Genomic DNA, 286,286 nt, shown 5'->3' on the forward strand with positions numbered 1-286,286 from the left:
AAGGTTCATCTATTGCAAACATGTGTCACTTGGGGAGATGTCGCTGGTGCAGAGGGTGGGCGGGGAGAGTGGGGGTGTCTAGGACATTCCTGTGTCTTCGTTACAGTGTTCCTATGAAATGAAAACTGCTTTATAAAAAAAGCTTTTTCAAACTCCCGTTAAAGATGATGACGTCATTCTCATTCTGATGTCTTTGACCACAGCTACTGCTGATGAATTCCGGTCAAAGAACTAAAGAGTCTCAAGAAATTGGAAAAACACGTAAAACTAAGGAAAACGCCTCTGCCAGACTCCTGTGTAGCACAAGCCCTAGAGCCAACTGAGAAGTTCACCATCCTCTGAAAAGTGACAGTCGCCTTGTTCCCTAGTTCACCCCACAGACTCCCATGGCTCCCTCCAGTCAGAGCACTGAGAGGTTTAAAGGATGCAGCCGCCTTTTGCCAATCCTGGTGTGTCGTACAAGGCAGCATTTGCTCAAAAGCATAGGCACTGTTTTCAGCCTGCTGTATTCCTTTCTCCTTACAGATCTCAAGTAGCTGGTGCCCGGCGATTTGTCTGGGGTCACACAGTCTTTTGAAGACGGTCTGAGGATGGTCACTAGAACCTCTTGACACATCTGTATCCTCCCATGAAACACATCTGGATCTGGTAGGCAAAGAATGCCACTCTTGGGATGGGCGAGATGGTTCAGAGGTTAAAAGCACTGGCTGTTCTTCCAGAGGTCCTAAGTTCGATTCCCAGCCACCACATGGTGGCTCACAACCATCTATAATGAGATCTGGGGCCCCTCTTTCAGAGTGCAGGCATACATGTGGGTAGAATATTGTATACATAACAAATACATCTTTTTAAAAGTATTAAACACCTTTAAAAAATCACTCTCGAAAAAGCAGCCTTCCAACTCCTCTCAGCATTGATTCCTACTTGGTGATTTACAGCAGTGAACTTGTTTTTCCCCGTCATTAAAGTAGCACTGGCTTGAGGAGCGAAAGGCTGATTTAAGGTCCCCACCTTTATAATCAAATCCTCATCTTGAACTGAGACCTCTTCCTGAAGGTATCTCTGTTGCCCACGGCAGGAAATTGTCTTTTCAGTTTGTGTCTTTTCATGTTTTTTACATAAGTCTTGAGCATCTCCTACAAAGAAAATTTTAATATAATTGGTTTCAGAGCATCCAGGAGCCTTTTAATTACCCTCTGAAAGATGCTTAGACAACAGCTTGCCATTAGGTTAAACAGTGTCGGCATCTGCACCACAAACACTCACAGGTTTATTACAGCTTGCCAATCAACACTTGTTTTCAAATGCTTTCTACAAAGAGCCTCCCCTGGGCACGCCTCTCCAGACCAGTGGACAAATCTCACCATGCCAACAGCAACACCGTCTTCTCTCCTCCCATTCCCCATCAGTGCTGGAGCCGGGGAAACTCAGATAACACCAGGAAACTGTAGAGCATCTTGTGATCTACAAGAGCCAATTATGCAATGATTATACAGCCAGATCCCCTGGCAGGCCCTCTCCTCTCTTCTGGAATCCAGTGTCTGGTCATTTTCCTGCTCATTAGCCCCTTTTCCAGAGAGTGAGCAAGGAAAACAACAGAAGATGGACTCCAAGCTCACCCATTTGCTCCCTGCTACCTGCTCTGGTTACAAGTTTACTGAGGAAGCAAACTAAAATTCGGAACTAATATGAAGTTTGAAGACTGCTTCTGAAGCTCATCTTTTTGTCTTTCCTCCTAAAATCGTCTGTAGAATGAAATGTACTGGCTGGGATTAGGCTAAGACAGTCACCATGGTCATGTCGGTCAGAGGAAAACGATCACGACAAATGATTAAAGAAGGCTGACGGTGGGTCTCCTTTGTAAGAGTCTGCATTGCATGCAAGAAGTAAAACGAAGACTGCCCTAGGATACAGCTCCACCACTCCTGGCATGTGCCCAAAGGACTCTGTAACCTGCCACAGAGATATTTGCACATCCGTGTTTATTGCTGCTCTATGCACAATGGCAAGAAAATGGAACCAGCCTAAATGCCCGTCAACAGATAAATGGATAATAAAAGTGTGGTGCGTATACACAGTGGAATTTTAATCAGCTGTTGAGAAAAATGAAATCATGGGACTGGAGAGATTGTTCAGTAGTTAAACTCATATACTGCTTTTGCAGAGGACCCAAATTCACTCCCCAGCACCCATGTCGGGCAGCTTATAACCACCTATAACTTCAGGGGGTCCTCCTACCCCTAAGGGCACCTGCATACAAGCACACACCCATACAGGCACATACATGCTCACACAGACATATATATACACACAGAAACACACACACACACACATGCACATAACTTTAAAATACTAAAATAAAGGAAAAGTGAAAATTTTAGGAAAACTAAGAGAATTGTGAAGGACTATATAGTGAGTGAGTGACCAAGTCTCAGAAAAAAATCAATTTATCTCTCGTATATGGATCCTAACATTTAATATGTGTGTGCATGTGGATGTGTTAGGAAGGATTTGGGAGATCAGGTATAGATTGTGAAACTAGACAGGAGACTGCAAGAGGGAACAAGAGTGCTAAGAAAGGGTGGGGGTGGGCAAAGGTCACATGGGTGTGAAAGCAGGAAGAGTCTACTGAGGATGGGAAGCACAAGAAAAGAAGGGAGAAAGAAGTGTCGGTGGAGGAAAAAACAAAATTAGTTATTTTTTAAAATTCCATAGTAAAATCTAATTCCTCATAAGCTAAAAAATTTTCAAAATAATAATAAATAATAAACAAATAAATTAATTACCCTGAATTTAGCCAAGTCAAGTATGCCATGTTTATATTCATAGCCCTGCTTATAAAAAGCCATGCTTATACTTCTAGTCCTGGGGAACAGGGGATAGGGGCTGAGTGAGTGTTCAATGGAGGGGAGTCACAAATTCAAAGCCCTCCTGATCTACACAGCAAGATGTTGAAGGAAGGAAGGAACCAATCCTCTCATACCACCTTACAGGTTTTTAATTAAATTATAAGACATGATGTTGTAGTAATATGGAGCGGCGGCGGGGCTGCGTCCCCCAACACCCCAGCCGCCGGCTCGGCTTCGGCTAGCTTATGCCCCAAATAATTACACGGACACTGTATTCTTTTAAACACTGCTCTGGCCCATTTCTAATCATCTGTGTAGCGCCCCTAGGTGCGCTTACCGGGAAGATTCTAGCCTAAGTCCATCCTGGGTCGGAGCTTCATAGCGTGCGTCTTCCCTGGAGCAGGTAGCATGGCGTCTCTCTTGCGTCTGCTCTGGAGAGCGGAGCTGTGGAGTCTGACCTCACTTCCTCTTCCTCCCGGCATTCTGTTCTGTTTACTCCACCCACCTAAGGGTGGGCCTATCCAATGGGCCTAGCAGTTTCTTTATTGCTTAACCAAGGAAATCAACAGATTGATATATGACACTCCCCCATCACTTCCCCTTTTTCTGTTTAAACAAAAAAGAAAGCCTTTAACTTTAACATAGTAAAATTACATATAACAAAACAGTTATCAAGTAAAAGTTACATCAGAAACATTTATACATATAACAAAATTGACCTTAAATCTCTATAAATAAAGCAAAATCTATACTAATGCAAATTATTCATATCTATATCATATCCCCCTTTAAATGTAAAAGAACGTTTATAAACCATATTTGGGAACATGGGCGCAGTTTTTCTCTCCAAACTGCTTCCTGCTGAATGGGGGCGTCGTTAATTAGGTCTTTCTTGGTATAACTTGTGTGCTAGTTTCATCTCAGTTGGCAGTTGAGCAAAGCAATTTTCTGAAGATGTTCACAGCAACCCTTCAGGAGGACGTGGTCCATCATACCAAATCGGAATAGAAGAAATCCATAGAGTCTCATCCTCTGTGAAAACAAAAGAAGACTCTCTCCAAAGCATCATATCCTTAGACCCAAATTCTGAAATCATAATACCCTTATATCCATTCTGGTTTAGCTTGGCAGCCCATGTAATGAAATATCTCTCTGTACTTAGCTCCTTCACAGTCAAAAATTTTAAAGAAAACACAATGTACATAATCCAGACTCTCTGTGAATTTTCCATCTTTACGCGGCTTATTTTTATTTATATCTATAACTATCTGTACTCTGTCTCTTTAAAGACTTTACTTTTACCTTTTTCTTTTTAAACCATTAACTTTATTCTCTATATTCTTTTTCTTCTCTCTCCCAAGCCAACGTACATTCATCCAACAGTGTGACTCATTCAGTGGTCTGAATCTGTCCTATTGTGAATCTGCAATTTTTTACTATCCAGGAGCACTTTTGATCTACGCCTTTAAATCACTAGGCGCTTAAGAATCTAAGCTGAGACATTCCTAGGTTAACTTTTTGCTTTTTGAGCATATATCTTTGACCTGGAATAACCCTGTAGACCAGGCTGTCTTTGAACTCTCAGAGATCCGCCTGTCTCTGCCTCCCAGGCATTGGGATTAAAGGTGTTTGCTACTACACCTTGAACTCACAGAGATCTGTTTGTCTCTGCCTTTTAGGCACTGGGATTAAAGGCGTGTGCTACCACACCTTGAAGTCACAGAGGTCTATCTCCCTCTGCCTCCCAAGTGTTGGGATTAAAGGTGTGTACTACGACACAAAACAACTCTCTTCCTTTTTTTTTTGTTTTTTGCTTTAAGAACTTCAACTTTCAGCTTGCATATATTTTTAACACACTTTAAACCATTCAGAAATTTTCTCTGTCTTTGAATCTCTCTTTACTGTATATCTCTCTGTTTTTTGACCACATGAGCCTTTAAATTACTGAGCAATATCAGTAGGACTAAAGGCGTGGCTTTGCCGGCTGGATCCAGCCCATTCCTTAGCTTTCCAGCCTCATGGCTGGTGTACAGGCTGCAGCCATGTTTATATCCACACCTCTATGGCTCAAGGTCCCTGCCAGCCAGCAAGCTACAACAGACAACACTCAAATCCTCTCTCGGTAGCCGGCCCTCCTGCCTCAAACAGTCAGAGTTTTCCCTGGCAGGATGGCCCAGAAAGCTGGCATTTTTAAAAGGCGCAGCTTTTTTCCTGCTACGTCTGAAAACTGAAAAGCATGCTTTCAGCTTTTCGTCACCACCGTTTAAGTGTTTCGTGGCAGGACCTCTTAATGAGCTGCAGGCTTTGCAGCTAAAGCTGAGTCAGGAAGCCTCTCGGGGCTACCAGGTAGGAGCGGCACTCAGCACTTTAATTCTGAGACTGAGCGTGCAGCACAGAAATTCTTTTGATCCAAGTTACATCCAAATCTGACACGCAGAGCACTGCGCAGTCTGAAAACACGTCCCTGTATGGCGGCAGGAATCTGCCATGCTCTTCCGCCTGCCTAAGCCTGATTCGCCATCTGCCCAGGTGCAGGCGGGGAGCGCTGAGAGCCATCAGCATGGTCTCAGAGCACTCTCCTTCCGATCCCAAGCGGGAACACAAACATAAAGCCAGAGTTTGCACTGGCGGCACAGCCCCAGGAAGCCACGCTTTGAAATGACACAGCGTTTTTTCTGTTGCTGTTGCCGAATCAGGAAATCTCTCTACAGCACGCCACCAACAAACAGCAAAAATCTGTGTTAAACTCTCTCTCCCTTATTTTTAAGCCTTCTCAGGTTTTTTAAGTGGGTTTAGTTAGCCACACGTCTGGGCGTCATTTGTAGTAATATGAGGGCGGCGGCGGGGCTGCGTCCCCCAACACCCCAGCCGCCGGCTCGGCTTCGGCTAGCTTATGCCCCAAATAATTACACGGACACTGTATTCTTTTAAACACTGCTCTGGCCCATTTCTAATCATCTGTGTAGCGCCCCTAGGTGCGCTTACCGGGAAGATTCTAGCCTAAGTCCATCCTGGGTCGGAGCTTCATAGCGTGCGTCTTCCCTGGAGCAGGTAGCATGGCGTCTCTCTTGCGTCTGCTCTGGAGAGCGGAGCTGTGGAGTCTGACCTCACTTCCTCTTCCTCCCGGCATTCTGTTCTGTTTACTCCACCCACCTAAGGGTGGGCCTATCCAATGGGCCTAGCAGTTTCTTTATTGCTTAACCAAGGAAATCAACAGATTGATATATGACACTCCCCCATCATGATGTCTTATGTCTAGTGAAATATCAAACAGTTCCTGTGTTTATCTATGCCAATTGCAAAAGCCTCACTATAGAGAAAGTCATACTTACAGAATAATCTTAATAACGCTCTCAGGAAAGATGATTTCAATGGTGGAGAATTTACACAAGACACTAAGCAAACATTGCAGCAAGCTAACCCAGGTAGTTAAATAAACAATTAATACTGACCGTGAAAGATAATCACGGGAAATGGAAGATAATCAAGAAATGGAAGTTTGAGCTTTTCCAAACAGATATTTACTTACAAATAGGTATATGTATATACGTTGCATTTAAAGAAATAGGCTGACTCTGTCTTCCTCTAGACAAAAGATTCTTGCTTCATGCTTTAATATTTGTTGGTTTATTCAGGTCATTATTTTAATATTTCATCAGAAAATTCTTTTTCCCTTAAGCGTGTACCTTTTCTATTATATCCTAGTATATACCCAAGGCCGAAAACTTTTACAGAAAGAATACAGCTCTAATCTTTGAAAAACATGATAAGATATATAATTTACTGAAATTTACTTTATTATCAAATTTGCAAGAATATAGCTAAGGCATAAAATGAGGTCTCCCAATACATGAGCTACAGGCTCAACCTCCTAAGCTCTCTTACTCAGAACTCAAGGACACATCATCCACAGAGCAGCAACAGACTGAACCAGAAGTCGGCTAGCTTCCAGCTCCGCCCTATCACCCTGTAGCCCTGAGACCTGGGCCAGTCGCTTCTGTTCTAAGACTTCTGCAACAAATGGTCGTCGCTGCATCCCTCCAACTCTTCACTTGTCGTCTGTGGGGAAGAAAGAACGAAGTTGTACCAGCAGGGGAAAAGTCCAAACGAGCTAAAGAAGCACAAGCTCAGAGTTCAGTTGAGGATATGCGTGGCACTACACGACAGATGGCTGGCCAGATACCTCTAATTAGCAGGAGGGGTGGGGGAGGGCGTGCTCAGGCTGGGCCCTGTCACACGGAGCTGCTATTTCATGAATTTTATAATTCCACCTAGACACAGCTAAGCTCTGAAACCTCTTTTGTATGAGGGAAAAGATTTGTGAGCCAAAATGGCAATCTAATAACCTACCCGATAGGAGTTGATATTTATAGTGTCTGAAGCCCTCTTCGCGGCTATTTAGAGTGCCAGCTCCTGTTATTAAGGTAACTAGAGCCCTGAACCAGTCAACAAAATGCTAGTCAGTGAATACAAAATTAGTTAGAGCTGAGCTGGTGCTGAGAGAGCAAGGAATCACATAGAAACTTCCAAGGTCAGACTAAAGAAAGTGGTTTATTTAAGTTGTGTTTAATTTTTAATTGTGTATGTGTGTGAATGTGTGTGTGTGTGTGTATGTATGTATGTATACAGGTGCACTCAGATACCATCTGAAAGGTATTGGATCCCTGGAGCTGGAGGCATAGGCAGTTATGAGCCGCCAATATAGGTGCTGGGAATCGAACTCAGGTCTTCCGCACAAGCACTCACTCTTAACCACTGGGCCATCCCTCCAGACCAAGAAAGTGTTCTTACCCAAGGGTTTGAGGTATCAGCCTGGGCTTCAAGAGATCTGTAATCTTGTGAAAACTGTATGCAAAACTCCACAAGAACGTGGTCGTCTGTGTTCTTCTAAGAAGAGTGTCCGTTCTTCAGCTTCTTGAGGAGTCTGTTTATCTCCTAATCACTTCAGAAATACTAAGAAACACTGGAGAATCAAGGCAAGCTAGCAAAGGAGGGGTTAAAAGTATATCTGAAGAGTCAAATAAAGAGCCAGAGCTGAGTCCCAGGGTGAAAATAGGTAAGAAAAGGCAAGCTGTGGCCTGCTCCAGTCCACTGGGATGCTACTTCACTGATTTCAAAGATCCCCTCCCCCAAGAGTCATGCCAAAGGTCTCCAAAAGAGGCCTTGCCCACATGTAGAGTTCAAGGCCTGATAACCCCCAGGACAGAGCTCATGTAGCTCCTCCATAAAGGTACATACTCTTCTCAGGCTTGCTCACATTCAGAAATAAGCATCCAGCCCAGTTCCAATTCACCTCAACACAACGGACCTCACAAACAACTCCCTTTAATTGAACACTGTTCTTCTGTTTTGTCTTCTCTTGATTTTCCCATGGGCAGAGGAATACCTCACAAAGAGAAGATGAGTGTTGGCCCCGGGAAATCAATGGAAACACATCATAATTACTTCATGAATGGTTGATCCACTGGGCTAAGGTTTAATTCATTCAGATTAAATTAAATTTAAATTCCATTTTAATCAAAGGAGCTACATTTCCAGTAGTCAATAGACATGTGCAGCTAGTAGTTACTGTACTAGACAACATATTTATAGGGCATTTCCATCCTCACAGGAAGTTCTCATCTCTATCATCCACCACTAAACTCTATGACATCAACAGTTTATAGCAGGGGTTCAGAGAGTCCAAAGTGGGCAGGAATCATCTTCGAGACCGCTGTGGAGGAAGTGGGCCTCGGTCCAGCCTCCGTGAATAAAAGCGAAGCTTGGAAAGATCATTTCATCCTGCAGCCACAGAAAGAACAGAGGTGAGAATCTGGCAAAGAAAGTGGGTACAGGCTTGGATGGAGCCTGTTGCATACACGTTCACGGTGAATGCTGAATGCAGAAATGAAGGGGTGAACAAGAATCACTAGGGAGGAGGGATGAATGGATGCTAGTACAAAAGAGAATTGTGAAGTACGGACAAAGACAGCAGAAAGATTTCAGTACCCGGCACAATGAAGTAGGTGTGACAATGACAGCTAGGAACACTCGCCATCTCTTATTTAATGCTCCCTGTGTTTCACACTCTGTACCAAGAGATTCATATAAATTATTAAATGTAAATTATTAAATGTACTCCTCATAGCACAAAGAGGTAATTATCTTTAGCTCTGTGATAGGAATGACAAAAACCCGAGGCCTGGGGATGTTACTCACTACAGAGCACTTGCCTAGCGTGCAAAAGGGTCAACACAGAGGGCCGACAAAGGCTGTTATTTGTGGAATTTAGACAACATTCCCAGGTCACACAGCATGGCCATGGTAAACTGTGTCTAAAACCAGTGTCACAGTGTTTTGACCCTGTTTTCATCTCTCCTGCCTCTCCTTCAGTTAATTCTGGTTTTGAAGTGGTGTTTGCCTCTGCCCTTTGCAGAGTAGATCTGCTGTTTCCAAGGCATTTCCCCCATTTCGTCCCTTTACATTTTTCCAAGGGTTCTAGCAGGGACTTCTAAAATGTTAAGATCACACAGTACAGTAAAAGCCAGAACATGGCAGGAAGAGGAGCGGAATGACAGGAAATCACCCAGTGGTATGAATAAAATGTATGAAGGGAAGAGGCTGGTTTACTCAAGCCCTCAATGCTTCAATTGATGACTAAGTCTAAAGTTGTCTCCCCTGCTCTAGAGCCACCTGTCCTGACCCTGTGGGCTTCTGCTGGCTCTGTGGCTTCTCTCACTTCTCATTCCTTCAAGAAAACTGTTTGCCATCTTCTTCTGTGGGTTTGGGGTTCAGAGTTTACGCATATGGAACCCCCTGCTTTTAATCACAACCAGAGGTCAGCTGACTGCTCATGTTGCACCTGTGACCACAGACTGGAACAAAGGATTCCACGGGAGAGAAGAAAGTCCACATGCTCTTCCATGCTGTTGTGCAGTTTCTATGAAAATAGAGTCGTTTATTAAAGCCTACTAATTCATCTATGATATCATAGATAAAAATTGGCTGCAGTGTTTAAAGCAGGTTTTAAAGAAATACATGGACCTCGTTATTCTCTTTACTGGTAATCCCTATCTGATTGGTCTAACCTCGGCATTTGCCCAACAATTAAACTAGAATCCAAACTGTGCCTCTCCTGAGAGTTAAAATTCTGTGTGGGGCTGACACTTGGTTCTTTCTCTAGGGCATTAGCAATCTCAACACCAACAAATAGTCCACGAGGTTCCTTTTTAGCTTTTCACAATTTCAGCTGCCTTCACATAGCTAGCTTATCAGGAAGGTGGCCGTGGCAGTCAGCATTCTAATTAACAGTCTCTCTGTCTAATCACTTTGCTATTCTACATGACAGAGACTGACCTTCTACCTCACCCCACTGCCGGCAGCCAAAAAGAGAATGTGACCAGAATCCAGCCATATGATATCTATGGATGGGATACACACATATACTTATAATACACACACACATATACACATGCAATATACATTATACACACAACATATATGCACTTATAAAACACACATATATATACTATATATACACAAACACACACACATGCAATACAAACCTACATATAATGCACACATACATAATACACACAATACACACATACATTACATACACATACAATACACATATACATAATACACACAATACACATACAATAAACACAAGCATACAAAGAGATACAATATACAAAACACACATATAATACACAAATATTCATACACAATACACGCACTTATATATATAAATAATATATAATATCCTTATACATACAATACAAACACAAGACACATACACATATAATATATACATGACACACACCTACATAAATACAATATACATATAATATACACATACAATAATTTATACACATACAGTTTGCATACACACACATAAAATACACAAAAAAAAATCTGCTTTTCTAGAAGGAAAGACATGATCTGACTCAGGGAAGGACCTTTTCCAAAGAACCACTTCGCCTTTCCATGATAATGAGGCGATTGCCTACTGTTTATTGCTTGTTTATTTAGTAAGTTCTGAAGACTTCACTTCCCATCATTGCTCTGCTTGTCTCTGGATAAAGCAACATTTTGAGCCAAGGTTGGGAGCTTTCCTACAACACCTTTATTTTTGTAGGTTGTCAGATGTAAAACATCCTATAGCTATGTACAAAAATAGAGTCCAAATGTGTGCATCACAGGAATCTGTCTTCCCAAAATTCCATGAGGAACGTTGCTTTTCTCCCAGAAGCAGAACACATGGGCTGATGCCAAATGCCAGCTAGTAACTGTGGGAGTGTTTGGAGGTGGAAATTACCATTTTGCAACCACTGGGGCAAAAACTGGTTCAAGTGGCAGGCAGCGATAGTTGCTCAATTCTGAAGGGGATGTTAATGAGGACCAGGGCATGCGCGTGGTCCGCAAGAGTCTCTTTAAAGGTGGGTGATTAAAACTAACATCACAATGAAAGGCAGCAGATTCTGCCTCCAGATGTGCCTCAAAGGTTAGGCCTGGAATGCATAACTTGCATCTAAGCACGCAGAAACATCAGACAAACCCAAAATGAAGAGCATTCTTTAAGAAAGACTTCGTCTTAACTTCTAAAAAACATGCCAACATCTTCAAAGACAAAGAAAATAAAAAGGTACAGAAATGTTCCAGATTTGCGAAGAGTAAAGAAACACAACACAGCAATGTCTGACACTAGACTGCATCCATCTCTGCAGCAGGGACAAAGGACATTATTGGGTCAACTGAAAAAAAAGATGGGGTTAGATCAAAGTGTTGTATCACTGTTCAACTTAATGAAACTGATAACTGTATTATGGTTTAAAGGTATCCTTATCCTTAGGAAATGTATCCTGAGGTATCTGAAGATAAAAGGCCATGCCATATAAAACATTCATTGAAACTGTTTGGAAGGAAAACATATGTGCATGGATGGATGTATTAGAGTGTACATGACACTGATAACAGTTACATGTTCAGCCGAGGTGGTGAGAAGAGAGTACAGGAGGGTTTCCCATGTCTTGTCTGCTCACCTTTTCTATGAGTTATTTCCAAAAACCTTTACAGCAACAACAATCCAACAGATAGAGACAATGAGACAGACAGCCAGAGGTAGGAGGAGAAGGAAGGAGATAGGAGAGAGGGGAGAGGAGAGAGACTCCTCAGGGGCCGGGAGGACCAATCCAATCCCAGTGCTTTGCCAGTAGCTGCTCTGTGTCACTGGCCCCAGCCCTGTACTTCTGAAGTAAGAAGAATAGCCACAGTCTCCATCATCACTACCTTGGCATCAGCTTCTCTTCACATCTTTTTAATAAGCACCTTTAATAAGTGTCTGAGAGAAAAATGAACTTTTAAAAATTGTTGTCTTGAAGTAGATTGGTGCTGCCAGAAGCAGATGTGTCTCATTGTCATGAAAAGTCCTAAGTTCTTAAAACATTTTAAATGCCATATTCTAAATACCTATCTAACTAAAATATATCTCTATACATCTAGAAAGTCTAACTAACATGACTACAAGACTGACTATAAAGAAACTGCCTTGGCCTGTTTAAAAAAAAAAATGTTGTCTTAAAAAAAAACACTCCATGGGGGGAAAGAAGCAGAGACCATGTACACACAGCAAATTGAGATTACAAGTAAATCTTCATCTTTAAATTACCAGCGGCAGGCAGGGCAAGAAGGTTGAGCAGGTTAAGGTCCTGGCCACCAAGCCTAACACCTGAGTCCAATCCCCAGAACCATGTAATTGATAGAGAGAACCAATTCCTGCAAGTTGTTCTCTGACTCCCACACACACATTTACATGCACACACCCATACATACATATACACATGCGTACACATACAAGCATGCACACACACACAGTAGGAAGGAGTTGAATTACCAGAAGTTTGACGATATTATTCCTGCCAATGCCATTTATTACCACCCCTCCAGTTTGCTTGTTCCAACTCAGCATGTTTTCACCTTCTGTTCTCAGCAGTTTGAGCCTAACTTCATAGACAACCATGTGACCTTCAGAGAAGGTACCATTAACCTCAAATTCACTCTACTTTATAAAAATGCTTCACATAAAAAAAATTTCTTTTCACTAAAAGTTGGGTGTCACCAGTGCTCATAACCGAGGCCTAGCTCCATAAGAACTGAGTGTCTATTATAATCTCTTAATGTAAGCTGATGGCACTTTTGCCTGATTCATGATTTGTGTAAGAATAAATGACTAACTTTGACTGATTATAGAGGTTTTTATAGATAAATTCTAAGATTACTGAATTCAACTTATACTGTTTAATAACAAATCTTTCCGGGAGCTGGTGGAATACCCCAGACAGCATAGTGCTTATTGAATAAATGTAAGGTCCTGAGTTCAAATTCTTCTAATATCCACGTAAAAAGTTGGGCACAATGGCCCATGCCCATAATCCTTGCCCTGGAGGAACAAAGCAGGGCAATTTCTGTGGCGTCCAGATCCTACAGCCTAGCCAAATCAGTGAGCCCTAGGCTAATGCGAGCTCTGTTTCAAAGTAAGATGGAGAGGTGGCCAATGGCTCAGCAGAGTAAAGTCAGGCAGGAAATCCAAACAGGGATGTAGAGAGAAAGTAGGTGGAGTCAGTGAGATGCCATGTAGCCACCAGAGGAGACAGATGTGCCCCCAGAACTTTACCGGTAAACCACCAACCTCATGGTAAAATATAAAATAAAAGAAATGGGTTAATTTAAGATATAAGAACTAGATAGCAAAACACCTAAGTGATGGGCCAAGCAGTGATTTAATTAATATAGTTTCTGAGTGATGATTTCTGGTCTGGGTGGCTGAGAACGAATGAACAGCCTCAGCCAACAGAGAGTCATGGAAGAAAACACTTGTCATCAACCCATAGCCTCCATACACACACACACACACACACACACACATCTTTCGTGTGTAAGCTGGAAACATGGGTATGCTACTGAACCAGTAAGGTCCCATATGATCTGTGGAGGAGCCTACTGACCTCAGCCTATTGACATTACAGAGAAGATAGGCACATCCAGGGACCAACAGTACCAACAACAACCTGGTGACACTCCCGGAGTCAAGGATCAGTTTTGTCCTCTTGGACACATGTTCCTAAAGACACACTTGAGAGTAACCCATCCCTGGCCCATATGCACTGCCCACACCCCCACATTCACCCACACCCATCCCTTCACCACCACTGCCAAGGCCACAGTAAAGCTAGAGTGTGATGCTTACGACCAGGGAGAAGCCGTTCCCTCGCAGAACTTCTCAGCCCCAATCACACATGCTGCTCAATCTTAGCTCCCTTCAAGTCAGTTTTCTAAGATGTTATTTTCTTCATCTTTAGTCCAAGCTTAGTTTGTGTTATAGTAACCTGAATAGGTGAAACAAACATATCCCTGAATAAAACAGTTCAAATACAAAAGAGGGATAGGCTCGCTCACAGAACAGAACAAGGCAAGCATTCCTAGGCCAGCACATCTGTGTTGATTCAGGGATCTAGCCTCCTTCTCATCTGTGGCTACACTATCCTCTAAGTCCCATGATCCTTGGCATCTAGTTGACAGAAAGGGCAAGACCAGACAGAGAAAAGGCCACCTGACCCTTACAGGCTCCCAGCTCAGAAAGGGTGCTGATTAGATATATTTTTATGATAAAGGATGAAATTGAGCCTCTTCCTTGGCTAGCTCCAAGTTGGCTATAAAGAAAAAAAGTGAGCATTAAGACTACAAAATTCAAGCTGGAGAGATGGCTCAGTGGTTAAGAGCACTGCTGCTATTCCAGAGGACAGAGATTTAGTTCCCAGCACACACACACACACACACACGACAGCTTTTGACCGTCTGTAACCCCAGCCTGAGGATCATCACCCTCTTCTAGCCTCCAAGGGCACAGGCACACATATGGTGCATAGATGCGTGTGTAGGTAACACAGTCATACACTGAAAACTAAAAGAAATAAATCTTTTTACTAAAGACTACCAGAGCTAAAGTGATGGCTCAGCAGTTAAGAGCACTGACTTCTCTTCCAGAAAGCCTGGGTTTGGTTTCCAGCACTCATAGGGCAGTTCACAATCATGACTCCAGCCCCATGTGGTTTGATATCTTCTTCTGTCCTCTAAAGACTGCCAAGGATGCAGTTGGCATACATGCAAGCGAAATATTAAAAACATATAAAAATAAATGTTTTTAAAAGATGTTGGATTGGGCAATGATTTTTCAGACATGACACCAAAACATGCATGATAAAGGAAAAATAAGCCAACCTCCAATTTTCAAGACACATTTACTTATTTACTCTGTATGTGTGCATGCATGTGTGTGTGCGCGTGCGTGTGTGTGTGTGTGTGTTATATGACATATTGCTATACCATTTATGTATTCAGAAAATGACTTTTGGAAGTAGACTCTCTCTGTCTACCACATGAGTTCCTGGGACTAAACTCAGGCATTAGCCACTTTTACCCTCTGCCCTCCTCCCTGGTGTTGACGTTCAGTTAAAAAAAAAACTGTTCTTCAAAGGACACCATCAAAAAGTATACAAGACAGCTTGGTATGGTGGGGTATGCCTGTAATCCCAGCACTTGAAAAGCACAGGCAAGAGTTTCCCCATGGTTAAGTCCATCCTGGTCTACACAGAAAATTCTAAGCCATTTCTCAATACTAAAACCTATCTCAAACTTCTAACCCCAAAAAAATTTAAAGAAAGAAGGAAATAATAAGACAACTCAAACATCATAGAAAAATATATGCAAATAGCAATTCTAATAAGGAGCTTGCACCTACAACATACTAGGAACTCTTACAGCTTAACAGTGAAAAGGCTCAGGGCCAGCAGGATGGCTCAGTGGAGAAAGGAGCTTGCCACCAAGATTGATGACCTGAGTTTGATCCCATGACCTCTATGGTCAAGGCAGAGAATTAACTCTCAAAGCTGTGCACGCGCGCGCGCACACACACACACACACACACACACACATACATACATGTAATAAAATTTTAATGAAAGCTAATAACCCAACTTCCAAATGGGCAATGGATCTGAGCAGATCCTTTTCCAAAGAGTTATGCAAAGATTGGAGCTTGGGTTATGGCTCAGTGGGTGAAAAACAATTGTCATACAAATCTAGTGACTTGAGTTTGATCCTCAGAACCCATGTAAAAAGCAGAATGTGCTGGAGGATTCCTGAACTCATGCTCAAACAAAGCCCATTTCACTATTTTGGTTAGATCTTTTCTCTGAAGGGGACAGGGTCTCACTGTGTAGTCCCGGTTAGCCTGAAACTCAATATATAGATCAGGGTGGATTTGAACTCACAGAGACTCACTTACCTCTGGCCTCCAGATGCTAGGATTAAAGGCTTGCACCACCACATTCAGCATAAATCTTTTATTTAAAGTTATATCGATGGTATGTGAAGAACTATATCAAAATTTAAAAAAAAAAAAAAGGAATAGCCCTTGGTGAGTTTCTGCTCTCGACAGAATTTAAAACCCTCTCATGCCTGTGGATACCTAACCCTCACTGTTCACAGTGATCTACAACTATGCTTCTCCATGTGTGGGCCCTGAAAGGCTACCAAAAAACGCTCATGGCTCATTGCCTTGAGTGTCCTGTGTCTGTGCCTTTTGCCCACCCTAGGACCGTGGGGATTTGTTAGCAAATTTCCAGGCCCTCTCTTACTAACTCATGAACTGTGTGGAGTGAAGTCCAATAACATATCTCAACAAGCTGTTCAGGTGGCCTGGATGCCACAGAGCAGTTAGAGTCATGGCCCACTTCTCCAGACAAAGAGAAATAGATCTGTCTCCCTAGGACACGTTTGACTCTACAAACTCCTACCCTAGCTCCATGCTCTGGATATTTAATGGCTCCTGATCTTCATTTTGAACTCATGTGTTCTATTTCATTCTTTCTCTACACAGGTAAGCCATGGCCTGCTTTGTATGTTGCTATCTACTCTTGCCTTCCTGATTTTTCTTCTCCATATGGTCAGCACGACAGAATGGATACCCCAATATTTGGGTTTGGATGGGAGTGCTAGTAGACCCTACTTCTTAGTGTTGGGATCTTGAACACATAAACATCCCAATCTCCAGAGTATGTATTTGACTCCAGAGTGCTATTGCCCTTTGGATACACAGGTTACTTTATTCTCTGGAGAAAGGATACTATTGTCAAGCCAGAATATGGGCATTTTGGACCTCTGCCTGAATATCTTGGTAATAACATCAAAAATTCATCTTCAGTTCCTAGTTCCTACCAGCATAAGACTCGTCACATCTCCAAGACTGTATGATTTCTTCCCCCCACTCACCATGCATGTATCCTTCCCATATGAACCTATGACATTCACCCTCACCTACAGCTGTGCTCTCAACATACCCAAGGAACAGCTAGGCTCATGGTCACCACGTGCTCATTGGAATTTTCCAGGGAATTCAAGAGCCCAGGCGGTTGACCTGGGGTCTCTGAGAATCAGTGGCTGAAACCAATAACCCTATGTTAAACAGTTCCAGCCCTATTCCCCCGTGAACAAATAAGACCCTTAAATGCTAGCGATAGGTCACTCATGTGGCTTGTACCTAGAAAAATGGGTGACTTCGACCAGCCGTGTTAAATGTGCAGGCATGTGAGTGTGTATAACATATCCAGAGACGTGACGATAAATCTCTCTCTGGCTCCCTTCCTGCAGCAGTGAGCAGAACTGGAGGGAAACTTAACAACTGAAAACCCAGAGCTAAGTTATCAGAAAGCAAATTAAAGCTGCTGGGTATTTTTGTTGAAACATCTCTACCTCTGAAATCTAATTTCTTGCAACTTTCCATATAGGATCCTGTGTTGTATTATTTATAAGAAAATAATATTCTGCCCTCCCTTGACAGCATTTCCAGGCTGCAGAAACCACAGCAGCCATGGAGTAACAGAATAATTTTGGTAATGTTTCCATAGCTACCTTGCTTCGAAGTGAGGTTTATTCTGTTTTAAAATCTACTGACCTATTCACATCTGTATTTGAGGTATTTTCAACCTAATCCCTTACCTGCCTATTATTGTCTAATGTTCTTGTGATTTCTGTATTTAAGAGGCCCTAGATGCATAAATATGTTAAGCCTTCTAGTTACATGTAACAATATGATTTTCCTCCTATTCCTTTCCCATGTGTATTCATTCTCTTTCCCTGGCAATGCAGGCCAACCTGCCAGGGGTTTTTGGTAGTAAAGGCTGTTTAAGGTACACTGGTGCCCTCTTGTGGTCATTCTGGCTTTTTCTTCCCAGAAGGCTCTTCTGCTTTTTGCAAGAGGTTAAAAAAGAAAAGGTACCATAAAAACCCATTCATTGCTCATGGCCTTGGGTGTCCTTGTGTCTCCGTCCTTTGCCCACTGCGGGCATGGGGTCTGACAGTTGGCCTCCTCTGGGTGGCATTGTTACATGCCCCTGTTGGTTCCTCCAAAGCAGGCATCACTAATAAGGATTGCTGCTCTGGATTAGTCTTTAGAAAATGACCTAGAACACACCTCAGGAAGAAGATGATGATGGACCAAAGGTCCCTCCTAAAGACATGAAATGAAGGGAATCCATGGCACAAAGCAGCAAGGCTTCACTACAGCCACGCGTAGCCTATCAAGACAGCATCCATGTGTCTTTTCAGTTCAGTGCTAGCCCAAAAATCAAAGCAGAGAGATCAATAGAAGTTTATTTAATTGCATGTGACTAATATTTATTCAATAAATAACTTTAAATGGGGTTAATGGCAGCCTTTGGGAGGGGGAAGCAGAAGGATCATGAGTTTAAGGCTATCCTGTGCTACAGAAAAATCCTGTCTCTAAAAGCCAAAGGGAAGGGGACAACAGAATACAATTCTAGCATTGTCCTAGAGGACTTTTTCTGATGGTGAAATGTTCTGTGTCCACGTTACGCCACACAATAACCACTCAGCTGTGGCAGCATCTTGGTTTCAGTTTCTACGGCTGTGATAAAACACTGTGACCAAAAGCAGGCTGGGAAGAAAAAGGTTTATTTGGTTTAATATTTCCACATCCATAGTCCATCACTGAGGGAAGCCAAGACAGGAACTCAAACAGGGCAGGAATCGGGGGGCAAGAGCTGAGGCAGAAGGCCAGGCAAGAATGTTGCTTATTGATTTGCTCCTCATGGCTTGCTCAACCTGCTTTCTTACAGAATTCATGACCCCCAGCCCAAGGATGGGCCCAGCCACACACAATGGGCTGAATTCTCGTCCATTAATCAATAATAAAGAAAACGCTCTACAGGCTAAGGCTGGCCTATAGCTTAATCCTACTGAGGCATTTTCTCATTCGGGTTCCCTCCTCTCAGATGACTCTAACCTGTGTCAAGTTGCCATAAAATTAGCAAGCTCAAGTGACCCCCTTGTCAATTTGACACACAACACTTACTTTTAACATTTTCTTTTTTCTCTCTTTTTTTGTTCATTCCCGAGATCTTAGATTACTAAATATCACAAATATAAAACATATTACAAACTTAAAATTCCCAGTCTTTACTAATTAAAACACTTTAAAAGTTTAATCTCTTTTGAAAGGGATTAAAACTAAAAATAGTCTCTTTTAAAATCCAAAATCTCTCTTAAAATTTTAAAGTCAACTGTGGGCACATATAAAATCAAAAACAAGTTAAATACTTTTTTACTTCAAGAGGGAAGAGCCAGGGCATGGTCACAATCTGAACAAACCAAACTCCGACAGTGTAAACAACACAGTGTTCAATATCTGGGACTCACTCACCGTCTTCCGGCCTCCTCCAAGGGCCTTGGGTCACTTCTCCAGCTCTGCCCTCTGCAGCACACACAGCTTGTCTTCTAGGTTCAGACCGACCCCACTCCACTGCTGCTGCTGTTCTTGGTGGTCGCCCGCCAGTACTGGCACCTCCAAAATGCTGGGATTTCTACGCAACTGGGCTGTACTTTGACCAGGAGTCTCTCCTGGGCTCTCTTCATGGTACAAAACCTCAACTTTTCTCCACAATCCCTTCAGTCCTGGAGCTTCCACTGCTACCCCAGCTGCTTCTTCACCAATGGCCTCTCCTGGCCTCTCACAGAGCCAAGCCTTAGCTGCTCTCCATGACCCCTTCATGCCTTCAATGCCAGTACTACCCGGGTGACTCTTACACATGGCCAAGTTTGGCTACCAGCATCTGAACACATCTCTGTTGTGTTCACATGGCCCACCTCTGAACACAGTGTGAATGTGCTGACCCTAAGGAAACATTTCCCAGACGATTTCACCTCAGTGATAATGGCCTTTCCTTAATCAGTCCATTCTTTAGCTCCAGCTGGCCATACACCACAGTCTTCACACAATGGCCCAGTAGAGTCTTTGCTTCCCTCTGAAACTTCATAAGCCAGGCATCCATCATCTGCATTGCTTTCAACACTCTTATCTTCTACACTTTTGTATAATAGCCCACTGAGCTCTCAACATTCAAGGGATGGCTTTTCTAGACCAAAGTTCAAAGTCCTTCCACAGTCCTCCCAAAAACAACATATCATGTCTGTCCCAGCAATACTTCACTATCCTGGTACCAACTTGTGTCTTAGTTTGGGTTGTTATTGCTATGATGAACCACCATGACCGAAAGCAAATTGAGGAGGAGCAGGTTTACACTTTCACATCCATAGTCCATCATGGGAGGAAGTCAGGACAGGAACTCAAACAGGGAAGGGACCTGAAGACGAGAAGGAATACAGAGACCATGGAGGGGTGCTGCTTACTGACTTGCTCAGCCTGTTTTCTTATAGAACCCAGGACCACCAGATCAGAGATGGCCCCACCCAAAATGGGCTGGGCCCACTCATATCTGCTACTAATTAAGAAAATGCTCCACAGGCTTGCCTACAACCCAATCTCATGGAGGCATTTTCTCAGTTGAGGTTCCCTCCTCCCAGATGACTCTAGCCTATGTCAAGTTGACATAAAATTAGGTGGTACAGTAAGTTATTGAGCGGTGGAATATGGCAAGTGAAACTAAAGGATCAGATTTTTAATTTTATTTCATTTTTAGTTAATTTTAATTGGCTACATGTGGCAGCTGGGCAGCCCAGGTCTGGGGAGACAGACAATCCCAGTACAAGCAGGATCTTTAGCAAGGCCCTTGTGTTTCTCTCTGCCTTTAGATCCACCCTCTAACGTCTCCACATGCCGGCTCCACATCTGAGTTCCTCTTGTCTCTCACATGCCGGGTGTCACACGAATGAAACCCTAATGAAGTCAAAGACCAGATTCAGTGTCACACCCTAAAAACATGCCACCCAGCATCCAAAAAGATGATTTCAAAAGAGCCTCTGAGTTCCTTCTTACACATGTCAAAACACCTCCGGGCTGCCTCGGGTCATGCATCCTGAGGGCCACGGCACTCAAATAAGAAATTCTCTTTCTTCTCCCATCACTTTCCTCCTACCCCACAGCCTCTCCGACACCTCTCATCCAAGCAGCCTGGAAAACTTTTCACATCACCGGATGCTGAGTCTCTCGTCCTTCCTCCTTCTCCCTCCCCTTTCACTTCCCCATCTTTCTAACACCCTCAGCCTCCAGTTTCTGAGCCTCACTGTATAGAGAAGAATCAGAAACAAAGTCCAGACAGTTTCTAGATGGTGGAAAGTGACAGCTGTGATTTGTATAGACTTACTCACCTCTTACCCCAAAATATATAAGGGTTCCCACTGTTCATTGTCTCGTCTCCCAGCCTCTGCTTCTCCTCCATTTCTTTCTACAATAATTTCATAGTGAGGACCTTGGATCAGTACTGTACCACCAAGGAGCTCATCCCAAATGCAAATCTATACTCTCTGGGCAAAAGGCCCAGGAAAGTGTTGCAATGGACACTCCTAGATGGATGCTTATTAAATTAAATGTTAGGGATCACTGACCTAACAGAGATACTGCTATCTTGTGCTTCTGGGGGTGCTGTGCTGCCAACTTGATTGGACCCATCTACGTCTTCTAGGAGGTCAGGAAGTTGGGATTGAGTAACAGGAGATGTTCTAGACAACGAGAAGTCAACATTCACACTTTGTTCAAAGAACATTGGCTGGGCCAGTGTTTCACAAACTCCATGTCAGTCGTGACTTCTAAGGAAAACCAGAGTTTGGGACACCAGGCTGACTTCATCAGAGACACTGGGTGCTCTAGACTAAGGGAAGAGAGTATGCTTGGGAACCAGTAGCCACAAGATTCCCCTTTTCATCATAGAAGAAGGAAGTGAGATCTTTTCATATTAGCGAACATTGGGTCTATCTGACTCGTACTTCCACTTTGAAAGGCCAGAGTCACTGGTTAAATTACTGCCACAACCTCCTGACAGTCTTGTCTGCCGCATAACAAACATAGTAGAGGGCTACAGTTTCTAGTTCACACTGCAAACTGCCTAAGGGTTTTCTCCCCTGCCGCTGTGAACTCAGAAGAGGAAGAATTTTGGTGTTGTGAAAGAAAGCCACACCCAAACCGTTTTTCAGCTTCCAAACTCCAAGATCTCAGGTCTATCTATATTCCATTACTTCATCCTGCTCCATGTTAGTGCTAGGCTGGCCTTCCCTTCTCTTAGCAAAAGACTTGCTGACCAGGACAATTAGAGTGAGATTTCAAAACAATACGAAGTCCAATATCCTGAAATCGCCCTGTATTGCTCTGTCCCTTTGCTCTCTTGCAGACTGACTGTTGGACTACTCATCCCAGTAAAACACAGACAAGAGCGCACTTCCTGCCCAATGCACCCAGCCTGGAAACTGCATCTGTGATCCGCATTATGACATGGCCATTCCAGGGATTTAAGGCAGCCTTGCCCAGAAAAAGTTCACCCTAACTACAATCAGTATTGAAGATTCTCAAGTGGAAACGACCCCCTTTGTGTCTTCCAGGCAGCCCATCCTTAAATCATTTACAACACATTGTGTTTATATTACTATTCAGATCCAGTGGTTCTGTCTTCCGTATGATTTCTTCCATCATTCATGAGCATGCACAAGTATGCTTCTTACATCCTCAAATATGCAAAAGCTTTTGCACACATCATTATAGAAGAACCTATTAGTTTGAGTACTTAGGAGTTACAAGCTTATAAAGTTAGTTTTTATGTAGGTTAGATTAAGTTTATTAGTTCTATTGTTAAAAGGTGCTACCTTATTTACTAAAGCACAGTGTACTTCATCAATGACATACCATTAAATTCTATAGTGTATGTAGTGATCATATTCTAACAATTCTGTAAGTGTGTTATTTATATCATTTGAAGTTATGTTATTAGATGCTTTTAAGTTTAGAAACAATTTCTTACCAAGGAAATTTTTTATCATTACAGTGTCCCTGTATTGGTATGTTTTTCTTAAGTCTACTTTGGTTAGAATGTTTTCTAGCATGCTTTTAATTTCTCAACTATTTCTTTTATTTTTGAGATTATAATTACTTCAGTTCCCCCTTCCCTTTCCTCCTTCCAAACCCTCCCATATAACCATCCTTGCTCTTTCAAATCAATGATCTCTTTTTTCATTAATTATTGTTACACTATATATATATTCCTAAATATAAGCTGTTCACTCTGTATAATGTTACTTGTATATATGTTTTCAGTGCTAACCATTCTGTATTGGATAACCAACTGGTGTACTCTTCCCTAGGGAAGAGTATTTCTCCCACTGTTGGTGTTCTTTATTTCTTTGTGTGGAGTTGAGATCTCAAGGACTTTCCCCTGTCCATGAAGCATGTCTACGGTTGTTATTGCTCACTCATGTGTGGGTAGTCATGTTGGTGAGACTTTATAAGTATAGCTTCTAACACTCCTAGGAGACACAGTCTCACCACAAACTCCATGATCCTCTGACTTAGTCTTTCCATTCCTTCTTCCAAAATGTTCCCTGAGCCTTGGATACAAGAGTTTTTATAGATTTATCCATTGGGACTGGACCCTACAGCACTACATTTTGATTGATTTTGGTCTTCATTTGCTGCAAAGAGAAGTCCCTTGATGAAGGGTGGAGACTACACTTATCTGTAAGTATAAGGACAAATATTTAGAATGTAGTTAGGGATTATGCTGGCTTAGTAAACTTGTGGGTTTTCACCCACGACTTTACTAGCCTTGGATAGTTGGCTAGGTTTCCAGCACCAGGCATGATTTCCCTCCTGTTGAGAGTCGTAAGTTCAGAGAGCTGTCGGTTATTGGCAAGGAACGCAAGCCACTATTGCACCCTTACGACTATCATGCCACACTGGTTATTGTTGTGGTTCATAGGCATCATAGCTGGGTAGGACTGTTGCTTCCCTCCCTCCTTCAGAAGCTTGCGTGGTACTTTCTGATACCTGGATCTCTGGAGACTTTGTCTGAAGTGCATGGTATCTGCAGCAAGAGAAACTTACCTTCCACCTCTGGGGAAGAACCAAGGACAATAGCAATAGTTTGTAACATTTGGGGAGTCTCTTGGGCAACCCTGGCCAACAACTCAAAAGAGGGCTTCTCAATGGAGAGTTGGGGTTTCTCTTAGGTGACCTTTAGCTCTTGGAAAGATCACTGTCAACCCAGAGGGGAAACCTTCATTTAAACTGTACATGTACACTGATTTATGTGGGTTTGAGATATTTTTAGGTTGACAATAAATAGTATGGATCCTTATTAATTTTTTAGACATTCTTACTGTTATTTTACCCTCCTCTTTCCTATTTCTCTATCTCTCTCCCCGACAAATTAGAGCCTCCTACATTTTTCCCACTTCCCCCTTGAGATCACTCCCTACCATTCCCTTTTAAAAAATACTTCCTTGAGCTCTCCTATTTGCATTTTCATTTATCTATTAATGATAACTCATCCAACATTCTTTTGCCTACAAGTATTTTTATTTTCCCTCATTATTTATTTTTAATTCACCTGGACCAAGAATTCAAAATTAATAGTTGTAGACAAAAGTTTCTGTTCCACCCAATCACACAGCCATTCAATCCCAAATAAACATATGGAGGCTTATATGAATTATAAACTCCTTGGCCTATTGCTCAGGCACATTACTAACTAGCTCTTCTGACTTAAATTCACCCATAATTCTTGTCTATGCTTAGCTTGGTACCTTTTCTCAGTAAGGCATTTTCATCTTGCTTCCTCTGTATCTGGCTGGTGACTGACTCTCTGCCTTTTCTCTTCCAAGAATTTTCCTAGTCTGGTTCCCCCGCCAGTACTTCCTGCCTGGCTACTGACGAGTCGGCGTTTTATTAAGCCAATATGAGTGACAAATCTTTACAATGTACAAGAATATTATCCCACAGCATTACCCCCTTTTTCTTTTCAAAACAAAAACCCTGAATCTAATATTCTTTGTTTAGTTTTTTCTGACCATTATACATAACAACTTGTAACCTACACTCTAAACAAAGACAAACATCCATAATCCATTATTTTGAAAATGTGGGCATAGATTTCTATGCTGCTTCCTGATGATTAGGGGTGCTGGAAATCTTATGGGGACCCAAAAAATTTTTTAGGATATGGGCAAGTCCTGACCGTGAGCTTGATCATCTCAGCCAACAGTCTTGAAACTGTTCTGGATGTAGAACTCAGAGGAAACTACAACAAATTTTTAGTGTATTTTCATCATTCCTATTATGATAAAATACATATAAGATAAAATTTGTCATTTAGGCCATTCTTAATGCACAATTCAACAGCACTAAATGCATTTGAAACATTATATACCTCTCTGTCTGTTTCCAAAATTTTTCACTATTACAAACAGAAATCTGTATCTATTGAATAACTACCCCAACTTATCCCTATTTGCTGATCATCTGCATTCTACCATCTGCCTCTATAAGTTGGCTTAATCTTGGAATCTCGTGTAGATGGAACTGTAAGATAGATAGATAGATAGATAGATAGATAGATAGATAGATAGATAGATAGATAGACAGATAGAGTAGAGTATGTTCTCCATGGCTGCTGTGGTAGTTTAAAAGAAAATGGCCCCCAAAGGGAGTGACACTATTAGGAGGTATGGCCTTGTTGGAGTACGTATGAGATTATTGGAGGTATGAGATTATGGGGGAAGTGTGTCACTGTAGAAGCAGGCTTTGAGGTCTCATATATGCTCAAGCCATGCCCAGTAAATCAGACCACTTCCTGTTGCCTATGAGTCAAGATGTAAGAAATCTCAGTTCCTTCTGTAGCACCATGTCTGCCTGAATGCTGATTTGCTTCCTGCCATGATGATAATGGACTAAATCTCTGAACTATAAGCGAGCCACCACAATTAAATGTTTTCCTTTATAAGAGTTGTCATGGTCATGGTGTCTCTTCACAGCCATAAAAGCCCTACGAGAGTTTCTTTTATGATACTGTTTTCTCTTTAGCATTTTGCATTGTTGTGTGTCTAGGAATAAATTTTCCTTTTCCTTTATTCTGCTCACCTTGTGCTTCCTAAATCAAAGGGCTTCTATCTTTCAACACCAGAAAATTCTCAGCCATTACATCTTCAAATATTGTTTTTTTTACAAACTATTTTCCATTTTAGCCTTTGGATATCTCTTTTTTTTCTCCTATCATCATCTATCACTCTCTGTGTGAATCTTAAGTTCTTTTTCATGTTTCCTCTGTTTTCTCCGTGGCAATGTTGAGTTCATTGATTTTTCTCTTATCTGCTGACTAATTTGATGTTTAGATCATCCATTAGATTGCTAGTTTCATTAACTACACTTGTTGTGATTCCTATAAAATATACGTGTTTCTGTTTTCTGCGTCTATCTTCCTAATAGTGTTTCATAAATTTCTCACATTCTTACTGGTTTTTTATATAGTTGCTGGAAATTATCCAACAGATACTGCAGGAGCCTAGAGTATATCAGTAAATATAGGTAAGATACAACTTCTATTGTCAGGAAGAATGAGGAAATGAGGAAAAAACGTAGTATGTAAAATAGAACACAACAGGTATAGAATAGATCGTTGGTTGATGTAGTGTGGGACGATTTAGAGGAGAATCTGACTAAGCACAAGTAGGTCATACTAAGTTTTCAAGTGTTTATGGAGACTGGACTGGGTCTTAATCAGGAAGTCTTAGCCAGGTGGGCAGACAATGGGCAGACAGGATGAACACAGACTGTGGGGGAAATGCATGTATAGAAATTAGCAGAAATCAATTGGGTTCCTGTGGCTGAAGCTTGATGTTCTAAGATGGATTAGGGGATACAGAGAGTCAGTGGGCAGCAGTGTGAGACCCAGAAAGCCCTGGGGAAACCCAGATAGTGTCAGGCACACAGTAAGGAACTAGCATAAAAGAGGGGACACAGAAGATCGTGTGTCCCACTGACACTGAAAAAAGCACCACTGATGCTTCTTGCTGAGCCAAGTCATCTGTAACAGAGGCATCTCTGTGCTCCAGCAAGAAACACAAATGCCAGCCAGACTCAGAGCATTCAGAGAAAGACAGAGAATGCAAATGTCAGCTCTGTTCTAGACATTAAGAAAATATTGAACCCTGGCTGTCAACTTTTCCAGGACCTGGCCTTTGGGATGCTCATAGTAGTAGAAACTCCAAATCTCTGCCCATTACCATATTAAAATTGATATCAATGCACAGTGAGAAAAGAGAATATCAGAGGACCACTGCAACCTGACTGAGGTAGGGGTAGTAGAATCCTAAAGAGTTAGCTGTCAGTGGATCCTAAAGAAACCACTTACTTTCCCAAAGACTGATCAAGAGCAGGGCACTCTGAGGTATGACCTAGACTTTGTGACACTTTCTAGAGTCTAAGCATCTACAACAGTTGGTTTTGATTGTCAACTTGACTAGATTAAGAGACATCTAGGACTGGTGAAATGGACCTGTGTGTCTGTAGGGAATTTCCAGTGAGGACTGATATGCAGCATATGGGATAAGAGTAACATTCTAAATATTTATGGTCCCTACCAATAGACCATTGCAAAATATTCCTTCACACTGTGTGAAGATATGTCACTACTATTGGTTTAATAAAGATCTGGATGACCAATAGATAAATAGGAAGAGGCTAGGCAGGACTTCTGAGGACAGAGAGGTCTCACGGGAAGAAAAAAAAAGGGGGAGGAGTTGCCAGCAGGACGCAGAGGGAGCAAGACATGCAGAAGGAGAGGTAAAAGCATGAGTCACATGGCAACATGTAGATGAACAGAAACGGGATAAGCCTAAGCTATAGGCCGGGCTTTCATAATTAGTAATAATTCTCCGTGTTATTTTTTGTGACCTGGTGGCCCAAAGAAAAATCTGCATACAGGCTGCCCTAGTAGAAAAATAAGTAGGAGGAAGGCACTCAGCTCATGCCTGCATCCGTTACTGATGCCCTCTGCTGGCAGAGTCCAGTTTCTTCGTGCTTTCAATGCGGACTCCATACAAGTGACTTTCCAGAGAACTTCCAGGCTTACAGTGCTAGACTGGGGTTGCTGAGGCACCCTGCTTGCTTGAGAGAGAGCCTGGCCCTCTGAGCACGGGCATCACCCAGCTTCTAGTGTGTAAGCCAGTCCAGTGAGATCCCTCTACACACATTCTGTTGGTTCTGTTTCTCCAAAGAACAACACAACAAGCTAAGGGAATTGTAGGGGGAAAATTGGTTCCATACCCATTGCTTAAGAGATAAAACTACATGATCTTCCACGCCTGGAGCTCAAAGGTAATCTTAACCCAGTTACCTTGCTGGACTCCATTCTGGGTGCTTTTACATGCCTTAGGCACTATAGCTGCACACATTCCAATGAGGAGGTTGTTTTTCCTAGTCCTACTTAACAAATGAGGAAACAAGATCACAGACAGGTTAAGTAACTTCCCTCGCGCCCTTACAGGAAATAACTGACAGAATTCCAAGCAAGGCAGTCACCTTAACAACTTGCACTTTTTGTGTGTGTGTGTGTGTGTGTGTGTGTGTGTGTGTGTGTGTGTGTGTGTGAGCGCACACACACAATATTAAACTGAGGGCCTCACACATACTAGGCAATCACTTTACCACTGGACTGCAAACCCAGCTCCCCTTTTACAATATAGTTAAAGACAGAGTCTCACTAAGTTGTCCATACTGCCCTTCAGCTCATTCTATAGCTCAGGTAAGTCTTGACTCTACCACCTTTCTGCCTCTGCCTCCCAAGCAGCTGAGATTACAAGCCTCCACACCAGGCTCAGCTCTCAGTCTATACTCAACCTCTATGCTCTGCTGCCTCCCAACAGTTCAGAAACGCTACTATAGACACATATGTTCCAGAAGGCACCTCTCCCTGTCTACAGAACTCCACCCAACCCCCTACACACACACACACAATCTTATGCTGTACAAAGCCAAGAGGAGCCAACCCAATCCTGCCCATGGATTCTCTGGAAAACTGTTCCTCCTGCTGCCACTCAATATGTCCAAACCTATAGCAACCTAGTCATTTATTCACCTAAGAAAATAGAAAACTACACTGGAGGGAGAACTATTGGATTCCAGTGCTCGTTATATACTTGCAGCAGTTCATAAACGAAGCCTGATTTGCTAAGCTTGGCCATATGGTGAAAGGCCACATCCTAAATGGATGTGTGCCTGTTTATCTTCTCTTCACTAAGACGTCAACTTCAGACTCTTCTCTCTGCTCTCTCCATCTCTGTGACCTACTTCCTCTTCCTTCTGTCCTCTCTCCTCCTCCCCTGTTTCTCCCCTTTTCCATTGTCCTTCCACTTGTAGATTTTTCTCATGAGAGAAGAAAGACCACTACATTGCCTCCCATGTAGTGAGAAGGGGGAGGCATCGAATCTGGAATCCAACTCCCCAGATTGAAATGTCAACTCTTTAAGCTTCACTCCCTCTCCTGGAAGATGGAGATAATATGATGCTTTGTCTTCCGAGTTCATAAATATTTACTGACTAGCTAGGGTGTGCTGAGCACAGTGCTAGTGAACACTAATGACTATATGCCAACAATTGCACGGCGCTGTCTCTGCATATGGTGTGAGCATCTGCCCTTTCCCAGAGGGGGCTGCGAGCCCTGCAATGAAATAGCGAGCACAGGAGTTTAGAGCGAGCATATTGCTTGTACTGTCACCTTGTTGTCTCTTCTCTTTCTCTCACTCCATCTCCTTCCCTTCTTTGTTTTCATTTATTTGTTTGTTCATTTGTTTGAGTTTATTTTGGTTGGTTTTTGTGCCCCTAATTCTGGATTTTATTCAAGATGCTTACATAACCAGAAAATGTTCCAGTAAATATTAAGGAGGGTAGGATCAACTTGGAAAATATGGAATAGATGAAACTTTAAGAAATTTTTAAAATAAATATTTAGGGCCTGCAGGATGGCTCAGTGGGTAAAGGCACTTGCTGCCAGGCTTGGCAACTAGTGTTTGAACCCATATGGTACAGGAACAGAACTGATTCTGACCTCCATGTGAGACTCATATTAACATCTACACACACACACACCTTTAAAATTAAATAAACATTTGCTTGACATCTGTTGAGCATCCATCGCTAACAAATGCTACTCTAGGCACCGGGGAAAATGTGACAAAAAGACACATCCCTACCTTCCAGGAGCCCACATCAGAAGAGGAGACAGCTTCCAGCACAGTGTGGAGCGGTAAAGCCTTGACGGGGAAGGACTATGTCAGGAGCAGCAGATAGGAGAAGCTCTGAAGTCAACCTCAGGAATCAGAGCAAGCTTTGAAGAAAGGACAAGGTCTGGGACAAATAGAAGTCACCCCACAGACACCTACCCGTCCTCCACCCCCATTGGAGTGGAGAAGAATCCATATCACCTGTAGTGGTTTGAGTGTGAAATGCCCCTATCTGGCCCCCAGCTGGGAGGTGGTTCTGGAAGGTTGTGGAAACTTTAGGAAGTAGAGGCCTTACTGGAAGCAGGTCACTCAGGGCAGGCCTGGAGATTTGGGAGCCTAGCTCCACTTCTTATCTGCTCTCCACTTCTTGGCCAGCTCCTACCCCTGCTGCCGTGCCTTCTCCACCACCGCGGTCTGTACGCTTTCTTAAGCCGTTTTGGTTTTGGTTTTTGTCAGAGAATGAGAAACACTTTTAAAAGTCCCTCATAGCAACAGCATAAGATCAGCCACGAGGCACTAAAAGACTTTAGAGAAATATAGAGACGTTATTTTAAACAGCCCAAATGCTGGTGTTCTGAAGATGGGGGTGGCAGGCGGAGAGCCAGGAAGGAAGGATACAAGATGTACCGGATGGCGACGGTGTGGTGAGAATGCACAAAGCAAGGAAGAGGTCTTGAAGCATCAGAGAAAGACTGAAGGTCATTATAGGAGTGGATAAGAAATAGTCACTCAGTTGCCCGCTGGGAGCGTGGGGAAGACCCAGCAATACGAATCAAAAGCCTTAAAAATGCATGTCTCCTTAACCTCATAACTCAACCTTTGGAAATTGAGCCTAAGTGGAGACTTTTCATCCAAGGGTATCTACAAGGCATTATTTTCAAGAGGCAAAAGCTGGAAAGAAGCCAAATTCCAACAGTGAGGTCATAGCTAAATGCAACAGACTAAAGAGTGCAGAGCCAATTACGGACATTCCTTCAAACAGCATTTAATGGTGGGGAAAGGTCCCTGATATAATTTGGAGTGTAAAGGATAGAACACAAATGCATTTCCGGTGGGATTCACTTTATAGTACAAATGTGTCTGTGCATATGAATGTGCCTATGTGCGCCCAGAAGAAAGACTGGAAGGGAAAAACCACCAAAATCTCAGTAGTGGCAGAATTATAAGCGGTTGTTTTATTCCTGAAGCTCCTCTCCACAGTCTAAATTTATAATAAACAGTCTGTTCCAAATCTATAGTAAACATTGTAAAAGAAAACGTTGACAGGCTGTTTCTAAGAAATTGGGTCAAAGTTGGCTTTTTATTAATTATTATTATTCATGCTTTCCAAAATACTTCACCAAATTCTGTTCTCTGACTAGGTGTTTCAAAAAAACAAACAAAAAAAATTAAAAGCCTGTTTTACTAGCAACCCAAAATGTCTCAGGAGCAAACTGTGTTTTTAAGGCGTTAGTGACAGTCAGCTGCAGAGAACAGGTGTCAAGTAGACAGAGCATGGCCTGGCTTCCCCTCCCCCCCCCAATCCCAGGAGCAGCTGAGCTCCTGCCACCTTTGCTCTTTGCCCTTCCACCTTTGCTCTTACCTGCATCTACCTCTGAGAATGAGAAGTCAGTATGACTACCGATCTCATTCTGCAATCTTCCATTTGACTCTCTTACGCACTTTCTCTGTACCCTAGCACTAGAGAGTTTGGGGCTAGCACAGGCAAGGCCAGTCCATTACACTTACCAAAACACTCCTGGAGTGCTGGGAGAGAAGAGCCCCCAAGGAGGCATCTACTAGGCCAGTGAAATGCTGGACAACTGACAGAGGTGCTTGACACCAAGCCTGACAACTTGAGTTCAAATCCCAGCACCCCAAGGTGGAAGGAGAGGACTGACAGCTGCAAAATGCCCTTTGACCTTCGTGTGCACACCTTGGCACGTGTGTACAAAGATACAGGAGAGAGAGAAGAAGAGAGAGACAGAGAGGGTGGGAGGAGGGCAGGAAGAGGGGAAATCTTTCTAAAATAAGGGTTCAACCCCCCACTTGTAAAGGTCTTTTATCTCCTCACTGTTCTGTGGGGTTATTTCAGAGCCTTCTCTTCTCTATGTTGGGATCTATGAAGTCTGAAAAGCATTCTTGTGCAGAGAGACCGAAGCAACACAAAGACAGCGTTTATCATTTGCAAATATCACACCGACTTTGCCACACTGCAGGCACACACCTTCCATCTCTCCTTGTTCCAAGAAGAAAAAAACCCCACACTTTTGCTTGTCTTTAGCCTTTGGTGTTCCACAAGCTCCAGCTTGTTCCGAGCTTCAGCCTTACTGACACTTCTTGCGTTGTCTCAGGCCCCAAGCAGCCATTCGTCCTGGTGTTTTTCTCGCTGTTAAGTAGGTCTTGTTTGCTACCGGGATTCTGCGCCACACTGTATAGAGCCGAAAAGCCGCACACCCTTTCTAACCCAGTTCCTGACGGCTTCCATAAGGACATCCCTGTTTCCATATTTCTCCTATGCCCTCCTTGATACCTGACTTGATTGTTTTGTTAGATTAATTTCTCCCCAACTCTTCACATTTTGGGGTGGAATCTTTCAGTTAGGTAGGCGGTTTCCTGCCAAACAGGTCTTCCCAGATTGACTGCAAAGCGCAGGCAAATCGCTGCCAGAAGTGCTGGTATCAATTGCCACAATCTAGTATCTTTGCTACCTAACAGCAGGTGGAGCCAGCACTTCCATCTTCATTCCTCATTATTCTTTACAAATGGCAGCCCTGAAAATGGAGTGTGGCTTGTTGGTGGCCCCCTGCCCATCTCCTCTCTTAACCTTCCTGGTCTTTCATTTGGGCCTCCAGAGCCAGTGAAGATTTTCTCCGGGGTTCTGCTGCCCCTAGCTAGCTCTGCCTTTTTCATATGCAAATCTAAAGGGTGAGCATTGATCAAAAGTCCTGACACATCCTGGTAGACGCGAGCCACATCTTGCTTGCCTACTTGTTCCTGCGATGATACAGCCCTGTTCTCTGCATCAGGCTACTGGAGTTCTCCAGAAGGGAGTTGGTCACCAGCCTCAGTGACTCACCTCTGCCTCACTGGGTGGGACAGCCTTGCTGGCTCCTGCCAGGGCTGACAGCAACTGGCCAAGCTTCAGGAAAGTGGCTTAGTGTAGAGTGTCATGGCAGATGCAGGTCGTCCTACCAGGCCCATGGGAGAGATGACTCTCCTCTCCTAGCTATCCTTTGGTTGGGAGTCACTACTTTCCTCTCCGGACTCTTAAGGTGCTAGGGATGTGTTCACCTATTCTGCTCACCTGTCTCTGCTCCTTGGTTTCTTCCCTACACTGGAAGCAACACACTTGGATGTCCTGGCCTTATATCTGTGTGTGCCTGTAGCTTGAAGAGTAGTAAGTCAGTCACTGCTTGCTCTTTTAAATTTAAGTCCCTCCCATGGAGAAGTTGCAGCAACCCTCCCTTCACATATCATCTCTGTATGACTGACTCCTCAATGTACCGGGCACTGGGCCCTACTCATTGTATCCCACCCTTACCCCCAGACACCTATATGTCCTATCAGAGATCTCAGGTCACCCCTAAGGGACACTGCCTGTAGAGAGATGCCTTCTGTGTCCTCAAGTAAAAATGCTTATTAGGCTAACGTGGCGGATAAAGAAAGTACTTTTTAAGTATAATAGCATTGGTGTAATTGTTAATAGATTGGTTGGGCTCACTAAGCATTTGGAGAGCTGCGTGAGACAAAATTCCACAGGTTTGAGATTTAAAATGAATGTTGGAAATCAAGATGTTATGACCCAGTAACACTCTTAAGAAACAATAAAATAAACTGAATGCTGAAAGCAAAATTTGGTCCTTCAAGTCTGGAGGTGTATAAGGCAATAATTTTTTATGACTGAAAAGTTCCACTATGTATATTATTGCATTTTATTTAGCCATTCCTCTAATGACAGATACTCAAGTTGGATCCAAAACTGTTCTGTGGTGGTGGTAGTTGGTTGGTTGTTTTTGATTTTTTTTAATTTATTAGATTTTTTAAAAATACCAATCCAAATTCCCTCTCCCTCCCCTCCTCCCAGTCCCTCCACAATTCTCCCACCCCACTCCCCTCCAATCCTCAGAGAGGGTAAGACACATTGCCTTGTGGAAGGTCCAAGGCCTTCCCTACTATATCTAGACTGAGCAAGGTACACATCCAAAGAGAATAGGGTCCCAAAAAGCCAGTACATGCAGTAGGGATAAATCCTGGTGCCACTGCCAAGGCAATAATTTTTGTAAAAACTCCTGAAAAAATAGTAAAATGTACACGTGCATCCAATGCGACAGACCTTCTTTCTAAAAGTAAGACGGGATGACTATGGCTTCTCTGGGAGAAGGACGGGACCCTTTGGTCATATTTGAGATTTAAATTCCCAGGTGCAGAAGCTGAAGAACATAACAGCAGAGACGGTTAGCATTGCCAGGCAGTGCAGCAGACAAGCAGATGCATGGAATGACTTTGCACGCTGCCCCTTCCCACAAATACACTCTATACAGCATTTGGAAAGGCTTCCCTAATATTTATAATACTGTAGTTTCTAAAGAGTGTATCTGGGTTTGATGACGTATGTTAACCATTTAACAAACATTTCCTAAGTATCTACTTTGTCCCAGGAGCTGCCTTGGTATCTGCTTAAATCTCCTATATAAATATGAATCAATAAATATTTGAGAACCATCTGAGGCAAGAATGTGTTTTTCTTCCCAAACACGCTCTCTAAATAATGTTCATACCAGGGTCTTATGATTAGCTTTGTCTGTTTCTTTGCTTGTTTAAAAAAATGGATATCAGTAGGTTTCTAAATTTTGAATTTTCAGAAAAATTATAGCTTTTACAGACCTTAAGACAACCATCAGATCTGCAAAATGGTCAAATAAATTTAACTAGAAAAAGAAAATGGCTATTTTAATCAAATATCCTTAGTTATTATAAAGAGAAAATATAATATAAAATTATCTGTCACTTTTACTTATAAAAATGATTATGACAATGTTCAGTTATCTCTTGATTGATATGATAAACTGGTGTTCTATTAACATATTACATGTGTTAAGAATTTCTTTGCAAACAATGTAAGCCTGTTCCCACGTGCTATCTGATCTATGCTTACAAATAAGCTTTGCTAAATTTCACTCTGCTTGGAAGCCTTTAATAAACTGAATTTTTTATCTTAAAGTTTAATCAGTTTGAATTATTTGCAGTTATAACTGTGTTGAGTGATTTGGTGGCCATAAATTGAGCAAGGTTAGCTCTGAGTGAAACTGTTCTATGACGGATCTCATTGTTCAGTCACGTGAATAAGACAGGCGGAGATTATACACAGTGAGCAGAACTGTTTATCTTTGCCAGTACACAATGACCACTTCTCTCTGAACACAGAAAACCTATAAAAAAATGTCATTCTCTGAATGGCTGTGGGTGCAGCTGTACAATCTTTTGTTATGTCAATCTAAGTAAATTAACATGGATTATTTAACAGTGGGATTTAGGGAGATCCAATCAGAATAAAATTGTGCTTTGGGGTGAACGAACAGATTCCATTGCTGTGGCTATGCCTTTAATCGTAGCTCTGGGAGTAACTGTAGCTCTGGGAGTGCACAGTTGTTGTCTGGGAATGCAGTGTAGCGGAATCTGAAAACCTGGTGGAATAGTCTTCCTGTGACACCTTTGGAGAAGGGGAAATTGCAGTCTGGTGGAGGGTGTGTTTGGATTACTCATGGAAGTAAGGGGATCCAAGAAAATAGATTGGATATAAAGGTCTGTGGACTTCCTGCCACATACTGTCTTGGCTTTGTGTGACCAAGCATTCAGCCCAGGTTCCAAGAAATATACATAGGTAATCAATCCATCCAACATACCCATTCCAGTGACCATAGACCAGTGATTCTCAACCTTCCTAATGCAGAGACCCTTTAATACAGTTCCTCATGTTGTGGTGAATCCCTAACCATAAAATTATTTCATTGCTATTTTATAACTGTAATTTTGTTACTGTTATGAATCATAATGCAAATATCTGGTATGCAGGATATCTGATATGCAACCCCAAATGCATTGCAACCCATAAGTTGAGAACTGCTGCCCTAGACTCAATTGAACGTACATTCAATTGAGGTAACTTTTAGATTGCAGATAACTTTCGTTTTGCTCTTTCCTCCTTAGCTTGTGTGTTTCCTTCCCTCCACAGTAGTGGTTCTCAACCTTCCTAATGCTGCTGCAACCCTTTAATACAGTTCCTTGTTGGGGGAGAGGGGCACTGCTTGTTGGTTCCCAACTGCTCATCTCCGAAATAGACACAGAGAAACTATATTATTTAAAACACTGCTTTGCCTATTAGCTCTAACTTCTTACATTTTAATTTAACCCATTTCTAGTAATCTGTATAATGCCACATGACTGTGGCTTACCGGATAAAGTTCCATCTGGCTCCAGCAGGGCTACATGGCTTCTCTCTCATCTCTACTTCATTTCTCCCCACATTCAGTTTAGTTTTCCCCGCCTACCTAAGTTCTGTCCTGCTATAGGTCCAAAGCAGTTTCAATGGTAATCACAGCATACAGAAGGGCATCCCCTTTTCTGTTTAAATAAAAAAGGAAGATTTTTAACTTTAACATAGTAAAATTACATATAACAAAACAGTTAACAAGTAAGAATTATAGTTACAGTATTTATATCTACTTTATCTTTTATCATAAATAAGGAAAACTATAACTAACCATTCTTCAATTCCATCAAAGACTCCAGAAAGATATAATATTACCTAAGTAAACAGGAAGTGCATTATAAACAACTTCCAAAACTCTAGAATTGACAGAGACATCTTGCTGCCTGGATAGTCACCCAAAGTTCTTCTGTATCATTGGGGCATCCATCTTCAGCCTACTGGCCCATAGTATCCAACAGACCCCTTAATCTTGGGCAAATTGCCTTCTGAATTGCCCTACTGGCAATGTGATGATGATGATGATGATGATGATGATGATGATGATGATGATATTCAGCAATAATATTGTTGTAAGGGAGCTCCATCCTCCAACAACCCTGCTTCACACTCCTATCCCAGCATCATGTCCCTCTGGCCCAGTGCTCAGCAAAGACTCCCAGTTGGTGCTCATCTCTGATATTTGTTGATGCTCATACTTTCCTGCATAGGGTTTTCAATGTAAAAAAAACAAACAAACAAAACTAGATAAATATGTGATAGACTCCATAGTGAGGAAGTTTTGTCAAAGCATAAAAGAATTGTAAGAAACAAAAAGGAATTACCATATAAATATAGACTCTAATAATATTCATATTCTAGCTGTCTTTATTGCTTGCCTATGAACCTGGCTGCTGTCCTCTCCTAAAATTCACAGGACTGTGCTAAACTTAGATGTAAAGGCGATCCTAGACGATGTCGATACCTTTATTAGGAAAATGAATTTCTTCTCAGACGTTCCAGCAAATTTCTGCCCACTTGGCATTGCCCAAAATTTTCACAAACACAACTGTCCTTCACTGCAATACAGCTGCAAGATGACCGGTAACTTCCCAGCCTCTAAAATGGAAGTGGTGGGAAGAAGGTAAGAACAGATGTTGAGAGAGAGAGAGCCTATGGTAGGATCTGCCACAAAGTCTCCATTTGTGAGGAGCAAGACTAGTTACCAATGTTGCTGTGGGGTCCAGGCAACAGTGAGTTTCACTAAGAAAGCCACTGCCTGCCCTGACTTGCAGGTAGCCAAGCAGCTTTAATATCTAAGGACTCCAAACAACTGCTGAGGGGAAAAAAATGAGGGTTAAGGTTAATTGCCAATTTAGCAAAATATAGAAAACACAGGGAGACAGGTCCCTGGGTATGTCTATGGACGGTTATAGTGATTAGGTTCTCTGAGATGGGAAGACATGCCTACTATAGGTAATACCTCTTTTTAGGCTGTGATTCTGGACTGTATCAAAAAGGGGATGTGAACTGAACAGAAGATTCATGCTCTCTGCTGCCTTGCTGTTGATGTCATGTGACTAGCTGCTTTAGGCTCCTGTCACCTTCACCTTCCTGCCATGATGGACCCTCTTGAACTATGAACCAGAGGAACCCTTTCTCCCTCAGGTTGCTTTAGCCGTGGTACTCTGTCATAGCAACAGAATCAGCGAAGCCAGAGAAGGCCTGTGCCTTGCAGGTCAGAGGAGAGCCACCATAGCTGTGGTCCTGAGGAGGGCTTCTCTCAGTGCCCATACGTTTTATATATCTTTGTGCGGATGCTCTTGGTTGCCAGGTCCCTTTCTTCATAGCTAACAAAAACCGTAGTTTAATTCTGGCAGCCACATTCCCATGGGTGCATCGCCTTTGGGCAAAGCTCTCTGGACAAGGGATTAGTCTAGAGGAGGGCGACGTGATTCAGCCTTGGTGAGTAAGATGCACAAGGAGGAAGGGGAGAGGAAGTGCGTCAATGGGAATGAAAAGGCTTCTGCTGGATAAAAGCAGCCTTGTGAGAAGAAAGCGTTTTTGTTCTGGATCCACTTTCTTACCTTGGACACCGGTAGGTGTGGATGCTGTGGTTGGAGTTATGGTTCTTTGGACTTGAATCAAGGTGATATAGCCCAAGGGCAAAAAGCAATTTTCTTCCCAAGTGATTGGCGCCTCTGATGCCATGGCAGAGTGGAAATAGAAGGAGATTAAGCCCTTGATGATTATGTCGAATGAGTCAAAGCGTCACACCTGGGACTGCCTCCCTCTGGACTACGGCTGTGAGATGATCAGTTGCCCTGACTTTTTAAACACGGTGGGTGGAGTTGTTTGATACTTGCTACCGAAAGCATTTCTAACTGCTAGTCCATAAAAATCAGGCCAGAGGTCGGGGGTGGTGGCACATACCTATAACTCCAGCCCAGAAATGTGGGAAAGAGGAGGATCTGGAGTTCAAGAGCAGCCTTGGCTACAGAATGAGTTTGAAGACAGCATGGACTACCGTGACATTGTTTCATAGATGAAGGAGGAAGAGAAAGAAAACAGAAAAGGATGGGGAAACAAACAGATCAGGTGTTGAAACATTTGCCTTTGCAAACATGAAGACCTGAGTATGAGCCTAGACTAGAACCCAGGAAGAATGTCAGGCATGACAGCACACTTTCTTTCTCTCTTCTCTCTCTCTCTCTCTCTCTCTCTCTCTCTCTCTCTCTCTCTCTCTCTCTCTCTGTCTCTCTCTCTCTCTCCCTCCCTCCCTCCCTTTTTTCCTCCCTCCCTCCCTTCCTTCCTTTCTTTCTTTTTTTTTCTTAGACAGGGTTTCTCTGTCTAGTCCTGGCTGCTCTGGAACTCGCTTAGTAGACCAGACTGACCTCAAAGCCACAGAGATCTGCCTGCCTCTGCCTCTGCCTCTGCCTCTGCACGGATTAAAGGTATATGCCATCACAGCACGTTCTTGTACCCCCAATGCTAGGAGACGAGACAAAAGGACCCCTGGGGCTTGATGGCAGGACAGTCTTACCCGGTTGATAGACTTGGTGAGCTCTGGATCTATGAGAGAGTCTGTGTAAAAGGATGTGGATAGCAATTCTGAAGTCCTCTGGCCTTCACACACAAGTATGCATGTAAACTCACATATATGTAGACTCACACAAACGCACACATTATTTTTAATATCAGAGCAGAGCAATGTTAGCTGGCTTATTCTTGAATAAAAACCTGGAAAGTAGATGTCAATAAAATGAATAAACTAGCAAAGCATGCATATTAGTAGAAAGGCAACCACTTCCACACCACCAGGGAGAGACTTGGAGACAAAGTTATACAAAGTAATTTGAGAAGTTACATCTTTATATCATACATTCTTCCTTTGTAGAAAGATGATGTATTTCTCTGTTATTTAAATATTTTTGTCCCTAAATTACTATTTATGAAGACTTATTCACATGTATGAGTGTTTTTGCCTGTATATGTGTCTGTACGCTGTGCACATACCCAGCACCTGCAGAGACCAGAAGAAGGTGATAGATTTCCTGGAACTGGAGTTATGGGTAATTGTGGATCACAGTGCGGTGCTGGGAACAAACCTGGTTCTTCTTCAAGAGCAGCAAGTGCTCTTTACCTCTGTGCCCTCTCCGGCCCCACTTACTATTCAAACAACAATAGAAGCTCTATTTAGTTCTTGTTAAATTTGTTCTTCAGTATTTCATGCTTGGGGCTATTGTCTCTTTCAAGATGGCAGGGTTCCCAACAGATCTGTCTTCTTTTCATTCCACGATATCCTAAAAAATACAACACTTCAACCCTCCTGCCCCCAACTCCAATTTCAAACTGCTCCTTCTCCACTCTGGGCCAACAGCAACCACACTTAACCTCCCAGGTTCACAGGCCTTTGCTTGGACTGGTTTTTGGAGGTCATCCAACCTTTCTGAACAAGAAAAGGTAACATTTGGAAGCTAGCAAGCTTGAGGTTAAAACATGTCATGTCAGCAATCGCTAAACAACAGCACATCAGATTAGGTCAAGAATTTGTGAAATGTTTGTGCCAAGTGAAATGTCAAAGCATGAAGTGTGTGAACGGGGGGGAGGGGGGACGCCTCTGTGTCAGTCAAAATGTCATTCTGTCCTGCAGCAAGTAATTTATTCCTTTCTGTCTTTATCGTTCTTCTTGTTTCACGTGTACTAATGTTGCCTCTGAATAATTGAAATTAATAGTGGCATTATCGGTGGCTTAGGGTAAAAACCAAAGAGCTAATTTAAAATCACTCAGTCAATTTGAACTCATTTTGAAAATGGAAATTGTTAACCCAGCCTTAAAAATAAGCCATTACCTGATTGTCCAAAGCGTTTCCTACCACTGCAATTATTCGTCTGTTCATTTTTGTAATATGTATAGAAAAGACGGGAAGGAATGGACACATTTTTCAAATGCTGTACCCAAGGAAATTAGAAACATTATGGAAGAGTCAAGCCTAGGCTTGATGGATCCAGACAGCCCTCAATAAACGGCATTCCAATGGCTCTTGGAGTTAATTATGAAGCAAAGCTCCATAATGGTCATCCCCCCTTTTCCCACTGGTTTTTATTTCAAAGCTGACAGCACTTCCCAGAAAAAATGGCTCCTCTCCACACCACGTGCTTTCTCTGACAACAGCTTTCTGTTGCATAGGCACAGCTTAAAATGGGGGAATGGGTCCTGTTCTTGATGCTACAGTTGCCTGGTTAATAAACTGAAAACTTTCTTTATAGACATCAGGGCAATGGCTGGGGTAAGGCTAGCTGGACCCCAGAGCACAACATTTAAGGAAGTACTTCCGCTGGGGGCTGGCCCAGAAGCTGCACAAACCCTAAAGGCTGGTGTTTCCATAAACGCTGCATGTCCAGCATCTCAATGGCTCCGTTCTTGTCCTTGCCAGTCATTCCTGATACCAGTAGAATTGGAACTGGAAAGTAGGAACACCTCTATGAATCTGCCCCTAAACTGGCTTCCTAGCCAATTATACTAATACCAATATCAGAACTTTTACAATAAAGATTTCTCTATTTGCTATGATAAATTCTAATGGCTCAGAATGGGGTCGACAGGGTAAAAGAATCACATGGGAAATCCTGTTCTGGTTTGGGATTTAATTTTTCATTTGAAACTTCACTTTATCAATACAGAGAGGGCTGGACTGAGGAAAATTGAACAAGAGAATCACAATAATCTAGAATCCTAACTTACTAAAACTATTATAGCTATTTTCCAGTGGTGATGTCTTTCTCATCAGGCTTAAGGATATTCTTCTCAGTGTCAGAACACATATGACAGAGTCCAAACCAGACTATTCCTGTGTATCCACCACTTAACAATATAAACTGTGCTCCTACTGTGTTCTCAGCAAAGCCTGTGGGATCCTTCAAGAGAATTCTAGGGGTCAGGACTTGGCGTGCAAAAGGCTTGTAGCACAAGCCTGCACTAGTTGGGTCCCTAGACCCATTTAAGAGCAGTGGACATCTGTAGTCCTCCCACTGGGGTATAGATGTAAGTTTCTGTCCTGCCCGGTTCCACAGTCGTTCAATCCCCCCCAAAAAAATAACACACAAAGGTTTATATTAATTATAAACTGTTTGGCCTATTAGCTCAATTTTATCATTAATTAGTTTTTCAAACTTAAATTAATCCATAATTCTTGTCTATGTTTAGCCACACAGCTTGGTATCTTTTATCAGTAAGGCATTCTCATTTGGCTTCCTCTACATCTGACTGGTGACTACGTCTCTACCTTTCCTCTTCCCAGAATTCTCCTGGTTTGGTTGCTCCACCTATATTTCCTGCCTGGCTACTGGCCAGTCAGCATTTTATTAAACAAATCTTTACAGTGTACAAGAGCATTATCCCACAATGTAGGGGTGGGGGGTAAAAACAGGTAGATCCTAGGGGCTTGATGGCTAGCCGGTCTAGAATGAACTCCAGATTCAGTGAGAGATCCTGTAACATAAATCATATAAGGTAGAGGACAGGCAAGAAGACTTTGTGGGTAAAGATTCATGCTGCCAAGACTGACAACCTGAGTTCAATCCCTGGGACCCACAAGGAGAGAATCAGCTCCTCTTGAAGAATTCTTAGGAATTCCTAAGTCCTCTGATTTCCACATACCTGCACACAAACATGTGCATGCATTCCTTGTACATGCATACACATACAATAATAATAAAAGTAAATAAATGCTTAACTTAAATTTTTTAAAAATAAAGCAAGTCATAGAGAAAGACAACCAGTATTGACCTCTGCCTGATGATATGTGGCATATATGTTCACATGAACCACCCCTCAGCCTCACAGAGGTGAGAACACCTGCACACACACACACACACACACACACACACACACACACACACACACACATATATATATATATATATATATATATATATATATATATCCAAAAAATAAAATAAAAAAGAAAGAAAAGAAAAAGGATTCTAATGTCAACACCATCCAGCTCAGGCCACTTTTTCATACCTGTATAAATGAAACTTGTCTCTCTGCTTCTGCTCTTGACTCCCTGAAGTAGGTTCTTCAGCCAGCTGTCAGACTGACTTTCCTGAGATATAAAGTCAGGACATGGTGTGCCTCTGCTCAAAACCCACTCCTGATTTCCTACATGTCAGAAAAAACAATCTCAAACCCATCCTTTGGGTGCTATGGCTATGTGAGCACACCCCCACCCCTCATTTACAGTATTTCTTCCTTCTCTTTCCTCCCTCCCCACCCTCCTCTAAATGTATGGTCTCTTTTTTTTCCGCCAATTGTAGACACAGGAGCTGGGGAACAGAGCACATCCTGAGGCTGAGCTAAGATGGCCTTACAGTTCACCCACCACAGTGTGTCCACCAGTGAGGGAAGGTGGGTGGACAGGGGAGGAGAGCTTTGGGGGAATTCCCTGCTGGTTACTTCTATTTTCTCCAGCAACATATTGGACCAAAAGTCTTGGTGGAAATCTTAAGGGACACCTAGGGAACCCGGTGTTCTGGGGATGGTTTGGGGCAAAGGTGAGATGTCTTGCAGGTGATCAAGGATGTTCAAGAGAAGAGTAATGTCAATCAATAATCATCTCAACAATTGGAGACTGTCTTATTTCATCTCCATCACATATGACAAAAGGGTGGGTCTCAGAGCTGAAGGTTCAATGGACAGTAATGGATGCAGGATTCAAACTCAAGTCTCATGGTCCCACAACTTAGGCTCTTTCCCTGGGCCTGTAACCATTCTTTTCAGCTGACTCACCTTCAAGTTTTCACCCATGACAGAGTTTGTGTGGCTTACCCAGGAATTCTTAAGTTTCAATTTTCATTGTTTGAGCCTGAGACAGAGTCTCATTCTGTGGCTAAAGGCTACACTCCCCTGGGGAATAGGCCTCTTCTGGGCTAATGTCCCTTTGCAGGATGAGACCAACACAACGTGGCAATTCCAGCAGCCTCTGTTGGCTTTGTTCGCTCCAGGGGGTAACCTTACTGACCTGCTCTAGCAGCTAGCTTTGCCTTGCTATTGCAGATTTCCTTGAGAAATCCTATAGTCCAGACTAGAGAACTTATTGGTCATTCACCATGTTGTAACTCTTTTTCCATTTAAGTAAAAAAGCAAGACCTAATACCAGCGCCTTGTTTTTCCCAGCATGCTCTACTCTAGGACCAGAGCTTTCTATCTCCGAGAGATGATTTATACAAGTGCCACAAGAAGAAAATAGAGACATAAACTTTTCCGTGGGACTAGTGGGATGGCTCAGCAAGTGAAAACTCTGTCCACCAATGCTGACAAACCTCAGTTCAATCCTCAAGAATCACATGGCAGAATGGGAGATCTGGGCAGTCTCCTGACCTTCACATGCATGGTGTACTAGAGCGCACATACTCACACATGTGCGCGCACACATACATAAGCACGTTCACACATCAATTATTTTTTTTTCCTCATTTCCACCAAAAGTCAAAAGCCATGCATGTCTCTTTGGACCTGGAAGAATTTGCATGCTTTCTGCTTTGTAATGACTACTAGAGAGGAAAGGAATCTTCGATGCCCCAATTGAGGAAAGAACAAGGCAAGTGGGTATCATCACTGGCTCTTATCCTAGGCCGAGGTCATCACTGGCTCTTATCCTAGGCCGAGGTCATCACTGACTCTCATCCTAGGCCGAGGTCATCACTGACTATATCATCCTAGGCCAATTTTCTCCATCAGAACATTCTGCCATAAGTTCTAAACCTGTGCCTGGTCAGCTCTTCTTTGTGTGTGCGTGGAGACCAGAGATTGACCCTGTCTTCCTCTAAGACTTCTCCACCTGTTTGTTTGAGACAGGATCTCTCACTGAACCTGGAGCTCACCAATTCAGCTAGACCAGCTTGTCAGAAAGCCCCAGAAATCCTTCTGCCCCCTCCACCCCGCCCCTGCACTGGGGTCACCAGCACTCACAGCACACCACATAAATGGTGTTTGGAAACGCTACAGTCAGGACCTTGGGCCTGCACTAAGTCATCTCGCCAGTCCTGTCAGGCCCTCTTAAGGAAGAAGGAAAGGAAACAGTGAAGGCTTGGAATGTAGCTCAGTTGGTAGAATGTTTGCCTAGCTGGCAGGAAGCCCTTGGATTGGGGGGAGTGTCCAGACGTGGAGGCACTTCCTGTAATCCTAGTACTTGGGAGGTCAAGGCAGGAGGATCAGGAGTTCAACCTCAACCTTGGTCATATGCCAGCCTGGATTGCATGAAACCCTGTCCCAGAAGAGAAAGAGGAGGTCTCCACTGTCTTCAGATAAAAGATAGAACGTCTTTGGGGTCATGTCCGATAATTTTGACACACTCTCACCGACTATGAAGACTACACCAGCTCGTATTTACCATCTTACCGTTTCTGTAAATCAGAAGTCTAAATACAGTGTAGCTCACCTGACTTCTCTACGTACAGTCTCACGAGGCCCAGGCCAAACTGTCCACTGGGCTGTGTTTCCTGGAGACTCTGAGGTAGGATTTACTTCCCAGTTCCTTGCTATTGCAATCTTTCTCTGGTCCTCGTACACTTCCTCACAGCCTCAGAGCTCACGACTTTGCATGTGCCCTTCTCGTCTCTGATGTCCTCCGCAGCTAGGAAAATACTCTGCTTTAAGGGCTCAAGTAATTACATCGGACCCACTCAGAATCCATTTTAAGGTCAATTGATTAGTAACCTTAATTACATTTGCAAAGTCTCTTTCGCCCATTAGCATAATATAATTACCGGAGTAAAAGTCATGAGCCAAAATTCTGTCTATCATAACCCTTAGTCAAGAAGGAGAAGCAAGGCTGTAACCAGTAATTTTTGTGTCTTGACAAGAAAATAAAATGACTGTATTTGAAAGTAATTTTCAGAACTCTGTTTTCCATGTTCCAGAGTCCTGAGTCATGTGTCTCACTTCAACAAGAAATGGGTCTCTAATAGGATGCTCAGGTTTCAGGCTGCTCTCCTTGGACCTTACTCTTCACAAGGGCTCTCAGCAAAAGGCTTCCCCCCCACCCCCACCCCCTTGGAGAGCCTTTGCCATCACAGGGGACCCAACTAGCAAATCTGGCACTGTTCTGGTTTAGCCAGCACTGGGTTAGATATTAAGTCCTGATAAGGCAACCTAGCCTGGAGGCCATTAATTAATGAACAAACCTTGTGTGCAAACGGAACTACTCAGCTCCAGTTAGCAAATTCCAAGAAGAAAATGAAGTGGATGGAAAAATACTTCCTTCTAATGAGGTGAAAAGAAAAACCGAGTTTTCAAGGCCTAAACAAAGGGCTGCCTGTGTCTGCCGTCCTCCTATGAGAAACGAGGACGATAATGTTGAGGCGTGTGTTCCAAGAAAGACTGGAGAGAGGACCCGTTGTTACCTGAAAGAGATTAAAAGAAGCTGATTCACTTTCCAGGAATAAGCGTACGGGTGGTCTGGGAATTTGTCGTGAGAAGAGTCGTCTCACAAGGACATGGTGTTTTAAGGACCCTGTTTTTTCTTTCTTTTTTTTTTTTTTAAAAAAAAGTGTTTTCTTTCTCTCTCCTCTAGCTGAACTTTGTGCCTAAAGGGAAGAAGGTCAAGGGGAAGAAGGAGCCCCAGTCCCAACTCTGCTTCCCTGCCGTCTTGAAAAAACAGGAGGCCAAAAAGGCAGTGAATCCTTTGAGAAAAGGTCTAAGAACGTTGACGTTGGGCAGGAAATCCAGTCCAAAAGAAATCTCACACACTTTGTCAAATGGCCTGACTACATTAGCAGCGGCAAAGGGCCTTCCCTTGTAAGCGGCTCAAAGTACCTCCTGCCATTAATCAGTTCACTCAGGCCCCGGACCGGGAAACTGGACCCGGCTGCTAAGCCTGCCCGCAAGTACAGGCTAGAGAGGAAGCAGAAAAAGCAAAGGCTTCCTGGAACACGCTGAGGAAACTGGAGCCAATACAATCAACACCTTGGTGGGGAACAAGAAGGCTCAGCTGGTGGTGATTGCCCACGGTGTAGACCCCATTGAGTTGGTGGTCTTCCTGCCTACCCTGTGTCGGAAGATGGGGGAAGGCCAGGCTGGGGCGGCTGGTCCGCAGAAAGACGTGCTCCACTGCTGCCTTCACACAGGTTGACTGGGAAGACAAGGGTGCCCTGGCTGCGCTGGTCGAAGCTGTTTGGACCAATTACGACAGATAAGAAGAGATCCTCAGCCGCTAGGGAGACAGTGTTCTGGATCCTAAATCTGTGGCTCTCATTGCCAGGCTGAGAAAGGCAAAGGCGGAAGAACTTGCCCCTAAACTGGGTTAAATGTGCACACTGCTAAGTTTTCTGTGCATAAATATAAATTACAAAATTGAGAAGTAAAGAAAACTTTCTTCTACTCAGCTCACTTGGGGCGGGGGGGGGGGGGGTGGCGTGGAACTACCTTGTTTAGGAAAATATCTTGAAAAGTTTGGTAAGGAAGAGGTTAAGTTCTGAGACAAGTAACTAAACTACTTTGAAAAATGGGGCTGGGGCGGGGGAGGTCCTAGAGAGATGGTTCAGTGCTTCGGACCATTTGCTGTTCTTCCAGAGGATCCCAGTTCTGTTTCCAGCACCCATATCAGACAGCTCACAGCCACCTGTAATGCCAGTTCCAGGTGATCCAACGTCCTCCCCTGCTTCTGGGAGCCTCTGCACGTACAGAGAGACACGCACAGAGGTATACATAAATTAAAATAAATTTTAAAGAAGCAAGATAAGAAGGTGAACATGCTGATACATGGATGTCCAGAGTTCAGGCAAATTCAAGAATAGTCTGAGCTAGTGAGTCCATACATTAAAAAAAAAAAAAAAAAACGGGGATGGGAGGAACATCAGCAGTCAGTGTCGCTAACTGTTATGAGTAGCAATTTAGGAAGAAACCAAAAAGGAACCAAGTTCCATGGGTGCACATGGGGTGGAAGAGAAGTCATGGAAAGCTGAAGATCAGAGCAGGGGTAACCAGGAAGACCGGCATCTCATAGTACTGTGCATAAACCTGGGGACGGCACCGTATTTCCTCCAGGGTGGGGCTTACGCCAACCTTGGCATTTGCTATGGCGGCCAGGCGACCCCAGCTGCCTTCCACTGAGTGCCCCACTCGCTGATCCAGCATCGCAGCAACCGTGCTGCTTTTCACAGCGTAACCTTTGTCACAGTTTATGTGACTTAATTTGTCCCAATTTTTCCGGAATGCATTCATAGTTTTTCCCACCGTGGACCGAGTTCGAAGACTGAGTGATGGGCCTCTCACCCAGCACAGTCTTGGGTGAGGTGTACTCATCTTGGCAGTCCACAGCAGGTATCTTAGAAAAGCTTTATCAGCAGTCACGAGCCTTGTGGTTTGGAGCTGATGTACACACCCCCAAATACTCGTAAGCTGAAAGCCTGGCCTTCCGCTAGCAGAACCAATCGATGCAGTTCACAAAAGGCCTGAGGTGTGTGCGTTTCTCTTCTCTTTAATTCAGGTTTAATGATTCTAGTTTCCTTATTTGAGGCTGGCTCATGGTAAAGCACACTAAGCAACCTGATAGCTGTGTCCCTGGTCAGCTTGTTGCTGACCAGATCATAACGTGGGCAGCACCTAGCTTCGGGCACTACCCAGCACTCTCTCTGTATCCCTTATGCCAGCAGCCCAGACTCCTAAACTACTTAATATCTCTTTACCTACCTCTCTGCCTCGGCATTCTTTGCCTCCTCCCTAAGTGCTGGTCCCTCTGGGAGCCTGCCTTTTTCTCTAACCCACCCCTGCCTCCCCTTAACACATCTTCCTATTCTTATAACCCTCTGCTGGCCCTCTGAAGTCCTCAACCTTTGTAAACTCCCTTCTTTTTATACCATAAAACTCTTCCATGGGTTCCTTTCTGCTCTGCCTTAAGCTCAACAGCATCTCAATGAAGAAAACTGCCTTTCCAGGGATGCACTTCATGCATCCTCAAGCATCATGGGAATATCTAGGGCATATTTACATTCTGATTCCCATCCTCAGTGTCCAAAGTCGTATTCTTCATTCATTCCAAGACTTTCTACTGTTCCAGCTGCTGTTTTAGCCAAGGCTCCCACCACCTTCTCTCCATCCCTCCTCCAGTCATTCCTGTGGTTTACTCCTGAACGTGACCACCCAGAACTGTGTCACCACTGCCAACTTAAACTCTAAAATTCTACCAACAATTGCTACCAGTTCTTTCTCTCTCTCTCCCTCTCTCTCTCTCTCTTTTAAAGAAATCAAACAAAGTTATGATTGGTGGTGAAAACCCAGGATCCACCTACTTGAGAGACTGAGACAGGATGCTCATGCATAGTTCAAGACAGGCTGAGTTCTATCGTAAGTTCTAGGCCAGTCTGAGTAATTTAATGAGACCTTATCTTTGTGGGAGCCTAGGCAGTTTGGATGCTCACCTTACTAGACCTTGATGGAGGTGGGTGGTCCTTGGACTTCCCACAGGGCAGGGAACCCTGATTGCTCTTTGGGCTGATGAGGGAGGGGGACTTGATTGAAGGAGGGGGAGGGAAATGGGAGGCGGTGGTGGGGAAGAGACAGAAATCTTTAATAAATTAATAAAAAAAATCTTTAATGTTTTTAAAGAGCTGGGAATGTTACCCAGTGGCAGAACACTTGCCTAGACTACATAAACTTAATCCGCACTAACAAAAAGAAAAGAAGGAAGAGGAGAAGTGGAGGAGAAAGAAAGAAAAGAAGCTGGAGCGATAACTTAATTGGTACAGTGCTGGCCGTGCAAGAGTGAGTAACTAAGCTTAATCCCGATGCCCACACGAAGTCTGGGTGTGGTGGCAGCAGAGTAGCACGTACACACAATCTCAGTGCCTGGGAAAGGAGGACACGAGAATCCGGGGCCTCACTGGCCAGTTGGCCTAGCCACGTCAGTGAGAGACTGAAGGAGTGACACCCAAGATTGGCTTCTGGCTTGCGCATACACATGGCGGAGGGGGAGTGCAAACACACAGACACAAAAGAAAGCAAACAAACTCTGACCTAGTTCTGAGCACTAATCTATGAGTATTCAATTTGCATCCACCTCTCATTACCTTCCCCGCCTCGCCTACTTAGACCTTACTTATTAAGTCAGTATGTTAACACTAACATCTATCAACCCAGTTAAAGACAGCAACACCTGAGAATATGAAAGTTCATCTATAAGTGAAATACTAAAAACAGCAAATATTGTCCTACAGAAAGGAAACAGTAAGAGCACTATTACTGATATTGATATTATCCATATAATCTTAAGATTTTCTACCAAACTCTGACTAATACTTAATGACAACTAAGTCTGAACGAAAGTATGCCGACTGCCTATAGATGAAGTCTGCTTTTATTTAAAGAGCTAAAGATGTCTATTACCTTCTAGTTTGGATTTGGACCACTGGAATATATCTTAGTGCCAAACTATCCAAAGCCACTTCCATCCAATATTCTCACCAAACTACATGTCCTAGTCTGCTTTCTATCATTGGGATGATAACACTGAGCAAAAGCAGCTTGGGGAGGAAAGGGTTTATTTCATCTTACAGACTACAGTCCACCATGAGGGAAATCAGGCCAGAAACTAGAGGCAGGAACTGAAGCAGAGGCCACAGAGGAAGGATACTTACTGGTTTGCTTCCAGGCTCATGGTCAGCTACCTTTCTTCTACAACTCACGCACAAAGATGGCACTGTCCACAGTGAGCTGGGCTTTCCTACATCAATTAGAGATTTAAAAAAAATGCCCACATGCAAACGGGCTCATCTGATGGAAGCAGTTTCTTAACTGAGGTTTCCTCTTCCTAAGCACGTCAAGTTGACAGCTAAGATTAGCCATTGCACGGTACCCAATACTTCAGCTCTCCATAGAAAACTCTGGCCAGCGTCAAGTGCGCTTTGCTCTTGGGATAGCAGCCACCATTCTCTCCTTCCTTCTTCTTTTCCTCTTCCTCCTCCCCATAAACCATGACTCTTCAAAGTTGAGGTCCAGGATCTTATAAAAGATAAAATTCTTGCTCATGATGGCGATGCACTCCTGCAGTCCCTGAAGCAGGGAGATAATAAATTCGGGGCCAGCCTGGACTACACTGTGAGTAACAGGCTAGCTCGGACTACATAGAAAAATTCCCCTTACTCCTCCCCCCAAAAAGAAAAAAAAAGACAACTGTCAGAAGTTTTCATTCAGCAAGAGTTAAGGAAATGGTTGCTAGGAAACTGTAAAACAAAACAAAACAATAATGTAGGGTTAAAAATATTCCAGATAAGAAATGATGAATCCAGAAGGGGATCAACAATAGAAGACAGAGATCTGAGGCAAATGCAACATCCTCAGCCCAGTTTTGAGGACCACAGTTAAAGCCCACTTACAGAAATGGGTCAGAAGAGGGAGGGAGTGTGAGACAGAAGACATTCACTAAGGTACAGCAATAGAGGAGCTTAAGTCAAGACTCAGGAAGCAAGACTGGTAGCGTAGCGATGTGTAAGGCGGGCCCCTTCGCAAGGCTTTCCCCACCTCATCCACCAGGCCATCTGGGATGTCTGAGAGCTGGGCAACTGGCATGAGAAGCCGTGAGAGGGATTTGCTTACTCTCCGTTGGAGGGTGGCCATGGTGAACCTGGCACCTCGACTGGCAGTCAGAAAACAGTCAGGAATTTGTATCTAAATCCCACTGGTTTGTGGAACTGAAACTATAGATCTGCCGATCTTTCCTGGAAGAGGGTGTCACTAATGGGATCAGCTTTGACGGCATGTTCTGGCTAAAGCCACAAGTATATGTTTCACTAGTTGCTAATTTAATGGAAACTTGGTATATGCTAAATTCAGGGGTAGGTCCAGAGGAGTCAACAACATATATGAGCAAGATGAAAATATTAACACATAGATATCTATGGCCTCTGTCCCCCTTTGTAAACACCCCCAAACTCTGAAGGAAGTTTCTGACTGTATATTCCACATCCGGAGCTTTGCTATGCTGACGAGGAAAATGAACTAAACAGAGCACTGTAAGAAATCGAAGAGGATCATCTAATAAAGACGGGAGCCAGAGAGGAGAGGGCAGGAGGGAGAGATGATGGACGACGAGCAAGAGAGTAAATGAAGCTGGAGTAGGAACGTGAGGAAATTAGGGGCAGATGGGTCCATAAAGGACCTCAGCAGACAAAAGAGTTTAAAAGACCAGAACAGAGAGAGAGAGATGGCTCAGCGGTTAAGAGCATGGGCTGCTCTTCCAGAGGACCAATGTCCAGTTCCCAGCACCCACATGGCAGCTCACAACTGTCTTTAATTCCATTTCCAGGGGTCATCTGGCCACTATGGACACTAGGGCATGCAGAGCATGCATGTGGTACACACACAACATGCACACAAAGCGTCCATGCACTTTAAAAAAAATAGTAAATTTAGCATTCTGTGTGTGTGTGTGTGTGTGTGTGTGTGTGTGTGTGTGTGCGCGCGCGCGCGCACGCGCGCGCGCATGCAAGAGAGAGAGAGAGAGAGAGAGAGAGCTGCCCATGGTCTCCTGGAGAGACTTTGCAACTGGGATCATGTGTCACTCTTGGATGCCACATAATAAAGCTGGCCACAAGGTGGCCCAACGTTTGAGGGATTATAAAATAAGACATGATCCCTCCAGATGCCCAGAGTCAGATAGAGTAAATAGACTTTTGACATGAAATAACATCATAAAATGCTTTAAGCGCTGTGGGGTGTAGAGGACCCGGGTGGCAAATGAGAGATCACGCCCTGGTTTGTCCCTAGTCAGGCAAAAGCCAGGTGCTCTCAACAACGAGGTCAGAGGAGGTTAGGAGGGGGCTATTTAACCCCTGAGCTAATTTACAGGGAGCCCTGAACAGGAAGAAGCAGAAAACCCAGTTTCTTGTCTCCAAAGAGTCAAATTTTTACCACCTCTAATTCCCACCTGGACGTCAGACAACAGTCCACCAGGCCTACCAGAGCTTCCTGATCATTGGGTGAGGGAACATTAACTAACTGTGTAGGGCGCGACTGCCTTTCTGCCCCAACATTGCCTAAACAAAGGAAAATGTGTGTAGACTGAGCGTGTCAGTGTAAGAGAACACCGCGCTGGATCGTGTAAGCACAGAAAGAGAAAACGATGAATGCTAAATGAAGCCTGAAATTATATAAGTGAAATGCTAAGTCAGCCCCAGAGCCCTGCAAGATTACAGCTGCGGTTTGCGTTGAGTTTGCTACCCCCAGGCACAGGGAGGACCTAGAGTTTCCAAGCCCGGCTGAAGCAATCGCTTTGCTAGTGTGTGCCAGCCAAGTGACTCACTCCCAAACCTGTTTAATATGAAACAGCATTAGGAGACTGGATATAGCCTCAGGGAGATCAGCTGGTAACCAGCTCAGATTATAGCTGCAATCCCTCAAATGTAGCCACTTACAACGCTTCTCTCCACATGTCTTCAGAAACGAACCGCACTGCGTCCAGGAAAGGGACTGTCCTTGAAGTCCACAGAACAGACTGTGGGCTCCCATTCGACAGCAATTTTTGTAGAACTTAGATCTCAGCTTTGCCAGGAAATTGAGACAGTCACTTTGCTCATAAAGTAAGGCAACGCCTCCCCTACCTAGCCCTTGAGGTAGTGTTGGGGACTGAGTGAAAGGGATGAAAATTGAGCAAGATGAGAAAAATGAGAGAGTGTTGCATGCTAGGTATCCTATTACCCATCAGCGCTGTAAATCTCTGTTTACACTTTATTGGGTTTAGAGGGGATTTCTTTACATGCAGGAATGAGGAAATCAACACAACAACATTTTGCTTCATACTTTAATAACAGCATGGGAAGAGCCAATTCAGCGGCTTATTGCAGACCTTAGTCATCCCAAGCAATAAACTGCAGTCCTCTCAACGAGGCGACATCTCCCTCCTCCGTGTTTTCTGGATCTATTAATTAGACCATGGCTGTTGTTTCCAGCCAGTGCTTTGAAGACAGTACTGTTTGGGAAGCGTATGCAGGGCTATTCCTCCCAGATGCAGTTGTAAACAAAAACAAACCGGAGGATTCTTCTTCTTCCTTCCACTTTTCTTTCTTCTGTTCATTCCTCCCTCCCTTCTGGGTATATGTATCTATTTATTCTCTATATCCCAGAGGAGTTAGAGTGAAGTAAGGGTGACTTTTGCTTCAAGTAAAATAATCTTAGCAGACCACAAAAAAAAAAAAAGAAAAGAGAACCCTCAGACACCAACAAAATATTTTTAAATGGCTGCAAAATCTCATGATGAACAAAATATCAACAGTCCACCTAATAGTGATGTCATGCAGAAACATATTAAAGATCAAAGCAAAAGGAAAAGTTGGCAATCTTACTCCTGCCTGTATTTAAAATGGCGGTGTTTTGTTCACCATGGACTTTTGGGTTCACTTTGTATATCATAAGTAGCATCTTTTTTCTTTCTTATCATCTGATATTATAGCTTGCTGTGGTATTGGCGGTGCCTTGAACTTGGTTAAATGCTCTGCGTGGGGTATGAGCCAAGCATGGCTCCCAGGAGCAAACCATCAACTTGACACTGAAGAAAGAAACTGAAGACACTAGAAGATGGAAACACCTCCCGTGATTATGGATTGATGGAATTAATAGTGTGAAAATGGTTATATTGTGGAAATTAATCTATAGAATCGATGTAATCACTATCAAATTTCCAATAGCATTCTTCATAGGCGTAGTAGAAAGGCGGCCCAAAAATCCCCATGGAAGTACAAAAGATCCCAAATAGCCAAAATACTCTTAAGAAGAAAGATGATAGAAGAATGAAAAAAAATCTGATTATACTTCTAATTATACTACCAGGATATAGTAACTATACTACAGAAGCATAATAACAAAAACTGTATGGTGCTGGCCCAAATGCACATGAAGGCCAATGGAATAGAATAGGAGCTGAAAAGAGGCCCTAATAGTTGAAAGCACCTACTGCTCTTGCAGAGGACACAAGTTCAGCTCCCAGCACTCACATCCAACAGCTCACAAGTGCCTGGAACTCCAGCTACAGGGGACCTGATGCCTTCCTGCCCCATCGGTCACCTACCGATGCATTCAGGTGCACATGACCCACATGTACACACAGAGAGAAAACAAATAATTGGAAAATAAATCTTTAAAAAAACCAAAAATAAACTCACACAACTACAATCACCTAATTTTGACTCCCTGTCTCTCTCTCCTTCTTTTTTTTAGACAAGGTCTCCTGTAGTTCTTGATGTCAAACTTGTAGCCAATAATGACCTTGAATTTTTCATCTCTCTACTCCCAAGTGTTGAGATTATAGACTTGCACTACCATACCTGGCTTTTATGGGTGCTGGGAATAGAACCCAGGACTTCACACATGCCAGACAAAAACACTACCAACTGAGCTCCAAACCTAACACTTTGTTCATCCTTTAGGTTATTTTGAGTCACAGTCTTGGTCTATCAAGGCATAATCCCCCAAAGCACTTTCACAATTTTACATCTTCATTTAGTGGGAAATCTGCCCTTCATCATCTCAGGCTTGGAGTCCTTCACAAGAAAGGGAGTGTAAGCCTCTGCTCTCTGTTCCCCCTTAGGGTCTTCCCTTTCCACTCATTACCTGCTGTTTTGATAACTATCAAAAAGTGAGGGGTTAGCAGGGAAAGGGCAAAGGGAGAGTCCAGTTCTTACCAGGCTTGGCGACATCATTTTCCTTTGCCAAGAAGATGATTGACAGAGAACCTTCATTTGTGGACACTGATGGCTCATCAGAGCTTCCCTGGGAAGATGTTTGTCCCCATGGGATGGTGAGTTTGTGGCTGTTTATTATATAATAAAATATACTTTTATAAGCTGTATGTACTCTAAAATCTCCAGTTTGTTTTATTTTACACAAGGTCTCATGTAGCCCAGGCTGGCCTTGAACTAGTTCTATAGCCAAGAATTGTGAACATCCTGCTTCCATCTCCTGAGTGCTGGGATATAGGCAGGTGCCACTATGCCAGGTTTTTGTGGTGTTTGTGTAACTGAGCTTCAAACCTAGCCCTCTTCTAAACTTTTTAACTTGAGAAACAACTGTAAGAGAAAACAAGGTTGAAGAATCTTTGTTGCACGTAAACAAATCCACACACACTGTCTCATTTTCTCCCTGTGTCTTTTTTACAACCAACCATTTCTGCTTTGCCCATCATGTTTTAAATCTCCATATATCAATAAAGATAAAAGTTTATCTGGATTGAGATCAGCTTCCTTGCCCTGTCACATGCTGTTTTATTTCTTACTCTTTCTGAATAAGCAGAGCAATAGCTCCGCCAGCTTCTAATTTCTGTGAGCACAAATGACCCTGGCCAGAGTCCAGTCCACTCCTAGCCCCGAGAGACCTCGTTGAAAGAACTAGACCATCTCTGCGCTTGACCTCCAGGAGAGAAATCAACAAGAGTCCCACAGCGAGAGAGGCATTGTGAGAACAGCAGTGGCTCTCAAGGCAGAAAGCGGGTCTTGTTCTCACCACTGTTCTGCTGCACCGCCCGTCTCTGAGCTTGGCAACGGAGGGACAGAACACCCAACATTGTTTCCATGCTAATAAAATAATCACCTTCACTGTTTAGTTTCACGGTGCCAAAGACACATGCCTTGTAATTTTGAACATTCTTTTTTTCACAACACAGTTTTCGCTACTCAGCATTATGGGTAGAATTTATATGTGTGCCTCTGTTTTGGTAGAGATAGAAGACAAATTGCATTTTCATACAGTCAGATTCGGGATGCCTGAGGGAGACACTTTCCCAACATGAAAGACTTCAGGATCCTAAGGAGGACAGAACAATTAGTGAGAGATGATAGTCTTGTGACCACTGAGAAAAGCAGCTTAAGGGAGGAATGATTCATTGTCGTCACATGGTTCAGTTCAAGGTTGGGTAGCTCCATTGCTTTAAGCCTGAGGTGAAACAAATTATCTCAGCAGTAGAGAGGCAAAAGTGTGGCAAAGGCAACTCACCTCATGACTCTGAGAAACAGAGAGAGGGAGATGGAGCTAGGGCAAGAAAGACTCTTAAATACACAGCTTCGTAACCTACTGTCCCCTAACGAAGCCCCACCACCTCTTGACAGTCCATGGGGGAAGATAGCACCATGTGCTGGTATCCAGAGTGCTACCTTTTGGAGATCACGACTTCAACACATAAGCCTTTGGAACAGTGGTCCTCAACCTTCCTTCATGCTGCAACCCTTTAATACAGTTTCTCGTGTTGCAGTGACACCCCAACCATAAAATTATTTTCATTGCTATTTGATAACTATAATTTTGCTACTATTATTAATTGTAATGCAAATATCTGTTTTTTCCAGTGGTGCTAGATGAACCCTCTAAAGAGGTTCTGACCCACAGGTTGAGAGCCACTGCTTTGAAGGGATCTGTGTTGTTGTTGTTGTTGTTGTTGTTGTTGTTGTTGTTTTTCCAAGACAGGATTTCTCTGTGTAACAGCCCTGGCTGTCCTGGAACTCTCTTCGTAGACTAGGCTGGCCTTAAATTCCACCTGCCTTCCAAGTGCTGGGATTAAAGGTGTGCACCACCACCAGGTAGCTTGAAGGGACCTTTTTAATCTAAACCACAGCACAACAAAACACAAGGGGAAAAAGGCAATTGCAAAGTCAAGGACAGACTTCATATTGCGCATATAACTTAAATTTTAAAGATGGTTAATCTCTGTTTGTTGTGTATGGGTGCTTTGTTTTCATGCGTGCTTGTGCACCACATGCACGAAGCGCTCATAGAAACCAGAAGATGGTGTCTGATCCCCTGGGACTGTTACAGCAGGTTGTGAGCTGTCTTGTCTGTGTGTGCTGGGAATTGAATGCGGGTTCTCCGGAAGAGCGGCTTAACTACTGAGCCATCTCTTCAGGCTCAACTCAACTTTTTAAAATATGGATCCTAATAGGACTTTTAAAACCAATCTCCATGTAGTTCAAGCACTAAATTAGTCACCGTTCTTGTTTCCTTCTGTGAAACACACTAACTGGTGCCCAGGACACTCGGGGTCATGTTTATAGGTCATAGCTCCTTCTCTAGTTGGTATTTTCTGTGGCCTCCAGTTGAGTATAACACATAGCAAGAATCAGTTTGTCTGAGACAAAACCTTCAGGTAGTAGGTGAGTTTGTTACGGCAGCTACCTGATTTAATCAAATATGTCATTGCCCATGAAATATGAGTATGGAAAATAGTTAAGGTTTCTAAGAAAATTAGGAAGAATGATTGGAAAGACTTGATAAAATCAAAGTGCTTTTTTTAAAAAAAAAAGTCTTAAACTAAAAGAGGAATGATAGAGAAACTGGTTCTGTTTTTCTATAGCACTGAAAAGTAACTATTGTTTACAACTATCTATGATATATCCCAAAATAACCAGGAGATGGTGAAAAGTTCAACACAGAAATGATTAATGGTTGAGGAGCTAGAAGGGCCTGTTACCCTGATTTGGTCGCAGCACATGGTGTACATTTATTAAATTATCATACTGTACCCCATTAAGATGAACAAATACCTCAATTTTTTAAAAAACCAAGTGAATAAAATTTAGAAGCTGGCAGTTAGTATACCTTAGTGGGAAAACATACTTGTTTAGCTTATGCGAGATTCCAGGTTATATCCCCAGAAACACATACATGAGGTGTGCTTGCATCCAAACACAAACACACACACACACACACACACACACACACACACACCAACTATGAAAGATTGCAAGGAGCAATGAAAATATATAATTAATCTACATTTATATGGCTTTGCAGGGGTTTAACGTTTCAGATCCATTTTGACATAACACAGACTGGAAATTGTGTAGCACACAGCATGAAAATGACTTAGGCAGCACAGATAGCTTGGAGTTCTAATTAACAGCCTCATACCCAGAGAAAGAGTATGGCAGGGAAATGAATGCATATTTATGATTTCCAATCCTCTAACTTACAATGTTAAACTGTGTATGAGGTTCTCCACTAGAGCTTCTCTATCGGCCAATCTGATGCAGGTGCTGAATAAGAGTGAAGGACTAACTCAAACCTAAAATTGAACATTTTCGTGTTGAGATTAAGAACAAGTTATGTTTTAATCATCTTGGCAATTTGCAGGTATTTTGTTTGACAGATGGGGTATCTCAAATGTTGAATTTAGACTTGTGATTTTGACTTGAATTATTTAAATAAATTTAATTGATGGTAGATTTGGGATTTAAATTTGAGCTATGTAAAAGTTGGATTGGTGCTGTTTATAAGCTGTGTTTGAATTTTCCAGAATTCAGAGGTACTGAATCTATAACTTTTGAGTTATTAGGTTTGTAAATAGAGTGCAAGTACCTAGGAATATTGGCTTATTAGATTTGTAAACGTGCTTGATGAGTACATGAAAAGATAAATTGCATTTTAGTTATAGTTTGAGATCTAAAAATTCCATTAAGTTAGTAAATGTTTAGAGAATTTTTCATACTCGTAAGCTAATAGTAAGTTCTATTAGAATGTTCTACTTATAAAAAGCAACAATTAAAAGTTAAGTTTAGAAGCCTAATAAAATATATTTTAAAGCTAGAGATCTTAAATAAAATTTGACATTGACATCAAATAGGCAAAAATGACTTTTTGTTTCTTTTCTTTCTTGTATAAAACCCTTATCTCATACATTGGAAAGCTCAAATGATGAAAGACTGCCTTGTCTCAAGTGAGGTTCTCATTCACAAAATACCTCCCCTAAGCCTTTAAAGAAAAACAAGCACTGTATTTAAAAAAAAAAATTATAGAGCCGGGTTGATGGTTCAGAGTAAAGGCATTTGCTGCTAAACCTGATGGCCTGAACTGGATCCCTAGAACCCTCATGTAGGACAACTCCTACAGGTTGTCCTCTGACCATCACATGTATGCCGTTGAACACACGTATGTGTGCATGCATGTACACACAGACACACACACAAATAGATGTAAAGCAAAAAAAAAATATGAGGCAGAAGCAGGCAGATCTCTGTGAGTTCAAGGCCAGCCTCATCTACAAGAGCTAGTTCCAGGACAGGCTCCAAAGCTACAGAGAAACCCTGTCTCGAAAAAAAAAATTATTTTTTGAGACAGAACCTCTCTACACACCCCTGGCTGTCCTGGAACTTGTTCTATAGACCAGACTTTGAACTCACAGAGATCCATCTGCCTCTGCCTCCCAAGTGCTGGGATTAAAGATGTGCTCCACTATGCCTGGCTAACAAAAAGTATGACTATTTATTTGTGGGTGTGTGCCTGTGTAAAATGTCCCTGTGCGTGTGCAGGTCCAGCGGGCACTGTGTGAAGGCAAGGGGACGACAACCTTGGGTGCTGGTCCTCGTTTTCCACCTCACTTAAGGCAGGTCATGACTAGTTTGCTACTACACTGTGTACTCCAGGATGGCTGACCTGCAAGCTTCTGGAACATTCTACTGTCTCTGCTTCCCATCTCACTTTGGGAATTATAGGATTATAAGTGAACAGCACCATATCTGGCTTTTCCCACATAAGCTTTAGGAATTAGACTCAAGTTTTAAGGCTTAATCAAAAAGCACTTTCCCCCACTGAGCTATCTCCCTGGCCCACAGACATCTTAAATATGCATTTGCCACATGACCACTGCTAAATACATACTCAGGAGAAAGGAAAGCAGGTGCCCGCACAAAGAGTGGACATGGATGTTCATAGAAACCTTATTTGTAAACTAATCAAGCACTTGAAGCAACCCAAATATCTATTGGCAGGGGATAAATAAATTCTAGTATAGCCATCTAGTAGAATATTATTCAGCAATAAAAACGTATGAAGGGCTGGTACACGGATCAAAACGGAATAGACGATCCTTGAAAACACGCTACAGATATGAAAGAAACTAGACACAAAACATCTATTATATTGCTGCACTTATATGAGACGTCAGGACTGTTTAACAATGCCCAAGGTAAACGAGAGATTGCTTACAGGTAGGAAGGGGCATGGGTAGCGATGAAAACCAAGTCAGTCAATAGGGAAATTTTTTCGGAGTGAAGAAATATCCTAGAAATAGTTTTGACTATGATGTTATAGTTCTGAATAAACCAAAACCATTACATTTTAAATGGGAAAATTATATGGTATGTGGATTATATTCAGTGAAGCCACTATGAAAAGCAGGCAAGGAAAGGAGGATGGAGGGAAATGAGGAGGGATGTTTTCGGCAAGGAAACAGCAGGTCTAGGAAGTTCTTGCACGTGTATATACCAACTGTACCCTGCTGCAATGCCTGGCTTCTTCACACTGTGCACTTCTGATTGACCCTAGAGCAGAGGGCATCCTCCAGTCTCAAAGGAGATAGAGAAGTGTAACCCAGCTTCCGTCTTGAGGGTTCACCCTAATCATAAGAAACATAGTCAACAGGAAAGGGAATTTAAGAGGAAAGATATGGGAATTAGAGGGAGCAGTTGGGGTGTTGCCGTTGGCCCAGGAAGAGAGATAAGACAGGCATGAACTGAAGCTGTAGTAAGAGAAGCAGTGAGAAAGGAAGAAATTTAGGAAACAATTTGAATAAAAACTGAGCAGAATGTGAAGACTTTGTTGCACAGTGGAGATGAAGGAGCAGAAGGAATTAAGAATTTCTGGCTTAAATACCGAACAGAAAGCAGTAAGAATAGAGCTACCATATGATCAGTAATCCCTCTGCTGGGTCCACATCCAAATGAAATGAAAGCAGTACGTTAGAGAAATATATGAACGCGGGTGTTTATTGTAGTGCTAGTCACAAAAGCCAAAGAACTATGCATTAGGAACAAACCTAAGTACCCACTGACAGATGAATGTATATATATATGGAATGATACTCTATCATAAAAAGACTGAAACATTGTTATTTTGAACAACATGGTTAGAACTTGAAAATAATATGTTAAATTAAATAAGCCAGGCACAGAAAGACAAACCCCACATGATCTCACCCATCTGTGGAATCTAACAAAGTTGATCTCTAGAAGTTGAAGAGTATAATAGTTATTACTAGAGGCCGAGGAGAACAGAGGGTAGGGAAGTACAGAGAGAGCTTTTTCCGTGGGTACAGGTTGAGAGGAGAAACAAATCCTGTTTTTGCAAGGCACAGTAGGGCAACTGTCGTTAATGAGAGTAGGCTACATATTTTAAGGATGCTAGTGAAAAGGATTTTGAATGATTTCACCATAAAGACATGAGAAAAATTAAGGATATAGATACATTTAGCCTGAATGTACTGCTATATGTATATTGGAAGCATGTATCAAAGCACTACATGTAGCTAGCTGTGATGGCACACACCAGGGATGCCAGTAATGGTTGTCCAGAGGTGGGAGCAGAACGAATGGGAGCTGCAGACAGCCTTCACTACATGGTGAGTGTGCCTCCCGGACTGTGTGAGTACCTGTTTGAAACGCCAAACCGAGCAACAAAACCCAGCTCTTCCAAATGTAATCTGTTGTTGTTGTTGTTTTGGGTTTTTTTTAATAAAAGTGTTCTGACTTAAGTCACGGAGTAGCTGATACCTTAGCCCAAAATGAGGAAGCAATTTACTGTACAGAAAATAATCTATAAAAGCTATATTTTCAGTTTGAATCTAGTGAACGCATTATGCACCTTGCAAACAAAAGTAAAAAACAAAGAGCAAGTAGCAGATAGATACCGTAATTCAACTAATAGTGTACAGCAGAATCTCCTGGGGAAACTGCCAAAGCCGTTGTTCTCTATTTTCCAGTTGAGAGATTTTCAGGCAGGGCGGAGAGCTCCTCCCAGTTCAGAGCTCCCAGCCTCTCAGTCCGCCACAGCCATTTCTATAGCTTGGAATGAATGATATCTTTATATTCAGCAGGCTTTTTCTTTTAGGGCCACCAATCAGCTCCCAAATCATGACACGAAGAATTTTTATTAGTTATGAATGCTTGGCAAGCTTAGGCTCATATCTGGTTAACTCTTTTATCTTAAATTAACCTGTTTCTCTTTTTTTTGGGGGGGGGGTGAATCCAAATCTTATTGCATTCTAATCATATTGCCTTCTAGAATTTCCCCTATAGGAATTTTATTTATTTATTTATTAAAGATTTCTGCCTCCTCCCCGCCACCGCCTCCCATTTCCCTTCCCCTCAAGTCCCCCTCCCTCATCAGCCCGAAGGCTTTGTGGGAGCCTAGGCAGTTTGGATGCTCACCTTACTAGACCTGGATGGAGGTGGGTGGTCCTTGGACTAACCTGTTTCTCTTTATCTACCTTTTGCCTCCGGCCGTTTTGTCTTTTCCTTCTGATTGTCTGACTTTCCTGCGCCCTCCAGTTTCTGACCAGCACTTGCCCTTGCCCGGTTTCTGGCCCTGAGCATGTCCCTCTGATTCTCCCTCATTCTGTTCTCTCCTCTTTTTTTCTCCTTGTTCGTCTCAAGCCTAGATTTCTCCCCCTTATTCTCACCGCCTGCCAGCTCTGCCTATTCCTCTTGTGCCTAGCTATTGAACATTCAGCTATTTATTAGATAAATCAGGTGATTTAGGCAGGCAAGGTGAAACAGCACCATATTTTTTTCATAAGTAAACAAATTCAGCAGAAACAAACTAACACACGTTTACACAGTTAAAGGAATAGTCCACAACATAAACAAGTTGACTACCGTTCTTTCGAGATCTGTGAAGAATTTTGCTGGGATTTTGATGAGCATTGCATTGAATCTGTAGATTGCTTTGGTAAGATTGCCACTTTTACTATGTTAATTCTACCTACCCAAGAGCACTTTCTGGTGTCTTCTTCAATTTCTTTCTTCAAAGATTTAAAGTTCTTGTCATAAAAGTCTTCCACTTGTTTGGTTAGAGTTATTACGAGACATTTTATGCTATTTGGGGTTATTGTGAAGGGTGATGTTTCTCTGATTTCTTTCTCAGCTCATTTAGCATTTGTGTACAGGAGAACTACTGAATCTTTTTAATTAATCTTGTATCCTGCTACATTACTGAAAATGTTTATGAGTTGTAGAAGTTCCCTGGTAGAATTTTTGGGGTCGCTTATGTAAACTGTCATATCATCAGCAAACAATGACACTTTGAGTTCTTCTTTTCTGTGTGTATCCCCTTGATCTCCTTTTGTTTTCTTAGTGCTCTAGCTAGGACCTCAAGTACTGTATTGAATAGACATGGAAAGAGTTGACAACCTTGTCTTGTTCCTGATTTCAGTGAGATCGCTGTGAGTTTCCATTTAGTTTGATGCTGACTGTTGCCTTTATTATGTTTAGGTATGTTCCCTGTATCTCCAAGACCTTTATCATGAAGAGATGTTGTATTTTGTCAAAAGCTTTTTATGAGATGATCATATAGTTTTTATTTTTCAGTTTGTTTATATGGTGGATTACTTTAACAGATTTTTTATGTTGAACCATCCCAGCATCTCTGGAATGAAGCAGACGTGATCATGGTGGATGATTTTTCTGATGTGTTCTTGGATTTGATTTGCCAGTATTTTATTGAGTATTTTTGCATCAATGTTCATGAGTGAGATTGGTATGTAATTCTCTTTCTTAGTAATGTCTTTATGTGGTTTGTATATCAGGGTAATTGTAGCCTCATAAAAAGAGTTTAGCAATGTTTCTTCTGTTTTTATTCTATGGAATAATTTGAGGAGTATTGGTATTAATTCTTCTTTGAAAATCTTGTACAATTCTGAGCTAAAACCATCTGATCCTAGGCTTGTATTTGGCACATAGATGTTCAGTATTGAGATTTCCTCTTCATGGATTTTTTTTCCTGTGACAAATAAGAAATGTACTTCTTTGTCTCTTTTGATTGATTTTAGTTTGAAGTCTATTTTGTTAGATATTAGGATAGCTACACCAGCTTGTTTCTTAGGTCCATTTGACTGGAATTTTTTTCCCAACCCTTTACTCTGAGGCAATGTCTGTCTTTGAGGTTGAGATGTATTTCTTGTATGCAACAGAAAGATGGATTCTGCTTAGTATCAAACTGTTAGCCTGTGTCTTTTTATAGGTGAGTTGAGTCCATTTATATTAATGACCAGTGATTGCTATCTCCTGTTAATTTAGTTTTCATTGTTGGTGATGTTAATTTGTGTGTTTTTCCCTTGTTTGAGATTTGCTGCTGTGAGATTGTCTGTGTTTTTGTTGATGTAGCCAACCTTCTTGGGTTGGAGTTTTCCTTCTAGAACTTTGTGTAGGAGGTTTGTGGCTAGATGTTGGTTAAATCTGGTTTTGTCGTGGAATATCTTGTTTTGTCCTTCTATGGTGATTGAAAGTTTTGCTGGCTATAGTAGTCTGGGATGGCATCCTTAGTCTATTAATGTCTGCATAATGCTTGACCATGACCTTCTGGCTTTCACTGTCTCCACTGAGAAGTCAGGTGTAATTCTGATAGATCTGCCTTTATGTGTTACTTGACCTTTTCTCTTTGCAGCTCTTAATATTCTTTCTTTATTCTGAATGTTTAGTGATTTAATTATTATATGGCGAGGGGACTTTTTTATCTAGTCTATTTGGTGTTCTGTATGCTTCTTACATCTTCATCAGCATATCTTTCTTTAGGATGGAAAAGTTTTCTTCTAAGATTTTATTAAATATATTCTCTGTGCTTTTGAGTTGAACTTCTCCTTCTTCTATACCTATTATTCTTAGGTTTGGTCTTTTCATGGTGTCCCATATTTCCTGGATATTTTGTGTTAAGCTTTAATTAAGATTTAATGTTTTCTTTGACTGATGACACTATTTCCTGTGTTGTATCTTCAGTGCTTAAGATTCTCTCTTCCATCTCTTGTATTCTGCTGTTTATGTTTGCATTTGTGGTTCCTGATCATTTTCTCATGATTTCTGTTTCTGTAATTCCCTCTGCTTGTGTTTTATTTATTGTCTCTATTTTAGTTTTCAAGTCTTGAATAGTTTATTTCATATTTTTGATTGCTTTTTCTTGGTTTTCTTTAAGGGATTTGCTGATGTCTTTCAATTTCTTGTTTGTCTTTTCCTCCATTTCTTTGAGGGAATTTCTCATTTCCTCTCTAAGAGTCTCAAACATTCTCCTAAAGTTATTTTTTAGGTCATTTTCTTCTGCTTCATCTATATTTGGTTGTTCAAGTTTTGCTGTTTTAGGGTCTCTAGATTTTACTGGTGTCGTGTTGCTCTTTGTGGTTTTGTGTGTGTTCTTACCTTATCTACTCATCTTTTCCTCTAATTGATGTGGTTGGGGCTGTCTGTGACTCTGGTGATTAATCTTCTAGATGCCAGTGGATCCAAGGCTCAGATGGTTGTTTTTCATGGTACAGTCAGTGCCACAGTTCTAATTATCCTGTTGGTCACTCCATGCTCCTGGAGATTGCTCAGCATTCTACTCCCCCTCCACTCCCGTGGAGTTGGCTATCTCAGGACTGCTCTGGTCTAGGTTGCCTGCTCAGACCTGTTTCTGTAAATGTGCCTAGTCTGGATCTTCCCCTGTGGAGATCCCTGGTTTGGGGTAGGTCCTGTAAAGGTCTCTGGCTCTGATCTTCTCCTTTGAAGTTCCCAGACTCTGGTGCACCCAGACCCACACAAGAACTGGCTCAGGCCTACTCCCTCTGAGGTCCCAGACTCATTCCCGGACCTGCAGAGGTTTCTGGTTTCTGCCTACTCCATTGGAGGTCCCAGACCAACACCCAGATCCACAGAGTTCCTGCCTCAGGCCTTGTTCCTTGAAGGTCCCAGACTCATGCCCAGACTTGCAGGGATCCTGGCTCAGGTCTACTCCCTTGAAGGTCCCAGATTCATGCCCAGACTCGCAATGGTCTCTGGCTCTGGCCCACTAGCTCAGCAGTTGCTCCCCTGTGTCTGCCCCTTTGGAGTTCACTGTCTCAGGTCTGCTTCAGCCTAAGTTGCTGACTCATTCCTGCTTCAGCAAATGTCCCTGGTCTGGATCTGCTCCTGCTCCCATGGAGTTCACCATCCCAGGCCCGCTCTGGCCCAGGTTGCTGGCTCAGTCCTGCTCCTGTGGAGTTCCCTGCCTCAGGCCTCTTCTGGCCTAGGTCACTCATGCAACACGTCTTTACCTTGTTAAATATTCCACAACACACGGCAGATAGAAAATATTTGGGAAAACAGTTTTTTTTGCTGAGTGTAGTGGGTTTGAATGAGAATGGCCTCCACACACAGACTCAAATATTTTCATGCTTGGTCTCCAGTTGATAAACGGTTTAGAGTTACTACCACTATGACAAGACACCATGACCAAAAGCAAGTTTGGGAAGAAAGGGCTTATTTGGTTTACACTTTCATATTACATAGTCCATCACTGAAGGAAGTCAGGACAGGAACTCAAATGGGGCAGGAAACAGGCAGTAGGAACTGATGCAGAGGCCATGGAGGAGTGCTGCTTCCTGGCTTGCTTCCCATGGTTTGCTCAACCTGCTTTCTTATAGAACTCACGACCATTAGCCCAGGGATGGCACCACCCACAATGATTGGGCCCTCCTCCATCAATCACTAATTATGAAAATGTCATACAGGTTTGCCTACAGCCATATCTTACGGAGGCATTTTCTTAATTGAAGTTCCCTCCTGTCAGATGACTTTTTCTTTTGTCAAGCTGACATAAAGATATCCAGCACACCAAGGCAACTCTTAATAAAGCATTTAATTGAGGGTTTGCCTTCAGATTTAGAGGGTTAATCCATGACCATCATAGCTGGAAGCAGACAGACATGGTACTGTAGCTGTAGTTTTACATCCTATCTGGAGGCAGGAGGGAGAGAGAGAGAGAGAACGAGAGACTGACTAGACCTGGTGGCATGGGCTTTTGAAACATCAAAGCCTACCCCCAGTGACACACCTCCTCCAACAATGCCACACACCTAATCCAACAAGGCCATACCTAGTCATTCTTTCCAAACAGTTCATCAACTGGAGACCAAGCATGAAAATATTTGAGTCTGTGTGTGGAGGCCATTCTCATTCAAACCCACTACACTCAGCAAAGAAGCTGTTTTCCCAAATATTTTCTATCTGCCGTGTGTTGTGGAATATTTAACTAGGTAAAGACGTGTTACATGAGCGACCTAGGCCAGAACAGGCCTTGGCCATGGTGTCTCTTCACAGCAATAGAAGAGTAACTAAGATACTGACTATAATCACACTTCCCCATTATCTATTTGCTAAATAATATAGTATAACAACTATTTATATAGTGACTACATTAAAATAGCTATTATAACTAACTAGGTATGATTTAAAGGATACCAAAGGATGTCCGCAGTTATAGGAAAGTATTATAACTGCTTATTCTTCTGCTTTTGTGAGTGGTGTACTCTCTTTGCCAAGAGAGAAGTTTTGTCTTGCTGAGACACTCCCAAAAAGACTGCTATGGCACTTATTAAATACGATTTGAACATGAATAAATTTTAGAGATGGATCTTGAAACAAAACCCCAGAAGATACCAAGTTTTTATACACGTGTAGGAGAAGGCCACTTGTTGGTTTCCAGCTGCTCTCTGCTTGTTCATCCTGGCAGCCCAGAACTAAAATAATCACACAGGAACTGTATTAATTAAATCACTGTTTGGCCCATTAGCTCTAGCTTCTTATTGGCTAACTCTTATATCTTAATTTAGCCCATCTCCATTAATCTGTGTATCGCCACATGGCAGTAGCTTACTAGCTAAAGTTCCAGCATCCATCTCTGGTGGAGGTTCCCTGGCTTCCCTTTCTCCACCCTCCTTCTCCCAACATTCAGTCCAGTTTTCCCTGCCCACCTAAGTTCTGCCCTATCAACAGGCCAAGGTAGTTTCTTTATTCATTAATGGTAATCTCAGCAAACATAGGGGACTCCCCCATCATACATGTATGATTTTCATCCTATTTTGAAAGCCATGACTATTATCTATTCTAACATATTTTTGTTCTCGTACCCCTCCCCTTAAGGACTCCTCTATCTAGACATGACCAGTGATTTATAGTTGTCTCACATATTATTAATCTTCTTTTCATTTTCTTTGAATGTTTCATTTTAGACAATTTCTAGTGATATGACTTGAAGTTCACAAATCTTTTTTGTTTAAGAATATTTAATTTTCCATTAGTCCAACTCAATTATTTTAAAGTAGGGTCTTACCATGTAGCTTAGACTGGCCTAGAGCTTACTATGTAGCCCAGAATGGCCTTGAACTCACAGTAATTGTCCGCCTCTGCCTCCTGATTGCTGGGATAGATAGCAGGGATTCATCACCATGCCCAACTTTTTCTTTTTGTGACCTTTTGCTATGTAGCCCATCCTAGCCTAGAACTCACAATACTCCAGTTTCTATCTGGGAGGCAATTAAAATTACAGGTGTGCACTGGTACATCCAGTGATGTCAGCATATTTTTATCTAAAACATTATAGTCTGCATCTATAAAAGTACATTTTGGGTCTTTGTTATGTGTCCTCTGACTCCAACTTTTTGAACATTTTAAATATAAAGCAATTGATTTCATGCCTTTGTCTGCTAATTCTGATATCTATGACAGTTTTGTATATGTTTTGATTTTCTCATTATAGATTATGTTTTCCTGTAACATCAAGCCTCTTGTTCTAGCAGTGCATGGAAAACAAAGGGGATAAAGGCATATGGTAAACATTCCAGTGATATTTTGTTTGTGTTTAAAAAAAATAAAACTTGCCTGAAAATCAGAGTACAGAGGCAAGCCACTACAGGCTAGAGAGTGGTAGGACTCATGCTTGATCTCAGCACTAGGGAGACAGAGGCAGAGGGATCTCTGTTAGTTCAAAGCTATCCTGGGCTACAGGAGAGTGAATCTGTCTAAAACAGAAACAGAACTCACACAAGGGTGATTCCAGCACTTGGGATCCTGCTCCTTTAATCCCAGCACTGGGGAGGTAGAGATAGGAGTGATATGGCTGGGCAGAGAGAGGAACATAAGGCAGGAGGAGAGAGGAGCTCAGGGCAGTCTAAGGTTTGATGGCGACAGATACAGTCTGGAGATACAGTCAGAGGATAGGATTGCCCCTTTGGTCTGAGCATTGGTAGAGGTAAGAGCTCTCCAGTGGCTGGCCACTTTGCTTCTCTGATCTTCAGCATTAACCCCTATATCTGACTGTGGGTTTTTATTATGAAGACCAATTAGAAATTCGTGTTACAAAACACCACATTACACAAATGTGGAACATGGAAAGCTCCACAAAGTACCCATCTCTTTAACAGCATGTAAAGTGCAAGGAGAAGAGCTGGGGGGATGGCAAAAAGATTAAGAGTGGATACTGCTCTTGTAAAGTACCTGAGTTTGGTCCCTAGGGCCCTCATTGGATGCTCACAACTGCCTGGAACTCCTCTTTAGGGGAATTTGATTCCCTCTTCTGGACTCTTTGGGCTCTTGCATCCACATGCCCATTCTCACAACCAGACATATACATCTACACATACTTTTCAAATAATTGAAATAAATCATAACATGCAAGGAATGAAAAAGATTTAAGAGACTAGCCAAATTCTGGGGCTGAGAATTTGGTCCCATGCAAGAGTGCTTGCTCAGCAAGCACAAGGCCCTAGGTTCAATACCCAGCACTGATAAGTCAGCACATAACTAAAAATTTTTTAATGTAGAGAAAGAGATAGCAAAGCCAAATGCACTGTGAGGACTTTGCTTGGGTCCTGCATTTTAAAATAACTCATAAGACATTCATGGAAAATTTGAATGCTATGTCATATACCGTAATAATTTTATAATATTCTTTTAAAATGGGTCTTATTACTTAATGATCATAGTGAAATATTTACAGGTCAAATAATACTCTGATTTTCTTCCAAATAACCCAGGAAAGCAAAGAGGAATGTAAAGATGGAAAAAATTAGCCGTGGAATAGTAATTGTTAATCTGAGTAGGAGGTGCACAATGTTTCTTGTTCTTTCTGCATCAGAATTTTTTATTTTATATATTTGCAAGAAAAATATTTAATATTTATCATTATTCCTCCTGGACATTTTTCATCATAAAATTGTTCAGATGTCTCATAAAATTGGAGGCCAGCCTGGGCTACCTGTGAATCTGTCTCAATAAATAGGAAAGTAGATAAATAAAACTCCCATTCCAGTAGATAAATAAAACTCCCATTCAATATAATGGAACCAGTTCCTCTGTCATGGGTAGCTCGGTAAATTGTCAACTCCCCACAAATTACTCATGTCAGTAAACATGAGAAAATGTTTACTGCTCTCTCTCTACCCCCAATGGAATTGTGTTCAAGACAATTGGTCTAATATCATAACAAATTACTCATTTGTTCTCAAATTTCTCCATTTCTTGACCATAAGCAAAAACTGTATATTCTTTCTTATCCAGACACCTTCCAAAGAGTCTGGGGCCCAGTAATTTGTAGGGAGTTGACAATTCACCGAGCTACCCATGACAGAGGAACTGGTTCCATTATATTGAACCAAATTTCCAGGCATGAATTGGGTCCTTTTCTGGAATGGGAGTTTTATTTATCTACTTTCCTATTTATTGAGACAGATTCACAGGTAGCCCAGGCTGGCCTCCAACGCGCTAGGAACCATGGCCAGCTTTGAACTCCTTCCTGTTCCTACGCCTCTGACCCAGAATCGCAGGCCTGTGCCTCTAGGCCCAGGAGGAACTGTGTCCTTCACATTCCACTAAGACCCTGTGGAAGCGAAAGGTGAATGCCCTGCCGGGAGTCCTAAGGTAGAAGCTGGGAGGGAGGTGTTGAAGTCCTTTTGTGAGTCACGGTGTACTTTCTGTCCTTACTATCAGGACTGTTCTGTGACCTTTGCCACCTCTGTGTCTTGCTCTGCCTTCCTCACAGGACTGCTCTGACTCAGAGGAGAGACATTCAGTGTGAAAGGCCTTTTCAAATGGGAAGGCATAAAGTTGGGTGTGTAATGAATGATTTGTATTCTTTTTCTTCCAAGGCACCACAGACCATATTTTAGCTACTGGAAAGACTAACCTGGTAAAATGGTTCAGGAAATAAAGCCTGTTTGGGGAAATTTTACATACATTTTTCTTTTAAAAATAAAAAATACTTCTTGTAATCAAGCTTACACACAGCTACAGAAGGTGAAACACTACACATGCTGTTCACCTGCACCATACATAAATGTATAATGGATGTATTCACGTGTATACATAAGACACTTACTGGTGCCATGCTAAGAGCCGTCAACAGAAACAAAGGGACAAGCCATGCACCCAGAGCCTGTCCTCACAGCTGTCCTGTTCTTGGCTCTTCCTACATCTGACTCTTCATCTCTCCCTGCATGTCACTCACACTGCTCGTTCTCCTGACTGACGGACTTGTTTTTGTTATCTATATTCTTCTATAATGATTGACTTTCCAATTCAGAATTGAACGTGCATTATTTTTGTCATTGAGCTGCGATACTCATGTAGACCAAGTTGGCTTCAAACTAGCAATATAGCAAAGGATGACTTTGAACTTCTGGTTCTCTTGCCTCCTCTACCTCTGTAGAGCTGGAATTACAGGCTTGTGTCAACTCTCTCAGTTTATGTGATTTTATGTGGTGGTAGGCACTATACAAACTGAGCTATGTCCCTAGTCCAGCCATCCATTTATTTCCCCGTTTTAGCAAAGGCGAACCTTGTTTATTATTTTAGCTAGGGTCAAAGGTTCAGGCAGCAAGACTGCAAATGTTTCGGAACAATCCCATTAAGTTGTGTATTTGTTTTATGTGGTTTTGTTTATTTTAGCATTTTTTAAATTCTATTTAACAATACGTTTAAAAAAATAAATACAAACTCTTTTTTCAAAACTCACACAGTTTGGGCTGAGCGAAAAAGAACGTGCAGGTGCGAGCCACCGCGAGGAGTGTAGACGGTAGTCTGGCTCACATAAACTCCCAGAAGGGTAGACAGTTAACGAAGAGGACAGTAAAAAGGGCAATAAAAACAATGATGGCCATCATAAAACGCATACTTTTAGCATGAAACTCCTTCGCCAAACAGGACGACTCGCCGTCTCCGTTATACAAAGCAGTGCACAGCGGCGGCTGCTGCCGCCGCGGCTCTCCAGGCGCCCCTCAGGGTCCCCTTTCTCAGGGGGACCAGGCGCGGCCAGGTGGGCGGGGCCGCCAGGTGGGCGGGGCCGGTGGGCGGGGCCGAGGCGCTGGCGGGTGGCTGGGCGGCTGGGCGGGGCGCACTCAGGCCTGGGCTCCTCACGCGCGGCGAAAGCGGCCCAGACCCCGCGCTGCGGGAAGCCGGGGCGGTGTGTGGCGCGTCGCTTGAGAGGCGAGGCAGCCGCGGAAGGAGGAGCGGCGGGCACTGAGGTAGGTGCACGGACACGGGGCGGTAGGCCAGCTCTCTGTCTGCGCCCCCGGCCCGCGGCGGGCTGGCGAGGCCGAGGGGCGGCGCGCGGAGGCCGGGGCGGGCGGGGCCGGGGGCGGGGACTGGCCTGGCCGCAGGGGCCGCGCGCGGTGCGGGGACTCCGGGTGGAGCGCAGGCTCGCCGGAGGACTCCCGGGACCGGCGGCGGAGGAGAGCGCTGGCCCGAGTGTCCCGCCGAGAAGGCCGGGGGACAGGGTGACCGGCGCCTCCCACCTCGCGGGACGCCCGGCCCGGGAACTCGTTAACAGGAAAGCTTGGCAAGGCAGCTAATGCCAAGGTTCTGGAAGAACTGAGAGTCACGTCGTTCGGCGCTGAGGCTTTATTTTCCTTCCCCGCCCCCTGCCCGACCTCGGCCAGACTTGGCCAAAGAAGGATGTGTCACCCGTTCGGGGCTGCGGGCGGGATCTCAGCCACTCGGGGAACAGGGGCACCTGAAACAAAGGTAGAGGGCGGCCGAGTGGCTGAGCTGCGAGGGCCTCGGCGGCTCCCACGGTCGCGCCGGCCCGGCCGCCGCCTTGGAGAGGCGTTCTCCTTGGGGACCGCTCGATGGAAACCAGCTGGCCGGGCTTGGAGTTGATGTTGCCTCGGAACTGTGTAGTGCTCACATTATTTCCATTCCTCCCACTCTGATAAAGCCTAAAGAAATTTTATCCTTCTCGATGCTCTGCAAATGAGGAGGGGTGGTGGTGGGGGAGACGGATTACTGTTTGTAAATTATAAGACATTTTCTTTGTAGAAAATAGTTTGGAAACACAGAATAAACGCGTTAACACGCTAGCGAAGGGAATGCTTTGTAGTGCCTTTCAAAATCTAAGAAGAGTTCTTCCTCGGATCTTCATTTATGTACAAAACGTCCCCCGCCTCTTTGGTGCCAGGCATTTTTCTTTGTTCTTCTTTAGTGTCTGGCCTCAGTTTCTTGTAAACAGAGCATCAAGTCCAGGGACCCTAAAAATTGCCATACTAGGTCAGAGCATGGGCGTCCAGCTAAGCAGGCAGCAGACTCGTGGTGTAGTAAAACACAGGGCTTTTTCCTTGGCATCGTTAAAAATTATCTCAATTTCCTTCACTGGTCTCCATTGCTGAAAGCTTTTTTTTTAATAAAAAAAATCTACAGATGGCTTCTGATTTGCACGCGATTTATTTACGTTTATTGCATTCAAAAGGCTCTCTGGTCATTTCTGACAGACTTATGTCATGAAATACTGGGGGAGAGGGGACCTTGGATCTTTTATGCAATCTGGAAGCTCAGATCAGGAATACAAAGTTTTGGTGCGTTTTGTTTGTTTGTTTTAATAGAAAGCCTTTGGAGAAGTCTTTACCAGGACCAGTGTTGTTTTTGGATTCAGTGATAGCTTTATACACTGACAGCCTGAAGAGTAAACAGTTACTGCTTTACTTCCATGCATAAGATTTGCACATTGTAACTGTCACTGTGCTTAGCATTCTACATAGCGAAGGGGCTGTCTGACTTTATCTTGGTCTGAATTCATCTGGTGGTGAGGTTCAGCGAAACCAAGTATCCTGAGAGAAAGGAAGTTTTGCCTGAGCAGGAAGAGAATAAAGGGGTTGGGCGATTATGGAGTACAGGATATTTGAAGGTGATAAACTCAGCGACTCAGTTCTGATCAGGATAGTTCCGAGTGATCTGGCCTTTGTCAGCTTTCAACAAGTAACTCAAGCTTTTCAACTCTGACACTCCTCTTGACAGTCCTTTCAGTCACCACCCCCACCGCCCTCAACCATAGTAACAACAACAAACACCACACACACACACACACACACACACACACCGCCAGAGCAAGGAGTAGGATTGACTTTTAAGTATTGCCTATCAGGGTTTCTCATCCATGGTACTATTGACATTTTACATCAGATAATACTTTGTTATGGAGGGCTAGCCTGTGCAATAGAGGATGGTTAGCCACGTTCCTGACTTAGAATCCTAGCTACTAGTATCGTACTACACATATACTTAATGACAATCAGAAGCGCTTCTAGACCAGTGGTTCTCAACCTTCCCATGCTGCGTCAGTTAAATATGGTTCCTCATGCTGTGGTGACCCCATAAAATTATTTCATTGCGGCTTCATAACTGTAATTTTGCAACTGTTGTGAATCATATCTGTGTTTTCTGGTGTTCTTAGGTAACCCCTTTGAAAGGGTCATTCGGCCCCCAAGTTGTATCCCCCGGAAAGGGTCACGTTTTCCATAGTTGAAAACTACTATTGTAAAATGACTGTTTAATCACAGTAAAATGACTGTCCTTAATCCCAGGACTGCATTGCCCTTGTTTGCTGACGTGTTGACTTTGTCTGCTTTCCTAACCTTAGGGCAAGAAAAGTCGCTCATTTTATATGTGGCAGCCTACTTTGTTAACTGGATGGCAGGTTAGGTCTAGGAAGACAAAGAGAAAAGCAACTGGTATGATATCTGCATTTCTGGTCTGTGTAGTCTAAAGAGGTAACTGGTGTAAACGTGTAATTATACAGTTATCTCATTACAGCTGTGTTAAATTCTGAAAGGCAAAGTACAGGTTTCCCTGAGAACCTAAAATGTTCATCTTGACCTAGTCTGGAAACTGAGGAATGTTTCTTTGGGGGAAGTAACATTTGCGATGGACTCAAAGGATAAGTACGGACTTGCTAAGTAAAGCTTGGGGGACAGTATGCTACACAGACGGAAGAACTGTGAATCCTAAAAGAATAGTTTTTTCTTGGGAACCCAGAAGCTGGTATGGCTGGAACTTGAAGAGTTAGGAGCAGAATGATATAAAACGAGTAGGGGAGTAGGTGGAAGCTCTCTGCTACTGATTGATTTCTCAGTCCAGCCGTCCTCTAGACTCATGCAGGGACTTAAGCCAACAGTGTTGGCTTTCCTCCAGGTCCATTATATCACAGTATCTTCTGTTCAGCCACTATTTCCTCTATGCCTCTGAATAGATAGACAGTGGTAATAGTTTTGTTTACCATTCTGAACTTTTTTTTTTGGATAGGCATTCTGTTTACATAAATGGTAACCCACTGTGCTCTGTTATTTTAATAGTCCCTTGGGAATTTATCCATTTTGATGTATATGTTCTCCTATTGATGAGCATGTAAATGTTTTTAATTTATTATAAAGAGCACTGTAAATATGCCAGTTCGTATGTGTATGAGTATACTTGTGGGGTAAATTGATAGAAATAAGATTACTGGACCAAATATGTTTGTGAAAGATCATCATATGGAAAAAATGATTTGAACAAGGTAGCTAAAACATTAAAAGATGATAACTGGGACTGGGATAATAGCAATAGAGCTAGAAAGAAATACATGTATGTATGAAATGTATTTAAGAGTCATGGTTGATAGGATTTAGAACAACAGTTCTCAACCTGTAGGTCAAGACCCCCTGGGTCTTCATATCAGATATCCTGCATAGCAGATATTTAGGTTACTATTAATAATAGTAGCAAAATTACAGTATGAAATAGCAATGGAATAATTTTGTGATTGGGAGTCACCACAACATGAGGAACTATATTTAAAGGGTCACAGCATTAGGACATTGAGAACCACTCATTTAGAAGATAATGGCACAAATGTTAAGGGTTAAAAAAGAACCATCCTAGGATGAATTCCAGAGCACTAGTTTGCCCAAAACTGTGAATAGTGGAGTTGTTACCTGAAATAGAGGCCATCAAAAGGATAGTTTTGAGGTGGACATAAGTCATCGTTCTCATTGGGATGCTAAACTTTCATTTAAACATGTCTTGTATGCACTTGACAGTTCAGAACACATGGGGGGAAAAGCATAGAACTGGAGACATACATTTTTAGGTTTAAGTTGAAGTGTATGGGTGAAATTAGTCATAGTAGAGGTTTCAAACCAACAGGCCAGTGTCGAATTTTCCCACCGATGTTTTACTTTGTACATGAGGTGGTTTCATCATTAATTTTGCTCTAGTTGCCCTTATGTTTAAATCAAGATTTTTGAAGAGAGAGAAAATGAATGACACGTTAAGCTCTTTCTTGTAAAGCAACAGTGATCAGAGGTTTAGTCCCAACTGGCCCCAGTCAGCCACACCCTAAAACTTCTGCCTGCCCTGCTTTGCCTCTGCTTCTGTATTTGCAAGTGAGTGTGTGTGCACATGTGGAAGTCAAAAGATGACTTTCAGGAGTTGGATATCCCTGTTGATGTAGGGTCTTTGTTGATGTAGGGTCTTTCAGGAGTTGGATATCCCTGTTGATGGAGGGTCTTTGTTGATGTAGGGTCTTTCAGGAGTTGGATATCCCTGTTGATGGAGGGTCTTTGTTGATGTAGGGTCTTTCAGGGGTTGGATATCCCTGTTGATGGAGGGTCTTTGTTGATGTAGGGTCTTTCAGGGGTTGGATATCCCTGTTGATGGAGGGTCTTTGTTGATGTAGGGTCTTTCAGGGGTTCGATATCCCTGTTGATGGAGGGTCTTTGTTGATGTAGGGTCTTTCAGGGGTTGGATATCCTTGTTGATGGAGGGTCTTTGCTGTTTTTCCTGTACTGCCACCTCTAGGCTTGGTGGCCCATGAGCTTTCTGGTGGTTTTCTCTGTCTCCATCTCCCATCTGACAGTAGGAGTGCTGGCACTGAAGATGCATGGAGATGTTCCACACAGTTCTGAGGATCAAACTCAGGCTTGAGTATAAGTGCTTTACCAGCTGAACCAACTTGCTGACCTAATGTTGTGTGATTTTGAATGTATGTATAATCCCTGGTCAAGGGAGAGTGTGATTTTCTTCTTGGATTTACATTGGAAACACTGAATAATTTAAAAAAAATACTAATGCTGGGGTTGAGAAGATAACTGCACAAGTATGAGGACCTGAATTGGAATCTCCAGTGTCCATGTCAAAATCTATGCATGACAGTACAGTCATCAGTAACTCCAGTGCTGTGACAGAGACAGGAGGGTCACTGGAGTTTGCTGGCCACTAGCATGGCTCCAAGTTTAGTGAGGGACCCTGTTGACCTTTTCTGGCTTCTCTGTATAAACATGGACACCACACCAGCATGCATATGTGCATATGTACCACATATACTCCCCTGAACACATTTTTACACACACACATACACACTTTAAAAAAAAACTAATGCTGAGGTTCATCTGAGCAATTTGTTTGTATTTATTTGGTCTTAATTGCAGTGTTGGGTTTGTTTGTTTTGTGTGCTTGTGTTGTGTGGTAGTGGTGGTATTTTGGTTTTGTAGTCAGTGTCTAGCCAGGTAGCTCTGGATGGCCAGGTACTTGCTGTTGAAGTACTAGATGGCTTCTAAGTAGCAGTCTTTAGTGCTGGCAGCCTTGTCTAAATGCTCCTCAGATGATTCCACTGACCCAAGATTAGCAACAGAATGGGCTCAGAATTTTGGTGTTTTGTTGCTGTTGTTGTTGTTGTTGTTTTAGAATAAGATAATGAAAAGTAAATAGGAAGATACGATGAGGTGGCACCTTGCTTGATATTAGGTATGTGACAACTGAATACATAATATGGAGTTTCTGATTCAATTAGGCAGAAAAAGTTGGTTTGCATGTAGGCAAGTGCACTGTACTTAAATGAGATTTTTAAAAGTAAACTGTACTTGCAGCTGGAGAGATGACTCAACACCCAGATGCCAGTTCACTATGACTCTAGTTCCAAGGGGTCCAATGCCCTCTTCTGGCCTCCACAGGCACCAGCACACACATGATTACATGTACATTCAGGCAAAATACCCATACACATATAACAATAAATGAATAAAATATTTTATAATAGTAACACATATTTGATCTTTGTTTTATATGTTTTCTTTAAAAATTTAATTGTAGTAGCCAAGCAGTGGTGGTACACATCTGTAATTCCAGCACTTGGGAAGACTGAAACAAATCCAGGACAACCAGAGTTGTTAAGAGTAACCTTGTCTGAAAAAAAAATCTAATTGTAGTTTAGGGTATGCCATAAAGGCAAAAAAAGATAGTGCTTCCCTAAAGAAAAAGTAGTTAAGTGCACTGAAAATAATCTGTTGAACTTTGGAAGATGGACGTCTTTGTCCTCAGCAAGAGCCATTCTGGAATGGAAAAGGTAGAAACCAGATTGAAATAAGTACACCCTAAGAAAATAATGAATGTTCAAAATCATCTGTGTCTTCGTGCAGTGTGGATTGAACTCAGGGCTTTGCACATGCTCAGTGCTCTACCTCTGTGCTTTATTTCCATCCTAGATCAACAAAGATTTCAAAAAGTTTATCTGAGAAGATGTGGTAAGGGAGGGCCTGGTATCTATGGCTATATAGCAGATACTCAGTATGTTGAGTACCCAAACCCTACTGACTTCTCAGAGAAGTAGCTAGACAGTCCCTGATCACTTGTCTCCCCGTTGTAGAGGGGGTTTTCTTTGCATTTTGTTTTGAAGACTGCTTTTCACTGATGAGGTATTTTTCTAGGACCTGAAGACTCCTGAAGGACTTGTTTTAGATGTTAGTAATTTGGCTGTAAGTCTCTTGCTTATCTAGAAAGGCAAGAGTTTCTAAAGGCCAGTAGTGATCTGGGCTCCAGTAACCCTGACATCATCCTTCCATTCAAGTGATGAACAAAAACCAGATTGTTTGCATATTAAAAATGGAGTATTTGGCTGTGCTAGGAAATGTGTGTTTGTCAGATTCCCAGGAGCAGTTTTGCAGTATTTTTTTCCAGTTAACTTGATATTAGAACTTGATTTTTCCAGTTACATACATGTAAATATTTTCATTCTTTGAAATCATTATCATTGATGGGGTGGCTGTAAATTGGAGGTGCATGCCCTCGTTGAGATCAGAGAGAAAGAGAACTGAACACACTTTGGTATCAAAAAGACTTGTGAAAACTGAGCATGATGGTGCAGGCTTTTGATCCCAGCACTTGGAAGAGGGAAGCAAGTAGATCTTTGTGATTTCAAGGTCTGCCTTAGTCTACACCAGTTCCAAGCCAGACAGGGTGGAAGAGTGAGACTCTGTCCAGAAAGAAAGAATGGAAGGTGGGAGAGAATGTATAAATGTTGTACTGTGAGTATTCAGAGTCACTGTTTAAGACCTAGTAATGCCACTTTTGGGTATATATCCAAAGGATGCTCAATCGTGCCATAAGGACATGTGCTCAACTATGCTCATAGCAGCATTGGTTGTCATAACCAGAACCTGGAAAGAACCTAAATGCCCCTCGACCGAAGAATGGATAAGGAAAATGTGGTACATTTACACAATGGAGTACTACACAGCAGAAAAAAATAACAACAGCTTGAATTTTGCTGGAAAATGGATGGAGCTAGAAAACATCATTTATAATGAGGTAACCCAGACACAGAAAGACAGTTATCATATATACTCATTCATAAGTTTTTTTTAAACATAAAGCAAAGAAAACCAGCCCGCAAATCACAATCCCAGCGAACTTAGACAATAATGAGGATACTAAGAGAGACTTACATAGATCTAATCTACATGGGAAGTAGAAAAAGACAAGATCTCATGAGTAAATTAGGAGCATGGGGACCTGAGGGGGGGGTTGAAGGGGAGGGGAGAGGTAGGGAGAGGAGCAGAGAAAAATGTAGAGCTCTATAAAAATCAATAAGAAAAAAAGACTGGTTGTCATGCAAATGAATATACCCATTCTATTTCTTCTTCATTGGCGATCTTAGTCTGGCACGGAAGGTTTTAAAGGTCAGTTTTAATTCAGTGTGTCTAAGAGTTGCAGTCTTCACAAAAACATAACAAAATAAGCAAACAAAAGGCACAGAAAGCATAGAAAGTGGAAATGCCAAAGATTATTAGTGAAAAATGGTGTTTATTCATTGAAAGCATAAACTTTATTACTGTACTCTTTTGCATATAGAAATAGTATCTTTTAGGCATGAGACCCACAGCTATCACTGATATATCAGTTAGATGGATAGTATAGGTGTGGGGGGTTGTGTGTGTATACCATATAGTATATATAAATACTACACACACATATATAGGATGGCAACATATATATGAAGCAAACATAGCTTCAATATGATTTGTACCAAGAATCTATTATTAGAAAATAATTTTATTTAGAAATTTGTATGTACGTTTGCAGCAGTGAGAATTCTCACATAAAACAGTGGTTAGGTACCATACCTGAAGGGTGAATAGCCATTGCTGATGAGTTCTCCTGTGGTGTGTGGAGGAGCATGGGTGACTGGATGAGCTGAGTCCTTAGACTAAGTTCTTAGATGCAAGGCCTGAGTTCGTAATTTTTTTTAAAATTGAGGTGAAATTAATTATTTTAACTGGTGGTTTTCGATAAATTTACAGAATTTGCAAATACCATATCTAATTCTCAGATATTTTCATCACCCACAAAAGAAACTCTGTAACCCACTAGACAGTCATTCTCCATTCCTTTCTTTCCAAATTCCTGGCAACAACCATTTTTGCTTTCTATCCTAAACATTTCATAGAAACCTTGTGTGTGTGTGTATGTGTGCGTGTGTGTGTGCATGTTCTTTCATTCAGTGCAATGTTTACAAGACTCATTGCATGTCATAGTGTGTGTCAATACTTCATTTCTTTCTCTGGTTGAATTATGAATTTGCCACACTTTGTTTTCATCAGTTGGTGGCATTTGGGTCATTTGTACTTTCTGGATCTTCTAAACTGCTGTTAAGAGGATTTGTTTACAGGTTTTGTTTAATACCTATTTTCAGTTCATTGGTATGTAAAGGTAGATAGAATTGCTGGACTATATGGTAATTCTTTCGTTTAAGGTGTTTGATTTGTGGTATTAAGGATTATTTTGAGGAGCTGGTGCATGCTAGGTAATAACTCTGTTTGGTTAAATTGTCAGCCTTTGAGTTTTTTAAGGAACCACCAAACTGTTTTCCACACCAGTATCTGAAAATTCCCTGAATCCTCTCTAACACTCGTTATTTTGTGTTAGTTTCTTTGTTGTTGGCAGTGCTAGTCCTGTTGTTTTCATTGTTTTAAGCTGTAGACATCTGCCCTACTGGATTCAAGTAGTATCTCAGTATGGCTTTGATTTGCAGTTACATAATGACTTGATGGTATAGAACAGCTTTCATATATTTCTTGGCTATTTGGTATTTTCTTTTTAAAAAATTTCTATTGAAGAAAAATTTCTTTTGCTTATTTTTAAATTGTGTTGCCTTTTTGTTGTTGAATTATAAGAATTGATTATAGGGGCCTGGAGAGATAGCTCAGTGGTTAAAACACTTGGGGTGCAAGTACCCTAGTACTCATATAAGTTATAATTACAACCTTAGAGTGGAGACAGGATCCCCAGGACAAGCTGGTTATGAAGACTGACTACACTGATGAGCTCTGAGTTTGAGTAAGAGATCCTACCTAAAAACAATGAGGTGGGGAGCTGGAGAGATGGCTCAGTGGTTAAGAGTTCTTACTGCTCTTTCAGAGGACCCAGGTTCAGTTCCCAGCATCTACACCATAGCCCACAATCAACTGTAATTCTAGCCCTCTTTGCATGCATGCGCTGCATATAAACTCATTCAGACAAGCACACATATACATAAATAAATTTGTTTATTCATAAATGAATAATTTAAAGAAAATAAATGAAAGCTAAATTAAGGAAGATTCCCAGAAATATCTTGAGGCCTTTGTATGCACACAGACACCTGTGTAAATGTGCTCACACACACAAGTAAAATGAAGAAAAAGGACAAAAGAGTTGATTATACATTCTAGATATTAGACTTTATCACATATGTGATTTGAAAATCTCCAGTTTTGTGAGCTGCCCTTTCACTGTCTTGATAGTTGCCTTTGCAGAAAAGAACTTAGTTCTTTTCTATTGTCATTGTCTTTATGCTCTTGTCACCATCGAGATCACATTAATTTACCCCTATAGTCTTTACATTTCGGTCTAACCATTTTGGCTTACTTTTGTATAGGAAGTGAGGCCCCTCTTCATTCTTTTGCAAATGGATATCCTGGTGTCTGGTACTGTTTGTGGGAAGAGGCTGTGTGGTGTTATGCACGTCTCATGCTGGCTTCATAGTCATTAAACAGGGGCCTCAGATATAGGAAGTTGTTGGAGAGATGATATTATATATCTAGAACTGAACATATATACTTAAAAGGGATTTGTCAAATCCTGTCCTTGTTCTCAAATTATGGGATGTAGTTGGACTTTGCTTTGGATTGGCAGCTCACAAAAAATGACACCAAGACTTATTATTAATTATGGAAGTTCGGCCTATAGCTTAGGCTTGTCTCACTAGCTCATAACTTAAATAAGGTGTAGCCCATTTATATTATTCTACATTTTGCCTTGTGGCTTTTTAGCTCTCTTTCATCTTTCACCTCCTGTTTCCTCTCCATGTCTTCTGGTGTCTCTATCACACCAAGATTCATCACCTCCCTCTCTCTCTTCCCAGAAGTCCCATCTAACCCCTTTCTGCCTAGCTATTGATCATTCAACTCTTTATTAAACCAATCAGAAGGCATCTTAGCAAAGACACATCTTCACAGTACAAAAAGATTGTTCCACAACATTGGGACATCTATTTTAGGTATAAGGGTCTAGGAAGTTTTCAGTCATAGCAGTAAAGTAAAAGGCCAGATTTCCGTATTGAACCAAGAACCCTAATATTTTACTGTATTTTCTAGAAGCCGCTTCTTGATAAAATATCTGATGACTTCAGTCAATCAACAGATATTCACTTAGTAACTTGTATATGCCAGGTACTGTGTTTTTGTTTTTGTTCTGTTTTTGGTATTGGAAATGCAGTACCTTGTGATACAAGGTGCTGTATTCACCAGAGTTTCTTGACTCTATCGAAATCTTTCTAACTCTTATCCCTTCCACAGTTATCCAATCAGTGACTCATTTTTTTTTCTTTTCTTACTAATTAGGCCTTGAATCTATACTAATTAGGACTCTTCTCCACTGATGTAGTTGCCAAACTAGTTCAACACTAACATTCACATTGCTAACCAGTGAATGAATCAGTTCTCTGTCTTCCTTCAACAGCATCTTACACTGTTAGTTTTTTTGTTAATGCTTTCTTCACTAAACGTATAACACACTTCATCTTTACTTCGTCTTACCTTACTGAGGCTTTTTTCCGCTTCAGCTTTCCTCCATAGTTTCTCATTATCTTTCTAACCTCTGAAAAGTTGAAGGCTACAGAGCTTTATTTCAAAGCTACATTTCCAATAACCTATCCCATCTCAGTAAAAAGTAGCTTCATTATTCTAGAAGCCCAGGGCAAGAACCCTAAATCACCTTTGATTCTCTTACATTTTATGTTCAATCTGTCATCTGTCTTGTTGAGTCTACCTTCAAAGTGTTGAGTCATTAGATTAAGTCACTTTCTACTACTATCTTCATTGTTTCTGTCTTGCTCAGACCAGTGATTCTCAACCTGTGGGTTGTGACACTTTGGGGTCACCTAAGATCATCAGAAAACATAGATATTTGTATTATTGGTGCAAGGAGCGGGCCCATTTGTTCTTCCTGGCCGCACGGCTAGCTTAGCCCCAAAATAACCACACAGAAATTGTATTAATTAAATCACTGTTTGACCTTTTAGTTCTATCCTCTCATTGGCTAACTCTCACATCTTGATTTAACCCATTTCTATTAATCTTTATATCGCCACATAGCAGTAGCTTACAGGGAAAGATTCGGCATGTCAGATTCTGGCGGCTCCAAGGTGTCTCTCCTACTCTGCCTTTCTTCCTCCCAGCATTCAGTTCTGTCTCCCCCACCTGCCTAAGTTCTGCCCTATCAACTAGGCCAAGGCAGTTTCTTTATTAACCAATAAAAGCAACACAAAGACAGAAGGACCTCCTACACCATATTATGATTCATGACAGTAGCAAAATGACAGTTATGAAGTAGCAATGAAAAATAATTTTATGGTTGGGGATCACCACATGATGAAGTGTTTTTTTTAAAGATTTATTTATTTATTATGTATACATTATTCTCAGTGCTCTGCCTGCAGGCCAGAAGAGGGCACCAGATCTCAATACAGATGGTTGTGAGCCACCAAGGTTGCTAGGAATTGAACTCAGGACCTTTGGAAGAGCAGGAGGTGCTCTTAACCACTGAGCCATCTCTCCAGACCCTGATGAAGTGTTTTTATTAAAGAGTGGTAGCATCAAGAAGGCTGAGAACATTGCTCTGCACCATTCCAATACCCTCTTTTTCTTGATGTGTCCCTTCTCTTCTACAAACTGTTACTAACACAGGAACAATAATTTTCAGTGCTCTGTGGAAAGTTAAATCCTCTCCTCCTAGGCTTTAGGCTAACCTTGAAGGACCACTAAGCCCCATCCCCTCCACCTCGATCACACACGCCTGTATTATTCTGACTTCATCCTCTATTCTCCTTTGTGGTTGTTTTTGACTGAGTCACAACACCCTTTTCCCAACATGCCTACCTCAGACCTTTGCATTCTCTCTAATAGAGCTTTCTCTCTCATTTCCCTGGGATCTTTGTCCAAGTCCTCTCTTTTCCTAGAAGTTCCTCTCTTCTTCTTCAGATTGCCTCTCAGCACTCTAAGGACTCTGATGGTTACTCTCTCTGCCCGACATCTGAGATGAGTGCCTGAGGTCATCCCTCTTCTTGTTGTTTGTTTATTCTATTTTGGTTTGGGGTTTTGTTTTTCCTCCAATGACAGGGTCTCACTATGTAGCCCAGACTGGCCTGAAACTCAGTTACCTAAGTGCTAGGATAATAGGTGTGTGAATTCTCCTTATTTATTTACCTATCTTTAACTGTCATTTAACTGGATTTAAAAAATTAAAAACTTCCTATCTATGAGATCAAAACCTAAAAACCAAGATTAGTGGCTATGAGTGGAATATGCCATTAAAACTGTAGATAGCATAGCAGGGCACAGTTCTTTTTATTTGTAGTTCACAGGTGTATTCCCTATTTTACAGTTGTGAGGACTGAGGCCCTGAATGCCATTGAGAGTAGTACTGATGTATTATTGCCATACTATGTCCTCCTATAAGCTCTATGGCTCGGGGGTTAGCATTTTGTCTCCTCTGAACTTGGTGCGTCTTAACAACCTTAGTGCTTTTCTGGCAGATCTGGTTGGAACCCTATGGTGAGTGCTCCTAAAGTAAATAGAGGCCCACACCACCTGGATATGAGCATTAAAGGCAGGAGAGGGTCTGACATAATAGGAAAATAATGTGTTGAGCAAGTTCAGAAACATCTTCTGAGCCAGCATTTGTCCAAACCTGCAGGCTTCTATATGTGCCTTCTGGTGTGTTCTAAGAGGTTGCAGTATTTTCTCTTGATTTATTATATTTAAAAATAATTCATTATTTATTTAATTTTTCAATTTTTAATACATTTCCTTTTTGTGTGTGAGAGTGGATAGGTAGATTTGACTGTGTGCCTGTTAGGGGTCGTGGTATGTGCACATACAGCATCCAGTATATTATTGTTAATTCTGTAGTTACCCTCCCATGTGATAAAACACTGGTTGGATATGCTTTCAAAACATCCTATTTGTGTGCAGCATAAAAATATTTATTTATTTGTATTTTATATACTCATTCTTTATTATAAAAATGGCAAACATTTTTTTCTATTCTGTTGGACTTCTACCCCTTTGTGGTATTTTCTTTTTATTGATAAAAGGAGAATAAAAAAAAATTTCCACCTCCTCCGAGCCTCCCATTTCCCTCCCCCTCCTCCCACTCTTCTCCCCCTCCTCCCACCCTTCTCCCCCTCCCCCCACTCCTCTCCCCCTCCCTCTCCAGTCCAAAGAGCAGTCAGGGTTCCCTGCCCAGCCTAGGTCCTCCCCCCTCCGTCCATATCAAGGAAGGTGAACATCCAAACTGGCTAGGCTCCCACCAAGCCAGCACATTAAGTAGGATCAAAACCCCGTGCCATTGTCCTTGGCGTCTCATCAGCCCTCATTGTTCGCCATGTTCAGAGAGTCCAGTTTTATCCCATGCTATTTCGGTAACAGTCCAGCTGGCCTTGGTGAGCTCCCAGTAGATCAGCTCCACTGTCTCAGTGGGTGGGTGCACCCCTCGTGGTCCCTACTTCTTTGCTCATGTTATCCCTCCTTCTGCTCCTCATTGGGACCTTGGGATCTCAGTCCATTGCTCCAGTGTGGGTCTCTGTCTCTATCTCCATCCATCACCAGATGAAGGTTCTATGATGATATGCAAGATATTCGTCAGTATTGCTCTAGGATAGGGTCATTTCAGGTTCCCTATCCTCAGCTGCCCAAGGAACTAACTGGGGACCTCAGCTTGGGCACCTGGGGGCCCCTCTAGGGTCAATTCTCTTGCCCACCCTAAAGTGGCTCCCTTAACTAAGAATTGTGGTTCCGAGCTCCCCTATCCAACCTTCCTTTATCCCAATCCTCCTGTTTCCCCAAGTCCCCCCCTCCTTCCCTTCTACCTTTTCTCTCCCCATCTCCCCTTACCCCCATCCCACCCCACAAAGGGTTAGCCCTTTGTTTGCGAGCTAACCCTTTGTGGTATTTTTAAGTTGTTAGTTTTGATATCAGATTTGCTTGTAGCACGAATTCTAATTGGTCATAGTAATAAAAACCTGGAGTCAGATATTAGGGGGTGAAAACTGAAGGATCAGAAAAACAGAGCAATCAGCCACTAGTTCTTACCTCTGATAATGCTCAGACTAAAGGGACAATCCTGTCTCTATGAATCCTCAGACTGCTTCTGAGCTCACTCCTGTCTCCACCTCCCTGGAGCTGGGATTAAAGGAGTGGGATCCCAAGTGTTGGGATCACCTTTGTGTGAGCTCTGTTTCTCTTTTAGACAGATTCAATCTCGTGTAGCGCAGGTGGTCTTGAACTCACAGAGATTTGTCTACCTCTGTCTCCTGAGTGCTGGGATTAAAGGCAAGTGCCACCACTGCCTGTCCTCTATGTCTAATAGTGAGTGGCTTAGCTCTGCACACTGATCTTCAGGCAAGCTTTATTTGTTAGATTACAAACAGAATATCACTACATTTGCTTATTTTGCTTTTATGAAACATTTTTATTGATCATATAATTCTTTTTCATTAGTTTATTAATTATACATGATAATGGTTTGGGGTTTTTTGTTTTTTGAGTTTTGGGTTTTATTTTGCTTTTTCAAGGCAGGGTTTCTCTCTGTAACAGCCCTTGCTGTCCTGAAACTAGCTCTTTAGACCAGGGTGGCCTTGAACTCACAGAGATTCGCCTGTCTCTGCCTCCTGAGTGCTGGGATTAAAGATGTGTGCCACCACCACCTGGCTTGGATTTTTTTATATTTACGTCTATACATATAAACTATATTTCCATATTCATCCTCCCATTACCTTCTCATTATCCTCCCACACTCCCTGGCCCCCTTCCTCTCCTCAACTTACAATGTGTCACCTACTTTCATGTCTTTATTTGTTTGTGTCCTAATTAGTTAATGAGGGTTACATACATGAATATAAGACAGTTATTTACAGGAACATGGACATCTTAGCTGTGTCTACAACACTGAAGAAAATGTATCCTCTTACCCTAGCAGACAGTAATTGCCAGTAACTCATTAGGGAAGCTTGGGAACCTTGTGATTTCCCCTCCCCATTTCTCCCTCTTGACGGGCCCCATCTTGTACTGGTTGGTCTCTTGCAGGAAATTGCAGTTGCGGTGAGTTCATGTCATGCCAAAAAATAATATTCTACAATACTCTATTCCTTACTCCAGGTCTTACATTCTTTTTCCTCACTCTTATAGTGTTCCTTGAGCCTTGGAAGGACTGATACAGAGATTTCTCATTCAGCAATCACTAATGTTCAACACATTGACTAGTTAATCAATCTATATAATAACTGCCACCCATTGCAAAAAAAAGGCTTTTCTGACCAAAATTGAAAACAGCATTAATCATTAGGCATAAACCTGTTTATAAACCAGGTACTTTGATAAATGCATGCCCATTTGGTTCTGTGACATCCCTGACCAAGAGTTTTTGACCAGGTTTATTGTACCAGCTATTGTTGATTCCTTCCAATAGAGCAGGCCTCTAATCTAATCAGAAAGTGATTAGTGATCCCAATAGCAGCCATGCCACTAGTACACTAATGGGCTTATCTTGTCAGCTAGATTGATAATGCAGCACAAAGGGCTTATTTAGTAAGACAGTTGATGACTTTCCTCCCATAACAATCTGCATGACACTTTCTATCACCGTAAAAGCTAGCCAGGAGAGAAGAAGTTTCTAGCTCAGTTTCAGCTTCACTTTTCTATGTTCTGTGACCAAAGTGCAGTCTCACCATACTAGTAGTGGAATCTTTCCATCTTGCTCCAGTAGCAATGAAAACTAGTAGCAATAGCCTGTATTGTTTTAGGTGCAAAACTTTTTAAAGTAACTTTTTAATTAGTTAGTTTTATGCTATTAACATTAAAAAGATACTTTTAAATTTCATTTTCATGCTGTGTATTAGCTGCATGTTGGGGATAAACTAGACTCTTTTTTCTATACTTTTATATATTTTCCAGACTGAAGTCTTTAACTCATTTGGAATTTATTTTTATGGATAGTGTGAATTTTGTGAATTCCCCAAATATTTATTTGGCTGTGTATTTTGAATAACTTCATAGTAGATAGTGTATCAATTACCAGTTACTAATTCCTCAAATATATGCATTGACTCTGATAATAATGGACTCTGATTACTCCCATTTATTATTGTTTCTTTGCCATTGATATTTACTTGGTTTTAATTCCATGCTAGCTTATATATATTATATTATATAACATATATTATATAATTAATGGTTTAAATTATTGTGCAAGCTTGCTTATATATATAAAACACAACTCTTGTTTATTCTCAACTTTCTTGCTCTCTAATTATTGACTATATTCTCTGTCTTCATGCCTCTTCCAGAGTTTTGGGATGGGCTACATCATTGTCTCCTCTTTGACTTTTCCTGAAGTTGAACTTTGTTCTTCTTTCTCCTTCCAATATGATCTTACTTACTATCATATTTTCTCCAAATTGGATTCCATTGAATTTCAAAGTAAATTAAATATTTCTTGTTGGAATTACTGCTAGAGATGGTAATTCAAATGTTTTCTTGGAATGATTTTGTTTAATTTGGTGCTAACTACTCATTTTATTTTTGGAGACAGAGCCTCATGTAGTCTAGACTAGCCTTTAACTTGTGTAGTGGAAGATGACCTTGAACTTCTGGTCCTCCTGCCTCCAACCTCCTAACTTCTGGTATTACAGATGTGTGCCACCACACCAAGTTTTCAACTCTTTCATTGGACTGGACCACAGGGTCCTCACGCATGCTACGTAGTGGTTTCTTGCTTCATCTGCTTCTGCTTCCCTGACCCATCACATTGCCTCCTGAATCCCATCACCCCCTCACAGAGAAACTACAGTAGTGCTGCAAATACTTAATAAATACTTTATGAATAAATGGAAAATATTTCTAAGTTTTTTTTCTGTTCAGTAACTTTTGACACTGAATCTTCATCCTTGAATTTGTTTTCTCCAAATTGAATTTCATATTTTACTCTTCCATTAAGTTTCTTTAAATTGTATTTTCTTACCCTGACATTTGCATTTTTTCACATTTAAAGCCTTGTGCCTTTTTCATTTCCCTCCTGTCGACTTAATCTCACAGGTCACTTGTTTTTATTTTTTTAAATTAAGCTTTATGCTTGGCCTTATGGCATGTTTTACATGGTGTTCTATTTCTGGATATGATTCTGCTTTTTCATGTGCCTTTAATTATGTCATAGTCAGTTTTATTGTTGTACAAGCTCTTTGTTTTAATTATAATTACAAAGTTTGATAATATAGTGTGACATTCAAAGAGCATTGAACATTATTCATCCTCTTAAAAGTCATAAGTTTTACCCCATTGATTTGTTATGATTTTATTTTATATAGCTGTTTTGTGTCATAACTTTACTTCTTAAAGACACTGTGAAAAATTAGAGTTTAAAAAGTTTGATCTAAGTTCTATCCATTGAAGTGCTCCGTTCCTGTGCATGTCTCTCCTCCTTCCTTCTTCCTATTAAGAGACATCAAGAAACCTGGAACTACAGCAGAGACTGATTCTCCATATTCATTTAGACTTAACACAGTGGTGGTGAAGGAGGAAAGGGTTGTAGACATTAGAAAGCTTTAGGTTCAAGTCAAACTTCTTAAATTTTTTCGATAATATGACCAAGTGTTGGATTTAAGGTTTTGGTTGTTTTGTTATTTTTATCTTGGCCTCAGTATCCTTGTCTATTAGGTAACACTGGTTTATTGTTGGCATAAGAATTTAATTAGATGTTACATTTCTATTCTCAACCTAGTCCTAATATATTTGAGAACATTCATGTACCACATAATAATATTTTGGCAACAGTAGACCACCACATACCCAATGTGGTCCTAAAAGATTATACTGGAGCTAAAAATAAAAAATCCTATTGCCTCATACACCATAGCTTTAGAAGAAAAAGAAGGAAAGGAAACTATATGTGAAGAAAAAAAGAACTGCTAAGGAAATTCACAGTGAGGGGTTTATTTAGACCTCAACATAATCCTTAAAAAGTTTGAAAATGGAACTGGAGAAATGAGTTGCAGCAGAAAACCCAAGTTTAGTTCCCAGAACCCACATTAGGTGGTTCATAACCCCAGCTCCAGGGCATTTGACACATCTGCCTTCTGTGGACACATAATCTACCAGAAAACACATGGACACACATTTTAAAATAAAAATATAATCTCTCTCTCTCTCTTTTTTGAGTTTGAAAACAGCCAGACATTAGTGGCAAAGACCTTTGATCCAAACACTCGGGAGGCAGAGGCAGGCAGATCTCTGTGAGTTCAAGGCCAGCTTGGTCTACAGAGCAAGTTCCAGGACAGCCAGGGACACAGAGAAACCATGTCTCAAAAAACCAAAATAATAATAAATAAAATAAGATAAAGTTTGAAAACATGGATGCCCCCCCCAACACTGATAGATTTTTGTTACTAGGAGAATTTCTGAGGCACAGTCTACTTGCAAGCAAATCTGCTGTGGAAGGGGAAACTGCCACTCATGTTTGAATGCTTAGTCCCCATTGGTGGAACTCTTTGGGAAGGATTAGAAGGTATGGCCTTGTTGGAGCAAGTGTGGCACTTGGGACTGGCTTTAATGTTGCAAAAGACTCATACCATTTTCAGTGTGCTTTCTACCTCCTGCTTCTGGATAGAGATGTGAGCTCCTCCATTTTCTCTCCCTCACTTTCTCTCTCCTGTTTTGTAATAGTTCTCTTTTACTTTCATACTATCTTTGTTTTTGTCTAGATTCCCTTTATAATAAACAGGAAGAACTTACCTTTCCAAGTCTAGCTTATTTTATTTGCCATTTCATTTCCATTCATTTTCCTTAAAAAGATATGATTTTGCTCATCTTTCTAGATTGAGATGGCCATGTGCTTTTATGTATTATTCTGTTTATGTGGTATTATATTCATTAATCTGTATTTGTTGAACCTCTTTGTGTCTCTGGAATAAAACCAGTTTCATCATGATGAATGATCTTTATAATGAGTTGTTGAATTTGATTTTTAAATATTGTGTCTATGTTCATCCAGGAAAATTAACTAAAGCTTCCCTTTTTATTAGGGTAGAGGATTCATAGGATGAGTTTTGGATGGTCACCCCTGTGTTTTATGGAACAATTTGAAGCTCATTAGTGGTCTTTGAAGATCTTTGAAAATAAACTGAATCTGTTTAGACTTAAGCTAAGAAAATATTTTTATACAACTGTGCAGTGTGTCTGTAAGTTGAGTCTCATTATGAAAATCAAAAGTTCAAAAGGTAAATATGCTTTAGAAGCTAAGGTTAATTTTTAATCATTTTTTTAAATATAAATTTACTGTAGTCTAAGTATAGTCCTTATAAAGCCCTGAGGCTTCACATTCACTGACAGTTCTCTCACGACCACTGAGAGAAACTCTAGTCCTGTAAATTCCATGTGTGATAAGTGCCTCAGAGAATATGTCTTTTTTGTTTGGATGTACATGTACTCACCATTATGTTATATGTTACTTTTCTTACTGCTGTGACCAAATACTTGACAAGAAGCAACTTAAAAGAAGAATTTATTTGGGCTTACAGTGTGTGATGATGTAGTCCATCATAGCAGGATGGATTACTATGAAAGGAAGGCATTATGGCAGGAACATGAGCAAGTTTTTACCATTGGGAAGCAGGGAGACATGAATGCTGGTACTCAGCTGGCTTTCTCCTCTTTATTTAGTTCGTAACCCCAGCCTATGGAATAGTGCCACCTACATTCAGGGTGGGTCTTAACCTTTCTGGAAACACCCTGATAGGCATCCCTAGAGGTATGTGTATCAGGAGGAGCAGGCTGCTTGTTGTCCTGGTCACCCGGCTATCTTAAACCCGAAATAATCGCGTAGAAACTGTATTCATTTAAACACTGCCTGGCCCATTAGCTCTAACTTCTTATTGGCTAATTCTCACATCTTAATTTAACCCATTTCTATTAATCTGTGTATCACCACATGACTGTGGCTTACCAACAAGATTCTAACCAGCATCCGGCTCTGGCAGGAGATCCATGGCGTCTGCCACTCTGCCCTTCTTCCCAGAATTCAGTTCTGTCTTCTCTGCCTACCTAAGTTCTGTCCTGTCAACTAGGCCAAGGCAGTTTCTTTATTCATTGCCCAATGAAAGCAACACACAAACAGAAGGAACTCCTACACCAGATATGTTTCCATGTGATTCTAAGTTCCATCAAGTTGACAGCAAAGATTAGTTATCACATATTATAACTCCCAGCAATATTCAATACAGTAACAAAGTCTATAGACTTATAGCCTTGGAGCCAGACTATATCATATAACCTGAATATGTAGGTAAATCTACCGTATAAATTAATACTAAGACATCTTTCTAGCCTCACTGGAAAGTTAAAAAAAAAAAAAGCCAGGTATGGTGGTGCATATCTTTAATCCCAGTACTCAGAAGGCAGAGACAGGCAGACTGAGCAGGCCTGTACGTTTGAGGCGAGCCAGTCTATGTAGTGTGATCCTGTCTTAAAAACCAAGCAACAGGCTGGAGAGATAACTCAGATTAAGAGAACTGGCTGCTCTTTCAGAAGTCCTGGGTTCAATTCCCAGCCATAACATGGTGGCTCACAGCCATCTGTAATGAGATCTGGTGCCGTCTTCTGACATGCAGGCTTGCATGCAGGCAGAACTGTATACATAATAAATACATAAATCTTATTTAAAAATAAATAAATAAAAGTCAAAGCAACAAGAACAATAAAGATGTAACTTCAGATGTAATATTAAACTTTACTCTTAGATGGCTGATTAGGGTGTGACCATGAGGAAAGGAGGCTCAGATAGGAAAGAGAGCAGGATCAGTGTTACTGTGTAGAAATAGTCAAGAAATGAAGAGGCCAGGATATCAGGTGAATTTTCTTTTTGGATGTTGAAATCAATAAGAATTATGACAGAAATAGTATTGGAGTGACAGTGAGCCAGAAGCTAAAATTACCAAGGAATTAAAAGGGTGACCTTGTAGAGCCATAAATGGCTACAGTAGGAAAGGTAGTAGGGCAATGGAGCCTGATGATAAGTGACTCAGAGCAGGGGATTTTTGTACAGGACAAAGGGAGAGTATTCTGTAACTAGCAGTATGGAATAAGAATGGCACTTGCCAGTCCTCCCTTACATTTGAGGAGTGTGGAAAGAAAAGAGTCCTCCTCTAAAAGGGCTAAAAAAGCTGCATCCTTACGGGGGTGTCCAGGAAGGTGGAGGACATTGAAAGTCTCTGAGATGTGGTCAAAGATATGAAGATTTTGGTGCTAGCTGCCTATGAGTTCCATAGGCTCAGAAGAAGGAGTAGAGTTTCAGGGATATGAAAAGTACGTTTAGAATCCATGTTCACTCATTACCACCTCTCCTTTGTATGGTGTGCATTCTCATTGTATTCTGTACTTTCTCATTTTAGGTATCTTTGAGTTCAGCTGCATGGCTTAAATCATAGGGCCAATTAAATCCAATTCTTTGCCTGGTCCATGCCTATAAAACCGTGTGTGTGTTATATATATATATTACATACGCACACACACATATATATGTGTATATATATATGGTACATGCACATATTTATATCATACTTTAAATCTATGATTATGACCTTAAGTTGACCTTTAATGTTGCCTGGCAATCATACATTTCCTTCGTCACTTGCTGTTGGTTTCACTTCCTCCAGGGTGACTGTTTATATCTTCACTCACTTATGGTCACTGTCTCCTTCCCACTTTTTACTTTGAATAGAAGTCCTTGTCTTTACTCCACTGAGTCAGAAAAGGCCTTTTCAGATCATAGCTACCATTACCCACTTGTAGTGCCATCCATGTGCTCTGCCTTTTCTCCTGTTACCGTGAAAGAACTAGTAGCTGGTCAGCAGCTTCCTCTTCTCCAGAGTCATTCCCTTCTGCATGAAAATATCCATTTTTCTCTCCCAGCTTAAAAATCAATACTTCTTACATTCACTTTCCCTTCTAAGTTTTGCTTTATTTTATATAAACGTCACAGAAAACATTTGAAGCAATTTTCTATATTTTAATGGTAATTTTTTCTTTTCTTTCTCTCTCTCTCTTTTTTAAACTTTTACCACCATATTTCTGTCCCCATAATTCCAGGAGTAGGAACAGAGTCTGACTTACCACTTAACAGCACTGATGTCTATCTACCTCTGCCATTTCTCAGAGCTTATCTAATGTTCTCACGAATTCACTGGTTTCTCTTTGAAAGACCGTCTTCGTTTGCCTTTTAGGGTACTCATCAGTAATTTAGAAGGATGAAAGAGTTTTCCTGATTTGTGTGCTGGTGCTTTCATTCTCGCTAAACATTTACGTTAACCTACCATGGATTCATGAGTATTAGAAGATATGAGATGTCTGAATCAGATAGGAACTAGGTTTATTACAATTTTTCTCTGCCTAGCCACTGTTCAGTCTCTTCTGCTGATTCCTCTTTCCCAAACTTTGTTGTTTTTTTTTAAGAGACAGGGTCTCACTGTATAGTGCTGGTTGGTCTGGAATTCACTATATGTAGATCAAATTGGCCTTGAGCTCACAGAGATCCACCTGCCAGATCTCCAGCCCATAGTCCTCCCTTAATCTACAGTCTCAGTTCTGTTTGGAGTTGGACACCCTTACTTAATATCTAATAGGCATCCTAAAAACTGACATCCAGCATGGAACCCTTACCTTATATGCCACCACCATACCTCCTCCCACCAACAAATCTGTCCTTTCTGATGTTTTCCTAGTTTAACTAACATCTGTTCACATCTTCTAGTTATTCAGCAAAACAAAACATAGCATTTGAATTTTTTATTTTATCTGTATTAGTATTTTGCCTGCATGTGTATCTGTGTACCACCTGCATGCCTGATATACAGAGGCCATAGGATGTTGGATCCTCTAGAACTGGAATTATAAACAATTATGAGCTTCCTTGTGGGTGCTGGAAATTTGCACACAGGTCCTCAGAAAAATCAGCCAGTGCTCTTAACTGCTGAGTCGCCTCTCCAGCCCTCAAAGCACATTTTAAAAAAAAGAGAGAGAGAGAGAGAAAAAAAAAACCTAAAGATTTATTCTTGACCTCCTTTCCCACAAAACCTGCACATCTATCTCATTGCCTCTACTTTCAAAATACATCTAGAGTCTTGGCCTTCCTTTCACCCTTTGTCTTCCGCTAACTGGTCCAGACCAACATCATTCTTGCCTAGATTGTTCAAGAAACCCCTTTCTGGTCTCCTTTTTTTTTCTTTTACTGTTATTCTTTGTCATTTGTTGTCATCATGATACCCAGATTGTCTTGTTTAAAAAGTGAGTGAAGTTGTGTTCTTTCCCAGCACAGAGCTCTTCAGAAGCTTCCATCTCAGGGAGGAGTCATTCTCTGAACACACTGCTCTATTACTCTTGTTAAAATAGTCACAACATGCACTTGGCTTATAAATCCTTTTCATCTGATGTTCTTTCTGCTTCCTTCCTCTTTAGCCTGCACCTGACACACACATAACAGTTTTGTGATTCTGGGCTCACTGAAGAGAACTAGGCTGTGTTTTGTTCAGTCTTTATTGTATCTGTGTCCTTAAAGTACTAGTTTCTTTTCTTAGGTTCTATATTTACCATCACTGGACGTTAGATCTAAAAGACGAAGTATTTTTATAAGAAAATTCCATATAAGATACTATAATCAACATATTACACTGTATGGGCCAGTACTTGTTGCCTGATTACCATTCTGTTAGTAAATGCCAAAATTAATTATGTTAAGTGGTAACTTTCAGATCTCTCTGTTATGAATACGTTTTCCAATTTTGATTAACAAATGAACCAAAGGATAAATGTGTTAGCACTTTAACCACAGAATTACTTTTTTCAAGTGAAACATTTTTCTGAAGCTCTCCTATTTACAAAGGTCAAAGCAGGAACTCTGATGAGCACAGTTCATAACCACAGAGCCCCCCAAATTCTTGAGGAAGCGGAGCCCCAAGAAGGACACATATGGTTTTTAGTTACCTAGTCACTTAAGAAGGACTCATTGAGCTTGTGTTAGGTGAGTCTGTCCAATACTTCCTTGGTAAGTAGTGATTGTGAGTGATCATTGAAACTTGTTTTTCCTGAAAGTCTATCCCTGATTTTCATTGTCTAAGTTACATTCTGTGTATTCTGTAGATGAAAGTATTTTTTATTGTTTGTTTCTTTTTGTAAGTTCTTCCTCGTCTATAATACAAGATTTGGACATTATTCATGTATATCTAAAAGATTAAAATCTCCTGAGCTTCCATATTTTAATTCTTTTCTCCTTCAGAATATTTTGAAAGCCGCCACAGCAGAAGTTAGTTTGATTGTTTCCTTGCTGCTTTCTTCCTTTATTAAAATTATCTTTCTATCTACCTATTTATTTATTGTGTGTACGCACACGCATATGGGTGGTTACAATCAGGCATGTGTGATCAGGACAACTCCCTGAAGAGTTCTTCTGTCTTGTGTGACCTAGAGCTCAAACTCAAGATGTCAGGTCTACATGCAAGCACCTTTACTGCCAGGCTTCTGCCAGTTCTTCATCTTATCCTACAGCTTATAGCATTCCTTAGCAGAGAATTTAATAAATTTAGCATGGCATATCCATATAATGTGTATTAACTATATGTATAATATACTGGAGTTTCTATTGTGATAAAACTCCATAAACAAAAGCAACTTGGAAGGAAAGGGTTTATTTCAGCTTATAACTCTCAAGTTGCTTTACATCTCTAAGGGAGGGAGGAGCTTGAGGCAGGAGCTGGAGTAGAGGCCGTAGAGGAGTATTACTTTACTTACTGGCTTGCTCCCATGACTTGCTAAGCCTCCTTTCTTACACAACTCAGAACCACCTGTCTAGGGTAGGTCTGCCCACAGTGAGCTGGGCCCTACCACATGAGTCACCCAGACAGTACCCCTTAGACTTGTCTGCAGGCTAATTTTATGAATTTTCTCAGTTAAATTCCCTCCTCCCAGATAAGTCTAGGTTTGTGTCAAACCAACAAACAAAAAAGCACATACGACCTTTGATCTTAGTTTTCATGTAAAGTAGTATTTTTATTAAATTGAAAAAAGGTAATAAGTTGTAATATCACTTTTATTTAAAAATATGCACAAAACTCTTTATGTCTATTTATATGTATACATAACCAGGATATTTGCAAGACAGGTGTGGTGGCACATGCCTGTAATCTCAACACTCCCAATATTTGGGAGCAAAAGAAAACTTTTGAGTTTTGAGGACAGCATGGGCTACATAATAAGCCCTTGTCACAAAAAAAAAAAAAACTTGTTTGTGAGACAGGGTCTCAATACCCATTGTTTAAAACAAAACCAGAAACAGAGCAGAACTTTGGTGTTTCATCTCCAACCCATATTTAAGGTAGTCTGAGGTTCCTCCCATACCATACTTCAGAATTACTTTATCATTCCACTCAAACAAAATTTCCTGATTTTTGTCTGTCTATTTCATTTCCTCTAGACTTGCCCACTTGGCTTTGAATACCTTCACTCTTCATTTGTACCAAAATGAACTTGTCAGAAAAGAAAAGGAAGCTATAAAAATTATTCCCTACTTGGTGGCCTGTAATCCAACACTCTAGAAGCTGAGTGCTGAGCAGGAGGATAAGGTTGAGGCAGCCTGGTACATACAAAACTCCATTTCAAAAAAAAAAAGAATAGTGCTGGCAAGGTGACCCCCTCTATAAAAAGTGGTTGCTGAGCGAGCCTGATGACATGAGTTTGGTCTATAGATACTATGATGGAAGGAGAGAATCGACTCCTGGGAGGGGTCCTCTCATTCCATATGCTCCTTGACACTCCCTAGTACTCTCTCTCTCACTCTCTCTCTCTGTCTCTCTCTCTCTCTCTCTCTCTCTCTCTCTCTCTCTCTCTCTCTCTCTCACACACACACACACACACTTTAATAATAATAACATTTAAAGAGAAATATTCCCCAAAAGGAACCATCATCAAGGTCCATTTAATATTTATTATATATATTAAATGATTTGACATCTAGTCTTTTTTTGTCTCATTTCCTTCATCACATAAATTCCTACAAATGGAGAAAAGCTGGTTTTTTCTACAGTACTCTGAACATTATATATACTAATGTAAATTAATATTTTTAAATCTACTTAATAAGTTCTTAGTGGCTGAGGGTATAATTCAGGAAAAATAAATCCCTTTTTACCTTATGACCAGAATTTGTGGTTGTAGAGGGATATTGAAAGGCAGGATTTAAAGATAAAATAATTTTGTTCCAATCTTGCTAATGAGTTTGTCGCTTACTCCCTGTTATATGGTCTTTCCTAGGAAGATGTGAACAATGTCTGTTCACCTCAGGTAGGACACCAACTGCAAACCAAAGACACAATTTCACACAAGTTTAGTGAACCAGTGAATGTATTGGGATTCCTTAAAAGAGCATAGTGATGGAATACTTAGAGGAGTGATTGGAGTATGGCCAAGCTCAGCGTGGACACTGACTCAAAAGTTGCATTGTTGGAATTCATTGTGGAACTCCAAGACAGCTTGATAAGTTGTGAGTCTGCCTAACTACTTGCAGTCTCTTTTCTGGAGCAATTATCACTTTGGGGAGGGAGCTTGTGAATCCTCTAAGTTTAAAGAGTCTCCTGAGATTTGAAAGCTTTATTTTTGAGCCTTTTAAGTTTCATTCAAGTCCCAATCTTAAGAAGCCGTCCTCTGTGAGGGGATGTTTCAGTTTGGAAGAAATAACAGCACTCTGAGCTACCATCATTTATAACCTCATTTGTTTGCCTCTCTGGAGCTTACAGAGATCCTAACCCTGCTTGCTTAGCTCTGCTTCCCAAATTTTACTCTCCATAGTAGTTTATATAAAGTGATAGACCTTCTCTATAAACTGAATTCCCTTTCCTCAATCTAAAACTTGCAACAAGACTTTCGTGATGCCTGCCTAATCCAGCTTTACTCTGTGTCCAGACGGTGTTCAGAGGCACCTTCTGCTTTGTTCCCTGTCCTGCAGCCAGGTGCGTCTATTCTGCTCCAGGAATAGGCATGGCAGTCCCCATTTGGGGATGGCTTCCTTGAACTACAGGTTAGGCATTCTTTTCTTCCAGATCCCACTGTGATAGGTGTGAGACAGTTCCATGGAGTCTGTAGTTGTGCATCTTGATAAGTATTTGATCTGTAGCTGTGCTTGTCACTTAAGAGCATAGTAATTCCTCTGAACTATTCAAATACCGTCAATTCTTGTATAATGTCCAAGGCAACTGCTTTTACTATTTTACAATGTGGAATAATGATTTTTTAAAATAATAGTGATTCTCTATGGTGTGATTGGAGTTCAATCCAGGGTCTCACACATGCCAAGCAAATTCTCTACCACTGAGTTAGCTGTATCCCTAACTTTAATGTTTCTGTGTTTAAAATTGTAACAATTTAACTCCAATTTTTCTTTAAAAATATGTGTATGGATATGCACTAGGCATACACACAAACTACATACATATATATATTAAAATTAAAATACAATTGCATTATTTTCCCTCCTACTCCTTCAGATAGATAGATAGATGATAGATAGATAGATAGATAGATAGATAGATAGATAGATAGATAGTCAGTCTGTGTGCATGCCTATATATTGCCCACAAGGACCAGAAGAGGGCATCAGATCACCTGGAATTGCAGTTAAAGATCAACAATTGTGAGCCACTATATAAATGCTGGAAATTGAACCCAGGTCCACTGGAAGAGCAACCAGTGCTCTTAACCACAGAGTTATATCTTTCTAACCCCTCAAGTTTTCTTTTTGGAACAATTAGCTTTACAAATGGCATGCAATAAAAATGAATCACCAGTTCATTATGCTTCCACATCAAAAAATATCTGATAAACAGTTTTTCCTAATTCAAACTAAAAAAATAAAATTCTGCTTTTCTCTTATTCTCTGGACCCCAGAGCCATCTTATACATTGTTTTCCCGAAAGAGGTGAAATCTCAATGAAGGAAATGGCCTGACCAGGTTATCAGATTGAGTTGGTATAGAAGCAGAAACTAGGCAAGGAGCCCTAGTACTACTCACTTGGTGATTTTTATTCAGCCACACTCCTTTTCCAGTTTAATGCAGATAAGAGGGGTTATTTGCAATTTTTAAAATTAAAATCTAATTATGTTATTTCCCCTCCTATTCTATCAAGTACTCCCATATCCTGTCCTTACTCCCTCTCAAGTTCATGGCCTTTTTCTCTTAGGAGAGGAAGGGGAAAAGGGAGGGAGGAAGAGAGAGAAAGGGAGGGAAGGAGAGAGAGAGAGAAAATGCATAACAGCCTTCTAAGTTAGTTTAGTGTTTCTTATATGTATACATATATGCTTTCAGGACTGACCACTTGGTATTGGATAACCAATTCAGGGCTCATCCTTGGGGAAGGCTAATTCTTCTCTCAGCAATCATCAATTGCCTGTGGCTCTTTGTCTAGAGATGTGGCCCTGCAAGAACTCCTCTTTCCAGGTTAGCATGCCTACTGGTGATAAGTGTAACTTTTTGGTGGCATATACCTTTAATCCCAGCACCAGGGAGGCAGAGGCAGACTGATCTTTTTGAGTTTGAGGCCAGCCTGGTCTACAAAACATGTTCCAGGACAGCCAGGGCTACATGAAGAGACCCTGTCTCAAAACAATAACAAAAAGATAATAAATAGAACAGGAGAAAGTTTTTAAGCACTTCCTACCTCATGTATGCTCAAGTGAGGTCATCTGTTAAAATATTCTTATAATATTCTTTATATTTCTTTCATTGAAACATTATTTCTAAAGTCAAAATATTCTTTTATACTTCCATATACATTTCCTTAGAACATAAGAAAATCTCATGAAAATATTTTTCTTTTTCTATTTATTTTCTCAACTATTTAGAACTGAGTACAATGAATACCAGGTTCCTTCTCCTTTTTCACCAAGTAGGTCTATGGTACCTATTTTGTATTCTTCCAAACTGTCCTCTTGGAAGCAGTTTCCATACTGAGTCATCAACCAAAATTCCCTTTATTTTCCAGGCAAAGCAATGGTTTTATTATTTTGAAATGACTCATTACTTCTGAGTCATCATACCTTCTGGATTTTAAAGGGTTTTAAAGGAAAATTTCTACAGTTCTCTTCAGATCCTTCAGATGATCTATTTGAGTGACTTGTAAATTCAACCAATTCCAATGTTTACCATTATGTTGTTCATTTTTTTCTTGAACCCTTTCACTGACCGAGATAAACAATGGAATTTCTTTACCTCATACTCCAGATGTTTCCTGAAGTGGAACAATATGTGTAATGCCTTTCTCTATTTTTCCATCATAATGCTTATGGCTCTTAAAGTTTTATTAACATCCCGTCTTTCTCTATGAAATAAAGCAGAAACATCCATAAAAGTTAAGTTTAGCTCTGTGGTCATTGGTACACACAATCTTTGTGATTAAACATATTGCAAGAATAAATAGTCTCTATTCTTTAATTTTGTAACACAGTTGGCTAGTTCTTTACCTGCCCTTTGATAATTCATTCTTTCATCCATCTTGTTTTTTGTTTCATCTTTAATGACAAAATTTCTCTGTGGAAACAGCCCTGGCTGTCCTGGAACTCACTCCATCGACTGTAGGCCACAAACTCAGAGATCCGCATGCCTCTGCCTCCTGAGTGCTATAGGATTAAGGCGTGAACCCCACTCCTAGCTCTTTCTCCTTTCTTTAGTCCCTCTTCCTGCATTCAGTGTCCCAGCATTCCTTAGAGTTTTTCTCATCCTGTGTATACGCAATTTCATCTACTTTTGAGGCTTTAAAACTTTTATCCAGCAATTTCTCCAAAATCTTTATTTTCAACTCCTATCTCTTTGTTACATCATGAATATCTCCTGAATATCCACACCTAGACCCAGGGGTCAGTCTTTTGAACAAATGATATTTGCTGATTTTTAAACTCAGCCTTATTAAAAATTAATTATATAAAAGTTCATTCAAAATGTTTCACTTATCTAAATACAAAAGCTAAAACTATAAAACTACAACAAAAAGCTCAAAGAAAGGGCTACAGAAATGGTTCAGCAGTTAGAGCACTTGCTTCTCTTGCAGAAAACCTGGGTTCAATTCCCAACACCCACATGGCAGCTCATAACCAGCTGTAATTCCAGATCTAGAGGATCTTATGCCCTTTTCTAGCCACTGCTAGTACTGCATACATATACATGAAAGCAAACTACTTGCACACATATAATTAAAATAGTTTTTTTAAAGCTAAAAGAAAGACTTTTACAAACATAGGAGTGGTAAATAACCTTAAGATACAGACTGATAAACTGTTAAAGAAAAATAGAATAATTGGACTGATAAAAATTACTGATATACCATATTCTCACCTGTAGGATCACTGCTAAACTTCTCAGTGTAGTCTAAGAATCCCTACCAGTAATTAATATGACCCTAACAACAAAATCTTTCTCATCGCTACTTTATTAAAATATATTTATATTCAAGCCTCACTGTTGCAGATTACAATGAAATAGTCCCACACTATTTTATTGTTCCGACAGCACCTTACTTTTTAACCCTTATCTTTTTTGTGAAAATGTATATAGTCTTCTTCTTTCTGCTTTGAGGTTTTCTTATCTTTGCTTATTTTGCTTAAAGTTGGGGAGCAGTTTTATTTTTGTTAGATTTTAAAAGAAATCTGTGAGATCCAGCAAGATACCTCAGTGGCTAAGGTTACATGCGCCATAAACCTGACAATCTGAGTTCACTCCCCAGAACTTCTGTAAAGATGAAAGGAGAGAATCAACTCTGTAAATTGATCTGACTGCCCAGACAGCACACCCACACATCACATACACAGAGGACAACTTATAGGAGTTAGTTGTCTGTCTTTCCACCATAAAAGTCCCAAGGATTGAATTCAGGCCCTTGGACTTAGTGGCAAACACCTTTACCTGATAAGCCACCTTGCAAGCCTTAGGTTTGTTTTTAGAGCAGTATCATGTAATCCAGGCTAGTCTCAACTTTACTGTGTAGTAAAAGCTAGTCTTGAACTCCTGAACTCCTGCTTCTACTTCCCAAGTATTAAAATTGCAGACATGAACCACTATGCCCAACTTCTCCTTGTTCCATTACTTTTCTATCTTTTTCTTTTCTGACCTCAAAACTCTGGGTTCCTCTGTTTAACCCAAAATTGTGAATGGTCCCTGTGTCCTCAGACCAGAGCTGTCCTCAGTTACATACTTACCCCCAGTAACTTCTCAGAGCTGTATCTCCACCCACAATCTTTCTTTTGACTGTGTTCACATTTTATTCAGTAATCACCTTTAGGTATTCAGTAGGTACCTCCCCATATACCACAGTAACAGTGAAACCAATTTTTATCTTTTCTACTCCCGCCCTTGTGTTAGAGCTCATGTTCTTCCTGTTATCTGCTGTGCTTCTCTCCTCTTGCCTCTTTTTAACAGTGAATTTCTAAGAGTCATTATCATGACTTATTCAGCACCGTTCAGCACTGTTCTCCTAATGCCTGCTATCAAAAAGAAAGTGTTTTATGAATAAATTAGTGCAATAACATTTATTAAGCATTTCCTTTGTCCTAGGTGTTATAGCCTAACATATGTGAGATACCCTAATTATAATCCCTAGCACTGAAAAGATGGGAAATCACATGAATTTATTATAATAAATGAATAGGCAAACAAAAAGTAGTATGATACTAACTCAGCAGTAATAAGGGATATCTGTCATATATGGTAATATGAGATATTGAGAGAAATTGATCTACATAGTTATCCAGTTGTTTCTTACACTGTGATCCAAATAGTAAATTACTACAGTTTACCCTAACCACATTTGAAGTATCTCCACGTGGCAAACTATAAGTATATCAGATAGTGTTAACTATTTCTACCAACTTGTTAAGTTTTATTGAATAGCGTATGTTTTTTTATTTATTTCAAATTCTAGTATAACATAAATTCCTCCATGCTGCTTTATTAACCAGTTGTTTAGTTACAATTCAGGCCTAAGGAAAATATTTTGTCTATTTCCTGAAATTTCTCAAAAAAAAAAACTTGGGTGTTTTTGTTGTTGTTATTGTTAGTTTAAGAACTAATCTGACATGTGTTTTAATAAATATTAGGCATTTAAACTTTCTAGTACTTATTTTTTTGCTTTATTTATTTATTTATTTATTAAAGATTTCTGTCTCTTCCCCACCACCGCCTCCCATTTCCCTCCCCCTCCTTCAATCAAGTCCCCCTCCCTCATCAGCCCGAAGAGCAATCAGGGATCCCTGACCTGTGGGAAGTCCAAGGACCACCCACCTCCATCCAGGTCTAGTAAGGTGAGCATCCAAACTGCCTAGGCTCCCACAAAGCCAGTACGTGCAGTAGGATCAAAAACCCATTGCCATTGTTCTTGAGTTCTCAGCAGTCCTCATTGTCCGCTATGTTCAGCGAGTCCGGTTTTATCCCATGCTTTTTCAGACCCAGGCCAGCTGGCCTTGGTGAGTTCCCAATAGAACATCCTCATTGTCTCATTGTGTGGGTGTACCCCTCGTGGTCCTGAGTTCCTTGCTCGTGCTCTCTCTCCTTCTGCTCCTGATTTGGACCTTGAGATTTCAGTTCAGTGCTCCAATGTGGGTCTCTGTCTCTGTCTCCTTTCATCATTTTTATTTTTATTAATACAGATTCATTAATTTTATTAGAAAATAGTCCTGACATATCCCATATAGTTATGCTATGGCTTCTCAGCATTATTAATTTACTTCCCCTTGTACCCTTATTCAACATTTTTTAAAAGTCATAGATTTATAGCTGGGTTATTTACCTTGAGTAGGACAACTGTAAGAGTTTGAGGCTAACTTGGGCTGCATAGTACCAGGCCAGTCAGGGCTATATAGCAAGACCCTGTCTCAGTGCCCCTCAAAAACATTTTAGGTTTCTAAAAAGGTATATCCATTCTTAATGCTTGACATTATTTCTTTTTTAATTTTGTTTTTATTTATGTGCATTGTGTGTCTGTGTAAGTATATGCCATGTGTGTACAGGTGCCCTCAAAGGCCAATAGATGGCATCATATTCCCTGGAACTAGAGACAGCTCACAGCTGTCTGATGTGGTTGCAGGGAACTGAACTCAGGTTCTCTGGAAGGACAGCAAGTGCTCTTAACAATTGAGTCATCTATCTTAGCCCAACTTGATGCTATTTCTATGCTCTGTGTTTGGGTTGTTTGGGTTGTATGTTTTTTGAAAACGTTATCCCTTCCATTGTTGTGTTTAACTTTTGTTCCATGATACTGTTATGGTTGGGCTACTTTGTAGTTTTCCTTAGTTACGGGACACCTGTTACCTCTGTTAGTGTGAAGCTTCTTTCTATACCAGCTCCATCCCATCTGAATACATCTAGTTTTATATATGCCACTGGGAATGGTGAAGACAAACAAGCTGAGGATGAGGCAATGGTTGTTCAAACTCCATTCACGTAGCAACTAAATTAAAACAGAGGGGCAGGGTATGATGGCAAACTTCTATAATCCCAGCACGTGAGAACGGAGGTCGGAGAATTGTTGCAAGTTGGAAAGTAGCCAGAGTTACGTAGTGAGACTCATTCAGATCCATCGGAAGAAAACCTTGAAGAAAAAGGTGATAGACTTTTAAAATTAACATTTATATCTTCCAGGTGGAAATCCAAAAGTTATGATGAAAGCAGTGTTTCTTCCAAATCATAAATTTGCTATATTTGTATTCAAATCATAGGAAAATTTATCTTGAAATTGACAGTTCAGCCGTTTACCTAGAATAAAATTAAAGAATATTTAGAAGATAAAGAATAAGAAATTAGGAATGTGAGTTGTATCTCCACTTTAATATTAATTATAATGTTATAGTACTGGTACAAAAACAGTGACCTTATATCCAAAGAACCAGCAGTTAATACTGTAACCACTATGAAATTTCAAAGCAGAAAAAATTTCTTTGAGGACATGGTAATAAATGTCTGTAATCCCAGCACCCAGGAGGCAAAGACTGGGGAGTTTGAGGCCAGCATATACTACATAGTAAGACCCTGTCTCAGAACAATTATTCTTTTACATCATTTCTGTAGTCACTAAGTTTCTAATACCTAAGTAAGTAAAGGGTAATAATAGATAGCTTGCCCAAAATAAATGAATAAGTACAATAATTGTATAGGATTAAAGAAATAAAATATGAACACATTTTTGTTTTTAAATGGGTAAAGATTTTTATTATTGAAATTCTGATAGTACTGGACATAATAGAACATGCCTTTAATGTCAACACTAAGAAGGCAGAGCAGGTATATTTCTGTGAGTTCAGTACCAGCCTGGTCTACATATCATGTTCCATGTTAGCCATGGCTACACAGTGACACCCTGTCTTAAAACAAACAATCACCAATGATCCAGTGAAATTTATATTCTCCTTCACTGCTATATTTATCTTTCCTATCATTGCCTTAATGCACTGTTCTTGATTCATCCATATTACACATTCTGTGGTTCAGCAAATCGTGTTGGCTATACCTTTGAAATAGATACATCTAAACATCTGTTGCACTGTTACTATCTTGGTCCTAGATTCCCAGCATTCCTGCCTGGCCACTTGTGATCCTGTTTATTTTCGTTTCTTTCCTTGTCTTCTATGTGCCTGAAAACAACATCTAAAATCATCAGTTTAAAATGTAACTCTCATTGCGTCATTTCTCCATTCACTATTTATCAGTTGTGCCCTGTGCTCTCAGAGTTAAACAATTCCACTAGAGAGAGCTATAGGTCATGCATGATTAGGCTCCACCTGTCCTTTCAGACCTTACCTCATACTATTCTTACTTTCTCTTCTTTGGCCACATTAATCTCCATATTCTTGTAGTAAATCAAATATGATCCCACCTCAGGACCTTTGCACTTAAGATTTAACTGCCATATGATTTACCTGGTAATACCTTTTTGGCCTGCTCCCTCCCCTTTTATAGGTCTTTGTTCAGATGTCAATAAGGTTGCCTCTGGTTTCTTTTTTAAAACACCTTTATATTTCTTCTGAATCCTTATCCTGCTTGATTTTCCCCATAATGCATATCTAATGAATTATATGTTTATTTACATGTTACTCTTTTTCCAACTAGATTTTTCACCTCAGTAAGGGCAAGGCCATTATGTCATTCACTACTGTAACCTCCAGCACTTAAATTAGAAACAGCCAAGGACATAATAGGCGTTTTATATTTTGTGATTAAATGGTATTGGCAGAACATTTTTGGAAAGCTACTTCTATAGATTTTTTCCAAGCTGTTTTTTAAGTAAGAATAATTAAGGAAATCTTATACACATGGTAAAAAGAGAAAAGGAAATGCACATGAAGCAGGGTCTGAGAATACCGAACCAAGAGCAATAATAAAGGTTGCTTTTCTGTATGTTAGAACAGAGAAGATTATAGGAGAATAATTACAAACTGTAGAGGAACTTATAAAATTAGGAGTAGGTCCCAAGTGTTGACAGTCTTTGAAAAGAAACTAGGTTGATACAAGCAGAGAGCTGGTGCAGGAGAGCAGTAGAAAATATGGGGATAGGTGGCTTAGAAACATTTCAAGGGGCTTGAACATGTCAAGGGGCTTGAAAGTGGATCAAAAGACTAGTCTTGATCTATGAAGAGAGCAATAGTGTTCATTCTTGAGCCATGAGGTTGAGACAACTGTCTGTATATGAACTTGTTACTGCCATATAAAAAAGCAAGAAGGGTAATATAGGAATTATCAGCTAGGCATATGCAAGAAGGCAGACTTGAGGTACTACTTCTAGTACTGAGTATGGAATGGGAGAAAGCAAAGTCCTATATTAATATCAGTAGCAAGTTCTGTGATGGAGTGTAGAGATCATTGATTTATTGCATGTGTTTAATTATTTTCTCCTTTTATTCTAGGTTTCTCTGTCATTCACAGAAAAATGGATCACTTAAAACTTTGGGATACTCAGTTATCACAATACTCCTGTACCACCAACTAAGATTTATACGACAGTTTATGGCAATAAATTTTCATAATATAGAACCACTGAAGAATTAAAAGAAGATATTCCTTCATAAAATAATACTATAGTATCAAGTTACTAAATAAAACTAAAATGTATAATATTTAAATTATTAGACTTCCTAATATAAGCATACATGTGCAGCAGCTACTGTATACTGATAGTTACCAAACCTCAAATTTAAAGATTTCCCTTCATGGAAAAGTTGGTATATTTTGCAAGACGCCACTGAACATTATCATTAAATTTTTTCAGCAAAGTATTATTTCAGGAATAATTTCTTAAAACAGAGTGCATAAAGTTCCACATCCTACCACTAAGTGAATTTGATATTATGGCAGCAACTTACAGACTTGTAGTTAGCACCGTGAACCATTACAGCAGTGTGCTGATAGACCGGCGTTTTGAGCGAGCCATACATTATTGCACTGGAACCTGCCACACCTTCACACATGGCGTAGACTGCATTGTGGTGCATCATAGTGTTTGTGCAGACCTCTTGCATATCCCTGTGTCTCAGTTCAAAGATGTGGATCTGAACTCTGTGTTTTTGCCCCATGACAATGGGTTTTCCTCAGCTGAAGACTATCACCATCAGGCCCTCACAGGCATACCCAGGGCCAAGAGAGCATCTACGTTTCAGACCTGTAACTTAAAGGACATTGCTGGAGAAGCAATCAGCTTTGCCAGTGGGAAAATAAAAGAATTTTCTCTTGAAAGACTCAGAAACTCAAACCATGTAGCTTATAAAAAAGGAAGGAAAGTTAAATCTGACTCATTTAATAGGAGGTCAGTTGATTTTGACTTACTCTGTGGCCATTATAATAATGATGGTACCTCTCCATCCTTTGGCTTACTCCGGAGTTCCTCAGTTGAGGAAAAATCTTTATCTCAAAGAAATTCGTTTGATACAAACCTGACTTCCATGCTTCTTCAGAACTTTTCTGAAGAAGACCTAGTTACTCAGATTTTGGAAAAACATAAAATAGATCATTTTTCTTCTGGGACAGACATAAAAATGTGCTTGGACATCTTACTGAAATGCTCTGAAGATTTGAAAAAATGTACAGACATCATAAAACAATGTATAAAGAAAAAGTCGGGAAATAGTATCAATGAAGGAAGTAGCAATGATGCAATTTCTAACTCTGAAACTGTCTATATGAATGTAATGACAAGGCTAGCATGCTACCTAAGAAAGTTACCATTCGAATTTATGCAGTCTGGGAATAATGAAGCTGTAGATTTAACGGAACTTGTCAGCAGTATACCTAACTTACAATTGACTCCATTCTCCCCAATATATGGGACTGAACAGCCCCCTAAATATGAGGATGTTGTCCACCTCTCAGCCCTTGACTCCAGACAGTTTCATACTGTTGAATTGCAAGATAACAAGCATAATTTTAAACAAACAGACATTGAAAAAGCCACTCCAAACAACACAAATTCCTTGTGTAGCTTGGAAGTAAACACTTCTGGAACTCTAAAACCTGTGCAAGTTCAATCATCATCATTAACCATGAATCCTTTAGAGAATGTCACTTCTAGTAATTTAATGGAAACTCTTTATATTGAAGAAGAATCAGATGGAAAGAAGTCATTATTAGGAAAAGAACAGAAAACAGAGAATGGACAAGGTCAGAGTCCACTAAAGGTAAATGAACATAAAGAATTTTCAGACCATGATACTCATCTTAAGAAACGTCCTACTTCAGTGCAAAATGAAATTGGTAAGGTATTTGAAAAGCCAACGATGGTTCATCCACCTAAGGAAGAATCTAAATTAGAAGTTCCTACCATAGAACTAAAAGACCAGAGACACTTTATGAACCCTAATAGTCAAGAAGAGATAGACAAACTATTAATGGATTTGGAATCATTTTCACAGAAGATGGAAACCTCTCTTGGAGAACCACTTGCCAAGGGTGAAAGCGTTAGTTCATTACACAGTCATAGTCGTTTGACAGGTCAGATCCATGAAGATCTTGAGTCTAAACCTATAGACTCTTCACCTGCAGAAAAGGTCTCACCTTCCTGTCTAACAAGGATTATTGAAAACAATGGACACAAAATTGAGGAAGAAGACCGAGCCCTCTTACTTCGAATTCTGGAAAGCATTGAAGACTTTGCTCAAGAACTAGTTGATTGCAAGTCAGGCAGAGGGAGCCTATCACAAGAAAAGGAAATGATGCAGATTCTACAGGAAACCTTGACAACTTCCTCCCAGGCCAGTCCATCAGTCTGTAGGAGCTCTGTTGGTGAGAAAACCAAAGATAATGCTTCGGTTGTTCTGATTCAGCAGACGCCAGAGGTGATCAAGGTAAGATCCAAAAGTCATGAGTTCTTAGAATTCTCCAAATGCACGTTTTGTTTGTAAAATATATAAACAGAAACTAATTTTGTTAGCCATTTCAAGTTCTACGCTAGGATGATCTCAGTTCAGTCAAAAAGAAGCAAAGGATTTGAATTAAGCAGATTGTTTTCATCTGTCCTGTCCATGCACTTCAGCTTCCTTCTAGATTCTGTGACTGAAAGAAAGTCACTTAGCCTTAGTATCTATCCATATATATAAAGAATTAATACGCTCATGTAAAATGTGAGCAGTGAAATATGACACTTATACAGAGTAGATAATTTAATATTAATCCTCATCTTTCCCAGGTAAGCAAGAAACCAGTTCTTCACATATGTGTATTTTTCTGTAAGGAGAAAAATAGGGTACAAAAGGCAAGAGAGCATGATTTTGTTTTTCTTTGGTTTGGTTTGGTTTTCTAGACAGGGTTTCTCTGTGTAGCCCTGGCTGTCCTGGAACTCTCTCTAAACCAGGCTAGCCTCAAACTTACAGAGATTCTCCTGCCTCTGCCTCCCAAGTGCTAGGATAAAGATGTGTGCCTTCACTGCCCAGCTAGAGTCTGATTCTTAAAGAGCTGAATATCTAGCTGATGAGACAAAACTAATGTTTCTGAACAGTATTTAAGCATGCAAACAAAATACTGTCGATGCAGCAGGCCTTTGAAGAAAGCATGTGTGTGTGAGACTTGTTTTGCTGTACAAGTAAGAAAAATTAAGAATCTCGAATCAAAGAGGTGTTGTCCAAAGGTTTTTCACTTTTCCCCTACTTACTATACTGATTGTGAACACTAGGAGGAAGACAGTAACCTAACCATTTAAGTAGATGCATTTGTCAGTGAAGCAGGATTACTCTTTCTCAGAATGTCCTGGAGTTAGTAAGGGAAACTTTGTCACCCATTTAAGGATTCTGTTTGATGAAGCTTTCATGTTCTTGATGTCCTGTCCTATTGCACAACCTAGAATATGCAGAATATGTAGCCTCTGAGTTCATTAAGAAGAAAAAAAGAATGGTGTTCTTATCTGTCTGTCCCAAATATGACAGACTTCAATTTGACTCATAAACTACTGCTACAGACCAAAAGGTCATGACAGTAAAAAAGCACATCAGTTGTTTGCTAAACTGATATCTACCATTCAGTTTATAAATATCAGCGTGTATTCGTTCACAGATATAAAGCTAAATCAATAAAAATAAGTTATAAAATGCATATTTTGAAATGCACAGAATCATACTAAAAATAGGAAGTGCAGGGATACAACAAATACAATGTTCAGAAAAAGAGCTTTGGAGGAGGGGGAAATGTCCAGCCAGGGAAAATGGGCAGAAGGCCTCAGTAGTTTCTATAATGTCATCTTTCTGCTCTGGGTGATAAACATCTAGTAAGTAGTTTCTCAAGTTATTGATGCCATTTGTATATTCCTAAACATTAGGCAATTTTTAAAAGTTGAATTTTAGAGGTAGCACTTATATGGCTAAATCAAAAAATAAAGGCATAGTGGCTCATCCCTTTAATCCCAGCACTTGGGAGGCAGAGTCTGGTGAAGTCTATGAGTTCAGGACCAGCCTGATCTACATAATGAGTTCCAGAGATACATAGTGAGACCCTGTCCTGAAATGAATAAATAAGTAAGTAAGTAAACAAATAAATAGTTTAAGATTAGCCTCGTTAAAATTTTTATTTGAGGGCAAGATGGGTCAGAGAGTCAAGGTACTTTCCATGCAAGGCTTAGTTCAATCCCTGGGACCCAGGGGAAGAAGAGAACTAACTCCACAAGTTGTCCTCTGACACCTGCACATACGTGTCCACACGGACACATCATGCACACATATATACAATAATAATATATATATTTTTAAAGTATTTTTCTTTTGTTTCTGAGACAAGGTCTCCTTATTTAGCCTTGGCTGACGTGGAACTCAGTATGTAAACCATGCTGGCCTTGAACTCATAGATTCTACAAGCCTAAGACTCCTGAGTGCTGGGATTACAGACCACACCCAGCAAGATTTTAATTTTAAATGTAAATGTATGTACATGTGAGTACAGTGCCTGCAGAAGCCAGAAGAGACTGTTGGCTCCCTTGGAGTTAAAGTTATAGGCAGTTGTAAGCTGCCCAGTGTCAATGCTGGGCACCAAACGAGTCCTTTGGGACAGTGTATGCATTCTTAATTACTGAGCCATCTATCCATCCCAATATATAATTTTTAAAACTTCGTTTGTTCTGGGCATTGTAGTTCAATTCCATAGTTTCAGAACTAAGGAGGTAGAAGCAGGAGAACCTTGAGTTCAAGGCCAATGTGAAACATAGTAAGTTGAAGACTAACCTGAACTACCTAAAAGACCCTGTCTCAAGAAGGCAAGGGTTCTGGATACAGCTCAGTAATAGAGAACACTTGCCTATCATGGAATTCCCAACAGCAGTGGGGCATGGGGGAGATTATTTGACAGAACAAAATCGGTGAATTGTGATCAGGTGAATAATTTCTACCTGGTACACATTTATGGCCATTATTCTGTGCACATTTTTAGTTGCCAGAAACATTAAATTTTAAAGTTTAATAGTACATACTCAGTTATTAGATGATGGTTTTTCTCAGGTGTTCACTGAGTATGGAAACTCTGGATCTCATTTATTGATTCACAAATGTTGATAATGTTAATTTTAGAGAAAAAGTCCAACTCAAAGTCCCGAGGGACCTGGTCTGTCTACTGTTTTCTGAATACAGTCCAAGAGATAACAATGGTGAAGGTAGACAAGAAGTTTTATAAAAGTCCTGTGGCCATTCCAGGAAAAAGAGGGCAGTGACCTAAGACCTGTCTTCAGCAAGTTGACAGAGCTTTTACATTTCTAGAAAAGGGAACAGAGGCAAAGGTTAAAGGCTCTGTATAGCTGAGCAAATAAAGCAGTCTTGGGAAATCCCTGGTCAGATTGGTCATTATCTCTAGGTGGTAACCTTTGCTTTTTAGTCCAGAGAAAGTTGCTGTTGTTTGTGGGGGTAGTTCCAGTTCTTCTCATAGGATATTTATCTATCAGATCATTTCCTCCTGGCATACAAGGTGATTGCAGGGAAGAAAAGCAAGGTAGAATTAGTTCTTTTGTATTTAGAGCAAAGACTGGAGATGTCCAGATACTACATCCAGTCTTAGTTACTCTTATTGTGTGTATTGGGGGTAGGAGAGGATTAGCAGATTCAGACAGACATTCTTTAAATGGCTTACACATCTGTGCAGAGATGAGCAAGAATTTGACCCAACGGACTGGGAAGGAACAAGCATAGGAAAACTAGTCCCTCTGAATGTGGTTGGCAGTTGCATGGCTGGGGCAGACTGAGGGGCCACTGGCAGTGGCACCAGGATTTTTCCCTACTGCCATGTACTGGCTTTTTGGGATCCTATTCTCTTTGGATGTATACCTTACTTGGGAGGGCCTTGGACTTTCCACAAGGCAATGTGCCTTACCCTTTCTGAGGATTGGATGGGGGTGGGGTGGGAGGGTGTGTAGAGGGGATGGGAGGAGGGGAGGGAGTGGAAACTTGGATTAGTATTTTTTTTAAATATAATAAATTTAAAAAATTGACCCAAATTTTAGGGTAGCAAAAGAAATAGGTGCAAAATAACACCAAGTTTTTTTTTTTTAATCATCTTTCTTTGTGCCATTCACTCCCAAATGAAGAGTCATTGACTTTAGCAAGTACAGCCTCTAAGCCCCTATTATAATCTCTTTAGTTAAATTCGGTCATCACTGGGAGAGAAACTGAATAAATTAATTATAAAAATTAAAAAATACGTCTTCATATTCAAGACAGTACTGATATGCTTAACATGTTATAAAGGATAAAATATATCTATGTAGTAACCTCAGAATGCTAATGATATACTAAGAGCTACAGTTATTGTAAGCTAAGCCTGCTAAGACATTTGGGTATATTTTCTCAATAATCTACCTACTGAGTGGAAAATGCCCACCTTTTCTGATGACCTATTATAATTTCTCACAACCATTATAACCAGAAACACTTACTGTGTTACCACATTTTGAATGTTTATTAAGCTCTCATCCTATATTATTTCCTATGGAGAAAAAGCAGACAGTTAGGGAATGGATCCCTGATAATACTCTCAATCTTGTCAGTAGCTCCCTGGTGACATTCTCAATCTCACTCAGCAGCTAACAATTCCACACCAAGCATTGAATGAGTTTCCTAGGGTTTTGTTTACAAATGTGAACTGAAATCAGAATGTGATTTAAAATATAATCTCCCAACATTCTTTTAAATAAGTTCCTATATCAAAAATAGAATAAAATTTGATGATATTTCTACTTGTTAAAAGTTGAGAAATATTAATGAAAGTTAATTTAAAGAGACAAATAATATGAGATGTTTTATATAGGAAGATTGCTCTGTGCAAGAGGCCATATCCCCTTGCTTTAGTGATTTGTCCTTTCTTATTTAATCTTTTCTTCCTATGAATTGTTTTAAGAAAGAATTGACTTCCTTTTTCTATGAAAAATGTCAGTAAATGATTTAGGCTTTGTATGTCATAGAATTAGTGTTATCTTTTTCTTTGTGTGTGTGTGTGTTTTTTTTTTTTTTTATTGATAAAAGGAGGATAAAGAAAAGAAAAAAAAACAAATTTCCACCTCCTCCCACCAGCCTCCCATTTCCCTCCCCCTCCTCCCATTCTTCTCCCACTCCTCCCATTCTTCTCCCCCTCCTCCCACCCCTCTCCCCTTCCCCCCACTCCTCTCCCCCTCCCTTTCCAGTCCAAAGAGCTGTCAGGGTTCCCTGCCCTGTGGTACGTCCTAGGTCCTCCCCCCTCCATCCATATCTAGGAAGGTGAACATCCAGACTGGCTAGGCTCCCACCAAGCCAGCACATTGCGTAGGATCAAAACCGCGTGCCATTGTCCTTGGCGTCTCATCAGCCCTCATTGTTCGCCATGTTCCGAGAGTCCAGTTTTATCCCATGCTTTTTCTGGTAACAGTCCAGCTGGCCTTGGTGAGCTCCCAGTAGATCATCTCCACTGTCTCAGTGGGTGGGTGCACTCCTCGTGGTCCCGACATCTTTGCTCATGTTCTCACTCCTTCTGCTCCTCATTGGGACCTTGGGAGCTCAGTCTAGTGCTCCAGTGTGGGTCTCTGTCTCTATCTCCATCCATTGCCAGATGCAAGTTCTAGGATGATATGCAATATATTCGTCAGTATTGCTCTAGGGTAGGGTCATTTCAGGTTCCCTATCCTCAGCTGCCCAGGGAACTAACTGGGGACCTCAGCTTGGGCACCTGGGAGCCCCTCTAGGGTCAAGTCTCCTGCCCACCCTAAAGTGGGTCCCTTAACTAAGAATTGTGGTTCCGTGCTCCCCTATCCAACCTTCCTTTATCCCGATCCTCCTGTTTCCCCAAGTCCACCCTCCTACCCTTCTACCTTTTCTCTCCCCATCTCCCCTAACCCCCATCCCACCCCACCCCCAAGATCCCACTTTCCCCCCCGGCAATTTTGTCTACTTCCCTTATCCAAGAGGATAACTATATGTTTTTCCTTGGGTTCCCCTTCTTACTTAGCTTCTTTAGATTCGCCTATTGTAGACTCCGTGAACCCTATTTATGGCTAGAAACCAATTATGAGTGAGTACATCCCATGTTCGTCTTTTTGGGCCTGGGATACCTCACTCAGGATAGTGTTTTCTATTTCCATCCATTTGCATGCAAAATTCGAGAAGTCATTGTTTTTTACCGCAGCGTAGTACTCTAGTGTGTATATATTCCATACTTTCTTCATCCATTCTTCCATTGAAGGGCATCTAGGTTGTTTCCAGGTTCTGGCTATTACAAATAATACTGCTATGAACATAGTTGAACAAATGCTTTTGACATGTGATAGAGCATCTCTTGGGTAAATTCCCAAGAGTGGTATTGCTGGGTCCAGGGGTAGGTTGATCCCGAATTTCCGGAGAAACCGAAACACTGACTTCCACAGTGGTTGCACAAGATTGCATTCCCACCAGCAATGGATGAGGGTACCCCTTCCTCCACAGCCTCTCCAGCAAAGGCTATCCTTGGTGTTTTTGACTTTAGCCAATCTTACAGGTGTAAGATGATATCTCAAAGTTGTTTTGATTTGCATTTCCCTGATCGCTAAGGAGGTTGAGCATGACCTTAAGTGTCTTTTGGCCATTTGAACTTCTTCTGTTGAGAATTCTCTGTTCAGTTCAGCGCCCCATTTTTTAATTGGGTTAATTAGCATTTTAAAGTCTAGTTTCTTGAGTTCTCTATATATTTTGGAGATCAGACCTTTGTCTGTTGCGGGGTTGGTGAAGATCTTCTCCCAGTCAGTAGGTTGCCTTTGTGTCTTAGTGACAGTGTCCTTTGCTTTACAGAAGCTTCTCAGTTTTAGTAGGTCCCATTTATTCAATGTTGCCCTTAATGTCTGTGCTTCTGGGGTTATACCTAAGAAGCGATCGCCTGTGCCCATCTGTTGTAGGGTATTGCCCACTTTCTCTTCTATCAGATTCAGTGTTTTCGGGCTGATATTGAGGTCTTTAATCCATTTGGACTTGAGTTTTGTGCACGGTGATAGATATGGGTCTATTTTCATTCTTCTACAGGTTGACATCCAGTTGTGCCAGCACCATTTGTTGAAGATGCTTTCTTTCTTCCAATGTAAACTTTTAGCTCCAGCCCAAACCTATGAACACCTCATTTTCGATAAAGGTGTGTGTGTGTTTAAACCTTAAAAATGTTAAACTAGGGTCTAGGGAGATGGTTCAGTTGGTAAGAGTGTTTTCTGTGCAAGCATGAGGACCTCAATTCAAATCTCTAGCAGCTGCCTAAAAAGTCTGGCATAACAGTATATGTCTATAATCACAGTGTTGTGGAGCAGAGACTAGCACTAACCTGCCAGCCTCGTCAAAATGGTAGACTTAAGGTCTGTGAGGCACCCTGTCTCACGAGAATAAAGAGGGAGAGTAATAGAGTAAGACACTTGTCATCCTCCTGTGGCCTCTACATATGCTCACATGGAAACATGCCTCTGCATCCATGTGTACACCCAAGCAAACAGCATATATATATACACACATATCACACACAGAAAATGTTAGACAAGTCTTAGACGCTTAAAAAAGCAGGCATTAAACCAGATTAGCCCATGGACCACAGTTTGCCAGCTCTTGTTTTCAGCAAATAGAAAAGTGACGTAGGTTTGTCCATTATCAGTTTTTACAGTATGTGTTTCAGATTTTTACATTAATGGTTTTGGTTTGTAATAGGTTTTTCTGCCCACTTTTCCCCAAGAATAAGTTTCTCAACCACCACAGTAAGCCAGATCAAGCCAAACTGGAAAAATATAACAAAAGGTTTATTTGAGCAAAGCAACTTCCAGGCAAGTTCTCCAGTCTCAGAGCTCAAGGCTGGAGAAGCTGTGCCCACAAATGAAAGCAAGGAAACTTTATAGGTTATAGGCGAGGGATGATGATTGCCACAAGCTGGGTTTGTGCCCAAGTATGGTCAAAAACTGAGTGCTTTAGGCAGGGACTTAGGCATAGACAACTTCAGGAGAGGAAGTCATAGTAGGCACCAAGAATGGCTTTTTTGGCACCTTTTCTTTGGAGACTCTGCATAAGCAGTGTTTGGAGAGAAGCAGGAATGGGGCAGTCTGGAGGTTCCAACTGAACAGTTTGGTTTGCTTTGGCTATTCATTTTTGTTATTGTTTGTTCACTTTAAGACATGATCTGTCTTAAATGCCTTCTGTTGCCCACAGAGGCCTTGAACTTGCAGTCCCCTGTCACTGCTTCCCAGATAGTGGCAGCTATAGGTCTGTTGTGAGGCTTGGCTGCTTTAGTGCTTTCATTAGCATCTTGATCTTTCAGAAATTATTTTAGAGACAGTGAAACCTGGTGTGGGAGGTCCTTCTGTCTATGTGTTGCTTTTATTGGTTAATGAATAAAGAACTGGCTTGGCCTATAGCATGGGAGGAGGAAGGTGGAGTTAGAGGGACGTCATGGATCCATGGCCAGAGATAAACGTGCTGAAACTTTGCTGGCAAGCCACAACCTTGTGGTGACATACAGATTACTAGCAATGGGATAAACTAAGATGTAAGAGTTAGCCAATAAGAAATTAGAGCTAATGGGCCAAGCAGTGATTTAATTAATACAGTTTCTGGGTGATTATTTCAGGGCTAAGTGGCCAGGAACTAACTGGTGGCCCCTCCTGCAACAGAAACCCATAGGATACTCCTCCTCACTATTTTCTTGTTTTTCCAGAAGTTTCTACTATTCTGAGATTGTTTATCTACTGTGTAAGCTTTTTTTCTGCGTTGTTTTGTTTTGTTGGCCTGTTTATTTATTTTCTTGCACAAGCTAGGCAGACTCTACTGATAAGCCATGTTCTGCGCCCTTGTTTTGTTTCAAGACAGTCTTGCTTTGTTTCTCAGTCTGGTTTGGAACTTGCCATGCTCATGGCTTAGTCTCGTAAGTATTAAGATTATAGATATATGCTGCCTCAGCTGGCCTTTGATTTCTTTTAAGAACTATTTTTAAATTATGTCCTTTTTGTTGTTCTTTTTGTTGTTTTAGACAGATGAAAAACTACCAGTTACTGGAAACATTTTAATTAATGGGCATGTAGGCAGTATTTTTAAATGACACTAATGATGATACATGAAAAGAGACTTGACAGTATTGCATATCATTAATATTTTAATATGGATTCAAAATACTTTCCCAAGAGTATGTGTTGACTAGATAAAAATAAAATCCAAGCTGCTGTAGTGAGAGGAAGCCAAAAAGAAAATACTAAGAGGATATTCAGAAACTGGATATTGACCTAGACCAAGGTCAACAATCTAAAGCCCTTGGGCCAAATCTACCCTGCTGCTGCCAGGACCATACCCTCACCTGCTCATTAAATGATCTATGGCTGCTTTTGTAATAATCTGAGTAGTCGTGATAGAAATCCTAAAGCCTAAAGCATTTTTTTATTACATGGGCATTTGTAGAAATAGTTTTCTGACTCCTATCTAGGTAGAATTTCATACTGACTCAACAAAGCAGAGTTTGATAAGGCTCAGTGTCCTGTTTTGTTGAATTCACTGGAAGTCCTGGAAACATTATTAAAGATCAATAACAAAAACTACCTATGGATTATGATATCCAGCCAGCGTAGCATTGGACAGTTGCAAAGCGAGTAACACTGGTGTGGCGATGTTCTACCGCACCCCAGCAACCTTAGAGGCTGAGACAGGAGAACCACTTTGAAAAAGGAAGTTCTGACCAGAATAATAACAGATAGCTGTTTTCCCTAATCATCTGTATCATGACTTATCTCTGAAAACTAGCTTTTTTTCTTTGTTTTGTTGTTGTTGTTGTTCCATCCATCAACTTTACCTTTTCTTGTTTTTTAGGGAAACTTTCTCACGTAGTCATTGACTAACACATGACACTTGAGGATATGCTTTTCTATAAAGCCTGTATATGACAGGAAGTAACTGTAAGATCAAGAATAACTGATACATGCAGATTCAAATAAGTCAAATACAACTAAGAACAGCCTGTAGAGTAGGGAAAGCGTGATCCAGCTAAGGTCCCCCAAAATTCCATAATTATGAATGAATGAATTACTGTGCTGAGGCCATATTTTAATATGGGGAATAGTGGAATGCTTTTATAAAAATAAACACTAGAAAACTATATCACTTAGGTAATTCTCTCTCTCTCTATGTGTGTGGGGGGGGAGGGTAGGGGTGTACATGTGCGTGTGGAGGTCAGAGGCCAGCATCTGGTATTTTCTTTTAAATCTCTTTCCTCCTTATTTTTAAGATGAGATTTCACTGAACCAGAAGCTCACTGATTAACTAGACTAGCTGGCTAATGAGTTTTAGGATCCACCTGTCTCCATCCCTACCTCTCCCCGCACCTAGCACTAGTATAGCAGACACCCCACCTTGTCCAATGTCCAGCTTTTATGTGAGTGCCGGAGATCTGAGCTCAGGTCCTCATGCTTTCACTAAGGTACTTCACTATCTTCCCAATGTCAGTAAATCATATTTTAATACTATCTGATTCCTACGAGCACATGACATTATAGTCATTTTGGGCCCCTTTAGTTTAAATGGGGTAATAGCATATTAATCATAACTCAAAAGTTAAGAAATAAAGCCTACCCTCTTTTTATAAACATTTAATTTAAATTTAGTAAAAGTTTCAAAACTGTAAGTCTGACAACTTAACATGCCTAGATTAGAAAAGTAAATTGGGCTAGGGAGGTTTCTCAGTGGTTGTCTAGTGTGCCCATTCCTAGCACCAAAAGGAAAAATGGAGAGGGAAAGTACAAGCTAAAATCTTAACATTTTTTAATAATGAGTTTTAAAATTTGAAACTATTGTCACATGTTGCCAAGCACAGATTTCAGTAATGTGGTAAAGATGATTTCTAGCTAGCACATTAGTGTTGTTCCGTCACCCACTGTATGCCCACACCTAGATCAGTAGCAGACCCTTAGGGGGCACTCGTGTGCTTGTTTGGTTTCTGCTGCTGTAGTAAACTCGTGAGTGAAACCAACCAGGAAGGAAAGGTATTTTTACATCTCGCATGTTAGAATACATCATCCAGGGAATCCAGGGAAGGAGCTCAAGCAGGAACCTGGAGCGGGAACTGAAGCAGAGGCCACAGGGGAATGCTGCCTACTGACATACTTTCCAGGACTTGCTCAACCCACTTTCAGTATACAACCCAGGAACACTGTCCAAGGATGGCACTACCCACAGAGGGCCGTTAATCAAGAAAATGCCCTATAAGCTTGATGAAAGCAGCTCTCAGCTGAGGGTCCCTCATACCAAGTGACTCTAGTTTGTGTGAACTTGGCAAAATCTAACCTGCACAGCTCAATAGATATTTCAGGTATTTATTGACAGTGTTCAACTTTTTTTTAGAGACTTTCTCTAAAAAAGTATATACTATATTCTTGTAGTATTTTAATTTTTTTCTTAGAATCCTTTTAGAAAGGATTATCCCAAATGGCCTTCCTGACTAGAAGTCCTTGGCTGGTGTTATCTTGGCCTCCATAACTACAGTCAGCTGTGGCTAGTGAGTGATTGTAATTACCATGTGAACAGAATAAGGACTTGACGTATTTTGGCATAACACATTGTTGATAAGCAACAAACACCATTTTGGTGGGGAGGGGTTCTTTTGATGTGTGTATGTGTGTGTTTTCTTTTTCCAGTCCCGGGCCTTGTGCCTTCTAAGTAAATATTCTACCTCTAAACCACAACTGCAGCTCCTAGCATAGCACATTGTATATACAATACTGCTTGGCATTATTACATAAATCAAAATAAGTGATTTAGTTTTTCAGTCAATCTTCAAATTTTTTTAAGCAACCCATTCTTAAAACATTGCCCAGAACTGACTCGTTCCAGAGATAATTAAGGTTATATATCACTGTCTTCCTTTTCAAAGGGAGAAGGTCAGAGAATTCTAAGATTTAGAAATTGTTTTTAAAACAATTCCGAGTTTCAGACTAAGCCTTACAGAAAGAATTCTGTAAGAGGGAATGTGCTGGGCTTCACATACAATTTTATTCTATTTTTCCTTACAAGTCACACCTTCCTTTGATGCACATCTCCTTCCTCCAAACTTAGAACTGCTCTCCTGGGTTCCATAGATCCTTTGATGACATAGGAAGGGAGCATTTTTTCTTAGTTTAGATAGTGGAAGCTATTTCAGAAGAAATGCTATATTTTTAGGGTCTTGGCAATAAAGCCATCCTCTCTCTTATATGCCTCTTCCAGAGCCATATAAGCCACTCCGGAGCTTGTCCTTCTGTGTATCTTCCTCTAGTGGTTCTCAACCTTCCTAATGCCACAACCCTTTAATACAGTTGCTCATGTTGTGGTGGCCCCAACCATAAAGTTATTTTCATTGATACTTCATAACTGTAATTTTACTACTGTTATGGATTGTAATGTAAATATCTGTGTTTTCTGATGGTCTTAGATGACCCTTGTGAAAGGGTCATACAATCCCCAAAGGTGTCGTGACCCACAGTTTGAGAACCACTGCATCTAGAACAAGCATTTTGGGACCAGAGAAATAATCTCTCTGAATTTGAGATCATCTGTCTTGCTACATGAATGTTCACTCCCACATTATTTATAGTAGCCCAAAAGTAGAAATGACCTAAATGTCTAAACAATTGGCTGTTGTTTAACCATAAAAAGCAACAAAGTTCTGATACATGCTACTACCTGGAAGGCCTTAGAAAGATGTAAAGTGAAAGAAACCATCACAGAATTATCTCCCTTACCCAAGAATGCTTATTCGGGGGGAATGGTTCACAGGAAAGGAACTCCAGCCTTGGCAGCCAGATCTCAAAATAACAGCTGAAAAATCCCAGTCATGCTCACAACAGACAGCACTAGTCTCTTGTATCCTGTAGTCAAGATCACTTATGATTGTTGTCCTGGAGACTCACAGTAAGCACATAGGACAGCTAGGACTGCCTGTATTTTCAGACAGGATCCTCATGATGAGAAAAGATCTGAAGTGAAGACTGCTTATACTTGATCGTTCCCAGTAAAGAAGAGGCTCTCTAACAACAGTGTTCTTAGGTGCTGTCCAGGTGCACTCCTTGTAAGACAGATTCTCAAATCCTTACTAAGACCAAGCAGCCAAATTCCATGCAAACACAAATAAGTAAAAAGCAAATAACTTCATGCTAGTCTGTCTCTGTCAATAACTTATTAACCAGGTTTTTTCTGTACTCTTAAGGGACTGTGACCTGTGCTCTCTGATTTTTTTTGTTATAAAACAGTTTTATAAATGAAAACTTGGAGCTTATTTCATCATCAGAGAACATACAGAAATGTTTCCTTAAGAACAAAGAGTAACTTTTCCTTGGGAGCTTTAAGCAGCATTTGCCTTCATTTTCAGTGGGGGTATTAGATAGGGCCTCATCATGTAGCCCTGGCTAACCCAGAACTCACAGAAGCATGCATATGCCTCACCAAGTGCTGAGTTTAATGGCACTTGGCACCACACTCCACCAGCAATTGGACTTTAAACATTGCTCTAACCTTCAGAAACTTCAGAAACATACAAGAAGTAAATGAAATATGTAAATATTTCTTGTCATTTATACTAATTCACCATTGTCCTAGGAAATAAAGTAAGAGGCCTAAGAAGTGCCTTCACATTATCTCTGTATTTATGTCCAAGTCAGCATCTGGTACATATGTCATAAAAATATTTGAATGAATGAAAAACTTAAAATTAAACTTGCCCTGGAGAATTTACACACCACTGGATTATTATTAGTTCATAAAATTTTACAAATATTAACTCTTTCACCTGAATGTGATTAAGTATGATAATCAGTAGAGAAGCATAAACCACCTTTGCATATATAAATGTATACCTTAAATATTTTAATTTTTTATATTTATTTATCATATATATGTATATGCACTCACATTTTTAGTTTTGTTCTTTATAGTGTTTTATATTTTCTGAAAGTAAAAAACTGGTGAGATTAATTAAAAATAGTGAAATATAAATGAGCAAAATAAAATGTTTTGATAATTATAAATATTAAAATGAGGATAATATTTAATATATAGTGAAATGCTGAGGTGTTTCTATTTCTTTAAAGCTACTCTGAGGAAAAAGTCTTCTAACCTAAGGGTGTACTGTTACTGCTCTTTGATCATCTTCTGTGGCCCGTTTGGTTAAATTTCATTCATTCATATGTATCTGATATTTCTTTGTTAGGATGTTAAGTTGTTCCACTTTCTTAAAAACACTTTTGATAATAAATGTTCAAACTATATCCATAATCACTTCAAAAATTATGTTTAATAGCTAAAATAGTCTGCTTTTAAAAACGAACAAATATTTCTGTAATTTATCATTTGAGAATGACCATTTCTGTCATATTTTGCTTGGAAAGATTTAGGGGTATGAAATATTTGCTTCCTCTTTAGATAATAAATAAAAAACTATTCTTGAAATAATACTTTTAAGTTTGAAGTTCAATTTGTTTTGTTTTTTAAAACAATATCAAGCAGCAAAAGACAAAAATGCTCCACATAATCTTTTTTACCCTGGTTTGAGGGTAAAGTTTGTATATCAGCGCCCCTGTGCTAAGTTTCAGAAGCTGGCATTATCTGACAAGTTGCTATTTTTATGTCCAGTTGTAATGTTTCTAATTGTGGTGCTGGGAGGAGTGGGCACTTTCTCTCCCAGAAGGCTCTGCATTCTAAACATGTTCAGGTCAGTTTCACATAACGCTACCAACAAGAAGCAGTAGGCCCTTTGCAGGCTGTGTTTCTAACCGGAATATTATGAGAAGGCACTGGGAGTCACAGGCTGTATTTGGGAACCAGCTGCATGTCAGGACAAGCATGGATTGTGGTCCCAGGAGGCTGAGAGAACACAATGATTAAATTTAATTTATTTGGAAGATAAGAAGAAAAAGTATCTACTGACAAGATTGACATTGTCTTCGGAAGTGAGCTGACTGCTTGGAAAGTAAACATTCACTTTTCAAAGATGATGATCAAGGAAACATCTTTGCGAAGGGACCCGGATTTAAGGGGAGAATTAGCTTTCCTAGCAAGGGGCTGTGACTTTGTTCTCCCATCACGGTTTAAGAAGCGACTGAAGTCATTTCAGCAGTCACAGGTTTGAAATTTGGGTGCTTCTTTTAAATATTTTAATTACTAATAAAATCACCCAGTAAACTAACACACAAATAATTTTATTACTCACTTGTAGTTGGTATTAGGTCAAGGAATTAATCTGTGTTCTCTGTTCAGCTATTTGCAGAAAGCTATTTGTAGAGGATTCCAGCAGGTTTAAAAATAGAGCTTCTGGGGCTGGAGTACAGTACTCACATTTTTACCCGGTAGGGAGGGAAACCTGTTTTGCAGACAATAAATACAACTTAACAATTATTTACGAAGCATACTAGAAAATTGTAATTCCTGTAGAAACACAATTTGTAAGTTTAAGTAAGTAGATTGTATTACAATATAGTTATAATGAATGTTTATCTAAAAGAATATGGATCCTGATAATATTTATAAAAGCAGAGTATCTTTTACTTTATTTATTAGTGTGTGTGAATGATGTATGTAAACACACAGACCACAGCACATATGTAGAGATCAGAGAACAACTTTTTAAAGTCAGTTCTTTCTCCCACCTTTATGTAGGCCCTGGAGATTCAACGCTGGTTATCAGGCTTGTAAGGCAAGTGCCTTTATCCACTGAACCATCTTGCCAGCTCCCAGAGGTATTTTTAGATAAAGACAACAGTATATGTCTACAGTAACTGTGGACATGGAGATAATGAAACATAACAATTTCTTCTAAATTTTAAACAAATGCCTTCCCCTAGCAAGCTGAGACTGATTGTTGGCTGAACGACTACAGAGTCTGTGCTTCATTGCTTATAATCTTAGGGCCAGTGTCTGTGTCATCACACAAGTTGCCTAAAATGGAATACAATACAAGTCAAGGACTGTACAAGTGCTAACAATCCAAATTCCAGCAAGGAACCATAATTTCGTAGTGATTCTGACCCAGAAAATCTTCAGATTTAGGGGCGAGGCTTGTGATTTGTTTTTCATGTGTCAAAATGTCAAATGTGTCAGATATTGGAACTATTATAGTGACAATATCAGCGACTGTTCAGAATCACTAAGTAATGTAATGGTGCTGAAAACCTGAATAGAGAATTGAGACACTTCTCCAATGTACTCTTTTTTATTACCAGTCCTATATTGGATCAAAACAGCTTTATTTGAAGTGAGGCTATATCAAACTTACCAGCAAGTCAGGAAACAATTGCAAGTTTTTTATGTATGTTTGCAAAGTCAGTTTTATTATACTACTTTAAGGTTTAAAGTATGTGTCTCCCAATTACGCAATTGCAGGTAAATTGATAGAGCTGAAAGTTCAGAATAAATGCATATTTTATATTATTTTTCTTTATTAATCAATTAATTAATAAATACTTGTTTATTAGTAATTTGCTTTGTATTAAGAAGTACACACACACAAAAGATAATAGTAGGTCATCAAATGTTTTCCCATTCAGTTAATTTTAGCAGTCAGTGTTTGTTCTGAATGTTGTGCTCATCTGTCGGTACAAATGCACAGTTAACACTGAAGGTCGTGCTCTAGACCGCAGCATGTGTCCATACTTACTGGCAGCAGTGGCCTTAATTCTAATGCCATAAGTGCCCTGAAATTAAACCTCATGTCACTGGGTATCATACTGTTGAAAACACTTTCAAGAAACAGAATTTTGATGATTGAATTTTCTGCACAAAATAACAGAATCGACGTGGCACTGATACACGGATCTAGGTAGAGCCTCTGAAGATCTGCCCTATTTCAGAATTTCAAGAAAACTTTCTAGTGCTGCTGACTCATATTTGCAGATTTAGCATTAAAAGCAAAGAAATGTTTGTTCAGACTAGATTGTCACTTTGCTAAATCAAGAGAAGTTTATAAACTTTGGATTGCTTTACAAGTGGACATGACTGTTTATTATTAAAATCTAAAGGACTATGCCAAATTCTGCTTCATTTATAATCTTTTGAGAACCCCACTGTTTAGCTTTGCCACTCATTGCCTTTCACGAGGACAAATATGTGCTCAGCACTGTTTGGAACCGTTTATATATGTTGCATTCTGTTATTTATTTAAGTCCCCACAATCTTGCAAAAAATGGGAAATGTGATTTCTGTTTATTACTATAATTCTAAAAGATTAGGTAACACTCCTGAGGTCACAGACTTGTAAGCCATCACTGTTTACTGTTGTGTTTTTTTATGTTCATTGGCCTCATTTCTTTCTGTGCTGCTCCTTCTTTGACTGTGGATTATATGGGATCACTGTCCAAACATTAGGAATAGCAAGGTCATTGAATACTACCTTGTGTTCACAGTAAATTAAAAAAAAAAACAAACTTAGGTCTGGGGAGGTAACTCAGTGGCAGAGAACCTGCCTATCAGTACTACCTCAAAACCTAGCTACTCAATAACTATGTCTATCTTTCATACTTTATGTAGCATCTACTACATTGCCTTGCTCGGACTCTTGTAAATTTAGAACCCTATAAACCTTCATGAAATCTTTTTTCTTTTTTTTTTTCTTGGTTTTTCGAGACAGGCTTTCTCAGTGTAGCCCTGGCTGTCCTGGAACTTTATCTGTAGACCAGGTTGGCCTAGAACTCAGATATCTGCCTACCTCTGCCTCTCGAGTGCTAGAATTAAAGGCACGCACAAACAATGCCAGGCACCTTTTTTATTTTTTTCTGCTAGGAATCTTAGAGTTGAATTTAGTCTTCATTGCTAAAAATAAACTCCTAAAAAGCGGTACATGTGGGTTTGGCGAGATGGCTCAGCAGTAGGAGCCCTTGCTGCTCTTACCGAGGACATGGATTAGATTCCTAATATCCACAATGCAGCTCACAACCATCTATAACTTCACTCCCTGTGGGTCTAAAGCCCTCTTCCAACCTCCACAGCACCAAGCATGTACATGGTGCACAGAAATACATTCAGGCAAACACTCGTACACATTAAAAATAAATCTTTAAAAAAAACTGCACATGATAGCATACTGCTGTAATCCCAACACTTGAGTGATGGGGGCAGGAGAATATTGAGAACAAGGTCAACCTTGACTTTGTAGTTTATATAGTTAAGAGTTCAAGCCCAGCTTAGTCTACATTGAAACCCTATCTCAAAAAAAAAAATTGAAAGAAGGAAAAACAAAAAACCCAAAAGCCAAAAAAAAAACCCTCCTATCTGAATGATGGTACACCTCCCTTGACCTTTTCCTCGATCCTGAGCACCAAGTTCTCTGATGCCTTACCACGCCTCTTTTCCCTTTCCCTTCTAATGTCCCATGGAGCACACTACAACAGGTACTTTTGGGGAAAAGGAAAGATATAAACTATAAATTAACATTTAATTAACAATAAAGACTGGTAATGATGAAACTATCAACCATGGTTCTCGCCTATTAGAGGATACCAAATGAGTTAAATTTTTATCTTAGGGAAAATAGCCCGTTGTATCACAGTCAGTGGCAAACAAATCAGCCAGAAGTTTTCTGAAGTGCTTGTCAAATACTGTCAGTAATTCTACTTTGGTAAAGTCAAACTAGAAAAGACGTTTAAAATATCCCATATCCCAGATACATTTCAATATGTATATTTTCTTTTTTAAGAAAGAGTCTCTTGAAGCCCAGGCTGGCCTCCACGTTGCTCTAGAGCAGATGATGGCCTTTAGCTGCTTCTTTTTTTTGAAATATTTATTTATTTATTATGTATACAATATTCTTTCTGTATGCCTGAAGGCCAGAAGAGGGAGCCAGACCTCTTTACAGATGGTTGTGAGCCACCATGTGGCCATGTGGTTGCTGGGAATTGAACTCAGGACCTTTGGAAGAGCAGGCAATGCTCTTAACCACTGAGCCATCTCTCCAGCCCCTCTTTAGCTGTTTCTAAGTGCCAGAACGACAAGCTTGTACCAGCACACCTGGTTTTATAAAGTACTGGGTATTGAATCCAGTGCTTCGTGTATGGGAGATAGTCAAGAACTCTACATACCTAACCCCAATTCTATACATTTTAGAAGGCAGTATGGTCACCACTATACCACCAATGCAGATATTAGATGTATATTTTTAAAGAAATTATCATTTCTTCCATTTGGTGGAGGGCTGGAAATTCACACAAAGACCAAGAACAGTTTTTTTTTCTCTGTAGCTTTGGAGCCTCTCCTAAAACTAGCTCTTGTAGACCAGGCTGGCCTCGAACTCACAGAGATCTGCCTGCCTCTGCCTCCTGGATGCTAGGATTAAAAGCCACCACCAGCTGGCCCAAGAACAGTTTTCTAAAAGAGCCTAACTAGTAAAGTTCCAGCAGATTAAAAATACACCTTAACCGCACTGACTGTTCCAAAAAGCCATCTTTGCACTGTCCCTGGGTCTGCTCTGTGCTCACTGAAGCCACCTTCTCTGCCTGCTGGACTTAGCTGGCAGCTACCACAGCTTCCCACCAAAGCCTCTCCCACTATGTTGTATCACCGCCGTGCCCCACCATGTCATATGTGTCCGTGGACACCAGCTCTGAGTCCACAGACAAAGAGTTGAAGGAAATGAAGGAAGTTGTGGAGGAAGCAGTGAATGAAAGAGGTGCACCTGCCAATGGGAATGCTACTGAGGAAAGTATAGATGAAGAAGAGGAAGATGGTGATGTCAAGGCAGAGGATGGAAATAAAGATGAGGAAACTGAGGGTCCTATGAGCAAGCAGGTAGCTGAAGATAAAGGGGATAATGATGTTGACACCAAGAAGCAGAAGGTCATTGAAGATGACTAGACAGCAGAAAGGGAAAGCTAAGCTTAAGGCTACCTGTCAGGGTTAAAATGTGGTCACCTTTGAGTAGAATAGGCTCTCCTGCCTATTGGGCAGTGCCACCTACAGATGACATGTACTTTTTACCTTCCCACCAAAACCACAGCATGAATTTACAACAGAGGAGGAACAAAAAAGAACCAAAACTTCCAAGGCCTTGTTTTTTTTTTCTTAAAGATATTTCAAAGGGAAAATTTATATTTTTGACATATGCTCTCTATTTTTTTGTACATATTGTTAGGGGTCAGCCACTTTTAATGATTATGGGTGGCCAAACCAGCCTTCAGAGTATTATTTGTGCTGTGACAATATTCACTATATATTTTTTTTCTGAAAGGAAAAAAAAAGTTTGTAGCCGGAGTTAAGGGTTGGTGGCAGGGGTGGCACACACCTTTAATTTTAGCACTTGAGAGGCAGAGAGGCAGGTAGATCTCTGAGCTCCAGGACAGCTTGGTCTACAGAATAAGTTCCAGGACAGTAAGGGCTACACAGTGAAACCCTGTCTCAAAAAACAAAAGCAAAATCTTTTTCCAAGCATTCCAGTAACTTTTTTGTATGTATTTACTTAGCTGTACTATAAGTAGTTGATTTTTATGAAATGGTTTTAAAAGCCCAAAGATAAAAGGGTTTATTTTCCTTAGTTGTTCTAACAACAACAAGAAGAATACACTTAAAGATCTTGATCAGCTGATACTGTTCTAGCTGATATTGCTCTTTGATTATCTTGAAATACTTGGTAACTGATAAATGGAAAATTTTACTGTAGGATTTTTAAACCATAAATCTAGAATAACAAGTATTGACAAACAATATGTTAATTTTTAATATGTAAAACATTTCCTAGAAGCATGCTTACTGTCCTCTAGAATACTCTAAAGCGTGTCTATTTGCACATTCTTGTATTTATATACAACTTTTTATTGCTAATGACGACTCTTGAAAAATATATACTGCTTAGAATTTTGTATCTTATAATCACATTTTTCTTCCAGATTCAAAATAAACCAGAAAAGAAGCCTGCATCACCACTTCCATCAGCAGCTGCCCTTCCAAGTAGTCCCCAGCCTGCCTCCCCTACTCCTCGTGTGAATGATGCTGTGACTGCAGCGTTGTCCATAAACATTCCACAGTTCTACTTCCCTGATGGACTCCCAGACACCTGCAGTAACTATGAACAGATCCTAAGCAGAGTTGAAACTGCTTTCATGGATATTGAAGATCAGAAAGCAGATATTTATGAAATGGGAAAAATTGCAAAGGTAATATAATTGTTGAGTGAATGATTCCCTTTTGCTAGCAGTGCCAACAGTGCCCTCTTCCCTGCCTCTTTAATCTGATTTTAAAGACAGGTTTTGGTTTTGGTCTTCTTATGAGGAAAAATTATTTAATCCTAATACATCTGTGGTCCTACTTCATAGAATTTTTTTAACCTTGACTGACCTTGAACCCATTTTGTAGACTAAACTAACTGAGAATTTGATTTAGCACTTTTACCAGGCTGTACTTTAAGAGGCTAAAGGTTATAGTGGCCTGAGAGGCACATAGAAGCAAGAAGGAGATCAAGGAATGCCTGAAAATCCATTTATACTTTCATGTAGAAGGAATAATTTTTTTTAAATTTGTAAACTTTTATTCTTTGAGATAAAGCCCTGCCTTCTCCCCTTTGAATTTCATTGCCTCCAGAGTCAGATACCAGGGATACTTTCTAAAATTGTCTAATGCCTGTTTGGTGCATGAGTCAGGTTCTCTTGCCTGCTCACAAGTGTAGGTAGATTATACTGTCCTCTCTCTCCTTCATGATTTCTTCTCCTACCAGTTTATCCAGCATCTACTTTAAAGACCTTCTTCTCATCCTGTTTGCGAAAGTGTACATTCTAATCATGTTCCACCCACTTCCCTAACTGACCCTATTGAGCTGTGTTGCTGTTAAATGGATCACAACTAGAGAGATTTTTTTTTTAAAAAAAACTGAAAAATAATTTTTCTTATTTCTTCACCCTCTCCCCATGTCAGAAATTACTTGATGAGATGTTTCTAATAAAAATTTCTATTGCAGAAATAAGAACTTACCTATTTACACTGTTTTATCTATGAGGAAAGTAGTCCAACAAGAACTTAGCAAAAGTCATAGAACAAGTTCATGTGAGCAAACAGTTCCTCTCATTTCTAGCATGGTGTTGTTTCTATTTACATTATCTAGATGAGCATGCACCAAATAAGGCAATATCAGATAAATGGCCATCTAAATTAGAAGTTCTCTTTCTAGGGCATTGGGTTTCCTTATTTCCTGAGAGATAGCTGTTGTGTTAGATGATAGACTGAAGATGCTAAATTCCCTGAATAGGCTAAAGCTACAGATCTAAATATGAAACATAAAATTTAGCAAGAATGAGTGAAATATTCATTTGGAAGCAATTTGTTAAACCAAAACTCTAGAGACCAGGGTATCTATAAAGAAAGGGTTTTGAAGCATTACAGATGCTAACCAGAAAAATAAAAAAATACAACCAGGTCCTGAGACAAGGTTCAGCAACTACCATAAGACAGGTTAGAAGCAGTTAGAAAGTGTCTACCAGATTAAAACTAAAAGCATTTTTATAGACATTCCGGGAAATGATGTACACTTGTTGGCAGAGGCTACTTGTTCGTTTCCTGACCACCCAGACCCAAAATAATCACACTGAAACTAAATTAACTATAACACTGCTTGGCCTATTAGCTTATGCATATTTCTAGCTAACTCTTACATTGTAAATTAACCCATTTCTATTAATCTGTGTATCACCATGTGGCTATGGCTTCCCGGGTAAAGTTCCAACATCTGTCTCCTCTGGCAGCTACATGGCATCTCACTGACTCTGCCTACTCTCTATATATATCTTTTCCAACCTGGCTATATTCTGTTAAGCCATTGACCGAAAGCTGCTTCTTTATTAACCAATGGTATTCACAGCATACAAAGAGGAATCTCACATCACCTCCCCTTTTCTGTCTAAATAAAAAGGAAGGTTTTAACTTTAACATAGTAAAATTACATATAACAAAACAGTTATCAAGCAAGAATTACAGTTACAATATTTATATCTACTTTATCTTATAACTAAGGAAAACTCTAACTATAGCTGTCAATTCTTCAACTCCATCAAAGACTCCAGAAGGATATAATATTACCTAAGTAAACAAGAAGTGCATTGTAAGTGACTTCCAAAACTCTTAGAGTTGACAGAGACATCTTGCTACCTGGACAGTCACCCAAAGTTCTTCTGTAATGTGGCATCCAATCCTCAGCACACAGGCCCATAGTATCTGGCAGGCTTTTTCATGAAGCAGGAAATTTCAAAGACAGTTCTACCTATATTAGAAGTTTGTCAATCACTTTCTTCTGTGTCCTGCAGAATGTCTGGCAGATTCTTTCATGAAGCAGGAACCCAGAAGGACCATCTCACCTTTAGGCAAGTTCATCAGTCACTTTTCTGTGGGTCCATCATGTCCAGTTCATGCAGCATAACATCAAGCAGTCCAGGCAAGAGCAGTTTCTTGCCCAGATGGCTAGCAAACTCCATAAGGAGCCTCTTTGATACCCATCATCCTCTTGAAGTAGATTGGTGCTGGTAGAAGCAGATGTATCTCATTGTCATGAAAAGTCCTAAGTTCTTAAAACATTTTAAATGCCATATTCTGAAGGTCTCTGAAAGATCTAAAGACTATCTATCTGAAATATATCCCTGTACGTCTAGAAAACCTAACATAACTACAAGCTTGACTATTATAGATGACTAAGCTTGACTATTATAGATGACTCTCTATTAACCTATATTTCTTAATTATACATTATATTTTTAAATGAGTTGCACAAACACAATATGTTAATCAAGAGCAGAAATATATAACATAATTGGTCTTAAATTTGTATCAATAAACCAAGATTCATGCCAATGCAAAGTATCCATCTCTATAGCATACCCTTTAAATGTAAATAAACATTTATAAACAGTATTTGGGAATTTGGGCATAGTTCTCTCCAAACTACTTCACATTAGCCTGGAAGGAATCCACAGGTTTCCATCTTCTGTGGAAAAAAAAGCAGAACCTCTTTTCCAAAACAACATATCCTTAGACTCAAATTTTGAAATCAAGATACCTTTAAAATATATATATTGGTTTAGCTTAGCAGCCTGTACAATGAAATGTCTCTCTGTACTTAGTTCATTCACTGTCAAAAAATTCAAAGAGCCAGGCAGTGGTGGCGCTCGCCTTTAATCCCAGCACTTGGGAGGCAGAGGCAGGCGGATCTCTGTGAGTTCGAGACCAGCCTGGTCTACAAGAGCTAATTCCAGGACAGGCTCCAAAACCACAGAGAAACCCTGTCTCAAAAAAAAAATCAAAGAAAACATATATAATCCGGATTCTCTGTGTATTTTTCATCTTGATGTGGCTTATTACTATTATCTCCTTTAATCTATGACTGTCTGTACTCTGTCTCTTTAAAAACTTTGTTTTATTTTTTCTATACTCTTTTTCCCGCTCTCTCATAAGCCTAAAAGTACATTTTTTTAAACACAATGTGACTCATTCAGAGGTTTGTTTCTGTCTGAATCTGTCTTTATTGCATATCTGTAATTATTTCTGACCAGGAGTGCTTTAAAATGATAAGCAGTGTGGTTGCGGCAGCCCTGGGTGCTGGCTCCACCTCTTTCCATCTTTCAGTATAGCAGAGGTACAATTACCGCCAGCTCTGAGACCATCAGGTAGGAACCACACTCACCACTTTAACTCTGAGAAGTGTGCAACACATAAGCCCTTTTTATCTGAATAAATGCTAAATCTGCTATGCAGTGCACTGCGTGGCCTGGAAGTATCTCTGTGTATGGCGATGGGAATCCGCCATGGTCTCCTGCCTGTGCACTCCTAGCAGACCTGATTCTGCTGCCCACCAAGGCGGGGAGCAGTGAGCTGTGGGCATGATCTCAGCTATTTACCTCCCAACTCGGAGTGGGCACAAAAGCATCCAGACCCAAAGTAGGTGGCAGGCATCAGCCCCAAACATTTCAAACCATGTTGGCATGCGATTCTGTTCATAGAGGCTGCTTGTTTATTTCCTGGCTGCCCAGACCCAAACTAAGCACACAGAAACTGTATTAGTTAAAACATTGCTTGGCCTATTAGCTTATTCATATTTCTAGCTAGCCCTTATATCTTAAATTATCCCATTTCTATTAATCTGTGTGTCGCCATGTGGCTGTGGCTTACCCAGCAAAGTTCTGGTGTCTGTCTCCTTTAGTGGCTACATGGTGTCTCACTGACTCCACCTATTCTTTCTATATCTTTTCCAGCCTGGCTGTATTCTGTTAAGCTATTGGCCAAAAGCCGCTTCTTTCTTCACAGCATACAGAGGTGAATCCCACATCACACACTGGCTGTAGATAAGGACAGGAGAGTGCAAAGCAGAGATAGGTTTGGGGAGGAGGGTCATCTGGATTAGCTCAGCTAACAGTCAAAGCAGGGATAGGTTTGGGGAGGAGGGTCATCTGGATTAGTTCAGCTAACAGTCAAAAAGGTTTTAAATAAACAGAAACACACACTGGTCTTCATAATTAAATTTATTAGAATCTCTCAGAATTTTTTTATCAAATGTTCACTGCATAAGTGCCAAATGGTTGTTTCTTATGTAGGAATAATTTATAAGAGAGTTAATTTTCCTGGAATGCTTCAGATGGGCAGATAAGGAGAAACTATCTCTTATGGGGCTAGGGGACCCATGTCTAGAGAACTATGGTGGTTTCAATAAGATGTCCCCCATAGTCTTGGGCATTTGAATATACTTAGTCTCCAATTGATGAAGCTATTTAGAAGGTTTAGAGATGTGATCTTGTTGGAGGAAGTATGTCATTGGAGGTGAGCCTCAAGAGTATAAACCCTTGCATCATTCCTAGTTCACTCTCTCTACTTCTTGCTTGAGGTTCAAGATATATTCTCCAATACCTACCCTAGCCACCATGCATCCACTCTACCATCATGGACCCTTATTCCTCTGGAACCATAAGCCTAAATAAATTTTACCTGTGAGTTTTCATGCCCATGGTGTTTTATATCACAGCAATAAAAAAGTAACTAATACAAAAACGTATCCCAGCAATGAGTACCTCACAGTCACAGGCCTGCAGCTTATCCTGTTCTAAACAAAGATTCCTGGGATTTCCCTGTTCTTCTGAATATTCCCAACCCCTTAAGCCTGTTACCCTGTTCCTCACAGCCTACTGATCTGGCCCTCGTACCCTGGTACTTCAGTAGCACTGTCCTGCTCCATAACTAACTGCCCTGCTATCCCTCCACAGATGCAATGAGAGGAAAGTAGAATGCCTATTGAGCCCATATTAGTCAAAGAACATGAAGACAGATTATAGTGAAGGCAGGGAAGGATCCTTTGGTGGTAGGAACCTAAGGAAGGACTTTACCAGCTATACAAAGTGAAGATCAATCCATACGTGGTATCATGGAGAGTTGTCTGTGTTGAAGCCAACACTGGAGGAATTATAAAAACAAGACTATTCTTTTCCTAAGCATTTAGTGAACTATTTACTGTTTATATGGCATAGTAGCCATTTTACGTATGTGTGTGTATAGAGAGAGATTAATTTGATGATAACCCAAAATTTTGTTCTTAGAAGCCAAATCTTTGTGTTAATTGTTCCTAGACATTAACTGTCAGCTTGGATAGCAAGATATCCTGTCCATTCTGTTAAAGAGTTAAAACTACAATTGCATATAAAATGAGGGTATATGTATATTTTTACTTCAAAAATTATTTTGAGCAAGACATGATAGCACATGCCTGTGATCCCACCATTCAGGAAGCTTGAGTGAGACAATCTTGACTTCAAATTTAATGTGAGCTACAAAGCAAAATCTTGTCTCAAAATGAAGGTTATGATTATTTTCATTTGTTTTGCTTATATATTTTTTGTTCATTGAGATAGCTATAGGCCAAGCTGGATTTGAACTTGTTTTATTTTTTATGCTTTATCAGCTAATTTTATTTAATTTTGCCTCTTCATTCTTTAGTATTTATTTTATTTATTTGTTTGGTGTGTGTGCGTGCGCGCGCATGCACATGCACCCACAAAAACTGGAAGAAGTGGGGCAGCAGTCTACCAGAGCTGGAGTTACAGGGGGTTTTAAGCAGCTGATGTGGGCACTGGGAACCAAACAGGTCCTCTGAAAGAGCAGTTTGTTTGCTTAGTCACAGAGCCAGCTCTCCAGCCCTGCCTCTTTATTCTCAAACCACTCATTTTTAAAAATTGGTTTGTATCTTCCAGCTACCTAATTTTACTTAACTTAGCTTTTACGTGCCTCAAGTTTCTTAGCACTTAACTAAATTATCTTTATTTCAACATTCTTTACTAAGTGTCTTCTTTTGCCATGAGGCAGTCAACTCTGTCTCTAGCACTTACTGCCCATTCATTGTCTTGAATCAGGGTAATGTAGAAAAGGGAGAAGAGAGGCTGCCACTAAGGAACAGGGAGGGAGAAAAGTGTTGAGCAGTAAACGAATGTTTATGAACTCTTGAAGTTTATAAAAAACATTTGGAAGACCAGCTTGTGCTTGTAAGCCCCTCTTGGTGCGCTCAAGTGTAGCTATAAAGACAGGAGTCAGTTTTTTAAGTGCAGAAAAAACCATTTTTATAAAATTAGCATCTGTTGGTATAGTTTAGCCCACTCATCTTAGACCTCACACAGCCACAGAGAAGTTAATGTCTACTAATGTCTGGTTAAATTTTTAGTGTGTACTTTATAATTTTTTCACATACCTTCAAGTGTCGATGGGGAAAAGGTGAATAGAAAATAAAGCTAACAGAGTAGTGTAGGCATGGAAACTGAGCAACAGGAAGAAGCGTTTGTCAGAGACAAGGCACCATAACATTGAAGAAAAGAATAAAACTCTGATCTGAATCATGCAGAGCCCTCCAGCGTCTCTCTTCTGGAGAGTATAGCACCATCTGGACTAATTATGTCTGTGACTTATAGGGGAGCACCTGTGTACTTACATCTCTCTTCTACAAAGTAGCATAAAAATAAAGACACCTACTCTCTTATGCACGGGAAATCATGTGAATGCCCAATGAAATAATAGCCTTGAAACCACTTTAAAATACTGAGAGAGCATGAAAAATATCAAATAATCCCTGTGTATATCAGAACTACCTTGCTTTTTGTTTGGGGGCCATTCTTAGATTAAACTATAGGTGTTAGTCGAGTTTTCTTTACTCAGATGACTTTAATTACCACATTATTACTCTTGCTTCTTCTAAAGCTGTCTCCCAAATATATTTTCTATATCACTTGTCACCCATTTTCTTCCTTAAAAAAATGAGTCTTCATACTGGTTAATTCTCTCCTGTGTTACTAAAAACCCCACTAGGTGCTCTCGGATTTATGTCACTTACTTTCCAGGTTCTTACTAATCAACTGGCTCCCTTTACCCTAATTCATTTACTTTCAACAAATGCAGCCAACCATGTGTTTCCTTAAAATACCATAGTATAGGTGCAGAGCCTGGCCATCATTACATTATCCATTTTTTCCCTTTGACAGTTGTCTGCTAGGACCTGATACCTTCCTGCCACTAACACTTGGGTACTCAGGTACTATGAGAAAAGGATGACCTTTTCTAATCTATTTCAAAGCATTTTCATTGTTAAATTTTATCTTTGGGGTTTTGCCTTTGAATCATAATGAGTTCATGTCTTAATGTCTTGGTAACTTATACTATTCCTTATGAACTGACATATCTTCACTTTAACAGCAGTTACAGGGAGGAAAACTCTTTCCTTTCTCTCCTCGATTTGCAGACCTGTGCTTTAACAGCAGTCATCTGGAGAAGATATTTTCTTTCTCCCATTATTCACAGACAGGACTGTTTGATGCCTTTCTGTCTCATTATTTTCAGCTAGTAAATTGGTTTTTTTTCTACTCTGTATTTTTTACTTAAAATTATTTTTCATGCAATATATTTTAATGTTTTCCCTCCTCCAACTCCTCCCAAATACCACCCCCAACATTATATGTGTGCACTCTCTCTCTTTGAAATAAATACATGCATATACACATACACAACAAAAACCAAAACAAACAACCAAAAGACCAATAAGACCAAACAATGATAAAAAGAAACAAAAATCCCACCACAAAAACAATGGCGTTCATTTTGTGTTGACCAACTACTCCTGGGTATAGGGCTTGCCATGAAGTATGGTTGATATACCCAGTGACATTGGAGAAAACTGGTTTTCCATTGCCAGCAGGTATCAGTTGCAAATAGTTTCTTAGTTAGGTGTGGGATCCTGTGTCTACTTCCCCTCTCATTGCTGGGACCCCATCTGGCTTGATCGTGTACAGGTCTTGTGTGTGCTGACACAATTTCTGTGAGTTCAGATGTGCATCAGTTCTGTTGTGTCTAGAGACCCTGTTCCCTTGAAGTCATATCACCTCTATCTCTTAAAATCTTTCTGTTCTCTTCCCTACATAGATCCCTGAGCCTTGAGGAGTGCTTTGATGAAGACATCCCCTTTAGAACTGAATGCTCCAAAGTCTCTCACTCTCTGCACATTGTCTGCTAGTATTAATTCCCATCTATTGCAAGAAACTTCCTTGATGAGGGTCGAGTGATACACTGATCTGTGGGTACAGCAATATATCATTAGGAATCATTTTATTGATATGTTACTTTACCAGAATAGCAGTAGTTGGTTTGGGAGAAAAGATCTTAACCCAAGGGAATGAAAGTTGTTTAGTAATAGAGTAATAGAGTTGCCCTACAATACTGTTGATTACACAACTATGTAGTATCTATAACTGTATTAGTTCTTCCAAGGCTCAAGGAACATTAAGGAAAAAGGGCAGAAAGAATGTAAGAGTCGGGTGATGGGGGAGGACAATAAACACTATCTTCTAGGCATGACATGGCCCTTGCACTGGAGATGGGAAGGGTTCATGGTGCCTGTGTAACCCTAGAGAACTCTAGGCTTTTGACAGATGCTAGAGGCATCTCTTATATGCTGCATTGGATATACCTTTCATCTAAAAGTGTAGTTTAAGTAAAGTTTCTGTTTATTTTTAGTTTGTATGTCTTACATATATGTCAAATAATTCACTATTATTATGCCAAGACTTATGTGACATTTTATATCCATTAATATTTGTTTACAAAATGGTGAGCACCAACCTTTGGTGCATATATATTTAGAACTGTTGTATCTTACTATTTTTTTCTTTTTAGTAATATGTACTGGACATCTTTATCTCTTCTAACTTGGTTTGAAGTTGATGATGCACCAAATAACTGCATGTTATATATACACACTTATACAATATATAAATCTTCATTGTATATATATGAGACCAAATGCACACTGTTCACGTAAGGAAAAAAAAGTTGCCCTAGAAAAGGTGATAAGCATGCATCTCCTGGGAGGGCTTCAGCTGAAGTTTGCGACTCTCCTGATTCTTGAGCTCTTCTAATTCTGAAAAATTCATGATTGATTCCCATGGTTAGAGTTTCAAACTCTTTGGCAAGCCCCTTCTGTTTGACTTTTCTTTATATCCTGTTGCTGTAACAAAATGCTCTGACCAGAAACAACTTGGGTAAGGAAGGGTTTATTTGGCTTAAACTTCCAAGTCACAGTTCATCATTGAACTATTCAGGGCAGGAATAAGCAAGCACTTAGAGGCAAGAACCATGAAGAATACTACTTGCTGTCTCCTTGTGTGGTCAGTGTTCATCTAGCTTCCTTAAACTATCCAAGATCACTTGCCTAAGGATAGTGCCACCCTCAGTAGGCTGGACCTTCCTTCATCAATTAATAATCAAGATACTTTCCCACAGACATGCCCACTGACCAATATGATTTAAGCAATTCTTTAATCAAGGCTTATTTCTCACATGACTCCAGACTGTGTCAGGTTAACAATTAAACCTAACTTTGTATTTGTGGCTCCCCCACAGCCAATAACCTGTCACTAAGGCTACCTAAGAGCATTTCCTTAGAACCCATTGTACATGAAAAGAGGGACTTGGACTGGGTGAGGTGGATTTGTCAGTTTGCCTACCCAAAGTATCTTAATTTTTAAGCTATGTACCATAATAATCATAATTTCTATAATAGACAAGAATCTCGTGGCTGCTGAGCTATACTATTTTTCATTCTTGACCTCTGTAGAAGCTTTCATCTTCTGGACTTAAGCAGTCTTAAATTCTGGTTGTAAGACGCTCTAGCCTGCAACATATCACTGAATTTCTTGGCAGGGTTGATTCTGCTGATCAGGATGGCTAGTTATGTATCACTGCCCTTACTCTCTGTTCAGTGTTTGTCTCTCCTGGTTTCATTCTCAGTCAAAGGGGATGACCTTCCCAGTATAGAAGGACTATTCAAGTAGCCATTGCTTTATTAGAACCACCACACTAGTTCTCAAGAAACCCTAAGTTCTATTCGCTTGTAGAATGAACTTCATTGTTCCTACAGGCAGCAGTTTCTTGTTTCTGCCTGTTCTGTTTTTACCACCTTTGGCTTGAACCCTGCTTTCCACATCTTCATCTCTAACATGAACTAGCAGCAGTCTTGGGATCTCCCAGGACAGACAGTGTCCGGCTAGGTATTCTTAAGGCTCCTGTGCAGAATTTCATACCAAAAACACTTCCCCTAAGCCCAAGGTAGATAGTCAACCTCCAAAGGAAAATCTTCCTTTTGCAGAACAATGCTGTGCAGTGAAAGTATCTTTATCTTTTAACAAGGTGTGATTTCTGCCCCCCATCCTTCACAAAAGCCTAGACTGGAAACAAGCTTTCTCTGTGTGTACAAAAATAGGAAGATTTGAAGTCTTTCTCTACTAATATTTATGTGTTCTTGATTATTGGAAATAAATTTCCCTCTAAGAAAAAATTGGCAATTTAGTAAGAACTCTTTCTTAAAAGAGTAAATAAATAGTATTAAAGGATACTTTTTAATTAAAAAGCAGAACATTTTATTAGGAGAAATAAGCTGGTGCTTTTAGGGTCTTGAAGTTTTATTCTAAGTTCTTACTAAGATTTTTATAATGCATAGTTACTTGCATTATAGTTACCTTCGAACATAAATGAATGATAGCATTCTGTTTCTTACCTTTCATCTTTTACTTGAATTATAACCACTTAAATAGATTTGATAGCTGTTTCTTGCACAGCCTAGAATTTTCAGAAGAGGAAACTATCAAATCGTGTGTGTGTATGTGTGTGTGTGTGTGTCACATGCATTTAGGTACAAGTGCCCTCAGAAGTCAGAGGTATTAGATAACCTTAGAGCTTGAGTCATAGACAGTTGTGAGCCACCTTTAAAGGTGCTGGGAGTTGCTCTCTAGCCCCATGCTAGAGCATTGTACTTCCTTAGCCAGTTAGCCATCTCTACAGTTCCTTTTCTAGTTTAGTTTTTTGTTTGTTGTTTTGTAAACCTGGTGTTTCATAACAATATGCAAGGAGAAATAAGGAAATTGGTACTAGAGTGTTTTAATAGCAAATGACCTGGTAATAAAAGTGACTACATTTTCTGTTCAAAAAATGAAGGGCATATATAACCAGAAGTTTAGTCATTTCTTTCTAAAAGGTAGAAAAATATATTATGTAAAAGTGGCAGGGAGAGATGCTGGTTTTCTTCAGCTACTGTTGGGAGGGGTAATTGATTGGGAAAAAGATAAACAGCTTTCCACTTTCTTCACTGAACATGCAACCCTCTATTGTTCTTCTGCTCTCCCTCCCCTCCCTTCCCTCTCTCATTGACCCCAATATCCCTTCTATCCATGACAGGTAAAAGTCCATGTCTCTTCTCTTGGCATGTCATCCCTTCTCTTAGCTTACTCTGTATGTTTTTGTTTGCAGGTCTGTGGCTGCCCACTCTATTGGAAAGCCCCCATGTTCAGGGCTGCAGGAGGAGAGAAGACTGGATTTGTGACAGCACAGTCATTCATTGCCATGTGGAAAAAGTAAGTATGTGAGCAGTCATTCTGAGACTAGCAAAGAATTGTGTGGTCCTTATAAAAGGTATTTATCTTAATATCTTATTCATGTTCCTTGTGTCTTATAGTTCAAAAAGGAAAATTCTATGATTCATTACTAATTATACCCACAAACCTTTGTCTTTTTTGCCTTTAAATAATGACATGTGTGGTGACAAATTCCTTTAATATCAGCACTGTGGAGGCAGAGGCAAACAGATCTGTGAGTTTGAAGCCAGCCTAGTCTGCATAGCTAGTTCTAAGCTAGCCAGGGCTACCTAGTAAGAACCTATCTCAAGGGTAGGGGGGTAAGAGGGCTAGAGAGACGACTCAGCAATGACCGTTTCTTTAGATGACCTTGGTTTGATTTCCAGCACTTGGTGACTCACAGTCACAGCAGTCTGTATTCTAGTTCCTGGGTATCCAGAGCCCTTTTCTGGCCTCCTCAGGTACCAGGCATGCATGTGGTACATACAGACAAAAACCCCATACACATAATTTTTAAAAAATGCATCTTTAAACAGTAAATCAAATCTGCAGAGATACTTTTTAAGTAGCTACTAATTTGACAGTTTCTTTCTTGGTTTTACCTATAAAAGTAGAGACTTGGGATTTAAATCCAATAGCAATAAGTAAATAAAGACTCTCCTTTATGGGCAGAACTATGTGTGTCACAAGAAAAGCACATCTGCAGGCTGGAGAGGTGGTTCTGTGGATAAGAGTGTGAATAGAAGGACTTGAGTTCAAATTCTAGGACCCACATAAAAGGACAGGCATGGCTGTGTGAACCTGTAACCCAAACATTATGAGATACAGAAACAGGAAGATCCGAGGACTCATTGGCCATCCAGCCTTGCAGAAACTTAAAGCTTGAGGTTCAATGACAGGCCCTATTTTAAAAAAAAAAAAACAAAGTGAAGAGGTAAAGAGGTAGAAAATGAATGTCCTTTAGACACCATAGCACACGTGCACGTGTACCTGCACATCCCTGTGAATGCACCATTCACACGCATACACACACACCAGAATAAATGTAAAAAAGAAAAATAGAGTTACAGTCTTAAATAATCCAGTGGAAAATTATATCTGGTTGATTTATCAAAATTTAATCTCCTTTGTTAAGCTTTTGTCTGACTATTATCTACAAAAACTTGTAATCAACACTCTATACAAAGACAAATATCCATCATCTACTTTGGGGGAGTGTGGGCATAATTTTCTAAGCTACTTCCTACTGGTTGGGGCACTGATAATCTTATGGGGACCAAAAGAAAATTTAGGATTATGGTTAAGTCCTGACTGGAGTATTCTGTGGGCTGGATCATCTCAGTTAGCAGTCTTGAGGCTGTTCTGGATGTAGAACTCAGAGGAAACTACAATAGAGGTGCTCTGAAACGTTGGATTATCTGGGCCATGCATTCCCATTGAAGACTTTTCAGGGGGTTTCCTTGATCAAACCTTATTTTTCTTAATCCAGAATAAATCCACAGCCTCTCACTTCCTATGGAAACAAAAGCAAAACCTCTTCTCCAAAGTAACATATCTTTTGACATAAATTTTGAAGTCAAGGCATTTTCAAAATATATAGCTTGGAATAATCTAGCAACTTTTATAATCAAATAAACTTTTGATTTGATTATAGTAGCTTTTAGTAGCTGTTGCTCCATCCTCAGCAGTCAAACAATTCAAAGACAATACAGTAACATACAGGATCCAGATTCTCTGTGTATTTTCCATCTTTATGTGGCTTTTTTTTTTACTCTATTTCTTTTATTTTTAATTTTTGGTTCTTTGAGACAGGATTTCTCTGTGTATCTTTGACTGCCCTGGATCTTGCTCTGCAGATCAGGCTGGCCTCAAACTCACAGAGATTCACCTGCTTCTGCCTCCCAAGTGCTGGGATTAAAGGCATGCGCCCCCATCCCCAGATACTCTATTTCTTTTTTTGAGGGCTTTCTCTATCATTTTTCTTTCTCTCCCAAGCCTACATATATTTTTAAAGACACCGTAAACCATTTTAGAAGGTTTTTTTTTTCCGTCTGAATCTGTCTTTACTGTTTATCTCTATATTTTTCTGAGCATAGAGTCTTTAGTCTGCTCAGCAGCCTGGTTAGGATTAAAATTGAAGCTTTGGTGACTAGCTCCACCCCATTCTTTGACCTCCTGAGAGTCTAGCTTCATGGTGTAAATATTGGCAGGAACCGTGTTTATTGTCACAACTCTGTGGAGTTTCTAGGTCAATACATGCTGCTGGCTGCTCATAAACACCATTTGTTTGGTGGCCTGGCCTCTTAAAAGAGCCATGTGGTGTTTGCTGCTAAGGCTGAGTCAGAAAGCCTCTCTTAAAGGAGCCGTGCCTGTCTACTCACCACCAGCAAACAGAACCTACTAGAGTAAAGACGGTTACCGAGAAGTTGCACTTGACTCTGTTCTTATCTGTCTAGTATCCTTTTTTATAAAGCTTTCTCAGGCTGTATGTGGAAATTCTTGCCCTACGTTTGGGCGCCAGCTATTAGATATTGTTTTGTTTTGTGGCAACATCTCATGTAGCCCAGACTGGGCTCACTAGGTAACCAGTGATGACTTAGATCTCCTGACCTTCCTACTTCCATTTCCCAAATTCTGGGATTATGCACTGGGTGTATGCAGTGCTGGGGACTGAACCCAAGGCTTTGTGCTTGCTAGGCAAACACTGTAATCTACGTTTAAACCCCAGGTGTCATTCCTTAAATCACTAACATTTAGGACAGTGCTTCTCCTAATGCTTCTCCAGCCTTCCTAATGTTGTAACACTTTAATATGGTTCCTCGTGTTGTAGTGACCCCAACCATGGAATTATTTCATTACTACTTCATAACTGTAATTTTACTACTGTTAAATTTGCAACCATTAAATCACACGTTGAGAATCACTGATTTAGGAGATCAGGGCCAATGTCTAAGTTAGGGCTGTTGCAATGAAACACCATGACCAAAAAGCAATTAGGGGAGGAAAGGGTTTATTTGGCTTACACTTCCATATTCCTGTTCATCATTAAAGTAAGTCAGGACAAGAAGTCAAACAGAGCAGGAACCTGGAGGCAGGAGCTGATACAGATACCATGGAGGAGTGCTGCTTACTGGCTTGCTTCCCATAGCTTGCTCAGCTTGATTTCTTATAGAACCCAAGACCACCAGCCCCAGGGGTGACACCACCGCCATGGACTGGGCCTTCACCTACTGATCACTAATTGAGAAAATACTTTACAGCTATATCTTCTAGAGGCATCTTCTCCATTGACATTCCCTCCTACTAGATAACTCTAGTTTGTGTGTGAAGTTGACATAATGTAGCACAAATAATAAAAACCCAGAGACAGATACTGGAATTCAACATGAAGATCAGAGAAGCAAAGCAGCCAAGCCAGTCAGAGCTCTTACCTCTCAGCAATCCTCAGACTGAAATCGAGCAAGTTCCTGTCTCATCCTGCCTTATATTCCTCGCTAGTCCTGGGATTAAAGGCATGTAACTCACTAGTACTGGGATTAAAGGTGTGAGTCACCACCACCTGCATCTGTTTCTGCATTGATCTTGTGTAGCTTAGGGTGGCCTTGAACTCAGAGATCCATCTGCCTCTGTCTCTCAAATCCTGAGATTAAAGATGTGTGACACCACTGGCTGGCCTATAGTGGCTTAGTTTGACTTTCTGGTCTTCAGGCAAGCTTTATTTATTAAACATAAATAAAATATCACTATAACATAAGACTAGCCAGCACAGCCAGTCTTTCCTTTTTACTGATAACCCTTCTTTATACAAGTCCTCACCCTTTCTGGCCTAAATACCCTTCCTCCTAGTAAAATGGAGCTGCTGTCCTCTTACTATTTAAAATTCATACATAATATGAGCAGAATTAAACATAGAGGTTCCTTCTAGTCTCTTCATACTATCTGTGGTGGTTTGAAAGAAAATGGCACCCAAAGGGAGTGGCACTATTAAGAGGTGTGGCCTTATTGGAATAGGTGTAGTCTTGTTGAAGGAAGTGTGTCATTGTGGAGTCAGGCTTTGAGGTCTCATATATGCTAAAGCCACGTCCAGTATCTCAGTTCACTTCCTGTTTTCTGCTGGATCAAAATGTAGTTCCTTCTCTACTCTCAGTTCCTTCTCCAACACCATGTCTGCCTGCATGTTATCATATCCCACCATGAGGATAATGGACTAAATCTTTAAAATTGTAAGCTACCCAATTAAATGTTTTTTCCTTTATAAGAGTTGCCATGGTCTTGGTGTCTGTTCACAACAATAGAAACCCTTACTAACTCACTACACAAAGACTCTTAGTTGTATGATGTTTGAAAACAAAATGAGTGATTAGTAAATGCATTATGCATTCCTAGTCTTAAAAATCTAACAGTAAATCACATCTTTCTTCATTATATTAGGACTGAAGTGATAAGGGTAAGACACTTCCAGTTAGTAAATTTCTTCAAAAAAGTACACCCAAGCCAAAGGATACAGTTGCTTCATGTTGTCCCAGTGGGGATTAGCATTGTTTTCTTGGATTGATTGAGTTGTCCAAATACCAAGGAATATAAGAGCCCTAAGACAATCTATACCATCTGGATGACACTACAAAGTCACCCCACCTCTCCTATAGCAGAAAAAAATAGCCTGATAAAATGTAAGGAATATCCCTTTTTAAATGGGTTTAAGTAGAGGTAAAAGTAAGAGACTTCCTTGTAAGCTAGAAATAGCACAAAGAAAGAAGGGGGAAAAAGTACTAATGAGCAAACATAAACTAACAGAGAAAAATCATTTGTCCTTGGGTGTTTCATTATTATTATTATTATTATTATTGTCATTGTTAAGAAAAATATTTTGAGAATTTTAAACATTGTAGGCTGACACTTCTCAGAGGTTGAATATGGATTATAAATGCTCAGCCAATAGCTCGGGCTTGTTACTAGCTAACTCTTACACTTTAATCCATAATTCTTATCTATACTTGGTAATATAATATCTCTTACCACATGACTTGGTACCTTTTTCAGTACAGCATTTTCATCTTCCTTTTCTGGGTTTGCCAGCAACTCTCTAACTCTGCCCTTCCCAAAATTCTCCTAGTCTTAGTTCTGGAGCTCAATCTCTTCCTGCCCAGCTATTGGCCATTTGGCTTTTTATTAGCTGAATGAAAGTAGTACATACTCATAGTGTACAAAAAGATTGTTCCACAGCAATACATGAGTACTATATTTATATCATTTCTACCTCTCCTCCCAACTACTATGTCCCTCTCTGTGGTATTTTTGCATTCTAAAACAAGGAGCAGCAAGAAAAGATCCTAAGGCCTGAATAGTAGGAACCTTACACCATGGTCTACATAGCAAGTTCCAGGCCCATCCAGGGCAATATAGTGAGACCCTGTCACAAGAGCAAATAAAGAAACATAGTGAGGAATTCATCTTGATATTTACATTTCCCAATAGCAAAATCAAAATTTGAACTGAGAGGGATGATTTTGTTTTTAATCGGTATATAATAACAGTAGTAGAATTTAAGAACTTAAAATTTCTAGATAGTCTGGCTTCTCTTCAATGATCTTCCTTTATCCAGGTAGCTGCCTGGCCCTGAAAAGTCCTCATCTGGAACATGAACTGGGAGTTAAAAGAGTAAATAATTGACACAGCCCTTGCCAAAGGCATCTTTAGTCACTGAACTAATTATTGTTGGCTAAAAGATCACCTAGCAGTCTAGGAAAACAGCAAGGTGTGAGCGTTATTAAGAGAAAGCTGTGGACAAGCTGGGGGATGAAAATAAATAGGAGATAGTCTAGTAAAAGAGACATTAGACCTAAACACAGGAAATAGATCTGCTGATATTTTTAATATTCTAGGACAGTGTGAGAAGCTGAGAATGACTGTAGCAAAGGACAGCTTGTGTCCAGTTTGATTTGCATGCTTACTGTGAGAGTCACAGCCAGTTTTTAGTTAAGACTGTCTCAGAGAGAGCGGACAGTTGTTCCATCGGGTAGAGCAGCACTGTGGCATGGCCACCGCAGCCATATCTCTTTATCGAAATGAATCGCCGACTCTGGGGAAAAACAACTTCTGCAAAAAGTCAACGAACAAAAAGTCACGATAGGCAAGTCTGCAGAAAACTGCTCAGAGTTCCATCTCTGCTGTGGTTACCAAATGGTTTGGGTGCCCTCTAGTGGGAGTTCCTCTTAAAAGGCCATTGAAAAGCCAGATTCTGTGAGAGAATGTAAGGAGACGAAGTGATTGATGGTTTGAGTCTCATCCCTAGGAAAGGAGCTTTAGTTTTTAACTTTTTTGCAAAATTCACCCTTCATATAAAGCAATTTGAGTTGCAAATACAGTATATTAAAATGTTTAAGCCATAATGGCTCATGCCTATAATCACAGCACTTTGGAGAAAGATTGCTATAAGTTCCTGTCTAGCCTGGGCTACAGTGTAAGATACTATTTCTTTAAAATCCATAAATATTCAAGCACAAAGAATAATTGGCAGGTGATAATATAAAATTCAAACATTTTGGCATATACATATGCTTCCTGACTTGCTCCAATAATAAGCTCTGTATAGAATTTTTAGAACTAAAATTAAATACAGAAGTCATGAACATAAGGAAATCATTTCCCTCCTGTCAGAATGCCTGTGACTGGTTTTAGAATGAGCACCTTAAAATTTTCCCCTCCTTCTCTTCCCCTCTTATCCCTAGCCATTTTATATCTACACTCAGATATCTCTTGCCCTTAGAGCCAGGACAATTTTTAGGAGGAAGCCATAGCTCACATCCTTTTTTATGTCCTAGAACTCCAGCTTTGGGGCAGAACTCCTCTGGAATCAAACCAATATGGTTCTAGCTTTACTCTACTCTCTCTTAGGGTTCATATCAGGGTGTCATTTGTCACTGACAAAACACTGGCCCCTAAAGCATTATAGTCAGTGTAGAATAGCTGTGCTATTCTTCAGCTTATATGGCTTTTTTAAAAGTCTCATTTTTAAAATCTAGTGCCTTATGGAGTTTATCGGCCTAGAACATTAACAAAAAATTGTAAATCACCTTTTCTGTTTCACGCTTTTGATTTTAAAAATGAAAGAATCCTGATGTGACTTTGGTCTTTTTAGACTTTTCTTCATCTGGTGCATTGCTTCCGTGTTTATTCAGTCATGCAGTCCTTTTCTTAAAATACATAAAAATGTTCTTCTTTAAAAACCTCACCACTTTTTCTTTCTATTATTCCATCAATTTTCTAATCCTATGAGGTGATTTTTTTTTTTTTTTTGGTTTTTCGAGACAGGGTTTCTCTGTAGCTTTGGAGCCTGTCCTGGAACTAGCTCTTGTAGACCAGGCTGGCTTCGAACTCACAAAGATCCGCCTGCCTCTGCCTCCCGAGTGCTGGGATTAAAGGCGTGTGCCACCACTGCCGGGCTATGAGGTGATTTTTATTAGCACCCAGTGTACTAATCTTCCCTTGTTATGTGTGTTTATTTAACTTCAGGAGCCTTAAATACAGTCAGTAAATAAATAAATACAAATGTCTGACTTAGCTCAAAACAAACAAAATCAGTATGGTATTTGTTAGCTCACTAACATTTTGAGAGTCTTCTGGGTATAAGTCACTGAACCATGCTCTTTCTATATATAAAAAGACTATAACTACCCTCACTTTAGTTGTCAAAGAAAAATTTTAAAGCCAACAACACAGCAGCATATTTAAGTATAGTGAATAGAGAGATCAGAAAGGAGTTCAGTTGTAAAGAGATTTTTAAAAGAGGTAGTTATTTAGCTATGTCTTAAAGAAGAACAGAACAGCATGAGAGTGACGTAAAGGCCAGACTGCATATGACTCAGGCCAGCTGCCTTGAGTGGAAGTTGGATTTAGCACAGTAGTAAGGTCTGTGATTAGGCATCCTCTAGAATAGTGAGGGCCTTAAATGCCCTGTGTAGACATTTGAGCTCGCGCATTTAAATGGTAGAGTACTGTACATTTTTTAGTAAGGTACTTGTATAATCAGATTGGTTTAGAATTGTTGCACTGAAAGGTTAGATGAACACTGAAGCCTATTGGAACCTCCCTAGCAGTCTCACCCTGGGTCTGTAATGCCGGAGCTTATAGAGCACAGTGGAAACAGGAAGAAGCAGTTGTCCAGAACATTTCCAGAAAAATTTCTTCAGGACTCCAGTCTTCCTGGGATTCTGTATTCCAGACACCTAGCAGTCTCAGCTAGAACCTTGGCGAGCATGATGAACTTCACCTTTCTTCTCACCCAGGTGCTACAGAGCACCACAACTTCTCATTTCTACCAGATGTGCCCCTTTCTGTCTCCCATTTCCACTGTCCATGCTCAGACCCCTACAGCCTCACACTTGCTCTCTTTGAAAAACACATCTGACTATCTCACTGTCCGAGCTAAAATTCCTCTATTGTGCAAATTCTTGACCTAATACCAACGAAGCCTTCTTAGATTTTATTTGCACTTATCCCCTCCTCTTACTAACTTTGTGTTGCCCAATGCTGTATGAATCTCACACCAGGCATCGGTGTGTGCTGCCCTCCTTATTAACCCCCTTCTTTCCTGCTTCACTTGCAGGAAATCTCATAGACCTCCTCTGTCCTTTCATGATACCTTGCACTCATTACTTAATACCATGACTTTCCACAGCAGTATGATTCCACTGGTTACCAAAAACTGGACTGTACACTTCTCATAGGGAATAAAATTCTGTCTTATTTCCTTTTACCCAAGCTCATTCAAGGCCAGATGCAATACCTGACATATACTCGCCATTCAATAAGTGACTAATGAAGAAAAATAAGAAAATTTGGAGTTAATTATTGGATATAGAGAATTAGAAATAGAAAAAATTAAATTACTTTAAGTTTTAAAACCCAGATAACTAAGACCGGTACCATAATACACACAAACACACACACACACACACATACACACTCAGGAAAAGGACTAATAGTTTAGAAAGCTTTTAGACTTTGCTTTTTCAGTGTTTTGACTTTTCTGTCAGAGTATAGGGACATACCCAGCAAATAGTTGGAGGGGAAGAATTCTAGAAACTTGGAAGACTTAGCAGAGGACTGGTTTTCTAAAGCTGTTCTTTTAAGTCGAAGTTTAAAAGCCCCCATGGGGCTGGCCATGGGTATGTCAGCCTAACAAGGATTTCCCGTTTCTATAGTGCATAGTAGTCTGCCTGCAATATTTCTTTCTTTCTAGCTCAGAAATTCTTGCTCTAGATGTCCTGTGCTAAACCGAATGGGCTTTCCCCACTAAGTATACTTAGTAACATATTTTATCTATATTAGTTCATTTTACGCTGTGGTCTCAATTCAAAAACATTGTAGAAAGTTAGTTTATCATCCTGTAACTGAGATTTTATTAAGATTCTACTTTGACAAAAATTAGAAGCATGAAAGCCATTGAAAAGGGAACATTTGGGTAGAGGACAATTTATAGAAGAGGACATGCACAAAGCTTACCTTTTAATTTCAGCACTGAAAATAAAAAGACAGAGAGTAGTTGATTCTGTTTGTTTGTTTGTTTGTTTGTTTGTTTGTTTTCAAGACAAGGTTTCTCTTGGAGGCCTGGCTGTTCTAGAACTTCCTCTGTAGACCAGGCTGGCCTTGAATTCAGGGATTGAACTGCCTCTGCCTCCTGAATGCTAGGATTGAAGGTGTGTGCACACTCAGCCAAGCATTTGACTCTTAATCTAAGTACACTCAAGTCAAACTAAAATTACCAGCTCGTCAATGTGTAGGCATTGTATGTTCTGAGTAACAGACCTTCCTAACTAGTGCTTCTTTTGTAGGTTGCTAAATAACCATCATGATGATGCCTCTAAGTTCATCTGGCTCCTAGCAAAACCCAGCTGCAGCTATCTGGAACAGGAGGATTTTATCCCTTTACTTCAGGTGATATATATAGATATATATTTTGGAGTTTGCTTTTGGAGTTTGAAAGTGGGGAGTTGTTTGTTTGTCCGCTTGTTAGTGACAGGATCTTACCATATAGTCCAGGCTAACATCAAACTTTTAATCTCAAAAGCTAGGATTAAGGTACACATCACCATGACTGGTAAGACACTTTTTCTTTTTTATTTTAAGATGCAAGTATAATACTATGTCAATAGAGCTACATATATCTAGAGGCCAGATTATTAAGAATGGTTTTTATAGTTGTTTTAGTAGTGAAATCTTTTGTTAGACAAAATCTAAAACAGAACCCATAGTATAAAATAGACAAAACAGGGCTGCTTACACTGCATTTGGCCTTCCCCTTAGTCATTCACAGAAACCAGTGAAACATCTTATGAAACCTTAGAAATGGAAAAGATAGCTTGGAAGGGACTGCACTGATGGCTCAGCGGTTAAGAGCACTACTGGCTGCTCTTCCAGAGGTCCTAAGTTCAATGCCCAACACCCACATGGTGGTTCAGAGTTATTTATAATGAGATCTGGTGCCCTCTTCTGGCATACGGGTAGAACACTATACATAATAAATAAATAAATCTTTAAAAAAGAAAGATAGCTTTGAAAATACTAATAGCAACCATAGTTAAGAACCTATGAGGAACTGATAGCTGCTGGAAGAGAGAAAATCAGTTTTCTTAATAGCATGACACTGAGTTTATCAACCATACTCCAGGCCAAGCCTCATGCTCAGAAATAGTTGGCCAACATAAAATGAACTCCATAGTGGTAGTGGTGGCAGTCATAGGGTGTGTCTGTGTGTGTGTTCTGGTTTTTTGTTTGGTTGGTTGGTTTTTGGTTTTTAGAGACAGGATTTCTCTGTGTAATGGCCCTAGCTGTCCTGGAACTAGCTCTTGTAGACCATGCTGGCCTCAAACTCACAGAGATCCGCCTGCCTCTGCCTCCCAAGTGCTGCCATGTGGGGTTAAAGGCATGTGCCACCACCACCTGACTTGGTTTTGTTGTTGTTGTTGTTGTAAGAGTGAGAAAAACATAAAGTTGGTCATCCAGGAGGAGCTAAAGGAGGGAAAGGTTACGATCATAAAATTAAAAATAAAGAATCTAATGAGAAGCAAGAAATCAAAACAACTATAATGAACTCTGGAGTCTTCACTCAGGGTGTCTTGACTCTTCGATTAGAGCACATCCAAAATGGTGCTCTAGTTTCTCCACTAGATCTATTTGTACATAAGATTAGAATAGGAAGAAGCTGTGCATGGTGGCAAATGCCAATGCCTTCCTGTAATCCTGGCTCTAGGAGCCTGAGCGAGAGAATGTAACCTATGCTACATAACTTACCCAGATCTGTCTCAAGAAACCATTGAATGAGTGATTAATGGAATAAAAGAATGGAAACTTGAATCATGCATGCTAAGGTCTGCAAAGACAGTTCCCACCAGCCCATAAAGGTAGACAGGAACAGAGTAGGGGGAGATGTACTTGTAGGGGAGAAAAAAAACAAAGCCTGCCTGTGAGAGCACAGCAGCCTAGGAATAATTTAGGTTAAGGGCAATGGGCCCTACTACTATCATCAGATTTCAGGAAGATTAGTAATTTATATTATTTGCATAGGCTCTGTATTACTCTTCCAAAGTACTCACTCATGTGAAACAATTTTCACTAATGGAGCCAAATAAATGAAACAATAGTACACTTCTCATTTTTTTCTTTTCTGTTTCTAAGATGTTAAAATCTGTTGTTTACAAATGTGTTTTCTACATGTAGAAAGGATATAGCTCAGATCTTTAAGAATAAATCTCAGAACTATAAGTATCTTTGGGATGGAGCATTGGCCCAATGGTTAAGAGCACTGTTGCTCTTGAAGAGGACCTGGGTTTGAGTCTCAGCACCCACATAATAGCTTCAACATCCTCTTCTGGCCTCCATGAGCACCGGGCATGTGGTGCACAGACACAACACTCATAACACATAAAATAATAAAGAAATCTAAAAAAAAAATTTTTTTAAGTTTTTCTTTTCTTTCACTTTTTGAAGTTTTTTAACATCAGCCCTTATATACCAGTCTGGAAGAAAATGTTAACTGAGGTTCCTTCAGCGTGGAGCTGTACCACAGGTTGAATTTGAGGGTTATTATTGAAGTAGCAGTGATCCATGACCATATCCTTCAAATCCAGAAATTCTTTGCTTCTTTTTTACAATAAATCACTCCCAGAATCTAAAAGAGAGAAAGTATGTGTGTGTGTGTGTGTGTGTGTGTGTGTGTGTGTGTGTGTGTGTGTGTGTTGCGCACGCATTCTAAGGGTACACTCTGTACTCATGGAAGCCAGAGGGTGATACCCTGCTCTTCACTCTCCACCTGATTCCTCTGAGACGGATCTCTCACTGAACCTGGAACTCAGTATCAGTGACCCTCCTGTCTTTGTCACCCATAGTGCTGGGGAAGATATTCAGCAAGGATCCAAATTTTTAGATAAAAGTATATTCAAGAGATTATTGTGCAATTCACTGAATATAATCAATAACAATGTGTATTCTTTTTGTTTTGTTTTGAGATAAGATCTCACTGTATAGTCCTAATTGTTCGGAAATTCACTCTGTAGACCAGACTGACCTTGAACTCAGAAATCCTCCTGCCTATGCCTCCCAAGTACTTGGATTTGGTGTGTGCCACAATACCTGACTATAATGTATATTCTTGAAAATTCCCGAGAATAGGTTTTCAATGCTCTCACCACACATGAAAAAATGAGTATTATAACTGCTCAGGATTCTGAGAAAAAGTGATCACCGGGTGCTCAGCTCTAAATAGGACACTTATACCATACTATGTGAAGCCCAGAAAACATCACGGGCAAGAGAGCAGAAAAAATTAAGAGCTGGAAGACTAGGAGAAGGACTGTGAAGGGCTGTCATTTCATGACACAGCCCTTGCAAATATGGTCTAACTGCAGCCAGCATTGTTTGCACTGGGCATACACAAGACTGGGCCTGTCATCAGCAATGGTTCAGGGAGGGGGCTCATGGGACTATAACCTCTGCCCTAGTTTGCTTCTCATTGATAAAACTCTAACCAAAAGCAACTTGAAAAGGAAAGGGTTTATTGGGACTTATATGTCCCAATCACAGTCCATCACTGAGGAAAGTCAAAGAAGGAATTATGGAGGAAAGCTGCTTATTGGCTTGCTCTCCATGGCTTCTTCATCTTGCTATCTTATACCACTCAAGATCACCTGACCAGCGGTGCTTCCTCTCACAGTGAGTTGGGCCCTCCCACATTAATCATTAACCAAGAAAATGCTCCATAATCGTGCCTACAGGCCAATCTGATGGAGGCAGTTTCTCAATTGAAATCCCTCTTCCCACAAATGTCTAGATTTGTATTGACAGAAACTAACCTGCATACTTTACCTGCTGAATTACTAGCTGCTCATAGATTCTAAAGAAGGGACAGTCATTTCATTTCGTAGTTGGTAGGCTTTGATGAGCCTACCAGACTCTTGCTGATAGCTCCAAACCTGTGATCACTCACAGAACCATAGTTGAAATAAGTGGATAACAAAACAAAAAGATATGAAAGTGAGAAAGGGACTTGGAGGGAGGAGCAAAGAGGACGGGTAGAATGACCTTGAACTCTCGATTCTTCTGCTGTCTTCCCAAGTACTGGGATTATAGACGTGCACCACTACAGATGGGCTATGAGATGCTAGACACTGAACCAAGGATTTCATACATCCTAGGCACTCTACAAACTAAGCTATATAACCCACCCAATTCTTCAAAGTTTTTAACTATGAAAAGTGTTTTATTGTTTTGGTTGTTTTGTTTTGTTTTTGAGGCAGGGTCTCCTTAAGTATCTCTGGCTGGTCTGAAACTTACTATATATGCCTCAAACTCAAAGAGATCTGCTAGTCTCTGCATCCTGAGTGCTATTCTTTAATCCATGATGTGCCATCATGCCCAGCTGCAATGTGTTTTTTGAGAAATGATTTTACAGTCTTATAGCTAAAACTGACTTCAAACTCACCATGGAGCTTAAACTATTTTGAACTCACAGTCCTTCTGCTGAAACTCCTGAGTGCTAGTATTAGAGGTGTGTGTCACACTGCCTAGTCTTGTTATGGAGATTTTGCACATACACAAATTGAGGGGGGAAAATCTACATACTTGTCAACCTAGCCCCAATATTGATCAAGAGCTAAAGAGACAGAGAATAGAAAATCAGTAGCATTTTTGCTAAATCAAAATCTTTTTTTTGTTTTGTTTTGTTTTTGTCTTTATTTTGAGACATTGTTTCACTATGTAGCCCTGGCTGGCCTGGAACTCCCCATGTAGACCAGAATGCCTTCAAATTCACAGAGATCTGCCTTCCCCTGACTCTGGAGTGATAGGATTAAAGGCTTACATTCAAATCTTAGTGCTTGACAATATTAACAAAACAGACCAACAACTAATTTAATCAAAGGAAAATGGGGTTGTACGTATACACAACAGAATATTTTTTACCTGTAAAAGAAATTATATCATGACATTTGCAGAAAACATAAAAGGACTTGAGGTCATGAAGTGAAATAAGCTAGACTCAGACAAATCTTGTATGTTTTTTCTCATGTGGGTTCTAGGTTTAAATTTGTGTGTGTGTGTTTGTGCATGCACACACACAAACGCATGCATCACATAACATAAAGGAGTGTCATGAAAGTAGAAAGGAGGCTAGGAAAGAACTTACAGGATTCAGAGAAAGAAAGGATAACAAAATATATGTGATAGAAGGGAAGGATTTTTTTGAGAGAAAGGAACCAGCAACAGTGGTATACTTGTAGTTCTGCTTCTTCCTTGGGGTGGTCAGCCATCAGTCCATGAGGGTAGAAGGAGCAGACGCAGGGCTCAGGGTTCAGATGGTTGTGAATATGATAGAGATAGCCATCTGGGATATGACCTCAGTGAATCAGCTCAACTTGATTCCAGAGTACAAGAAATATATAACTATGGGAAGCCACAGAACAAATCTGAATTTGTAGGGATAAGTCCCACCCCTTAGGGGGCATGTTCGCCTCGGGCTAATGTTTACCTATAAATCTGGCCAGCATGCTCGCAGTGCTTGCTTCTGCTTTCCTGGTCTCTGCTGGAACGGTGGTTCTGTAAGTCTATTACGCCATTAAAGCTGTATATATTTTTACAATCTGTCTGCATTTATTTACGCCGTTACATGAATTTGCATTAAGTGGCAGACTACTTATCATGTAATAGCTGGATTAGTAGAAGCACAGCCCTACCAAAATGGCTAGAGCATTTGGCTGATTACCATGTGGTCAGTAGGGGAAGAGTGTTTGCAGGGAACTGTGTAAAGGGTCATCCCTGAGATAAGTCAGGCATCCAGGCCTAGAGACAGCCTTCAGTTAATGCTAGGTAGAGAGCAGGATGCTTCACTGAGGGAAGAGGGGAGTCTTCCATGTTGCCAAGCTTAAAGAAAGCTGCCAGACTATGGCAGACTGTAACCTCTGACCAACATACACTCCCAACATATACTAACTTTAAAAATTAATTTTAAAAGAAGTAAGTACACTTTAAAATTTTGTTTACTTGGGGCTGGAGAGATGGCTCGGTGGTTAAGAGCATTACCTGCTCTTCCAAAGGTCCTGAGTTCAATTCCCAGCAACCACATGATGGCTCACAACCATCTGTAATGAGGTCTGGTGCCCTCTTCTGGCCTGCAGATGTACACACAGACAGAACATTGTATACATAATAAATAAATAAATATTTTAAAAAAGAAAAAGTTTTAAAAAATTTTTGTTTACTTATTTTATGTGTATGAGTGCTTTGTCTGTATGTCTGTCCACCACATGTGTGCCTGGTGCCCATGAAGGCCAGAGGAGGGTGTTAGGTCCCCTGGGACTGTAGTTACAAATGGTTGTGAGTCACCATGTGGGTGTTGGGAATTGAACTCAGGTCATCTAGAAGATCAGCCAATGCTCTTGGATAATCTCTCTGTCCCCAAATACATTTTCAAAAGGCAAAACTAATAAAATGCTAATATTATCAAATAGCAAATGCCTACATTGAAACAGAAGAAAGCTTAAAGTCACAAAAGACTATTTTATAGTCGTGTGTGTCATTGTGGTAGTGGGCTTAGAACAGAGTAGCTGATGGTCTGCAGAGCAACATGCCCAAGTTCTGTCCTAATTACTGGAATACATGCCTCACCCATGACTTCTTCTGTGAGAAAGACACACTGGGTGGTAGGTAGAACACAGAATGTAAAGTGCAACTGTCTGACATGTAAGACCAAACTCAGAGTTGGACTGATACCAGTGACTACAATCCAACAAGGAAAGATACCTGCCATGTATTCTTCCTTCTCCCTGCAGGGACATGATCCCACCTCTCTCCAGTTTCTTCATTTTATCTTCACATTGGTATGATGCCAGCACTCCACATGAGAAGCCTTCAGATGATGTCAGTGATAGGCCCTTCTCTTGGTAATAAACTACTTCTCTAAAAGGAACCAATGCTAAGTGCTTAATAGGGGAAATTGATCAATATTTTCTAAATCATTGCAGTATTAAAATGGATACTCTATAGGTTATTTCTGAAACGAACATCACTGATACCTAAGTCAGGTAACCACAGTACAAAGAAAACTACAAATAAATGCAATTTCATGATTAGTGATAAAAATGCTACCAAATAGAATATGTTATGACCCAGTGACATTTGGGGTTAGAGAGATGGCTCAGTGATGAAAAGCACTTGCTGAGGACCTAGATTCTGCTTTTTTCTGCAGAAGATGGCAATTATACAAAGATCCACAGCTGGTCAGTGTGCAGAGCATAAAAGACTGTGGAATTCTTAGCTCTAAGTGGGACAAGGATCATTACAGAAGAGGGGCACAATGATTGTAAGAGCCAAAGAAAACAGAGTTTGCCAGATATGACAGGGACATTGCATGTGTGTGTTTATAGCAGCGGTGACTGGATGCTCAAGACCTGCACAAAATCAAATGGAAAAAATCTCAGCATGGGTCAGGGAGGAGCTCATGAAGTTCTTACTGAGGAGCTATTGGCAATTGATGGCTGCTAAAGGAGGGGAAGTCAGTTTTCTTCAGGGATGTGGCCCTTGAGAAATTACCCATGCTCCAATAAATGGTCCTACACTCATGCACATGCATGCACCACTAAGTGGACCTGGCGAGTTTTAAAAATGAAGACATGAAATGAAGAATGATGAGTAATAAGGGAAGAATTGGAAGGAAGGGAATGGGAGGGTCCATTTGATCAAAGCCCACTGTAGATATGTGTAAAATTCACAAACAAAAAAATATTTTAAAAGACAAAAGGAACTGTATACAAATAATATATTGAGTATGTTTATTTCTCACTGGTGTTAGTGGTTCTCTTGGTATAGTAGAATTGAACAAATAAGTAGCTACATTTTAGATGAGAGCCAGGTTTCTCACTTTTATAGTTACAAAGGAAAGAAGGAAGGTTTAAGTAAACTTTGTGGTATTGGATTGGAATCAGAGTTACTTGTTAATACACAGTGATATATATTCATAAAGTTTCACAAAGGCACATACATGTATTTCCTAGTTATGCTTGCTAATAGAGTCTGAGAGCAACGATACTGAGTAATAGTGGACACACATAGTACCTAGGCTCCATTTCTAAAATTCTTCCCCAGTAAAATGGACTACAGATTCTTGGGGAGAAGGTAGATACATGGGAAAAGGAAAATACAGGATGAACTTGAAGTGCAAAAGGACAGGGCAGTCAGACGGACACAGGCTCCTAAATGAAAAAGTTCCAGATAGCCAAAGCTAGATCAATTTGAGCCATAAAACTAATCATATATTGCATGTGTGGTGCACTGAAAAGGGACACAGCATCGCTTCTATAGTATTTCTGATGAAAATGTGTGAAGAAAACTTGAAGAAGCTTCTACTTGAAGAAAACTTAAGACAAAACCAAACCAAGAGGTGTAATTTACCAGAATTCATTAAAAACACTGCACTCATGAAATACAGAAGAGCCAAACAGAACAGAGACCAGAGAAACCATAAAGACTACATGCAGTAGACTAGAGGAACAGAATTGGGAAATGTTGAAATTTGAATAAGGTCTGTAGTTCAGTGCTATATAGATGTTTATTTCCTAGTTTTGATAATTGTTCTGTGATTTGTTACTGTCTCTGGAATCTGGAAGAAAAGCATAGAGAATTTCTACCAATATTTTTCACAATTCATCTAAAAATTTAAAATTACTTCCAAATAACCATAAGCAGTAAAATATAGATATGTCTGTAACCAGAGACTGCTCTTAATGTTTCCCGCTGCCCAGACACAAATAATCACACAAAAACTATATTAATTACAACACAGTTTGGCCAATGGCTCAAGAGTATTTCTAGCTAGCTCTTACTTCTTAAGTTAGCCTATTTCTATTAATCTGTGTATCACCATGAGGCTGTGGCTTACCAGTAAGGGTCCATCCAGTCCTTCTCCTTTAGTAGCTACATGGTGTCTCTTTGACTCTGCCTACTCTTTCTCTATCTCTGTTCTGATTTCCTGCCTGGCTTTATGCTGCTAAGCCATTGGCCCCAAAATCTTTATTCCTCAACCAATAAAAGCAACATATATACAGCAGGACATCACACATCATATGCCTGCTTTGGTAGGTATTGTAGTTGCCTCTGGCTATTAATTTAGGAGGAACCTAGAGACTCTCTTTACAGTCTCTAAGGGCAAGGGTTCTTTAAAATTCCAGCTAGACAATAAAAAAAGTTTTATCTCATAATCTTCCATGAGAACAAGATAATGGATTTTAGGTAAACAAAATCTTAAATTGAAAACAATTTTTTTCGGAATAATCTCTTTTTTCCTTTTGAAATATGGTCTCACTCTGTATGTAGATCAGTCTTGTCTCTTCTCATTTGTAGAATTGCAAGTACGCTAGCACACCTGGCTACAACTATTTTAATAAAAACTGATGGGCATTAACTTGACTTTGTGCTATTTTTTCCCAAAAATTTGATGCCTATAGATTAAGAAAGAAAATAATTTTCATTGGCTTGTCTCTGTCATTATTCTTAGTATACTCTACCAAGATCTGTAGGATAACTTTTCCAAACAACCCTTAATGTGTTAGAATTACAATACATACCTCTAAAACATTTGATTCACACATCACCAAATATAGCTAATTTAAAATTTTGTATTTAAACATATTGTGTGTGTAGAAAATCATGCATTATAAACATGCTTAAATTTTCAGTGTACTGTACAGTATTCCAGAATAGAATATTTGCTCAACTATCTGCTTTTTCCACAAGAAGGAAAGGTTTCTGAAGAATTTTTTTAATGTTTATTAACTTTGTTTTGATTTCAATCTTTTTAAGGATGTGGTAGATACACACCCTGGCCTCACCTTCCTGAAAGATGCTCCGGAATTCCATTCCCGCTATATCACCACGGTAAGATGAGTACTGATTTGTCATAATAAAACTGCTTAAGTCATCTCTTTGTTGTTATCTACCATCCAGACTTTCACATTGTTGTACAGAAGGTAATTTGGGCTATAATGATTATTTTAAATGGAAAGAAGGTAAAAAGTAAAAATAAATCGGTTAATGTTTTATTTATATTCATATCCTTTCATATGTGGGTCAATACTTAACAGAGGTCTGTGGTATAAAATTGCACTGATATTCTGTCTGGTATTATGAAACATCTAATTACTCTTTTCTGAGACTTATTTTTATTTGTGTGGGTGTTTCACTTCCATGAGGGTCTGTACTCATGTGCATGTGGTTCCTGAGGAAGCCAAGAGGGGATCAGATTCCCACTGGAGCTTCAAGAATGCTGTGAGCTGCCATGTGGGTGGTAGGAATTGAACCTGGATCCTCTGGAAGAGTAGCCAGTGCTCTTAACCTCTAATCCACCTTTCTATCCAGTGTCTTTGCTCTTAGAAATGTTCATATTTGGTTGAGCTTTAGCATTTCCAAGTAATACTGAAAATAATTGTTAACAGTTTATCTCCTCAAAAATGATGTTTCTAGACCCCTAACATTGTGTCTAGAGATAAGGAGATATATCTCTGACCTCCGTACTCACACACCATGGCATGTGTGTACACGAGAGAGAGAGACAGACAGACAGACAGAGACAGAGGCAGAGAGACAGAGATGGGGGAGGGAGGGAGGGAGGGAGGGAGGGAGGGAGGGAGGGAGGGAGGAAGGAAGGGAGGGTGGGAGGGAGGGAAGGAAGGAAAGAGGGAAGATTAAATTTTAAAATAAAATGTAAGGTTTTTTTTCTGGAACTCACTGTGTAGACCAGGCTGATCTTGAACTCAGAGAAATCTGCCTGCCTCTGCCTCTCAGGTGCTGGGATTAAAAACATGAGCCCTACCACCCAACTGTGGCAGGGTCTTTAAGTATGGGATTTTGTCATCTGCAAATAGAGAGTTTTATTTCTTTTCCTGGTTGTATCTCTTTTATATCTTTCTCTTTTCTTACTGCTCTAGCTAAGACTCAGAAAAGTGGAGGGAGTGAGCATCCTTGTCTTGTTCCAAATTTTAGAGAAAATGCTAGTATTTTTTCCTTTTAATATATAGTTTTTATTATTTTGAGGTATTTTCCATCTATTTCTAATTTCTCCACGAGTTTTTTTGGTTTGGTTTTTGTTTTATTTTTGTTTGGGGAGGGGGTTGTTTGTTTGTTTGTTCTGTCTTGAAACAGTACTAGCTGTCCTGGAACTAGCTCTTGTAGACCAGACTGGCCTCGAAAACACAGAGATTCACCTGCTTATGCCTCCCTAGTGCTGGGATTAAAGGTGTGAGCCACCACCACCTGGCTCTCCAGTAGTTTTATCATTAAAGTATTTTCAACTTTGTCAAACTCCTTTTCTGTATCTATCAAGATAATCATGTGATTTCTGTCCTTAAGTATAGTTAAATGGTGCAATTATATTTATTGATTTACATATGTTGAACCAACCTTTCATTCCTAACCTTGCTTGCTAATATTAACTCTCTGCCCTCTGCCTCTCCTCACTGTGACTAGGAGCCCCATTTCTGCTTCGGGTGCTTTGCTTTTCCTCCTCCCTGACATAGAATGCTCTCCTACAGGTTTTCATTCACATTACACTGATTCACCCTCACTTCCAGATTCTTGCTTAGATAGCCCCAGATCACTTTCTGCTTCATTTTTCTTAACTCTTTTCTGACATTTAATTTTTTTTTTGCTTATTGTCTATCTATAATATAAACTACATGAGAAAATGAACTTTATTTACATATTTTATTTATCTGGCTCAGTACTCAAATATGATGCCACTTAACAGCCACACATCTAATATTTTATTAAGTAAGTAAAATAATTCTTTTTTTTAATTTTTCTTTTTTGAGACTAGACAGGTATTCTACAACTGAGCTACATACCTAATACTATGAAATTATTCTTGCTTAAGGAGTCTACATTCGTGAGATGGCTCAACAGATAAAGGTACTTACCACTAAGTGGTAAGTGGGCTCGAGTTCAGTGCCCCAGAAACCACACGGTAAAAGGACAGAACTCCTACAGGTTGTTCTCATCCTACGTACATGTGTGGGCACATAAGCATACATACACACCAAGTTTTTTAAATAATTCTACAGATCCAAAGGGAATTATTCAGTCTTGGTTATTAGCTAGTCTGTAAACTCAGGGCACATTAACAGCATAACTGAAGTTTTTCAGTGTGTGAATATAATTTCAGCTATTTCAGAGGCTGAGGCAGAAGGATCTCAAGTTTGGGAGACCAGCCTGGGCCATGAAGTAAGGTCCTCTCTCCAAAAAAGAAAGATAGAAAGAAAGAAAGAAAGAAAGAAAGAAAGAAAGAAAGAAAGAAAGAAAGAAAGAGAGAGAAAGATCTTGAAAAGTGTTTTATTTTGAATTCATTATCAGAAAAGAACTTAATGAACAGAAAAGTGAAGAGATAAATATTCTTCATTCTTTCTAGTTTGCTATTTTTTGACATGCCTGAACCTGTAGTAGTCAATGGTATTCCAGCAACTAGGACCCAAGAAGTTTATGATATTAAAGAAAAAAAAAGCTACAAAATCCCATTTTTTTAAGAAATCAGCTCAATAATTGTTGGACAAAAAAAAAAACACTAGTCACTCATAGGATACAGTTAGTTATCTTTACTGTTACCATTTTCATGGTATTTGCATATGATTACTTACATGTTTATAATTTATTTATATTTTGGTGTTAATATTATGCTACTTTATCTCCAATTTATAAGAATGAATCTATTGCTCGGAAATAAGCATTAAACTGCAAAGTACTTATAACAATAATAGAGCAGTTTGAGACAGCAGCATGACCTGGAGTATCAAGGCTCATTTGGAAGTACAGAATGTGACTCTACCATACAGAGACACGGAATGACTGCTACTGTAGTAAGCTTATACCAACCCCCCAAAAGAAGTGCAGAGAAGTGCAATAATAAAGGCTGGGAATGTGTGTGGCGCAGCGGTAAAGCACTTGTCTGGCATGCAGTGCCCCAGTGCCACAAATAGGTCAAAACAAAAATATAACAGTGAGTATCGAAAAGCAGAACTTTTCATTGCTTATCTGTTCTTTCGAGTGCTCTTTCCATTATGAAATCTAGTCAAATAATGTCATGAAGTAGCTGGAACTTTGATACTTTTTTAAAGTACAGTGAGTTTTTTCTAGAACAAATGCAACATAAGGTCTAGTATAAACTGTTTAATTGTATTCTTGGGCATGAAAGTGACCAAGCTAAAGAGAGCCTGCTCATAGCAAAAAAAGTGAAGATCATAATTACATAAATCGTGAAAGTCTGTGATACAGGAATATATATTTTATTTTGGTAACTGTTTTGTCAGGTTTTTTTAGACCAGAAAGAACATCAACTAAGTAAAAAACTACTCTATAAATAAGCCTATATTCTTTATTTCCTGAACATTACCAATGGAAAAAAAGCCTTTTGATAGTGAGTGAAAGTGAAAATATGAAATACTAGTAAATTACAGCCTTTGGATTGCAGTTTTGTGTGTTGGTGAATAAATGCTCTGCTTATGCATGCCAACATATGCCAGCTTTTGAAAAAGCAGGCAGCCCGTTTAAGTTTTTGAAGTGAGCAATAAGCCTTCAAAGACTTCCTCATGGCACTGGCATCAGCAGTGGAGTTATTCTGAGGCTCACGCAGATGGTGTCTCTCTTGGCCTGCATCTATCACTTAGGCTGGAGTGGCTAAGTTGTGCCATTGCTACTTCTCACCACCAAGAACTTTTAAACCCGTTCCCCTTTTCTCTTGACAGAGAAAGAAATCACATTTTTAGAAAATTTTTAGTTTTCCAAGTTATTTAGAAAGACATTGAAGAAATTTCATAGCCATAACAATGAAAGAATGAATTAGTGATCCATTCACTATGCCTTTCCAGGTAGAAGAGCCAGGCTCCTATTGTTTGAATGTGTCTATCTGCACTCATCACCTATAGTTAGAATTCTTTGTTAATTTCTGTCTGTATTTAATCTGCTTTCAAAACTAGCATGTAATAGAGTCAAACATTTCCTTTTGGCCTATATTGTGAATTAGTTTCCATTTATATATATATATAAAGAAGGGAAACTGACATATGATTCAACTTGTCTGTCAGATTGACTAGATCTGGCGAGAGATTGTTTCATTCCTCTCACTGGCAGTAAATAATGATTCTTGTTATTTTCTTATATTTTAAAATGTTAAATAGCAAGCATGATGGAGAGCTGCTATATGCTTTCACCACTAGATGGTAGCCCTACTTCAGTGATGAAAAATGCAGACTCCATAATGGGGAAACAAATAAATGTGCTATGAAGTTGAGCCTCAGAATGTGGAGACTGGGAAATGGAAGATACAAATGCAATATTTTACTTTGCTAAAGAAGCCACTTAGCAAAGGCTCACAACAGAACACACCTAACAAACATATGGTTTCTTTTATTTTACATGTATGAGTATTTTGCTTGCATGTATGTATGTTTATCACATGCCTGCCTGGTGCCACAGAGGTCAGAAAAGGGCATCAGATCCCCTGGATCAGATGGTTGGGAGCCACCATGTGGGTGCTGGGAACCAAACTTAGGTCTTCTACAAGAGCAACAAGTGCTCTTAATCTCTTCATCACATAAAACATGAAAGTTTTAAATTCTGCCAAAAGGTAGAAAAGAGGCTGGAAAAAAATGGTTCCACAGATAAAAAACTCTTCTAGAGAACCAGAGTTTGGCCCTAGCACCCACATGGACAACTCAAAACTACATGTAACTCCCAACCTGGTCTACAAGAGCTAGTTCCAGGAGAGGCTCCAAAGCTACAGAGAAACCCTGCATCGAAAAACCAAAGGAAAAAAAAACTACATGTAACTCCAGCTCCAGGGGAATGTGATGCCCTCTTCTGGACTCCATGGACACCCACTTACATATAGGTGCTTCTGATCACATTTAACATAAATACACATATTTTACAAAAATTTTAAAAAGTAGGAGAAAAAATAATGCAAAGTTTTATAATATTATATCTTGCTTTCATAAATGATATATTTGAGTAGAATACATACTTTAAATTAATAATAATAAAAATAATCTAAACCAAGAAATAAATTTACATTGGGTAGTGGCAGTGCACGCCTTTAATCCCAGCACTCTGGAGGCAGAGGCAGGCGGATCTCTGTAAATTTGCAACTAGCCTAGTAGTCTACAAGAGCTAGTTCCAGGACAGGCACCAAAGCTACAGAGGAACCCTGTCTCAAAAAAAAAAAGGAAGGGAAGGAAAGAAGGAGGGATGGAATGGAAATTTACACAAAACTACTCTAATGCTACTGAACAAGAAAATTTTGATGTGTATATTGAAATTGACTTTGAGGTACAGCAAGATAGTTCAGCAGGTAAAGGCAACTGCCACCAAGCCTCATGACCTGAATTCAGTTCCTAAAATGACAAAGTGGAAAGGACCAAATTCCAAAAGCTGTCCTCTGGCCTCCATACTTATGCCATGGCACACATACATGCACAAACACACACACATACACACGATGGATGGATAGGTGGCTGGCTGGGTGGATGGATGGATGGATGGATGGATGGATGGATGGATGGATAGATGGATAGATAGATGGATAGATAGATTTAATCTTTTAGGAATTGCCAGAAGTAGTAATACACACCTTTAATCCCAGCACTCAGGAGGCAAAAGCAAGTGGATCTCTGAGTTTGAGGCTAGCCTGGTCTACATATTGAGTTCTTGGCTAGCTAGGGATACATAGTGAGAACCTGGTGAGGGGGGTGGTAGTTGTTTCTTTTCTTTCTTTCTTTTTTAAGAAATTGACTATGAAAGAGAGTGTGGTGTTTTATAAATGTTTTTTTCTTTGTTTTATTGGAGACATGGTTTTACTGTATAACCCAGGCTAGCCTAGAATTTACTATGTAGGTCAGAGGCCTCTAATTTGTGATCCTTCTGCCTCTGCTGGGATTACAGACATGTATCACCATGCCAAGTAAAATGAGATTCTTAGGGTTCATTTTCACATCAAATTTCTGTTCTGTACTGAGAGTCCTTTTTTTTTCTTTTTAAATGACTTGACTTTTAATGTCAGGCTTATGGAGAGGATACTACACTGAATAAGACACATCTTTTGGGACTAGAGAGATTGTACAGTGGTTAAAAGAACTTACTTCTCTTGCAAAAGAGCTAAGTTTGGTTCCCAGTACCTTTGTAATGCCTGACAAGAACCTGTAACTCCAGTTCCGGGGAATCTGAAGCACTCTTCTGGCCTCTAAGAACACTTTATGCATGCAGTGCATATAATCTCATAACAACAAATAAATAACATGTATCCTCATTCATCAAGAACCTCTGAATCTGAATGCTTAGGAACAATGGAGAAATTAAGCACCAGCTACTTCTGGCTTCTACCTAATGCATCAGTCCTGTCCACTTCAGCCTAAGAACTTGACAAAAAGTAACTTCATGACTTCATACAAACCCATTTCTTTATATAGAGTTAATTTTGGAAAGTCTCCCTTATATTGTAGCATTTGATGAGTATAAGCGCTCTTCTTAGTGGTTCTAATTCTGTCCTCTATTCCAACTGCTGCTTCTACCCAGTAGTTAGCCATTCAGATTGTGATGATATCTTCACTCCAGTCTTGTTTTCCTTAGATTCAGCTTTTGCTACATAAGTAATATCTCTATTGTTCACTTTTATATTTTCTACATATTTATGTATCACAGACAAAAATACTGACTTGCAGGAATATTAAAAGTCATTTTATTGCTATATTTTTTTAGCAGAATAATAGTAGTAGGTTTTCCCCTATGCTCATGGACGATCTAGGCTCAGGTTCGTGGCTGCTTTAGCAGTGTCAGGTCTGGGTTTCATCTCACAGTGTGGACTTTTAAAGCCCAATTAAAAGGTGGTTGGTTGCCAGGCAGTGGTGGTGCATGCCTTTACTCCCAGCACTTGGGAGGCAGAAGTGGGTGGATCTCTATGAGTTAGAGGCAAGCCATATCTACAGAGTGATTTCCAAGACAACCAGAGCTGTTATAAGAGAAACCGTTTCAAATTTAAAAAAAAAAAAGAATAAAAGAACAGTGGTTGGTTACTTTTGTAACATTTGTGCCACTATTGCTAAATCTTCCAGGCAAGTCACTGTTACAGGTAACCAGGGTTTGTAGCTAGAAAATATTGATGATTACCTTTTCCCTCTGGTAGCATGCAGAGTACATTCCCATACCATGAATTCCAGTAGGAGTGAAGCTTCTAGTTCGCACCAGCTTTACCTCTCTGTATTCAATGACATACATAAATATGTCTTCAGCAATGGGGCTTACTTACTATTAGGTTGCAGAGAGTAGCCAATACCTTTGACAATAATCTATAATATTTGGGGTTTCCTTGGGACCAAGGTCTCAACAAGATGTAACTCAATTCTGGCACTGAAGGTTTATTTAACTTGGTAACATAAGATGTCTAGTTGGGGCAGGCATTGTCTCCACTATTATTTGGTGACTCCATTTAGATTTATTTCATATATGTATATATTTTAGAACATTTCTACAGTAATAAGTTTCCCATATGGAATTTGATTATTTCTTGTATTCTGCTCTTTTAGGGTATTATTTCTTCTTGTTGTTTCAGGGCTTTCATAAGTGTCACTGAGTTACTGAGATTTCTCCAGTTCACATAGACACTTAATGCTGTGAACATGCCTCTTAAAACTGCCCTCATTGTGTCTGATAGGTTTGAGTACATCGTGCTTGCATTTTCATTCAATCCTTAAAAGTTTTTAATTTCCTTCTTGAGTTCTGTCTTGACCCATTTTTTCATTCAGTAGTGAGTTGTTCAGTTTTCATACATTTGTACACTCTGTGTTGTTTCTGTGGTCAGGAAGAAGGCTGGATGTTACTTCAATTTTCTTATATCTGTTGAGACTTGTTTCATGTCCAAGTATGTCAGTTTTAGAGAACGCTCCATCAGCTGCTGAGAATAAAGTATATTCTTCTGTATTTGGGTGAAATAGTCTATAAATGTCTACTGTGTCCCATTGATTTATGACATTATTTAGCCCCAGCATTTCTCTGTTTCATTTGTGTCTAGATGATCTGCATGACATTTTTAATGGAAAGAGCTGGGTATTAAAGTTACCCACTATCACTATGTAAAGGTCTATATGTGATTTCTAGCTGTAGAAGTGCTTCTTTTATGAACTTGAGTACCCTTGTGTTTGGTGTATAAATGTTTAGAATTGCAATGTCATCTTGATATCCCTTCCCTTTAATGAGTATGTAGTGTCCTTTCCTATCTCTTTTGATTAGCTTTGGCTAGAAGTCCATTTTGTTAGATATTAAAATGGTCATACCTGTTTGCTTCTTGTGCTGGGAGCTAGTCATCTGGAGTATGATGTCTGAAAAGTTTCTTGATGTCGATATGTGGTCTTGTCTTTGTTGGGTAAGTGTTCTATTCTTTGGTTGATGTTGCCCTCTCTGGATCCAAGGCAAGTGTGGTGGCTGTGGGTCCCTGGTAGAGAATTTCTGAGAACACCAGGTGACAGAAGGTATAGAGATGAGCTAGGAGGAAAGGCTGAAAGGGTTTGGGTGAAAAAACTAGTCTGGTCAATTTCAAACTACATATGTAGAGTTAGAATACACAGTTCTATTTTTTACACAGAATTGCAATTGGTATCAAAAGTTGTTACTTAAATTAGTGTAACACAAATAATAAGAACCCAGAGACAGATATTGGGGTTCAACCTGAAGATCAGAGAAGCAGAGCAGCCAACTACTAGCGAGCGAGCTCTTACCTCTATGAAATCTTCAGACTGAAAGAGAGCAAGTTCCTGTCTCATCCCACCTTTCATTCCTCTCCAGTGCTGGGATTAAAGGCATGCACTACCACCGCCCAGCCTCTATGGCTAACTAGTATGGCTGCTGGGATTAAAGGTATGTGCCACCACTGCCTGGCATGTATGGCTGACTAGTATGGTTGCTTTGCACTGACCTTCAAGCAAACTTTATTTATTAAAACACAAATGATATACCACTATAAATTAATTTTATATATTCCTAATCTTGCCTTAGATAGGGTAATGGGTTTTCTATCCCCCAATATTAGGTTTCTTCGCCAGTGCAGTAAGCCAGATCAAGGAGAACTAAAAAAGTATAGCAGGTTTATTTGAACAAAGCAACTCCCAGGTGGCTTCTCCAGTCCCAGAGAAGTCACATGCCCAAACTAAAGCAGGGAGATTATACAGACTGTAGACAAAGGGTGATGATGTGCCTACCACAAGCTGGGTTTGTGCCCAAGTGTGCTCAAAAGCTTGGGCTGCTGGCAGCAATAGGGGAGGAAGTTGTCATAGTCACCAGGAATGAGGAACTGGACTTTTTGGCACCTTTTTTTAATGCTGTAGATTTCTCTGAGAAGGTGCAGTTTGGAAAATAAAAGAAAGGAATGGGGCTTTCCATATCATGCAGGGGCGAGCTGGAGCTTCCAGCCAAACACAGATTAATAGACATCTGAACTGTTTTTAATGTCCTTTCTGTTTTTGTTTTCCTTTTGGAACCAGGTTGTTCAGAGGATATTCTACACAGTCAACAGATCTTGGAGTGGAAAAATTACTTCAACAGAGATAAGGAAAAGCAACTTTTTACAAGTATGTCTGTCATAAAGATACATAAAGAACAATTTTATAATTTTACTTTACTTAAATTTATTTTTTCTTATTCTATTGAAAACACCGACTATCACTGCTTCCAGGATGTAAGCATTTATCAATTACCCGTGTGGTGGGGAGGGGCTGCTAAGGTAAAATAATATGGGATTTCTGCCTGAAGGCATACAATATGAAACAAAAACACAAATGCGCTTCCACACCTGAATTGATAGATATGCCTAGAAGGTGCAGAGGAAGCCTCAGAAGGATCAGCATGTGATCTTCATCCTGGTGAATATCAGAAGTTTACCAGTTTAGCAATGGAAAAGGGTTTCCAATAGCAGCAGCAACACAAGCCAAAGCCAGAGACGGAACGTGTTCTTGTGTTCAAGAACTTCTGACCAGTGGAGGTGTCAACAAGGTGGGAAAACTGGGCTTACCAAAGAAATGAAAGTTTATGGACTTGATTCCTCGGTAATGACTCTACCTTGTTGCTGCTGGAAATACTACATCTTATTCAGTTATTTTATCAAAAAAAAATGATTGACCACTAGTGGGAACCTTTTACTGAGGTAATCTTGATACCTCATTGTTTATGCTTCTATAAATGTAAAGAAAATGGAATGGTTCACACATTTGAAAGATATATTTTTAAATTTAAATATATATATTTTAAATGGATTATACTAAATGAAGTTTATACTGATAACAGTCCCTTATTACTCTATATTTGCCCTATCTTCATCTCCATATGAAAAGACTGGAGACCTAGAAAAATAGCAATCCATAATGGATAGAAAAAATAATTTTATTATTCTAAAATAGTAGTTCTTAACCTTAGAAGCTGATCAACCCTTTCATGAGAGTTGCATATCGGATATTATGATTCATAACAATTGCAAAATTAGTTATGAAGCAACAACAAATAGTTTTATGGTTAGGAGTAATCACAACATGAAGAACTACGTTAAAGAGTCACAGCATTAGGAAGGTTGTGAATCACTGTTTAAAATGAACAGTCATCGCCGGGCAATGGTGGTGCACGCCTTTAATCCCAGCACTCGGGAGGCAGAGGGAGGCAGAGGCAGGCAGATCTCTGTGAGTTTGAGACCAGCATGGTCTACAGAGCTAGTTCCAGGACAGGCTCCGAAGCCGCAGAGAAACCCTGTCTCGCCAGACCCAAAAAGAGGAACATGGGATGTACTCACTCATATTTGGTTTCTAGCCATAAACAAAGGACATTGAGCCTCTAATTAGTGATTCTAGAGAAGCTAAATAAGGAGAACCCAAAGGAAAACATATAGGCATCCTCCTGAATATTAACCTTCATCGGGCGATGAAAGGAGACAGAAACCCAATTTGGAGCACCGGACAGAAATCTCAAGGTCCAAATCAGGAGCAGAAGGAGAGAGAGTACGAGCAGGGTACACCCACACACTGAGACAATGGGGATGTTCTATCGGGAACTCACCAAGGCCAGCTGGCCTGGGTCTGAAAAAACCTGGGATAAAACCGGACTCGCTGAACATAGCGGACAATGAGGACTACTGAGAACTCAAGAACAATGGCAATGGGTTTTTGATCCTACTGCACGTACTGGCTTTGTGGGAGCCTAGGCAGTTTGGATGCTCACCTTACTAGACCTGGATGGAGGTGGGTGGTCCTTGGACTTCCCACTGGGCAGGGAACCCTGATAGCTCTAGGGGAACTTGATTGAGGGAGGGGGAGGGAAATGGGAGGAGGTGGCGGGGAAGAGACAGAAATCTTTAATAAGTAAACGGGGGGGGGGGAGAAAGGAGAAAAAAAAAGAACATTATCCGAGGAGGGAAAAAATAAAATAAGATAAATGAACAGTCATCATCACAATCATTGTTGATATTTATTGAAAATCTGGTACCTGCCTGGGCTATTAGTAGGTATTATAAAATGGATTAAGAAGGTAGAAATTTTCTTAAAAACTCAAAATGGTTTTTTCCTTTTTTATTTTATGGGTATTGGTATTTTGTCTGCATGTATGTCTGTGTGAAGATGCTGGATCCCCTGGGAACTGGAGTTACAGACAGTTGTGAGCTGCTATATGGGTGCTGGGAATTAATTGAACCAGGTTCTCTCGAAGAGCAGCCATGACTCTTAATCACTGAGCCATCTCTCAAGCCTATCCCTCTTTGGTTTTTCAAGACAGGATTTCTCTGTGTAACACTTGTTGTCCTGGAACGCACTCTGTAGACCAGGCTGGTCTCCAACTCACAGAGATCCACCTGCCTCTGCTTCCCAAGTACCAAAGTGAAGGTGTGCATCACCACCACCCAGCAATTTCTCACATTCTTTTTTTCTTTTTTTTATAAATTATGTTTATTGTTAGCATTCTATTTATTCATCTTTGCTTTTGAGTCAGAATATTTTTTGTGGTTAGTTTTCTTTTTTTGTTTTTGGTTTTGGTTTTTATTTATTTATTTATTAAAGATTTCTGCCTCCTCCCTGCCACCGCCTCCCATTTTCCTCCCCCTCCCCCAATCAAGTCCCCCTCCCTCATCAGCCCAAAGAGCAATCAGGGTTCCCTGCCCTGTGGGAAGTCCAAGGACCACCCACCTCCATCCAGGTCTATTTTTATTTTATGATCATTAGCGTTTTGCCTACATATATTTCTTTGAGGTGTCAGAAGCCCTGAAACTGGAGTTACAGACAGTTGTTAGCTGCCATGTGGGTGCTGGGAATTGAACCTGGATCCTCTCAAAGAGCAGCTAGTGCTCTTAAAAGCTGAGCCATCTCTCCAGCCCCAATTTCTCACATTCTTAATGCATATATGGATATACAGTGCATGCATACCTGTTACCAAGGAGATCAGAAGAAGGTGTTGGATCCCATGGAACTGGGTCATGGAATCATTGTGAGCTACCATGTGGGACTGAGAACTGAACCAGATCCTCTCTGCAAGAGCAGTAAGTGCTCTTAATCCCTGAGCCAACTTTGCAGCCTTCAAATCGTTGTCATTTTAATAAATTCTTTTTGTAATAATATAACTGGAGACAAGCATAGTTGAGTAACTTGCATAGAAGCACCCAGCTAGCTAGTAGGTTGCAGAACTGAGAGCAGAATTCAGATGTTCTTTTTCTGCAGAGTAACTTATTCCCCTCTTCCTTTATTTCCTGATCTATCTCCTTATTCTTCCACTGAGTCCATGAACAAATGCTCAAAACATTCTGACTTATGAATATATTTAGAGTAAAAAATAAGCAAAAATTGGTTTATCTCTTCACACAACATTTCATGGACTTTCCCATAGAGAGAACTCATACATCTGTATTCTTAAATTTTATTCATTTATCTTTTTATGTGTATAAATGTTTTGTCTGCATGCATGTACGTGCACCACATGTGTGCCCTCAGAAGCCAGAAGAGGGTGTCAGGTCCCCTAGGGATGGAATTATAGAGAGTTGTGAGCCGTCATGTGAGTGCTGGAAATTGAACCCAGGTCCTCTGGAAGAACAGTCAGTGCACTTAACCACTGAGTCATCTCTCCAGCCCCTGTAATCTTATTTTATTTATGTAGTATATAGTTTAGTGTTCTGAGACTCCTATATAGAGATGTTTAAATTAGTTAATTTATTTATTGGGAGTGCGGGTCACATACAAATGTTGTTGTTAGGAAGCTTGCCAGAGTTGATTCTCTCCTCCCACCATGTGGTCTCAGGTCAAAGTCAGGTCATCATTCTTGGCAACAGTGCCTTTTCCCTCTACGCCATCCTTCTGGCCCTTCATATTCCTTTTTAAAGTATGAGGGGGGAAGATACTTACTACCCTATAAATTTGGTTGGGTGTTCTTTTTTCTTTTTTTCTCATTATTTTTACATGATCAATTTTTTAATATTTTATTTTAAAAAAAAACTATCTTTTCTTATTTTACATGCCAAATTCATTTCCCGCTCTCTCCCCTCCTTCTACTCCCTCCATCTTTCCCCCTTCTCACCTCCTTACCTCACCCCACCCCCGTCTACTCCTCAGAAAGGATAAGGCTTCCCATGGGGTATCAACAAAATCCAGCACATTGCTTTGAGGCAAGACCAAGGCTCTCCCCACTATATCTAGGCTGAGCAAGGTATCCATCCAGAGATAATGGGTTCCAAAAAGCCAGAACAAGCAGTGGTCTTACTGCCAGTGACTCCACAGTCTGCCCCAGCCATACAACTGTCACCCACATTCAGAGGGCCTAGTTTGATCCTATACTGGTTCCCTCGCTGTCAGGTGGGAGCTGGAAGACTTCCATTAGTGCGGTGAGCTGTTTCAGCGGTATCCCTCCCCATCATGGCCTTGACCTTTTTGCTTATATTCTCCCTCCTCTCTCTCTTCAACTGGACTTTGGGAGCTCAGCCCAATGCTCCACTGTGGTTCTCTGCATCTGTTTCCATCAGTTGCTGGATGAAGATTCTATGGTGACATTAAGATAGTCATCAATCTGACTACAGGGTAAGGCCAGTTCAGGCACCCTATCTACTATTGCTTAAGGTCCTAGCTGGGATCATCCTTGTGGATTCCTGGGAATTTCTCTAGTGCTAGGCTTCTTGCTAGTCCCATAATGGCTCCTTCAATAAAGATATCTCTTTCCTTGTTCTCTGTTTGTCCTCCCCACATCTTGACCACCCCATTCCCTCTGGTTCTCTTTCCCCTTTTCCCTTCTCCCCTCCTCCTCCTCTTCTCTTCCCCTTCTGCCTTCCCTTCTCTCCCCATCCCTACGCTCCCAATTTTCTCAGAAGATCTTGTCTATTTCCCCTTCCCAGGGGGATCTATGTATGTTTCTCTTAGGATTCTCATTGTTACTTAGCTTCTCTGGGGTTGTGGACTAGGCTCTTTATCCTTTGCTTTACAGCTAGTAATCACCTATGAGTGGGTGCATCTTTATTGGTCTGGGTTACCTCACTCAGTATGGTTTTTTCTAGTTCCAACCATTTGCATGAAAATTTCAATATATCATTGTTTTTTACTGCTGAGTAGTACTCCATTGTGTAAATAAATTTTCTTTATCCATTCTTCAGTTTAGGGGTATCTAGGTCGTTTCCAGGTTCTGGCTATTAAGAATAATGCTGCTATGAACATAGATGAACAAATGTCCTTGTAGTATGGTTGAGCATCCTTTGGGTATATGCCCAAGAGTAGTATTGCTGGGTCTTGCAATTGATTCCCAACTTCTGAAAAACCACCATACTGATTTCCAGAATGGTTGTACAAGTTTGCATTCCCACCAGCAATGGATGAGTGTTCCCCTTACTCCACATCCTCGCCAGCATAAGCTATTATTGGTGTTTTATATCTTAGCCATTCTGACAGGTATAAAATGGTATCTCAGAGTTGTTTTGATTTGCATTTCCCTGATGGCTAAGAATGTTAAACATTTTCTTAAGTGTTTTTTGGTCATATGAAATTCTTCTGTTGAGAATTCTCTGTTTAGTTCTATACCCCATTTTTTGACTGGATTATTTGATATTTTGATGTCTAATTTCTTGAGTTCTTTATATATTTTGAAGACCAGTCCTCTGTCTGATGTGGGGTTGGTGAAGATCTTTTCCCACTTGAGTAGGCTGTGCTTTTGTCTTACTGACTGTGTCCTTTGCTTTACAGAAGCTCTTCGGTTTCAGGAGGTCCCATTTATTTATTGTTACTCTCAGTGTCTGTACTACTGGGATTATATTTAGGAAGTGGTCTCCTGTGCCCATGCATTGGAGGCTGCTTCCCACTTTCACTTATGTCAGGTTCTGAGTGGTTGGATTTATATTGAGGTCTTTGAGCCATTTGGACTTGAGTTTTGTGCATAGGAATAGGTATGAATCTATTTGCATTCTTCTACATGCTGACATCCAGTTATGCCAGCACCATTTGTTGAAGACACTTTCTTTTTTTAACTGTATAATTTTAGCTTCTATGTCAAAAATCAGGTATTCATAGGTGTGTGGATTAATATTTGAGTCTTCGATTTGACTCTATTGGTCAACCTGTTTTTATGACAATACCAAGCTGTTTTCATTCCTGTAGCTTGATAGTAGAGCTTGATGTCAGAGATGGTGATGCCTCCAGAAGTTCCTTTATTGTACAGGATTGTTTTGACTATTCTGGGTTTTTTGTTTTTCCATATGAAATTGAGTATTATTCTTTTGAGGTCTGTGAAGTATTGTGTTTGGATTTTGATGGGGATTGCACTGAATCTGTAGATTGCTTTTGGTAGAATTGCCATTTTTATTATGTTGGTCCTATCTACCCAAGAGCATAGGAGATCTTTCGATTTTCTGATGTCTTCTTCAGTTTCTTTCTTCAAAGACTTAAAGTTCTTGTCAAACAGGTCTTTCACTTGTTTGGTTAGTGTTACTCCAAGATATTTTATGTTATTTGTAGCTATTGTGAATGGTGATGTTTCTCTGATTTCTTTCTCAGCTTCTTTATCATTTGTATATAGGAGGGCTGCTGATTTTTTTGAGTTGATCATGTATCTTGCCACATCACTGAAGGTATTTATCAGCTATAGAAGTTCCCTGGTAGAATTTTGGGGGTAACTTATATATACAATCATATCATCTGTGAACAGCGAAAGTTTGACTTCTTCCTTTGCAATTGTATCTCCTTGATCTCCTTTTGTTGTCTTACTGCTCTAGCTAGAACTTCAAGAACTATGTTGAATAGATATGGAGAGAGTGAACAGCCTTGTCTTGTTCCTGATTTTAGTGGAATCACTTTGAGTTTCCATTTAATTTGATGTTGGCTGTTGGCTTGCTGTATATAGCTTTTATTATATTTAGATATGTTCCTTTTTATCATGAAGGGATGTTGAATTTTGTCAAATGCTTTTTCAGCATCTAATGAAATAATCACATGGGTTTTTTTTTCTTTCAGTTTATTTATAGTGGATTAGATAATAGATTTTCGTATGTTGAACCATCCCTGCTTGTCAGGAATGACGCCAACTATATCATGGTGGATGATTTTTTTTTATGTATTCTTGGGTTCGATTTGCCAGTATTTTATTGAGTATATTTGCATCAGTGTTCATGAGGGAGATTGGTTTGTAATTCTCTTTCCTGGTTGAGACTTTATGTGGTTTCGGTATCAGGGTAACTGTAGCCTCATAAAAAGAGTGGCAATTTTCCTTTGGTTTCTATTATGTGGGACAATTTGAGGAGTATAAATATTAGCTCTTCTTTGCAGTTCTGGTAGAATTCTGTGCAAAAACCATGGGGCACTGGACTTTTTTGATTGGAAGGCGTTTGATGATCCTTCTATTTCTTTGTAGGTTATGGGTCTATATAAATTATTCACCTGGTCTTGATTTAATTTTGGTATGTGGTACCTATCCAGAAAATTGTCCATTTCTTTTGCATTTTCCAATTTTGTGAAGTACCGATTTTTGTAGTATGACCTAGTGATTCTCTGGATTTCCTCAGTGTCTGTTGCTATGTCCCCCTTTTCATTTCTGATTTTGTTAATTTGGATGTTCTCTCTCTGCTTTTTGGTTAGTTTAGATAAGGGTTTGTCTAGAACCAGCTCTTTGGTTCATTAAAAATATCTTGAGATTCCTTCCTTTTCTGTCCATCGATATACTGCATGATTGATTACATGGCTATGCTGTAATTGATTATATATTCCTCTATTGAGGCTTAGGGCATTTTTATATTTTCTCTATTACAAGGATGTAGTGAACATCCTTGTATCTTACTCTTCTGTGCATATGAATAAGAATTTCTCTAGAATAGACTACTAAAGGAAAAATTTCTGGATCTTTGCTAAATCTTATTAACCCTTAAAAATGCTACTCATCATTTTCATTACATGTTTACTAACTAGGAAGCAGAGGAAGACCTGAGCGAGTGAGCTTCTGAGTGGATGACAGCCTGTGGAGGACTCCAAGACCAGTTAGCCCATGGGAAATTGGCAAAGGCTTTAACCATGTGAATTAGGCTCAAGAGAAATGGCAAAGCTTTTCTTGAGGCCAAGTATGTGTGTTTATGGATGATTAATCAGTGTGTGCCAAGACTAGCAACTGTGACTTCCACCTCCTGGATATTTACAGCCTGATACTGCTCACCTACAGAGACTTCCCACTAAGAATAGCTAAACCTCAACCACCTGCCTATGTTGTACCTACTAAACATGTAAGGTTTCAGGCTAGTGCTAGAGAACCCCACCTGATCCCAGCTTTACTATATGTGTGTGCCTGTTTTGTTTCTCTGTCCAGTCTTCATTTCCTTGTTTGGGAACCCATGCAGAGGAGGATGGCAACCAACAACAGGAGTTAATTTACACTTAATACCATATCGTGGTTTTCTTTTGTGTTTATGAAGGCTATAAATTTAATTTTTGCTTACTTCATAATTTTTCAATAAACAGATTTATATAACTTAATGGTTTTTTCAATTTATAAAATTGTTTCCTATTGTATACATTTAAAAAATAATTTATCAGAGTAGTATTCTTTTATTTTTCTTAAAAATTTCCACCTCCTCCCATTTCCCTCTCTCTCCCTCCTCCCCCTCTCTCTCCAGTCCAAAGAGCAGTCAGGGTTCCCTGGCCTGTGGGAAGTCCAAGGTCCTCCCCCCTCCATCCAGGTCTAGGAAGGTGAGCATCCCACAAAGACTAGGCTCCCATAAAGCCAGTACATGCAGTAGGATCAAAACCCAGTGCCATTGTCCTTGGCTTCTCAGTCAGCCCTCCTTGTCCGACACGTTCAGAGAGTCCGGTTTGATCACATGCTCCATCAGTCCTAGTCCAGCTTGCTTTGGTGGTAATCCTCTTCGTCCTTTATGTTTTCTGTCTTGAATTCTACTTTATTTCCAATTAGTATTGGTGGCTATTTTTCTTTTTATTAACAGTTAGCTACTATGTTTGTCTGTTTTTTATAAGCCTCTTTTATTTTGGACATTTTTTTAACTTTTTATTACGTTTGTGTGTGGTGTGTGAGGACAGGTAGAGGTCAGAAGTCAGGAATCTATTCTCTCTTTGCACAGTGTAGGCTCTGGTATCAAAGTCAATTTATCAGGCTTAGTATTAGTAGCAAGTACCCCTGCTGAGCCGTCTCATCAGCCCTATTAGACATATCTCTTATTGGGCAATATATATATTATTGCCCAATATATAATATTATATATATATATTAGTTTGAGAGATGTTTTTATAATATTTTAATAAGGAAATTTGGTCCATTTATATTTATTTTTTACCAAAACAAAAATCCGGGTGGTGATAACACATGCCTTTAGTCACAGCACTCAGGAGGTAGAGGCAGGTAGGATCTCTGCGAGTTTGAGGCCAGCCTGGTCTATAAAGAGAGTCCCAGAAGAGCCAGGGCTACACAGAGAAACCTAGTGTCAAAAAAAAAAAATGAAATCAATCCTTTGTCAGATGTGGAATTGGTGAAGATCTTTTTCCCATTCTGTAGGCTGCCATTTTGTTTGTTGACCATGTCCTTTGCCTTACAGAAGCTTCTTGGTTTCAGGAGGTCCCATTTATCAATTGTTGCTCTCAGTGTCTGTGATACTGGAAGTATATTTAGGAAGTGGTTTCCTGTGCCCATGCATTGAAGGCTGCTTCTCACTTTCTCTTCTATGAGCTTCAATGTAGTTTGTTTTATGTTGAGGTCTTTGATCCATTTGGACTTAAGTTTTGTGCATAGATATGGATCTATTTGCATTTTTCTACATGTTGACATCAGTTATGCCAGTACCATCTGTTAAAGATACTTTTTTTTCCACTTTATAGTTTTAGCTTCTTTGTCAAAACTCAGGTGTTCATTGGTGCATGGATTTATATCAGGGCCTTTAAATTTGATTCCATTGTTTCACCTGTCTGTTTTTATGCCAATTCCAAGTTGTTTTCATTACTATAGCTCTATATTAGAGCTTGAAATCAGGAATGGTGATGCCTCCAGAAGTTCTTTTGTTGTACAGGATTGTTTTGGCTATCCTGGGTTTTTTGTTTTTCCATATGAAGTTGAGTATTGTCCTTTTGGGGTCTTTGAAGACTTGTGCTGGGATTTTGATGGGGATTGCACTGAATCTGTAGATTGCTTTTGGTAAGATTGCCATTTTTACTATATTAATCCTACCTATTCAAGAGCATAGGAGATCTTTAGATTCTGATGTCTTCTTCAATTTCTTTCTTCAAAGACTTAAAGTTCTTGTCGAACAGGTTTTTCACTTGTTTGGTTAGTGTTACCCCAAGATATCTTATGTTATTTGTGGCTATTTTAAAGGGTGGTATTTCTCTGATTTCTTTCTCAGCCCATTTATCATTTGTATATAGGAAGGCTACTAATTTTTTTTGAGTTAATCTTGTATCCTGCTACATTGTTGAAGGTGTTTATCAATTATAGTAGTTCCCTGGTAGAATTTTTAGGGTCACTATGTATGCTATCTTCTCAGCAGCAAATAATGAAAGATTATTCAAAGAACTCAAGAAATTAGACATCAAAAGACCAAATAATCCAATTTAAAAATGGGGTACATCTAAACAGAAAACTCTCAATAGAAGAAAATCAAATGGCTGAAAGACACTTTAGGAAATGTTCAACATACTTACTCATCAGAAAAATGCAAATCAAAACTCTGAAATACCATCTTTACACCTGTCAGAATGGCCAAGATCAAAAATTCTGATGACAGCTTATGCTGGAGAAGATGTGGAACAAAAGGAATACTCCTCCATTGCTGGTGGGAGTGCAATCTTGTACAGCTGCTTCGGAAATCAGTATAACAGTTTCCCAGAAAATTAGGATTCAGTCTACCTCAAGACCAGCAAAACCACTCTTGGGCATATAACCAAAGGATGCTCATTCTCACCACAAGGACATTTGCTCAACTATGTTCATAGCAGCATTAGTCGTAATAGTCAGAACCTGAAAACAACCTAGATGCCCCACAACCAAAGAATGGAAAATGTGATACATTTACACAACACAGTGATCAAAAACAATGGCATCTTGAAATTTGCGTGCAAATGGATGGAAGTAGAAAAAAACATCCTGAGTGAGGTAACCCAGACCCAGAAAGACAAATATATATGTACTCACTCATAAGTGGATAATAGACAATAAGCAAAAGACAACCAGCCTGCAGGCTACAACCCCAGAGAACCTAGGTAACAAAGAGGACCCTAAGAGACATATATGGATCCACCTAGAAAGGGGAAGAATCACAAGATCTCATGAGTAAATTTGGAGCATGGAGGGTAGAAGGCGAGGGAGGAGGGTGAAGGGGAATGGGGGAAAATATATAGCACATTCCTGTCCAAACAATTAAAATGAAAAGGATTTTTTAAAAAGGAAAGAGGGAAGGAGGGAGGGAGGAAGAAGGAAAGAAAGAAGAAAGAAAACACATACAAAATGTTCCTGGTTTGGTACCAAAAGCAAAATTCTAATTAATGAACAGATGTTTTCTAGACTCTAAAATAGCCACAGGTAGTTGTGCATCATTTAAAATTTGTTTTATTCATACCATTTCAGACCCTGGCCCTTTTGGAAGAAGAAGAAGATATAAACCAAATCACAGATTACTTCTCTTATGAACATTTCTATGTCATTTATTGTAAATTCTGGGAACTAGATGGTGATCATGACCTGTACATCAGCCAGGCTGATCTATCTCGATACAATGACCAGGGTGAGTGACTGATTCTAAAGATGCTAAAACTAACCCTTTTGTCAATGTTGTATAAATTGTCTCCCCTCATTATGAGAAATTCCCTTTCTTAAATTCTATTAGTAAGTCTCTGTATAGGGCCCATAATTTTTAAATGAGAATGGACAAAGATAAATTTTTTATGTGTTCACTCTGTAGACCAGGCTGGCCTTGAAGTAACAGCCTACCTGTGCCCCTCCGGTGCTGGGGTTAAAGGTGTGCACCACCAACCCTAGCCAAAGGTCAGTTTTCAACCTTAAGAGGCCAGAGTTTTAAGACTACAGTTTTAAAGATGGGAAGTCTTTGTACTAATTTGTATCATTATGATGACGAGTCTCAGGTCAGCCTTGGCTATGCACCTTCCTGTTAACCATGTTTGTGAGCCAGCCTGCAGAGGTCACACAACCCATGGGCTCTGAAGCCCTCTCATGGACTTAATGCCATTGTTTCCAGATACTGTATGAATTCACTGGATTGATGTTAATGATATGGTGAAGGGGACATTAAAACACCACATTTTTGTCCACTCACTAAATTTTGCTCTAGAACATGGTCTTTAGTTTTAGAATAATAAACCTTCCAAAGCTAAAACAGTCTTTTTTAAAAGGCGGTAAGGAGCAGGAGTGTTGGCTCAGCAATTAAGAGCACTTTACTACTCTTGCAGAGAACCTTGAGCTCCATCCCCACCACCTACATCGCAGCTCACAGATGTCTGTAGCTCCAGTGCCAGGAGATTTGGTCTCCATGGGCACCAGGCACTCATGTGATGCATGTACATACATATATATACATACATGCAGACAAAACACTCATACATAGAAAGTAAAAATAAATTGGCTTTAAAGATGTTAGTGTTAGAATTTAATATTTTTTGCAGTTTCTATATAGCCTTCTTATTTGTCTCTAGTATAAAATATTTATTCATTAGTCAAAGTTCAACTGTAGAGGCTTCTGTTGGCTTATCCTGACACACATATTTCTAATTTTCCTAGCCAAATTGACTCATCTTTATGTTGACTATACCTTACTCTAAAAAGAATAGATGCTGGGAGGTGCTAACCCTCTATTGAAATCCCTGGTAGTCCTTAAATTTTAGAGTGCATTCCATTGCCTGGGGTACTTGTTAAAAGAACAGGTCTAGAGATCTCTGGTCTTACCTTGCCTCTTCTCTCCTCTCCCCTCCCTTCTTCTCCATTCCTCTTCCCTCCCCCCCCTTTTGGCTATTTTGAATATAGAAAGAGATAGTGCTAATACATTTTCTAAGGTCTATCATCAAAGACAAAACATACTATCTGAAGATACAATTGTTACTGAGAAGGTAGCTCAGTGGAAGGTTGCTTGACTAGCATGTGCAAAGCCCTGGGTTCAGTGCCCCGGTAGAAGCAATAACAACAGCCAAAGGCCATTAACTGTCTCTGTAAATAAAGCCTATTGACGGTATTTCTTTTAAATATTGTATCTGAGCCTCTGTAGAATGGGAATGTAAGAAAAGCATGTTTATGGTGTGTCTTGGTAACTTTTATAAAGCTGCTCTGGAGTACTCACCATCATCTTACATTGGTTCAGGAGCTGCACAATCTGTTTCCCTTGAACTGAATGCTAGGATAAAATTTGTCTTGTTTTAGAAAATTAGTTTTGTTTTATTGGATACCAAGATCAATACAAATTCTGTGTATTTTTGTCTTAGCTGTCAGGATGTTCAGAATTAACTTAGAACTCAACTAGATAAATAACTAAATAGATGTCAGGTACATTCACTTGCCTGATCTTTTTTTTAAATTAGTGACTGATAATTTAAACCTACCTTATTTTTCTAAAAAGTATAAATTATGCATAAGTAAGAATTTATTCCTGCACAAATGGGGGTGGGGCCTTCAAGGTTCCACCCTTGACAGAGGAGATTTTGATTGTTGAGCAGTACTGAGGGAGGAAGACTTACTCTCCTTTGGGTATTTTGCCCATACACACACGTGCATATGAGAAGATATGGACTCATGGGTTTAATGACCTAAAAATGGAGGCCATGGAATAGGGAGAGAGACAGACTAAGAGACACTGGAATTATAGAGAGGTAACTTATGGTGAATGGATAGGTTCGAAATACACTGTATAATTATATGAAATTTTCAATGAATAAATTTTTTTTTTTAGAGAATTTAGGGGTTGGGGATGTCACTGAGTTGACAGAGTGCTTGGCTAGCATATACAGGCCTGGGTTTGATTTCCAGTACCATGTAAACTGTGTACAGTGGTGCACACCTATACTCCCAGCTCTCAGTGGTAGAAGCAGGAAGATCAAAAGTTCAAGGTCATCCTCAGTTATATAGCAAAATAGTGTTCACCCTGGGATATATAAAATCCTGTCTCAAAAAAGAAAAGAATTTAACTGTTGATAGTCTCACTGTGGAAGATTGTTAAATGGCTCAGGGTTAACTTTAGCAAATAAAAACAAATTTGTCAGGAATATTTCTAACTAACTAATTTTTATTTACATTTAGCTTCATCAAGTAGAATTATTGAAAGAATATTTTCAGGAGCAGTAACAAGGTATGAAAATTTTTTAAATTTGAATTTTATTTAGTGGGCTAACAATAAGTAATAGAAAGTGAAATAAAACAATTTGAGTTTTAAAATGAAATATACCATTGCAGCAGTCTCTCACTTTAGCAAAGCTTTCTGCATAATTTAGCGGGGCTTTTAATCAAATTATATCTAAAAAGCATAAAATCATGGCCTAATAAAAAATATTAATTCCTTAATATTATTGCAATGGCAAATATAAGTAACAATATCTGATTCCATTGATTATCAAATTAGAAACCTGGGCTAGACCTACTGGCATGGGCCTATAATCCCCAGATACTTAGTAGGCTGAGGCAAGAGGTTCACAAACTGAAGCCTTCTTGGACCACACAGTCAGTTCAAAGTCTGCCTAGGCAATTTAATAAGACCTTTCAATAACAGTAAGCTGGACATGGTGGCAGATGCCTTTAATCTCAACACTTTGGAGACATAAGCAAATGGATCTCTGTCGGTTCACAACCATTCTGGCCTGTATATTGAGTTCCAGCCACTAAAGGCTACATACTGAGACCCTGTCTCATAAAAATTATTTAATTAATTAATTAAATAACAAATTAAAAGTAAAAAGAAGGATAAGGATGTAACTCGGAGGTAGAGTACTTGCTTGCCTTGTATTAGGCTTTAAGTTCAAACTCTAACACCACAAAAGCAGCATAATTTTTTTCCATTTAGGCAAATACCTTCTAGTTGGACCTTGTAGGCCTTAGAAAATGAGGCTTCAAAGGGGTTGCACTTTCTAAACTATCCAGCTTTATGAGTTTTTTTTTTAATTTAGTACATTTCTAAACAGTGATGTTATTTTATTTCTTAATTGCTCAGGAAATTTCATAACCATGTTTTTTTCAGAGGAAAGACAGTACAAAAAGAGGGAAGGATGAGCTATGCAGATTTTGTTTGGTTTTTGATTTCTGAGGAAGACAAACGGAACCCTACCAGGTAAGTTTTTGTTGTGTAAACACATGCACAGAGCTTAGAAAGAGCATGGTGTCTGCCTAGTAAAGTGACCAGGCCTAGCCATAGCTCAGCATATAAAAATGCAGAGAATCTTACCTTCAGCCCCAGCCCTTGTGCTGGCTCAGGACCATTCTTAGCTACAGCTCCAGAGGGCACCAAACACATGTGTGCAGGCAAAACGCTCATACACATAAAGTAAAAATAAAATCTTTTTAAGATAACAGGGGCTAGAGAGATGACTTTGTGGTTTAAGAGCACCTCTTTCTCTTCTAGAGGCCTGAGTTCAATCCAACACTTAAGTCAGGTGGTTCACAACTGCCTATAACTCCAGAGGAGACCCACTTCTGCTTCTAGCCTCTGCCATTATCTACACACACATGCATGTATGTAAATAATAACTATTTTAAATTCATACATAGATAGAACAAATACTATTAGATGGAGTTAAATAACATCATAAATAATTGTTCTTAAACATTTACAAAACACTTCATCCATGCATTATAGAATATACATTCTTCTCAACAGCTTATAGTACTTTGTCTAAAATAGATTATATATTACTACATAAAGCAAGTCTGCATAAATATTGGAAAATTCAATTAACTTTTTGTATTCTATCTGACCACATAAAATATAGCTACTAATTAATAGCAAGAGAAACTTTTAAAAAAACTCTTAAATTTGTGGAGATTAAACAATATTGGATGATGAGTGCGTCACTAAAGAAACAAAGAAGCCACAACATACAAAACCTATTGGATGGAAAAGGTCGTCCCTAAGGGATGATTATGGTTCCACGGGCCTTAAAAAAAAACTAGATCTTAAGACCTTGGAAAGGCAAAAGCAGTAGATGGAAATAAACCATCAAGAGCAGGGCAAAATTAATGACAGATGAAAAATACAAAAGATGGATGAAAGAATTGTCTCTTTGAAAATAAAATTAATATTGATTGAGAAAACCAAAGCAAAATTAGAAATTAAAAGAAACACATTACAATAGATACCACTGAATTTAGAAAATTATAATGGCATAACTTAAAAAACTTAACAATTTTTTACTCCATTAAATAGAAAAGTCTAAAATTTAAGTGTATAGATTATATATATGTATATATATAAACTACCTATGTAAAGCCAAGATACTATAATATAAAAACATCTATGATAAACAATCAGATCAATTAAAAATGATAATAAAACCCTCAACAAAAAGTAGTCTAGTTCTGGGGCAGGAGAGATGGCTCAGGGGTTAAGAACACATACTGCAGAGGACCAGAGTTCAGTTCCCAGCACCACGTCAGGTGGTTCACACCACCTGTTCCTCCAGCTCCAGGGAACAATGCTTCTTATCTCCATGGACTCCTGCACTTGCATGCACATACGCCTACACAGACACACATAAAACTGAGCACTTAGTTTTTGAAAATACACACCTAAAAATAATTATCTAAAAATCAAGTAGCTCAGGTATAGATGGATTTGCTGCAGAATTCTACCAGACCTTTAAAGAACTAATACTCATCCTCAAATTATTCCATAAAGTGGAAAAAGAAAATACACTTCCTAGCTCTTTTTGTGAAATCACCATGCCCAGCCAAGACTATAAATTGTGCCTTTACAAATCTGAAGAATGCCGGGCAGTGGTGGTTCACGCCTTTAATCCCAGCATTTGGGTGGCAAAGGCAGGTGGATCTCGTGAGTTGAAGGCCAGCCTGGTCTACAAAGCGAGTTCTAGAACAACGAGAGCTGTTACACAGAAAAACCCTTTTTTAAAAAAAAAAAACTGCAAGAGGCCAGATGTGGTGAGCACACCTTTAGTCCCAGCTCTTGGGAGGCAGGCTGATCTCTCTGATTTCCAGGTCTGTCTGATCTACACGATTCCATGTTAACCAGGACTATACAATGTGAGACACCCTCAAAATAAGGTAAAACAAAGGTAAAAAAAATCTGAATGAAAAGCACTAATAATCTTTAATTCTAGAATTAGTCAAAATACCAAAGTAGAAGTTAGAAAAAGGAACCTTTTCCATATCCAAGATCTGAGTCAGGAGAGCCATATCCTTGCTGTCCAGTTATTCAAGCAACAGCAGAATCATGTGAGCCTAGGAGTTAAAGGCCACCTTAGATTACATATTAATAACTTACTTAAAATAAGTAATTTTTTTTTTTTGGTTTTTTCAAGACAGGGTTTCTCTGTAGTTTTGGAGCCTGTCCTGGAACTAGCTCTTGTAGACCAGGCTGGCCTCAAACTCACAGAGATCCGCCTGCCTCTGCCTCCCAAGTGCTGGGATTAAAGGTGTGCGCCACCATCGCCTGGCCTAAAATAAGTAATTTTAAAGGAAAAAATAAATGCAAGATCAAAAAACATTATGGGCTGGAGAGATGGTTCACTTGGTAAATTGCTTGCCATGCCAGAATGAACTAACCTCTAGGGTTAGACTAAGGTTAGGACTAGAGTTGGGGTTAAGGTTAGATCTTCATTTGATCGTCAGAATTCATGTTTTGTTTGTTTGTTTTAAAATAAAAGGCAGGCATGGCACACATTTGTGGTCCCAGTGCTGAGGAGATGGAGACACGTAGACAGACCCCTGGGGCTCACTAGACAGCTATCATAGCCCATTTGGCTAGTGAGAGGCCCTATTGAGAAGCAGGTGAGGAAGATCCCAGTGCTGACCTTAGCCTCCACATACACACACACAGATACACAGAAAAACTTGCCTGTATGACTCCTTTGTAGGATATTTCTAGATAAGGTGCCATGTCAAAGGATGGGGAAATGTGAGGTCCAAGAGACACAGCAGTGAAAGGAACTTCAAGATGAAATTGTGAACCAGGCATAGAGACCAAACAGACCATAGGAGAATCAGTCAGAGGAAACTACTTAAAGAAAATTCAGTTGTTAGAATAGCTGATGTGACTGAATGTGGATCTAAACACCTGGTAGAGATTTGATACAATAACAAGTTAGAAGGAATGTACTATTTTAACTCTGAATAATAAACAAGCTCACTCACTGCATTAAGTGAATGGAAGTGATACAGGCCAAAATCTCATTTCTTGTATAAAATCAATACACAGTTCTGAAACAGAAAAATGAAGAGGAATGTGGGCTAGTGCTCTGAAAATACAAGATAAAAAGCAAACTGATTGGTCTTTGGAAATGACCAACTCTGGAATTTAAAAATAGAAGGAAGGGGCTGGAGAGATGGCTCAGCTGTTAAAGGCTAGGCTCACAACCAAAAATATAAAAATAGAAGGGAGAAGAGACCTTCCTTTTTTTCCTTATATTTCTGATCGTGAATCCTACCCTTTAGTAGCTGAGCCATCTCTACACCCCTCCATTGTTTCTTCTAACAAACCTTTATAACTAGGTATTGTAGACAGAAACTGCGCATTCATTTCCCAGCCGTGTGGACACAAATAATCACACAGAAACTATATTAATAACAACACTGTTTGGCCAATAGTTTATAAATATTTCTAGCTAACTCTTACATCTTAAATTAGCCCATTTCTATTAATCTATAAATCACCACAAGGCTGTGGCTTGGTTCTGGCTGGTGGCTGGCATCTTTCTCCTTCGACAGCTACATGGCATCTCCCTGACTCCACCTACTTTATATATCTCTATTTAGATTTGCCACCTGGCTTTACTCTACTAAGCCATTGGCTGAAACAGCTTCTTTGATAATCAATGGTAATAAAACATATTCATAGCATACAGAGGGGAACCCCACATCAAGGTATATTTGTAACAAACATGTAAATTTACTTTTAAAACATGCAATAGTACTTGAATAAATAAAGAACCTCTATCAGGTCCATGTTAATTTTCTTCTTTTACCTTCTAGCATTGAGTATTGGTTCCGCTGCATGGATGTGGATGGAGACGGTATACTTTCCATGTATGAGCTGGAGTACTTCTACGAAGAGCAGTGCGAACGAATGGAAGCCATGGGCATTGAGCCTTTGCCATTCCATGATCTGTTGTGCCAGATGCTTGACTTGGTGAAGCCAGCTAGTGATGGTAAGACTGAATGAACAACACTTTGCTCTGTTCATCCTTTAACAAAATGAAACACAGAGTTCTGTATTATCCTGATGTATTTAGCTTTCCAGAGTTGCCCTTACTGGCTTCCCAAGTAAAGAATTTAAAGTTTCTCTCTCCTTGACTTTAAGTATCAAATCCAGTATTTAAGAATTAGAACTTTCTAATACAGGCAGTGGTGGCACATGCCTTTAATCTCAGTACTCAGGAGGCAGAGGCAGGCAGATCACTGAATTCGAGGACAGCCTGGTCTACAGAGTTGAGGTTCAGGACAGCCAAGGCTAGATAGTGAAACCCTGTTTCAAAAAAAAAATGGGGGTGGGTGGGGAGGAGAAGGAAGGAAGGAAAGAAAAGAAAAATAGTATTTTCCATATAGAGGGGAAGCGCTGTGACTTGGAGTATGGATGTGAAGAGACTGTGGGGAGAAGGGGCATCATGTCACAGTGTTGACGGTTGCACACCACCATGAGTGTGCTTAAAAGTCACTAGTGTGTACAAGTTAAAAATGACTCACCCTTGATTTTTTTAATCTGTTTTTTAATAAATGAACATACCCATGTACTTTTCAACATCAGTGAGGTTTTTATGGTTTTTTTGTTTGTAAAAAGAGCTGTCAGTAAAATGTACAGGGCATATTGTTTTTCCAAAGGCAAAATAACTCTACGAGACTTGAAGAGGTGCAGAATGGCTCATATCTTCTATGACACTTTCTTTAACCTGGAGAAATACTTGGACCATGAACAAAGAGATCCTTTTGCAGTCCAGAAGGTAATAGTATACACTGAAATTGAACTTTCAGAGCTTGAATACCAAAGGCTGTATGCTATGTATTAAATACTCTGTGCATGTAGGGATCTCTGTATTTAAAAAGATAACATCTAAAATGTTTCCTCAAAGAAATAATAAATTCTGTGAAACAGAAGGAGGGGGAGGGGAAAAGGGATGGAGAGAGAGAAAGAATATAAACAAAAGAATGAGAATTAACATAAAGATCTAAGAGCTGGGAGACAGATGGGCATCTGTGAGTTCAAGCCCAGCATGATCTACCTAGCAAGTTCCAGAATGGCCAGAGCTACACAGAGAGACCTTGTCTCAAAGTAAATTCACAAATAAATACTACAAGCACATCTCACCCACAACCAATAAGCACGTCAGGTAATTTCTAACTCTAAGTCCTTGCTATCTATTAGATTATATTGCTGCATGTAATTGCGTTCACATTAGAAAGATGTCCCAAACAGTAGTTTTGAAAAATTACATCAGTAACACATCTTAACAAGCTATACTGACCTTGATTTAATTGTGCTGTGCACTTTGAAGATAGTGTGGTAAATAGCTTTACCCTTCTAAGTGACACCAGAACTTCTCTGTAATAGACAACTTCAAATAATTTAATACCTTTTCAAGTACTAATGATTCCTGTGTGAAGCTATCCATTTTAAATCTTGTTCTGCATGAGAATAGAGACAAGTTCCTTTGCCATGAGCAAACATCTGTTAGACCATCAGTAAACCTGAGAGGAAGGAGACAATAAACTCCATAAAGGTCCTCTGACCTCCACACATGCACCATGACACACACACCTACTCAGGTAATAGACACACACACACAATAACCACAAATGGAATTTTTTTTTTAAGAATCATGAAGTTGAGGAGATGGCTTAGAGTTAACCTGCTGCTCTTGCAGAGGACCCTGTGGCAACTCACAACTGTCTTAACTTCAGCTTCAGAGGATCCAGTACCCCCTTCTGACCTTTACAGACATTGCATACACATGGTGCACATATGTACATGCAGGCAAAACAGTTATTTTTTTTTTAAGAGAGAGAATCATGACCAAAATAATGTAAGCTTCTTAGTACACATAATTTTGTAATTTCAGGTGCAGATCACTGTGGGAGTGTTACCTTGGCCCCTCTTTTAATATGTGGGGAACACTTTCAGATGGGTTTTTCAGCAATACACATTTATGATGCCCTACATCCAATTTTTGTCTTTATTCTAATTTTCTCCTTTTAATCAGGATGTTGAAAATGATGGCCCTGAGCCCTCCGACTGGGACAGATTTGCAGCTGAGGAGTATGAGGCTCTTGTCACAGAGGAGTCCGCCCAGGTGCAGCTCCAGGAAGGGTGAGTGCATCTCCTGATGGTTAAGGACTTTAACTGCCCTTGCAGAATACTAAAACTGCCTCAAAAATCCTTCTGTAGTTTTTCCACTTTTGACTAACATAAAAGAAATATATCTGGTTTAGCTAGCTATCTTAACTTGGATGAGCACACTCCTGCAGTTTTCTCTTGCATTCCTCACTGATTTCCTGATAGCCTGGTGTCCCTTTTCCTTTAATAAGTCACACCCTCCATGGAATCCAAGATCACTGAGCACAACTCTGTTAACAGTCAGTTTGGTTAAAAGGGGGCTATAGAACTGAATCTCCCCTAAATAATAAATGAACCATGTGTTAAATGAACCTTTATCAGAAATAGTCAAAGAGCCGGGCGATGGTGGCGCACGCCTTTAATCCCAGAACTCGGGAGGCAGAGGCAGGCTGATCTCTGTGAGTTCGAGACCAGCCTGGTCTACAGAGCTAGTTCCAGGACAGGCTCCAAAGCCACAGAGAAACCCTGTCTCGAAAAACCAAAAAAAAAAAAAAAAAAAAAAAAACAGAAATAGTCAAAGGAAAATTCCACACATGGATCATGCTAAGAGAGAAAGCTGTCCAAAAATTTGGAACATTTTATCAGTTGTAACATTTTCTGGTTTTTCCATTATTTTCTATGACTTCAGAAATTCTAATTTTTCCTTGTCTTTGTTTGGAATACAGGCATGCTATACTATATCTAATGAACTCAGGTCTGCATAGTTGCAGGGAAAATGCCATCTTCTCAGTTTTTACAGTTTTCTAATATTCTACTGTATAGTTGGACCATTACTTTACAGTCTTCTATTGATGTTTTACTTTTAACATTCCACTGTTACAGATTATAGTGTTTGACAAATCATCCAATATAAATGTTGTTTAATATATAAGATGAATTCCTAGAACATACCAAGCAGATAAACATATCCAAACTAGGTTGTAGAGAGTCTACAAAGACATAAAAGGGTTTTATAAGAACCAAGCAATGATGGGTGCAGAGCCTCATGCTGAGCAGCAGTGGGGCAGCATTGCCGTGTCGTGGCCTAAAGGGACGAGGACATGAAACACCAGAGCCAAAAAAAGTAGCTGTGTGCAAAGGGAACCTGAGAAGATTTAGAATTTTGCAATCCTAGGCAACTCACCTGAAAGCAAGCTACTAGAAGCACACATCCAGCCCTCTTCATACCCTCAGCAGCCTAGTGATGACACATTTTGACCTCCAGAAGACCAGGGAGTGCCCTGATGTAGCCTATCAGGTTAGCTTCCTGGAGCACAGAAAGGAAGGGTACACAGGAAATGTCCAGTCCAGGAGGTGATGTGAACTAGTCCTCCAGAGTTGCACCATTTCCCATCTTTCCATGATTCCCTTTGCGGGGACAGGGAGGCAGAGGTTGACTTTGAATTTGTTGATCCTCCTTGAACCTCTTCAATACTGGAGACCCTGTACCTAGCCCATGGTGTCTTCAGTATCTTTTTTGAAGGTGTAGAGTATACCATCACCAACACCCATTTTTAAATATGTAGATTATTTTTCTTTCTTTAGTCATAAAACTAAGGTTTCATATTTGAAGTTCTTTTGTAATAAAAATGTCCCAAGTGGGGTAGGGTCAGAAGCCAAATATATCCAGGGAATATTAATAATAACTGATTGCAGTTGTGCCTTATGAATTTACTGGGATGCAACAATGGTCAAAGGTCTGATTTGCCTCTTCTGTAGGGTAGTTTTGTTTACTTGTTTCTCCACCTTTTAAAATTACAAGTTATGTAATGACATGGCTGAGCAGTTAAGAGCACTTGCTGCTCTTACAGAAGACCTGGGTTACATCCCCACCACCAACATGGTTGCTCACCACAGTGTGTAGCTCCAGTTTCAGGGACCCAATGCCCTCTTCTAGCCTCCCAAAGGCTCCAAACACACATAGCACACAGACAAATACAAAGAAAAAACACCATACACACAAAATAATAAAATAAAAATTTTAATTAAAAAATACAAATTATAACATGGGGGATGACACCCTTGCCTCCAATTGCCTTACAATAATGGAAAAAATAACAAATAATAAGAATTCAATCAATTTAAATATGAAAAATAAACCTAACCAAATAGAATAGTGGTTCTCAACCTCCTTTGAGGGGGTCAAACACCCTTTCATAGAGGTCTCCTAAAACATCAAAAAACAGATATTTACATTATGATTCATAACAGTAGCAAAATTACAACTATTAAGTAACAAAAATGACTTTATGGTTGGGGTCAGCACAACATGAGGAACTCTCCTAGACTGCAGCATGAGAAAGGCTGAGAACCACTGAACTAGAGAACTATAAAAGAGAATACAATCTGCTGGGAAATACATGTAAGAAAAATAAATTTTGTGTAAATATTAACAGTAACAATTCAAAGGAGACACAGAAGAAAATACGTGTTTAATTAGCAAGTCTCAGCAGATACCCTAAAAAGCTACTAAGTCAAGCTAGAGGGAGAGTTAGATGTTAATTAAAATAAATACCTAGAACAGTGAAGCCAAATTCAAAACATTTTTATTCAGTCACAAAGCATACACACAAAAGCACAGACCATGTAGTATACACTAATGATGAACTAAACAAGGCAAATGTTTTTAGATCAATGAATGTAAAATGGGTAAAGTTTCAGTTATAGAATAATGACCACCACCAAAAACAACAGTATTTTAGTAATAATTTAAAAACCCTTTTAAAAGGCTGTCTTGATATTACTAAGCTTAAGAGGCAAAAATAAAAATCAAAGGTGGGGATTGAAACCTATTATTTATAAACATAGTAAAGTAGTTCCTAATTCCTATTCCTAAACTAAAAATCTTTGTGAGCTTTGCCCATAAAGTATTCACAGAATACATATTAGGACATAAAGCATCCAAAAAATAGCAATACAAACTACCTTCTGATTAAAAGAAGGGGGTCTGGCTGTATGCTGCAATGTTCAGCTTCCACACCATGTAAATAAGAGTTACAGATGGTACGGATGGTAATGGCTCATGCCTGTGACCCTAGCATCCAAGAGAGCTAGATCATGAGTTGGGGACAGCCTAGGATACATAGCAAGACTCTGGCAATGGAGGATGATAATTAAAAAAAAATCAGAAGCCAACCTAAAATAAGAAAGCTTTAGGAAGAAGAGAGAAAAGGATGAGAGCAAAGGAGCCAACAACTGAGGCTTTGTAACAGAATACACAAGGACAATAGTTACAGATGGCCAGAGCAGCATTTAGTGGTCCCTACCTGAATTTGACTAAAACCTAGAACAAGGAAGACACCAGAAGTCGCATTCACATAGGTCCAGCTCTGTATACCCCATCCTGTCCCTAAAAAAAAGACAAAAGCAAAGCAAAGGGGAACTTAGAGAAGAGAGAAGAGCCACTGAAAGACACTTAGCACAGCAGGCCAAACCATCTTCCCAACGCTTTTTGATGAAAACACCAGCGATCCCACTTGCCCCTTCCTAAGCAACCAGTAAAACAGAGGCAGCAGTCTGTTCCCAGCTACAAAGACAAGTGAACAAAAATGCCAGACAGTTGAGAAATACCGATACAATCCAAATGGAAGAAGTCAATTCAGAAATAAGAACAAGAAATCAAAATGAGTGCTCAGAGGAATGGCAAATGTGCTCCTAAAGCCTACAGCTAATGTTTTAGAAATGGGGATGTAACTGTAAGGGTTTGTACACTGTGGTACGCATTTGGAGATCAAAGGTCCACTCTCAGACATAGATTCTTGCCACTTGTGGATCTGGGGATCCAACGTAGGTAGAGAGACTTGCAAGTAGGCTCTTTTCCCACTGAGCCACCTCACAGCCCAAGGAAGAATGTTTTAATGAAAGCTGCAGCATGGTGCCAAGTGGAATGGACACATTGGAAATATTATTTGTTATTTTGCTGAAATGCTGGGCATTTTAAACACCTCTAGAAAACAACAGGAATATTTTCTAGAACTTTAGCTATTGAAGCAACAAAAAGATGCATGGAAGCAGGAATTAGCATTTTTTTCTACCCCAGTTACAAATATTTCAGGTCTTATGGGTTCTGTTACAGTGTGCAGATAATAATATGAGCAAATGTTTGCCACTGTATTCCAGTAGAACTTTAAAAATAAACTAGAAGGTACTCATTGCATAGTGGTTCACATCACAAAATATCCCTGTGATTTTTCTTTGAAATTTAAAAAGGTAAATGTATTCTTAGCTCAGTTGTACCAAAACAGGTGTGAAGATAGATTTGGCTCATCATATAGTCTGCCAATCCCTACATGAGAGTGAATTCACTGTACAAAGAAATAAAGAACTGAAAAATCTTCAGTAAGAACAATAATTACCCACAAAGGAATGCAGAAAGAAATTAAACAACACTGTCTACTTACTATCTGACAGACCAGCTTCAGGAAGGAGAAGTCTGTTCTGGCTCCATCCATCATGGGGGCAGAAACTAGAGGCAGCTGTTACTGAATCCCTGGTCAGGAAGCAGAGATAAATGCTGCTGCTCAACTCCTTTCTTCCTTGTATTCAGCCCATGCAGTGGTGACACCACATTTAGGACTGCTCTCCCTACCTCAATTAGCCTAATGTTAAAAACTCCCCTCGCAGGCATGCCTAGAGATGTGTCACTTCACATTGGCAGTCAAACTTAACATCATAAATATCATTCAAGTACTACCATGAAAACAACTTTAGGACTAGAGAGAAGGCCCAGTGGTTAAGAACACTTCCTGTTCTTTCAGAGAACCCCAATTCAGTTCCCAGCACCCACATAGCAGCTTACAATTGTGTGTAGTTCCAGGGGATCCAATGTGCTTTTCTGTCCTCCAAGGGTGCACACAGTAGTGCACTTATATGTAAGCAAGACATTCATATAAATCTTTTTTAAAAAGAAAACTTCAGGGCTGGAGAGATGGCTCAGCGGTTAAGAGCACTGCCTACTGTGAGTTCAATTCCCAGCAACCATATGGTGGCTCACAACCATCTGTAGTAAGATCTGGTGTCCTCTTCTGGCCTGCAGAACACTGTATACATAATGAGTAAATAAATCTTTAAAAAAAAACTTCACACAGAATTTCACTATTAAGAATGTGAGGTAAGAATGACAGCGCATTTCTGGAATTTCAAAGATGAAAAGTGCTGCTCCTCAAAGAGCGTTTCTAAAAGAAATGCCAGGTGGTACTCATCATGAAAGTCAGGGGCCTTCACATAGGAGCCAGTGAGATGCTCTGAGCTACTGTAGGCTGCCGGTGCAGTTCAGTGCTAGAGCAGGCACCTAACATGTACACAGCCCTAAACTTAGTCCCCAGAAACCTTCCCACCCCACACAAAGGCAATGAAATATTTCAGTTACTTTCTGTTGCTGTGATAGAACACCATGACCAAAACCAACTTATAGAGGAGAAAGGAGTTTATTTTTTCTTATGGTTCCAAAGGTCCATCGTGGCAGGGAAGCATGAGGTCCAAGAGTTCAACATACGAGCTTATAAGAGACAGTTTTTATTTGGTTATACACATAAAATAGTCTGTTAACTCCCAGAAAATAAAAGGAGGAAACTACAATAGTTGTAACTCAGATGATCTCTCTCTCTCTCAAAAAAAAAAAAAAATCACTGTAGGAGCTCAGTGATTGAGAGTGCATACTGCTCCTGCAGAAACCGGAATTCAGTTCAAAGCATCATGTCAGGCAGTTGTGGCTTGCCTGAAACTGGCTGTGTAGGCCAGGTTGACCTTGAACTCAGAGATCTACCTGCTCTGCTCTTCCAGTGCTGGTATAAAAGGTGTGCACCACCAAGTACTGCTTACATATTTTTTAAAAGATTTATTTATATGTGTGCATCTGTGTGTTTGTGTTTGTGTGAGTACCCAGAGAGACCAGAAAGTATTGGTGTTAGATTCCTTAGAGTTGAAGTTAACAGGCATATGTGAGCCACCCAGTGCAGGTGCTGGGATCCAAACTCTAGCCCTAAATAAAGCAGTAAGTATTCTTAACCTCTGAGCCATCTCTCTAGCCCCTTTTTAATACTCCTCCAATTCTATTTTTGTAATCTCCTTTAAAGAAAAGGAAAAAATGGGTAGCAGGTCTGAATACATAGTATGTTTGAATAAGCACAAGAGAAACTTATTATTAGTTAAAGATAAAATATAATTGGATCAAGCAAAAAAGAATTTCAAGTTGTGGTAGCACTAGGAAAAGTGCCAGTGTGCATGAACAGAAGGAGGCAGGGGATGCAGGCTAAGGGTCAAGGGAGGAGATGCAGTCACCAGCTGCTGTGAAATTCAACCAGTTCATATGAGACGCTCTCATCACAAACCCCTCTTCTCATGTGGTGGGAGATAAGGCTTATAGAGAACACATGTGGGTGCTGAAGTCTCTGGGGAGGAGAAGACAGCAGCCACAGCCTGTACAGGAGTGCTAGAATGTCAGTGAGGATGGGGAAGGCCTGTTCTACACCTTACCAGCTACAGCCCAGGGCTTCATCTCATGAAGTACAGATGTCAGGATGAATAAATGTCACACAGAAATTGTCAGATTCTTATCAGAAAAAGGAAGAATGTTTGAGCCTTAGGAACCACTGAGAGCTGGCCAAGTCACCAGCTGGGAGGGTTACCTGACTCCTCCAGCTCAGTTTCAGAAGATCTTGGTAACTACCTTCCAGAGTCACTGTGAGGCTCAGAGATGGTACGGGCAAACAGTTGGCATCCAGCTACAGGGAATGGTAGCTATGACTATTCTGGGTAGAATTGGAGTCTGTAACATTACACACATGAAAATTTGGAGTTAGGCAATACTAAATTCAAATCTTTGTTCCACCGCTTACTAGTGTGATCCTGGGTCTCCAAGCCTCAGTATCCCCTCCACAACGAAACCTCTGCCACACCAAGCTATTTTAAGTTTTAAAGAACAATATGAATATAACTAAATAAAGTCTTTCGGCCTGTTGTTTGTAATGAAAAGCGGTGGCTATTCTACAGCTTCTGTGACCTCTACAAAAGGAGAGTTTTGTCAGCCGTAATCAGCAATCGCAGAGCACAGGGTGGCACCACTGACACATTAAATACGTGCGATGGTGTATGTAATATTTCCACCAGAACCTGGCATGTGATGAAAACAGAACGACCTACTTGCTTATCTTAGCACTAGATTGTGGGCTTCTCAAAAGCAGAGAACCTTGTTTCAATCTTGCATGTAACCCCAGCCCAGAACACAGCCTTCCAAAAGGCACTCCAAATTCTTCCCCATTTCAGTCATAGGTTGCCTTTGTATCATGCTCTACCTCCGGCTTCAGTCAGCAGCCAGTAGGGACCCGGGCCTAAGGCTGCACACATGCAGATAAGCATGGCCTGAGGACAGATGCTCAGAACTGAGGACAGCATGGAAATCCAACCATAGTGACCCAGAGACCATGGTCCACCTGCACAAATGCAGATGAGGAAAGCAGGCTACACAACTGTTTATAGTTAGCATTCTTGCATTCTCTACAACAAAATAAATTAGGATCCCAGCACCCACACAATAAGACAAATGTTCCCAAAAATGCCTGCAACCCCAGCTCCGAACTGGGTTGCTGGCTTTTAGCCAAGGTGAGAAAACTGAGCCCCAGTTTCTGAGAGACTGTCTCACAGAAAGAAGTAGAAAGTAATAGAAGAGGACACTAGCAGCCTTTTCTAGTTTTCACATACACAGGCATAGGCGCTCATAAACATGCACATACACCCAGAGAGCTACACATCCAAATTAAATATTGGGGAAGGGCAGCAAGATGAATCAGCTGGTAAAGGTGCTTGTTAAAATCTATAGACCTGAGTTTGCTCCCCCAAACCTACATAAAGGTGAAGAGAACCAACTTCACTAAGCTGTCCTCTGGCCTCCACACGTGACTTCACACACACATACCCATCATGCAAGCACAATAAATAATTTTTTTTTTTTGGTTTTTCGAGACAGGGTTTCTCTGTGGTTTTGGAGCCTGTCCTGGAACTAGCTCTTGTAGACCAGGCTGGTCTCGAACTCACCGAGATCCGCCTGCCTCTGCCTCCTGAGTGCTGGGATTAAAGGCGTGCGCCACCACCGCCCGGCTGTACACACAATAAATAATTTTAAAAACACCTTTGGGCCAGGAGGTGGTGGCACACGCCTTTAATACAAGCACTCGGGAGGCCAGCCTGGTCTACAGAGTGAGTTCCAGGACAGGCTCCAAAGCTACATAAAGAAACCCTGTCTCAAAAAAACAAAAACAGAAGAAAAAAAGAAAAAGGAAAACCAAAAACACTCTGGTCAAGCAATCCAGAAAGAACTATTTATGTTTCAGTATACTTAAGTAGCAATGTTACTAGCATTCAAAAACAGGGCTTTACTGCTTCGGAGTATTCCTTAACACAGTAACTTGTCCATTTAGGTAGTTTATAAGAACTGCTCTATCCAGACATAGTTGCACACACCTGTAATCCTAAAACTTGGGCATTTGAGGCAGTCAGCCTGGACTATATAAGGAGACCTTATCTTTAAAAACAAAAGTGTATTTTGTTTTAGATTTAAAGGGCTGGAAGGGTGGCTCAGCACTTGCTGCTCCTGCAGAGGACCCAGATTTGGTTGCCAGCATCTACTTGGACAGCTCACAACCATCTATAACTCCAGTTCCAGGAATCTTCTGGCCTCTGTGGGCACTGGGCACACATAACATGCAGGCAAAGCACACATAAAATAATCTTTATTAAGTTTTCTGTTATTTTGTTTTTTTGGTTGTTGTTGGGGTTTTTTTATGAGTTCTTTTTGTTATTGTTTGAGGGAGGAGGGTTGTTTTGTTTTTCAAGACAGGTTGTCTCTGTGTATCCCTGGCTGTCCTGGAACTTGCTATGTAGACCAAGCTGGCCCAACTGCCTATGCTTTCCAAGTGCTGGGATAAAAAGTGTGTGCCACCACCTCCCAGCTTTATTAAAAGTTCATAATTAGGACGGATCAACTTTCTGAGGCAGAAAGGTAGGTTAGTCGACATTAGGAACTTTCATTGCATTTGTGTGTATGTAGGTGGGCATGTGCATGTCATGATACACATGTGGAGGTCAGAGGCCAGCCTATGAGTTAGTTGCCTCCTACTCTGTGTCATAGGAATGGAACTCAGGTTGGCAGCAAGCACCTCTATCTGCTGAATCATCTCACAGGCCTACATCAGGAAACTTGGCTCAGGTTGGAACAAAAGATTTTCAAAAGAAACTAGATAAAGCTCCATGAATTAAATGTCCAATTTTCAAAATATTTCATTTAATTGAATTTCAATAAAGGCTCAAGGTATGTTTTTAATTTAAAATACAAGATCAAACCCATTAACATTCAGTATGGAGAGAGGAGCTCTGGCTTGATTGATGATTGATAGCTTTTTTTTCTTTTGCTTTTTTGTTGTTTTTGTTTTGTTTTTTTGTTTTGTTTTGTTTTTTTGGAGACAGGGTTTCTCTGTAGCTTTGGGGCCTGCCTGTTCCGGAACTAGCTTTTGTAGACCAGGCTGGCCTCAAACTAACAGAGATCTGCCTGCTTCTGCCTCCCGGGTGCTGGGATTAAAGGCGTGTGCCACTACCGCCCAGCTTGATTGGTGGCTTTTAAGTTAGAGGCATTAAGGGCATGCCTTCTGGTTGACCATGCTCCACCAGGTGGCTCCACACCCATGAGTATAAGGGTAACACAGATTGATTCAAAAAAAAAAAAAAAAAAGCTGGAGCGATGGCTCAGCCATTATAGGCTAACATAGCGAGACAGAGAGACAGAAAGTGTGTGTGTGAACATGGAATGAATGGCATGGAATTAGGAGGTGGGATGGATATGAAAGGAGTTGTGGGAGAATTGGGGCTAAGTATGATCAAAATACCTTGTATGCATATATGAAACTCTCAAAGAATGAAAATATATCAAAAAATAAATAAGCTAAACGTGATGGCACACCTCTTTAATCCCATCACTCTAGAGGATTATGCAAGTGAAGCTCTTGTGAGTCCAAGGCCAGCCCAGTCTACGTGACTTTCAGGCTAGCCAGAGCTACATGGCAGGAACCTGTCTCAACAAAGGGGAGGTAGGATGGGGAGCTAGGGCAGTTGGTAGAGTGCTTGTTTTCACGCACAAAGCTCCCCAAGTTCTAGACACAGTATTATTGCGTAAACTGGGTGTAGTAGCGCCTGCCTGCCATCCCAGTACTTAAAAGACAGAGGATAAAAGTAGGATCCTGAGTGAGTTTAAAGCTACATGGGCTACATGAGAGACCCTGTCTCAAGAAAGTAAACCTGTAATTCATACTTCTACTTCTGGATTATAAAAGGTTCCACAGTAAAGAACTAGTGGACATTTTAGTCCATACTTATACCCGCCATGTTTAAGATTTCCCACAGCAAGCCCTGAGTGAAATATTCTAGCCCTTTACTTTTATAATCAGAATTTCAGAAATTTGGCTCAAACCACAACTCCTAGTTAACACCTGAAACTACATACACTCCTTTGTATGTGCCAGCACCATCTCTGCTCACTCTAGGTAGTGATTCCATCCCAGGAATTTGCAAAAACCAGCATAATACTTCTGCCCCAAAACTTTCTTTTGAGAGGGAAATCTTATTTAGGAAGGCTAGTTTCTAAAATCAGGGGTGTTACTAGAAGAATTGAACTTTATCTGTCTTCATACTTTTGTACTAACAATATCCCTAAAAAGCTCTTTATACTTGTTTCTAGTGAATACTGAACTCTTGAGTAAGCCGGCCTTTTATCCTGACTCCACTGCTCATTCAAAAATGGCTTAACGAGGGGGGAGGCAAGGAGGGGAGCAGAGAAAAATGTAGAGTTCAATAAAAATCAATAATAAAAAAAAACTAGGGGGCTGGAGAGATGGCTCAGCCGTTAAGAGCATTGCCTGCTCTTCCAAAGGTCCTGAGTTCAATCCCCAGCAACCACATGGTGGCTCACAACCATCTATAATGAGGTCTGGTGCCCTCTTCTGGCCTGCAGACATACACACAGAGTATTGTATACATATAGTGGACAATGAGGACTACTGAGAACCCAAGAACAATGGCAATGGGTTTTTGATCCTACTGCACGTACTGGCTTTGTGGGAGCCTAGGCAGTTTGGATGCTCACCTTACTAGACCTGGATGGAGGTGGGTGGTCCTTGGACTTCCCGCAGGGCAGGGAACCCTGATAGCTCTTTGGGCTGCTGAGGGAGGGGAACTTGATTGGGGGAGGGGGAGGGAAATGGGAGGCGGTGGCGGGGAAGAGACAGAAATCTTTAATAAATAAATTAATTAATTAAAAATAAATATTTAAAAAAACTTAAAAAATGGCTTAATGATAACACCTCATAAAGTAAATGGTTTGGTTTTGGTTCTGTCCAAGACAGGGTTACTCTGTGAAACAGCCCTGGCTGTCCTGGCTTGACCACCTGCCTCTGCCTCTGCCTCCTGAGAACTGGGATTAAAGATGAACACTACCACACCTGGCTAAGTAATAGGTTTTTTGGTTTTTTTTTTTAAATCAAGACAGGGTCTCACTATGTAGCCCTGGCTGGCCTGGACATCACTGTATAGATCAGGCTGGTCTCCAAATCCACCTGCCTCTGCTCTTTTTAAGTTTTGGATCAGACACTGACTCTGTCTGATCACAGACAGGTGCCTGTGGAGTCCAAAGCCCAAAGGTATCAGATCTTCTGTAGGTGGAGTTACAGGTGGCCAGGAGCCACCAAAATGGTGCTGGGAGCCAAAGTCAGGTCCTCTGCAGGAGTAGTAAACACCTATAACCAATGAGCTGCCTCTGAAGCCTGGAGAATCTTTTCGGTAATCTCAGATAAACAAAATGACACAATCTACAAAAAGGAAACTGAAAGACACAGTGGCATAAACCCCAAGGCTGTAACTCATCCCAAACATGATATCTGGACATAGCAGCAGCAAAGGGTCCATGCAGAAGTGAGACCAGAGAAGTCAGTCACTAGAAAACATTATTCAAACAAGAAAGCAGGGGCCTTGAACCAATCACTAGCAGGAAAACAACTATGTCCATAGGTATAGTGTGCTGAGCAACTGGCTGAATTCAAAAAAGGGAGGAAGGAAAAGGACATAATTGAGATATTGGGATTCTGACTTCGTGTGGTATGTGGCTCACTGTTAACAGGGAGAAACAGATCAGCAGCAAAGTAAGTTCAGGCTTAAGTATGTGGTCACCCTCTAGTAGGCAGCCAGATCTATGGAGGCTTAGCAGCACAAGTGAAGTGGTGGGTAAACATGGGAAAGACCACGGTTGCCCAGAAGTTCAGTTTAGTCCACAGCCTGCTTCACAGTACTGCTGAAGAGATAAAGAGGTAGTTCAGGCTTCAGCTGCACCAGTTTTAAGTTGGGTGATTCTATGAGATGGCTGGCTTCTTAGTTCTATCCTTGGACTGTACTAACTAGATGGATCCTCCCAGCGGTGAGTCAAAGGTATCTCCAGGTGTTATCTAATGAGGTTTCCACAGCACTAACAAAAAGAATTGTTATTGAACCATCCCTTTTGGTTTAGTTTGTTTCATAACCTTACCTGGCTGGCCTGGAACTCAGTGTGCCCCATACCTGGCTTACATGGTGCTGGGGGGAAGAGGCTGGCTTTTTTCACAAATATTCTTGCCCCCAATAGGGTTTTATGTCACAATCATACTCTAAGCTCTAGTACTTCTCTATGAAAACAAGAGCTACATTTGGTAGTTTCTGATATATCAGATTCTGAGCACCCCTACCTGGTAGTCGGAAGCTCATGAGTCAAGAAAAGATGAGGTTTGGTAACATGTCCAAAGTCACACAATAATCAGATGCAGATTAGAATCTGAATTTAGAATCTTGGCTCCATAACCCATGTTTTAATCCTTTACCCACCAAGTGACCTCCATCAGGCCACCATAGCTCAAGGAGGCTGCTTCCATTCATTCCATGACATTGTATCCTAGCATTTGGTTCAAGCTAAGCAATGTAAGTTCAACTAACTTACTGAATTGGTGTCACTTCTGACTTTAACTCTGAAAACACATCTTTTGTTCAGACCTATGCTTAAGTATTTTAGACACTAGCAGCTTGCACACAGAAAGTTAGGAACCAAGGAAAGAAAAATGTCTTCCTGTCACTTATCATTGCTAAATTAACTTTGATACCACTCCATGCCCCATAAAGCAATACTACTCTCATATTCCTTACCTAGTACATTCCACTGCCGTGGAGGCCAAGGATGGAGAATATTACAACAGGAACAAATTGCAGTAACCAAGCTTGAGCATCACAAGCTAGACTCACAGGGAAGTTTTCCAAACATTTGGTAGGCTTTTTTTTTTAAAAAACTCTATCCTCTACTCAAAATGTTTTGGATGGGGGGAAGGGACATGCTAGAGGGGGTTCAGTGGTTATGTGTTCTTGTTGCCCTTGCAGGGAACCCCAGTTTAGTACCTGGCACCCACCTGACAGCTCACAACCATTTGTAATCCAGTTCCAGGAGATCCAATACCCTCTTCTCCATGGGCACACATACATTACATAATGCAGGTCACACTTATACACATAAATAAATGTAAAAAAAACGATTTAGGGGGCTGGATATATGGCTCAAGGATAAAACAATTCTCTAGTATGTACAAGGTCCAAATAACAAGGCTATACCAATGAAGTATTGTTAACATAAAACGTAATGCAGTCATTGGGCGGTGGTGGTGGTGATGGTGGTGCACAGCTTTCATCCCAGTACTTGGGAGGTGGAGGCAGATGGATCTCAGTGAGTTCAAGGCCAGCCTGGTCTACAAAGTGAGTTCCAGGATAGCCAGGACTGTTAAACAAAGAAACCCTGTCTCAAAATAAAGGGGGGGGGGGCATAATTCAGTCGATGATCACATTTTTCTAGGCTCAAATTAGTATCAGGATACTTAACTACCTTGGGGCAACCATCATTCACAGGAGATAGATATTGAATCTGGGAGTCATGGCATTTCAAAGCTTAAAGGGAACAATGAGAATTAGAATAAGAGGAAAATCCACAAGCAGACTTGAAGTCCGTAGCAGATACACTTGCACATCTAAATGTATCAACAGGGCCCAAGGAGGGAGGCTGTAATACAGCAGTCAATGATAAAGTTCCCCTCTGTAGAAATACCAGTGAGAACTCTTAAAACTCCTAATTCTGCTTTTGACAAATCCTAACATGGACTTGAGCTTTAGGGAGCAGGTAGAGGCTTCTCTAGACTGGGACCTCCTCAGAACAGCTCACTGCTGATCTTCCAAATCTTTGTATTGCTATATTGACGTGTATGTATCCAAATGTTTATATTTCAAGAGAAAAAATCAACTACATTTGCTTTGTCCTTTCAGTTCCTTTGAAGATTATGAAGCAGATGAACCGGTGTCTCCCTCTGAATTTGGAAACAAGGGTAATAAAATAGTAACGTCAAGCCTTTCAGAGAAATGTGGAAAGCTTCAGTCAGTGGATGAAGAGTAGTTGCCAACATCTACACAGGAGGATGGTGTGTAGAGATGTTCTAGTTTGCACACTGCTTTGTAAAGGCTTTGATTGCTCCAAGTGCACTAGGAACTAAAATGCTCTAAGTAATTCAGCACAGGAGACCCCTCCAGTTTGTCGCAAACCTTGTGCAGAGCTCTTCATTGGAAGTCCTTACTGTCATCACTTTCCAAAGACTGCAGTCCGCACTCTACACCCCTCAGTGTATGGAGGCTCTCTTGGAAACAAGTCCAAGTTCTTTGCACAAAAAGAAGCTGCCTCGATGATGGCCAGCTTCCCTGGGGTCCCTCAGGCTCCTACCGAACCTAGAAAACTTCACTTGCAGAAAACTTGAGTCAAAAGTTCTGGAAGTTGGAAAAGGGCCTCTAAAATTGACTTTGTCCAAGTAACAAAAGCACTGCCAAACATCTCAGAGACTACTTATGTGTACTGGAGTTCAGGGACCTTTAACTTACCTGGTTTAATGTAATTTCACCATGACCTGCCAAACTGCTAGTCACTTTACAGTCTCAGGTATTTTAACCACTAGGCCCTTCCAGCTCTGCTGGCAAGCTCTGCTGGCAAGCTCAGCAGCCTCTGCATCTGAGGGTCTTGTACAAAATCTCAAGAAAACTCCTTAAAGTACAGAATCTGGCACTTAAGATAACATCTGTAATTAATCTACAGATTGGTTGATGATCCATCTTCATTTCTAGCAGGCCTACTTGAAGACTTAAGGAATGTGACATACCATGGAAACTTCTCACCATACGTATTTCTTTCCCTTGAACACTAGAGTAAGCCAGAAGTGTGGAAAAAGAAACTACTACACCAGATATTTCGTCCTCCTCATTGTCACCAAACTTGGAAGAAAACAATGATTCTCACCTTTTTTTACTAAAGTGGTAAATCAAATATGCCACAGTGCAGCCAAATGCTACAGTGCTTATTGTTATCCTACATGCTGGGGGGATACTAAAGATGGACAGCTCTGAAATCACTGCAACGCTTTATTATCCATGGCTGTCAGTCATCAATTTTCCCTACCCCTTTTTTTTGTTTTGAAAGTTGTTTAAAGGATCAGAATAACCTCCCTTTTCTCTCTATGCTGGTATAAAAGCCAAGCACTGAAATAATCAAACCTTGGATGATGGTAGGCTAAAAGTGGAGGGAAAAAATTAAGAAATGTACATCAACTAAACTAGAAGTTAGCAAGCCTAGCAATCCTGCCTGTCACAAGATCCTCCATATCTCTGGTTATTTTTACCTTCATGACCACAACTAATCTCCCAGATGACCACTACAGAAACTGGTACCTATTGCAACTAATAGCTCACCCAGATAATTAAAGCCTAACAGTGACTAAATTTGGGGGGGAAAAAATTTTTTTTGAAGTGTGGTGGCACATGCCTAAAACCTCATGATATTTTGGTAGTTAAGGCAGGAGAGAGAATGCACTACATACAATAGCCTAAACACACTGATAAATTTTGTTTACTATAATGCTAACACTCAGAGGAGACTGAGGCAAGGAGGATTGACAGCTCAAAGTTTGAGGCCATCCTAGGCTACAGTGAAATCCTGTCTTAAAAAGTTATGTGATTTTATCGCCAGTCCCATCCAATCTTTAGTAGGAAAGGGAAACAACTATTTTTAATTTCAGATAAAAATGATAATGCTTGTGTTTTTTAAGGCAATGTAAAGGATTTTATTAGCTATATGTTCTAAACTATGAGACTCACCAAAAAGCACAATATAAAATTCAATTTTATAATATCCCTTAACAGCTGTGAGCATAGGGCTGAGCTAGCTCTCACTAGCTGCACTGAAATGTAACTTGTACTTATCTGTGGTGCTGGGAATCAAAACCTAGAACTATCCACATGCTAAGAAGACATTCTGCCTTCAGCCTCCTACCTTCTTTCTCCCTTACTGCAACTCTTCTTCCTACTTCCACCAGAGCCATCAACACCACTCAATTCAAGACGCATTATTTAATATGGGTTACTTACATGAATTATACTTTCAGGAATTACCTTATTACCAAACTGGAAGTATCAAGTTGTGAGAAAACCCGAGACCTTGGAAGAGATGAATTATCATCTAAATCACTGGTTCTCAACCTTCCTATTGCTGCGACTTTCCCTTATGTTGTGGTGACCCCCAACCATAAAGTTATTTTTGTTGCTTCTTCACAACTGTAATTTTTCTATTATGAATCATAATATAAATATCTGATATGTAGGATACCTGATATGTGACCCCCCCAAGGGGTTGTGACCCACAGATTAATAAAAGGAGGGTGGTTTCATAGCATAATTACCAAGATAATAAAACTAATAAAATTCTGTATAGTTCCCTGTATCTTGTTACTATATTGTTCAAAATGTTAAAGAAAAAAATACCAAAATTCTAATTCAGCTATTATTTGCTCAGCTTTGAAAGTGTTTGACTAGAGATGGTGCATGACTTGTTTTCCCCTTTTCACCAAACAAAATAAATCTGTCAAATGTATGAACTGTGTTCACTACACATTTTTGGTTTTAGATACAATTCATTTTTATGCCTGTAAGCGAAGTTGAATTTTTGCAAGAATAACTCTGAAGCTTTGGGAATACTATTTAAAAAAAGTCTTGAGTACTATCTCACTGAGAAGCATTCTCCTCTGAGATAAAAGGGTTCTCCAGGACCAAACAGAACTTAAGCCTCATCCATATATTAAAAAGCTGTATCACAGCAAGTTATTGGGTATCTAAAACAAAATCAAGATTAGGTTCAGATCCTACAGTCTTGCTTTATATCCTAAAAGCATTGTTACCTATGAGGAAATTCTACTCATTTATTTAACATTTTTACTTTTCAGTAGGGTTATTGTGGACAGACCCTTTACAGCCTAGCACTTCATGATAAAAATACATTCAATGAATCTAACCAAAAAGAAAAACTGTAATGACAAGAATAGAGTATTCAAGATATACCAATTTAAATGAAGTCTTGTTTTGTCTTGTTTAGTAACATCGTGTCCTGATATATAGCCAGTTCCTTCAATAAATCCTTAGTTGTCAGCATTTGTCTGCATTACTTTAAAAACCATGTTATAAAGAAAAACATAAAACCAAGGCACTGTAAGTACGCTTCCCCAAGCTAATACAGACAATTCAAAACATGCTATCCCAAACTCCTCAGTATTCTACAACATAGAATTAGAAAACTATCATTTATTGATAGACTCAAGGTGTGATACAGGTTTCCAAAAATGTGGCAGTGAGATTACCAGCATAAAAAAGAGAAACTTGTGCTAAAAACAACCTGAATTCATCATTGGCAATATTACACAACACAATCAAGGTCCTCACATACTCATTTCCACTTTTGTCTATTGCCAACCTCCCATGCATCAAAATACAAAGCTAGATTATCAAATTTGGGGAGTAATGAGGTACTCCATGAATTTTAAGATCATTTTAGGAAAGTTTGGGAGATCTGCAAAATAAAGCCTAATTATCCATGTGTACAGTCTCATTTCTAGTCATTTTTGCAGTGATCATTAATGAATAAAAAACAGATTTACATGATTATATAGCAGGGGTTCTGGTCCAACACAAACTGTTACAAACTTTAGGTAAATACATGGTTCATAAGACACTGCTACCACTTAAAGGATTTAAATAAATTCCAAAATTTGGTAAGCAAATAAAGACAAGACAACTAAGAAGCATTTTCCACCATTTACTCTTGTTATCAAAAATAGTTCAACTCTTCTTGCAAAACAAAAACAAAATCGTACATACTGGACACATACATCACATTTTTCTTCCTATGGCTTTAGCCCACCCCCGCCCCACCAAGAGACCAAAAAATTTTTTTGTTTTTTTTTTGTTTTTTGTTTTTTTAAAAAAAGCCCAATGACAACAACAAAACGACTACCTGACCACATTCACAGAAAATGACACCAGAATACACTACAAAACAGGAGGTGTCATCTGCTCTGTGTCCAAAGGATTCTCTCCGTTTCTTTATGAGGCGAGGAACCATCATTGAACATGCTGTGTGCCAAATCAAAACAACTCCAACACTCAGATCTCACCAGACGGTGAATGCAGTAGGAACTGGAACTTCCCTAGCAGTATTTCTCTTAAAATAAGCACTGCCAAAGCAGCGACTCTGAAATCACAAGGTTCTCTCTATACCTAGTCAGTCCTTGTTTACCTGGGCTGTGCTCTTTCAAGCAACTGACTAGACTTCCCTTCAACAGAATGTCTGTCTTCCCCATGAAGTTAACAGGAAGAAGTACATTAAAACTCAAACACAGTTGTGCTTTACATGCAAAAGAGCATTCTAAAGAAAATCCTCCGAGCTTTACACCTACCTAAATGCACAGGCTTCATCAAAGGCATCTTTTATTAAGGCCTTGATAAAGAAGCCTTCATTATAAACAGCACCCTTTAAAAGGAAAAAAAAGGAGTATATTCAAGGTAAAGCCTGTGGCAAATAAACAGGAAATAAAAATCAAAGAAGTCATCAATGGCAATAAGTATAATGCATAAATCTGGGAACATTTAGGGCATTATTCCAAAATTATTTTAAATAAAACCCAATTTTTAAATTCTTTTTATATTTTTAAAAATTATGTCACGAACTATATAAATTCAATTATGTTCAGAATAAAACAGCTCTTCACTTTATCAAATAGAACATTGCTCAAAGTGAAAGGACTTAGGATTTTCTCATAGAAGTGAGTCATAACTAGAAAGGGGGCTGAACTCAAATATTTAAAGCATAAACAGCTTAACATTTGTGGTCTGACAGAATTTATTTGTTCACTTTTTAAAAGACAGATTTCTTAAAACATTCTAATGAGGGGGAAATTTTCTTTCATAATACTGCTGATTTAAGAACTGCTACATACACGCCAGTAGCCAATTTTCATGATCAGAAATGGTATTGTCAGCACAAAGGTTGAGCTGGACACATCAGCTTTTCACCAGGAGAAACATCACTGCAGCATCTGAAGGCAGCACAAGGTCTCCTGATAAACTAATGGCTACTTTTCCACAAAAAAATTAGCACAATCGTTATGGGCCGACTGGATACCACTTCCTTACATTTAATCATCAACTTTGATTATGCACAAAGCATGACCATAAACAATGAGGTTATTGTTATTTTCCTTGCCAAAGTTCATTTTGTATAAATCAGTTGCATCAGCATTTGTTCTCAAACTATGAGGTTCTGTAAGAACTAAGAACATATAGTTGTAGGGTTACTCCTCCATTATCTGCAAACTATTTCCCCGACACTAACACATATAACTTAGCAATGAAAACACTTGATACAAGTGATCTATATGCAGGAGCTCCGGCAAGTTAAACCAACAGAACCATAGCTGCCGTAAAACTGTAGCTATTTCCTACCAGGGGTAGGTTTCAAGACCCACTGATTTAACAGTCGAATCTCATATCTATAGCTTCATCCAAACTTTTATCATCATGTGTACTGGCAGCTAAAAATGTCGTTACTGGGGACCCTGTGACATTAATTACACTGGTGCTGGTACTTGCATTACGTACAGCAATGCTAGTCACGTTAATGCCCAAAGTGAGCCTGGTCTGCTCCAAGGCCTTTTCTGGCACCGCAAATGCCTCCAGCTTCTTCTCCCCATTGGCCATATAGGAGTTTTGGCAGCCACGACATATACAATCTAAGCAGGCTTTCCGGTTAGAGTAACAAGGGCAGCGTTGGCCGCGGCATGTAAGAACACTTGGATTTTGAGTAGCACGCCCACATTTACATCCTTTCTTTTCCTGGGGCTTTTTGTACACAGTCTTGGTAGGACTTCCTGGCATAAAATGATGACTAGCAATCTTTTCCTTTACTGTTTTGTCTTTTTTAAGAATACCTGGCTTAGATTTAGAGTGGGATTTCTTGGATCCATGTTCATGACTCTTTTTCATGCTTTTAGTAGATAAAAGTACAGTTTTGCTGATCTTGGGTGTCGTGCCTCCATTGGGAACAGTTGCTATAGGCTGAAGAGAGATCTTGCTTTCCCGCTTCACTGTCACCGGAGCAGATGCCCCCAGTGTTGGGCCTCGGATAATGGTAGAAATTGGAAGTGGCTGAACTTTCTCACTGTCGCTTTCAGATCTGGATCTTTTGCGATTCAACTTTGCTACCTTCGGAGTTGCTGCTGTACATGATAACCCATGAAGTGCAGGGCTGGTAGACATGAAAACATTATGGCTAAGAGACTGGGAAGAAAGCTGCAAAAAAGGTCCATTAGATACAGTGGCTTCCAAGTTTGGCTGCAAATTAGGACAGCAAACCTCTGTATTTGAAACAGTTTCTAAACTCCGGAGTACTTCCTCAACACTCAGCAAAAGCGAGTCACCAGGTTTTATGTCTTCACTGAAACTACAGATATCAATACCTGTGGAGCATAAGTCAGTGGCTACTGGGTCACAGACAGGGGGGAGGCTGTCAGACAGATCCTCAGTTTTTATATCAACAGTATTACACACGTCAATTGTATTTGGATGTTCAGGTGAAGGGATATTTATACCAAATCTATCTATTGAAAGCCCATTGTAAGTGGGCAAACCATTGATAACAGAACTGCCGATAGCAATGCTGAGGGTACTTTCAGACATTGGAGATAAACTAGCTTGAGGATCAGCTGTGGGCTCTGAGGTTGAAGGTAAAGGGGAATGTGTCAAACACAGAGTGAAGGATGAATCGGAAGGTTTCTCTGTCTCCTCACAAAACAATGATCCGTCATTAAGCAAAGCTAAAATATCAGAAGAACAGTCAACTGCTTCTATTATATCCCGCGCCAGTGTTGTCTGGGTTATATATTCACACAGTTTCTTGTAGCAGTTCACGAGGATGCTTAACTGCTTGTTTTCCTCAAACTGCTCATAGTCTTTGCACCAGCTACATGAAGGTTTCATCATCATTTTCTTGCCTTTACAAGTTTTGCAGACATAGTGTTGGCAGGTGGAGTTGGTGGGTGCAATGGGATCTTGTAGCAAATGTCCTAAGAGGGAGGAGGAGGAAAACACAGATTTTAGTAAAACTAATTTACAGTTTCATATAATGGCGTTCAGCAATTATTCTCTTAAAACTGAAATTAGTTAAACTCTCTAGACCGAGAGGGGTGTATATACAGAGATAACTGGAGAATATCAACAGCTCTCTTCATTTCTGTAATACATTCTCCAGTCTGTTAGCTCAAACCAGTCTTCCTTGATTCTGGCCTTATCCACAAAATGTCACCACCAACCTTCTTATGGTATTCTCTCAAAGGTTATCAAGAGATAAAGTTTAGTGGCCAAATCATGAGGTGTAGTCTTAAAACCCCTGAGGCCTCAAAGTAATGCAACATAAGACAACTTATTGAATAATCAATACAAATGTAATTTCAACCAGTTATTATATATGTGAACCATAATTTTTTAAATTGTTTTTATTGAGCTATATTTTTCTCCACTCCCCTCCCAACCATAAACTTTTAAAACCAAATGTAACTACAATGGGCGAGGGCCTCATTTATTAAAAGACAAAGGAGTTTTATTCAATTCAAATTCTTCCACAAGGAATCAAAATGAGGGAAAATATAAGTCAGACACAGTGGCACACTCCTTAAATCCCAGCACTAGGGAGGCAGAGACAGGTAGATCTCTGTGACTCCTAGGCCAGTCTGGAACAGTGAGTTACAGGACAGCCAGGATTACATAGAGACCATGACTCAAAAGATAGGGGTGGGGGAGAGAATGGAGGGGTTGCCACCATGCCTGGCTCAATACAAACTCTTTTCCAAGTTAACAACTTACCTCTACACACTCTTGTGGGCTGCTACATTTACATGGATTACAATAAAGAAAAACGGAAGTAATGCTGCACTCTAATGACAGGATTCAAAAACAACTTTATGTAGTAAACCACAGGCATCCTAAGTGCAGCAACATGAAAGAGAAGTGGGGCTGGGTAGTTGGCTCAACTGGTAAGAACACTGGCTAACTGCCAGGCAGTGGTGGCTTTTAATCCCAGCATTCAGGAGGCAGAGGCAGGTGGATCTCGGTGAGTTCGAGCTCAGCCTGGTCTACAGAGTGAGTCCAGGACAGCCAGAGCTACACAGAGAAACCCTATCTCCAAAATAAAACCTGGCTAACAACACGTGTGATGCAAGCATGTGGACATGCACTCAAATCCCCGGAAACCACACACAAAAACTGGTTGTCATGGCACACACCAGTACACAGCGAGGATATGATAGTGGGGAGGATCACTGGAGCTGACTGGCCCTAGCCCCAGGTTCAGTGAGATCTCATTTCAATGCTATAAAAGGCATGGTGATAGAGCAGGACACCTGCTGTCCTCTCCTTTAGCCTCTGCTCTGCACACGCAACCTGCACACGGGTACATACACCACACACACAAGTAGTCTCCCAACTTGAGACAGCTATCAAATTATAAATGACCTATAAATAAGAACAAGGGGTGAGTCAGTAGTGGTGCACACCTTTAATCCCAGCACTCAGAAGGCAGAGCAGGAGGATCTGTGAGTTTGAGGCCAGCCTGATCTACAAAGTGAGTTCCAGGACAGCCAGGACTACACAGAGAAAACCCTGTCTCAAAAACCTAAGCTACCCTCAAAAAAATAAATAAATAAATAAATAAATAAAAATAAAATAAAACAAATAAGGGAACAAAGGTAGACTCAGTCCTTATCGTTCATTACGCCCCTACAGAAGCAATTGTTTTTTAGCTCCCAATTCAAATGGTTCACAGCTGACCCAAAACAATTCATCTTCTAAATCATACAAAATTGAAAATCAAGAAGAAAATGAAATGTCCAAATGTTTTTCATATACCTAAAGTAAACTGTAAGCTAAAACACCATAAAAAAATTAGAAAGCATTTACTAAGTGAAAATAGGAACATAACAACATTTAGGAGAGACAGTCCAGACTGACTGGAGGGAAGCTGTTCTCTTTACAAGGGTCTGTCTGAACTGAGGCAGGCATGGCAGCACACACTTGTATCTTAGCTACCTAGGACACCAAAGCACAGGATAAATTAAAGCCTGGGCAACACAGTCTCTCAACCTAAGTCTGCACCAGAAAACTGAGTCAGCCCAAGCCCTTTCTCCTTTCACTGCACTAGGACAACAAAAGTTTAAGCAGGACAAAACAAAGACCAGAAACGGACGGGGCAAAGAGCTCAATCTACAGCTCAAGATCAGTCTCTATTACAGAGCAAGACCTTGTTTCAAAAATAAATTTAACTTTATCAAGGAGGAAAAAAAATAACAAAATCAGAAATGAAATTATCTCACCAGTGTCCTAGAGAAATTTAAAGAGCTGAAAATACCTTCAACAACTTTTTGCCAACCAGTCAATCACCTTGGGGAATCCCCAGACAATGATAAACACAAAAATTAAAAACCTGAACAGACAAAGCGCAAGTAACATTATAAAATAAAAACTGAAAAGCCTAAGAAACGCTAAGGCAAACTGTTCATGGTTTTCAGTGCTGTGTGTCTGTCTGTGTGAGGTCCCTCTCCCTCCACCCTACCAGTGCTGGGTTAGACAGGTCTTCCTTGCCTGGCTTCCTACATGGGCACTGAGAATCCACACTTGGGCTCTCATGCTTACACAGAGGCGCTTTACCCACTCAGCCATCTCCCTTGACCCCTTCATTTTTAATTTTTAAGTAACACCAAAAATCAGACAACAAAAAGTATTAAGACCCATGGTACTAAGGTCATCACAAAGACGAGATCACAATCACTAACAGACAGAAAAAAGAATCTGACATGCAACCCAAAACCTTTCCATGTCTAATATGTATTTCCAGAAAATTAAAAATCACCTTTTGTTAGGTTTTGTTTTTCAAGACAGGGTTATCTCTTTGTGGCCTCGCTGTCCTGGAACTCACTCTGCAGTGCAGGCTGACACTGAACTCACAGAAATCTGCCTGCCTCTGCCTCCCAAGTACTGGGATTACGCTTCTTTAACCTACAGCAGACACATTTTTTTCCACTGAAAGTTATTTGAGGGGAAGGAGAAGGCATTTGGCAGAGCTGAGAGAATCAAGGCACTCAGATTGAAAGAAGATGGAAAACTAAAGATTACGCCCACATCTATACCTAAAATCTATATGTAATCCCAAGAAAGTCACTCACAAGAACTTAGGAACCAATGAGTCTAGGAAGGCCATAACAAAATGCAATATGATAATTGCAAGTTGTGTTTCTACGGATCAACTCTAAGTAATTTATATTTCCCAAAAAAATCTACTTAAAACTAATAAAAATGCATTTTAAATATTTAGGAAAAAAACACTTAGAAATATTTACATACAGGTGAGATGTAAAAATGGCAAAATCATTTTAGAAAACAAAACAATTCGTTTCTTTTAAAAGTTAAATTAAGGGGCTGGAAAGATGGCTCAGAGGTTAAGAGCACTGACTGCACTTCCAGGGGTCCTGAGTTCAATTCCCAGCAACCACATGGTGGCTCACAACCATCTACAATGAGATCTTGTGTCATCTTCTGGTATGTAGGCATACATGGAAGGAATATTGTATACATAATAAATAAATAAATCTTAAAAAAAATAAATAAAAGTTAAATTAAGGGGCTGGAGAGCTTGCTTGGTAGTTAAGGAGTTCTGGCTACTCTTCCAGAAGACCTGAATTTGATTTCCAGTACCCACGTGGCTGCTCAGAATCTCTCTTCAAAGTCAAGCCCCAAAGGCTCGGTCTGACACCCTCTTCCAATCTCTGCAGGAACCAAATGTGCATGTGGTGGTGCATATGCAGGCAAAACACACAAAAAAATAATTTAATTTTTTAAATTAAAAAATATTCTTGGCTCAGTCTAAGGATACACAAATAAATCATTTTTTCCTCTTAAGTGCATATACAATCCTGAGTAACAGGGACACATTCTGAGAAATTTACCATTAGACTGTATCATTACATAAATACAATGTAAACTACAGCAATAAATTAGTGAATCTCTCAGCATGCCCTCTTGACACAATTCAAGAAATGGTATATATATAATGTTGCTACTAGTGTCAACACACTACACTGCATTAGAGCAAACTTTTTTAGTACAAGTACTCTAAGCCAGACATGACAGGGCATCAACGACCGCGCGTGCACGCAAGTGCACACACACACACACACACACGCACACACACACACACACACACACACCTGTAATCTCAGCATTGAGAGGGCAAAAGTAGGAGTTTAAGAACAACATGAGCTATATTATATAAAGGGACACTGTCTTAAAAGGTTCTTGCTCACAGGTAGACAGCTTGTCTGGCATGTGCAATCCACAAATCCAAAACCCAACACTACAGAAAACAAGTAAGGCATGTATTAGTAGACACCTATGTCAGTAACACAGGCATTTGTTCACAAAGTGCCATCACACCCAGCTGAAGCACTGTCTTTTCAATTATCCATTCTTAACAGTGGGGTAGTTTAACAAAAACTATTTTGATTGGATTACTAGGAAAAACTAAGGTCAGAAGCTGAGAGGGACACAGACACACAATTGACAATCGCTTAAAACACAACAAATGTCAATGACGTAAATTTTTTTCCAGTGAGCAGTGGGAATATAATGCAATAGCTGTTACAGGAGGGGAACAAATGAGTGTTGGAGTGTGGAAAGAAGGCTTCCTGTGGAGGTCTTGAGTTGAAGGAAAAACAGTGTAGGAAGGGCACACACATGAAGCAAGCACGGCATATTTTCTAATATATGAGCAACCACAGAATCATAAAAATATAAGGCTTGTGATTGACTGACCATGGAAATCAGTTGTTCCTATGGCCTCATTTTAGCCAAAATGGATTTTCATAGATTATACAGCCAGGTAGTATCAATAAAAAAGATGAGTCTACAGACTCCCAACCTAGTGTCTTCATCCATGTCTTCCCCTTATTCTCCAACAGGCTGTCCTCAAACTCATATGGTAACTAAGCAGGAAATTTAAAACTTGTGCCCACTTCTTAGGCACTGGGGCTGAAAACACTGCAGCTATGCCTGGCTTGGGAAATCATACCCAAAGCTTCACATATATTAAGAAAGTACTATTTACCAGCTGACCTGCATTCCCAGCCCCTTACTCTAGTGTTATTTTTCTTATCCAACACCATCTCTATGGCATCCAACAATCTCTATGGCATTTACTGAAACAATCTTATTTCCACATTTATTATAAACAATGATTTGATTACTAAAAGTGAAACACAGACAGAATGAATAATCAACTACTAGATAAGGCCTTTACTAGGAAGGGAGAAACAGACATAGGTGTTACCCATAACTGGAGAGTAACTGTAGAAGGAAGGAAGAATGAAGAAAGAGGATAGTCTCATCAAGACATATAAAAGAGGTAGTTTGGCTTTACGGCTCACAAATTGGGGCTGCAGAGTCCTGCCTAGATTCTCTATGACCCCAATTTCTGAAACTAATCTGAAATGCTTCATATAAGCATATGTGGTGGTTTAAATAAGAATAGCCCCCACATATTTGAATGCTTAGTCATCAGGGAGTTGCACAACTTGAGAAGGATGAGGAGGTATGGCCTTATTGGGGGAAGTGTAGCACTAGGGTTGGGCTCTGAGGTTTCAAAACCCCAAGCCAGACTGAGTGTCAGTCTCTCTCTGCCTATGGACCAGGATGTAGCTCTCAGCTGTTTCCCCAACACTATGCTTACCAGTTGCCATGCTCCCTGCCACGATCATAACGGAATCATCCTCTGCAAAATGTAAGCAAGCCCAAATTAATTGTTTATTTTTCAAGAGCTGCCTTGGTCACTGCAGTGGTGTGAAAGAAAATGGCCCCCACAGGGAGTGACACTATTAGGAGGTGTGGCTTTGTTGGAGTAGGGGTGGCCTTGGAGGAGGTATGTCACTGTGAGGGTGGGCTTTGAGGGAAACTTTGCTCAAGCTACTCAATATGACACAGTTGCTTCTGTTGCCTACAGATCAAGAGATGTGGAACTCTCAGCTCCTTTTCCAGCACCGTGTCTGCTGAGTGCCATCAATGCTACCTGCCATGACAATAATGTACTAAACTGAACTGGAAGACAGCCCCCAATTAAATGTTTTCCAAGATTTGCTGTGTGGTTAAGGCAGCACATATGCTGGGAAGCAGTGTTATTTTCTCTTGCTAAAGAGCCCAAAAAGGAAAAGTTCAACCTCCACACCATTTGACAGCAATGGAAACCTCTGCTCAAACTGCTTGAGTATAATGTATTTACCATAAATGATAGTATTTCAGATAGCCTTGATTTTATACAAAATTGATTTATAAAGCATGATCATTTATAAAATGTTCTAGCGGCAGCAATAAATCAAAACTGACAAATCAAAACAGGCCTTAAAGTTAAGCCCTAATCCTCTTGACTTGTTAGAATAAAATATACAACACTGAATCTTATTCATAACCCATTCAGCCTAGATTCAGATTCTAGTAATTAAAGGCAAGGATTAAAGACTGAAAGAAATCAGGCACTGTGTCTCATAAAATCTCAGCACCTGGGAGGCTGAGACAGTGTTGCTGTGTTTGAAGCTAATCTTGGCTACAGAAACCAATTGGGTCTGTTCTAATGGAACACATTTGGAATCCCAACACTTGTGAGGCTAAAAGCAGGATCTGGAGTTTGAGGTCAGCCTGGACTATGAACAAGACCCTGTATCAAACAATCATCCAATAATTATGTATTTCTCCCAAGGCAAAAGTCTAAGATAGGATCAGAATAATAATCCTTTCAGATTCAATCTGGTGATTTAATTTTTTTTTCCTTTTTCAAATGAAGAATTAACTGCTTAGGCTATCTTCATTTAATAAAGCACGTCTCCTAGTTGCACACAATTGTTTCCCTGCACTTGGGGAGGCAAGAGGATTGCAAGCCTATATATACTTAGATCCTATTTGGAAAACAAAACAAATAAAAACACCTTTTCTCCTTCTTTATCACTTATGTAAATAATTCCTGTGGTCCCGCTATTTGCCATGCACTGTGCTACAGCCTGGCACCTATCATTTAAGAAAGTATTTTCTGGAGTTGGAGCGATGGCTCAGAACACTGAATAGTCTTCCAGAGGAGCTGGGTTCAATTTCCAATACCCAGAGGCCTCACAAATGTCTGCTAACTCCAGTTCCAGAGACTACAATAGCCTCACATAGACATGCATTCACGCCGAACACCAAAGCACATTAAAAAAAATTTTTTTAAATATCTTCTGAACTTTTTACTATCTTTGAATTAAAAAACCAAAAGTACACCTCCAAATTAGTGATCTAGAAGTTTCAAAACAATAACTAGAATATCTTCCTTCTTTTAAAAATATGTTTGCAGCCAGTTCATGTTGCCACATATGAGAGCCAGGTGAGTCTGCTGGCCTGTACTACAGACAAGGGATTACACAGCACATACTATCTAGAACTGACAAACTCTGGATACATCAATATCATGCCCTCAGTAAAGAATGTGAAGAGTCTTCACATGCATGCACACACAGCACAAATTCTGCATAAATGTTTACTCACGAACACACATGCAATAATATTGCATACATAGTTGCCAATAAAATATGAAATTAGAAAGATATAATTAAGCCGCATATGATGATGCACACCTTTGATCCCAGCACCCAGGAGGCAGAGGCAGGTGGATGAATCTCTGTGAGTTTGAGGTCAGCCTGGTCTACAGAGAGAGTTCCAGGATAGCTAGGAATATGTAAAGACACACTGCCTCAAAAAACAAATAAATAGGCAGGCAGTGGTGGCGCACGCCTTTAATCCCAGCACTCGGGAGGCAGAGGCAGGCGGATCTCTGTGAGTTTGAGGTCAGCCTGGTCTACAAGAGCTAGTTCCAGGACAGGCTCCAAAGCTACAGAGAAACCCTGTCTCGAAAAAAAAAAAAAAAAAAGATAAGTAGGTGAATAAGTAAAGAACTCAAAGCAGGTGTGCTAGCACACACACCTTTAATCTCAGCACTCCAGAGGCAGCAGCAAACACATGTGAGTTGAGGCCAGCCTCGTCTACATAGAATGTTCCAGAACAACTCGGGCTACACAAAGAAACCCTATCTTAAGAAATATTAATATGACACCAGAGAATCCACTTAAAATTTTACTCTTGACATTCCAAAAGTCAGGTCTGTTTTAAATTTCTGATTAAGCAGCATTTGGAATCTGTCAAACTCAGATCCATCCAGTTTATTTTAATGGTTTACCAAAAGGCAAAGAAATGTCTCAGAACATTAAATAAAAAGCAGTGCTATAACTAAGGTTTTTAGAAATTATTAGATCTCTAATCAAATAATCAAGCAGTGATGTTCAGAATAGTATTAACCTCTTTAGACATCCCTAACCACAACCCTGTAACTGATTTTCTTTATAGATCTAACACAGTCACAGTGTTAACAGAACAGAGTTTTACAATAAGAAAAGAAGGTGACAGATATACAAAAGTCACTAAAATTGGTGACTGAGTATTTTCATCACCATGTTAGGGAGAGTGATGAACCTGTGATTCTCCTCCAATGGGTGGAGGGATTCTACAAAACCACATTCAAAGTAATGTTGCTTATGTTTTCGTTGTTGTTGATGTTTTTATTTTTTGTTTTTCTCTTGAGAAGGGATATGGTTGCTCTTCAATCTGAAGCGATCCTCAGGTTCCTGCCTTCTGTATGCTACCACATTCAGATACAAGTTATTACTTCTAAGTTCACTATTGCTTTAAACCACTAGGTACTATTAGATGAGAGACTAGGGATAGCTACACATATACCAATCTGACCAGGATTAAGAAAGGGCTGGAGAGATGGCTCAGTGGTTAAGAGCATTGCCTGCTCTTCCAAAGGTCCTGAGTTCAATTCCCAGCAACCACATGGTGGCTCACAACCATCTGTAATGAGGTCTGGTGCCCTCTTCTGGCCTTCAGGCATACACAGAGACAGAACATTGTATACATAATAAATAAATAAATATTAAAAAATAAAAATAAAAAAAAGAGCTAGTTCCAGGACAGGAACTAAAAACCACAGAGAAACCCTGTTTCAAAAAAAAAAAAAAAGAACTAAGACAAAGAACAGTTCAACACTACAATTGTGCTTGTTACTGAAGCCAGTCAACTATGACAAAATATTTTCTAATACTCAAGGCAATCGTTTATAAGGTAAACCTCAACAGGCAATTAATGGTATATATTTAAAAACCACTCATCACAGATTAAATGGATGATTTATAACTACTCAAGCCCTCAACACATTCATAAACAAGTCATGCTTCATTTCAAATTCTAGCACAAATTAAAGGAGACTGTCAGATATCGTTTATCTTAATAACAAACAGGACTTCTATAGTGTTTGTAGATACTGAGCACTTTTGTAATATTTCGTCATTTTTCTGTTTTAGCAAAGCAATAATACTGTTCATTTAATTATTGACAATAAGACAATGCACACTAGTCCATTAGGCACAATTAATCTGATCCACAACTGAACAATCACTCATTAAATTCAGAACCATATTTCGCAGGAGGTTTGCTTTACTGCCCTCTCTCTTGACTGTCTAAGAAAGTGAAGCCACTGTGAAGCCCTGGCTGTCTTGGACGTAGCTGAGGGCCAGGCTGACCTTGAACTCTAAGGTTAAAGGGGTGTATCCTGATTTTACCGCCCTCCCATAAATACATTAGCATCTGTAAAACTTGTGGAGAAATTTGGCTAATAGAATGCTGCTTCAACTTACTAAGCATATACCATTTTTATTTGATTTTTATTTTATTAACCTCATACAAACAGTACTCCAACTGTCATCCATCAGCTAAGCATCTGACTTAGTATCAAGGGACGTGGCCCCAGCACGTGCATTTTTACAAAAGGTTCCCAAATCCTAATAAGCATCAAATTCAGAAACCATTAATGACATAACTTTTTGTTTTTGTTAACATAGAAGTCATCTTTCACAGTTACAAGAATTCCTGGAGATATTTTTGATCAAGCCAACATAGAAATAGAAAATGTGATTAAATGCTTTTAAAGAAAAAAACTAGTGTATGCAAGACTATAATATAAAATTCAGTGTCAAAACACACAAATTGTGACTTTCCTCTATCTAACAAGAATATTGTTTTATCTAAATTATGCTTTTAAAAATGCATGGTAAAGGGGACTGATGGAGAAGGCTCAACAGTTTAAAGCACTTGTTGCTCCTGCAGGATCTGGATTTGGATCCCAACAATCAAAAAAAAAAAAAAAACCCAGCTTACAATAGTCTATAACCCAGTTTCACGGCAAATGGTACACTCTTTTGACCTCATGGGCACCAGGAACACAAGCAGTGTACATATACACATGCAGGCAAATATATAAGTCTTTTTTGTTAACATTTTGGGATCAGGAAGATGGCTCAGTAGGAGAGCTTGCCACACAATCATAAGGATTTGAGTCCAGGTCCCCAGCAAACACGTGCAGAAAAAAAATAAAAATGGGATGTTACAAGGTTAGAAATGAATATTGAAGGACTATAAAATGACTGGGGTTAGGGTGCACAATATAAAATTCACAAAGAATAAAAAAAAATGGGAAGGAGAAAAGTGTGCCACAATAAAGTTCTAACTTCAGCACTAAAGGACAGAGAGAGGCTCACTAGAGCTGGGCCAGCTAGCCTAACCAAAAGTGAGCAAACGGGCTGGAGAGATGGCTCAGTGGTTAAGAGCACTGACTGCTCCTCCAGAGGACCCGGGTTCAATTCCCAGCACCGAAATGGCAGCTCACAGCTGTCTGTAGCTCCAGTTCAAGAGAATCTGACATTGTTACACCAATGTGTATGGAATAAAGTTGTTGGTTTTGGTTTTTTTTTTTTTTTAAAAAAAGTGAGCAAACTCCCAGTCCAAATAGAAACCTGTCTCAAGAGATTCAAGTTAAGGACAATAAAACAAAATACACAATGCCTTCCAACTTGGGCTACACAGTCTGTCTCTATAGGTTTCTAAAAAATAAGAGCCAAGCATAGTAGCATGCACTTACAATCTCATAAAACACAAGGGATCAGGTAATTTAGAACCAGTTTTAGTTAAATAATGAGTTTGAGACAATTTTTTTTGGGGGGGGGGTGGTTTGAGACAGGATTTCTCTGTGTAGTCCGGGCTGTCCTGGAACTCTCTCTGTAGACCAGGCTGGCCTCGAACTCACAAAGAGCCTCCAACTCCCGAGTGCTGGTATTTAAGGTGTAAACCAACACTGCCAAGAGACAAATCTTGTCTGTAAACTTACAAACTCTTTTATAAACAGACTAAAATACATTTTATTAAAAAATCATATTTGAAATTGCTTTTACTAAAATAGTTACCATTTTATTACTATAGGCTTCAGAACTGTAAACACTTCAAATATTTAAATATCACCTGCAATCAGTCTTTATTCTTTTCAAAGTATGAATGTATACTAAGCAGCACTCTTTCCCCTCTTCAAGACATTTTTAAGGTTTTATTACCAAAAGCATCTAGAAATTAATTATAATTCTTATCAAAATTCCAATGACATTTTTCACTAAACCATTTTTTAAAAACCCAACTACCAGAGGACACTGGAGGAACCACAATACTAAATTTCAAATTATACTGCAGAGCAACGGTAACAAAACAGCACAGTACTGGCACAACAGACACACAGTCCAATGCGAACCAAAGGGCATCCATCAGTAAAGGCACAAGGATCTGAACGCTGTTAACCAACTTTATGAAGCCAAAACAATACAGTGTTGTCTGGCTAACAGATAATATTGACAAGCAATTATTTTTCTTATCCAAGTAACAAGGTTTCAGAAAATAATTCAGGTTCCAACATTAGAAATGCTAGCATCTAGTGTCGAGCGTGTAAGGAGAGCTTTTCCACATTCTTCGCTGTTCTGGATTACAAACCCAGCTATTTACAAGGTCCGTGGGGTATGGTGCAGGGTGGGGAATTGTGATATTTTGTTTGTGTTCTGACAAATAAAGCTTGCTTGGAGTCAGAGGGCAGAGCTAGCCACTAGTTAACCAAAGAGGAGACAGGAAGTATGGGTGGGCAACCAAACTAAGGATGATGGGAAGGAGAAGAGCAGAGAGAAGTCCCAGCCAGAGGCAGAGGGAGCAGGAGATGAACATGTCATGCTAATAAACATACTGTGATGTGGTGGTGCATAAATAAGGAATATAGGTTAACTGAAAATGTTAAGCGTTAGCTAGTAACAAGCCTGAGCTATCAGCCTAGCATTTACAAGTAATATTAAGCCTCAAGTAATATTAAGCCTCCGAATCAATTATTTGGGAAGCGGTCTCCAAGTATTTAGAAATAAGCAGGCAGGAGAGAAACATCCAATTACAGGGTATAGGTATGGTGTGGTAACAATGGCTGAGTGTGGCTAAGTACAAACAAGAGAAGACATACTTCTATTGTCAAGGAGAAGGGGGCCTTCAGACTCCAGCCAGTGATGCTTTATCATGAAGAAATGTTACTGTTGCATGGTCCAGAAGGTCCCGACAATGCTGACTTACATGTGAACTACACATTTTGAAATAATGACAATAAACATTACTTTTTTTGGTTAATAAGAATGTCAAATTCATAATCAAATTTCTGTTCTGTCTTTAAAGACAGAGTTCTCAGTTGCCCAGGCTAGTCCTGAAGTCATGGATTCAAGTGACCTTTCTGTCTTAGCCTCCCCAGCAGCAGCTGGATCTAAAAGCACATACGTATTACCATACCTCAACAGATTTCTGGTTGGTCTGTCTGTTTTCATAGTGTCTTACTACACAACCAAGATGGTCTCAAATTTGAAATTCCCTGCCTCAGTCTCTGTAGAGCTGGAATTACGCATATGTAAACCCAGAGCAAGCTTCAAATTTCAGTTTCAATAAACTTCATTTTACAATACCCAGGAAAATGTAAATGCTTTATACAGACCACTAGAGCGAATCATCTCATGCAGTCACACACCATAGGACCTTGGACACAAAAGTCCTTACTTAGCCGCTGCAGTAGTAACTCGGAAGATGCTTCCTCTCTCAGAAAAGACAGAAACCTGCCTTCCAAAAGTCAAAGGGTAAATTTTACCAAAGGCTTTCTCTCCAAGAAAAACAATCTGATAATATTTACCTAAATAGCTGTATGGGAATTGGAACTCAGTGATACCATGAAGGAAACCCCCAACAGGGCCCATGCCAACATTAACTATGAAGAAGACTCAGATCCATTCGATGGACTCACCAATCTAGTCTCTTCTAATCTTGGATTTCTGTATTATATATGACCAGAATCCCAAATTTCTATACCAGGCATGTTTTACTTCAAAGGACATGTTCAGCAAGTTTCCTAGAACCAAAATCTTTGGGGGAAGAGGATGTAAAGAGAAGGCTTAGCAGTTAAGACTGCTTGTTCCTCTCGCAAATGACCATTTTGTTCCTAGCACCCTCTTCAAATAGCATACAACGACCTCTGACTTCCTTCTCTGGCCTCTTCAGGTACCTACCCATGGACAGCACATATATACACATACACACACCTACAAGCAGAGAGAGACAGACAGAAAGTAAGACTGAGAGAGACAGAAAGGAGGAAAATAAAAATAAATCTTTAAAAAAAATAGTAAGTTAGATGCGGGCACTCAAGAGGCAGAGGCAGGCAAATCTTGAGCTCGAGGCCAGCCTGGTCTACAGAGCAAGTTCTAGGACAGCCAGGGCTATGCAGGAATGGGGAAGAGGTCTCACTATGTAGACCGGGCTACCTCTGCCTCCTGAGTGCTGGGATTACAGATATATGCCATCATGCAAGGTATGCAAGGTTCACACTTCAGTCTTAATTCCTAACCTTGGCTCCAATCTCCCCCAAGCCATCAGAGCTCTCTCTCAGCCTTCAGTAACATAATGCTCAAATCACTATACAACTTGTTTTTGTCTTTCAAGGCAAGAGAGTTCCACATAACCCAAGTTGGCTTTGAATTCTTTATAAACTGAGGATGACCTTGAATGTCATTCTGATTCTCTGGATGCGTGTACAATTAACTGTGATCCAAGGATCAAATCAGTCTCCTCACATACTACGCAAGCACCCTCCAACTGAGCTACATTATATCCCCACTTCATAACTGGTCTTATGAGATATCCCACTATGTGGCCCAAGCTGGTTCCAAGCTCCTGGCCTCATGTGATGACTCCCCTGTCTTTCAGCCTCCCCAGTAGCTGAGACTACAAATGTGCATAACTGCACCTGCATCTCTGAATACTTTTAGTTGAGATGTCTTCATGGATCTAAAACCTACTCTACCTAATGTCTCCCCAAACTCAAAGACCTTCTTTACTTCATTTCCACTATCAACTAAATTACCTTTGACCGCTTGCATTTTTCCCATGATGCTCTGACAATTCTTCAAGAGAACTCAGTACAACCTTTAAAGTATAGCTAAGGCTATATACAAAGAAACCCTGTCTAGAGGAGACAAAAACAAAATCTCACATCAGGGTATAATTTAGTTGTCCCTTTTCTTAGAGCCTATGTTCCAAGATCCTTAGGAAATGTCAGAAAACAGTACAGTATACTGAATGATTTTTTCTATAAATACATACCAATAACTGTAATATACCGCAATAAAAAGTATATGAATGTGCACTCACACTCTCTCTCCAAGTGTGAGTGTGTGTGTGTTTCTAAACATCTACTACCAGTGAAAGAAGATATAAGCTTAGTATCCTCAAGGCCCTGGTATTTAACTCCAGCATTAGTGCAACAAGGTGGCATATGCTTGTCCCAGCACCTGGGAAGCAAAGGAGCAGATTTCTGTGAATTCCAGGCCAGGCCAGTTTGTACATAGCAACTTCCAAGTCAGTCAGGGCTACACAGTGAGATTCTTGTCTCAAAAACGAATAAGCATGTTTTAAAACACCATTAAAGAACCCTCTTTTTTTTTTCTCTTTTACACTTTAAATTAAAGGCTTTCATCTTTTCACTGAAAGGAAGTATTTCCTAGTGTTTTCTTGGGAAAATCTAGTGCTAGTATCACTCCTCTTGAGCTCTTGTTGAGAAAATTAAGGGTTACCTGAGCATAAGCACTCACATAGTGAGTTTAATCATCAAGGCCATGGTGTAGTACAGGGTGGGCAGCACAGCAGTGCATACTCTGGACAAAGGTCTACCCAGAGTAGGAAAAGAGTGAAGACAGAGTAGCCTGGCGATGGTGGCGCACGCCTTTAATCCCAGCACTGGGGAGGCAGAGACTGGCAGATCTCTGTGAGTTCAAGGCCAGCCTGGTTTACAGGACAGGCTACAAAGGAAAACTATACAAACAAAAAAGAGTGAGACAGCACAAAGACCAATTTAATGCTTAGGGGTTTTTTGTTTGTTTGTTGTTTTTCTCAGAATTTTCCTTTGATATTTTTAGGCTGTGGTTGACTACGGGTCACTGAAATTGTGAAAACTACAAACAGGAGAGAACTAATACTTGAGGTATTTATATACCCTTGTTCATAATAACAACACTGTTTGAAATAGCCAAGAGACAGAAGCAACCCAAATGCCCATCTAAGAAAGAATGGATAAACAAAATACATATATACAACAGAATTATTCCTCAGCCTTAAAAGGGAAATAATGTCACATGACATGAGTTGGAGGAACCTAAAGACATTATGCCAAATTGGGTCTATGTAGCCTTGGCTATTTTCCACCTCTGAATCCTCCTGTTTCCTCTTCCCAAGTATTGGAATTGCAGTCATGTCCTGTGGTGATATTTTGTTTGTGTTTTAACAAATAAAGTTTGCCTGTTTTAACAAATAAAGTTTGCCTGAAGATCAGAGTGCAGATCTAAGCCACTAGAGGCTGGGCAGTGGTGGCACAGAGTTCACACAAAGGTAATCCTACTAGCACATAGGATCCCACACCTTTAATCCTAGCACTAGAGAGGTGGAGACAGGAGCTATAAGGCTGAATACAAGGTGGGAGGAGACAGTCTGAGGCAACCATCTGAAGATGCAGTCAGTCTGAGGATGTAATCTTGGAAGGTAGTCTTTATTTTTTTATTTTCATTTTTTTGGTTTTTCGAGACGGGGTTTCTCTGTGGCTTTGGAGCCTGTCCTGGAACTAGCTCTGTAGACCAGGCTGGTCTCGAACTCACAGAGATCCGCCTGCCTCTGCCTCCCGAGTGCTGGGATTAAAGGCGTGCGCCACCATCGCCTGGCTGGAAGATAGTCTTGAGGAGAAGATTGCCCCTTTAGCCTGAGCATTGGTAGAGATAGGAACTCTCTAGTGGCTGGCTGCTCTACTTCTGCATCTGACTCTTCGTTTTTATTATTAATGCCAACTAGAATTGGTGATACAATGTGCCACCAAACTCAATGAAAATAGCACATTAATTATCAAAAAAACTGTTTAAGAAAAAAGATAAAAACAAAATGATAATACATACACAAATGGCCTTTAGTTTAGCTTCTTTCTAAAAAAATAAATTATAAAATAAGTCACTCATGGTTATATGTTCAAAAATATACATCAAAAGAGACCTGGTATTTATAAATTAATTTGCTCTGGCACAAAGCAAAGTATTTCTGCCCAAAGACAATCAGAACTCTCGGCCAGAAACAGATTTCCATCATCTCTCCTCCACTAAACCCAATGTGAGTCCACCATGGCTTTTACCAATAATGGAAAAACAAGCAAAATAAAAGCAATCCTTCCTAAAGCTACACCTGTTCACTCCTCACAGCTATTTCTCAGTCTCGGATCACATCCGTCTACGTTAATGATGCAGAGAAGGTCTCTTTTCAAAGACACAAGTACTCATCAGTTCAACAAATAATTTTTGATAGCAGTCAAGACAGAGGTACAATGGTGACTAAATCAGTAGACTCCCACCTACTCCACAGCACTAGGACTAAGAGAAGACAAGTGTTCAGGGGTGCGAGATGGCCCAACAGACACTGACAACCACACACAAGCTTGGTAACTTAAAATTCAATCCTCCAGACCCCCATAAAGAAGACAGCGCCAACTCCACAGAGCTCCCCTCTGACCCCCATGCACATGCGGCATGCACTCACACTGGCATGCACTCACACTAAGTCTTTAACATAGAAAAACAAAAACCACTGGTCACTATGTCACACAGTCATACGTAAGTGGAAAATATTAATCTCCACTCTAGGCCCTTCCTGTAAAGTAAGAATTATGATGCCTAAACGGTAAGCCCAAACCACTACATTACCAGGACAGTATTTATGTGCCAGAGTAGAAAACTGACCTAATATTTATAGGACTACAAATAGCTCCCACAATAATTTCAAGTTCTAACAGTCTAATTTGACTCTGATTATCAAACTTGTACCACTGAAGACTGACAACTTTACAAAAACCTAAAATCCACACAACATACTCAGAACAAAAGAACCCAACTACCCGATAAAGCCAAGCTAACACTTAATATAAGACCTTAGAGCAGACACTTAAAAACAGTACTCAGTTACTGTTTTAGCCACTTACTGTGATCTGGAAAGAATAGTAATTCTCTTTAAATATACAAAGTAACTTGCAAAGAAACAAGAAACGGTAACATTGTTAATAAACACTTCAAAGAACAATGACATAAAATCTGTAGCCCAGTGAATATTTCTCATTTAATAACTGACCAGAGTGCATAGGCTCTTCCCTCATCATGGGCCATTAAGCACCCTGGGCCTGGAGAGCTAGCTCACTTAAGAGCACTAACTGCTCTTGCAGAGGAATCAGATTTGATTCCCAGCACCCAAAAGGCAGCTCTGTTCCAGAGGCTCTAACGCCCTCTCCTGGCCTCAGCAGACACTGAAAGCACACAGTGCAGATATACATGCTACTGTCAAAACACCCTTACACAAAAAAAATCCCCCAAATTTCTTTTTATTTTATGTATGTATGTATCTATCTATTTATTTATTTATTGGTTTTGTTTTTTCAAGACAGGGTTTCTCTGTAGCTTTGGGGCCTGTCCTGGAACTAGCCCTTGTAGACCAGGCTGGCCTCAAACTCACGGAGATCCACCTGCCTCTGCCTTCTGGCCTCAAACTCACAGAGATCCACCTGCCTCTGCCTTCTGGCTTCAAAGTCACAGAGATCCGCCTGCCTCTGCCTCCTGACTACTGACTGCTGGGATAAAAGGCATGTGCCACCACCACCAAGCCCCACCCCCCCAAAAATGTGGGATATCAAGCACCTAGCAAGGACCAGCCCAAGACTTTCAGTAGATTTGTTCTTGTTCTTAAAACAGTTTCAACACAGGGCTAAAGAGTAGCTAAGCAGATAACAAGTACAGGGCAGCTCAGAACCATCTGTGACTTCAGTGGCGAGAGATCCATCAACACATCCTGGGCTCCAAGAGTACATATTAGGTCTACACACATGAACGCAGGCAAAAACTAACACACATACAATAAAAATTCTTAAAAACTCAGCTAAGCAGAGTGGCACATGCCTTTAATCCCAGCACTCTAGAGGCACAGAAAGACCGACTGTCCTCACCAGGCGGTGGTGGTGCACACCTTTAATTTCAGCACTTGGGAGGCAGGTGGATCTCTGTGAGTTTGAGGCCAGCCTGGTCTACACAGAAATTCCAGGCCAGCTAGGGCTACATAGTGAGATCCTCTCTCTCTCAAAAAAAAAAAAGAAAAGAAAAGAAAAGAAAAGAAAAGAAAAGAAAAGAAAAGAAGCGGAACATTCACCAGCGTTGGAGAGACAGCTCGCCAGTTAAAAGCACCACCTACCAAAAAAAAGAAAAGGCACCTCCCAGCCTTTTGTGGAACTATACAGTTCCACAAGATCCAATGCCATCTTCTGATTTCCTAGGGCACCTGCACACCCCTGGCGCACTCAAACACAAGATAAAATTTTAGAAAAAAAGTCTTAAAAAAAGCGCACACATAACTCGAATTTAAGGGAAAAAAAAACAGATAAAGAAAACTAAAGCAAATTTTAAAGCAACTTGTGTACCACAATTCAGTACTGAATTGAATGAAAATGGCCCCCACAGATTTGTAGGGAGTGGCATTATTTGAGAAGATAAAGACTTGCAGCCTTGGCCTGGCCTCTGAAGTTTCAAAAGCTCAAGCCAGGCTCAGTGTTTCTCTTTCTGTTGCCTGCCAATCCAGATGCAGAACACTCAGCTACTTCTCTTCCTAGGCCACCATGCTTCCTACCACAGCAATAATGTACTAAACCTCTGAACCTATAAGCCACCCCCAATTAACGCCCTTTCTAAGACCTGCTGTAGCTGGTGGTGGCAGCACACATCTCTAATCCCAACACTAACACAGATGGAGCTCATTGAGTTCGAGGCCAGTCTGGTCTACAAAGGAAGTTCCAAGGCAGCCAGGACTGTTACACAGAGAAACCCTGTCTCAAAATAAATAAATAAACAAACAAACAAACAAACCAGAAACACATAGTTGCTGTGGTCAGAGTCTCTTCACAGCAATACAAACTCAGCCAGGCATGCCTTTAATCCAAGGCAGAGGCAGGCAGGCAGATCTCTTGAGTTCAAGCCCTACAAAGTTCCAGGGCAGCCAGTACTATACACAGAGAAACCCTGTCTTGAAAATCCAAAAAAAAAAAAAAAAAGTAGGGTGGTGGTGGCACATACAGTTAATCCTAGCACTCAGGAGGCAGAGGGACGTGGATCTCTGTGAGTTGGAGGCCAGCCTGAACTACAGAACTAGTTCCAAGACAGACTCCATAGCTACAGAGAAACCCTATCTCGAAAAACGAAAGGGAGAAAGAGAAACAGAAAGACAGACAGAAAAGAAAGAAGAAATTAAATGAAACCCTAAGACAAGAAGAAAAGTCAAGGAAAGAACACGCCAAATACTTAGGGTTTTTACCTTCCCTTCCTTCCCTCCTCACTTCATTTCTCTCTGAGATGTTACATTTTACAGAGCAGGAAAGAGTGAAAGGAGCTACACAAAAATGTATAATAATCAGTATTTTCCCTAAGAACTTTCTTATAGACACCAGAAAACTAAGACGATTATAAAAACTGCATTGAAAGGAATGATAAAAATACCATAACTACTAGAACAAAGGGTTACAGAAGTTCAGAAGACAAGAGAACTTTTTGCTGGCCTGAGAGCAAGGGAAAATTCACCAAAGGAAGTTAATGAGCTCTGGAACCATTACAGAAAATGAGCATTATCTTAAGGCAAAAGGAACTTTAGGAAAGCCAGGTCCTGGTGGTGCAGGACTGTGGTGCCAGGTATTCAAGAAGGCTGAGGAAACAAGTCACTAGGTCAACAACACATCCTTAGGTTCAAGCCCCATAAGGAGAAGAAAGGGAAGAGAAAAAAAATATAAAAATCATGTTTGTAAAGGTAAAAACATCTATTTGGCTGGAATAGAAACACTGTTTGGGGGAGAGGCTAACCACAAAATACAGAAAGGAGTACAGCAGACATCAGAGGACCTGGTGAAATTAAACATCCTATTTACAGCACCAAAACAGAATTAAACCTTTTACAAAATGTATTATTTTCATGAAATAAAACTGCCATGCATACTATTGAGTTTATGCTATTGAGCTAAGGGGGAAAAAAGTACAGGATTGTACCTCGTACAAAGATGCAGTGCTGGAGCTGAAGTCAGGTCATTTCTTTCTCTAGAGAATCATGGGCTTGTGGGTGTTGGGAGAAAAAACCTAGACCTATGTTCCTATTGCTGAAATGTCATTAAAGACAACCTGCAAATCTTTTCCATAAAATGAAAAGGGAAGAAACTGGGTGGTGGTGCATGCCTTTTAATCCGGTGCATGCCTCTTAATCCCAGCACTTGGGAGACAGAGGGAGGCAGATCTCTGTGAGTTCGAGGCCAGCCTGGTCTATAAGAACTATTTCCACCACAGAGAAACCCTGTCTCGAAAAAAAAAAAAAAAAAAAAAAAAAAAGAACTATTTCCAGTACAGGCACCAAGGCTACAGAGAAACCCTGTCTCGAAAAACCAGGGGAAGAAAAAAAAGGAAAGGAGGCAAGAACCAAAGAGATAATCGCCAAGGCTGAGTATTAAAATAAATAGACTACAGAGTTAGGCTTTACTTTGAGGCTGGAGAGATGGCTCAGCAGTTAAGAACACTGACTGCTCTCCCAGAGGATTGAAGTTTGACTCCCAGCACCTACATGGTAACTCACAACAGTCAGACCCAGAGGATAGACACTCTCTTCTGGCCTCCCCAGACACAGCATACATGTGGTACATATACAGACTTCAGACAAAACATCCATATATGTAAAAGTAATGTTTTAATGTAGTTTTATATTTAATGTTTTTAAGCTTGTGTTTAAATTATTAAGCCCATTTTTAATTAGACCACCACTACTATGAAGCTGCTTTAAATAATTTAAAAGTCCACCCAACTTGGTGGCACACACCAAGAAGCAATCCTTGTACTCAGAAGGCTGAGGCAGGAGGTTTCCAGTTTTGAGGCTAGCCTAGATACATAATGAGATCCTGTCTCAGAAAAATAAAGTAAGATTGTAGTTCATCAGTAGAATGTTTTTGCTTATCTAGCATGCTCAAAGTCCTGGGTTCTACACTTAGCAACGCAAAAAATAGGATTCCAAAGTTCCAAACACCTAAGCACTATCTAAAATCGCCACTTCCTAGCAGATCTTAGGCTCCACCCATCTAGAAAAGGGGGGCTATAGTGCTAGTCGATAATGGCTTCCCTTGTGGCCATGTGGCTAGCTACCCTACTGACCTCTTGCCCCTACTTTACCAAGACAACAAATTCAACTACACTCCTAAAGAACAAAGCCAGGAGTGTCAGTGGAGAAGTCAATCTTAGAAACACTCTATGAAATAAACTCAGAAGCAGAGAGTGCTCTTCAAAAGGCACCTGAGAGCCAGCACCACCAAAAATTAAAAGTGAGACTCCAAAAGGGAGAATCATTAAACCAAGCAAATTCTCCGTATGCTTCCCTGGGTTATCCTTCAACTGAAAGCCAATCAGAATCTAGCCCTAAGCCCTCATTTTACACAGCAAGACAGGAGACCTAAAGCAGTTAGGCGATTTTCCCTAAGTGACCAATAAAAATACTCGTCATAACAGTGCTAAATCACTTGGTTTCTTAAATGAGATTAAGTACCTGATGACAGAAATCCAATCTTCACCCCTTCCATACCCTTCAGTGACCTGCCCTGAGCGATACACAAAGGCTGGGTCAATCAGTTCTACCCATCAGTCATTACTATCGAGAAATTAACTCTTCCCCATTTAGAGTGTCTCCACCCTTAAATTCGCACTGAACATGCAGATTAACAAACCTCAAATGAGCACATTAACTGGAGTGCACCATCAGTACCTTGCTTGTTGCCCTTTTATTAAACGTTTCCTGCTGTGTGTGCACTTTTGCTTTTTTTTTTCCTTTAATAGGTGGAAGATTTATACGACCTCAAGAGAGACCGAAGATAACGGTTCTGGTTTTCAATACTACTTAGTTATTATATATGCCCAGTTAACACAAATGACTGGCCCTTTAAATACTTCCAATTAGACAATGTTATTTTTTTCTCATCTCTTATAAATAATTCTTAAATGTCGTAACCATCAGGGGTTAATACCCTTTGAACAAAAACATCTAAAAATAATCCTCTGAAACCGGACATGGTTGTGCATGCCTGAAATACCGACGTTCGAGAGACAGAGACACGAGAATCACAAGTTCGAAGTCAGCCCTAAGTTACATAGTGAGAACCTGTCTTTCATTAAAAAAAAACCTCTGCCAACCCACCAGATATTAAAATCATAGAAAAACTAATCTTGAAAAAAAAAAGCCACCAACTAAAGAGTACCATGGGGACTGGAGAGATGGTATAGTGGTTAAGAGCACTGACTGCTCTTCCAGAGGACCCAGGTTCAATTCCCAGCACCCAGATGGCAGCTAACAACTGTCTTTAACTCTACGATCTGGCAACCTCACACACACAGACATACATGCAGGCGAAACACCAATGTACATAAAATAAAATTTTAAAAAAAAGGAGTATTATCAGCTTCACTAGGTCACTGTTAACCTTTAAACCTGTTGTAGAGCCAGGGGCCCTGAGGTGTCTGCCTGGAGGTGCAGCGAGATTACACCATTTTACAATTATTTAACGGGTGCAGAAACGTTACATGGATATGTAACAATGTTCGACCACATTTTAATCCCAGCTGTTTTCAATCCGTTTCTGCAGCAAAAGCTTTAGAAAAAAAGAAAAAGGCAGCATGCTGCTGGCATCTCAACCCCAGTTAAGACATCACCACTGCATGTGTGACGCTGTCAAAGCAATTTTTAAGCTATACTTAAAAAATAAACCACCACCAGAAAGATGGGTCAAGACGAACGAATTAAACCGTTTTGAACGTTAAAGCCGCCGTCCAAAGTGGCCGGGAAAGGTTCTCCCTCTTTCTGAAAAGCCGGGCAAAAGTCCCTGGGCGAGTTTCAAAACTAATGACCGTACACTACGGCACAGTGGCACCGCTTAAAGTGAACTACTGAGCCGGCCAACCGTTCGCGCTCCTACTGCCAAAGGGCCTCGAGAAAACAGGCAGGGAAAGGGGAACAATAAAGCGTCTCACCGCAAACACAGCAAGAGAGGGACTGTCGGAAGTAAGGCAAGAGCCTGTTAATCTCTGTAAACGCCTTGGGGTCTCCGGGGTCGTAGTTGAGCACTAGGCGGCTCGCGGAAATGTAGAGAGCAGTAGCATTCACGGGGTTCATTGCAGACACTTCGACACCAATGGCTCCCGGTTGAAAAGAAATTCCGGATCCAAGTTTGTAAGCAGCCGGGGAACAATGGCGAATTTACAACAATTCGGAAGAAATCTGAGCAGAACCGCTGGCCCAAGCAGCAACCAAAATCCGTGCAAGTTTGTGAAGCTGAAGCGATCCTCCCACACATGGGGCCTTGCCGCCCCTCCTCCGTCCCTGAGACTTGCAGCCCGAAGAGAGAGAGAGGTTAAAAAAAAAAAAAAACAGGGTTCGAGTTCGTCCTAGACAGCCGCGGCTTGGCTGCTCCGGCCGGGATCGGCGCTCGCTCTAGCCCCGCGGCTCGGCGGGCGGCCTGCGCTCGTGCAGCATGTCCGGCCGCGGAGGCCCCTCCGGATGGAGCTGGCGCACACAGGAACGGGCCCGGTGGGGTCCAGGCGGGGCACTCTTCTCTCCGGCCGCTGGGCCCTTACTCCATCGCAGCCGGCGCGGAGGCAGCGGGACGACAAGGACTACCGCGCAGGCGTCGGCTTCCCGGGTTTAGTGCCAGCAGCTGCGGCGGCCGAGGTTGCTGCTGCTGCTGCTGCTGCGGCGGGCGCGCGCCTCTGCCGTTCTCGCCATGCCGGACGCGGGACCCACGCTGCGCCTGGCGCGGCGGGCGGGAGGCCCCCGCCCGAAAGGGAGGCCCGGGAGGAAGTGCGCGCGGGCCCGCGGCGGCAGGAGGGGGCGGGGAACAGGCCCGGCAGGCAGCGGCGGCGCCCCTCGCTCCTCAGCCGCACACACTCGGGGTCACCAGCGCAAGCGCCGCCCCCTCACAGCCCGGCCATCTTTTCAGCCCGGCACTGACGACTCCTCCAAGCGCGACTGCCACCGCCGCCGCCGCCGCCGCCTGCCCAGCCGCGGCTCGGGCGAGCTCACCCCGCCAGGCCGCCGCCGCCGCCCAGCGCGCACGACGAGGCCCGCTGCAGGCCCCTCCCTCGCGCCTGGCCGCCCTCACCCTGCCTTCACGCGCCGCTCTAGCTCGGCTGGGCCGGGGCTGCTGCGGCCGTGGCGGATGGTGCGGCGCTTCAGGCCCGCCCGGTAACGACGACCGTTACCCCAACGGGCAAAGACACTGTCATCCCCGAGACTCCCCCGCCGCCGTCGTCGCTAGCCCTCGCACGCATGCGCACAGCGCGCTCTCACCCCCTCCCCCCGCCCTTCCTTTTCCCTCCGCTTCCCTTTTCCCCGGCTTCTCCTCTAAAAGCCCCCTCCACGCCCTCCCGGAGCTACCGGCTCGCCCGGCGCATGCGCGGGCCCCCCTCCCCCTCCCCCTCGACCCTACCGCCTTTCGCCCTGACGCGTGCGCTTTGACCGCCCACCCAGAAAACCGGATAAACACATTAGCCCGCTCACGCCAGCCCCGCCCTGCCCCGCCGCCAGAGCCCCCCCCCAGAGCACTGCGCATGCCTGGCTCTCCACTTACGGCTCCTAGAACGGAGCATGCTCGGTGCCAGCCGCTCACTCTCCTCTCCCCTCCCCTCCCCTAGGTTGTGTGGGTTGCTATCTTGTCCCTCGCGTGGGCTGTCGTCCCCCCCCCACGTCGCGCAGTGTGCCTTTGGGCCCGGGGTCCCAGCGCGGACTCCCCACGTCTCGCCGACCGCGGGGGCAGGAAGCAGCCTAGCACGGCCGCCAGCCCCGCCTTGCCGCCTTCCTCCCGGAACCTAGCGGCGTGGCCTCCGTGGGCTAGCCGCGGGCCGACAAGTTTTAAAGGCACTCCTTTAGGTCCTCAGCGAGACTTGCGTTGTGCGTGGACACAGCTCATGATGTGTGATCTTGTTCTGTGGAGTCTGAACGTATCCGAATCCTTCGTTGTGCTGCCTTAAAAAAAAAAAGGTTTTGCCTTTTTTGCAGAAGGGCTGAGGACACGGGTTATAAATAAAAGCTTAACTGAGCATGATTCTCCCCTCTCAAAATACAAATCCTTTTTTGGGTAGCACAATTAGAAATTGCTCTTAGGCACTTTTTGCACATAATAAATGCTGTACACGTTTGCAAAGTGAAAATTATGACGTGCAAATTTTACATGCGTGTACATATGGTATCCCAAAGTGCTAATTTTAGGGCCTGGCCCGTAAGTTATCCAGGAAACCCATACCATTTGAAGACAATTTCTGTTTTTATTTTTGTTTTGTTTTAGCAAAGCCTAACATAGTACCAGTAAGAGCCTAATTTCCTAATTTTATGTAGCAGCAGAGTAAGTAAAGCTGTGGAAAATGTATTTGGTAGTCACACATAGGAAACGATAAGTGTTCTAAAATTAGCTCGTTTTAAAGGCTCCATCTGCCTTTTCTTTTTATGATAGCTCTTTCTAAGGTCACTTTCAACTCAAACCGCTGTACAGTTCTATTTTTACTCCAGACTCTCAGGTCTTCTCCCACAGCACACAGGTTGCCTTCCTCCAAAGGAGAAACCTGAAGGGTAAACTAGCCAGCCCTGCTCACGTCAGGCAGCCTACCTAACTGAGCAGTCTAGGTAAGGGATTACCTGCAGGCATTCATTTTTCCCCTAACTGGATTTTAAAAATCGCTTGAGAGGCGCACACCCCAAATTAAGATTAATTCTATTGATGGTGTGTGTGAGTCAGAGCTAAACCCGTTCTTTTTTTAGTTTCTGAAACTGGTTGCAACTGGTAATAGATTCTAGCACTAAAGAGCGAGCCCTCTTGAACCGTACTCCTTTCTTTAATGGTTTCCTTGAGTCTTGCCTGAAAAGGAACCAGATGGATTGTATATAGACAATAAATTAATTAGACTAAATATTTAGGAAAAATTACATATAATTCAAGTTCATTAAGAATGTCCACTTAAAATCGTTTTTCATATTTTATGTTTTTAACTAATGTATGGGAATAAAAGTATCAAGGTAGTCAAATCCAACAAAAATACAGAATTTTCTAGAAAATGCAGTTTAGGGAAAATCAGGTTAATGTCCTGCAAATGATTACTTGCCTAGGATTACTGCCAATTTTTATACAACCTGGTTGTAAAACAGCCAATTATTTGAGTAAATGATTTATTTTACAATAAATGTTTTTGATTTACAGAATTATTTCACAGAAGGTTGGATATTCTACACTCAAGTTCCCCCATCATTAGCGTCATATATCTATATGGTATATTTCTCACATGTAATGAATCAATAACTAAAACCCATATCTTTTGCTTGAAGTACTTTCACACAGTACCAGAAAGAAACAAGATTTATTTCTGCTTGTGGTTTCAGAGGCCTTCAGTTCATCTTGGTAGGGAAGGCAGGGTCACCTCATGCCGAGCAGTGCAGATGGCAAGGGCTGTTCATATCATATAAACCAGGAAACGGGGCTGTAGGAACGAGGGGCTGGGTCTAACATCCAAAGATCCGCACTGAGTGACCTGCTCCTATAAACTAGGTCTCAGTTCCTAAATGCCCCCCAAAATGGCCAGCCCAGCTGGGGAACAAGTGTGAAAACGTGAGCCTCTGGGAATGTTTCCAATTCGTGTTCACATTGATATTCGTATTCAAATTTCTTCTAAGACCCTCTTCCTGCTCCAGGATACCACATTCATTTAGACACCCTGTCTCCTTGGTTCCTCTTGGCAGCCGGGTAGATTTTCACCTTCTCCAACAATTTTTAGTATAGGCAGGCTGTTTAGCATTCACTGTTTATCTGAAATTGAGATTTGACAACATTCTGCATTTTATCTGGCAACCTAAGGTATGATGGCTATAACCGTTTTATGATTGGCTCTAAGTTGGTAACCCAGGCTGGATCCTCTTGCCTCAGGCTCTGAATATTGGTATTACAGGCACTGAGAGCTCAGGGGTCACCGTTCTAATAGCCTGCTAATGGGGTTATAAATTGGTAGAATATTTAAGGTCAACTGGCAATATTCAAAACTTATGAAAATGGAAGAACCTCAGAATCAACAGTTCTACTGCTAGTAATTTATTATATATTAGACATTCCTTTTTTTTTTTTTTTTTTTTTGGTTTTTCGAGACAGGGTTTCTCTGTGGTTTTGGAGCCTGTCCTGGAACTAGCTCTTGTAGACCAGGCTGGTCTCGAACTCACAGAGATCCGCCTGCCTCTGCCTCCCAAGTGCTGGGATTAAAGGCGTGCGCCACCACCGCCCGGCTATATTAGACATTCCTAATGATTCTTAGCTCATGGGAAATTTATTTTGTTTATTTGCTCTTAGCTTAGTAAAGAAAGGTTGGCCTGAAAATCCCACTGTAGCTAAGGATGACCTTTAGCTCCAGCTTCCTCCACCTCCCAAGTGCCAGGATTACAGGCAGCGCCCTAGGTGAAAAGAAACAAAGCATAAAAAATTATTTTTAAAAATGTAGCCAGGTGTGGTGCACCACACCTTTAATCCCAGAACTCCGGAGGCTGAGGCAGGCAGATCTCTCGAGTTCCAGGCCAGCCTGGTCTATGGAGCAAGTTCCAGGTCACAGCCAGGGCTACAGGGGAAAAAAATAGCCGGTGGTGGTAGCACATGCTTTTAATCCTAGCACTCAAGAGGCAGAGGCAGGCGGATCTCTCTGAGATCCCAGCCTGGTCTACAGAGCAATTTCCAGGACAGGCTCCAAAGCTACAGAAAAACCCTGGGGGAGGGGGGAGAACAATTTATTACATTGTTACATTCAGTCTAACTTGGTAGCTATATCGTAAAATATCTCAGATACATTTCAACATTTCATTATTAAATAAATACAATTCTTTATTAATAAGATAGGTATACTTGTATACTTGCTTAGTCTGCACAGAGAACTCCAGTTCAGTTTCTAGCACCCACAGGGCAGATCACAACCATTTGAAACGCCACATCTAGTAGATATGATGCCCTCTTCTGGCCTCCATGGGTACTACATGTACATGGTCCTCAGACATACATGCAGACAAAACATTCATACATGTAAAAATAAATCTTTTTTAAAAAATATTTCAAATATATCACCTCCTTGCTAGGAATGTAATGATCTAAGGTTAAAACTATGACCTATCAGGAGCTACAGTTTACAGCATGCCCAACAAATGTCAAATATTTCTGTGCTTCCTCAAAAAGTTGATAAATAGGCCAGGCATAGTGGTGCATTCTCTTTATTTCGGCACTTGAGAAGCAAAGGACAGTGGATCTCTGCAAGTTCAAGGCCAGCTTGTTCTATAGAATTTGTTCTAAGATAGTCAGGGCTATACAATGAGACCTTGTCTCAAAACGAAAAAGGGGGATAAATAAACCATGTGCTTTCCTCTGAGCTTTAGTCATTGTAATTGTTTCTATTTTAAAAAGATTAATCGACCTAACCCAAATTTCCAGTTTAAAGCGTTATGTACATTGTCATACGTCTCTGTTATAGAGGAGTGCATAGCTATTAGGACTTTCATATGGCTGGAGTGGGGAGCAACTGGTCCCCAATTGATGGCACTGTGGGGGGAGTATGTCATTTGGGACAGGCTTTGAGGTTCCAGAGCCTCACTCTGCTCCCAATGTGCTCTCTCAACTTCATCCTTGCGGTTCACAGTGTGAGCTCTCCGCTGCTGCTTCTGCAGCCTGCTGCCTCTGCTCTAGCCCTAGAATCCTGAGTCCAAGTAAGTTCTTTTATAAGTGACTTGTGTTTTTATCCCAGCAGCAGGAAAGTTACTAATTAAAACTGGGCAAGGTGTCACAGGCCTATAGTTCCAACATTTAGAGAACTGAAGCAGAACGATCACTTTAGCCAGGGAGTGAAGACAGACCAGGACAACATAGCAAGAACATGTCTCAAAATGAATTAATGAAAATATTAATATGTTTAGATTTCTTTTTTATTGTTTTTAATTGTGTGTGTGTGTGTACTTAAGTGTATTTGAACACAGGTGCCCACAGAGGCCAAAGGTCTGGCCTCAATCTCCTTGGAGATGGAGTTAAAATGCTCGTGAACTGCAGGTGCCCAATGTGGATGTTGGGAATCAAACTCAGGTCCTGTACAAGTACAAGAGCTAAGCATCTCTCCAGCCCCAGCCCCATAACTTTCTTTTTTCCAAGACACAGTCTCACTGTTACACAGAGTCTGGGAGGAAGAAGTCAGAAGATCAGTTCAACATCATCCTGAGATGACAAAGAAGTAAAAGGGGAAGAAGAGGACTTTACACACCAAATATCAAAATAGAAATGTTTTTCTGGATGGTGAGTGTATTAGTTAGGGTCACTATTGCTGTGATAAAACACCATGACCAAAAACAAGTTGGAGAGGCAAGAGTTTATTTATTTTACGTTTCCACATCACTGTTTATCATCGAAGGAAGTCAGGAAAGAAACTCAAACAGACCAGGAACCTGGAGGCAGGAGGAGCTGATGCAGAGGTCATGCAGGGGTACAGTTTACTGGCTTGCTCAGCCTGCCTCCTTATAGAACCCAGGACCACCAGCCCAAGGATGGCACCGCCCACAGTGGGCTTGTCCCTCCCCCACATCCATCCCTAATTAAGAAAATGCCTTGTAGGCTTGCCAACAACCTGATTTTTTTGTGGGATTTTTTTTTTTTCAAGATAGAGTTCTCTATATACTCCTAGCTGTCCTGGAACTCACTCTGTAGACCAGTGTGGCCTTGCACTCACAGAGATCCGCCTGTATCTGCCTCTCTGTTAGGACTAAAGGCACGCAGCACCCAATCTTATGGAGGCATTTTCTTAATTGAGCATCTCTCCTCTCAGATGACTTTGGCTTGTGTCAAGTTGACATAAAACTAGCCTGCACAGTGAGATTGTGGGAAATACCTTTTGTGGTTACTGTGTGTACCGTCATGGTGAGCTAAGCGTCCCTATCCTGCTCACTCCCCCTGCCAAGCACTTGCCTCTTCTGTTAGACCTGCCGCGCTAAGCTGCAGCTAGTTGTTTGTCTCCTTTTTACGCTGTAACTATTACAAAGTCAGCATTTGTGTCCTGTCTTTGTTCTCATTGCCTGGCATGGAGTTTGAAGCATGGTGGGAATTAGGTCATTGTTAAATTACTGGTTGCTCGAAATCTGATGTCTGTGAAGTTGCCAGGATAGGAATGGGCAGACGTGCGTGTTTTCCCCTAGGGACAGTCATAAAACTAACCATTTTCAGGACACCTCTCACTCCATCTTCATCAGTGTCAATTCTAAGCTATTTAATAAAGCCCAAGGTATGGATCGATTTGAAACACTCAGAGTATCACACACGAGAAGGTATTGATTGTACGCTAGCATTTTAGACACAGCAAAGTAAATGTAGAAGTTGTTGACATTAAGTTTTCCAAAAGACAAAAGCCCAGCTAGCACTATGAGGGACTTTCTGAAGGGTTAGGCCCTTTGAAAATTATGAAATAGCTCTCTGCTTTCATTTCCTCTCCTCTTCTGTTGACTCTTTTTTAAAAAATCACTTTTTACATTAATTTTTAAAGTAAAGGAAGTTCAGTGGAGCCCTTTGTGGGCCAGGTTGGCCTTGAACCCTTCCAAGGTTTTTCCGTGCACTGCTGGGATTTGTGCCCTTTGTTTTGTTTCCTCCTCCTAAATCAGCCTTGCAGTGACGTTCCCTCTTCGACCTTAGCTTTCATTCTCTCTTCCAGCCCAGTGTCCCAGCACATCACCTTCACCATTATACCTATCCAGCCAAACTTAAAACACATGTCCAACCTGCGGTTACCGTGGATAACTATCGATAACTTCAACTTACAAGAAAGTGCTAACAGGCTACTTCAAAATAAAGTTAAATTTACAAGTGCAAACACTGGCCAGATAAATACTTAAAAGAAAAAAAAAAAAGAGTCTCGGATAGATCCAGGCTAGCCTCTCCCAAAGTAGCTGAGGTTGACCTTGAGCTAATCCTCCAGCCTCCACCTTGATGGAGGAAGGTCATTGGTTAAGTAATAAAGAAAACTGCTTGGCCTCAGAGGTTAAAACATAGGTGGGAGGAGTAAACAGAACAGAATGCTGGGAGGAAGAGAAAGTGAGGTAAGACCCCTCAGACAGATGCCATAGCTCAGCTGGGGGGGGGGCACACGATGAAGCTCCGACCCAGGATGGACGTAGGCTAGAATCTTTCCCGGTAAGCGCACCAGATTATTAGAAATGGGTTAGGCAAAATATGAGAATTAGCCCGTAAGAGGCTAGAGCTAGTGGGCCAAGTAGTGTTTAAAAGAATCCAGTTTCCGTGTAATTATTTCAGGTAAAGCTAGCTGGTGGCGGGTGCTGGGGCGGCAGGAACACAGCCCGGAGCTCCCACAACACCACCTCGGAGTGCTGAGATCACAGGCCTGTGCCACACCAAGCTTGTTTTATGTGGGGCTGGAGATGCAACCCAGGGCTCTATCTGTGCAAACTAGGAAAGCAACATTCCCAGCCCCAGAACAATGAGTCACTATAGCAACCAGGTGTAACCAGGTGAAGTTAGACCAGATCTAGTCCAAACCAGTGCTCCTGTCCTTTGGGAGTTCCTCCTGACCCACCAGAATTTCACCGCAGGCTGGTTAGAGGTCAGGGTCCTCCCAGCTCATCCCAGCACCTCTGGGGAAGCTTCTCACTCCCATTCCTGTGACTGTTTCCCTGTGACCTTAGCTCACAGCTCACTCCTTTCAGCCAGTTTTAGCAGTTTTAGCGCTCACTTGTTTTACAACTATACGTTTATCCTCCCTGGGTCTAACCTACCTAACAAAGCACCTTGCTTATTGGCTGTCCTAATGCAGCACATATTAAGGTACCCGCTAAAATGCGACTGCCCTAATTCCCTAAGATGCTTTCAATACCATCCAAACATCTATTAAATTTGTCCATTCATTTATGCAACCAACATTTATTGCCAGTTATATGCCAGGCATTCAGAATACAAAAATGAATAATTCAACGTTTTCCAGTTCTCAAAGAGTTCCCAGTCTAGTTGGGGTGGTGGCTCTGTACACAGCTTGTTTATAATTCAGAGCCGCAGGATTTAAGGGTCTTCTTGAGGCAACCCTGAAATGCCTTAGCAGAGCCTTCTCCAGCACTGTGGGTCGAACTGGCTCACATGCACTTTTCTGCAATTATTCATAGCATTGTTGCTAGGGGAATGTGTTCTGCATTCCAAACAGTCAATTTAAAAATTGACTTTTTGGAACACAGCCCATTTGCCCCTAGAGATGCCTGTTTCTCCCATATCTCAGAATCCCCGTTTGTCTAAGGACAATTTCTCTTTCTCATGACTCCCACCTGTTCCCTGTGGCCTGCGGTACAACCTAAGTATCTTCTGGGTCACCAGTTTCTACACCGGGGCTCAGCATTGAGATAGTCTTCTGGTCAAGCTCGTGTCCAACAGGTAGAAATAAAGGAGCCTCAGATCTAAATTCCGAAGACTTAACCCTTCACTGTTGGAGGAGTAGCAAAAAAGAAGCCTTTGAGTGGGTGGAGACAGTTTGGAATGAGAAGAAACAAGCAGCAGAAGGGCTGATTAGGGAGACAAAGGGATTCCAGGAATGGTTTTTATTCTTTTTTTGAGACAGGGACTCTCTTTGTAGCCCTGATTGTCCTCCATTTTACATTTTGCTTTGTAGACCAGGCTACTTCAAACTCGGTCTGCCTCTGCCTCTCAAATGCTGGGATTAAAGACTTGGGCCACCGCACCCTGCTTAGGAATGACTTTGAAAAGATGTATCTCTTAGATAAAATGACTTATATTAGATTTCTAAGGGTACCATCCTAAGCCACAAAGTTTTAAAAGTACTCTTTGCAATTCATAAGCAGATTAGGTTAAAACAAAGATTTCAATTTTTTGGTTTTCAAGACAGGGTTTCTATGTAGCTTTTGGAGCCTGTTCTGGAACTAGCTCTTGTAGACCAGGCTGGCCTCGAACTCACAGAGATCCGCCTGCCTCTGCTTCCCGAGCGCTGGGATAAAGGCCCGGCAGATTTCAATTGTTTAAAAACTGTTAACATAGTTGGGCGGTGGTGGCACTTGGAAGGCAGAGGCAGGCGGATCTCTGTGAGTTCGAGGCCAGCCTGGTCTACAAGAGCTAGTTTCAGGATAGGCTCCAAAGCTACAGAGAAACCCTGTCTTGAAAAACCAAAAAAAAAAAAAAAAAAAAAAAGAATTAACATCTGTATGTGTGTGTGATGACATCCTGTGGCGTTCTTTTCTCCTTCCATCATGTGGGTTCCCAGGACTCAGGTGGTCAGGCTTGGCAGTAAGCACTCTTGCTCCCTGAGCCTTCTCACTGGCCCTTGATTTTTTTTAAAGTAATTTTGAGGCAGGGCGATTGTTTGAATAAGAGTGACCCTCATAGGCTCATATATTTGAAGGCTTAGTCACCAGAGAGTGGAACCCTTTGATAGCATTAGAAGGATTGGGGGGCGTGATCTTGTCGGAAGAAGAGGGGCTTTGAGGTTCAGTGTTTCTGTTTCTCTCCTGGCCATGGATCAGATGTAGCTCTCTCAGTTTGTGCTCCAGGGCTGTGCACTCTGCCACGCTCCCCACCATGGTGATGCTGGACTAACCTAAAACTGTAAGCAAGCCCCCAGTTAAATGCTTTCCCTCTTAAGAGTTTCCCTGGTCTGGTGTCTCCTCACAGCAATAGAAGCAACAGTCACTAAAACAGGCAGCATTTCACTATGTAGATGAGAGTACCCTTAATTTCCTCAGCTTCCCCTTTGTGCTGGTGTTACAGGATGCGTGCCACCACGCCTGTCAAGAAAGGCTAATGCTGTCCTGAGGAGTTCACATGGCGGACGATGTCTTCATCAGTCGTGTGCCTAACACAGACCTTGTGGATACACCAGAGAAAACGCGAGTCTCAAGGAGCTCTCAGCTCCCAGTTAGGGCAACAACGAGACGTTTATGTCATGTAACAAGTACTTCAGACAGATGTTACACAAATCTGAGAAAGGACACCTGGCGAGACGTCGGGATTCCAGGAAATAATGCATAAACAGTGACTTGATGGACAAGTAGGAGTGAGGGGAAGGGCAAGAAGAGCTTCTCGGTGGAAGCAAGGGTTTCTGGGAAGGCCTGAAGGAAGAATTGGCTGAGGTACACACAATACAGGGTAGGAAATGATGAGAAATGAGAGGGAGGGATACATAGAGATCAGATTACAGTGGACATTACTAACATTATAAAGGTCATCCCGAGGGTAATGAGGCATCAGAGGAAATAGACGGGGAAGGAGGGGGCCTTGGAGCTCCCGCAGTTCATTAAAGGTGATCTTGCCAGGGACTGACCAATGACCGTCTGAAAAGCAAGTCGGTACCTGCCTACTTTTTCAACGCCCAGCAGACAAGAATGTTTTGTTTTGTTTTGTTATTTGACATTTTTAAATGGTGGATTTGTTTGTCTTGTTTTGTTGATGAGTTAGGAACTAAACAGAGGGGGCTTGCACAGGCCACAAAGGCCACAAAGCATCCACCGCTGAACTCCAGTGTTACATCGAAATATTCTTCTGTTTGTTTCTTATTTTAGGCCTAAATATTCTTTCTTGTGACAGGGTATTATGAAGCCCAGGGTGACCTCTAATATGTACACAGCTGAGGATGACTTTGAACTGCTAGTCATCTTGTCTCCATGTCGCACACAAAAAGCCACACACAGCAATAGGTGTCCATAACTCTAGCACTGGGGCAGAGTGGCAGGGTACACACACTCCTGAGAACACACACACACAACACAAATAAATAACGAAAAAGTTAAGGTCAGAGCCGGGCAGTGGTGGCGCACGCCTTTAATCCCAGCACTCGGGAAGCAGAGGCAGGTGAATCTCTGTGAGTTCAAGGACAGCCTGGTCTACAAAGCTAGTTCCAGGACAGGCTCCAAAGCTTCAGAGAAACCCTGCCTCAAAAAGCAAAGCAAACAAACAAACAAAAAAATTAAGGCCAGTGCAACAGGCCGACAGGTAAAAGCACTTCTTGGTAAGCCTGAGACTTGAGTTTTGTTCCCGGGACTCATGTGGTAGAAGCTTCCTGTCCCTTGAACAAACTACATTGCTGACAATAAGGTACTAGGGTGACAAATGAAATGCCCGTGGTAGGGTCAGTCTGGGGCTGTGGATCTAAGGAGGAGCTATTTGGGCTGGAAGTCTAGACATGAATCAGCACCACACAGACGGCAGCAGAAACAGAGGGGGGGGCCAGGTGTGGTGGCTCTTACCTGCAATGCCAACACTTGGGAGGCAAAAGTCATGGCTCAAGTTGTGTCAAATTTAAATTACTGTGCTCAAGAGATCTATAAAACAGAAATGCCTCTAACTTGCAAGCCCCACTTGCCCGAGGAGAGCTAACTTCCTGGAGTGCAGGGGGCTGTTGCTCACGTAAGATAACAAGGAGCGTGTTTTTTCTTCTGTAGACAAGTTTGGTTGCCCCAACTACACAAAATGTGTTTGATCTCATGTAGGCAGGAGGTACACAGCCAGGAAGCATGTCAGGATGTATGCTTGTCCCCAATTGGACAGAGGCGTGAAGTACATATGTAATCCTTAAAAGCCTCTGATTAATGTAATTTGGTGCCATTCTCTGGGAATTCTGGGTATGGACCTGGCCAGTGTCCATCATCCTGACCAGTATTTAATAAAGCTTGGCTCAAAAATTGTGGTAGTGGTCTTATTCTTGACCAGTAGGATTAACACTGAGGCAGGAGAGTTTCTATGATTTTGAAGTGAGTTCCAAGCCAACTTCGGCTATTCTGTCTTAGAAAGGAAAAGGCAGGGAAAAGAAGGGAAAGGAAGGGAAGGGAAGAGAAGGGAGGAGAGGGGAGGAGAAGAGTGGGAAAGAGAGAGGAGAAGGGAGAGGAAGAGAAGGGAAGGGGACGGGTGAGAAGGGGAGAGGAAGAGAAGGGAGGGGAAGGAAGGGAAGGTGTACCGGCACAGAATAAAGGCAATGCAGATATCAAAGAATATTTACCAGTTTATTGTTAAACTTACTGAACCAAAGTTCCAGCGTAGCACAGGTAGCGAGGAACAAAAGGGGCAAGCCGCCTCTCCGAGCACCTTTTATTGGCATGGATTCGCCTGAGGCAAACCCCGCCCTCTAAAGGGAGCTGATTTAACCCCTTTATCTCCCCCTTTTGTCTAAATAAGACACAACTAAACCAAATATAACTATAACAATAATAACAAATGATAAATATAACAAACAATATTGAGAGCAAAAGTTTTGCTAAAGAGTAACTACAATTAAATAATCTTCAACTCCATCAAAGATCTGAGAAGGGAGTAAATATTACTTAACAAAAAAGAGATATCCAAAATGTGCAACAAATGACAGAGACAACTGACTGCCTGGGCAATCACCCAAAATCTCGTTTGCAATGTTGAGTCAACCAACTTTGGCTAAGGCCTAACATAACTGACATACCATTCTCAAATGCAAGGAACTTTCTTAGGATTATCCTACCCTGTCTTGGCAAGATAAGACAATCCTGTTTATATCTTAGTCAGTAGTTGAGGTATGGGTTTTTCTTAACCCAAAGGCCAGTTCTGCCAGGAAGACAAGCTCCCAGTGGAGTGTCTTTGGTGCTCAACGTTCTCTCGGGAGTAGAGTGGTGTTGCCAGGAGTAAATTGTGTCTCGATGGCACAGAATTCTAGGTTAGATTAAAGGCCATTTTCTACAGCTCTTCAAAGAAGCTGAAGATTATACTATCTATACTGAAAATAATCTCTATGTATCTAAAAAACCTGATTAACCTAAAAATAATATGACAAACATGTAATTCTCAATACCTATCTAATTTGAAAACTAAGGGAATAAACAATTGTGCAATGTATGAAGACAATGATCTTCACTTGTAAACAATGTCATTACTTATCAAATGTAAACAATGTTATTACATAAATAGTACCAGAGGTAGAAATGTACATTGTGATATGATAGATGTATCCATACAATATAAGCATACTCTTATACCAAAATAGAGGTAGGAACACTCACATTCAATATTCAATATATCAATATACAAAAAACAGTACCAACATAATTTTCTAAAAACAATAAGTCACAAATACCAATCATCCCATCAACCCAGTTAATCCCCCTCTTTTTTTTTTTTTTTTTTTTATATATATATCCCTAATTCCATACAATATCTCCCCGTCCCCTCACCCCTAAACCAACCACTAAAAGATGTCCCTAACCCTGTGGGCAAACTCTGTTGGGAGAGGGGACGTCGTCCTCTTAGATTGCTTCTAGCTGACATGGGGGCGACGTTCTTCTTAGGGGCCCCTGTGAAAGCAAACGATGGTAAAATTCCCAAATTAACCTTTGACTTAAGAAGACTATAACTAGTCTCTGTGTGTTTCGAGAAGGTCCGGCCAGAGCATCGTCAAAAATGTGCATCATATGAAATTGTCTCTTGCAATTGGTACCAAAAAACAGATCCAAAATTAGTGCTTAAAAAAAAATTCATGACGTCATAAAAACCAGATTGAGTTGATGTTGTGGGGCCCCATCTTCATCCTGGAAACTTCAAAAATTACTGTAGGAAAATATGTTGCTTGTTATGGGAAATTTAAACATTAACAACAAGGACTTATACTGACATATAAAGAAAGACACAGATGTGAGGGAAGGCAAAGAAAGTTTATCAAGTATAAAATTATTCTTATTCTGTCCCATTTCATGGCTCCTGACCTGAGACAGAAACTTTGAAATATCTCTTATCAACAGGCTTGGAATTGAAGAAGGACTGAGCCATAGTCCAACTCCAAAACCAGCTCTACACATTTATAAAGAAGTGTTCAATAAAACATATAAATATAAATAAATATATATAAAACCAATACTTACGATACGTATAGAATTTTATTGTTGATGTTTAATGGGTCGTATCTATTTTCCATCCATCAGTAATTAAATATTCAGGGTCCCTCAAATTCTTTGGAGATGAATATTTTCCTGTGGAGATAAGAAAAGAACCCTGCCCCCATCCTATTAGTAATCCTTACCATCTGTATGTCGGTCATCCTTGTGAATGAATTGTTATTTATCTTTTCCAAGTGACTTCTCTTCCTCAAACCGAACCTTTATTAATTTTGACGGTATCCATAATTTTTCCTCACCTGTGGAGATAAGAGCAAAACCCCTTCCCCAACGCAGCACATCTCCTGGCTTCCATTGTGAGGTCAGTACATCCTTGAAATAAACTGGTTGATTTAGTTCAGCAGACTTTTCCATTATCCAATGTCTTTCTGCAGCCGTCGTTCCCTTCTCGTTAGCGTTGAGAAAATTCAAGGTTAACAAAGCATTATGTAACCTATTTCTAGGGGTGTTTTCCACCCCTTTCTGTTTGTTCAACATATCCTTTATAGTTCGATTTGATCTTTCTATGACTGCTTGACCTGTAGGATTGTATGGTATACCTGTAACATGCTTGATATTGTAATGATCAAAAAACCGTTTCATCTTCCTAGAGACATAAGCAGGACCATTATCTGTCTTTATTTGTGTAGGTATACCCATGATAGCCATGACTTCTAATAAATGAGTGATTACTGAATCAGCTTTTTCTGAACTTAAAGCAGTTGCCCACTGAAAGCCTGAATAAGTGTCGATGGTGTGATGAACATATTTCAATTTGCCAAATTCTGCAAAGTGGAACACATCCATCTGCCAGATTTCATTTCTATGAGTGCCCTTTGGATTAACTCCTGCTGGCAGTGGCGTTTGGTTATAGAAAGAGCAGGTAGGGCATTTCTTCACAATCTCCTTAGCTTGTTGCCATGTAATAGAAAACTCTTTCTTCAAACCTTTGCTATTAACATGATGTTTTTTATGAAATTCAGAGGCTTGAAGCACACTACCAATCAATAATTGATCAATTTCTGCATTACCTTGTGCTAGAGGACCTGGCAGACCCGTATGGGATCGGATGTGTGTTATGTACATAGGGCAAAGCCTGTTCCTGATCAAATCTTGAACCTGGATAAACAATGAGGTTAGTTCTGTATCATCAGGTATAAATTCAGCAGTTTCAATATGTAAAATAACTCTTTCTGCATATTGTGAATCAGTAACTATATTAATAGGTTCTTTAAAATCTCTTAGTACCATAAGAATGGCATATAATTCTGCCTTCTGGACAGAATCATAAGGACTTTGTTCCACCTTACCCAAGTCTTCTGATTTGTAACCTGCCTTCCCTGATTTATTGGCATCAGTATAGAATGTACGGGCTCCAGTTATTGGAGCATCACGGACTATTCGAGGAAGGATCCAAGAAGTTCTCTTTATGAAGTTGAGCCGCTTGCTTTTTGGATAGTTGTTATTAATGTCTCCCAAAAAATTAGCACAAGCTCTTTGCCATGGTTCATTATCTTCCCATAATTTCTTTAGTTCATCAGCAGTGAAAGGCACTATAATTTCTGCTGGGTCTATGCCTGCTAGTTGACGAAGTCTCAGCTTGCCTTTTATAATTAACTCAGAGACCTTTTCCACATAAGTTTTCAGTTTCTTACTTGGTTTATGTGGTAAAAAGATCCATTCCAAGATAATATCATCTCTCTGCATTAAAATTCCTGTAGGAGAAATTTTCGATGGTAATATGACGAGAATACAATCGAGCTCTGGATTCACTCTGTCCACATGTGCCTGTTGTAATTTCTCCTCAATCATTGTCAGTTCCTTTTCTGCTTCAGCTGTTAATTCTCTGGGACTGTTTAAATCTTTATCACCATCCAAGGTCTTGTTCAAATGAATTATTAGATCAGGTGTTATCCCAATAGTTGGTCGTAAACTGGAAATGTCTCCTAACAGTCTTTGAAAGTCATTAAGAGTCCGTAAGCGATCTCTCCGAATTTGTGCCTTCTGTGTCTTAATTTTTTGCAAACCTATTCTATAACCTAAATAATTAACAGAATCTCCCTTCTGAATCTTTTCAGGAGCAATTTGCAATCCCCATTTAGGTAACAGTATCTGTATTTCTTCAAACAGCCTGTTCAAGGTATCTATGTTTGAATCAGATAACAATATGTCGTCCATGTAATGGTATACAATAGATTTGGGAAATTTCTTGCGTATTATTTGCAATGGTTGGTTCACAAAATATTGGCACAGGGAGGGGCTATTTAACATACCCTGGGGGAGGACGGTCCAGTGGTACCTCCTCGAAGGTTGAGAATTGTTATAAGTAGGCACTGTGAAGGCAAATTTTTCTCTATCTTCTTTTTGCAAAGGTATAGTGAAAAAACAATCCTTCAAATCAATAACTATGAGAGGCCATCCTTTTGGTAATAAAGAGGGCAACGGAATTCCAGATTGCAGAGGGCCCATAGGTTGAATAACCTTGTTGATGGCCCTGAGATCTGTCACCATTCTCCATTTACCTGATTTTTTCTTAACCACAAATACAGGAGAATTCCAAGGGCTGGTAGATTCTTCTATATGTCCAGCATCTAGTTGCTCTTGTACCAGCTGTTCTAAAGCCTGTAGCTTTTCCTCAGCTAAAGGCCATTGCTTTGTCCATATTGGTTTCTCAGTCAACCATTTTAGAGGCAAGGCTGTTGGTATTTCTGAAGGGACATCAATTGCTTGTTCCTGCACAGCCCTAATGGCCGGTTTTGTCCTTTTGTAATAACTTTTAATATTCCTTTCAGAAATATGGGCTCTAGAAGTAGCAGGAATGTTAATTTGAGTATTCCATTGTTGTAATAGGTCACGACCCCATAAATTCATTGCAATATTGGCTACATAAGGCCTTAATTTTCCTATTTGTCCCTCAGGCCCTATACATTCAACCCATCTCGTGCTCTGCCTTACTCGAGATAGGGTTCCAATTCCCAGGAGCTGAACATTTACATTCTGAAGAGGCCAATATGGATGCCAAGATTCTGGGGTAATGATACTTACATCAGCACCTGTGTCCAGTAGGCCAGTAATAAAAATGCCATTTACACACACTCTCAGCTTAGGTCTTTGATCATTTATAGAAGTTTGCCAAAACACACGTAACTCATCTTTCTGATTACTATTGCTTGTAACAGTAGGCATGTGGCTTTCTAATTGTCCTGACGAGGCATGTTCTCTGCAGAAACTGGGAATGTCTGAACCATGTTTGCCATGGGGGCCTGAGAGGCCCCCCCTCTCACGTTTCCCGTCTGTATCAGGTTGCCTTGTCTATCTCTTGTAGACCTGCATTCATTCGTCCAATGTCTGCCCTTCCCACATCTTCTACATAAACCTGAAGGCTGATTCCTTCTATTCCTGTTATTTCTAGAAGACGCATTATTATTATTTCTGAAAACCCGTTGTTTACAATTCCTTTTCATATGACCCATTTTGCCACAATTAAAACATTTGGTATTCTGGTGTCTCCTTTTACCATTGGAAATTGCTTCTTCTACCCATGCTTCAGTGCCATAGTCAAATGTGTCAACATCTAGTGTATGCAAGACCCATTCTTCCAAGGACGCTGATCTGAACATTAAAGGCCTCAAGATCCTTTTGCATTCCACATTAGCATTTTCGTAAGCCAAAGACTCAATTATTATACGTCTTGCTTCTGGGTCAGGTATCCCCATTTGTACAGCCTTAGTTAATCTTTGTAAAAAGTCACTGAAGGGTTCTCTCTGACCCTGTTTAACTGTGACAAATGATTCCATTCTCTGTCCTGGGTCTTGTACTCTGTCCCAAGCCCTTAAGGCTGCTGTAGTACACATAGAAAGTATGTTTTCATCCAAATTAGCTTGTTCCTGAGGGTCTGAAAAGAGCCCTTCACCTAGAATTTTATCTAGGGAAACGTCAATTCCCTTCGCCTTTTCCTGCTGTTCTAAAAGTCTAGCCTCTTGCCTGAATAAGCATTTCCATTTTAAGTGCGGTCCACTCTCAAGGACCGCGGAGCTCAGCTGGAGCCAGTCCAAGGGGGTTGCTTTGCTTGTTGTGGCCCAAGATTTTAGCATCTCTTTAACAAAAGGGGAGTGCATCCCAAAAGACATGATGGCCTGTTTAATTTCTTTGAGATCATTCATACGGACAGGCTCCCATGTATCTTCCTTGATGACCCTAGGGTTTCTGGAACCAACCACCTTTTCTGTTGTTATTACAGGAAAGGCATGTAGAGCTGTAGGTAGAGCTTTGTGAAAATTGTCCCGGAGGGATTTATCCACAGATGTAGTTAAAATTTGCCTTTCTACCCTTTGCTCTTCTTCTTCAGAATTTAGAAATTCCTCAATCTTTTCAATTCTATTCACCATTGCTTTTTGTAATGTCTGAATCTCCTGCCCAGAATTATGTTCTAAAGCCTTCATTGAGGATTCTAGAGTATGAAATTTGTCCAGTAGAGATAACTTGTCATCTTTGGACATAATTTTTATGGCATAAACCGTGCCTTCTTGTATTGACAATCTTTCCGCCAATCTGTCATACGCTTTAGACAAAATTCGATTGTCACATTCAGCAGTTTTGATTCTCTCAGTTAACGTTTCAGTTCCTACAGAAAGGGACTGCTGAAACTTACGATCTAATTCAGCTGTTCCTTCTTCCATAGTAATGAATTTCTCCTTAACATCAGAAAGGGACTGCTGAAACTTACGATCCAATTCAGCTGTTCCTTCTTCCATAGTAATGAATTTCTCCTTAACATCAACCTGTACTTTTTTTAGATTTTGCTCAGTTAACCGAGTCATGTTAAACAAAGATTTGTTTTCTTCCTGGAGAACTTCAAACTGATTCTTGAGAAGATTGTTGTCATTCTCAATAGTTTTTAAACGTTCAACCTCTGCCTTAAGAGATTTGATCATTTTCCTATTATCAAACCAAATAGTGCTAAGGAAAATTAAGAATCCCAGGAATATCCATATATGTGGTGTGGTAGACACCTCTTGTAAGATCTCCCAAATGGTGCATTCAAAAGAACTATTGAAATAGGCTGAGGTCACGTTGTCAGACATTATTTAGAAAAGAAAAAGTTCTCTTACCTGTAATAACTGGTTCCTGCCAGTGGTGGCGAAAGAGCCCAGTTGAATCCACGTGTCCTAAATCTGAAATAAAAGGACTCAAAAACAAAATTGAAACAGACACCAAGCTGATAAGTATTTTTTGCCGGGGCTCTCAGGCCGCTGTCACGTGACCTGAGCGCTGGCGGCGGTGGGGGTGGGAGGGGGAGCAGACACAGGCAGCGCGCGCGCCGGCGGGCGGTTGCGCACGGGAAATCTGGCCGCTCAGAATCTCAGCCGTTTCAGCGTGCGCCCAGAGAGACCGCTGCAGCGGCTCGGGGTGCAAGAGACTCCAATTCGGGGCCGGTTCTCGGCAAAGCCCCACGGGGGAGGCGCCAGATGTACCGGCACAGAATAAAGGCAATGCAGATATCAAAGAATATTTACCAGTTTATTGTTAAACTTACTGAACCAAAGTTCCAGCGTAGCACAGGTAGCGAGGAACAAAAGGGGCGAGCCGCCTCTCCGAGCACCTTTTATTGGCATGGATTCGCCTGAGGCAAACCCCGCCCTCTAAAGGGAGCTGATTTAACCCCTTTAGGAAGGAAAGGGGAGAGGAGGAGAAGGCAGGGGAGGGAAGGGGAGGAGAGGAGAGGGAAGGGGAAGGTGAGAAAAGAAGGGAAGGGGAGGGAAGGAAAGGGGAGGGTAAAAAAGAGAGGAGAAGAAAGGGGAAGAAGGAAAGTAAAAGGGAGGGAAGGGAATTTTGGAGCGGAGGGAGCAACTTCCAGGTCCAGGAAGAAATGGAGAATGAGTGGGGCTGACACTGTAGCTCAGCTTGTAGAGTGTATACTTAGCATCCATGAAACCCTGAGTTCAATCCCCGCCCCCAATAAACCAAGTGTGGTGGGACACTTGGGAGGAGGTTCAGGCCATCCTGGTTAGTATTTGAGGCCAACTAGCCTAAAAAAGAAGGGGAGGAGAAGGGAAAGAGGGAGGAGAAAGCTGAAGGCACCAACATCTACACAAAAGTGGGAGACAGGGGCAGGAGATGTAGCTCAGGGGTAGAGCATCTGCCCAGCATGCATTCAAATCCTGGGTTCAGTCCCCAGTAATTCCCGTCCACACACCCACATCTACTTTTTCTTTATGCCTTTAATCCCAGTACTCAGGAGGCAGACAGGCAGATCTCTTGTGAGTGTGAATCTAGCCTGACCTACATAGTAAAACCCTGTCTCAAAAACAAAACCTAAAAACTGTTTATTCTTTTACTTAGTTAAGAAAGAAAAGATGAAACAGAAAACAAGATTGCCTACCAAAGAGATTTCCAGAGAATATTTACCGAATTATTCAGCAGACATCTGCTGTTTGTCTACTGTGGGGCAGCCTGGGTCTGGCGATGGAAACTGAACCCAGGTCTTCTGCAAAAGCAGTAGCTGTTCCCTCTCTCCAGTCCCAGAATGAAGCATCTTGCAGTTCAACCTCTGGCTCTTCTCTGTCACTTTGTGAGATCCTTCCTCTGCTCAAAGCAAAGCAAAACAAAAACCAGCCAGACAAAGAAACCCACAACAGGGTCTGCCTGTGCAGCCTACGCTGTTTCCAAATTCGCAATCACCATGTCTCGGTTTCCTTAATGCTGGGTTTAGTTGGGTGCCGCCATTCCTGACAGAATGGAAGCCAGGGAGGTTTCTCCATCAGACAACCTGAGTTCAATCCTCCAAACCCATGCAAAGGTGAAGGGGAGAACGGACCACACAAGGCTGTTCTCTGCCCTGCATGTATGTGCACTGGTGAGTGTGCACACGAACATACACACACACATACAACCACACACACATACACCACACACACACCACACACATACAACCACACACACACATACACCACACACACATACACCACACACACACATACACCACACACACCACACACACACAACATACACCACACACACACATACAACCACACACACACCACACACACACATACACCACACACACACCACACACATACAACCACACACACACATACACCACACACACACAACATACACCACACACACACATACAACCACACACACACATACACCACACACACACACCACACACATACAACCACACACACACATACACCACACACATAAGGGGAAAAAAAAGATCTGTATGGTAGCTCAGCAGGTAAGGACATGTATTCTTTTGTTTTTCTGCTGTTGATGTGTACCTTGCCCAAAAGCAATTTGGGAAAGAAAGGCGTAGTTTTCCTTAAAGGTTATAGTCCATCATCAAGAGAAGCCAGGACGGGAGCTCAAGACAATAGCCTAGAGGGAGAAACAGAAGCAAAAACCGTAGAACACTGCTTCCTGCTTCCTGGTTTGCTCCTCACAGCTTGCTCAGCTTCCTTCCTTAGAGCACCTAGGACCACCATCCTAGGGGTGGTACCACCACCAACGGACTGAACCTTCCTTACGTCAATCACTAAGAGAATGACCCATGGCACAATATTATTGGGCGTATTCTCTCTCTGTTTTGATATTTTCTTTTTTCTTTTTTTTAAATATTTATTTATTATGTATACAGTATTCTGTCTGTGTGTATGTCTGCAGGCCAGAAGAGGGCACCAGACCTCATTCCAGATGGTTGTGAGCCACCATGTGGTTGCCGGGAATTGAACTCAAGACCTTTGGAAGAGCAGGCAATGCTCTTAACCACTGAGCCATCTCTCCAGCCCCCTGTTTTGATATTTTTCTGTTTCTCTGTGTAGTCCTGGCTGTTCTAGAACTCACTCTATAAACCAGGAACATATGGACAAGTCAGCTGGATTGAGACAGGGAGAGAGGGAGATGCCAGGGGCCAGACAGACAGACAGACACAGCAGAAGCAGAAAAGTAGGACATACAGAATGAAAGAAAGGTAAAAAGCCCCAAGGTAAAATGTAGACGAAGAGAATCAGGTTAAATTAAGTTAATAGAGCTAGTGGGACAAGCCTAAGCTAAGGCCGAGCAGTCATGATTACTAAGTCTCTGTGTCTTAATTTGGGAACTGGTTGGCGACCCAAAGAAAATTCCAACTATGAATGACACAAGCCAGAGGCCTAAATTTCTACAAAGGGCCTGATAAAGTTAAAATAAAAAAAAAATATGGTTCCTTTAAGAGGCCCCGCTGTGCAGCAGAGCACGTGAGCCGCCAGCAGGCTAAGGAGGAATAGCAAGCTCAGTAAAAATGCCTGCCACAGTGAGGAGGTAGCATTAAATGCAGCTCTTGGTCAAACACTGTTTCCGTTAACCAACAGAGTAACACTGTAGAGAGCCTAGCTGCTGTTTAGTAGTTTAAGGTTTTGGTCGTGAAGTCAGAGAATGCTACAGGTGCACAGGAAAACAGACCAACCAACCAACCAACCAACAAACAAAAACAAAAAAAAACCCCTTTTAATAGGTTACAGTGTGAATAGATAATTAAGAAAGAAAAGGAAATGGGTATAGTTGGTCATTGGAAAAAATAAATAGCAAATTCTAATTCTTAATAATAATAACCCAGAGCCAGATACTGAGGTAAATGCTGAAAGATCAGAGAAACAAAGGAAAAAGCCACAGCCAACTCTTACCTTGCCAACTCCTCAGTAGAGAAGGGGCTAAGGTCCTCTCCCCACCCTGCCTTATCACTTCCTCTTCCTGCCCAGCCATATCATTCTTGTTTCCACCTGGGAATTAAAAGAGCCACCAGTGCCTGGCCTCTGTGTTTAACTAGTGGTTAGCTACTAATCTCCAGACCAGTTTTAGTTGTTAGAACACAAATAAAATATCACCACAAGTTTAAAAATGTAGACATGGGAAATACACAGGGAGTCTGAATTCTGTGTGGTGCCTTGATGACTTTGAATTTTTTGAATGTCAATGAATGAAGCACAGATGCTGAGAGACGTGGGATTGTAAAAGAAACTGCTGGATTAAACCAGCAGAGATACTTTAGGGATGTCTTAACTTTATTTATTTATTTATGTTTTCTTTTTTGGTTTTTCGAGACAGGGTTTCTCTGTGGCTTTGGAGCCTGTCCTGGAGCCAGTCCTGTAGACCAGGCTGGTCTCGAACTCACAGAGATCCGCCCGCCTGTTTCCCGAGTGCTGGGATTAGAGGCGTGCGCCGCCGCCACCACCACCCGGCCTTAACTTTAAAATGGAATTCAAAACATGTATTGCATTGAGGGAGAGGTTATGTTTTTGTTTCCACAGGAAATGAAAGGCTATGGATTTCTTCAAAAATAATACAGACCAGATTTGATTGGGGGAGACCCCCTGAAAATCTTATCTACAGACACAAGAAATAAACCTAGAAAACTACTAGACAGGAGATCTATTTGCTGATCCCTTGACGTGGAAACAGCTCTGAGACTGGATGAGATATGACAAGTCTTGGTTACAGAGTCCTCGTGACATATAATCACACGCCATCCTTTCATATGGCATGGTTAGAGGTTTGGGTATACAGTCCCAACAAACCTAGAACGTTGACAGATGTCTTTCACCTGCTCAAACATATAACCAAATATCATCTTTGGCTGTCTTGTGCACAATACATAATCCATACTTATGTTAATTCAGGTATGAATGATACCTTTGAAAGTTTGTGCATTTTTGGAGCAAGGGAACCAGACACCAATGACAATGTGTGACCCAGGTGACCCAGCCTTTCAGAATGCCTCTATTGCAGTTTCCTCAGAGTTCTGCGTTCAAAACAGTTTCAAGGCTGCTGGCTGACATGGTTCAGCCCCACACACCATTCTAAACAGGACTTCCGATAAGCCTTTCACTTTCCCATTACACAGAGACTGGACAGAAAATAGCTAGTTTTCTTAGGACTCGACCATAATCTCAATTTTCTAAGGGTCTTCTCAGGATGCTGTCACTCCTTGACAATAGGAAGTAGTCTAGAGATCACAATGTCCACATTCCTAAGAGGTGGGTATGTGGGTGGTTTTTGGTCATTCATTGGGTTATGAATGTTTGTCATTATTTAGTAGGGATTTAGAAATATGAGATAAAAAGGCAACTATTCATCTAAAATATTTTACATTAGTACAGATTTTTGTATATTGACACAAATTTAAGGTTATTCTTGTTATACTGTATATATGTTTCTACTCTTGTTTAAGATATTATACCTATGCATCTCATTTAAAATGTACTATAAAGTTCTAGTCTTTGAAAGCTACTACTACAAAACATTTAAGATAATTAATAAAATGCAGGTTAGACCGGGCAATGGTGGTACACACCTTTAATCCCAGCACTTGGGAGGTAGAGGCAGATGGATCTCTGTGAGTTTGAGGCCAGCCTGATCTACAAGAGCTAGCTCCAGAACAGCTAGAGCAGTTACACAGAGAAATCCTGTCTTGAAAACAAATGCAGATTAATACTTAGTCATCTAAAACAATCAAACTTGTAATCATCTTAGGTATGCTTTCAAGGCTAAACATATTTTAAGTAGATAAGTGATCTTCAAATCCTTTAGACTCCTACAGAACATAACATTTAAAATACTCAATAACCTAAGACTTTTCATAACAGTGAGACACATCTGTTCCTGGCAGCACCAATCTACTCCACAAAAGGATGGTGGACATCAAAGAACCTCTATATGGAGTTTGCTTTCATTGTGGCAAAGCTAGCCATTTGGGCAAGAAACTTCCCTTGCCTTAACTGCTGACAGTATACTGTAATAACAGGACAAACAGGATACAAAGAAAAAAGATGCTGAACTTTGCCAAGTCAAGGTGGGACAGTCCTTAAAAATTACAGTGCCACAAAAAGTCTGTCAAATATTCCAGGTCTGTAGGCTGAAGATGGATGCCCCAATGGTGCAGAGGAGCCTTGGCTGACTGTTCATGCAACCAGCTGCTTCTGTCATTTCTATAGTTTTAGAAGTTGCTTTTTCTGCACATTCTGTTGACTTAGGTAATATTATATCCTTCTCTAGTCTCTGATGAAGTTGAAGATGACACAGTTATATTTACAGTTTTTTATTTTTTTTTTACCAAACTCAGAAAACGAACTAACAAAAGAGGTATAAAGTATATAACATTGAGAGACATAAAACCTTAAATTGTTTTTCTAAGAAAATGTTCTGAGGTCTAAGAAGATAGTTTTGGGTTGGTAATACAAGTTAGGCTAGAAAATAAAAGAGGTACACAATTTTGGACTCACCAAGATCTGGAGTATTTTTTTCTGAATTTGCCAAATACAAATGAACTGGATATTGTAAATGTAATTCTTACTTCATAATTGTTCTTATTGTTTATAGTCTTACTATGTATGTTAAAGATAAAAGTTTTCTTTTTACTTAGACAAAAGGGGGAAATATTGCCAAATATTTGTTTAACTATGTAAAGATGTGTTGCATTATGTTGTGAAATATTACTTCAACTATGTAGGGAGGTGTTGTGTTTGTTTACTTTGTCTGCCTAAGGCACCTGATTGGTCTAATAAAAAGCTAAATGGTCACTGGGTAGTGGTGGCACATACCTTTACTCAATAGCTAGGCAGGAGGTATCGACAGGACTTCCAGGCATTAAAAGTAAGTAGGAGGAGGAATCTAGGTTCAACAGAGACATAGGCAAACAGAGGGAGAAAGGGAGAAGATGCCAGGGGCTGGCCAGATAGACAGACAGACATGGAGGAAGGAGGAAAGTGGGACATACAGAATGAAAGATAAAAGAGCCCCCAGGCAAAAGATAGATGGATAGAAACAGTTAAAAGAGCTCGTAGGACAAGTCTAAGCCTAAGCTCAGGCTGAGCATTCATAATTCATAAGTTTCCATGTCTTTATTTGGGAGCTGGTTGGCAGCCCAAAGAAAGTTCCAACTACAAATACCCTCCTCCTATCTGCAGAAATTTGAGTTAGTAAAGCACACAGTACATTTAAAGGTGTTACACCCCATAGGTATAAGTACATTTTATTTATTATGTGCATGAGTGTTTTGTCTGTATCCCTGTCTGTATACACCTGTGCAGTGTCCATGGGGACCAGAAGAGGGCATCAGAGTCCCTGAGTTCCAGATTGTTGTGGGCAGCATGTGCATGCTGGGAACTGAATTCAGGTCCTCTGGAAGAGCAGCCCGTGCTCTTAACCGTCTCTCCAGCTGCAAATGCAAGGAATACTTATTTTTAAACTTTATTGTTCAAGTATGTTCTTAGGTGAAAATTAATCATCAACAACAACAAAGCCTAGATGTTCCTTCAGATAGTTACATGGTTTTCTATCATCAAACATCTTTAGTATCATTTTAGTGATTATGAACATAGTCCATACTTTATTTTAAAATTTACTTTGTTTGTTCATTTTGTTTTGTTTTTAGAGCTAGGCTATGTAGACCAGGTTGGCCTGGAACTTACTATGTACCCCTGGCTGGCCCAGAATTCACTATTGTAGACCAGATTAATCTTGAACTCTTAGGGATCTTCCTTCCTCTGCCTTCTGAGTTCTACTATTAAAGCTATAATTTAGTATGTCCAGCTAAACTATACTTAAGTTAACCATTTTCTACTATAGAAAATTTAAAAAATAACAACAACAGCAACAAATTCAAGATCGCATGTTGTTAGAGGAGGCTGCTCATTCGTTCCCAGCTACCCAGACCTGAAATATCACTCAGAAGCCATATTATTTGAATCACTGCTTGGCCAATGACTTAAGCATATTGCTGGCTAGCTCTTATATCTTTAGTTAACCCATTTCTATTAATCTGTGTATCACCATGTGGCTGTGGCTTACTGGCAATTTTCCAGTACAACTGTTTCCAGCAGATGGCTACACGGCTTCTCTCTGACTCTGCCTACTCTCTATATCTTTTTCACCCTGGCTATATTCTTGTTAAGCCATTGGCCAAAAGCAGCTTCTTTATCCATTAGTCAATAAAAACAACACATCTGCAGAAGGACTTCCCATACCACCATGTAGCTCTGGCTAGACTCCAGCCCTTTTTTCTTTAAAAAAAAAAGATTTATTTATTTATTTAATGTACACTGGTGTTTCACCTGTATACACTCTGTGTGAGGGTGTTGGATCCCCTAGAACTAGAATTATAGACAGCTGTAAGCTGCCATGTGGGTGCTGGGAATTGAATCCAGGTCCTCTGGAAGAACAGCCAATGCTCTTAAACCACTGAGCCATCTCTCTAGCCCCCCCCCAACTCTTAAGTAGTCAAGGATGACCTTGAACTCTTGCTCCTTCCACCTCTACCTCAAAACTGCTGGGGTTACAGCATGAACTACCATCCGTGAGTTGGCTTAATATTTCATTAATTATGTAGACTATGTTTCTTCCATTATTAACAATTTTAGTTTAATATCCTAGAAAATAAAACTTGCATTTATGTTATTACTTTAGAATAAATTTTTTTGGGGGGGTTTCCATTTCTTATTTTTATAGGTTTTGGCTTTGTTTGAGGTTGTTTTACTCATTTATTTTGAGACACTGTCTCATTATAGTAGCTCTGACTGTGAAGCTTCTATTAGAGCAGGCTGGCCGCCTCCAACTCACAAAGATCATCCTGCCTCTGCTTCCTAAGGACTGGGATCAAAAGTGTACATCAACACGTTCCCTATTTCTTATATGTTTGCTTTTTTATTAATTCTCTTCAACCTCTATGTTCACACTATGGCACAGGTGTGTGCAAACACACACACACAAAATACATGTAAAAACAAGCTAGATTAAGGATTTTTAGTTAAGTATACAGTCCTAACAAAAACATAATTAATATAAAGGTAAAATATCCTGAATTGCAGCTTTACTAACACCAAGATTACCATTCTTTTATACCAAAAACAATACTAACTATCTTACTCAGATATTAAAATACTTGAGAAACACAAAAAGTGAAAGTTAAAAATGCTAGCAGAATTTTGAGTTGGATAACTCACTGTTGTGGTTGAAAACAAGTGTCTCCAACCTTCATGGAATCCCTAGGATGTGTTCTCAGAAGTAGCTACAAAATTGAGGTAACAAAAATTAATTTAATAACTTGTATCCGTATAGCATAGGGAATGGTCAGAAACACCATTTAATGGAGCTACTGCTCTCCCCCTCTGAAAGGATGGGAGTCTTTGGTGTGATAGCCTTTTCTTTTGTGTTTGTTTGTTTTTTTAGTATTTGGTTTTGTCTTGAGATAGGGTCTCATTATGTAGCTTTGGCTGTCCTGAAACTTGCTAAATTGAGCAGACTGGCCTTGAACGCAAAGATCTGCATTCTTCTGTCTCTTAAGTGATGGGATTAAAAGCATGCACCACCATGCCAGTCCACTTTTTATTATTAAAGATTTTATTTTTAATTATGTGTCAATGTGCGTCTGAGTTTGGGTTTGTGGGGGGTGTGGATGCAGTGCTGTCAGAAGCCAGAAGAGGGCATCAGATCTCCAGGAGTTGAATTTACAGGCTGTTGTGCGTGCAGTGACCTGAAGTCTGGTCCCCTAAAAGAAAAGTACATCCTCGGGTGGTGGTGGCCCACGCCTTTAATCCCAGCACTCGGGAGGCAGAGGCAGGTGGATCTCTGTGAGTTCGAGACCAGCCTGGTCTACAGAGCTAGTTCCAGGACATGCTCCAAAAACCACAGAGAAACCCTGTCTCAAAAAACCAAAAAAAGAAAAAAAGAAAAGTACATCTTCTTAACCACTAAGCCATTTCTCCTGCTTTTCTCAAGTCTTTTTTTTTTTAATGGATGAAATCACCTGGTTTTACTTTGTATTTTTCTGGGTTTTCCTTTTTTGGGGGATCTTGCTATGGAGAGATTCTATAACCAGTTCTTAATTTTTAGTTATCATGTGTAAAAGTCAATTTTAATAGTACATGTTTCTCTAAAATAAAAATTACTTATATAGTTTTTAAATTCAGTTTCTTAGTAGGATGCTCAGTATTTAATTTACCAGAAGGCAATAGATGGTTTCCAAAAGGGGTGGATCTTAGATTCAGATGACATAATGAAAGTGTCTCAGCCTAAAGACGATGGTTGATTCTGTCAATTTTTTTCTTATGCTGTCACTCATTCAGTCAACCAATCCAGAGGACGCGGGATGGTGGGCACAAAGAAAGTTTGGTATACTATACCAATGTTTACAAACAGATTGAAAAATTTGTTTGCTAAACCAAGTTTTATGGGCCAAAAGATGCCTCAGTGAGTACAGGCAACTGCTGCTAAGCCTGTTGATCTAAGAAGGCTCCCTAAGGCCCACCTAGAAGAAGAAGACCAATTCCTTCCAGTTCTCTCGTGACCCCAAACAGGTAGCATGACATACACAGCGCCTCCTAAACTAAACTACTACACAACAAAACAAACGGGTTTTGTGAGTGCTGTATTTTCCCTTACTTCAATGGAAAAACATGCACAGCTAGCATTTGGGTAAAATCTAATTATCAAATATAACGGGCTTTATTGAGCAAAAGGATGAAATATAAAATCCTTGTTCTCTGAGCCAGTTTTTGGTAAATGCTACTATGAACAGACCAAGATTTAAGAAAACCTTACTGTTGTAGACAGAGAATCAGGTATCAGGTCTACCTCGGTATAACTGCATTTTGACCTCAGGAATCCATTTTAGAGTTGTGTTGACCTAGCCTTGATCAAGATAAGGAGCTTGAAAAACCTGTTTTTTATTGGCATATGAACACACACACCTCACATCAGGCATGCCAAGAGTGGGAAATGTATGAAGTGGCCACAGATTTTGTCCTTCAGTTATTTTTAGGAATTTTATGAAGAGATTACATTTTGTAGCACATAAAATCAATTACATGGTTTTTAATTTTATAGCCTGGGACTTCTTTCAGTGCACAAAAATCCCCTTAAGGACTAAATGCTTCCCATTGTGGAGAACATTAAACTAAGTTATCATTCATTAGATATTCTTCATGTTTAATAATTGCAAGTTGGATGGACATAACAACTGACCATAAGATCAACTGTAATACTCAATACCAATTGTTCTCTTTTTGAGTTAGATATGTTGGATTGGCAGGAGAAAGGCTGAATGCTATCAAGTTGACAAACCCAAACATTCTGAAAACAAAAATATGCAAAATGTTCTGGGATGAAGAAAGGAGAGCTGAACAAATAGGATTTTAATAACAAAGTTAGATTAAACCCATGGACCATCAACCAAGCCAAGGAAGGGAGGCAGGAGTCTTGCTTGGGGACTGTCTCTACCTATGATACCATATGCTGGTAAGAAACTCAAAGGATTTCAAAAATCCAGAATTCCAACCTAGCCTACATGCTGTGGGATATTTTATCACACTGTCTGAAGATGTGTTGCTGTTTTACCTTGACTGCCTGAAGGCTCCTGATCGGTTTAATAAGGAGCTGAATAGCCAATAGTTAGGCATGAGAGAATAGGCAGGTCTTCCAGGCAGGGATTGGAATTCTATGAGCCATGTAGCAGAACATAGATTAACATAAATGGGTTAATTTAAGTTATAAGAGCTATTAGTGAATAGATTCAATGCACTGCCCATCAAAATCCCAGCAAAATTCTTCAAAGATCTTGAAAGAATGGTACTCAACTTCATATGGAAAAGCAAAAAATCCAGGATAGCCAAAACAATCCTGTACAATAAAAGAACTTCTGGAGGCATCACAATCCCTGACTTCAAACTTCACTACAGTACTGAAACTATACAGTACTGAAAACAGCCTGGTATTGGCATAAGAACAGACAGGAGGACCAATAGAACTGAATAGAAGACCCGGATATTAATCCACACATCTTCAAACACCTGATTTTTGACAAAGAAGCAAAAAATATCAAATAAAAAAAGCATATTTAACAAGTGGTGCTGGCATAACTGGATATCAACATATAGAAGAATGAAAATAGACCCATATCTATCACCATGCACAAAACTCAAGTCCAAATGGATCAAAGACCTCAACATAAAGCCAGTCACACTGAACCTCATAGAAGAGAAAGTGGGAAGTACACTTGAATGTATTGGCACAGGGAACCACTTCCTAAATATAACCCCAGGAGCACAGACACTGAGAGAAACAATTAATAAATGGGACCTCCTAAAACTGAAAAGCTTCTGTAAAGCAAAGGACACAGTCAACAAGACAAAACGACAGCCTACAGAAAGGGAAAAGAACTTCACTAACCCCACAGCAGACAGAGGTCTCATCTCTAAAATATACAAAGAACTCAAGAAATTGGACATCAAAAGAAAACATAATGTAATAAAAAAAAAAAGATAGAGTACAGACCTAAACAGAGAACTCTCAACAGAGGAATCTAAAATGGCTGAAAGACACTTAAGGAAATGTTCAACATCCTTAGTCATCAGAGAAATGCAAATCAAAACAACTCTGAGATTCCATCTTACACCTGTAAGAATGGCAAGATCAAAAACACTGATGACAACTTATGCTGGAGAGGTTGTGGGGAAAAGGGAACAGTTCTGCATTGCTGGTGGGAATGCAAGCTGGTACAATCCCTTTGGATGTCAGTGTGGTGATTTCTCAGAAAATTAGGAAACAACCTTCCTCAAGACCCAGTAATGCCACTTTTGGGTATATATCCAAAGGATGCTCAATTGTGCCACAAGGACATGTGCTCAACTATGTTCATAGCAGCTCTGTTTGTCATATCCAGAACCTGGAAACAACATAAATGCCCCTCAGCCGAAGAATGGATAAGGAAAATGTGGTACATTTACACAATGGAGTACTACACAGCAGAAAAAATAACATCTTAAATTTTGCAGGAAAATGGATGGAACTAGAAAACATTATTTTGAGTGAGGTAACCCAGACCCAGAAAGACAATTATCACATGTACTCACTCGTAGGTGTTTTTTAAACATAAAGCAAAGAAAGCCAGCCTACAAACCACAACCCCAGAGAATTTAGACAACAATGAGGACACTAAGGAGACTTACATGGATATAATCTACGTGGTAAGTAGAAAGTAGAAAAAGACAAGATCTCCTGAGTAAATTGGGGCATGGGGACCTTGGGGAAGGATTGAAGGGGGAAGGGGAGAGGCAGGGATGGGAGCAGAGAAAAATGTAGAGCTTAATAAATCCATTTTCAAAAAGAGCTGTTAGTGAACACACCTAAACTAAGGCCAAGCTTTTTTAATTAATAAAAGGTTTCCATGTCATTATTTGAGCATCAGTGGTCCCCGAAAGAAAGTCCAACCATGGCATGTTGTTTCGAAAACACTTCTGACAAAGTAGGAGGATAACATATATATTACTTAAATGTTTGTCAGTGTGATTTATAACTTGTAAATATTCCATATGCTATTGGGTCATAATTTGTTCACTTTTCTTGGGTCTGCCAACAAGGAAGGAAGGCGTGCAGTTCCGTCAGTGTGGGTTGTCACTGCTTCTCTGGCCAACATTAACATAGAGACGTGCAGAGCAGCAGGACCTAGTGGGTGGCACTTTTGACACATGGTGTGTTGGACATCCACTCCTCCATAGTGCCTTGATGTCAGAGAACAGCCCAGACTTGGTCACTTGCAGAGAGTTTTAGTTCACACCCTCACCCCTTTACCACACATTCTCTCATTGCCAGGACCCCCTTGGCCTGGTGAAAGCTCCTAGTAGAACATTACCAAGAAAGTTCATTCCCAGCTATTTTTTTCAGAACCTGTCTAAGATCATGCTCACATCAAGTTTCTTGCCCAAGAATACATTCAGCCAGGAAATCAGCTTGCCTTGCCCACCCTCCACTCTCATTATACTTAGCGTTAAAATGAGCAAGAAAGCAGTTTCCTGGGAAGAGATGAGAAGCCTCTCTAATAAATGTGCAACCATGCTTGGGCGGTGGTGGCACACGTCTTTAATTCCAGCCCTTGGGAGGTGGAGACAGGCCAATCTCTGAGTTTGGAGCCAGCCTGGTCTACAGAGTGAGTTCCAGGACAGGGTCCAAAGTTACAGAGTAACTGTGTCTAGAAAAACCAAAACCAACCAACCAACCAAACAAACAAACAACAACAAACACGCAAGCACAATGCTGGCTTCACATTCTCCACACCCTCCTCTTTCTCTGGGAACTGGAAAGAGAGAGTGGGGTAGGTGGTAGCTGTTTTCACTCCTGGTTCCAAGAAAGTGTCTTCAATGCTTGAGGGTACTTAGAGCTTCATTCATGTTCTGTTGTGTGTGTGTGTGTGTGTGTGTGTGTGTGTGTGTGTGTGTGTGTTTTGTTTCATTTGTTTGTTTTTTGAGTCTCTACATATCCCTGGCTGTCCCAGAACTCAGTATGTAGACCAGGCTGGCCTGAAACGCAGAGGTTTGACTCTCTCTGCCTCCCAAGTACTGGGACTAAAGTTCTGGAATGGATAAAAGGTAGCATTTTAAAAAATTGATCTCCTTCATCAAATTATAACCCTATTTATCTGATAACACTTTTTAAATTATAACTTCTTTCCCCAAAACATTCTTCCTCCATCGTTCTGTAATTTTGATTGTCCATTTTTTATTTTCTCTCCTTTCTCCTTCACTACTTACTTCCTTCCATTTCCACTTAAAACACTCCTAAGTTTAAATTTGCTATTTACATCTATGTCTCACTTATTAAAGTTACTTGTTTATCAGGGGTGGGGAGGCAGGTTGGTTTTTGAGAGAGCATCTCTCTGTGTAGCCCCTAATGTCCTTGAACAAAGGATCCTCTTGCCACAACCTCAAGTTCTGGGATTAAAGGTATGTTCCTTCATGCCTGGCTAAACTAATTTTGGAAAGGCCTGAAGCTCATTTGTGATAGTATGAATTCAGGACAGTCTATAGCCTTTGCCTTCTCAGGCTCTTACTCTGGGACTCACCATAGTGACTCAGATTCTCTGCAGTAATGATTCATAGTCTCTTTTTTTTTCTTTCTTTTTCTAAAACTTATTTTATTATTTTGTGTGTGAATGTGCATGTATTTGTGTATTGCTTTCATAGACATCTGTGTGCCTTGTGTGTGCAGTGTCCTCAGAAGGGGGATATGCTATAGAGATTTGCATTGGCATGGATCTTGTTCTAGTGATACAAATTTAAGGTCAATTTTATATGTCTATTTCTGCTCTTGATTAATGTATTGTGTTTGTGCAGTTCATTTAAAAATGGAATGTATAATTAAGAAATATAGGTTAATAGATAGTCATCTATAATAGTCAAGCTTGTAGTCATGTTAGTTAGGTTTCCTAGATATATAGAGGTGTATTTCAGTTAGATAGGCATTCTTCAAATCTTTCAAAGACCCTCAGAATATGGCATTTAAAATGTTTTAAGAATTTAGGACTTATCATGACAATGAGACACATCTGCTCCTGGCAGCACCAATCTACTTCAAGAGGATGATTAGTTTTGAGACTGAGCGTGCAGCATAGAAATTCTTTTTATCCAAATTACAGCCAAATCTGACACGCAGAGCACTGTGCAGTCTGAAAACACATCTCTGTATGGTGGCAGGAATCCGCCATGCTCTTCTGCCTGCCTAAGCCCGATTCTGCAGTCTGCCCAGGTGCAGGCGGGGAGCACTGAGCCATCGGCACGGTCTCAGAGCACTCTCCTTCCAATCCCAAGTGGGAACACAAACATCAGTCCCATAAAATCCCTTGAAATGTTTTAAAGCCAGAGTTTGCATTGGCAGCACAGCCCCAAGAAGCTGCGCTTTAAAATGACACAGTGTTTATTCTGCTGCTGTTGCCGAATCAGGAAATCTCTCTACAGCATGCCACCAACAAACAGCAAAAATCTGTGTTAAACTCTCTCTCCCTTATTTTTAAGCCTTTTTAGGTTTTTAAGTGGATTTAGCCCCACGTTGGGTGCCACTCTGTTGAAATAGGAGCAGCGGGACTATGTCCCGCCACCCAGCCTTTAAATGTAGACAAGTATTTATAAACAATATTTTGGAATTTGGGCATAGTTCTCTCCAAACTGCTTCCTGCTTTTTGTTGGGCAAAGTAATTTTTGGGGGTGTTCACAGCAACATTTCTGGGGGTCTTGGTCCATCAAACCACATTGGTCTAGAAGGATTCCACAGGTTCTCATCCTCTGTGGAAACAAAAGCAGAACCTCTTTTCCAAAGCAACAAATCCTTATACTCAAAATTTGAAATCAAGAAACCTTTAAAACATATATGCTAGTTTAACTTAGCAGTTCCCAGAATCAAACATCTCTCTGCAGTCAAAAAATTCAAAGAAAAACAATAATACACATAATCCCAAATCTCTGTATTTTCCATCTTTAAATGGCTTATTTTTCTTTATTCCGTTTAATCTATGACTGCCTATATTCTGTCTCTTTAAAGACTTTGTTTTTTAAAAATGATTTATTTCTTTTAAAACTCTCTATACTCTTTTTTCTTCTCTCTCCCAAGCCTATGTACATTTATTCAACACTATGAGCCATTTAGAGGTCTTTTTTCATCTGAATCTGTCTTTATTGTGTGTTTGTAATTATTTTCTGACCAGAAGCACCCTTTTTTAGTGCTAAGTGGCGTGGCTAGGGACAACATGGCCCTGCCTGATAGCTCTGCCCAGTCCACCATGGCAGAGGCATGTTCGCTGCCTCTGAGAGCCTGTACATTGCCCTATTTTTAGGCAACAGCGGGTCTCTGTTGCCATTAAGCAAGTTGTAGCACTCTGCTCACAAACCCCATTTAAATTCTCTGTAGCTGAACCTCCTGAAATAGTCAGAGCTCTCTTCTATATGATCTTTCCTAGGCTTCAAACACTAGATGGAGACAATAAGACTATCATCTATTAATCACGAGGTGACTAACTATCCTAACTAAACAGTAGCCATCTTCAGGAATTCTACTGGGTTATTGACTGTTGAGGTTCCCTTGTAGAAGGAGGGGTTGGGTGGGTCATGGGAGAATCTAGCCACCCCTCCTAACCAGCTGTATGCTATACTGCTCTAATTTCATGGCACCTACCACCATGTCTATCTTTGCGGTACTCAGGATTGAACTGAATACTTTTGTGCACTTACTTTATCCTTCCACCCTCCCTGAGGGTCAGTGGTATTATTATTGCCATTTTACAAACAAGAGAACTCAGAGATGAGAAGATTCACACTGCTGGTGTCATTTGGAATTGATTTTATGGGACCCATGAAGGCGCAAGTCACAAACAATGCCACACCAGTTTGGAATTCTGATTAATAGGGTGGTATTTATTTAAAGGGAGAAAAAACTTACAGATCACTGTCCCAGACAACAGCCCTCTGCACAACCAGGAAGGGAGTCTAGTCGCAGGCGGAGCCAGAAGTGAAGAGAGAGAGAGGAGAGGGAAGTGGCCGCTTTTTTAAAGGGAGAAAGACCACACCCCAATGGGCTGGTATCTCAGCGGCTATAGGCTGGAGGAGTGGAAGGACCTCCCGCAACAGACCCAGGTACTGTATTGCAAACCCTGGAGTAACTTGAAGTTGTGGTGATTTTCTCTCTAGTCCCCCAGCTTGCGACTGACTCTAGGAATGAGGAATGCGTTGATATTTTCGTAATCCTTTCCAAGTATAAAAGGGTTGTAACGAGGTCCTTCTCTGGCAGCTGTTTCCTGAGTGCCTTTTCCTCCCTCCCCCATCCTGCTTCTGTCTCTCTAAAACAGCTCACCATGTGTTGTGGCGGAGGGCCTGGTGGTGACATCAGTTCATTTGGCTCTCCTGCGCACTTTCCTTGGATTGTACTGTAGACTGTGATGTTTCTTCCCAACCTTCCTCTTGCTCATTGGCTCAGAGTTACGCTTGCACTGTCATCTCTAGGCTGAGATTCTAGAGCTGGGAAGATGAACCTTACCCTAGTGACAAGGAATGCTCTTGATTACATCCGATGCTTCCGGATGAGTACTTCTCAAATGTCAGAAGCTGCCTCTAGTGATGTAGCAGAAGGTCAGCCGATTACACCTTCTCACAGAAGCTGGATTAGCAGGAGGGGGTGCTTCCGGGTACCAGGAACTGCTGGGTACTGGAGACACAGAAATAAAGACAAGAGAACCCTTGCCCTAAATAAACAATGGTGAGTTGAATATGATAGCTAAGGTTTTGAGCTTCTAGATGCTAACCTTAATTGCTTTAGAATAATATTATTCATACCAAAGTCGCAAAATCACCCATTATAATAGGAGTGGTTGTGAAATTAACATAATTCCTATAGTCTTTTGGGAATAATCAAAGGAAAAGGGCAGCTCACAATGAAAAAGAAAATTCAGAGATGGTGGTGCACGCCTTTAATCCCAGCACTTTGGAGACAGAGGCAAGTGGATCTCTGTGAACAGAAAGAGAGATGTCTTAATATACTACCATGGCTCCCATTTTAGAATGTTTTACATGGCTGGAAAAGGACTGGGGAAAGAAGTATTTCTTAGCCAGGCGGTGGTGGCACATGCCTTTAATTTCAGGAGGCAGAGGCAGGCGGATCTCTGTGAGTTCAAGACCAGCCTGGTCTACAAGACCTAGTTCCAGGACAGGCTCTCTAAAGCTACAGAGAAACCCTGTCTCGAAAAACAAAGCAAAACAAAACAACAACAACAAAACCCCAAACCCCCAAAAAACAAAAACCACAAAACCAAAAAATAGAGTCTTATATCATGTTACATTTTAGCTTAGATGTAAAACAAAATCTGTGTTCAAAAATGGGGAGAATTACTAAGCTAAAACATTCTGGTTGAGATGAGGAAGCCCATCCTCAGGAGTGTTAGCATTGGTGATTAACAGGCAAGGCAGACTGCAACTGTGAGTTAAGAGCTTCTGGAATCCCTATCTCTGTTTATATCTCTGCCATTTCTGCTAGGTGTACCTAGTACATCACAATTCTGAAAATACACCCTCCTGACCTCAGGTAGAACCCACTGAAAATACAACCCCCGACTCCATTCCCAGGTAAAAATTCAAGCAGAATTGGACCAGAGAGGAAAAGGTAAGGCTGTTACTGAAACCGAAGCAGTCATTTTACTGGAAGCCATTGAGTAGGTAGGATCACAGAGACAGACAAAAAACTATAGGAAGCCGAAAGAAGGTGCAGTCATTTTGTGGGATGGAAGATATGTTTGGTGTTGGAAGGAAGGGAACTAAAGACATGAGGAAAAGCAAGTTGAAAGGAGTGTTCTTGGAAAAGGGTAAGGGTACCTAGGAGGTTTGGATGACATCAGCCGGTAGGAGATGCCTCAAGCAAAGGACTAATAGTTGGGTACCCCGTAACCCAAGGGGCTGATGTACACAGGGCAGAGCTGTGCTCCATGACCACTGAGCTGGGTGGGAAGTGGAAAGAGGTAGGGCTGCGTAGAAGATTGGGGAAAGGAGAAGCTAAGACACAGGAATACAGGAAGTGGTTGGGGAGGGAAGGAGCAGGTTAGACACTTAGTGGGAGAGGTCAGGGCTACAAGCTCAGTGACACCAGGAGCAGCAAGAACAATAGTACCCAGACAAGTTTTAGAGGTACTTCCTGCAACCCAAGCAACCAAAGCCTCAAATTCTCTTACATGGAAACAAGCACTGTGCACGAGAACTTCTAATATCTGTTAAAGAGGAACAGAAATCAGAGGAAGAAGAGATGGGTTAACTGGGAAGTCATGGGAATGCTCTGTGATGGCATTTGGAACTGGGTGCATGGAATTGGACTAAGAGAACCCCAGGAACAGCAGGAACCTGCTATAGAGGGTTGAGTCCAGGTTCTCCAGCGCCTGTGAATGTGACCTCATTATGAAACAAGGTGTGAGTAATTCTGGTAAAGATCCTCACTTTTATTTTGTTGTTTTTGAGACAAAGTCTCCTACTGTAGTCCAGACAATTATGGATCTCTCTATATAGCCCTTCTTTATTCAAGCTAGTCTTGAATTCATGGCAATCATCCTGTCTCAACCTCTAGAGTTCTGGGATTACAGGCGTACGCCACCATGCCCTGCAGATAAAAGATCTTTGACATGGCTCATTGGATAAAGGTGCTTGCTCTTAAATCACTGGCACTGAGACACAGGAAGAAGTCTGTTGGGATGGAGGTGGAGACTGGTGTTGTGTTACCAAAAACAAGGGACATTCAAACTGTTAGAACATAGAAGAGGCAAGCAAGATTTCCCCTAGCACCTTTGGAAGGAGCTCCCCCCTGTAGACACCTTGATTTTGGACTTCAACCCCCCAGAACTGCCAGAGGGTGCATTTTTTGTTGCCTCTTGCTGGCTTTGTGCTGATCTGTTTGGTAGTCCTAAGACACCAAACCACCTGCTGTGATTTCAGCAACTACAGACAGCAATTGTGGGCAAAGGTGAGACAGTCCGAGCAATCCCAAAGAAAGGGTGATACAAGGTGGGGTCTGACCATGGTGGTCCAGATGGAAAGTCAAGAGCCAGAATGCTAGAGTTAGAAGAGTTTAGCCCACCCTACCCGCCCTTTATGTGTGTCGGTGCCAGTGGAGGCCAGAAGGGAGAGACTGTTGGATTCCCTGTGTCAGGGTTACAGGTCGTTTATGAGATACCTATAGGTCCTCTGGAAGATCAGCAAGTGCTCTTAACTGTTGAGCCGTCTCACCAGTCTGGAGTCTAAACACTCACATTGAGAGCCCCAGGGAGAGGATGGCCAGGGTCAGCACTAGGGGTGAAGAAAGGGGGCAGGAAAAGGGGCCGTGGAGGAAACTGACACGGGCTAGGTCCTGGCAATAGTGCAACCCCGAAGTGGTTCCAGGCCCAGTGTGGGCATGGAGACCGGGAGCAGAGTTGAAGGCCCTTCATATCGAGACTGGGAAGCTCAGAGGCCAGAGAGTCAGAGGCTCAGTGTGTCTGAAAATTGTGGCGGAAGGATCCAGAAGGGAAAGCCAATCTGATGTGGGGTCCTGAGAGGAGAGGGCGTGCTGTGGAGGTCAGAGGAGTGGTGGAAGGGGGCTCCCAACACGTGATAAAAACTCGAAGAGCAGATTGACAAGAATGGAAGAATGTTCTAGAACTGACTTTGGAAAAGGGGGAAGACCGGTTCTCATCTTTCCCAGGAGCTCCAAAAGTCAGAAAAGGTGATGGCTCAGAAAACATATGTGGTCTGTATAAAGCCAGGCTCTGGGTTTTTAAAGGAAATTTAACCCAGACCTTTTTTTTTTTTTTTTTTTTTTTTTTAAACAGGTCTTCTCTGTGTAGCCCTGAATGTCCTTGTTCTGTAGATCAGGCTGGCCTCGAACTCAGAGATCCACTTGCCTCTGCCTCCAGAGTGCTGGGATTAAAAGTGTGCACCAACAAGGCCAGTAAACCAGAGCTTTTGAAACCCAATCCCAGCAGTCGAGAAAACAGTCAGCAAAAATTCGAAATGCTTCTCTCTTCAGTTAAAAAACAACAAAACAACAAAACACCAAGGGGAGACGTGCATTATTAATGCGCGACAAAAATCTTTAAAATGGCCGGGCGGTGGTGGCGCACGCCTTTAATCCCAGCACTCGGGAGGCAAAGGCAGGCGGATCTCGGTGAGTTCGAGACCAGCCTGGTCTACAGAGCTAGTTCCAGGACAGGCTCCAAAGCCACAGAGAAACCCTGTCTCGAAAAACCAAAAAAAAAAAAAAAAAAAAATCTTTAAAATGTTCTCGCTCCACGAGGACAGCTGCTCGCTATAATTAACCTGCTCACACACACCCTTGCTCCTCGGCACCCACGGCGCTTCTGGGTGAGAAACACCTGGACTGCGTTGAGCACAGCTGACGAGAGCCCAGCTGCCGCCCCGGAATTTACTGTGAATTCCTCCTGCTGCTCTCAGCTGAACCAGAGCAGGAATGCTCCGGTTCCCGAACTCCCCCACAACCTTGCTAAACTCCCCTTAAAATGGCAAGGGATGGGGGGGAAGGTGTCATTCACTTTCCCCGCCTTAACCTGCAATTTAAGCTTGCACTGCAACCGGAAGGCTCTCCTGTCCTGCTACCTCTCAGCCTTGGTTCTCCGCATGATTGCCTTTTGTGTGCCTAATCCTCCTCTGAAGAAACAGACTATATATGCATCTTCCACTTAGCTACTTAGTCCCATTGCACTCAGTCTTGCTCAAGGCAGTCACCAAGCAAGCAGGAATGGTCAGAAAACATTGATATATCATCCTTTATTATTCAAGAAGTTAGGGCAGAAACAAAATATGCAGGTTCCGAGGCAGGGTAGATTGGGGTTCTCTTTTTGGGGTTCTCAGTCTCACTGATAAATTAACTTATGAACAGACTCAAATGGAAGCTACAGGACAATTTTATTCCTGTAAAAGCCCCAGCCCCACCCCAAGCAGACCAGCTGTAAGTCTCAGCAGCTGCCTGAAGGAGGAGGAGGTAAAAAACACTGTGGACAAACAGAGCTGCTTCAGAGAAAGAGCAAGGAGGTCCAAACTGCTGGGGAGACCCAAAGACTAAGGGGAAACATACTCGGAGAAGAGACAGATGGAAGAAAAGAGAAAGTTATGCTTTCCTGAGTAATTTAGAAAAGCGGGCGGACTTGCATGGCTTCAGCCTAGTAAGCTGCTGGGCTAGCGGCGGGACTAGTTGGCCTGCCTGTCCTTTTGTAAGGGAACCCACCTCCCTAAGTGTGGTCCCTTGGCCAGGAGACTGACTTGCCCCACTCGACTGTCGGTAAGCCACCCTAGCCAGAGACATCTCTGGCCCAGAAGTTCTCTCAAATGTCTTTGACAGTTCTTGTCCACCCCTTGCGGTAGGGTGCAAACAAATCCCACCGAGTTACTCTCCTTAGACCCTGCGGCATTCTAGGAAAAATTCTGAATAAATAAGACTGTCTACTTAAGTCAGGCATGGTGGTTCATATCTTTAATCCCAGCACACAGCATGGTGAGATCATGTCTTTAAAAAAAGACTGTCTACTATAGGAAACTGTGAGTGATCTATTAGTCAACAATTTAGCAAACACTTCACATTCGCCAACCCTCATGTTTAGTTTTATGGATTTTCTCACAATCCATGTAATTCTATGACACAAAATTACTCCCTCTATGTTTTTACCAGGAGATTAGGGAGGAGCAAAGTTTACATATGGACATCCTCTGGATTTTTTTTTTTTTGAGACGTGGTTTTTTTCCATGTAGCTTTGAAGCCTGTCCTAGAACTTGCTCTATAGACCAGGCTGGCCTTGAACTCACAGAGATCTGCCTGCCTCCGCCTTCCGAGTGCTTGGATTAAAGGCATGTGCCACGACTGCCGGGATGTCCTCTGGATTTTTATTTCTCGCAAAACAAGAGAACTAATGACAGAGCTGGGTGGCTCCTGTCTCTTGATGGAGAAATCACTCAATCCCATGAAAGGGACAAAGGACAGAGAGCCTAGAGCATGGGGTGTTCAGAAGGAGGAGCTTGGACAGTTCAGCCCTCTTCCTGCCCCACCCTGCAACATTTGCTGCAGATGGTATCAGAATAGGACAGATTTGTAGGACAGAGAAGAAGAGGAGGAGCTCACGGTGCTGAGCCTAGGTGATCTGTCTTCTCCAGACTCAGGTTTAGCCCCAAAGTCAGGTGCTAAAAGTATCAAGAGAGTAGACAATTAATTTGACCGCAGTGGTAGGAACACAGTCTTTTCAAAGTAACTAAGTAACTAAATAGCGGAGACCCCTGATTGGATTCTGGTGGCTTCCTAACGGGGAGACCATGCTCATGCAGATACAGGGCAGACTGGGTAGACAGGACGTAGATACGCCTGAGGAAAACTGGACCTCGGCAGCTGTGTTTTCTCTCCCTCATAGTTAAACCCACTGAAGCTGTAGCTGTGTTCTGGCTCTATCAGAAATCAAGGCTCCAGGGCAATTCTGCACAGACGTCACACTGATGGAGACATGAACCCACTAGTTTATCACTTGATTTTGGGGTTTGATTCCCAGCACCGCCACAGGGTAGGGGTGGGGAGATACACAACACCCATTACCCTTGCCCTCCTTCCCTCCTCCACCAAACCAGACTAATAAAAGCAAATGGAGAAGGGCAAGGAGGAAAGACCAGCTGGAAGGAGCTGTAGTGAGAACCCTTGTATTTGACTTCCACCTAAGCACTGACTATTTAAAGTTGAGAAAACCATTTCTTGCTTCCCTGCTTACCCAGACCAGGCAGAAGGAGGAGGTAAGTAGATTGTGTGGAGGAGCTCATGATGGAGCAGAACTCGAAGGCATGTATAGGAATTGAAAATCTGCTGACTCATGCAGTTTTGCCTGTTGTTCTGAGTTTAGGACAGAGTGTGAGCCAGCCAGCTGCAATCCCTGTTTTCTATCTGCAAAGATAGTTAAAGAATCACAGCATAGTACGGCATGTGCTTCAGGAGTCAAACCTCCAAAAATCTCTAGAACAAGGGAGTACCATTGCCCTCACCTCCGAATGAAGAAATGAACAAAAAGGAGGGGGTCGTGACTGCTCCTAAAGTATGGAGAAATATTTTATTGTAGATAGAAGGGATAGCAGGGAGAGGGAAGAGTCCAGGCTGAACATGGAGAGCAGACTACACTGGACCATGAGAGGAGAGACAGGGAGGTGGCGTGAGAGGGGAGCCAAAGACGAAGAGGGAGCCTGGGCCAAGAGGCCAAGAGACTGGAGTAGCCAAAACTGCTGAGTTATATAGCGATCAGGCTAGAGGAAGGGAAACAGAAGCCTAGACCCTGGAAGGGGAGGTTTAGGGTAGGGGGCAGGATGATACATGCTGGGAGGAGCCGCAGGCTCTGAGTGATGCTGGGAGAGCTGGCCATTGTCCACTTTGATAGTTAATAAGGATCTTAGCTAGCCATTTTCCAGGCTTTCTGAGGCATAACAACCTCCAAAGTCCCCATTGTGGACATGTCCAATCTTCGTAATTTGCATTTGATTATTGTTGTCCAGTCTCATTTGCCACCATTTCTCCAAAATTTGGTGACATAACCAAGTTTAAGAACATGTTATGAATATATATATATATATGATGTGGGAGTGTCATATATCAATCTGTTGATTTCATTGGTTAAGCAATAAAGAAACTGCTTGGCCTTCATAGGTTAAAACATAGGTGGGTGGAGTAAACAGAACAGAATGCTGGGAGAAAGAAGCTGAGTCAAGGAGTCGCCATGATTCTCCCACTCCAGGCAGACGCAGGTTAAGATCATTCCTGGTAAGCCAGCTCGTGGGCTACATACATTATTAGAAATGGGCTAGTCCAGGTGCAAGAGTTAGCCGAGAAAAGGCTAGATATAATGGGCCAAGCGGTGTTTAAAAGAATACAGTTTCCATGTAATTATTTCGGGTAAAGCAAGCCGTGTGGGCGGCCGGGTGCCGGGGACGTAGCCCGCCGCTCTTATTACTACATACAAGGAGTCTTAGGGTTTCTATTGCTGTGAAGAGATACTATGAGCACAGCAATTCATAATTGTGGTGACTCGCTTACGGTTTAAGGGGTTCAGTCCATTATCTTGACTGGGAGTATGGTGACTTACAGGCAAACAATAGCTAAGATCCTACATCTTGCAGGCAACAGGAAGTTGACTGAGACCCTGGACAGTATCCTGAGCATAGGAAACCTCAAACCCCGCCCCCACAGTGACACACTTCCTCCAACATAGCCATACCCACTCCAACAAAGCCACACCTCCTATTAGTGGCACTTTCTATGAGATTATAGGGGCTGATTGCATTCAGAATACCACATAGG

The 286,286-nt window shown here is 40.7% G+C and overlaps 3 protein-coding genes and 1 long non-coding RNA gene across 5 annotated transcripts; 2 read left to right on the forward strand and 2 right to left on the reverse strand.

Moving 5' to 3' along the window:
* Positions 1 to 73,492: 73,492 nt before the first annotated feature.
* Positions 73,493 to 212,625, forward strand: Ppp2r3a (protein phosphatase 2 regulatory subunit B''alpha). Of its 2 annotated transcripts, XM_075964865.1 has the most exons (14): positions 73,493 to 73,622; positions 110,193 to 112,622; positions 133,085 to 133,351; positions 144,996 to 145,099; positions 154,933 to 155,035; positions 164,447 to 164,521; positions 174,157 to 174,243; positions 185,720 to 185,876; positions 188,393 to 188,441; positions 189,324 to 189,413; positions 193,286 to 193,461; positions 194,132 to 194,250; positions 195,508 to 195,614; positions 209,985 to 212,625. In XM_075964865.1, exons 2-14 carry the CDS (start codon positions 110,634 to 110,636, stop codon positions 210,109 to 210,111), a joined length of 3,450 nt encoding a protein of 1,149 aa, XP_075820980.1. In that variant the 5' UTR covers positions 73,493 to 73,622; positions 110,193 to 110,633; the 3' UTR covers positions 210,112 to 212,625. The 2 variants fall into 2 exon arrangements, with proteins under 2 accessions (XP_075820980.1, XP_075820982.1); XM_075964867.1 differs by lacking the exons at positions 73,493 to 73,622; positions 110,193 to 112,622 and adding an exon at positions 127,077 to 127,338.
* Positions 131,778 to 132,056, forward strand: LOC142845676 (prothymosin alpha-like). Its single transcript, XM_075964869.1, has one exon. It carries the CDS (start codon positions 131,778 to 131,780, stop codon positions 132,054 to 132,056), a length of 279 nt encoding a protein of 92 aa, XP_075820984.1.
* Positions 212,626 to 214,218: 1,593 nt separating the features above from the next.
* Positions 214,219 to 241,234, reverse strand: Msl2 (MSL complex subunit 2). Its single transcript, XM_075964868.1, has 2 exons — positions 240,749 to 241,234; positions 214,219 to 217,144 (listed from the first exon to the last, which is right to left on the reverse strand). Exons 1-2 carry the CDS (start codon positions 240,888 to 240,890, stop codon positions 215,553 to 215,555), a joined length of 1,734 nt encoding a protein of 577 aa, XP_075820983.1. The 5' UTR covers positions 240,891 to 241,234; the 3' UTR covers positions 214,219 to 215,552.
* A 26,444-nt stretch (positions 241,235 to 267,678) lies between these two features.
* LOC142846954 (uncharacterized) lies at positions 267,679 to 277,950 on the reverse strand. The gene is made up of 3 exons (XR_012910097.1): positions 277,887 to 277,950; positions 269,630 to 269,694; positions 267,679 to 267,846 (listed from the first exon to the last, which is right to left on the reverse strand). It is a non-coding gene; the product is annotated as an uncharacterized LOC142846954 (long non-coding RNA).
* Positions 277,951 to 286,286: the final 8,336 nt, after the last annotated feature.

This window comes from Microtus pennsylvanicus, chromosome 3 (genome assembly GCF_037038515.1).
Source record: "Microtus pennsylvanicus isolate mMicPen1 chromosome 3, mMicPen1.hap1, whole genome shotgun sequence".
Classification (NCBI taxonomy): Eukaryota; Metazoa; Chordata; class Mammalia; order Rodentia; family Cricetidae; genus Microtus; species Microtus pennsylvanicus.

Coding starts and splice junctions, on each gene's coding strand:
- Msl2 (XM_075964868.1), bottom strand. CDS start 240,890: ATGAACCCCGTGAATGCTACTGCTCTCTACATTTCCGCGAGCCGCCTA. Junction 217,145..240,748: donor CCTCTCTTGCTGTGTTTGCG/GTGAGACGCTTT, acceptor CCTCCCTCTTAG/GACATTTGCTACAAGATCCC.
- LOC142845676 (XM_075964869.1), top strand. CDS start 131,778: ATGTCATATGTGTCCGTGGACACCAGCTCTGAGTCCACAGACAAAGAG.
- Ppp2r3a (XM_075964865.1), top strand. CDS start 110,634: ATGGCAGCAACTTACAGACTTGTAGTTAGCACCGTGAACCATTACAGC. Junction 112,623..133,084: donor AGACGCCAGAGGTGATCAAG/GTAAGATCCAAA, acceptor TTTTTCTTCCAG/ATTCAAAATAAACCAGAAAA. Junction 195,615..209,984: donor CAGGTGCAGCTCCAGGAAGG/GTGAGTGCATCT, acceptor TTGTCCTTTCAG/TTCCTTTGAAGATTATGAAG.